At 42.7% G+C, this 202,624-nt stretch overlaps 5 protein-coding genes across 10 annotated transcripts; 2 read left to right on the top strand and 3 right to left on the bottom strand.

Moving 5' to 3' along the window:
* Positions 1-4,110: 4,110 nt before the first annotated feature.
* Positions 4,111-26,325, bottom strand: WBP4 (WW domain binding protein 4). The gene is made up of 10 exons (XM_058018861.1): positions 26,248-26,325; positions 19,569-19,641; positions 18,031-18,093; positions 17,806-17,929; positions 16,791-16,994; positions 15,942-15,997; positions 13,056-13,122; positions 10,924-11,063; positions 9,683-9,912; positions 4,111-7,906 (listed from the first exon to the last, which is right to left on the bottom strand). Coding segments are annotated over exons 1-10 (1,167 nt in total). The 5' UTR covers positions 26,250-26,325; the 3' UTR covers positions 4,111-7,698.
* Positions 26,326-26,458: 133 nt separating this feature from the next.
* ELF1 (E74 like ETS transcription factor 1) lies at positions 26,459-113,271 on the top strand. Of its 5 annotated transcripts, none has more exons than XM_058018855.1 (9): positions 26,459-26,499; positions 75,395-75,704; positions 83,874-84,048; positions 92,240-92,347; positions 92,923-93,084; positions 97,900-97,983; positions 101,026-101,218; positions 102,296-102,763; positions 111,588-113,271. In XM_058018855.1, exons 2-9 carry the CDS (start codon positions 75,633-75,635, stop codon positions 112,198-112,200), a joined length of 1,875 nt encoding a protein of 624 aa, XP_057874838.1. In that variant the 5' UTR covers positions 26,459-26,499; positions 75,395-75,632; the 3' UTR covers positions 112,201-113,271. The 5 variants fall into 5 exon arrangements, with proteins under 5 accessions (XP_057874838.1, XP_057874837.1, XP_057874836.1 ...); XM_058018854.1 differs by having other exon boundaries at positions 111,585-113,271; XM_058018853.1 differs by having other exon boundaries at positions 92,920-93,084.
* A 2,569-nt stretch (positions 113,272-115,840) lies between these two features.
* On the top strand, positions 115,841-141,553 carry SUGT1 (SGT1 homolog, MIS12 kinetochore complex assembly cochaperone). The gene is made up of 13 exons (XM_058018862.1): positions 115,841-115,934; positions 116,023-116,068; positions 119,440-119,530; positions 120,198-120,267; positions 120,588-120,658; positions 124,667-124,720; positions 126,521-126,537; positions 127,596-127,630; positions 128,051-128,147; positions 129,167-129,274; positions 138,886-138,976; positions 140,233-140,414; positions 141,023-141,553. The coding sequence occupies exons 1-13, from the start codon at positions 115,897-115,899 to the stop codon at positions 141,122-141,124; spliced, it is 1,002 nt and encodes a 333-aa protein (XP_057874845.1). The 5' UTR covers positions 115,841-115,896; the 3' UTR covers positions 141,125-141,553.
* A 4,787-nt stretch (positions 141,554-146,340) lies between these two features.
* Positions 146,341-160,770, bottom strand: CNMD (chondromodulin). The gene is made up of 7 exons (XM_058045504.1): positions 160,573-160,770; positions 160,298-160,432; positions 157,752-157,892; positions 154,580-154,693; positions 151,807-151,960; positions 150,436-150,638; positions 146,341-148,073 (listed from the first exon to the last, which is right to left on the bottom strand). The coding sequence occupies exons 1-7, from the start codon at positions 160,768-160,770 to the stop codon at positions 147,858-147,860; spliced, it is 1,161 nt and encodes a 386-aa protein (XP_057901487.1). The 3' UTR covers positions 146,341-147,857.
* A 21,503-nt stretch (positions 160,771-182,273) lies between these two features.
* On the bottom strand, positions 182,274-186,595 carry PCDH8 (protocadherin 8). 2 transcript variants are annotated; one of them, XM_058018847.1, is made up of 3 exons: positions 184,131-186,595; positions 183,778-183,988; positions 182,274-183,309 (listed from the first exon to the last, which is right to left on the bottom strand). In XM_058018847.1, the coding sequence occupies exons 1-3, from the start codon at positions 186,540-186,542 to the stop codon at positions 182,936-182,938; spliced, it is 2,997 nt and encodes a 998-aa protein (XP_057874830.1). In that variant the 5' UTR covers positions 186,543-186,595; the 3' UTR covers positions 182,274-182,935. The 2 variants fall into 2 exon arrangements, with proteins under 2 accessions (XP_057874830.1, XP_057874831.1); XM_058018848.1 differs by having other exon boundaries at positions 183,778-183,985.
* Positions 186,596-202,624: the final 16,029 nt, after the last annotated feature.

Below are 202,624 nucleotides of genomic sequence, written 5' to 3'. Positions count from 1 at the left end.
TTTTAGAGGAAATATTTAAAAACAAAGGGAGTGGAAAAGGGCCAGAATGTTATAAGAGAAACCTGTTAAATTTCTTCCAGGAACTCTTGGGTCAGCTTGTGGTGGGACTGGCCCATGTGCTGCAGTGTAGAAGTACGTGCTCTGCTTTTCAATGAAGTTTATGAGGTAACAGGCAGCACCTTGTCTCCTGGCAGACAAAACAAGTTCATACTGCAGATGCATTTCAACAAACCAGGTAGCTCTGGAACTGAGCTCCTGTCTTTGGGAATGTCTGCCTTTGCCTGTCCTTGAGGGGATGGATCCAGGTGTCTCCAGGGCACACTTGGCTTTGGCAGGACTGGTGCTGAAGTTTTGCCCTGCACATGTGTGGTGCTGGCAGGCACTGAGCACCTGCAGGCACTCCTTGTGTGCCCGACTCAGGAATGCTCTGTGCTCAGGGTGGCACAAAGATTGGTGCTCTGCTCAGCCGGCTTCACTTGCCAGATCATGGCAGCTTCTTTCCATCCTGCTCGTCCCAGGTTCTGCTGGAAAGCTGCTCTGCACTGTCTTCTGCCCAAACCAGTTCATTGTTGCAATTTAAATTATGCCTTGTGGTTGATTTATATTTGCATATTTACTTTGTAACCAGGAATGATGCAGTGTGAGAAAATGTTCTTCTAAAGGGTGTAGTTTTTATTACTGTATATATAGCAACAATTGTAACATTATTCAGCTATATTAAGAAAAATAGATAGAATTTCTAACAGGAAGGAAGCAGGAAAATTATACTCAGTTCCTCCATTCTGCAGTTATTTTCCCATTCTTTTGTGTATTCTTATCAGCAAGCTTTGTCTGACAATTTCTCTCTTGCTTCCAACACTAATTGCAAAAGTTTGGGGCTTTGGTTGAGTTGGTTGTTTGTTTTTTGTTTAATTGGTAGCTCTGCAAGTCGATCAGAAAACTTACTGCTGTGCAATTCAGGATTCATTTGGACTTTGACTTCTTTCGGTAAGGAGTCCAGAAAAAGAACCCTCCAGAAAGATCTGCAACTGAGCATATACTTCTTGCAGTGCCAACAGACTGGCAATAACTAATATGATCAGCTGTAATAGAAGAATATCCAGCTGACATGGTTATTGAATTACCATGCTCACTATCATTATGCAATTAAATGCACCAATTAATTTTATTAATTCTATCTCTCAAACATTTCCAAGTTTCTCTTAAATACTTCCTAAAAAATTTAAGATTCTGCTTCCAGGGTTAGTTAGTGTCTATGAAGTTCTTTACTATGAAAAATTATTGAAACACTTAAAAATATGAGCCTCATTTATTTTACTGGAAGAAAGACGGTGATATTTCTGCAGGACCTTATGGATATTTGTGATTGATTAATTTCTGTAGCCCTTTCTTGTTGATGGTTTTGTGCAGAGCGATGACAAGAGGGAAAGCAGACAGCAGCTCCCCTCTTACTAAATTTTGGATGTCCTGAATATAGGTATTGAAATTTAGAAGCTGAGCCCCTTCTGCCAGGCTGGCCCAGGAGATCCTGGAGGGTCTGTGTCCTAAGCTTTTCCTTCAATTGCATATACAAATACAGCTATGACAGCTGGGATGGAGTGGAAACACTTCTACTGGAGGCCACTGCCTGCAATGCTCTGCTTTACTAAAATCGGATATATTTGCTTCTCCTCATTGAAAACACATTATTTGAACTTGTTTTCTCCAAACTTAAAAAATACTTGAAGCCATATTTTATTTTGAGCTCTTCCACCCCAGCCTTTCTGTGGGATGAAAGAGCTGAGAGATTGTCTTTGACCATGGCCTGGCACTTGGCCTTAAGGAAAGGGTGTGCAGCATAACACTGCTATTTCTGAGGTGTTTTCAGGATAGAGTATTTCAGCTTGGGCTTTTTGGTTCCTACAAGCAGTCAGGACTTCCAGCAGCAAAATCAATAGCAGGGAAAATTACACTAACAAAGCATGGAGAAGAAAAGGGAAAACAGTTTCTTGGGAAGAAACAAACAGCACAAACAGCACAAACAGCACAACAGTGCAAGAGAATGTTCCTCTGCTGGAAACAGCCTTCTCCTGCACTCTTCCTTGTCAAATAGTGCTACAGCAAACACAAGCTTCCACCCTCTGCCTGGCTTCCCCACAGCTGTCACATCACAGCTCGTGCAAGGCACCAGCTTCACCGCTCTGCAGCTCCTGCTGATTGATAGGAGTTGCAGTTCCTGGACCCCTTTCATTCCTCTGCTGAGGTCTCATCCAGCCAGCAGGGAAGCCAGACAAAAGCTGTGTGTGCCTGGAAGCAGCAGCCCTTCCATGGCAGTGCAGAGATGGATGTTCCCCCTCTGCTAAAGGAGGGCAGCCTGGGTGCCTCGCCTCGATTGCTTTCAGTGAGTCATCGAGTGTGTATCTGACTCTCAGAGCACTGCTCATTGTTCCTAAGGCCAGCAAATACATGAAATACTGAATCACAGTCAGTTATCATCAAAAAGATCATATATTCAGCTTTATTTTGAATGTTACTAACAGTAACCACAACAAATCTTAACCTGAACTCAGTTAAAAACTTTTAAATAAAAAATTTAAACCTGAGGTTTTTGTTACTCATAATTGATGCACAGAATAAACCAACTTCCAGTTACTGCTTAAGGTGCTACAGGAAGGCACTCAGATATTCTGTTGGTGGCCACAAAATAAAATAATAAAAGTAATAATAATATTATTTTTAAGAAGCATTTCCTTATTTACAGACCTATTTTAGTTTATATTTACCCCAGACTCCATTTTTAACAGAATCTGCACCCCTAAATCTCCCAGGTTGCCCTAAACTCCCTGAACAGATACACGATGGTACAAACACAGATTGTTCAAATGAAAGCTTTATTCAGTATTTTCATATAAATTCCACTTCAAGAGCTTGCAATATTTTGTAATTACAACTGAGAAGAGAAACCAGCTGTTTAACTTTGCAGACTTACTTATAAACTAAAACAAACGCTTTTCAATCACCCCAAGCAAGCCATTAAAATCCACTGTCTCCAGTCCATGGTCTGTAAAACACTGTCTGCTGGTTTTTAACAGGCTATTTATGGTTTTACAGGTAAAATCAAATCTGCTTTTGAATCCTGGGAATTCCCCAAATTCTCCAGGAATCTCTGAAATCTGGTTCTCTGGAAATCCTCTTGGGCAAATTTAGCCTTTTGTCAGATCATAATGTGCAACACTTTTTGCTTTGTACGGAAACTTTAATTCAAGTTCTATCCTGAAACATTTCACAAAACTAAACCTGCTAATCACACAAATAGTTAACACAAATTCTAAGTTAAATAATTTAGCAGGTAGAAGGTAGGAGCACTTAAGAGGTAGATAGAAGAGAGACTGAAGAGGTCTGGCTGACAAAACAGAACCCAAGGGTTGCCACAGCTGATAGAAGGAGGTACAAAGACAGCTTTTGTACCAACAAGCAAAAGGACCTAAGGGCTGCAAACGCTGTGCAGGAATGGAATCTGTCATGGGAAAAGGAATTATCAAGGAAATCAAAAGAGCACATGTACAGTCTTGAAACAGCTTGTGTGTTGTTGGAAAGCAGGCAGGGCTCTTCAGGGCACAGTGCAAACAGGCAGCAGAATCGCTTCTGGGAGCCGGGACCCGGATACACGGCGGCTACAGGAGAACATGAAGATTTCTGGGAATCTCAGCAGAGCAGGGGAGAAGTGAAGGAGGACAACAGAAACACGGCACAACGGTGATAGAGATTTGCATATCTGGGAATACTGGAGGAAGACAATTCAAGGAAGACAGCAATAATAAGGAAAGTACTAAAAAGGGGGAGACACAACTCAAAAAACAAATAAAAGAAACCAAGCAGCATGAAATTGTTTTTTACTCCCTTTCTGAGATGCCCAAATTTGCACTGAAATAAAATTTCTTTCAGGGAAGAAAATAGAAAAAGGGGAAATACTTATCCATGCACAAGTTAGTGAATTTAACTCAGATCCATGTCATGATCTCCCCAGCCCTCCCACTTCTAAAACTGAATATTGGAACTGGAGGATGCTGCAGGCACAAATTTTATCTATAAGGGTGTCAAATTTTATCTATGAGGATTGAAATTTGTGGATTTCAATCTACAAATCCCCAGGTGAAGGATTAAAATGCATTTTAGCCTAAATAAGAACAAGGATTATTCTGTAACATGGGTAAAATTGAGCAGTCTCTGCACAGCTCCTGGCATAGCAAATGCTCAACAAAACAATTTTTCTTTTTTCCATATATGCAATATATTTGCTTCTAAAAGCCTCCCCAACTTCAGGCAGGCCTTGCTGTAAAAACACACACGAGTCTTATGCTGTGAAGCCGCCTTTCTAAGCAGACAGGGTGGATGAAAACATGAGGCAAGGAAAGAAAATTACAGAGCAGTGAATTGACTGGCTCAAAACCACACAGAAGAAATCATCATCATCAGAAATTGCAATGACTGCCCCCTGCTCTCTGGCTCTCCTCATATTGCTCATAATGCTTATGACATCACATAAAACCAAAGGTGTAGTCAAAGAGCTGGCAATAAAAACAGGCAAGCAGATAAAAACACTGTCTGATAGAAAATAGATCAGCCAGAAAAGACAACTCTTGGCTGAAACAGTAAAAAGAACATTCCTTTGTCAAAAGCCAGCACAGCCCAAAGAAGGGTTAGCAGATGAGGAGGGTAACAGTGGCAATACCTAGAGGGCTCCTATAGCAAATTCCAAAAGCAGAAGAGTTTGCAGGGAGCTAGGACAGAAGGGAGGGAAATCTGTGCAAAACAGATGTCCTGGAAAAGCAATGTCTGCCTTAAATCTCACACAAGACAATGTTTTTGTGTAGAGCAGAAAATATTTGGTTTAGAAACACAGTAAGGAAATTGAATGACAGCATGGTGCAAAATTAAGCAATGGTTTAGGATATATCAAAACTCAACTGGCCTTTTTTATAACTTACACTTAAGAACAAAGAATTAACTGGTCTCTGACTTTCAGAGGTAGTGGAGAGCAAAGTGCTGTATTTCTTTGTGAAATGCAGGCTTTAAAAGTCACATCAGCTTAAACCACACGTATGGTATTTAAACTAACTTTTACTAGCTGTAAGCAAAGAAAACTTTCAGTCTTTTTTCCTAATGTTCTGGTTTTTCTACTTAATACAATACAAAGACCTTTGGCTCATATTACAACTAACAGCAGCTCCACAAGGAAAGAAGTTTTGAGCACTCATTTTCAGATGTCTTTAAACATCTGCTCAAGAGATTTAGTTACAGGTATCTTAAATCGCTGCCTGTGACCACTTCAAAGTGACAAAGCATTTTAAAGGAAAGATGCTAATATTTGGGGAACCTCACTAAAAGAGGAAAGCTATCCTCCTCAGAGGACATTAAAAGTGGAACCTACAAGAAAACTCTATACTATTCGATAAAACTGCACTAATAAACAAAAACAACTTTTCAGAAATCATAATGAAATGCATATACTTTGGAGTAACAGAAGGAGGATGAGTACAGCAGTACAAAAAAATGTCTAAGAAAATAAAGAATTGTGCTTGAAAGGAAAGCATGACCAGCTGGTAAGTCAGCAGCTGGCAAAAGCAAAGGGGCAGAAAGAATAGTGCTAAATCACTGGTGACGGTGCCCATGGCCGACAGTGTGTGAGGTCATGGGAAAAGCAAATGAGGTTTAGGGAAGTATCAAGAGTTACTTCCAATATGCTAAGAAGTACTGGTGATATCATGCATGGCCTTAATCAAGGTGAACTAGCCCAGGGAAATCCATCCAGGCAAGTGTAGTCCAGGCAGACACAGGCTGGAATGGGTGAAGAGAAGCACTGGTGGGACACTGAAGATCCTGTCACACAGGGATGCTGTTTATGATTTCAAAAAGAGAAGATGTGATGGATTCAAGATGAAGGAAAGCTACTTAGCAGGACTTGTGTAAATTGGCCACAAACACAAGAAAACTTCAAGTTAGTGCAGGCTCCCAGAGTAATGCGCAAGTAAGAACAAACCCTAAAGCCTGATTAAGAAACCCTCTTCTGGGAGTACATTTCATACATTCCTGCATCTCAGAATTTGAAGCATCCTGCATGTGTCCTGCATCTCTAAATAATAATAGGTCAGATATTACAGTAAACTTTCCAATTTATCAGAACAAACATCACCCAAATTACACCAACCCTGCGGAAGCCAAGAAAACACATGGGATTAAATACAATAACTAATTCTCTTCTAAGAATAGAAAAAAGAACTTCAGCTTCCACTGTAATACAGAATAAACCAGATTCCCTATCCTGCACTCCTTTCTCAATTGATCCAACAGATTAATAGTTGTTTTCTCAAAGACATTCAAGCTCAGCAGTTACTAACTCTATGTTGCTGGACTCTTGACAACTGCCTTAGCTGCATTCCTTTTTTTCTTGACTGAGACTCTCCTGAACAAAACACTAGTGAGCTTTAAGATTAGAGACATAGTTTTTAACAGATTCATTATTTGGACCTTTCTGGTTCACTGTTTGGTGGCTAGAGAAGCAATGAGTGCAGCTATATTCTGACACAGACAATGAATCCTGGTGATGCTAATGCAGACCAATCCCACCAAGTGGGACAATCCTTCAGAAAATGTCCAAGTCAACTTGGACTCTACAGCCATCAGCTCTGCTGATCTTTTGGTTTCCTCCCCTGTGGTAACGAGAATGATGAAGCTTCAACACACTTAGGCCCTCTCAGCTTATCCAACACTGCAACCATAAAACACACACTTCTTACCAACAGAAAAAACACAACCACCTCAAAAATGGTCCTGTATGCTGTAGCAGGGCCAAGTCTCTAAAGTATTTTTTCATTAAAATATCAGGCAAGTGGTTTTTTGCTAGGAAATAGACAAAAAGAAAGCAAGACTAAAAAAGAAAACTTGATAAGTAAAAGGAAGGAAAAATTCAAGTAGACAACAAAGCAGGAGACAGGAAGATATCACAGAAAAGTCTACTCCAACAGGGGTGGCTCTGGTGCTGTGACTACAAGTTAGGATTGATCAGAGTTAAATCTCCTGCAGAGGTTTAATACATTTACCATGTGCATACACAAATAATTTTTCAGAACATCATTTGGAATGGGTGGCACTGATGTGACTAACTCTTCTAAAAACAGCTTCTAAATGATCAGTTTGAAATGCTGGCAGTCTCACCACCCACTCTTTTGCAAGCGATCAGACAAAGGTTAGTAAGCACAATATTTTACTTGTTAGTGGAGAAACTACACCACATAAACAATCTTGGGGGATGATTTTACTCTCTAGTATATTCTGTTGATCCTGTTCCTCTATGAAAATAGAAGGTCTGCTTCATTTTTGTCAGATTAAGGATTACTGCATTCTCACATACTTAGAAAAGGAGTAAAAAACCCTTATGAAATGTATTTAAAACAGCATACACAGAGCAAATAGAACTTGGATGGCATGGTTACAATAAAGAATACATGTATGTACAATATTGCATAAGTAATTTCACACAAACTTCCATTCCAAAACCAATCACATCAAAATAAAATAAAAAAATATTAAACTCACGTATGCTTTATTACCTATAAATCCTTAACTTCTATCCAACACTTTCTTTATAAAAGCCTGTTGAAAATATTATACTTTTGATTCACTCTAGCTTAAACAGAATCTAAAATGATTTGTTAAGTATTACTGATCACTTAGTCTTTGTCTTAAGTTTCTAGATTTTCCATTTTCAAATTTCCTCTTCTTAAACATGGGCACCCCTTCTGTCAGGTCTCCGAGGGAGGTGACTGTCTTCTCTTTAAATATGACTGTTTCCTCTTCTGGATCCTCTAGCACTGGGGCTGCTACATTGTCACTCTCGGTACTTGGAAGCTCCAGGTCCACTTTTTCACTGGAAGAAGAGAGGAAAATATAAAAGGGTTAATCTACATGCAGAAAGCAACATGGTGTACTGCAGTCAGCAACAGCTATTTTTATTTGACAAAACAGCTTTGAGCTAGATGCAGTCTTGTAGTTATCAACATGACAGGCATCAACAAAAAACACCCGTGTTCTTTGTTTCTTCTGCGTGGGCTGCCATAAAAAGCAACAAACGAATGCCTCATTTTGTACAGAACTTATAGCATGGCCCAAGCACTCATTGTGCCGACTGTCCTGCAAGAGGTAACGGGGCTGTATGTCTGTAAGTGTGAGACTATTGAAAAATGGGAGACAGTGAGTAGCAGCAGGGTTCACTGCCAGAACACCATTGAGTTGTTTGCCTCAAGTGTCCATTCTGAAGGGACTGCATGGCAGAAAGAGAGACTCAGCTTACCAAATCAGACAGCAATCCTCAGCTGGGAGAGGCGGCTTTGGAGGGCAGGATCACAGCAAATAATGATCCAAACAAATCAAAGACAACAACTAAAAATGACCTATCAATTTTAAGGGGTCAGCAGCAAAACACTGTGTTCCACAAGGATAACCCGTGGCACAAACATATGACGAAGAAGAAGAACCAAAGAGCTGGCAGAAAGTTACCTAAATCAAAGGTATTGCACCAGTACAACACTGCTGCAGAGATACTGGCCAATCCACACACGAATACTTCTGCTACTACTGAGTGTTAGCCTGATGTCAGCTCGTCTACTACACCCAGTCTGAGGTTCCATGCTTCTAGGAAGACATGGACCTGGTTCAAGCACCCAAATAGGAGCCACAAGAATGATGGCAAGTCAAGAAAATATGATTGTTGTAGTTCCCAAAAGTGTAAACTTTCTGGAAGTGGTTGACACTGTTCCTAGACTGAATTTAAAGCAAATAATGAACAACTGCATTTGTCTCATTGACACATGTGCTCATCTCAAGCCTGTCTGTTGAAGTACAGACTGATCTATCAGGTGCAGTGGCTGAAAGCACTTTTTACTACACAGTGCTTTCCAAAAATCTAAAAGAATTCTTCAGCTCAGGAGACAAGGAGCGGTTTAGCCGGTGCAATCAGGAGGTGTTACGTGAACATTATCATCTCCAAGAAGTACATCAGTGCTTAATTTAGTATCAACACTGTCGGAGCTCTACCTGCTCAATAACATTGAAGAATGGAGAAGGCATAAGGGGAAAGACTCTTTTCACTCTCCAAAACCTATTTTTGCCAGACTCCTTGAGGAACCCACAAGAAGAAGCTGACAATAAAAAGCATACTTCACAAGGAAGAAACAAAAGATCCACCACAGGCATTATGCAGACAAACAAAACAACCCTTCTGATCAGATGCACTTCATGAAAACATCTGCAGTTCATTGGTCTGACATGGGGGAGAGAGAGAGAGAGATCACAGGAACTCCTGGGGCAGCTGAATCAGTTTGTTGAAGGAGATGATGTAAGGAACATAAGCTCAGAGTAACAACATTTAAATATTTGATACTCAGCCTCTGAAAAAATAGTGCATGACTATGATTCTTAAATCACTTCAATTTACTTTGTACTCATGGTGAACTTGTACACAAAACCCAAAACACCACCTCTGTCTGCAAAGGAGAACTATTACTTAAAATAATCATTGTGAAAAGAATTGTATTTGGGCAATATTTCCAGTCACAGTTGTGCTAATTCTGCCAGAATTCAGAGGAAAAAGCTTCAGTTCTTGCAAACAACATTATGAAAGTAAGGATGGTAAAAAGATACTCACCCTGCTTCTTCTTCTTGTTCTTCCCCTACTTCTTTAAGTGCTTTCCATTTTCCATAAGGGTTGGTCATGTTAGATCCATCACTAGAGGTTTCTTGGGAAGCTGATGTACTCTTCTCTTTATCCGTGGTTTCTTCTGACTTAACTTCTCGCCATTTCCCATAAGGGCTTAACTTTTTAGCTTTGGGAGATTTTTTCCCTTCCTCTGATTCCTCACCATTATCTCCTTTCCTCTAAAGAGGAAAAAACCCATCTTAAGCAAAAAAGCCTAAATAAAAACATAATGTAGCTTTATTTTACATCTTTTATTTGCTACTATTATTATCTACTATTCATGCTTTTCAACCAAAAGTAGCTTGAAGAAATAAATTCATATTGCAATATGTAGTATGTAGATTTACAAACTTTTCTTCTTGAGTTTTATAGATGAAAAATGTATCTTTAATGTCACAAGAAATTAAAGCAGGAAAATCCCATCTACCAAGGCTGAAGTTAGCAAACTTTAAACTCACTGGAAAACAAAGCTTAGCATATCTTAAAATAAAGATGAAAAATGTCAAATACTACTTCCTCTACATGCAGATGCACACACTTATTGCTAATACCTGGTAGCAGTTTGTAATGATGCACAGTGATACAAAAGTACGTGTTTTACAATGAATACCTGTCTACGAATACATTTTGTATTTAAATTGCCTGTGTCTGTTCTGAATTACCAGCTTCAGGGAAACCATCTAACTCAACCAGAGACATTATCACATGTTTTATCTCAAGTTTCAGTGTATGTTTTAAATATGTAATTGATAGAGATTTTGTACTATGTGCTGTGTTTTTTCTCAATTTAATAAGGAAAATACAACCATGTCATTTTCAGTCCAAAGTATTCCCTGAAGGTCTATTGGCAGTCACATTTACCAATGAAAGGCTGAAGTCATCCTCACACTGAAATCCAAACCATTTTGTGGATTATTTCAGAGAGATGACAGTGACCTTTCTCAGAGAACATCACAAGTCTTGTAGAACTCAAGGTACTTCTGGTGTGTTGAAGAAAAGATCATGCTTTCTATTCTGGAACAGTGCCACTAATGAGCCAAATAATTGAATAAAGATTCATTTAATTAAGCAGCGCAAAATTTTACTTTTGGTCACACATTTCAATCTCATTTCAGTAAGTACAGCCTACCACAAATCCTCAAAGATTCAGTTATAATTTTCTATGCAAAATAAATCTGAGGAAAACTTACCTTGAAGTTTGTTTCTGAACTCTCTTCTTCATTCTCACTGTCTTCTGAGTCTGATTCAGATGCTGTTTCTGCAGGCTTGTCACTCTGACCCTTCTCATTTGAAGATGAAACAAAACCAGCCGGTTTCTCCCATGTGGATACTGTCCAAGACATTTGAACAACCACATTATTTATGCTTCTTGTTTTGATCTCTTATTGCTTTGACAACATAACCTTTCAGAAGCAGTGCTGCCTTATGCAAAAATACAGCAAATAATTTAGCAAAAAGCTTTTGCCTTTGTTTGGTACATTTGTTTTAATAACAATAATCAGAAAGATAACATTTCTTCCCAGCAGAGACACAGGACACAGTCAGGACAGCTGAGTTCACGGGTGATAAAACTTGTTTTAATTAGCTCTTACAAAAAACATCACACACAGCGAACTGTGACCCACAAGACTGTGGTCTCTCTCATCCTTACACAGGAGAGAAAAATAAATTAACTGCCCTGTAGATGTGCCTATTTGATTTGAGCTGTTCATTGATTACAAGGACAGGATAAAGTAAAGAATGATAACTGCAAGCTTCAGGTCTCCAGGCAGCTAAACCCTTTTCTGGCGCTACTTTTCTTAGTAATGTTAGGTCTCTAATTAAAAGAGCTCTCAAGCAAACAAGGAAATACAAACATCAATCTGAAAAGACACGGAAGTACATACACGATATGCACATACACATATAGCCTCATTTTCAATTTAAAAGTAGTATTGCAGTATATACACTGAGAAGAAATACTCAAATAAAAGTTGACTCAATGGTCTTAAAACTGGTTTTAGTAAGAATACAGCAAAAGTACCCCAACTTTCAGTCTATAATTTTACATAAGCTTTCAGATGTAAAAAACCCCTACTTTTTTTCCTAACTGCAAACAATACAACATGTAGGTGCCTAGATGTATCTTGAAGAAATAAAGATGTAAGAAACTGGCAGTGAACAGCAGAGTCTCTTAAGGGTACTGCTGTCACCTGGCTTCAGATCAGTAACTGAGCAAGTCCACTTTCCCAGGTGCCACATAAAGAGTGCAGTAGGTGCAGCCTCCCAGACTGGTAGCACCCAGCCTGGAGCCATCAGTCCCCTAAGTTATGTGACTGACACGAGACACTTGTAAGTATTTATATCAGTTAAAAATTTGTCTTGTCGTTAGAGGATGGGATTACTGTTAACAGAACAGAGAAGTCATTTTCAAGCACTCCCAAGACACACACTTACAGCTATATAAAAGTGAGGGATCAATTTGAAATCTCAAAAGCCAAAATTCTGCCAAATGTGATGACTAGAAACACATTCTTCAGAAGTGTCATATGTCCATGAAGTACTTAAAAGAACAGCAAACATAGGCAAAAATGTATCTGAACTTGAAAGGCAAGGTTTAAAAATAACCAACATCTCCTTTCCCTTTCAAAAGAAATTGCAAATCTTTTGGGCAGGGGAGTGGCCCAATGAAAAACCGAAAGGTTTTGGATTAGTTTTATTGGTTGGTTTTTTTTGGTTGTTTTTTTTCCCCCCTATTCTTGGCATCATTAGTAATGCCACTTCATACCCAACTGCAGAAGGAAAACTCATAGCCAGCAAAAAAATCACTTGCTCTCCAGAGAGGCATCATTGACCTTAAAATGATTCAAATAGATTTAGAAAACAGATGCTATTCTGAGGGAGTTTCCACAAAGCTCCCCATGTAGGGAGAAGAAAGTGGAAAAGAAGTAGGAGGTAAGATTCTGGACTTTCTTATCAGCGCTACATCAGCAAGAGGAAAAGTTTGGAGGGGATTCTTAGTCAGTTCTACATGCTCATGAACACAAAATCCTGCCTTCTTCTGGTTTCCAAATTGTAATTCCAATATATATGTAGTAAAGATGAATGCCTAATTTAGAATTATGAGTTGAATGTCCAAAAAAACCTCTGAAGCAAAAACATATGCACACTGACAAGGCAGCCAGAAAGCCAGTGCTGACTTAAGCAACTATTTTATTCCAACTAAGACAGCAGCTTAAAAAATACAGAACTTAGTAAAAAATTCAGCTATTTGCAAAACAAAAAAAGAGGTTTTTCTGAAAGCCCTCTCTCCCGACGCAGAGTTTAAGAAGAAAGTACTTACCTCCAGTTTGTGTGTTATAGTAATAGGTATGACCATCTTCAGTGACACCTTCCACCCACTCTGCTCCCTAGGAAAAAAATACAGGAGCTCATGAAAAAAAGTTTTCAGGATCAGCCAATGCATCATTTATGAGTCCATTCAACCCTTGAGTACTTTTTGTCTGTGACCACCTTACTGGTTTAAAGCTTGAATCCCTTATATTGTTAGAAAGTATTCCCTCTGACTCCAATGAGATGGAATTCCATAACTTAAAATACTGCAAATGCACCTACACAATTATTTCTCAAACAGTGGATAATTAGTATGAGGCTGCATAATAACTGTTACCATACTGTTTGGATTTTTATATGGGCCATTATTTTACATGTTTGGGTTTTCTCAAAGTATTCACCCCTGAGGCTGTAATTTCCTATTTGTGTCATTCTCTTTAGTGGAGACTGCTGAAAAAATTCTCTGGGACTTAGGACTTTGTGAGGGCTACAGAAAACTAGTACCAATAAATTGTATCACAAATGAAATAAACACAAACAAAAAAAATTTATCCTGAAACAGCAAATTACAACAAATAATTATGGAATCAAACTTTGCATGCAAACAATTTTACTTCTTTACTAAAGTACCAATTTCAACAATGCACTTTTTTTCCCTACTGGTTAATAAATAAACATGAAATGTGACCAAAATTGCTGGTATATCTTTGTGGGTATGTAATTTTTTTTTCAGAATCAGTTACAGCTATATAATCAGTCATTACAAATGTCCTAACATCTTCCTAAAGAAAACAGTTTTCATCCCTTCTTATGCACACAACTACCTCCCTGCTCCTTAAGTACCAATACTGCCAGCTCTGTGTTAAGAAACTTCGCCATGTATTATTTTGGTATTAATAAATGCATATTATGTATACAGAGATACACAGACAGGTTTTTGTATACCTATACATTTGCTTAATACTCTCGTTAAAACTTTGGGGTTTTTTTAATAAAAGCACAATACAGTCAGAAGCTAAAGCTCTTGCACCCACTCTGTAAACACAAAATATTGTACTGATAGTTTCAGAGCAGGCAAAGGCACAAAAGCCTTCAGAATCATGCTTTCTCAAGGTTTTGACCTCAGAAGTTTAAGTGCGTTTTGACAAAAGAAGCCAAAGGAAAGTTTATTTTAAGGATAAAGAGGCCAAAAACATATAACCCATCTCTTCTTTTTATGAATTATATCCAGAGCATTTGTAGACCTGTTGGTTGGAGGTTTTCAGCCAATACTGACACTAGGCACACTGAGTGTGACCTGAATGCTGAGAAGCACACTGTCAGTCTAACTGGTTATAGGCAGCCTTCAACATGCCCCTTCATGTCCTCCCCACCTCTTGCCAAGTCTAAGCAAAATCTAACATGCTGTAAAGCCAGGAGGGCTCCTGGCACAATGTATTGCAAGTATGCCCTTTAATTTCTGGGCAGTGAGTCCTAGTCCTTGCTAGAGATCTGGAATGTTCCCAATATCCTTAGCTCAGACTAAATAAGGGAGCAATCAAACGCTTGTTTTTAGCGATAGCGAAAATAACTCAGGACAGGACGAAGTCACCGAGCAGGGTGAGGGAGGAATGGCAAAATACAGAAATACAGCTGTGTGGTGTTAGAGATACTGGGGGCTGAAGGTGTGTGCTTCTGATATGGCTAGGATGAGCTAACTTCAAATTGATGCCAAGAAGGGAGTGCCTTCTCACCCCCAATCTGCTCTGCCCACATTGGCATTTTTTCTGATTATTCAGAATGCTGATAGCAAGGGAATAAGTCTCCAAAGCACTAACCTCAACTCTGATGCCTTCACTGCCTGAACTAGGTCACTGCCAGGGTAAATATGTACCAAGGACCATACAAGATTAGTTTCAGGACCACATCTTCAGTGGAAGGCTACAGTAAGAGTGACTTTACATATTTCAATGCTATGCATTGACTGGAAAGATAAAGTGCTGATTAACAAGTTGTGCAAAACCACAGGACAAGGGAATCAGAAAGCCAGAGTAGCATGCAATGTAATGATACAGAGCTACCGAATATCAAGCACTCTGAAAACACCAGGTTCTTTTGAACTCTACAGTAAAATCCAACATTTGCATACCCAACAAAATTGACATCAAATTAAAGTGTATATATGACACCAATCTTGAAAACTGGGAAACGTGACATCACAGGAGTGTTGGAAAAATCCCATTTTTAATGCTGTGCAGCACAAAAATCCTGGAGTGGTAAGTATCGTGGGAAAACCCATTAATCATACTAAGAATTTTTTCTGCCTTTGGACTATTCTACAAGTTTTTCTGTGCCTCAAATAAGGAAAATTAAGTAATGTACTAAATGACTAATTTTGCTGAATAATCGCTTGCATATAGGTTCCATAACTGTAAGAACCCCAGTGAAACACAATTTATTATGTAACTGTATCATAAAACAAACACAAAAAAATGGGCAATCTTTTTTTTTTTCAACTACTACAATGCAGTCTCATTGTTGCCTTAGATAAAGGAAGCTTAACTATTCCAACTGTGTAATGTTTAGTTTTTATAATTACATTTAATTCAAAAAAGGTTTAGCAGAATTTATTCAGAATTTCCCAAAAGCTTTCCATTTTATGGGTTGAAGCATAAAATAAATATATTCTGCAGGAACCCAACCATCACTAATTACTTCTCTTCTCTTGACAGAGAAATTAGTCAAAGAGAATTTCTATAGAAAAACTGCAGTTCATCACAAAAGATTTTACATATTCAAATTATATTTTCCTAACTTTAAAGGGCAAAAAATTCATCTTCCTCAATCAGATGACTTGTAAATTGCTTAGATTATTTAAGTGTTTACAAGGTCAAAAAACTATTAATAATTTGATTACCGTTTGTGAGTTTTGAGAGTTGCCTTGGAATCCTTTCGGTTTCTCCCACTGTGATTCTTAAAAAACAAAAGCATATTTCACCCATTTCACATCATTCAATTTCATTTATATTTCATAATCTTTACTAAAAACAGATCTAAAGGATATGACACTGCAGCATGCACACGTACAAACAAATTATATAAATATATATACACCATGCTGGAATATGAATAATCCTTGACCTAACTATGGTAGGAACAATAAACCAAAGTATCATAATTACAGCTGGCTTTACTGGAGCTAACAACCCTCCAGACTCTATTACTATGCCTGATACAGAGATATGGGATTTTTAGTTTAAAAAAAATTATGAAATTATGACAGACTATAGTAAATACTAATGTTAATCCTTAAATTTTTAAGAAACATTTTGTAATATTCTCATTAAGCATAAAAGAAGGTTGCTTTTATATTCTAAATTAAATCACGACATGAAGCTCCTCAAGAGAAGTCAGTTAGATAAATCCTGTGAATGTGGAAAGACACAATGAGTTTATTTCACATCCCTGATCACAAAGCTTCTTCAGGAAGAACACTGCTATCTTTGTGTACTTAACCCCTGGCAGGCTAAACATTTCCAGAAACTGGAATTACTGTATTCTTCCATTATTAATCAACAGTAAAACCAGTCTGAAATTCTGGATACCCAAGTCTCAAATGCTGTATACCAAAACTCCATCTACATGTTCACATTTTAATTAACAGCATACTACTGAGAGAGCAGAGAAGTAAAAAAAAAAATGCAGATAGTCTTTTCTCACTTAGATTTGGTAATAATATCTGCACATGCTCCTCAATAGCTTTTACCTCCAGTTTTTGTGTTGTAGTAGTACGTATAGCCTTCGGGAGATAATCCTTGCACCCACTCCTTTGTTTCAATTTTTGAGGCATCCTGAGGTGTCTTTTTTTTCTTTTCTTTCTTTTCCTTCTTCTCTTTCTTTTCTTTCTTTGCTTTAGTTTCCACTGTGTTACTCTGTGTTTTACTCTGTGTTGAACTGGAACCTACATCATCTTGGAGAATAAAAATATCCTTGAAAAAAGAGTACTATTCTGAACTTGAATATTAGTCACTCTTGCACAACAGAAAATAGGAAATGTTCTTATGAGTATTCTCACTAATGAGTGAAAATCATTAATGAATGAAAATCACTCCTAGCAGGTGCACTTAAAAGACTATATTAAAAGAATCATGCTTTTTACTACTACTATAGCATCATAACAATAACAACATCCAAATTTAAAATTATGAGTTAGAAAGAGAAAAATCATAAGGACCAATGAGCTCTAATTGAACAACAAAAGAGAAAATAAAAGAGTTATGAAAAAGACAGCTGCTATAAGGGCCTGAAACTACAAACTTGTTTTTAAAGGACAATTTTGTCTTCAATGTCCAGAACAAAGGTACTTGTTGGGCTGCAAGCTGACTAGGAGATTCTCATCTCCACTGTTTCACACCAGTGGGAACCCAGCCTCTCCTACTCATGAGAACTTTTGCCTCCAACTGGCAAAAGTGAAACATAAAATTAATCAATGGAAGCTGCACTGCTGATTGAAAGCACCAACTACAGTCTAATTTTCTGTTAACACATTGTTTAATTTTTCTACTCCAAATTTGATTGTTCCATGAATCAGGGGATACCATAGCTATAAATACTCTGTACTGCAACTTCTACTGCTGGCAATTTGCAGACTCAATTTTTTTAAAATGAGCAACAGTCCTGGAGGCCTTCTCTCTCGCTCCTAAACCTAATTTAAGACAAAACTTTGCTATTCAATATTCTTTCAATTCTGTCTTTAATCTTCTGGCAGCTATATGAACTACCTGGCTTAATTCCAAGCCTTTTCATGTCCTCTTGATATGCTTTCATTGCAGCCTCCTCCATTGCTGCAAATTCTTTTGACATGTTTTCTTCTTCTTTTGCCTTTTCCAAGCTTTTCTTCTTAATCTAAAACAAAACAAAAAAAACCCCAAGAGAATAAATTAAACCAATCTGATAATGAAAAAGAGCAAAAATAAGCATTTGTGCAATTAAGATATTTGAGTTACCTCACTAATTCTCTTTGCCACATTTTCTTTATGATTCTTTCCTCTTTCATGAAAATCAATGCTCTTCAAAGTAAGAAAAAAACCAAGAAAAGTAATATGTATTATACAATTTTAAAACAGTTAATTTTAGTTACTTAAAATTTAGTTGGACTCATTTTAGTTGAACAAGCCTAAATGTAACCTGTTCTGAGAAGACTTACAGCAAACACTACAGCTCTAAAATGGCTATAGGAATAAAGGAACACTGAGAAACATTCAACAGAGAAATTATAAAATCTCATAGTATTAGATTCTATGAGTAATCTCATAGATACTATGAGATTACTATGAGTAATCTCATAGTATTAGAATAAGATTCTTTTTTTTTTTCAAATAATACTGCTCAACACACATGTTAGAGACAAATAACAGGGAATCTGGGTTCCCTCTTCATGCTGTCCTTCAGGATTCTATCATCAGGAATTTTTTTGCCCCTATTCTCATGCAAACTTTTAAAAACCACATGGGTTATTTAGAGTTCCAAGTATTACTGCCCTTAATTACATTATGCTGCACTTCGGAACTATCTCATGAATTTAAACTAATCTGCAGGTTCAAAAATCTGAAAAAGAGAGAGAAAAGGAGGAAAAGGCAAAGTGGGTGAGTTGGATAACTAAGGATAACAGAACAGTCTGCAAGGCAAAAAGCTGCCAGAAAGACTGACACCAGTCGGAGCTGGAGCTCAGAAGCTCAGCTACAACAGTGGTAGTCCTCATGTGGTTCTCACATAAAAACATCTGTGCATTTGGGTGTTAGATGCCTAAGCCTGACCTTTGCACAAACTGATGTGCAGAGGATGCATATCCCAGGATGACTCATCTCGTTTAGAGACAGACTTTACAAATTGCTCAAATCCTGCCCTTGACATGTATTTCTCTTCACTTACTCTTGCAGATACCTGCAGTTCATGTGAGCTAATTAGGTATCTTACTGTAAGCCAGAGGAAGCTCAGCTCTAGGAATACCCCTGGCATCCAGTCAGGAATGCAAAATCTACTGCTAAGGAAGACACCAATGTGTCTAGTAGTCTGCAAAAGGCATCTGCAAGTCTGAAACACCTTTCTGTAACCCAGTAATGCTTCTGTGGGCTGTGTGAAATGAAAGAAACCTGCTTTAGGAGCTCAGAGCACTGGCTGTACTGTGCCTACCACATACAAACAGTACAGACGCCAGGTTTTACTTTCTGCTTGCACATGAAAGCGAAGGACAGGCAAAGAGAGTTTCAAGACAGACCAAATGTTAAGTTACAGAACTCGAAGAATAAGCAGGGTCAGATATTTAGTCCCTATCTGTATTGCCAAGGAGAGCAGCAGACACCATCTTGTATGTGGGTATCTGCTTCTCATGCAATATATTTTAAGCACTACACGTACTACAAAGGCATTATTATAGAACAAATTGCATGCATCAAGAGAGTAGTATCAAAAAGTGATGTTTAAAGCCTGTAATTCAAATTCCTAATGTTTCAAATAATGGACATAGTATGGTAGACCATCATACAGGTCTGTTGTCTGCTATCCAGCACTTGCAGTAATCGCAGAATTTTTTAGGCTGAGATTTCCAGTAATCGGCCCTGGGGAAAGAAAAAAAAAGATGTATAATCTGAAACAATAACCAAAGCCACAGGTTTTCATATATATTTATATATATCTTCAGAAACTAAATTTAGTCTTCATTGGGTGATTAAATACTAAGAGTTTGATTGTCTTTTTTTAAACCAAGTCTACCAAGAGTAGCTGTATTAACAACTGTGTCTCATAAAGCACAGTTCAGTATTGGGACTTTGACCATCTGACCTCCAAAAACTGCAGAATTTTTACAACTGAGGCGGTGCTGTAAGAACCAGAAATACAAGACAAAGCAAGCCAGAGATAAACAAGCAGCTCTAGGTACCCCATTTAAACATGGAACTGTCAGAAAAGTGCAACTTGCACTGTTTTTCATAAAAATGCTGGATACTGTACACAGTGAACTCAGCAACACAAAGGTGCAGTTCTGGACAACGCTGAGCTACTGTGGGGAGTGAATCCCAGACCAGATTCTGACCTGTGGGGTCACAGACACAGCAGTAAATTGTTTGGATGTTTCAGTGTAAAAAAGTAGGAATTTCTGACCCATGTAATTAGATAAGCGAGGAAACTTGAGGAAAATTCTTCAGAACTGAAAAGTTAGTATATCAATGTAGTTAACAATAAAACCAACAACCTCCAATGGCTGTTTGTTCACCAAAAACTGCTTTCTAATGCCAGATGAGACTTATGTATAAGCAATTCTATTTCTCATTGGCTTGCAGCAACAGACACAATGCTTTGGTTCACCAAAACACATTTGAACAACAGACTTCTATATTTTTAAGTTAAAATGACAAAGAATGAGGGACAAAATAAAAAAATACAATTACACTGATAACATCAGAAAATTTGAATCTTGGCCTTTTGTCTGAAGACCACTGTATAAAATTCAAGGACAGTACTTCCTGATATTCAATAAAACCAAAACTTCTTCCATGCACAACAATAGCACCCTCAACCCTTATGATACGTGTGAGCAGTTCTTTAATTACAGAAACAGACCTGACCAACTCAACTCCTACAATTGAAGCAGGTATTAAAATGCATTTTCCCCACCAGTGTTTCACACAAAAATGCAATTGCCAAGAGGCTATGATTATTTGAAAGTCTAAGCAAGTCTAAGTACAAAGGATGTACTCTGCAAAAATATATCAACCTATAAGCGACAGCATGGTTAGCAATGCACAGCTTTTCAAGCAATTTCCTGGAAATCTAGAAAGAAGCAGCTGGGCTGTCCCCGATTTAAACAGAAATCCGCTCATCCCTAAATGGTGTACTTTAGAACTGTGTGATTACTTATCACACATTTAATTAAAAGGGGTTTTTTGAGACTTACACCCAAACATACTGGGGCAAAGCCCAAGAAATCTAATGCTCTGGCTGGTAAACCAGCTGAGTGGGAGGGAAAAATTCAAAGCTAAGAAATACCTCAAGATCTCTTTTACTGCTTGAGCTATAAATTGTCTCTAAACCCTTTGACATCATCTACAATAAATTTCCAGCTAAATGCAGGGTTAAACTTCCTACAGCAATGGACCAATTTTGACAGAAAACATAAACTAAAAAAAGTCTCACTGCATGTTTTGGATGCGCAAGAACCTCTGCCTTCTTCCAAGTTTAACCTAAGACAGGAGGCTCTTTCTCTTCAACAGAATCAAATGTAAGTGCTAAAATTAAGACTGCACAGCTGCACCCACCACAAGTCAAGACCTGAGAATTTGACAAGCCGTATTTTCACAGCTCTATTTTACACCCATTTCTACCCTAAATGCTGCTGGCCACCACATCTGTTGCAAACCACTGCAGCAATACATAGAGTAATCACTCTGGAGAACCTGAGGGCACACCTGTGACTTCAGTACAAATCCACATCTTGATAAAAGTCTTTTAGTTTCATCTCCTGTTGGTTTTCATAAAAACCTCTCTCTACTGTTGCAAATAAAATAAATGTAAATGGTAGTGTGCACAGCTATCCTAAGAACCTTAAATCCTGCACTTCATGATTAATGAAATCAATTGTGTAACTTAGGATCTCAATTCTGTGGCTTAGGATCATAAATCTTATATACCAAATAATTCTCTTAAAATTTTTCTACTTGAGTTCACACCACTGCAAAAAAAGAGCAAGCTCAGCTGAAATGTCCATCAAATAACACCTGCCACTGTAACAACAGCAGAACCTGCAAAGTTGCAGCAGTGCTGCAATGAGAGCAAACCAAAGAGGAATATTTGGAAAGGAAAAGCAACTGAAGTGAAACCCCACATTATTGAAGTGCTACAAGTTCTTCATGCACTCCAGTCACAATTCACATCCATGACAATTTTTTAAGTCTGTGATTGTTTCATCAATCTGACAAATTCAGGCTTGAGAGTAAAGTAGTGCAAAGGTTTTTTATTCTTGAATAATTGTGTACAAATAAGGGGAAACAGCTATTTTATAAAGTCACTGCAGTCAAAATAGTACAGCTTTTAAGACTCCTTGTCTTCTGACAGAAGTTAAGGTTGATTCTTGTTCTCATGTCCACAGCTGGGCCAGCCTCCTAAGGACTAGAAAGCTGGCCAGCACCAGTAAAACTCCCTTTCTCCCTTTTAGCAAAACAAGGAGACAGTCTAGAGTACATCACGTCTGCGTGGTTCAGGTTTAGCACTGCTCACATTTTGCCAGGTGTGGCTCCCAAAAGGGACTTGGTGACACAGGCCCAGAGAGAGGTGCCAGTTTTACTGTGAAGCTCTAACTCGGCACAAGGTTCTGGTTCTCTTTGGAGCCCGACTTTCCCGAGCTGGCTGAGCAAGTTGATTTGGCAGCCTGCTGCCAGGGAGCAGGGCAGCACCAACAGATGGGCACTGGGAAACCTCTGGGCAAACTGCTGTAGACCCAACCAGATGGAAATCCCACGCTAACTCACAAGCAATTTGTGTCTCCCCAAGAACAGTGATCTTCTTTCAACTTTTACTGGTTATACCACTCAGAAGAAGAATGTACAACATTTTAGGGGGCTAAAGGAAAAGGAAGGAAAAGGAGGAAATGAACATGAAGCTAGTTTTTTGGAACTCATGAGATGACAAACTCTTGGCTGCAAACAGCAGACTGGAAATTGATCAACGTTAAAAATATTTTCAGATTTCTGAAACTAATTTAAAACATCAGAGTGAACAAGAAGACAAGAAAGAACAAGTAGCAACTCTGCATTTACAATGCCTGTTATTTGCCATTCCAAAAGATATGAAAATGATGAAACTCAGAGAGAAAGCACTGAAACTCAGGTACTTATACTCAGCACAATGCATTTCTTGAGCCAGGAGAATGACACAGCCCGTGCTGCAGTGACCAGGTTACACATCCCAGTGCAGTGTTTGGGAGTATGCCAACAGGACAGGTTCAGAAATAACCTGCCTCACGTATTAGAGGCTGGTTCAGGGCTCTGAACTCTCAACCTGCAGGCTGCTTCTCCTCACAAGTCACTGTACCAGTAATGTTTCAACAGGTGGTGCAAACAGCTTTCCTTACACAGGGAAGATTACAAACCCTCATAAAGTAGCTATCTTGGGCTGAGACAGCTTTGCCAAACTTTATGTGGAGATTGGGCCAGAGGATTTTGTTCCTACCATGTACTGAAATCAAGAGGGAAAGAGAAACAACTGGTTTAGGTGGTTCTGAACACAATGAAAAAGAATTTTATTATACAAACAAAATCTGGAAGCATTTGCTTTGAATAGCTCTTTTCTAAAACATCTGACTTGAAATCTGGCAGGGATGCAGGGGGGTTGTATCAGGGGTAAAAAATGTGATCTGTCCAAATCAGAAGACCTCAGGGGTAAAAAACAGAACACATGGGCTCAGCAGACTTTGGTTTGAGTATCTAAAACCCCCAAACAATTTACAAGAATGTAACATCTTAGAGCTTTCTGCAAGTTTGAGCACTAAAGGGCTGCTATGTGCATTGTCACGTGTGTGAGTAAGATTCAAGTTCTTGAGTACACAGGCAAATTAATTCAGGGTAGATATTGCAGCTGTTCTGTAACAGCCAGTCAAAAGGACAGAATCTGTTATTATTTCTGAACACTATTTGAAATACTGCATACTTCTGAACAAAAGTAATACTTCTGTAACAGAAAGAAGTGGAAAAAAACAAAAGAAAAAAAAAAGAATTCCATGTATTTCACAACAGACCCTCCTTCACATGGGAAGCTGTTCCAGAATAGCTAATTTTAATTCAAATATCCCAGTACTGGTGAGATCTAAAATTGCAATACTAAGATTGGCAGAGAAGAAGACCAAAAATGTTTTCTGGAACTGTGAAGTAGGTCCCAGTGTCATGGCCCCTATTGACTCACACTCCCCAATAATTCACAGCAACCCTGTTCATTCATAGTTTACTAACTGTACCCTAAAAACTCTTAGTTAAATACCCTTAACGTTTGGGGGTTTTTAAGGCATTTAAAAATAAGGTAAGGAAAAGACTACCCCTGACTCTGTGTGACTGTCCTGCCCAACCCCAGCTTGTTGGCTTTCCAACAGACCACACAATTTATGTTTACATGTGGGCTCCTACAGAGTAGAGCCAGATGAGAGTTTCATCCACATGAGACATGGCAGTTGTCTGAAGGGCTTTGCTCTTCTGGCCCTCAAGTCAAATATATTTTTGCAAGCCCTTGGTAAATTGTAATTCACAAACCACATGTCTGCTTCTTTTTATCATTATATTAGCCCCCTGTGAACTACATACAAATTACAATATCCAATGGAAAACAGAGTCTGCAGGGGCTGCTCAGCCTGACCTGTATTCACATGAATTTGCTTTGCCAAACCTCTTTTCAAAATTGTAACTTACAGAATCACAGAATCATTAAGGTTGGAAAATAACTTTAAGGTCATTGAGTCCAACTCTTAGCCCTCTTAGCACTGCAAAATCCATCACTCAACCATGTCCCTAAGTGACACATCTATGTGTCTTTTAGCTACCTCCAGGGATGGTGACTCAACCACTTCCAATGCCACAAACGCTTTTAACATACAAGAATGCACAAAGATATCAGGGAAGGCAGCCCTCTGCATGTATGGAGCTGCAGTTCTCTGGGTCATCTCCTCTAACTTCAGTTGTCTAAACAGTGAGGTAGAGTTGTCTCACTTCTCCCTGTCAATAGATGGAAACTGTCATCTCAAAACCACCACACTTTGCATCTGAAAGAGACACTTGAGAAGCATGTTGAACTCCTTAGGTGTATGTTTCACCCTTATACAGGGAACCTAAAGTGAACTGTCTGAGCCAGCTTTCAAAAGTTAAATATCTGAAGTCAGGGATATCTCCTGAGAGCAGAGGTCTGCTGCTGTAGATGCAGAAGAAGGATATGGGCTATGTCAGGAAGAATGCGATAAGAATTAGAAGAGAGGAAAAAACCAGCAACATAAATTGGGTCAGGAATCTGTTCAGGTATAATTTTAGCAACAACTAAAATTAAGAACGCTGCTGTACCTAGCATCAGTCTGCAAGGCAGGCTCACACAGCTCACCATCAAGTACTGCCCCATAGACAGACCTCTAGAGAAGTTTTTGATCACGTCAAGATTATTTTTTTTCAGCAGGGAAGTTAGGATATTTTGAAAAGCAACAGAAACAAGCAGATAGAAACACCATTCTATATGCCCCTGTCACCTAATAAAGACAGTAGCTTGGATTTTTACACATCCCTGTCCCCAAAATAATACCTGTTAATATCTGTGGTCAGGTATTAACACAAATTTTCTAATTAAAGGCTTCAAGTAGGTAAGGCTGCCCAGGTAAAACCAAGGCACAGACAATTTTCTTCCTCACGCTTTGCCCAGAACCAAAGGCGGCAAAGGGTGGGGGAACCTGGGATAGGGAGGGAGGGAGGCCAGGGGGGACGGAGAGAGGGGCAGGAGGGAGTGCAGGGGACGGGGAGGGAGAGAAAGGGTACAGAGAGAGGGGGTGCAGGGCGAGGAGCCACGGCCCCCACCCCTCGCAGCTTCCCGGCCCGCTCTGAGGGACGCCCAGTGCCCATCCCTGGCTCTGAGGGACGCCCAGTGTCCCATGCCTGGCACTGAGGGACGCCGAGTGCCCCATCCCTGGCACTGAGGGACGCCGAGTGCCCCATCCCTGGCACTGAGGGACGCCGAGTGCCCCATGCCTGGCTCTGAGGGACGCCGAGTGCCCATCCCTCGCTCTGAGGGACGCCGAGTGCCCCATCCCTGGCTCTGAGGGACGCCGAGTGCCCATCCCTGGCCCTGAGGGACGCCGAGTGCCCCATGCCTGGCACTGAGGGACGCCGAGTGTCCCACCGGCGGGAGGCGAAGCTGCCCGGCCTGTGCTGGGGCGATAAGAGCAAGGCAGCGCAGCAAAAGCAAACAACCTGGATCGAGCGGCAGGCCGGATGGGAGCAAAGGGACCGGAGCGACAGTGAAACACCTCGCTCAGCGGGCCGGGGGTCGCCGGCCACAGCCGGGGCACGGCCGCAGCCTCCCTAGCCCCGAGCTCCCCACGGCCTGCGGAGCCCCGGCCCGGCCCCCGCACCACACGCCACCAGCCCTGCCCGAGCCCGGCTCGCAGGGCGGGGGGCTGTGCCCGCTCCCTCCCGACCCCCGGCACTCACATCGCCGCTCCCCCGGCAGCTCGCCGCGCCGCTGCCCTGCGCTCCCCTCCGCTCGCCGCGCCGCTGGGCTGCGATGGGGCGGTGCCGGCCGAGGGAGGGAGCGCGGCGACGGGAGCCGGGAGGGCTCAAGCCGCGCTCTCCTCCCCGCCCTTCTCCACCTCCTGCCCTCACCCGCTCCTCCTCCCTCGTCCCCGAGGAGGCGAGCGCTCAGCGGGAGCCGCCCGGACCGGGAGAAGGAGCCGCGGCCGCTCGGTGAGTGCCGCCCGCCGCCCGCGTCCCGCGCTCGGGGGCACCGGGAGGCTCAGCCGCCTCCCCTGCGGTGGGGAGAGACACCGTGGACCACGGGTTCGAGCCCCACCGCCGGCAGCGCCCCGTGCCAGGCAGTCCCTGCCCCGCGGCACCCATGCGAGATGAAAGGTGTGGGGAGAAGGGCGGTGGCAGGGTGCGAAGGGGCCGGGGAGGCAGCGGGCCCCGGCCGGGCGGCGGAGCGCGCCCTGGGGCGGCGGCCAGCGGAGCCCCGTCCCGCCGGGCGCCGCTGCCAACTTTCTGGGAGTTCGGCGGCGCGTGTGTCGGGAGGGCTCCTGCTGCGTGCCAGCTTCACCTCCTCCCTCTCCCCACTGCCCCCGGCGCCCCCGCCCTGCCCTCCCTCTGTCCCTGCCTGCCTCCCCCCGGGCGCCGCCGTCGTGGGGCAGGAGAGGGGGGCCGAGGGCCGGCGCCGTGCCGGGGCGGGGGGACGGGGAGCACACGGTCACACTCGGGCGTCCCCGGCACATCGGCCCCTCCGCTGCTCCACGTATAAAACTCACCCCGGGCTGGTGTTCCACCGCACACCGTCACCCCCTCCCTCCCCCTTCGCCCTGCCCTGTGTGACTGCTCTCCCCACGGTTCTGCGAAAAAAGTCGTGTTAATTCACCGGCTGCAGCTGGCAGCCTGTTTGCTACAGTCACGCACAGGGGTGGAGGAGAAGCCTGCGGAGTGAGTCATGGCTGTAAGAGGCCCTCCGGTTGTTTATGGCAAAAACAGGGGGTGGCTCATTCAACATGTGGGAAATACGGGGAGTAAGAGTTGCCTCGATCCATCCCACAGGGACAGGGCAGTGATACCTGTACCGAGCACCCCCTGCCCCAGCTCGCTGTCGAGCTGCCTGAGAAAGGAGGTGGGGAGATTGCCTTTTCCTCTCACAAGGAGGGCTTGTGGTCAAACTGTCATAGCTAGCTGCAGGAGTTTTGCATTTGTCAGCATTTCCACTATAAGTGTACTTTTTATGTAGTTCACAACATGGCTATAAATATACACTCTGGGCTGAAATTTGGTTGATGGTGTCTTCTCCCTCTAAGCAACTTTTGAAATTATTCTGCTTGGATGCTAAGTAGAAATCCATGGAAAATACCGGTTTTTTTATGTTTCTTTCAACTTTAAAGTTTAGCTGCTTACACACATGGACTCATTTATAGCTGTTGGTCCAAAAAACTTCCACCCCCCTTCAGTTTGTTAAATTGGGGAAGAGTTTAAAGGCTTTATCTCAGTAGGCATTGATCATTAATTAGTGCAGCAGAGACTCTTACAAGGTCCCTGCTACCTCGAGCGAGGGCACCCAGCTACAAGAGGGACACGGGACACTGTGTGTCCTCGCAGCTCTTACCCCCGAGTGCCAGGGCAATTCCAATGCCTCAGCACCACAGACAAGAAGCTGGTGTTAAAATCAAGGCAGAGTACGCTAACTTCCCTCTGTGGGATTTAATTTTTTTCTTTTTTTTTTTTCCTTTTTTTTTTTTTTTTTTTTTTTTTTCTTTCTTTTTACCGTGTCCGTTCAATTGCTGCTTCTGAGACAGGGAACAAGCCCAGTATTTGGGAGCTTTCGTTTTGTGTACCTCTGTATACGCGCTGGGTCTGGATCCCGTGAAACATGCCTGCCACCCAGTGGATGTCGCTGATCTCTATACATTCTATACATTTACCGCCTGTCCCCTGAGCACAGCCCTACCCCGCCGATAAGTTTGCAAAGCAAAGTGCTCAGGATGCCGGGCTCACCTGCCCGCCTCGGAGCTGTGCCTGAGGATGGTGTGACAGGATGTGCCAGCATCCTTCCCGGCCAGCTCGGGACATGACAACGTGTCCCCCAAGGTGTAGCAGCTCTCTGGCTGGACAGCAGTGACAGTGGGGCAAACAACTGTACACAGAGGGAGAGGCAGCTTCGGAGCTGAGACAGCTGGAGAATCGGATTTGGCAGCTTGATTTCCTTTGCCGTTGATTTCCACATAAGCATAAAGGTTTTTGCCCGTGGTCTGTTGGGTTTTCTGGGAGCCTGGCCTGAGTCCCTGGGATCTGCTTTGCAGTTATGCTAAACTTAACCATCTGGAACATAAATGAGTGTCTGTTTGGTCTCTGTGTACAGAAGATGTTTTGCAGGTCTAAGCATGTTGGAAATACAAGCCTTGAGTGTCAGATTTGCTGACTCAGTGTCCGTAGTTTTTTGATTTAATATATCTTAGTTTCCTGTACTAAAAATATATGGGTAACAGTATCCTTTATCTTACAGATTACTGTAGTGATGAGAAGCATATAACCTAAGAGAAAAGAAATAATTTCCTCTGTGATTTGAAAGTGGTTTATGATGCTCTAGAGAACAAGGGCAAAAAGAGGAGTTTGTGTATTAATTATAGCAAAGCTTCAGTGGGAAAAAATGTGGCCAGGTCAGCTGCAAATACAGATTTATCTAGTTAGAGATTGATGCATATGAGCACTAGGAGACATTGTTAGTTAATGTAAACCACTTAGTTCTAATAATTTCTAAAATCTGCTTTGCTTATCATGCTTTTAATACTGCATTTTGTAAGTAATTTCCTAGATTTTCTTTCCCTTAGGAAAAGTGCCAAAAAGCAGATAATCAGCCTAGGGTAGAATATTTGTTCACTGTCCTTCATCAGCTGGCTTCATAAGGTAACACCTGGGACTCTGCTGTCAGAGCCCCCTGTTGAGGGTAACCAGTGGTGGCAGGTCATGGCTGTGCTCTGTGTTGCTGTGCTTGCTCGTAATTGTTTGTGCTGTCTGATCACCAGGAGGAGCTGAGAAGAATGTGGAGGTGGCCTAGCAGACACCTACTGAAAATGCACACAGTGCAGCTGGGTTTTGGACATTTGATCAAATGCAGGTGGACTTTTCACGGGGGCAGCAAAAGAGGGACTCCAAAAGGGCTCCACCCCCCATTCAGATCTGTCATCGGGAGATGGAAGAGCATTAAAGCCTTTCACATTTCCAGACATGTATTGCCATTGGGAGACAGCATTTTCCCTTGTTTTGTTCTGAAAACAGCTCAAGTACTTTGGCCAAGTTCTTCTAATCCCAGTCTGCCTCTTTCTGCACCCCTCACTCAGAGGTAACTCCTACAGCACATGGAACAGAATTTAGCCTGAGGCAGACATTCAACTTGGAAAATTTCAACCCAAGCAGTCAAAGTCTGGCCAAGTTACAAGCAGCTGGAAGCAGCATCTTGCATGGGAAGTGTTCAGCAGCTGCCTAATAGGCAATGCTACAAGCTTCACCAATCCTGTGTATATGTTTATGTACATGGAAATGTGCTGCTGAATTACAATGTTATTTGACTGGTTACATGGTCTACTAACTGTTCTTTTGGTTTGTTAGTTTTGGTTTGGGTTTTTTTCCTTACTAGAGAAAGGAACCTAAACATCTTTGGTTAATGCTTTGAATGATTTTCCTTACTCACATTATTCATTGTTTTCCTGGCTGAAAAATTGAAAACTTTAAAATGGAGCCTCTGAAATAAATGACAAGCCAGGGCTTACTTGCTCTGAATACTTCAAAATGACTTAACGATTGTTAAAGACCAGTTTACAGTAGAACTAAAGCAAATAGCTTCCCAGCATTTTGAATTGTAAAAAACCCACATCTCCCAAATTCCTAAGCTATTCATCAACTGCTCTATTGTAGCAGACTCACCCTATATTGTGTCCCTGAAATATCTAGTAAGTCTGCAGTGAAGTGTGAGTTTAAAACAATTGTGCCATGGAGTCACTGTGGAATAAACACCACAAACATTGGCAGAGTTGCTTCATAAATCTTTCTTAGTTTAGAGAGGAACTTAGGCGTGCCTTTCTTCTATGGGAGTGCAGCTGTTTCTTGTGAGGTTCCCTGGGGGCTGGATCTTGGTGTAAGGCTGGTTAACATCAATATATTCACAGCTTCGGTGATGATATCGCCTCATTACCAGCATATTATGTGCAGGTTTGTGCACGTGTGGAACAAGTTACTAGTACACCATACTCCAAACAGTTTTTTTTAATGATCAGCATCCATCAGAAGGCATTTTTCATGCAGCCACGTACAAAGGAACCAGGATTGTGGTTGCACCAGCACGATAGGGGGCTGTCCTCAAGCTGGTAATTTATTGAAAGAAGGCTTAAGAATTTGTGCAAAGAATCATCTCAACAGGAGTTTTCATTGCAATGCTGCAACTGAAGTGTGGTCTTTGGCTGTGCAGCAATATAAATATTGCACAGAAGTAGGAAAGTACGTGGCATTAGTAAGATCACAGGAATTCCATGTCTGGTTTTGCTGCTCACACGTGAGGGAGGATGTGAAATATTAATAAGAGCACGAGGACCAAAGTGATCCAGGGTTTGGAGACCAGGTGTCACAATTGCAGATTGTACATCTGAGGAACTATATGGTGCCTGTATATATCATACATGTGTGTAAGGAAAATACATGATTTTTACTTGACCATCCAGTGTCTGAGAGATGAAGTTAGGCATGTTGTACTTTGAACTAATAAGTAGCAACGAAGGCTGTAAAGGATTGTAGTGGATTTGCAGTTGCTGAGAGTGTTTAAAGTTGCTGGGTTTTTCTTCTTAAAGATATGCTTTCACTTGCTTTGGTGGAGGATGTTTCCAGTGTGTGTAGAAGGGGGAAGAATTGTACTCCATTCACCTGCATTTTTCCCTAGATTGAGAAAACAAGATTACTTGCAGTGCTTTCTGTGTATTGTAGCACATATTGCTACCTTGACAAGATTACAATAAAATGCCATACTTTAGAATTGGCTGGTTTTCTCTTGGGTCAGGAGCACCATTTTTTCTTGATGCCTAATTTGACTTCTGGGAGTGTGATTAATTATTGTGTACTTCCCTCTAGAGTATCACATCTGGTGGCAGCTGGTGACAGGATATCAGATCCTCACTTTACACAGTCCCCTCCTATTCCCAGGTTGGTGTATCATCTTTCTTTGGTCAGGATGCTGTCAGTTACATCCCCTATATATATATAGGGATTAAAAAGGTTTTTTTCTGCCTTTAGATAGGCAAGCTCAGTGTTCAGAAGTCAGCTGCTCACTGCTCTTCCCTTAGCCATCCCTCTGTCCTTCGGGCATTCCCCTCCTGCAGCCGCATCTGCTGCAGGCAGACAGAGGCAGGCAATGTGCACATGGCCTGGCACCAGAACACCCCTGGCAGTCACTGAAACAGCAGAGGGTGCCTTGGTGAAATCTTTTGCAACCTGAAACATGACTGACTGCCTGAATCAAGCTGAAGCATTACCTGCGATGCTCCTTTTCAGGCAGCTTCACAATAAAACTGAAAGTTTAATTTAGCTTGGGAATTGAACTTGAGCCTAGATATAGCTGCGGGATGGTGCTTTATAATTCCATAGTCCATTCTTTATTGATATAACAAACAGATACATTTTTTCCTTCTGCAGCTGAACTAGAACAAATAGACTCTATAGAGTTGAAATATTTCTTTCTGTAAAAAATGTATTTTATTGCATGTACTGTAGTGTATATGGTATCAAAAATCTGATGTTCAGTCTTTTACAGTGGTTTTGGTTTGGCTTTTTCATTCACACTTTAAGATATCCTATGAAAGTTTTAAGTTAATAAAACATTTTCTATATAGGATGAGTTTACTGGGAGTTTTCTTGTTGAGAACAACTGAAACTTGAAGAGATGAAGTTCTTGTAAGTCACTATATTTAGACTTGAAAGTATATATATATGAGTGTTTCCACAGACTTGGAAATACTCAAGCACTCCTCTCAAACATGATTTTCAAATACACTTTCCTCATCTGCTCTATTGAGATGTTCATGTTTGGGAAACCAGTGATGGTACAGCCTTCTAGGGTTTGGCCCATCTGCCTGTTGCTATGTTCATTGGAGTTAATAATAATTTACTATTGATTTCTAGGACATGCAGGAGCCAAACACAAGTACAAATCAGATTGGATGATTTCAATTTTAAAGAGCTCTAGTTAGGCTATGAAATAAATTTCTTCTCAGAAAATGGCAGACTCAGAGAACAATGAATTTGGCATTCAATTTTGATGTTTCAGTACTTGGATAAAACTTGTGTTAATATGAGATGATAATGAATGTTGCCACATTGTGTCTGTTTTGAAAGTGCAGTCGTGGGTTGTAGTTTGCCACTTTGTGACATCTTACTGTGTTTGTAATATTTAGTGAGTTTCCTTCCCTTCCTAGTTGTGAGGTGAAACAATGTTTGACGCTGAGATTAAAATTGTCAGAATTGTTAAGTGTCCATCTCAGAGGCATATCAAATTTTAATTTAACACTGTTAAGTAGTTGAGCTGTATAGCTGACTGTTTGTATGAGCAACAGCACAAACTTATGTGTGTAGGATAGTTATGCACCCTGAATTAAAAAATACTAGAAACAGGAGTAGGACTGTGTTATCTGTCAGGTTTGATTTTCTACCTCACCACAGCCAAGTGTCACTATAATCAGAATAGTCAAGAGTTAGGTGTTTTTATGGAATGCATTACTCTGTACCTGTTGTGCAAACTTCCCATTTGGTGCCTAATCCAGCACACCTGTGGCCAGTGAAGATGTAATTTTTCCCACTCTCCAGAATTTAGCTTCCTTTTATTTGTATGTATGTACAGAATTATTTTTTCATGTTAAAACCTAGTACTAACACCCACTTGTCTACTCTAGGCAGTGGATATCCTGGTTTTTTTCCCCTCCATGAATACAATAGTGACATTAAGCAGTTACATTGTCTGGAGTTGCTGGCAATACAGGCATCAACAAAATTTAATGAGGTGTTTCAGCTTGCTTGACCTTGTTCTGTGACTCATTTGCATGTCATAGGTTCAGGTAGAAAGCCCTGGCAGAAGGTTGCTCACACAGTGTCTGCTGCTGCAGCTTCTGTTTGAGCATCTGCTGCTGCCCAGAGAGGCTCTGCTGCTGTGCCATTTCAGCAGCTTGCACGTCAGCCTGCGTTGGATAATTCTGGGTGTGTTTGGGCTCTTTGGAGAGGGGGGCATGAGCTGGTGGTGGAGCAGTGGAAAAGCTGTAGGGTTCTGCAACTTGCTGCAGACCTTTTCCAGGCAAGGGGGCATTGAACAGCATTCTGGTTCTCTGTTCTCTCATTGTGTTAAAAGGGAAAGGTCTAGGAGAAATTGAAAGGTCTGTGGTTTTTAAGGTCCACTGTTGATCAAGAGAGCTACAGCAAATATGTTTGTTTTAAGGGAAGCTGAGGGTGGACTTCGTCACCAGTTCACTGAAGAGGTGACAAGGTTATGCCATCCTGTGCCATGGGATTTTGGTTTTTTTAAGATCAAGGACAAGGGAGGTGGTATTGTGGGTAGGAGGACAGCAAGACTGGTCAGCAAAAGGGTGTGAGAGTACTTAGTGTTCACGTACTGCCATAGGAACACTGAGTGATCCAACTTTGTCGTTGTTGAATCCAACATCCAGTTATGTTGTGATAATAATGTGTTGTCTAAGGAACAATGAACCTCTAGAGCATAGCCCATAGCTGTGATGTCTGCTTGTCTTGCATCAGTCATCCCCCCACCCCTGGCAGCTGGTCACTCATCTTCTGCGTGCTTTTACTGCCCCTGACCTGCCAGCTGAAAACAGGAACCCTTCTGTTCTGCCAGAACTATTTTGCTTAACTTGCCTGGTTAAAACATAAGATTTATTTCACTCAAAATGGACTGGGGAGCCTAAGTGGCAAAGCTGAGGCAGTTTCTGAAAGCTGTGCTGAGAAACTGCTGGGGGCAAGGGTTAAGGAAATCAGTGGTGTGTTAGTGGAGATATTGGAAATGAGATGTATCCACAGAATCTAGAAGTGTAAACTTTTCTCCAACCTTGTGCTGGCAGACCTGTTGCCAGCATTTTATGTTTGCCTCTGCTAGAGGGGAATTATACCCACATGTAGTTTTGTGCAGAGAATAGTTCCCCCAGCACCTGCTTACATCCACTGAGGTAGAGCTGAGCTCTTTTCTTGTGTGTTTGGATTTTCATGTGCTCTGTGCAGCTGTCTTTCTTTCACTGGATGCCTTTTCAAGTGAAACCTTCATCTTAAGCCATCCAGAACAAACCTCTAAGGATCTTTCTCAGGTTTTCTTAGTTGACCTAATTTTATGGGTTAACAGATTTGGTCTGAAGGATTTAAAAAAATATTACTAAGAATTTTTCGGATTCAGTTTTCAAATGTTAATATTATCATGTAGCAAAACTTGGCAACCATTACAAGTATAATATTTTAATTAATGAAAAAACTTGTTTCTGATCATAAGTATACCACAGCCATGACTGTAAATATTTTTCCAGAATGTGTCTATTATGTTAAATTGTTTTCATGTCCTTAAGATTAAGTATACCAGTATACATCTATCATTATTGTACCCTTTTGGGAGGGGAGGTGGCGAGGGCATCATTGTGCACCTCATTTGAGGTGAACTATTGCAAATACATGACCTAAGGTCTGATGTAGCTGCTTGCTTTGCCTCTGGAGGTACATTTTGGGGCAGTCTAAAGCAGAGGTCAGACAGAACAGATTTTCAGGGCAGCATGTTTTCAGGATGTTGTTGGCATAAAAGGTCTTCCTGTGTTTTCTGCAAGAAAACCATTATGTTAACCTTTGTAGATGTTGTGTTTTGTCCCTCTGAAATAAAAGCTGAATCAGAAGTGGGGGTTTGTAATCTCTGTTTTATCATTGTGTGTGACTAGCAGCTAAAAGGTCAAGTCTTACATGAGACTGTTACTGTACAAGCCCTTCATTGTGTTTACTAGGTAGGTGGGGTTTTTCTTCTTTTCCTAAATCTATCTATACACATTAGTCAAAGAAAACTACTAATTTCATGTTTTCCTGAAGGGGGAAAAAAAAGTATTTTTAGAGAGAATGCCTTTCCTCTAAAGAATGCCTTTCCTGTGGAGAATTTCTGCAAAATTCTGTGTTCTTCACGTACTTTGAGATGCAGACTAGGTTTCAGATCTCATGTCTTTGCCTCAACACCCATCAAGAATATTACTTTTTAAAAAATTCTTTAAGCCTTTAGGTCTCCTGGATTCACACTTTCCGTTTTTTCAGATTGACATCAAGACATGTAGCAGCATTAAGTGTAATTAGACCCTGTGTAGTTTGTTGGAGTTTCTGGTCTATGATGTGGTGGATAACCATATGAACTCTCCCATCTTTTTTTGAAGTTGGAACATGTATGTTCAGATGAAAGTTTCTATTCTGTATATGTTATCATCAGACTGAGCAGTAGTCTTGCTATAGGTGTTCAATAGGCAGAAGTATTTGTGCAGGTGTCATTTAAGGGAGAAAATGCATAATTGTGGTTCTTTTGCATAGCACTGTGATCATCTTTGCAGGATGACTGCTTTTTAGCAGAGCAACCTGTCCTAAATGGGAAGTATTAGGGGAACCATGGAATTTGGATACTGTGTTAAACTGGGGGATGGATGCGAGGGGGGCCTTATGAATGCTGTCACTGGTACTTGGCTGTTCGTGTGCTCCCACTTTCTTAGCTGCATTTTCAAATCATGGCTTTCAGTTTGTTACTGAACTGGAGACAAGTAAAAATAAAAATTTGGAAGGGCTTTTTTTGGTTTCTTTTTTCACTGTTCTGGGGAGGAATCTCTTTTTTGGGATTACTTGTTTCATCTGCCAGAAAAATATTACTTACCATCTCCAGATAAGCAGGGAGGAAATTACAATTGTATGTGGATTCTGACTGGAACATGATCAGAGCTTAGGTGGCTTAAAAGCAGATGTCTCCAAGCTTTTGCTCTGGAGAACCACCACAATAAAATTTTCCTATCTTTATTATAAAATGTATTTGAATGTTCATTGATATGCCTGAAGAATAGGGAGTAGAGCTGGAATGAAAGAAAGTAAGGTAAAACAAATTAGAAAGGGAAAGAAGTAGAAAAAGGCAATCCAAACTGGCTTTCTCCTTCTAACTGGAAGAACATGAGGCAGGGAAATGAGACACAGAAGAAATTGAATAGTCCCACTGGTAAAGTTGTGGTAATTTAAACTCCTATTGAATAACTGGGAGCTAGATCAGTGCTTGCAGAAGAATGTTGGGTTTAATTCATTACCTGTAGTGAGACATTTACATCCCTCTCATCCAGCTTAGTGTGTGGATATTTGTTTACTGAAGGATTTTTTGGTTTTCTTTTTAAGAGCAAAGTGTTACCTTTTGCTAAATGTGAGGAAAATGGACTCAAATCTGAATGCTGCTACCAAATAACATTGAAGACCAGTTACCTGTAATTAGAGCTTAACTTTCTTTCCCCTTGTATCCTGAACATAGTGTGATGTAGTTTTGAGGAGATTAAGAGCATGAAGCATGGACAAGCAGTTTTTTCACCTAATTAATGATCAGATTTTCTAAGTGAATGGTAGCCATCAGTGAAGCACCAGAGCTTCTCCAGTTGGATATGACCAAGAGTTCAAGCTCAAGATCTTCCAATTCCTTTTAGACAGTCTGGACTTACTTTGCTGTGCTTTACAAATGAGGAGGGAAGTACAGAAAGCCCCAGGTGGTTCTGTGGGAAATCAGGTGTGGTTGTTAGCTTGGGACTGGTGACAGTGATGAGAACTGAGGGGAAAGTAATGGGGAAAGTAAGTCAGTAAAACCCCATCAGTGATGTGGAGAAAAAGAGTAAATGAATTAGCAGCCCGCCACTAGCTCTGTTTTATCACAGTAGTGATATTTTTTCTTTTTTTCCCCAGAAGATTTCAACTCTTTGCCCTTCTGGCATTTAATAAAAGTGAAAATAAATGGATGACAAGGAGATATCTTTTGGGGCTTTGCTTGCAGGGCTAGTAGAAGTGTATTTCTGCCCTGCTCGGAGAGATGGTATGGATGAACAGGTGTCCAAAGTCAGGTTGGGTGGGGCTTTGACCAACCTGATCTAGTGCAAGAAGTCCCTACCCATGGTGAATAGGATGGACTAGATGATCTTTGAATCCAACTCAAACTACTCTATGATTTTGTGATGTTGATGGCGGGGAGGAGTTTTGTAACAAAACAAAATGTCAGTAGCCCTGTGGAGAAGGACTTGGGGGTTCCTGATGGATGAAAAGCTGGATGTGAGCCAACAAGTGTGCACTTGCAGCCTGGAAGGTTGGTCACATCCTGGGCTGTGGCCAGCAGGGTGAGGAGGCTTCTCCCCCTCTGGAGATCCCAGCTGGAGTGCTGCATCCAGCTCTGGCATCCTCAGCAAAGAAAGAAGACAGGGACCTGTTGGAGCAGCTCCAGAGGAGGGCCATGAAGATGATCAGATGGCTGGAGCCCCTCTCCTACAAAGTCAGGCTGGGACAGCCTGGGAAAGAGAAGGCTCCAAGGAGACCTTATTGTGACTTACAGAAAGAAGGGATAGGGACTTTGCATGTCAGGTAGTGACAAGAGGCAATGACTTTAAGCTAAAAGTGGGCCAACACAACTATTAAATGATTATGCACCATTTTCCCCATTGCTCTGTTTTGCTTTGTCTATGTGGATTAACAGCTTTTTGCTGCATTAGCTCTGCCCTGCAGGTCCTCAGGTCAGGTCTTCACCCTGCTCCTTCCTGCCTACAAGCATCAGCTGTTCCCTGGGCACTGTACCTGTTGATTTGTGCCCAAAGCAGGGAGCTCTCTCCTCTGTTTGCTCCCTATATGATCTCCAGCTGCCATATCGCCACAAAAATGCAAATCTTCATTTTCTGATGATGCAGATAGCATTTTTCCTGTGTGGTGAATTTTCCAATGTATTGTATAATTTTGTTTCATAAATCCTGTACCTCCAAATCTGACTATTGCTGGAATGGTGCACAAATAATATATTTGGGTAGCTTTGAAAACATTCACTGGGTAATGTCATATACTTGAGTAGAAAGGGGAAATTTAGTATTAAGCTGTTAAGGAAAATGTGTATGTTTTCAGAAAACTAAGTAGAAGTAATGCACCTAACACTGTTACAATCACCTGGAACCACAACCCTGAGACAGATTGTTTAGGATCTTCTGGGGAAGCAGCAGCCTGCTGCATGCAAGTAAGGATTAGCAATAAAAGAATTAAAGTGTCCTTGTTTAGGGTAGGGGAGTTCATTTTCTCATGAAGCAGAGTAGCAGGAAGTAAGCTGCTAGCTTATGCAAAGCAGCAAGGGATCATATCATAAAACCAACAGGCCTGAGGATGAGAGCAATTAATGAAAAAAACCCAGAAAAGTAATTTTCTTTACTCTTTCTCCTTCCTCAGTGAGATCATTGACTACTGTAATAGAAAAGATTGTTTTAATTATTGTTATTCTGAATATCAAAATTAAATTAGTTTGATGTTACTCTTCAATTACTCACACAGGAAGATGTCTGTGCTCTCAGTCACAAGTGGTATATTTTTGTCTGTTATGCAAAGCTGGAAAACATTTCTAATAAGTCTCGCTAAAAATGGGGAGCATTAAAAGGAAAAGTTCAAGAAATAAAATTAGTTACAGAGAAGCAGTAGATGAAACACTCTGAATGGAGGCTACTGTGCTAGAATGTGAACTCCTGTTCCTTGATGGTGGAGGGAGTTGAAGTCACTCAGTTCTAGTGGGGTGTTTTTCAGAGCACAGGTATCTTTAAAGCTGATGGACCTTCAATAAATGCAGGACAAAATGAATTATAAGTTTAAACATATATATATTGAAATGCTAAAGAGACTAAATTAGACTGAAATAATAAGAATGAATTATATATAGTACTTTGAATGTAACATTGAAAATATTAAGCCTTTATGACAGGTTATCTGGGGAGAATATTGAACTGCTTCAATTAATAACAGAATGACCTCTGTCAGTAGAAAGCAGGAGGAAAATCACATTGGGAAACTGTGCATGCCATAATGTCTTCTTGTTCTCTTAGCCTCTGCTTTCCAGTTTTGGTTTCAGGTCTCCCTAGACCACAGAACCAAGAAAGAAGATTCCTGGGAGGCTTTTGGAAAACACATCATAGTAGCAGCAATTCTCTCTGGAGCTGAACCTCCGTGCCTGTTTAGGATACGTCTGACTGCTGTACCTTGTTTTTATGGGCAAGGGACAATAGCAGAGGTGGTGGTTTGGTTTGTTGGATTGATCCACAGGCTCTCAGTCCTACAGGATTTGCTGGTAGGACTGCCTGCCTGACTGAACATGAGCTTAGAGATGGAAACTGTTGTTTTTGTGACTTGAAATGTAGCTGAGAGATAAAAATGTTGGCCTTCCAGCAGCCAGTTCCCCTTCCCAGCAGCGCTGAGCTCCTCTATACCCTCTTTTTTGTGTCCTGCAGGCCTTATTCTTTTTCTCCCTCTCTTGTCCATGATTTATGTATTCACCAATTGGTTAATGTAGCATGTATTTGGATAGGTAAGCCTGCTACTAAAAATATTATTTCCTGAACAAGCAAGTAACCAGGTTGTGTTTCTAGCTAACTGTTCTTTAATAGCCAGGTCTCAGCCTGAGTGAGTTGCAATGGAAAATTGATTCATTCACATGAGCTTACTTTTTTCATAATTTATTTTCTATCTCCAGCCTCTCCAAGTTACCACTTTTATCTTTCTCCATTAATTAGAGCAGCTGGAAGAGCAGTAATAAACACACTTTCATTTCCTTTGTGTTCACCACCTGAGCAGTGCAGAAATACCCTTTTGCATTCTTGTAAGCATCTAAAATATTCATGGAACTCTAGCCCAACATTTTTCTAAAAATGATGTTTCTCTGGATTTCCTTTAATTCCATGAATTTGGTCTGCATCCATACAGGGAATCAGCACAAGTGTGTGAGGTACCCAGTGTGGCCTGCATAAGGCAGCGGGATTGAAAGGATAAAAAAAATCAGGATAGAAGTAAATATTTTTTCATCTGACTGGAGCAGTAAAAAACTTGCAGCAACCACCCTGACACGTGCATCTGTTGGGTGCTCTTTTTTGTTATTGTCTGAAACACAAGTGTGGATAAATAATTCCCTGGTACTTCTTTAAGACATCAGCAGTAACTTCCTGTAGTGCGGATGTCATTCTGGGACTGCAGAGCTTCTGAAACCTAACTCTCTGGTTTTAAAAGAAAATTAATTTAAAAAAAAAAAAAAAAAAAAAAAAGGCAGCTGCAGAAGTGCAGCTTTGGGTCCAGAACTGTCCAGCTAAGGGCGGTGCCTAGCTGTTGGTCCTCAAGAGAGGGTTTGATGGGGAACATGATGATCCCTCCCCCTCTGCTCCCACCCTGTGAAGAGGCCAAACAAAACCAGCAATACTGACACTGCTGTGCTGTAACTTTGGCATGTGTCTGTGCACTGGTGTCTGGGTGTACCAAATACTTTGTCTGTGATTAATAGCATTCCTTGCATAGAAACTTCTGAAAATCTCAGCTTTATTCTTGATTTTTATACTGATATATACAGACATTAAAAAATCCACTGTGGACACTGTTTTGGTTTTTTTTCTTCTTCCTAATACATGTTTATTATTCATGAATGTGTTGCAACACCCAGAAATGTAATGAATGACTCACAGAATGAGCAGAGGAAAAAAATACAGTTACAACTTTTTAATGAGAATTTCTTAGCCAAAGTGTCCCAGTTGAGAAACTCCTGTTGGACTATATAAAATTTGCCCAGTCCTCTGTTTTATGTTCTTTCTGGATGTCTTTGCAACATAGTGTCACTTAGTATATATTTCTGTTCATTCACATGCCCGATTTTTTTTTCTTTCTTGTATCAGGGATTACAACATTTGGGCATCAAAAAGAAAAACTACAGAATAACATGTTTACGAATAGTTCTGGATTTTGTGTTTGTGTGCATAAAAAGGAAAAGAGCAAAGGCCAAGTTTACCACTACTGGTGTAGTAATGGTTTCAGATTAAGCTGATATTCTTCAAAAACTATCCTTGCAAAGATTCTGAAGCAAATACAACCATCCTGTTAATGCAGCATAGCTCTGAAGGAGTATAATAGTGGGGGATCTGAAGCTTGTGGGATGATGTTGGGTGTGCTGTTCTACTTCAAGGATCAAACCTTACTTACTTTCTGGAAAGAATGGTTCTTATCCGTGGAAAGTCTAAACTTTTCTTCCATTCACATGTGTTTGAATTTTGTCAGTATTTATAAATTTTACTTCATGTCTTGTACCACCTTACCTTTGTGTCTTTCTTGCACAACAGTGGGAAATCCATTTTTGCTTAAAACCTTTGAGTGCAAATCTGTAGAGATAGATAGGCAACCTAATACTTGTCTTTCAAAACAGCTGTACCAATAAGTGATCATTTCATTTGTAAAGTTAAGGATCTAGCATAATCTTACTGCAGTCAGGATTGTACAGATGTGAAAGAAATTTTCAGGGCTGATACACATACAGTGTGAGAATTTGAAATAAAGACATGATATTGCTATGCCCTCGTTGGTTCTCTTGGGATATTTAGTAATTCAGCAACAAAAATGAGTTCATTTTGACTTTGTTGCAAATATGTTGTAGTGAGGTGTTCTGTATATAAAATAGTGTTGCCTTTACAAGTCAAAGCTGTACTTGGGCCTTTTTAGAATTATACTATTTTCTGCCTTGTTTCAGAAACAGGTTGTGCCTTTTCAAACAGTAAACTCTTCTAGATTTTAAAAAAAAAAAGTAAATCCAGATCGAGTTAGCTCTTTGTTGGTATAAAATGCATTCCTCTGTCTATTTTCTTCTGATTAGTTGCCTTGTTTCTTGTAGGGTGTGTGCTGGAACAGTTTCTGCAGATGGCATTCAAAGATGTAAGGAAAGTTGGCCTTTTTGTGGATCAGTTGAGTGACTCTGAATGAAGAACTGGAAATTAGCAAATTATAAGTGAGCTGGATTTTAGGATGCCAAAGCTTTAACTGTCTGTCTGAGGATGCTTACCAATAGCATTAGATGACACATGACAATTTTTCATTTTTCTCCTGGGAAAACCTGGTAACATTGCTTTGTATTTTGAAAATATTTGCAGATCATGGTTTAACTCTTTTTGTTTCATGATTTTTGTGGGGTCTAAAGCTCACTGAGAGAAGTAGTATGGGGTATAAATTTGTCCTGTCTCTATTTTCATTTCTTTGCGTGACTTGCCTTTGAGCTGTGGGTTTACAAGCGTGACTTCTGTCACACCTACTGGCAGTGATATTTATAGGATGTTAAATAACTTTCAGTGCACTTTCTGAAACAAACAGGCAAGGAGTGTGCAGAGGGAGGACAGAATAAGAGCTAGCTCAGGTCAGAAAGCCATGGGTTAAGCAGTATTCTCTGTCCCGCCCCTCTGCCTGTAGGGGAGGGACATTACATTACATTCCCAAGTAATGTATCTTTTTTTTTTTTCTTTTTTGTGACTGTTGTGCAATCATGTGAATCTTAGGGTGAAAAATTTACCTGAGTGCAGGCCCAATGTAGTAGTTATTACTGCCACAAAAGGAAGGTCTGATGTCTTTGGCTGGCAGTGCTCATCACAGTCTGATCTAGTCCAAGAGCAGCCAGCATTCCCCATCCTCCCCAGTCAGCTTTCTGCCACAGTAAGGCATTTAAATGGATCACTGGAAGGTTTAACAGGTACCACATGGATCAGAACCAGTGCAAGGAGAGGATGGGAAGGGAAAAGTGTGGTTGGGGTTGGTAAAGAAGTGCTAGGGAGAAGTTGGAGCCTGTAGTTTCTGGTTGAGAGTGAATCAGAGATTATCCTGTGTCAGAGCTGTATCTACTACCTGGATTTTTGAAATTCTTTTCCTCCACAGCTTGCTTGTCAGCAGAAAGGAGAACATACCCAGATTTTAAACCATTCTCAGAAATATTGAGAAGAAGTACTTCTCAGCAGAGGCAAACCTATAACAAAAGGAGGAAGGAAGGAAGGAAGGAAGGAGCTTGAAAGAGTGAGGAAAAGTAAATTGTCCTATAGGTTTGCCATTGCTGGGATGTGACCTAGGAATACCTTAGAGGTGATCCAAGAAGAGTTTGTGCAAGGCTGTACAAGGTCAGGGGTTTGTAGCTGTGTGGGATGTTGCTGTACTGCTGGCAAAGCAGCATCTTTGCCAAATCTCCCTTCAGTAGGAAACACTGGAGGCGCAGTTGGAAGGACAAAATGGACAAGGTTCAAGCTGCCTGGTGCTTGATTGTGAATCCATTTAATTTCAGACACCTCTCTAGCCCTTCTGCTACCAAGGAATCATTTCTGGACTTCTGCTACCATAGACTTGGGAAATACTCCCTTGTATATTTTGAAGATGACATTTACTGTCTGAAGGATTCCAGTTAAACACAGATGGCCAAGATACCTTCCCTCTCAACTTTTGAGAAGTATAGTGGCCTTTTAATATGCACTTTGTTTACTATCACCTTTCCTTTCCAACAATTCAACTGAAGTTCAGAAGATGAGCACAGTGTAAAAGTAGACTGTATTTTCTCAAATTCATTGTGCTCTGCTTTCACAGTATGCTCTGAAATATCATGGAACCCTGCCTTTAAATTGGAAATTAAGAACTGATAGCTGCATGGGCTGCTCTCCAGGTGTCATCCACATTTCTTCTCTGAGAGTCTTTTCTATTGAAATCTCTGAAAATGCAGGTTTGTAGATGGCAAGCAGTTGTCTTAAAATATAAAAAGTGTATTGCCTGAATTTGTGATTAAGTTTTTAAATAACACAATGGTACAAATTTGTCTGTGCCTAAAGTCCTCCTTCCTTTGGACATAGGAGTATATAACTGATGCAATTTCTTCATGTGTAAATATTTAGGTCATTATTCATCTGGCAGCATTAGAAACCCACACCAGTGTCAGCCTGTGTTGTATGTGGCATCTACCCCCACGGAAGGTGCCAGCCCACAAACCAAAGTACCAGGGCAGTAACACTGTGATAGATGCATGTCATATTTATTGGATTAAAATGTGATTGCACTGCTACTAGTGAGTGTTTCTTGGTGTTGTGCACACGGAGAAAAGAAGATGCAGGAGTCTGGGTGTTAAGACTTGGGTGGAAGCTGGTTCAGTTGTTGTCCTTCCATACACAGTTGGGCATATTGGGCATATCCATTGCTCAGGTGTTCTTTGGGGCTGTGCTTGTGAATGGGATTGCTGGAGTTTTTCCTTCCTTTCCAGAGATGCCTGAGATGAACTATTTTGCAAAGCTTGAGATACTGGGATCCTACAAAAACAAATTCAAAGCAGAAGCTTCTTAAATCCAGTCTTGAGACAGTCTGATGAAACACCAAGTTTGTATGAGGTGATTGTATGAGCCTGATCTGGGAGCAGGGTGGTGGGATCTCCTCTTGCAAGAGTGGAAAGGAGTTAGAGCATCTTGAGCTGCATTAGGAGTGATACCACAGGGTGCCACATGAATGGGAGCTTGCAAAGGCTTCTCATGTGGTGAACTTGTGTATAATGTAGCAGAAAAAAAACCCGAAGAGTTTTGGATCTAAATTTTCTGCTCCCTTTCCTTCATCAAAACAGTATTTTCTCCTCCCCAACCCCCATCCAAAAACAAAAGCTGAACACAGTCACAAGCCTTTCTTTTGGCTCGTGTTTATGAGACTAAATGGTTTGCCTTTCAGGTGGTGTGTCCTTGCATGGTTTCAGTTTCAGGCTGCCCCTTGCGCAGGCAGCTGCTTTGTTCTGCTCCTGTGCCTCCTGGCAGCCCATCTCATCCCGCCCTTGCAGACCTGGAGCTCTCAAAGCCACTTGTGGAGGAGGGAGGCGATTACCAAAGCAGGGTGTGAAAAGAGAAGCAGCTTGCTTGGGTTCTCCCTTGAGGCCAGCAGAAGTGAGAGCCACATCCAGGTCTTTGCCAGTCCCAGCCTGCTGGGCTGCACTGCTCCCCTTAGAGCACATGATTTGGCATGTGTTTCTCTGGGAGCTGGGGCCAGCAGCAATGTGAAAATTGTACTGTGCATTATTTATTTATTTATTTATTTATTTATTTATTTATTTATTTGTGCAGCCTTAACTTGTCTGCTAGTGAGCTCCACCCTCTGCCACGCTGTGTGACTGCACAAATATTTGCTCTGGGAAACAGTGGGGGGAGTAGCTCAGTGCAAGGAATATGAGGCTGGGATGGAGTGGAGGGCTAAAGCTGTTTAAATTGGCTTAAGCTGTGCTGTTGGTCAGTGTCTAGCTATGTCTTTTGGGCAAATGGTGATCTAAGTTTCGTGGAAATACTCATCCCAGCAATGGGCAAGGTCACTTCTTCTTCAAGCCAAAATTATAATTAGCAAGAAACCTGATACAGTTCCAGGGATGAACATCCACCTGCATTCTCTCTTGCTAAATATGTTTACATTTTACATATGCTTTTTAAAAAAAATACTGCTTCCAGATTTAGCTTAGAAACAGCAAAATGTTTGCATAGCTTGTGCTAATACATCACTACAAAATGATTTTTCAATTTAGTTGACTGCTTGGATAAGAATGTGTTGTTTCTTTCCTTTCTAAAACATAACTATTAGACTTTCTTCAATTATTAAAATGGTGCTCTCCCTGTGCCAATGTTACAGCTCCTTGTAACCGCTCTGCACCTGGGTCAGATTTCTTCCCTCCGTGCCCCATGATTTACAAAGGGTTGTGCAGCACAAGAAACAAATGCTTTTGGATGTAAGATTGGATTAGACTTAAGTTGTTGGAGAGAAGGAATATACATCTGTTGTGAGAGGTGGAAAATATATAGTAACTAAAATAATGACACAGTGTTTTCTCCTTATGGACTTTTTTCAACTGAGAAATACAAATGAAGTCGTATTTTGATAAAGAGCTGTAGTGAAGATATTTTAGTACTGACTTAATTGATACTTTTAATCAGTAAGTCATAAAAAGTGTGCTGCTGCTTCTTTTTTCAGATCTTTCACTAAAGCAGGCTGCAAAAATAGGATAATAAACTACATCTAATAAAGTCATACATGAGTAACTGCCCTTTAAACAATAAACTGAGACCAAATTTTGCTTTTAAGTGCCATACAGGTGTCATAAGGACTCAATTACTTGGAAGTAACCCCAAAATTTTCTTCTTGGTAATTAAGCATAACCAGTAATTGGAGATATTAATGTCCATAAAACGATGGGTTTTATGCAGCACAAAACTTGTGGGACTACTGGTTAATTATTACTGTAAGCGTTAATGACAGCTCTGCTGAAATACGTTTGAATTTATCTCCATGTGTTTGCTAGAAGCAGCTTCAGGTTTTTCTTACTCTCATCTTCCCCGCTCATTGCAAGGCTGCTCCTGCTGTTTCCTCGCCTCCCAGCTCCTTGCCATGCCGTTGCACCCTCTCTGCTGGCTGTGTGGCTTGGTCCCTGTGCCACGCCTTCCCTTATGGCCTGTGCGCTGCTTTGGACTCTGCCTTTCTGGGAATTTGTGGGAAACCAGTGCACATGCCAGCCACAAACAGAGCATGAGCTTACCCTTCCTACAGAAACAAGGTGGAAGTAGCTCTGTCCTCACGGTCTGTGCCATGTTTTTAAAATTACACCTCTGTCAGGCCTTTCAGTGTGCCCTATGCAATCACAGAGCCTGTCCCAAGCACCTACACTGCTGAGGGCTAGGCGGCTTCCAGTGTGTTGTTTACTAGGCACGAGGCTTTGTTTAAAGAACATGAAGGTGTATCAGAAATTTACTGGGAATCCCAGAAACCCTGGCTCTGGCATTGTCTGTCCGTGCTCCGTTGGATACTGCATTTTAACTCGATTTCCCCAAGCATTTTGGCATTCCAAAGTTTCACTCTTTTTCAGGAGTTAACCATTTTGGTATGAGCAAGATGATATTGGTTGAAAAGATGAGATGTTCCTCAGAAACGTGTTTGTTTGTTTAATTTAGGATGAGAGAACACAGTGTTAGAGAACGTGCCTGGGGAGGTTTAGGTTGGACGTTAGGAAGAATTTCATCACAGAAAGGGTGGGTAGACATTGGAATGGGCTGCCCAAGGAGGCGACAGAGTCACCGTCCCTGGAGGTGGCACTTGGTGCCATGGTCTAGTTGACGGGCGGGTTTTTGGTCATGGGTGAGACACGATGATCTCAGAGGTCTTTTCCAACCTAATTGATGCTGTCAATTGTTACTGGTGGAGGGGTGCGGGGCGGGATGTTCCGTAAGGATCGGAGGCAGCGGCGGGACCCGGGCGGAGCGGGCCGGCGCGGCTCGGGCGCTCCCGGCACACGAGGGAGCGGGGCCGAGCGGAGCCCGGGCGGGTCACGAGGCCGCCGCCGGCCCGTCCCCCCCCGCGCCCCGCCGCCACCTGCGGGCCGGGCCCGGCGGAGCGCCGGCCGCCGCCCCGGGGCGTGTCGTGTGGTTCCGAGCCGAGCCGCCCGGCCCCGCGGTGAGTCACCGTCCGGGGCCCGGGCACAACTTCCCCCTCTCGACAGGAGCCATTTTAGCTGCACGACGCTGCGGGGAGGCCGGGGCGGCGCCGCGGGCCCCGCGGCCGGGCGGTACGTGCTGCCGGGGCACCGAGAGCCGGGCGGGCGGGAGGGCCGGGGGGACGCGGCGCCCCGGGCTGCGGGCGGCGGCTGCCGCTGCTGCCTCGACGGGCGGCCGCGCCCGGGGCAGCGCTCCGCAGCCGTCGGGAGAAACTGCGGGGAAGAGGGAACTCCTGGAAAAGCGCAGCAGCAGGGAAAAGCGAAATATAAATTGGGCCGTGAGTAAAGGGGCGTCTCGGGGCAGCGGCGCCGTGAGCTGCCTGAAGCTGTGCCTGTTGCTGCGGGCAAAGGGCACCGCGGCTGTGCTTCTCTGAGCAGCGCGCTGCGCGAGTGTGACAGCTGGCTTGTAATGCTGCTGCGTTTTATACTTTTGTCTCCTTTTCAGCGTGCGGGGGTGCCGGGCTGGCTGCCGGTCGGAGCCCTCCAGCCGCCGCTCAGCGGGCTGTAAAATTCACGTATTTTATTTATTCTGAAGCTGTGTGTGCATGGACTCGGCTAGCATGGAGCAGGGCACGGTCCAGAGCGATTCGGGCAAGGTGTTGACTATATCAGCGCTGCGGCTTTGAACACCTCCGCTCCGCTGCTGTTCGCCCGGTGTGGTCCGTGGTGACTTTAAAATGGCAGATTTAAAAGATCATTTCGAGGATAGATCATTCTCTGCGCCCTTAAATTGAAGTTCTCTTTCTGCCGAAACAGAGCCATTAAGGGCAGCCGCCGCGGCGTCGTTCACAATAGAAGGAGTTAAGTTGTTATGCGGGCAGGTACTCACCTTTTCCTGAAAATGGTTAAGAAATGGAAGTTATGGTGACGGTGTACACGGCAGACCAATTAGAAAATAGGCTTAGTGGTTGTTGTAATCTTGGAGGTAATTGTGGTGCGTCAAATTGCTTCTTAAACTTTCAGTGGATGAAAATCACCTTGATTCTCCTAATTACGTACCTCTGGACTCGAGCAAAGTTTTTGAAAAAGAATCTCTGTTTCCACCTTTGTTGAACGAAAGCGTTATTTAGAAGTTTTGTCTGAGTGTATAACTTTGGACCATATATTTCCGTCTGTCACTTGAGAAATCCAATTTGATATCTTCTTACTGAAAATTAAATGAGGGGGCACTTGAGCTGTCGTGCACAAGGGAATACTTTCCAGGTTCATTTACTGACTAGAGCCTGTATCTGAGAAGTATCATGGAGTCTTGCTTAGTGCTGTGATCAGTTGCAGGGGAGGGAGGGAGAGGGAGGCAACCATTAAGTAAATGGTCATGTTTTGGGTGAGGCTGTCTCTTGTCTTCAGCCTTCTCAGTGTTCAGCCGTATCTTCCTTCGTCATCTTACAGTACAATGTGTTTTCACTATCTTTTCATTTTACATTTTGTATTTTTTCTTTCTGAAAGCAGCAAGTTTTGCAACTGTTTGGGGAATTTATTTGGCACATCGTTACATGTTGAAAAATCACAGATAAAATTACAGAGGAACTACTTGAAAAAAGAAGAATTAGTAATAGAAGTTTTTTTCTGAAAAATTCTTGAATATATTTGCATCTATCTTTTTATCATTATAACTTTAATTTTCAGATCCTAGGGCTCTCTGCTTGCAACTGGTAGAACATGACCCTCCCTTTCCTTATCTCTTTTCTCCCCTCCTTTCTTTTGCACCAGACCCTATTGAGACATCCAACCCTAAAAACTTGAGGTTTTAAGTTTTTCTTTTTAAGTCATCTCCCAAGCTGCACCTGCTTATCTTGGGAAGAAGGCTTTTTGTTTTCTAAAGGGTAAGTGGCCACTGCTACTTTCTTTTGATCAGGGCTTCACAGAGGAGCAGTTCCTCTGTGAAGGCAAAAGCTGCCATGTTCATTCTCTTTTGCTGCTGTACAAGGACTTTGCCAGGGCTACGGACACATCTGTGGTGCAGTGGTGGAGCTAGGAAAAAGTGATTTGAAAGTCCTCCCAAGACTTATGGAGGACAGCTTGGGCAGATCTAAAAGGCAGAGAAGTGGATTAGAAGGTACAGAGAAATGGTGTTAGTTTTTGTATAGCTGAAGCATGTGTTTGTCTCACAAAAAAGAAAAAAAAATCCCACCTTTCCCCCCACCCCCAAGGCAGGGATCTTTCAGTTTGAATTGTTTGTGATGAGAGAGCCATGGGAGTGGTGTGTCATCAGATGCCAGTTAGCTTGAACATTATTTCCAGATCCCTGCCTTTACAGAAGTGTTGGTTTTCTAATGTGCTCTTTTCTCATCCGTTGAATATTAGAATTGTCGAATCCATGGTCTTGGTCCTCAAATGAGAAGGAAAAAAGAGATAGATATCCAGATTTGAAGAATGTTGTCGGCCTGGTATAGCCTGATGTTTAAGGATTGCTGAAAACTCATACTTTGGTGTGTGTTACTTTTTAGACACTTGATGTATGAAAAAAGCCGAATACATGAGGTGTATTTCGACACAGCCATATTCAAGGGAGGGAACTGTGGCAGGACTGTGCTCAGTGAGCTGATAGAAAAGAAAGAAAAATGGAGGATTTCCCTCTGTGTCAGAGGAGAAGCTGTGATCTCCAAATCAGCTTTCTCTCCTTGCAGGTTTTAGCAAAAATTTCTCAGTTTTTGCTTGCAGATTTTCTTGATTTCACTGACAGTTTTCATAACTCACTGGAGTTTGTTGGGTGTGTGAGAAGGAGCAAGGACTTTCCCCCACCACAGTGATTCAGCACAGGAGTGGCAGGAGGTGGAGTTCACCTTTCCAGCCTTGGTTACAGTCTGCACCATAAGCTCTGAAACTTTGCTACCATATACCAGTGATTTATGGTGCTTATAATTTTAATGCCGCTGACATGTTTTAGAGATTACTTGCATTCTTAAATCTTGCTTTCTTAAATCTTACCTAAGTGTTTCTTCACAGATAAAGTAGTTGACAGAGACTGTACATACTGGAATTTTAAGTCTTTTGCTTATCAAAAGTCTGCAGCAGCCGTGTGAAAGGCTCTGGACATTTTCACTTTTCTGAGCTGACCTGGCTAATCTATGTAGTGGTAAAAACGATTTATTCTTCAATATAAGCCTGTCCTTTGGCAAAGCTTCCTGCAGTCAGTGTGTCAGTGATTGTGCTGAGAGAATCACATTGGCTAGGGACCAAAGTTTGTGCATTCTTGCCTTGGTGTGCTTTAGGCCTTACCTGTCAGCCATCTTCAGTGTTGAATCAGAGGGCTGGAGCTCAGGTCATTTATTTGTCCTTAAAGAGATCACTCCCCTTGTGTCGTGTGTGAGTTTGTACTAGGTTCAAGCAGGCTTCAATGTGAAATCGATAGTACTTTTGTTAGCCTGGAAAGAACCTCCAATTCCTAACTTTATGTGTCAAATTTATTTCTCTCTGTATTGGGGGAAAATATGGTTAGGATAATTTGCTAGGAATAGGAATGCTAGGTGCATAGGTTGCAAACTGTGGGAAAGAGTTGCTTTGGGATGGATTGAATGTCACTGTCTTCATCTATAATTAGACATTTTAGTCTATTTCTAGAACACCCTATATTTAACTCATCATGAACATTTCTGTGTGAATTTACCAAATACATTTTTTGTTTGGAGGGGAATGTGCTGCACTTCTTGAATATTGCCGTTAGCGTACTAACGGTTTCATCGCTTCACTTGCGAGCTCCTTCCGCATTTCCCTCACCTTCTTGCGTGGTAGTGGTTTGACTTCTGAGGTGGGCTCAGTATAAATGTCATACCACACAGCTCTTGAGTTCCTGTGTTGGAAGAAAGAGGTGAGCTTGGGTGATTCAAATTTTTGTCTACTCTTGAGAGAAAGAAACATTTTTATTGCGGCTGCATATACTGTTCTGTCGTGCTGTGTGTTCCTCTAGCATTATTAGTGTTTTTCATAAGATCCTTTGACAGAGTGAATAAAGCTGACAGATTAGAAGAAAACTACCTTGTTCTTCTGAGCTTTGTATCAAGTCACTTGTGCTGTTCTCCAGTTTTCAGTTATCTTGGTGTTTATTCGGTTTTAAGTTGCAGCTAGGGAAAGAAGCAGCAAAATATGATTGTGAAACTACAGTTACCCTTTGTGATACCCAGTGCTGACCACTGTCAGAAAATTAATGTTTAACTTGCCCTTCCAACCAGACTCAATTTCAAGTTAAAAGCAAGTTGACAAGGATACTGTCAGTTTCCTCCTCTTTGTGCCTGCTACATGTGCTGCCCTACATAATTTTGGAGCTAACAAGGATAGTTTCCCAAGTATGTGATGACATGGTTTGTTTTTAGTGGAGGCTGTCTTTCCAACCAGAAGATGACCCTCTTAGGAAGAGCTTTCATGAAAACTGTGTCTTGAAGGCACCAGGGCTTGCACATTGTCTGCTGATGACAGAATGTGCCTGGCATTGTACTCAGAGGTGGTGGCTTCGTTATCCACTTGCGTCCTCTTGATGCATTTTCTGTTTTGTACATTCACTCCCCCACCTCCAGAACCTCTGTAAACAATTTACTCTCTGTATCTATTCAAGCTTTGTCCAGATGCCTGTAAATTAAGCATGCAAAAGAGAGTATTAGCTATCAAGAAAATAATTGTGAAGCTTACGGCCATGGAAGGCAAAGGGTTGCAAACTGCACACGTTGCAAGAATTCGCTTCCCTGTCTCATGGTGCCTCTGAAGCAGCTTGTGGAGAGCTCTGTGAGCCCAGCACAGGGCTCCAGGTACTCTTGATAGTGAGCTATTGAGAGGCCATCCTGTTGGTTCGGGTTTTTTTAAAAAAGACCAACTAATGTTTATTTCAAAAAGAGAAAAGAAGGAACTGTAGAGAGGAAGTGTCTATTTGGGGACCTTTTTTCTTTACAGAAAAAAAGATGGTTTAGTCATATGAATGAAAATGAAACTTTCTGTGTTGAAAAACAGTCTGAAGTTTGCTGAGGATGCCTTGCAGCATTTTCAAGCGTGTGGGTCCTTTTTAGTGAAAAAAGTGTATTTATTTTAGTATCAGTTCAAAGCAACAATGAAATAAGTTGTTTTTGAAGCAACTAAGTGAAACACAGTTTTAATTTGTCTGAACAGGCTGTAATCTGAGCGACCTGATTTAGTTGAGGATGTCCCTGCTCACAGGGGGGTGGACTAGATGACCTTTAAAGATCCCTTCTAATAGCAACTATTCTATGACTGTTACACAGAAACTATTAATTTAGACTATTTAAATATGGATTATGATGGAATTTACAGAAAAAAAAAGCAGAAAGAAAGTTACTTTTGGCAGAATATTTTCCTATTTGGGCACTTCTGAAATACATATGTCTGATTATGAATGCTTGATGTAATGCAACATTCTACCATTTGTTTTTATAAAGACCTAATTGTCTTTTAGTATGGTCCTTCAAATGATATGTGTTAAATCTTGTTTCGGTGGTACTGGACTAGAAATAATTCTCAACAGTAAGAAATATTGAAAAACTTTTGCCAAACTACAAGATAAGACCTTGAACTTACAAATTTTAATTTTTATTTAAATTATAACAGGGGTATTTGCAGAAAAGGTTTAATACTTTTGAAGCAATGTAGCTAGAAGGGTACATTTTGTGTGGAAATTCTGGTGTTTGTAATGTCTGGAGTGTCTCTTATGGGTGCCGTATGTTCAGGTGGCTTCGGAAGCATTTTGTTAATTTGTACTTTTACGCTTCATAAACAGAAAAACTGTGATGACATTTATTGATATATGATAATGTGAAATCTGTGCTTTTGAGGGGAGAGTTGATAGCAGTTGTTACTTGCAGAGAGCTAGCTGGGTAAAATCCCATTGCCTTGGGAGAGGAAACCCAGGACTACTGATGCATGCATGCTGTACAGATGCAACATGTCAGTAAAAAAGGGAAATAGAAAAAAAAAAATCAGTGTGAAGTTTGGTTGGTTCATTTTTGCTTCCTTAAGTGAGGATCTCTAGGTGGGGTGAAACCTCTGCTGTGAGGAGAAAGTAGTTTCTTTTTGACAGAGACTGCCTTCAGAGAACCTGTTACACTGTCTGTCGTGAGCAAGCCTGGTATTTATTAACTAGATGGGACAATAATGCTAATGCCTTGATGCTGGCCCTGGTGTTTTCACATACCGTGTGCTTACAGAGCTTAGGTGCACACTGGAGGTTCTTCAGCCTCACACCAGCTGCTTTTTCACTCATAAGTGAAGGCAGCGTGTGTAACTTCCCTGCTGGCTCGGTGGCACATCCCATTAAAGCCATGCAGCAGCGGTTTGCATGGATGTGCCCTGGAGCACAGGAGGGAGGTTTGGGCTAAGCAAGTTTTACTCGGATAGTGAACTCTCCTGGAGGTGATGGGTTGTAAATCCTTAAACAGCTCATTTAGCATCTGCCCAGGCCCTTAGCTTGCCCTTAGGTAAGACTCAAGAGTAAAGCTGTATTAGTTGAGGTAAAGTTGCAGTTTAAACTCTAGACCGACGTTTTTGTGAGCGTGTGAACCTGCACCAGTCTAATTTAGTTTAAAATGTGCCTTTAGCAAAACAGTCAGAGGTGGGCATGGTCATTCCTGGATGTTTTCTTGGCAGGAGCACTCATCCAGCTGCTTGAGGACTGCCATCCTCGTTTTTTCTCGCTGACAGCATAGATTGTTTTCTAATGCTTTATTGCCTTCCCCTCCTATCTGCAGACCAAGCTGCTTGCGAGAGCAACCTTTTCCTTATCTGGTTCAGCCAAGATGAGCCAAATTGGCAAGTCAGATGTCAATGCCACAGAAGTTGCTGGCCTGGTTGATTGAACCAGGTTAGGGATTGATTTCAGAGTGGTGGAACTGTGGAGTTTGTAAGAGCTGGGATTGAGCAACAAGGGGAAGGACGAAGTAGCACAGTTGTCCTTGGAAATGGACCACATTTCATGGCCAAAGCTTCAGCAAAACGATACTTAGGATGATTGACTTAACCCTCTTCTACATGTCACATCAAAACTTGTTTTCCAATGAATTATCTGAACACCACAGCCAGATGCTTCTGATTGAGAAGAAGAATGTGTTAACTAGTAAATTAAATATTGCCCAAAGTTATGTAAAGGAATAAGCCTTGATAATATAAAATGGGAGGAAAAGGTATGTGCTAGTTAATTTGGGATCATGTGCAAATAAAAGCTTTTTTGTTCTTTTTACTTCTGTGAGAAGAAGGGGAAGGAAACGCAGGGATGAGAACTGCATTGCTGCAGTTTTGAAAGAGTGTTAACTTCTTGCTTTGTTTAAAAATATTTTAGTTATTCCTGTCTGCTAAATCAGGTTATTGAAATGAAGTGATGACCTTTGCTCTGAGCCTGAAACAATGCAGAAGAAAAGCAGGTGTTCGAGCAGATTAAACCTCTTACCTCCGCTAAGAAGTGTTCTGGTAGGGCTGAGGTTCTAAGGGTGCCATATTCTTGCTAAGACTAAAAATGTAAGAATGAGGAAGAATTTTAGAAGTTGATTATGGTCAGTTGCCAAGAGCAATGCCATGATAAATTATTAACTCATTGCACTGTACTGCTTTGTAGTGCAAACAGAATAGCTGGTTATTGTGCTCTGCTTGGTAAGTCAACACTAAAAAATTCCTCAGTTATCTGGAAAATGTCTTCTTTGGGGTGTTTATTAAAGGGATATGGTAGAAATAAAAATCATGTTCCCCTCTGCTGAAGCTGGTTAAAACCAGTAGAAATCCATGGAGGCAGTTTCTTTCTGTCTGGGGAGCCTGGTCAGCGGTTGTCAGCCAGCTCAGTTTCGCTTTTGCTCCTCTCTTCTCACAGTGCTTTGGTGAGGTGTGGTCCCTCCTACCTTCCCAAAAAACACACCAGAGCCAGGCAGTTGGGCTGTGAGGTGCAGAGACATGAGGCGAGTTGACTCACAGCTGTTCTGCTGGAAAAGCCACTGTGGAGACCACTCCTCCTGTTAGCTGTAACTGAGTCAGATGAACAAATGCAGGAGCGTGTGGGTACCTTCCCAATGCCGTGCAGCAGCAGTCTTGAGGAGTCCATTTTCTATCTTTTAGAAATTAAGTCATCCTGCTTTTTGTTTTTGCCTTTTAAAATGTAAATACCACAACATTTACCTTTTCATTTTTGCTTCAACTATACAGAGCCTGGAAAATTACATGATTTTAAGTGTCTCAAAATAATTTATAAATTAACATTCCCCTCTCCCTCTTATATTAACCCTATCCTTCTTACATTAAATTTCTAAGTTAATAATCTATAATTTGTGTAATAGATTTCAATTTCCATGTAAATATTACTTTTAGTGTTTGTTGTGCTTGGAGTTAGTACCATAGTAATACACCATGAAAATAAATATGTATGAGAATTTTGAAATGTTTGCTGTGATAAAAACTGTTGTTCTGTGTTGGACACAGATGAACTTTCAGGGTTAAAAAGAATATCTAGCTTGAGAGCAAACCATTTCTGGACCAGTGTCAGCATCTGCCACCCCAGTTTTCTTAGGAAAACATTGAATCCTGCCAGTACATGTTGCAAGATATGACCAACGTGACTTACAAACTAAGAAGCAAATCTGCAGAATGCTGTTGGCTACATAGTATTGTTGGAATCTGAGATGGAAAATACTTTTTTTTTTTCAGTTCTCCTTTTGCCAATCCAGCAAAATTTAGTAAGGTTCAGTTCATGCTGCAAGGCTTTTTTGTTCAGAAAGGCTTTTGAGCAACCATTACTTTTTGTATCTTTTTTTTTTTAATTTGTTGGCTGCTTGGGATTACTTGAGTACTTGTCAAGGGTGGGACATGTGTCTTAAGTGGATGTCAGAAATGCTGCTGAAGCAAACGTTCTCTTAGTGTCTGATGGGTCCTAGTTTAGGGCTTTCATTCTGATTTCCAAGGCATGAAGTGGTGAAGCATTCAGTGACATGGAGTGATGTAGTCTTGTCTTTTGAGGCAGGGGACATGTGTGGTTCTGTGGAATAACCCAAGTGGTCATAGAACTCATGTGGGAGCGCATGAGTGCCAGGGACAAAATATGCTGTATCAGAGGAACCTGATGGGGAATATATTTCTAGTTAGAAATGAGGAGAATTTCTACCCTGTTCTTTTTCAGGGAATTGCAAACCTCCAACTTTGAGGTGGCTATTCTATTAAGAGAATAAAAAGGCATTTTTATTCTGAACTGTTTTGGGATAGGGACAGAGACCATGTTAGGATGGAACACCTTGGGTCTGTGAAGGGTGAAATGTGTCAGATACACCTTGAAATCCAGTGAAGATGTGTACTGCTTTTAAGTTTTTGCAGAAAATTCTCCTAGACCACAGCAATACATGATAGTGTAAAATCAATTAAATATCTACTGGTTGATGTACTTCCCAGCTTACATGACTGGCATGTCTCCAGTTGCTTTAATTGGCAACCCGGCTGATAACAGCACAAAATCGGTTTTCCTCCATTTTATACCACCAGTTGGTCATTGATGAGAACAGATATGTTGTTGTCTTAATAATTTCTCATCCTGCCTGAAAATACAGTTTTTAGGCCGACTAAGGAAATTATGTTTCCTGACAGGTGATATTATAGGGAAATCTAAGACTGAACAGAAGACAACTTACAGAGGGGCTGAGTATAGCATATTGCTTCACATATGGATACTATAGAAGTTAAAGCTGGAGTTTCTGCTTTTCACTGAAGTTGTGCTTTGTCTAGCAGTTGGTTTTTGTGCTTACCATGTGAGTACCAAATGCTTCTTCAGGGTTTCAATTTTGCAGGAGACTAATAGGTGTTGTTCTCTAGGTATTAGTATTGGAAAGGCCCTGTAGATCATTAACCTGTCCCCATTTCTAGGACAGGGTGCTCGTAGAAAAGGCTGGTACTGTATTTGGCAATGGGTTTTTTCCCATTGGTTGTAGGTGACATCTGAAGATTTTAGAAAGAATCTTACAAGATTTCATCTTCTAAGTAAAGTAACTTGGTTTCTTAGTGGTGTACAAGCCTGGCTGAGGAAGACCAGACTTGAAAACCTCCACAGTTGGCCTGCTTGTTGTCCTGGGCCCTGCTAGATGAGAACATGGCGCCAGTGTTTTGTGCGCTGCTTCAGTGGCCTTCTGGGAACACATTTCAATACGCTTCACCTGTTTACTTCTTTCTCCATCCATCTGGCTGGCTTTCTGCACGTGGGGCCTGATTGACTTTGTTTTTCTCTCTTCTGTGTCTTCAGAAGGTCTCTCAGAGTGTCTGCTCGTGGCGGGCGGCCGCGGCCCGCGCAGGGGACAGCGCGGGCAGGAAGCGCTGGCGGCTGGGCCCGGTATCTCGGGCTGTGCTTCCTGTCGTTAAACCACGAGCAGGGGAGCAGATGCGCCAGAGATGGCAGCGCCGCCTGCCCAGGCAGCCATTGTGCAACCAACTGTCTCCTCAGCACCACGCTCTGCGCCCGGGGCCTTGCTGTCCCTCACAGCCCTTTCTTCAGGCACCCGAGAGTAAGGATCAGGGTCTGTGTAGTTCAACAGAGAGCAGGACTTGAACTCCTCAAGCGTGAAGAACCATGGGAGTCATCCTGGCACAGCGAGAGCTGAGGTCCAGCGTTCCGTTTTCCACAGCTCCCAGCATGGGAGTTTATAAATGCATCTGAGAAATGGGCAGGTTGGGCCTCAAGTTGTGCAATTTCATTAATGTCTTTCTGGGTAGGTAATTGCCACATTACCTGACCAGATTTATTGAAAAATCTGTGGTCTTCTGGGTGTTTTTTTCCCTTTTTAATTATTAATTTTTTTAAATCTCAATACACTTGTAGTTTTGAGACAGCTCTGGCTTTCAGTTAAACAGCTTTTTGGAAGTGCACAGAAAAAGCACATAAAACCTTCTATTATAAACAATACAATTTTTTTAATGTAAGTTGCATGATTTCTGAAGATATAGATGTTATTGCAACATAATTAATTTCCTGAAACTAGAACTCTAGTAGTATCTACCCCAGCACTAGATTTTAGAGAACCGAGTAGTCTGCGCATCACAATTATTTTAGAACTGAAACTGCGCATACATTTCAGCTTTTTTGTTTCGTTTGGTGATCTTTTCTTCCTCATCTGACAGCATTGCTTCTCCCAAAATATTGGTTTTTTTCTCTTAAACTGTATGTTTATTGACTAGCCAGCATTGAGTAGGGATGTCTTTGCCATGTGATAAAATGATTCTGTACTCTGTATATGCTCTTTAAAATATAGGGTCTCAGCCTGAGGGTCACACTCCTCGGGGTGGGGAAAAGTAGAAAGTTGTAGGGGTAGTAAGATTGGGTGGATTAGGGGTTTGGGGATCTTCTGTTGCTGTTGGTTTAGGGTTTGTTCTCCTGCCTTGCGTTGGGCTATGGGGCGCTCTGCATGGCAGCCCACATGAGAGGTTCTGCATACACAGAGGAGCTGCACTCAGAGGCAGGCACCGCTCTGAGCTCCTGGTCCCCCGGGTGTCTGCAGGGCCAGGGGCCAGCACCACAAGGGCAAAACTCAGAATTTTGCTGCTGTGAAAGGCACCAGCTCTCACATTTCTAACAGAGCTGCACTGGAAACCTTTCACAGCGACAGGATGATTCTGCTGGCCTTTCTCCCTTTCAGGTTTTGAGCACTGTTCTCAGTACTGTCGTGTTTGAAGAAGGAGAGGTACAAGCAGGGCACAACCCCTGAGGGGAACATATAATAAAACCTCCACAAAACTGCTTGAAGTGTATGGCATCTTGAAAAATGCCATAGATTTGGGGGTTTTACCCACTCCCACGTAATTCTGATATTATTTAATTGTATCTACGGCCACAGTAAACCACTGAGACTTCACAGAAGCAGATGAAATGTTAGACAACAGAAATGAAAAAAAGAAAGGAGGGTGGAGGATAAATTAAAGGATGGATTAGGAACTATGTAAAGCAGCCTGTCTCTGCATTACCTTGTTTATTGTACTACTCAATCTTCCATCTACCACTCAGCTTTCCCTTGTGTTTTCTTCTTTTGCTTTTTTTGGGGGGCTTTTTTTCTTTGGTTGTGGTTTTTTTTAGTTCTTTATTGTGGTATGTTTTGTATAGTTTTTTGTTTGTTTCATGGGGGTGTTTTGTTTTTGCCTTTTTTGTTTGGGTTTTGTTTGTTTTGTGGTGTATAGTGGATTGTTATTTTTTATTGTTATTTTTTTCTTTTTTTCTTATTTTTTTCCTTTTTTTTCCACTCCTGACTCTGTATGGGTTGAATGTTGTCCTGGAAGAGGAATGAGTAGGTTAGAAGTGATACATAAAAAACATTCTGCCTCTGGTTCCTATGATAATTTGTGGGTTTTCATAACAAGGATGATGTCTTCTGAGGAGCTTCTTGCATGATGAGGCTGTGGTGCTGCAAGAAAAGCTGGAATGTTTGTTTTCTCAGAGACCTAAATGAAAATTGTCAGAGGGCTGGAACAGCTATCCTGCAAAGAAAGTCTGACAGTTGTTCAGTGCATAAAAGAGAAGACTCCAGGGAGATCTTGTTGCAGCCTTTCAGTGTGTAGATGGGACTTTTCAGAAGGACAGAGATGTTTTACCAAGTCCTGTAGTGCCAGGAAAAGGGACAATGTTTTTTGACTGAAAGAGCATAGATTTAGATTAGACACGAGGAAGACATTTTTGACAATGAGGGTGGAGAGGCACTGGTACAGGATGCTCAGAGAAGCTGTGGACGCCCTATCCCTGGAAGTTTACGTTGGATGGATCAATGTGATCTACTGACACATGTCCCTGCTTCTGGCATTGGGGTTGGACTTCAATGATCTTCAAAGGTCCTTTCCAATCCAAACCATTTTCTGGTTCTCTGCACTGGGGCCTGCATCAACTCCTGATAGTTTACAGAAGTCAGATGTGACCTAAGGAAGGACCTTTCATTTTCAGGAGGTGGAACCTACATTTGCTCTCATTCATTAAATGGAAAACTTAGAGCAATCTTAGTTCTTTCTTCTGGAAGTGTTAGAGGTTCTTAGAATGAAGGAAAGGTAGGAACAATCTTTAACCTTGTGGGTTAAAGTGGGGAAGAGCTGCTGCAGGAGAAATATGTCTCCTGAATTCCCCTTCTGTGTATGACACTGTTAGGGTTTCTCTTTTGGGAAGTGTGAGTGGACTTGTGCAGTCACCCCATTCAGACAATGAGGTCTGAGAGAGGGGGCCAAGTGCATGCTGAAGTATCTGTATTACTCACTCTGCAGAGCTGAGGGGAGGGAGAAAGAGGTCTCCAGGTTTGTGAGCCACTGGCTGTGGTGAGATTGTGCTGCTTCCTTTTCCAGAGTGACACCAAGCTGGGCTCACAACTCAGCACAAGGTGATGGGAGGATTTTGTGTTTTCCTCAGGAGATTTGGCTCCCCCCCGGTCTGCCTGCTGCCTTTCTTCCCCCACAGCTGGGGAATCAGGCTGGCTCGCAGAGCCCCGTGGTAGGGGCTGCAGCTGGATGGCACAGGCACATGCACAGCAGTCACCTCTCATGCCTTATTTAGTTCTGCAAAAGACATGGGAACTTAAATGGTGAAATGAGGAAGAAGTGGGGCTTGAATTTCTCTACACCTGGTTGGTGGGAGCTCTGAAAGTTTCCAGAGTACACTGATTCTGTAGGTGTTTTCATGCAACACTCATAAATTCTGTGTCAAGTTCATTTCATTAGCAGTGAATTTCTGTGTCTCCCAGGAGCAGGTGTGTGCTCATGTAAGAGAGACTTAGGCTTCAGTGTACACTTCCCCAGACATTACGAAATGAGAAATACTGGCCTGTCCAGACACTGCCTTCCCTGGAGGGACCTTTGCAGACCCTGTTCCTTTTCCACAACACTCTAAAGAAAAATCTTTTTGCTTTTTTATTTTAATCTTGTTGGTCTTTAAGTTGTGCTTTGTCACTGTTTGAAACCCCATGGTGGGAATTGTTAGTCTAAAAACAGATCAGAAGATAATTTATATTCTCTTAATGGCCAAGTTCAATAGTTTGAAATTCCCCAGACTAATAGTCTCCCTTCTTAATCCCACCCCATGCAAATACTTTAGAACATGAATTTAGGCTACACTGATCTCTAAAAAGAAAAATGTACAAATGGCATGGGAATATTAGTTTCTGTCTTGTTCTGCATAGCTGCAAGTTAATGCATTTATTATTGTAATTATGCTAAACATCATGAAGAATATGCATTTTTAGAATAACCTGGAATGAATGTATTGCATTTCAGAGTGCATTAAAATTGGGAGCTTAAAGGCCCAAAAAGCTAACTAATAATTATGTCTTGAGTGAATGTTCTCCACTGCAACTGTGTTAGCAGTCTCTCACCTTGAGGAGGTTTTAAAGACATGACTTTAGATATTCTCTGCTTGGTTCTTTAACTATGATTTTTTTTTTTTTCTGCAGACATTTAAATTAATTGAGTCTATAACATTTTATGTCCTGGATAGACGTTCAGTACAGCAGAAACCTCTGTACTCTTCGTACTGTTTATGCAGCTTCTCCAATTCAGTCAGCCTTCAGTACCTCATTGGTTTTACCCAGCAGCAGCTTTTGAGGAAGGGCAATATTGAACAAATAGGTGAAGGGCATCGTTTTCAAAAAGGCATTTGGTTCTAGACCCTTACTGTGCAGGATTAAGGAGCAAGTCCAAGGACTGGTGGATGAAAAGCTGGGTGTGACCCAACAACGTGTGCTTGCAGCCCAAAAGCCAATTGCATCCTGGGCTGCATCAAAAGCAGTGTGGCCAGCAGGGTGAGGGGTGTGATTCTGCCCCTCTGCTCTGCTTTCCTGGGAGCCCACACTTCTGTGATTCTGTGAGAACAGCACAGTTCAGTGAATTTCTGACTTGGAACCTGAAAGGTAATGATTACCTTTTGAAAAGCTGGCTGAAATGAGACAAACATGTGCAAGAGTGAAATAAGAACAGTGTAGAAGCATTTGCCTCTCAAAATGTTACTCTTAAAGCACAACAAGTGAGTAATGCTGAAGATGCTTGTAGGGAGAAAGAGGGAGAGATGATGACCAAGTCTGGAGATAAAAAGCTCAAACCTGCAGCTTCTCTGCAGGGATGAAGGAGTAATCTCTGCAAAGTTTAGAGACAAGTGAATTGTGTTGCTTTTTTCCACATACAGTGGGGAAATACTCCATGTGTCTACACTGAGATTGGTATAACCTGCACATAGAACTCTTTGTGCTATGTGCTCCACACCCATAAGTAGTTGGCTGTCTAGTAGCAAGGTGGTTTGTGTTTGTGTACCAAACAAGTTACAGCAAGAGCCTAAGGTCTGGGTTTTGTTGGTTTGGTGTTTTTTTTTTTTTTCCTTTGTTTTTTTGTTTTTTTTTTTTTTTTTTTTGAAGTCCCTCTGGCTATGTAATACTCACATTTTCTAACCAAGACCATGTCCCTCCCTCCATGTCTCAGTGCTTTGTTTGTGTCGGTACTTTCTTAAAGTTGTATCCAATCTGAAGTGCAGTTTTAAGCTAATGTTTTGAAAGTATTCCTTGAGTTCAGAGCAAACTGGTCAGCAGGTGACTTTGCTCCCTTTCCTGCATGGTGCAGATCTTACCTATTGTTTTTTACTTGAGCATATCTGGAGTATTTTGTTCCTTCTTGTCTTTCTCTTTGGTGAGCTGTGACACTGGTACAAATTTCCCATGCAGAAAGCACATCCCAGCTCAGAGCTGTGACTCATGCTGAGGGAAAATACAGAGTTACAGCCTTCCAACCCAAATTAGCCTTTACCCTTCTGCCTGTGAATTGAAAAACTTGTCCCTCAATCTATAATTTTCAATAAATTTCAAATATTTTTTTGTTTGGCTTTAGATGACATGTGAGTTGCAGCCACAGTGATCTGTAAATTATGATACACTGGAAATCAGAAGATTTTACCTCAGAAAGGTGTAACAAATCTCTTGTCGCTAGAGACTCTCCTAAAGATGCCATTTGTTTTGGTCTTGGTTAAGAGACCAGGTCTACCCTGGCTTACATAAATGCTGTCTGAGCTACCGTAAAAAATCTGTTTAAGCCAAAAATTAGGTTGAATGTTCTTGTGCTAAAAAACTCCAATTATATTAGAAAGGACAAACAGTGAAAAAGAGTACCCCAGACTCATGAGACTTGGAGGTTAGTGGGAGGGAGTTCAGAAGTCTGACTGAGGGCTTGGACTTCCCTGTGTGCAGCTGTTCCTTATCAGTCTGCCTGATTGTAGGTATGGTTTGGTACTTTGCACCTCTTCTTGAATTACCTTTCATTGCCATTTCTACAGACTTTTGAACTAAGTAATTCTGCTTGTGAAATGTTAGGAGGTGTTGTCACCTTTTCTTGGGTTGCATTTTTTGGTTGCTTTTTGGGGTTTTTTGAATCTATGCAAAAGCTCAGTGCAAGTATCAGCTTTGTGATTTTGGCAGTAGGAGATGTGCATTAATTTTTCCAAGAGATATGCTGATGGAGATTTGTCTCTCCTGTCCCAACCTCATGAGTGAATCCCTGCCTGTGTTAGGAATAGTGTTGGACTCTCCGAACGCTTAAAACCAAAAAATTCAGACTACTTGCCTTCGTTCACTCATCAAACTATTTCAGGAAAAACTTCAGAAAATAAGTAATCTCAGTCGTTGTGACTGAATGGGTGACAAAATGGACCTTTGGGGATGTTTAGAGAAGGTGTATGTTGGGGCACTGTATATGTGCTCTGACTGGTCACAGATTGTAGAAAACAGGTGACTTCTTTTGCCTGGTGCAAAAGTTCTCACCCATTAATTCCTGTGGTATAACCATTGGAAATGTGTGACTGAGTACTTAATTTCTTATATTTATGGGTAAAGGGGAATGAGGATCTTTGTGGCAAATAGATTAAAAAGCTTCAGTCATGGTTTGCAAAAACATGTTTTAACAGATGAGCTTTATAAATGAAACTGAAATATGTATCTATATTTTACTCACATGTCATTGTTAACCACAGTGCTAGCTTAAATATAAATAAAAGTGTTCTTGTAAATGAGTAGAATCTCTCGAAGACCAAAATGCTTGTCTAGTGCTGAGTTAGAGCAGCTTACAGATAAGTATTAGTTGCAGTGCTCAGTGGTATGGGCTGTACTGTTTCTCATTACTTAGCCCTCTTAGCCCACTGCAGCTGCTGGCCATGGGATGGCCATGCACCTTGTGCAAAGAGGGAAATCGCTGCTCCTTTTGTTTCAGCATTGCAGGATTTGACTTGCCACTGTCTAAGTTGTAGGTGCTATTCTGTGAGAATAGGGTTAGCAGGACACCTTCCAGAAAGGGGAGTTAGGCTAAAAGCCATCAGGGAGATGGTGGAACAGCCAAGCCCGGGGCAGCACCGCGTCCTGGCTGGGCAGAAGGAAGCCAGTGTTGCTGGGAGAGCCATGGGCTGGAAGCACCTTCTCCTTGTGCCATTCCAATTATGTGCTGAGAGTGCGCCTGCCTACCCCTGCTCTAGCAGCAGGGTCTGAGGGGAGGCGGGGAATCAGTGTAATTACATGATTTTGCACCCAGAATGGGGACTGGGGCTTCTCAGACCTGCTGAGATAAACCACAAGTGCTTCCAGGCCAGGGCTCTTGTTGGAGGTAGGGTCTGCAGGTGCAGGTTTGTTCTTGGGGGTGTCTTGGAGTCTCTGTTCTTGGTGGAGCCTGCCTGTGTTCCACAGTTCCTAAAATGAAATCTCACTCCATCGCGTAAGCTGTGAGGTAAGAAGGAAAAAGGACTCCTCTGCTGCAAATGTTTTGTAGGTGATACAGTCTAACTCAGAATAAATGTTTCTCCTGTTGGTAGAAAGGGTTAAGCATTGAGGGCAGCAGGTATAGGCAGACTTAGGTATGTGATATATTCGACTGTTTTGCAAGGTGCTATAAATGTTGGCTCCCTGTAATCTGATACCAGGGTAGGACAGGCTAACCTAATGGAGGAAAATAGACAGCAATGTAAAAGAACTGGAAATTCAAGTCTAGCTGACTAATACCAGCCTGCTCCAGAGGCTTTTGACTGTTCATTTTGCTGACAGCTGACAGCAAATGAGAGGCAAACATGGCCTAATCTGCTCTGTATCCTTACAGCTTTTTTAAAGACACTGCAAAGGTAAGACCCCTTATATTTCTCAAACTGGCGCTTTCCGAATGCAGCCTTGAACGTAAACATCACTGACAAGAACAAAGTACCGAACTGAGCCTTGAAGTCCAGGTCTGTCTGTGAGTTTGGGAAGGAGGAGGCCTCAGTGGGTTCTCTGTGGATTAGTTTGTGCCCCTTTCTAGCTGGTGCACGTCCATTAAATTCAGATTTCTGAAACTGCTCAAGTACTCAAACATAGAAATGCAAATCACACAGTACTTCTGTGGCTATGTCAGAGAGTAATTTTGAACTTAGTAAAGTATTTTGTTTGTGGTACTTGACAGTCCAGTTAGAAGAGTTTTTAAAAAAATTATTTGCAAAACAAAACCCACAGAATGCTAAAAATCTGTGTTGCAGAAGTTGTAATGGGGTTTTTACTGAGCTGGGTCCTGTAGCAACTTTTGCAGAACACTGAAAAAGTCCTGTGGGAATTTAACTCCCTGATCTAGAATTACTGATGCTTGGCTGGAAGAGGTTGCCTGGAGTAAGAAACTTTTAACTTGAACTTGATCTATGCTGGCCTCTTTTTTTTGCTTTCCTTTTTCATATATATATATATAGCTCATTTATAGTGAAGCTAAAAAAAAAGTTATTGTTTGGCCATCAGTTTTTCTTTGGTAAACTTGACTTTTACCTGCAGGTGATTTAAAAATAATGACTGTGCTACTAATTTATAGGCAAAATGGTTTTTAGAGAACGATTGACAGTTTTATGTCAGTATTGGGTACAGACTAGCAACTGGTAATTTGTGAAGTTTGGCACCCTTCCAAAGCAATTATATTTAGTTTCTCTGATCTTTCTTCCTCCCACTGCCACTACTTCGTTTTCCTGTGTGTATGTGTTAATCAAAAGAGCAAGATCTTGCAGGGTCAAACAGTTCTTCCCTCCTCCACCCCTCTTTTACAGGTTTCCTCATATCCTGTTTTAGCTGTCTTGGAGCTCAGCCCTTCAGCTCTTTCTGAAAGATGCAAGGGAACTTTCCCTTAGAAATCACTGAAATTTGACTTATCTGCAGCTCTGTTGTTATAGATACTTGTAGGCTTGTGGTCTTAATGCTCCATAAAAGGTGCTATTAAATGCAAGAAACCACTTAAAGGTGCCTTTAAAAACATGTATTTTGTGTCACTGGAATAATGCATTTGGTTTGCAAAAATTTTGGAACCTGATTTGGGATTTCATCAATTTACTGTTTTCTTGGTATCTTTTTTTAAAACAGCATTTTGAGGTTTTGTGCAGTGTGAAAAATAGGAAGATATATTTGATACTAATGTTACTTATTAATGCTGGTAATTTGGTTATCTTATTACAAGACATAAAACCTGTCTGCTCCCTGCAAATTTACTATTGGATAAAATAGCTTATACTAATTGTTATAGGAGAGGAAGTAATGAGAGACCTTTTGTTTTCCTTTCTCTCTGTAATTAGTATCACTTACCACTTGGTGAGCTAGACTAGGTGGACATTTGCAGTGTCATATCCAACTTCTAGTAAATTTATTCTGGTTTTGTAATGTTTAATATATTACTGTTTTTCTGATGGAAAAAATGTAAATCCAAAAGTGTGCAGTTAACAGGAATAAACGACAGCAAAATCCTACATTTAGATACACATGATTGCGATCTGCATTACTGAAGGTTTGTCTTGTGTTAAGACAGCTCTTTTCTATTGTTTGAAAAGAAATCCTTATGTAATGGGGCTGGTTGGGTCTGATTACATTGAGCTGTTTTTAAAACATTTTACAATTTTCCTACGCTTTTCACTTCTGTCATGTCTGTAGCAAGGAGTTTGAGCAAGTACATCTAGGCTGATGCATTTTTAATTGCTTTTCTTTCATTCTTTCAAAACTAGTTGCCTTGATGACTTAATTGAATGTCTCCCTGGGAAATATAATCACCTGATTTTCTCCTTTCTCTACTAATAGTGATGAATTAACTACAAAAGGTAGAATCAAGGGGCAGACCAAGTTAGTGACTGCCAAGAGTTTTGGACCAGCAAACCACACTTCCAGCCTCTGCATTTACTGGACATAGTGTGTTTGTGTACCATTTTGCAGTAGCAAGAGGAGAAGCAGGTCTTTGCTATGCATGTTATGTTTTCAGCTGCTCCTTGGATCCATATTACATTACTGCAAAAGGCCATGCTTTCAGAAACATTCCCCATAACAAATCCTCATGGTTTTGTTAGGATAAGAGATCTTTAGATAGTCCTACAGAGAATTCTTAGAAAGATGTGCAGTCATGCTGTCAGTTGCCCAGGAGCTCAGTGTGGTGGTGTGCTTGTGGCCAGCATTTTTCATGGCTGACACCCCCTCTCCTTTTTGACAGTGCCCATGCACAGATGTTAGCTTTCCAAGACCAAGATGTTCATACTGAGGTGTCAGTGCTGCTCCATTCCATGGCTGGAAGACAGACTCTGGAATTCTTTCAGGCCTGGCAAACTGTGTGCTGTCCCCCTGCACTGTCTGGGGCACACTGTCCTTTTAGGTGTCCTTTTTGGGGGTGGGGGGGATGCAGTTCATCTTGTTTGGCTTTCGGTGAGTGAGGAGAAGATCAAACTGTATATTTTCCCAGCGGCACTGGGGTGTTGATGAGCAGCAGTGGGTGGAGGTGATGAACTGGAAGCAGAGAAGGAGGACTTTTGTGTATCCCCTATTGTATAGAGATGTGGGGGTTTTTTAGTCTTTGGTAGGCAAAACAGCTGCACCTGAAGTTAAAAGTCAAGGCAGTAGAAGGGCACACGTTTCATACACATGCTTTGGTGCATGTGTGCTGCATGTGCACATGGATGTAAAGTGTGTTCATGCAACTGCAGCTGCTGTGTGTGCCTGGGTCTGTGTGTCCTGCCAGCAGGTAGAGTAGGGGCTGTGCAGTGAAGCAATGTTATGTGGCTTTTATCTAACTGTAGTTGAAATAAGTGATTTATCTGTGACCTGAGGCTTCAGTAACCAAATTCAGTCTGAAAAGTTTCAAAGCTCTATGAGTAGCCAGATGATGGCTAACCACTTCTAAAAATTTACCCTGCTCTTCTCTTTTTGGTGTCTAATGTGCTGAAAGTTGGGCAGCTGCAAAGTGGTGTTTGAATCCACAAAACAGTTTTGATTGGAATGGACAGAGAGCTGGGGGCTGGCAGGCAAGGAGGAAAAGAGATCCAATCTCTCACATGATTTGGGGAGGAGAGGGGGAATGGAGTTGTCCCATCGTGGGGGATAGGTCATGTCCCATCTCCTTAACCTCGTCTTATATTATGCAGTCAGTTTATGAAAATGCAAAATTCAGTTATTTTCATGTTGGGGGAATGGGGAAGTGGATTTGGACCCTCTATTCCCTCTGGAGTGTCCTTGCCCCCTGCTTTAGGTCAGCTAACTTTTCCTGTTGAGTTGGTTCTACTTTGCTAGAGCAACGTAGAGGGGTGACTAAAACCCGACCTGGCGTTTCCTTGCCTGATCAAATTAGGAAGGTTTGCTCTTTACAGATGCTCAAGTACTTTTTTTTGGAGCTCAGGAGCTTCAGCAGAAAAGCCTGTCTCACCTCAGTATCTTTTAGGTTGCTCTTTAGGCCTGGCCTGTTGGTGGTAGGCTGATCTTTTGTTGCTGCAGCATAAATCAATTACTTAGAGTGCTTTACATCTACACACCTACACTGATTTGAGGCTGCCTTGACACATTGAGCGTGCTGGTGGGAGAGGATACAGAGGAAAAAAAAAAAGCCTCAACCATGCTTTAATTTTTTTCAGCCTTCCCAGCAGTGCTCTGCCAGGTTGCTGGGTTTGTGTTCAACAGCTGTGTTACATAAATGTGCTGAATAAAAGGGACTTAAAAAAATCTGAGGGAGCATGGGAGATTGGAAGAAAAGTTCAGGAGTGGGGGAGTCTGTACACAGTGGTGGAGCCATTACTGTTAGTAGTCTGGAAAGGAATCTGACCTTAAATTAAAATATTAAGGCTAAAAGAGATAGTTACAAAAAAGAGCTCAAAATGTGAAATTTTTTTGTGATAGCAAAGAGTTTGTTGCTTGTGTTTGTTGTTTTTTTCTCTTTGGAGTAAACATCTGGTTTTGTGTCAAGTGGGTTCATTTAATTTCTTCGATATTGACTGGCTTTTGTGTCAGTTTTGGGGTTTTACACTTGTTTATATTTAACAGATAAGCCCTCTTACTCTCTGTCCTCCTTGCTGTATATGCACTGAGAGCCTGTGGTTTCCAGACAGGCTGCAAAACAGGGATTTATTGATACTGATGATTTCTTTGTCCTTAATGAAAGCTCAGCAAAGGTCACACTGTTGGCTTTTATTATGTCAGCTGCCCTTTGTACAGTTTGCCCTAGGCAGCATGGATGCTCTCAGAAGACTTGAGTCTGTTCTTTATGTTGCTTCTTTCCTTCCTCAGTTCTACCCTCTTAACCATGTTGTTTTTCTATCTCCTTTAATTTGTGTGAGCAGTAGAAAGACTGAGGCTTCAGAAACTTTTTGTGCCAAGTGACATATATTAATTTGTTCTTCTTGTCATTTCATCATTGCAGATGCCCTGGGTCTAAGCACATATTTCAAGTCCCTTGTCCTGTGCAAATTTGTGATATTAATGGATAGTAAAAATTAGTCCATAAAGAATGCCACAGAATACTAAACTGTTAACATTTATGCTTGGTGTGGACTATATATAAAGATGATTGTTGGTCTGGGATTTCTGCATTAAGAGAATTGCAATATTATTCAGCTTTGCCCTCCTTTTTAAGAAAGCCCGACTCTATGATGGTACTTGTTGACTCTTCAGAAGGTGAACTGACTCTGGGTTGAACTATCCTTAACCTCTGCTGATAGAATGGAGTTAGAAATTTGAGTGAAATGGTGTGGTTACCCTCCATGTGTTTGATCTCACCTGAGGTGGTTCTCAGTCCTTCTGTTCAGATTTCTGTAATCTTCCCTTTCCTCTCATTCAGTCCCCTCTTTTCTCTGTATCCAAGATGGTGTAAAGAAGGGAGGGGTTCAGCTTTACATTTCTGTTAAGTCACAACTTAGACATTTCTAGGCTAGTGCTATTGCTACAGACTTTCTTAAGAAATCAATGGGAAAGTCCAATCTCAACTGATTTGTCCCTGTGTTGAATGAGTGGAATTGTTTCGTCAGTAACTCAGAATTCAGATCTGCACTTGAATCTTAAAGCACTAAGCTGGTTCTTGATTTAAATGTATGAATGATCTTATTAATTTCATGAGAAAGGCAGTGCAGGATGATTACAGTCATTTTAATAACCCTAAATGGGACTGGATGCAGTAGCTTCCTGGAGGCATCTTTCAGCTATCTGGGATGCTCTCAGTAGCAAGAATTGAGTCTTCTAAGCTCATAGCTGACCTTTAGCAAATTTTTGCGTTTCTGCCTGGTGCTTTGATGCCTGCTACGCCTGCTGCAGTCTGGTGCCATTGTCTTATTTTGGTGTTCTGCATTACAGTGCTTGAATGATAAGGTAGTGGCTCATTTTATCAGGATTTGAAGGAGAGTTTGTGGATTCCAGCATGGAGCCTGGTTGCGATATTGCAACTTGACCATTGGGACCAAAAGGATTGGTTCTGGAGGTTTTCTTAGAAGCTTTGTTGAACTGGCTCAGTTAGTCCTCAGCAGGCTAGGACTAACTGGAAGGCATAAATGGTAAAGAGTGGTGGGGAAAGTTATGATGTCTAGCTGATGTTTAGGACAGAATCCTACAGTGCATCTTCTGGGATTCCAGAGTAGCATGTACTAAAGCTTAGATTGACTGAATGTGCTTTTTGACAGACTGATTGAGGAGCTTGTTCCTAGATGTTGAAATCAGTGGGTGAGGGAGCTTCCAGGGGGATTGAAATAATTTGAGTTCTGTTTCAAGGATTAACCAAAATAAAGATGTTTGTTTATATTATTGTGTTTTAATGCTGCTTTTTATAATATATTTGTACAACAATTAGTAAAAATGAAAGCAAAACCTTACTTCCTCCTGAAGTAAGTAGTAGTTCTGAAAATTTGATGTAAATTTTATGATAATATATATTGGGTTCCCTTTCTCCTAGGATTATTTGTATGTAGTCAAGCTTACTGTGCATGTGAATAGAATTTACACTTTTTATGCTGTTTGCAAATAACTTATTTTCTACTTGCAGATGTATGTAAAATCAGGCAGAGGATAAGTGGCATTACATAACAAAAACAATAGTTGTGTTTGTGTTAGCCTATAGACAGCAGGACCTTGTGATAGTTGGAATGATGAAAGCACAGTTTATGAAAATAGATGTGAAGGAAAATATAGCTGGTTTGGAATTCTGCTGGGTTCTGTGAAAAGCTGCTCTTGTTTTCTGTATGGCAGAGAAATTAATATGGAGTAAAGGAAAGCACTTTTGCATTATTCTGCTGTGCTGTTGTTGCCCAATAGATCATTTGCTGTTACTACACACTGAACAGAAGTAATGAAAAATATCCTGCAAAAACAGTAATAGTCTGAGTCTCTAACTTTTATAAAGTTAGATGTAAAAGCTCACTAAAGCTTGTTCACTCACTTGTCTTTGGATTTGGTACTAATGTTGTGGTAGATGTTTCTTTTGTAAAAAGAATGTATCACTTGTCTTTATTTATAGAGCCCTTGGTGGTTTTTGGGTCGGGGTGTAGGGGAGGAGGAACAGACTCACATCGCTGCATCACCACAGTGCAGAACTCATAAAGCAGCTTTTGACTGACCATTCCTACAGTGGCATCAGATGATTACTTTCATGTTAGCATAGTATCACTGGTTTAAGCATTGTTTGTGTGGATTAAATGCAATATGCTGCTGCAGTTGCTTAAATTATATTAAATCAGGATAATTAGTTTTGTATTGAGAGTTTTGTTGTTTCTTTTTTAAAATAAAAAGTAAGGAAATATTTCTTTATGGCTTTTAGTAAGTTTACTGCCACATCTTTTATATCTTATTCATTTAGTGTACATTTTGGTATTGTAGTATCTACTGTAAAATACTAATATTTTACAGAATAATGAATAACCCGGCACTAATGGAAGGAAATGTCAGCTCCCAGTGCAGGTGGGGAGCTGTTAAAATTTTTAGGGTAGCTTGACCTCCAGTTTTCCTTATATTTAGGACCTTACTGGGTAACCTGTGTCTCCAGCATGTCCTTTTATCCCAATTTTACATTGACTGTATTAATTGTTATTGACCGTAAAAAGTTACTGGATCTAAAGAACTTGTAGCCTTTGTTCATACATGTGGCTTCAGTCAATGTAGTGGCTGTGATTATAAGCCCTTGCAGTATTCTGACTCTGAGCAATTAGTTTAACCTCTATTTAAACAGAAGTTTAAATTTGGACAACTGAGGAGGTTCTTGTATTTCCCTGTTTGCTTTGTGATCCCTTACAGTGAAGTTGCTCTTCAGTGATTAGAGGGTGTGAGTTAAAATATTATTTCATCTTGTTGGACAGTTACAATTTATTCCTAAGCAGGAACCAAAATAGAGGTTGTACTTCTATTACTTTATGTAAAGCTTAGTCAATGTAAATTTCCATAACTGTCTTCTCTTCTGAACAAGTTGGTGTATCCCTGTTGGCATAGATTGACCCACTTGAATCAGTGTCTGTAGGCAATATTAAACTATATATTGTAGAGTAATATACTTAATTTTCAGGCTGGTATACAGGATGATAGGAGTCTAGGATGCGCCAAGTTGTGCCTATTCCCACTATGCCAGCAATGTGTGTCTACTCCCTAATGGCATCTTCCAAAAGGCAAGGCCAAATAATTAAATTTTGGGAAGTCACCCAGGATTATATGGTTGCATGTAATGCTTTCAGTGCCATAACTCTGCCAAAGTATGGAGAAAGCCTCGTTAACTATTCAAGTCAACCACTAAAGTGCAAGCGCTGAGGTTGAAATGGTTCCTACAGCACTTCCTTCTCTGTTCCTGCGTGTAACTCTCATTAAAGCAAATATTCTGTTGTTAAGGTTGTGGCTACTCTTACAAACCTTTTAACAGCTAATTAGAGCACGCTTTGGAAGTTGGGGAGGTTCTCCTGTTTGCATAATCTTGGGTTTCCTGATTTCTTAGAAGGGTAGGATCTAGTGACTTAAATGCCTAAATGCTCTGCCATCACTACTTAGGAATTTGGGAATACCACAACCTATATAGGAAAAGCAGCTGTTACATTTCCTTGAGTGAGGGAGTACAAGTCTCTGACATGATCCTCCCTAATTAAATTGCTTGGCAGTGGGGAGAGGAAGAGGATCTTCATTTTTTTGAGTTTGAGCCTACTGCAAAAACAAGGCAAAGTTAAACCTCCTGTACAAAGGCAGATGCTAATCATCACCAAAGGCACTGATGTGGATTCTCCTGTGGGTCTCAATCTGGATGGGTGCATCTTAGACCTCTGCCCCTTATTCTTTTGTCACAGCAACACTTAATCGAAGGCAGTCTAAAGAATTTTGCTCAAAACACTAGGAACCGCACATTTTTCTTCTTTTAAAATATATTGATTAAAATTCCTAGGCACCAACACACTCCTTAGGTTCCTAATTTTAGATACCTGTTCCCGTTATTATTTGAAATGGTAGATTTTTAAATTAATGTCTGGGTCACCTGAGTTGCATACAAAGAGTTCTTCTTGCGCTCTCCTCTTTCGGCAGAGGTGGTGCAGCAGCCTCTTGGTCAGCTCACCCTAACTGAGTTTACCTTTGGCACAGATGAGTAAGTAACAGCCTGGGAGCTGTGGGCAGGCATCCTTTCACCAAAGCTGTTTATGTTCAGTAGTTAGGGATTTTTTTTCTTTGTACTGTGCAGTTTTTTTGACAGTTCTAATTTGCCGTGACGTGGTCAGTGCTGTTTCCTTCCGGCTGCTTGAGAGCCTCTGGTAGAGATAAGGGGACATTCACAGGGCATTTTTAATATGAAGCTGAAGATCTGCTTCATGTAGGAACGTGGGCACTCTCTGGATTGTACAAAGAGTTTATTTATTGGTTTCATCATTTTTAAACGGGGATTCAAGATCCAGAACATTTTACTTGCAAAACAACAACTTTGTTAAATTTGAACTGTGTGTGAAGAAGAAATGTGATATACTTGGGATATCCTACAGCTGAGTAGGTCTGTCTGAGTTCTTTGTATGTTCACTTTCAAACTTTGAAGATGAGAGGTTTTAATGAATGTGAAAACTTCATATCTGAATCAAATGAAAATATGGATTTTCTCTTTTTTAACTTTTATAACATTTCCTTAGACTCATGCTTTTAATATGAAACACTTTGAAACTGATGCCGTATTTCCTGAAACAGTTCTGTTTCAGAACTTTCAGTGAAAGTTCTCATACATTAATCAGTAAAAGTAATACCTTTGGAGACAGAAAAGTATCTGACTTGCTTGGATGTAGATAACAGTTTTAATACGTAGAAAGCTTTATTGCCACTGCCACAAATTCACATTGCTAAGTAACAATATTTTAATGATAATTTTTTATTTTTCCCTCCACAGTGGTAAAGGCTATCGAGGCGGGAAGAACAACTCAGGAAAGGATTTGCCTTGTTTTGTTTTGCTTTGAGAAGAGAAGAACCCAGGAACACTGATGATCTAAGAAACACAAACATTGATACTTGATCCATTTTGTGAACCTGCCTTTCTGCCCAGCTGGACCTCAGTGAAGCTCTCTGTTCATTCACATTCAAGAACATTTTTCTTTGTATGTGGAGCTGAGACCTGGGAATGCGTTATTATGGCAGCAGTTGTACAGCAGAATGAGCTTGTGTTTGAATTTGCCAGCAACGTCATGGAGGATGAGCAGCAGGTATGGGATGGTGTAAGAAACCATATTTGTACAAGTTGGTGTTAGGAGTATTATGAAACACGAGGAAAAAATGTGGTGTAAAACACAAAAAGGAAACATTGAGGTCATTATTGTTGCAGCAGATCTTTGTGCTGTTTCAAAAGCTTCCTGTTGCTTCCCGTAACTTGCATACGCGGAACAGAAATTGGCTGAAATGTTATAACCTCTGCAGTATTGCAGAGACATCTTCCTCCAAAAATATTTTTCCTGTTTTGCTGATTTGTGCCAGTAGAATCGATGCATATGTGATATAGAATTCTCAAAATGATGGTATTTTATACTAGTTTCAACTTCTCTAGTGTACTAGGATAAAATTCTGAGTAGAAGTAATGGTCACCCTGCAGATGACTGGAAGGAGCAGTATGTACCTGCTCACTGTTATTTACAGATTGGTTTCTAAATTGTATTACTGCATGAGGCTTATTCAGAAATAAGCTTGAACGTAATTTGCATTGGTTTCTTTTACACTACAGGGAAAATATGTCTGTTTCTACCTACGCAGACTCTCAGTTAGGTGGTGATTATTTAAACCACATCCTGTGAGTCCTGAAGCTTCAGTGTAGGATTCCTATTGTAAAAATAATGCAGCTTCTCTATAGCTGGTGGTTAATATTAGAGCTTGCATTTATTAACAAGAAATGAGGTGTCTGAGCCTTTTTAAAGGCTAAGTGCCATGACAAACTATTCCGTTTTTGTTAATGTAAAAAGCATTTATTCTCCTCTCTTAAAAAAATACCCTGCTTTTGGTTTTATGATCTTGTCTCTGGTTTTCTGTATGGCCTAATATCTGGCTGGGTCACTGGCCTGTTTCTGCTGTCAGAGTCATGCGATCATTTCAATGAACTGAGTGTTGTCTGTCTAAAGTGCTAACTCAGTTTTGGGTGGAATTAGTAATGTAACTTCCTTCCCTGTATTTTTCCAGAGCTTGTGGTAGCCTGGGGATTTAGATATGGGAATTGCACAAGCGTAGTCAAAAATGAGCCTTACTTATTACCTCTGCTCGTTGTTCATTGCTGGCTTTACTTTACAAGCCAATAGGAAATGGGAGAATTGAGGTAGGGAGGGCTACTTCAGTGTGGTTCCTGGGAGGGGTAGTGTGAGCAGATAGGGCTTTGTTTTGTTTAGCCACGCATTCTGCTTCTTGCAATTTCTTCAGATGCTCACCTGAGAAACTTTAAAAATACTAAGGAGTGCTCAACAGGACAGTAAAACCTCTCTAAACAGAGCTTTCTCCAGCTTCAGAACAACTCAACCTTGATGTTTATCTCATAACCCCACTAAATTCTGCTCTGGATGAAGTCTAAGCAAAGATGTTCTGTAGCATACCTTAAAGGTGGTGAAATCAAAGATGTGAAAGGCTGGAGATAGAGGGTGCATAGCAGGAAGTCCATTGCTCCAGTCAGATGCAAGCTCCCTTTAAATCACTGGGTTCACTGAGTTCAGATATCAAAGATGCTAGCTGGCTGCCTGAAGATAAATTTTAAATGCCCAGTTGTAGAAAAGAACTCCTGCACAGGTGAAGGCCTGGGAAGCTGAAACAAATTTTCCTTTGGCTGAGAGCTTGTAGTACCTTAGCCCTAAAAGACTGCTTCTTGCTTATACTTGGTTGATCTGCTTCTTACTACACAGGAGCTATTGCTACTCCTAAAGTTTCTAAGTTCTTAGATTAGTTGTATTTAGGGACGGACAACAGAATTTTGTACTTTGCAAAAGTGTTAGCTCTGTAAGTGCTCTGTGTTGAGCAAAAGCAGTTTTTTGGATCTTCATTGTATACAAATGATGTTATTTAACTTATCTTTTGATAGTTATTTTTGCAATGCCCTCACAAGCTGGAGTTTTAACAACTTTGGTACTTTTCTTCTTGTCAAAGCTTTGCCTGGAGCTCTCTTGTGCCAAGAGCTCTTGGGACATGGGACAGCTGTGGGGAGAGGTTCAGGGTCTAAGTGGCAGCTATGCTCAGTATTTTAGGGAAGTCATAATTCATAGCTATTTTGCCTTTTTTTTTTTTTTTTTTTTTGAGTCTTGGTTAAACAACCATAAATTATGAACAGTTTGCAAATGTAAGCATTCAGTGGCAGATGCCAGTGGGAGGGGCTCAGTCACATGGACCCGTGTGAACGGGAAGGACTTGCTCTTATCAGCTTTATTTTTTGTAGTTTAAAAAGAATGGTTTTTAAATTTTTCATTATACTTGGAGGTTTCATTTATCACATAGTAGCTCTGTGGTGAGGAAGAAATGAAGTGAAAATATCCTTATAATTTTCAGAAGGGAACAAGTGGCTTGGGTTAAGGCTACTGATAACCTGTCTGGCTTCTGCTACATGTCAGAAATCTGGTCAAAATAGAGAGTTTGCCCTTTTTTCCCCCGCTTTTTTCTGTGCTTTTGTTTTGTTTGTTTGGGTTCTTTTGTTGTTGTTGTGAGGCAGAGGGAGACGGCACAAACAAAACTGGGTAGGAGTTCCTGCAGGCTTTGGCTGAGTCAATGCCACTGCCTAAACCTGCTTCTTTTTCTATCTGTAGCTTCTTCTCTCAATGCCTTTTTATTTAGTCCTTTGTGAACTTAATTTAAAAAGCTGAATAAAAGCAGGCATAGTGGCTAGATCCATAGTAGGAAGCTTTAAATGGTATCAGGGAGAAGTTGAATCATTATGGCCATTAATTTGCTAACATGGTTCCCAGCATGACTGCTCTATGTTGGGCTGGGCTCTCTCAGGTGGCTCTGATGCTTGTAGTAACCTGTGCCTGAAGGCCCCTTCTGTACTTCTGGCATTTGTTTCTCTCCTGCTTTCTTCTGATAAAGAGGGGTCTGAGACCTTAGGTTGAGCCATGACTTCTGCACCATCATCTCATGCCTACCTTTGCTCTCCCATGTTCCCTGTTATCTCCATGGGCTTTCAGAAAGATTAAGCCACCTGGTGAAGGGGAAAGTCTACATTTTTTTAGCTGTTTTTAGCTCCAGCAGAAGGTTCCTTTCCTTTACCCATTTACAGTTTTATGAAGACTTTAAGGAAAATATGAAATCTGTAATGAGGTTGTCTTCCCAGAAAAGTGAGCATTGTGTGTCTGCCTGCAGCATCCTCTGTGCAATTTGGTCCCTTCTCAGATGCTGGCAGTGGGAACCCCTTTAAAGCTGAGAAGCTACCTCTGCCTCTGCACAGGGACTGTCAGCAAAGGAAAAGTTCAAAAGCTGTTTTCTAGTCACTAAGGTCACTTCCCCTAGTTCTGTTTAGGGTTTTGGGGTGCTTTATTTGTTCTTGAGGGGGAGGATTATTTGTTTTTTAATGTAAATGGTCATCTGCATTGCCAGTCTGAATGTTGTTATTTGGTTAAAAAGACAGTTGTTTTTTCCCTGAGGTTGCTTTCACCTTTTTTTTTTCCCACGTAGCTTTTCCCTTCTACTATCTATTGCATGTATTTCTTCTCACCTATCACTCACTCACACAGAATTTATTCCACACCAGTTAAAAGCTAGTCACCTTATTCCTGGGACAAGTTGTCATCCTTAAAGACTTGCAGTATGAGAAGACAGTACCTCCAAAGCAGAAGAAATCCCCTTCCATTTTTTCCATTTCCGTGGCCCGGATGGTGTTTTGATCTTCTGTCAGTTGGTGACAGTTGATGAGACAATTTTCAGAGAAAAAGAGAAACACCTTGTCAGCATGTCAAACACACTAAAAGAATTAGAGAGCAGAAAGGAAGATTGCTGCCTTTAGCCCTCGGAGGAGGACGGGGTTCATTTTTCAGGGGATTGTGGGATATAACCAGTGCTTTCAGGGACCCGCTTATGGGACTTTCTGTGAATTTCATCTGTATGAAGTTTGCACTCCTCTGAATTGGTAAAGGTCCATCTATGGGGATTTGGTGGCTAAGATTTGGGAAGATTTTAGCAGTAGCTCAATTGCTTTATGTGTCCAGCAGACATGGGAAATGGGTTGAAGCCAAGTCAAAGCTTTGCTGGAGCTAGGGTGTCATATTTTATCCAAATTTTGTATGAGAAATATGAAGCAGCAGAAGTAGGAAAAATTTTAAAATACACAAATTGTTCTTCTATGGATCTCTGTATTGATTTCTTGAAAATCATTGCTGACACTTTAATTTGGGACTTTAAAAAAAACTTTGGGATAGTTTGCACTCTCCCTTTTTGCTAGGGCATATAGAAGCATGTTTGTATTAGAAATAAATTCTTTTGCAACCTTGCTATTAGAGACGTAATTTAATTTGTGTTAATTGAATCACTACCTTGTAGTTCTTAATTTAATGTTTTTTCTGTGTGTAGTTCTCATTGCACACTAGATTCAAAGGGAGGCATAGTAAAAAAGGGCTCTTTTGTAGTTCCAAATGTGTACAGTTATTTTTGTGTCTTACAGAAAAACAGAGCTAGAGGAAGGTTTAGATTGGCTCTCAACTGGGATTCAGATGCGTTCAGTGAAATCAAGAGCATTACCTCACTATAGTCATGTGTACATCTGTGTACATTAGTATTAGCTTTTAAAACTGAATGAAAGGCTTGTGAATGAAATCATAACCAGTTGCAAATACTGTATAAAAACACAATGGCCACTTCCACAAAAATGCATTTCAAATTAAATTGACTTGCAGTTGTGTGAATGCTTTTCTCAGTAGGAGCATATTAAAAGTTGTTCTTTCCTTTCTTTTTCACAACCATTGCAGGAAGGAAAGTCCATACATCGTATCACTGTAGGGACTGAGTTGGAAGCAGTTATAACAACAGTTTTAAAATAATACAGTACAAGAAGTGACATTTACTCTGATTCTTCCAGTTCAAAACTGTGATCAAGTTAAAGAAAAGCACATTTAAAGTGTCTTACCACGAGTGAATGCTTTTCTGTTCATCTCCAGCCTTTTGGAAGTATAGTGTGTCAGCAGCTTCCTTGGTAGTCTGGCACCAAGTTCAGGTGAAGAGGTATTGCCCTGGGGGTTTCTCTGCCTGCAGACAGACATAGCAACCATATCAGAGTGTTGTGTGTATGATGATTGTTTCTAGATATGGCCAAAACCAGTTTAATCTGGCAGAGCAGTTCAGATCTGATCATAGGATCAAACCAAGTACTTCAGAACTGCGTGAAGCAGCACAGTACAGTACCACAGGAAACATTCTGGTCAGTAGAGAAGCATATTTTAGAAACATGTGGATGTTTGTGCTTTTGTAACTAGGTTTCATAGCAAGTGAAGAGGGTGTAATATAAACAGGGCTTTGAAAAACTGATCTGAAAACATGTGACAATCAGTTGATTTTATCTGTTTTGTTTATTATTCTGAAACATTTTCCTACAACTCATCTTCTCAGAGGCCAGGCCAGTGGTGTGAGCATCAGTCATTAGAGAAGGACAGAGCTGAGCCAAAGTGATTTTCTTCTCCAGCAGAAGCTAATGTAAGGCTTATCTGGAGCACAGGCAGCTCGACGTGTGGCTGCAGACACTGCAGCTCTTGAGGCGGTGCGGGGCGGAAGGGGCGAGGAGCGCGCCTCGCTGCGCAGACGTGGTGGGCAGGAGGAAGCTGGCCACTTGCTGAGGAGAGTGTGGGACACAGCTGCCTGCACCAGAAACAAGCACCTCAATGCCTCCACCATTTCGTAGTCAATGCAGGTGTTTTTAAGGCATGGCATCCTATCATAGCACAGGAGCCTAAAGCTGGGCAGGGAAATTGTGCCCTAGAAATGCCATTCCTGTCTATTGGCTAGGAAGGAAACTTGGAGTTCTTAGCTCATGTCCAAGTGCCTGCACCACAGCTGTCTGTAACTTAAATCCCAAAAATTATGTATCATGGCATATTACTGAAACTGAGGTATTTAAACTATTTGCAGAGCATAATTGTATCTCAGGAATGAGGCCGTAATGGACCATCTATCTTGTAGCTTATGGAATGTATTGTTGAAAATAAAACTTTTCTTTAATGCATGCAGTTTTTTATTTTTCTTCTCTCTTAACAGTGCTTTATACTTTTTTGTTGATGTGGCTTTTACTTAATCAAATCTATTTGTTTATTCTTGCCTGGAAGCAAATAGGATGTTAGGGTCAGTAAACAAATAGGATGCAAAATGTGAACATGATTTTTTCTGAAGAACAGTAGGGACCTCTTGACTATCAATGATTTCTGATTTCTCAGCTCCAGTACGATGCAGCATTGGTTAGAGGTGCCCACAAAGGTGTGGGGTAACAGCTGTCCTGTTGCATGACTTGATATACACCTGTCATCTGGTGATAAGATTGCACAAGACGGCTTTAACTGGTCTGCACTTTGTTCATTTTTATTGATCTTCTACCATATTGCTCTCTTTTGAAACATGTTTCATAGAATAGGTCATTATTTGGTGGATCTTTTTTTAAAATTTTGGTTTTGTTGACTTTTTTTTTAGGAGACTGTTCATGGTAGAAGTCCATTAAACCATTAAAACACTATTTTTTGTTTTTAGTTCTTTTTTTGCTGATTGCCCTCTACCACAGTTTCTGCTGAAACATGGTTTACAAAACACAGAGCAATTTAAAGTGGTAATTACTGCCTTTTAAAACTTGTAATTGCACTTTCTACGTTCAGTACTTATGTTCCAGACTCTTCCCTAGGGGAGGCTAGCTACTGTCTGGGTTGAGCAGATAGCTCTGATACCATTTTCTGTCTGTGACGGTGTGTGCAGTGGCAGGAGAGATGAGTAATTCTTAAACAAGAATTAAACAAGGACGTAATCATACACTTGATTTTTTCCCTTGGGTTTTTAACTTCTGTGGTTAAAAAAACTACTTGATCTTCCTTCCAATACCTGAAGGGAACCTACAGGGAAGATTGAGACTATTTGCAAGCACATATGGTGACAGTACAGGTGGGAATGACTTCAAACTTACAAGATGGTAGGTTTAGATTAGATATTGAGAAAAAGTTCTTTACTGTGAGGATGGAAGGGTACTGGAACAGGTTGCCCAGAAAAGTTGTGGATTCCCATCCCTGGAAGTGTTTAAGGCTAGGCTCATGGAACTTTGAGCAATCTGGTGTAGTGGAAGGTGTCCCTGTCCATGGCAGGGGGATTGGAACTAGATGATTTTGAAGTTTCTTCCAACCCAGGCCATTCTATGATTCCATGATAAATACATATCTGTGCTCTTCTTTGGAGGGTGAGACCAAAACTACATATATTGGTTTTCTCAGAAATATGTTTTAGCCAGTTTTTAGGTTTTTTTCTTGTTTTTAAGCTTGACACATTCATAATGTGTTTTATTTTTGTAGTCAGGGAACCTTAGAGTTACACTAGACTTTCTTTGAACCTGTTCTGCTATCAATCTGCTATAACTTTCTTCCTGCAAAGCACATTTTAAAATACTCACTTTGAAAAATACAGTGTCTGTGGTAGATGTTATTTGCTGAAAACCTCTTCCTGTTGAGCGGTTGCCTTTTCAGAAAGTGTGTTACTTGTTATTATTGCTAGTCAGTTTGATTTCTGTTTCCCAGCTGCATCTTTTCCTCTGTATCTGATGTAAAATGACTATCAAGACCAAAGGATGATGTCTAAATGCCAACTTTGGAAGGAGAATGGCGAGGGCGTGTGGTGTGAGCAAGATCAAATGACTAAAGCCATAAGAATTAGAGAGGGAATGTATTACAGCACTTTCATCAACATGTTACACCCCTTCCTTCTGTAACAAGTGTCCCCTAAAATGGTGATTTTCAAATAATGTCTCATAGGGAATTTGTTGCCTGTGAGTGCTTTGTCCAGTCCTCACAGCCACAGGACTCCTTCACTCTCAGCAAAAGGTGAAGGTGTTTGCAGCAAGTTGCTCCCCCGGTATTATTGCCAGCAAAGTTTAGCACTTACTGTGCTGTGCCACTCCTCTGTATTGTCAGCTTTAATGCTGCAAAACTCTGCCATGCAAGTCTGGTGTTATGTACTGAAGTACAGTCAGTACAGTCTGTACAGTAGATACTACAGCAATATTCAGCCTCTGGCTCCTGGTGGGACTGCTGCTATTTGCTTTCAGGTGCTAAAAACCATCTTTAGTATTCCTTCCTGACAGTTTGATATCCAGGTGGTTTAGAACAGATCTGTTGAAATATTAGTCATTAAGTGGCTAGATTGGAGGCAGTCTAACTAATATTTTGGGGTTTTTTTTCTCCACCCTCTAGCTTGGTGATCCATCTATTTTCCCTGCTGTCATCGTGGAGCATGTTCCTAGTGCAGAACTCCTACATAACTACTCTGGCTTAACCTGCGTGGATGAACCTAGTGACATGATCACTGAGAACTCTCTGGATGTTGCAGAAGAGCAAATCATAGAAGATGATGATATCACCCTCACAGGTTGGCAATAAAACCACCTCTCTGCTACTCTGCACTCTCTTGGTGCAAAGACTTCTCTGTGTCTTTGTATCAAGATGGCTGTGACTAATGCAAGAAGAAAGTTAAAGGACAAAAAGCAGCAGGGAGCAAAATGAATAGTGGTATTGAATGCTGTTAATTCTATACAAGACAGAGAAAATGGCATTAATATTGTTGGCTGGTGGCTTGCAATCCCAGGTGCACTCTTCCCAATGGTAAAGAGTTTCATCCATCAACAGTGGATGCTTAGAGAACCAAGAAGGTTTTTCTTTGTTCTCTGTAGGTTTTGTTTGCTTTTAATTAACATGTGATACATTCCTAAGTAAACACATATAGCAAAAGTAGGAATATGCAGCTTGAGTAGATGCTGCTTTTAACTTTCTGAGGGTATACAGTTATAAATTAAGATGTGCATGCTAGCATGGCTTACTGCTGTAAGTATACTCAGCATACTCTGAGTAACTCTAGTAATGTTTCACACCTGAAATACAGGGGTTTTTTTTGTAAATTCTATTAGAAAAGGTAGCCCTAAAGAACAACCAATTCTCAAGAAGAAAGCTCAAAAATCTGTCACATTTTTTAAAAACAACCCCTCACTGAATGTATGTAAAAAATCTCAAAGGTGGAGTAGATGCTTTACAGAGAGAAGTTTTCTTTCAGCCACTAGCACCACACCTGGACTGTCTCCAGGGATGAAGACAGCTTGCTGGTTTCACTCATACTTTTGACATTATTTCCAAAGACATGCTCTGATACAATCTTTTACTACCAAAAGCAAAACAAGAACTCAACATTAACTTGACATGAGGAACAGTTCACAGAGTAAATTGACATGAGCTGTTCTCAGTATTTTTTTCATAGCAGTGAATTATCTGTGAACAGACTGTGACCATACAAATAAATTAGGTTATTATTCAAGAAGGTTTTTGATACTCAAACAGTATTTTATGTTGAGACTTCTTGCCAACTTGCTGTTCATATTAATTATTCACACTACAACTGGCATTTCCCCAGTGTGTTACTTAAGCACCACTTAATGCATCTGTGTGCATTTCATAGAGTCATTTTTGTGAATCCATATTCACTGTAATATATCGTGTGTGAATTTTTACATGCATGAGTAATTGTGAAACTCCACTTTTGTGAATGCCCTTGTTAACCTTCTTTTTCTTTTTCTTTTTTTTTTTTTTTTTGGTTGTTGTTGCTGGTCACTTGAGAAGGGTTTTCAAATTGCTGCCAGAAACTGAAAATATTTAATCCTTGTAACTGATGGTGTCCAAGGGTTTCTGGGATACTTTGGAGTCAGACAAGTACAGTATTGTTCCCATCATACATTATAGTTCAAGAAATCTGGTTTTCTTTAAAGGCAAAGTCCTTAGAAATTGAGAGCTGCCACTTTGCAGAGATGATTGCTGTGAAGGAGATGATAACTAATTATGAGTTTCACAGTCTCCATCTTGTGCATGCTGTGGATTTCCTTAGAAGGGAAAGGGGATCAATGCAGGATGGGCCAGGACCAGCACTGTGGCTGGAAAGCTCCTGCTCAGGACAAGGTCGTCAACGCTGGTAGCTCAGCCCCCAGTCTCTGGCAGGAAGCTATCCAGCCTGACTGCAGTGGGGCAGAATTTGGGGCCCAGGGGTGTGAAGGCACCCCACAGGAGAGGAGAGGACACTGGGGAGGGAGGCCCCTGTTACCTCCCTGCCCACTGTGGACAAGCATTGACTGTAGCCACAGCTGCCCAGTTGAACTGCGAGACTGCAGTGTGGGAGACCCTAGTTCAAGTATAGCTTGCTTTAGGCCGCTTCTGAAATGGGGCTAATCATAGCTCAATTTTCCCACCTACTCTGTTTTTCAGCTGCTTTTTTTCTTTTCTCCCTTCTTTGAAGTTTCCTTCTTGATTTTGTTTGCTCTCAACAGTGAAATGTGTTGTTTTGCTCTTTGAAGTCAGTACCAGTCTTTTCAGTTGCTTCCACGTTATGCCTTTGAGAGAGGATCAGACATCATAAAGACTGTGCTAATTCCACATTAAAATATTTATGACTGAAGTTCACAGCAAAACAAAACTGAAGCCACCATAATTTATGACTAAACATTACTGAGCGATGACTGCTTAATATGAAGGATTTAGGTTTTTTAAAGTTACTCTTTTTCAGTACTATTTTGTGACTGCCATCCACTGTGCTTCTCTTTTCTCCTGGATTAACAGAAATTAGCAGTAGGCCTCATGAAACTGTAGCAATCAGTTTTTAGGGATCTATCTGCAGAGTAGTGGGCGCTGATAGGTTTTTTTCATCTATAGGGTGTAGTTTCAGCCCTTCAATAGCACAGCTATCACCTGTTGGTAATTGACGTGTCATATAAATTATAACCTGGAAAAAACTTAAGAACAGCATCTGTTGCACATGAAACCCTACTGAGACATGGACAGCAGTCAGTTTTTTAGCTATATTAATGTTCATGCTGTAATTTTTTTTAATGAATAGGCAGGTGTGCCTTATCACTCTCATCTTTAAAAGCACTTTTCCCTGAAAGAACTGCAATGGTAATTTTATGGCCAGTTTGTTGCCAGTCTTATGGGTTTTTAAATGATTAACTGTCGTGTAGTAAAGAGTAATTAACAAAATTAATTGGAACATTTGGCTTTGAATGAAGTTTTATCTCTAAAGGGAATATTGAAATATTTTTTCTCTGAAAAATACAGGGGATAATATTTTTGTGCAGAAGAACTCTAGGCCAACTTGTCAGAATGTACAATTGCTATACTTTGTATCTTATTAATGTGGCTAGTTATGGATATAAGGTGCACAGGAAGGAGGAACTAATCGGATTATGTAGTTCCTGAAAACATTCTTTTAAAATTCTTGTTATAATTTTTTTAAACTTTGTCATGTTTGGTGAGTTTTTTTATTGAAAACCACAGTTAATCAAAGTCTGCCATTTTATGGTTCACCTGTTCTGGCATTGTCTTCATGGGATCAGGGAAGTGGCTGAACTGGGACAGTTTTGAGGGGAGGGGATGAGAGAGCAGGGACAGAAAATTTGCATTTAGATGTGCCATGGTCTGAATAGGGAGCATGGAAGTGTGCATTTTCATAGATCAATAATGGTACTTAATAACCAGTTCATTTTGAAGTCTGGTACCATTGGCCTAGTACATTTTGTGAAGCTCTAGCAGTCCTGCACAAACGCAGCTTCTTTGGTGGTCATTTCTGCTGTTACAAAGAAATACACAGGAGTAGTTAGCTGGAAACTGAACTTCATAGTGTTAATCTGTGAGGATTGTGAGTTGATGAGATGCCAGTTGCAACAAAACAGGTTTTGGTTTCAGTTACTTTGTAAAGAAACTATTCACAGCTGCCTGTAGCTCTAGTAAAACTAGAGGGTTTTTTATATACCTCCTCAAAGAGATAATTTTCTTTACAAATTGTAAGGCCTTATTTAAAAAAGAAAATGGTGATTTGCAGGTCTCCTGAAATACCTGTGTTTTTAAACTCAGTTTTCCAGTGCCAGATAACAATCAGCTAAGAGTGGATACTAAAAAGTAAGTGCTTAAATTTAACAGCCAGCTATTCTGCAAAAGGGGAGTCTGTCCATGTCTAATGGCTCTCTTTCTTCTTTAAACAACTTTCGGTTTCTTCTGACATTATTTTGAGGTTCTACAGCCCCCGTTTTCGTCTCTAGTAAAACCAGCAGTGAATTTAAAGACAGCTGTGACTAGCACAGCCTTTATCTCAGCCTGGGCAAGGACTTGTGTTGCCCCCTCTCCAGAGCTCCCAGTCACCAGAGAAGCAAAGGGAGTGGGATAGAATTGCCCAAAGTGGTGTAAAAATTTCAAAAAAGACACTAGACAGGAGTAGGGAAAGCAGGACTTTGAACCGAGGTGGGGAACTTCCAACATGAGGCATCATTTCAGAGCAGAACACTGTTTGGGCAAGCCCTGTGCTAACGCTGATTCATAGGGAGCCTGGATTCACAGTAACTGGGCAGAAATTGGCATGCAGATACAAAGGCTTAAGTTTGTGGCTTGCTCAGATAAACAAAAACTTGTAGGGTACCCTGGGAAAAAACGGAAGATATTTTTAGGTGTGGTTTTCCCCCTCCCTTCTCTTTTTCTCCCTTTTTCCTCTCCCCTTTTCCTTATTTTCTTACCTATGTTTTCTTCCATGCCTCTTTTCCCCCTTTTCATTTTTGTCTTCCAATGTTTTATTCTCCCTCCCCCTTTTTTCTTTTTTTTTTTTTTAAAAAGCTTCTGCCTATTTCAGATAACCTTTGAAACCTGATACTTTGCAGCAATTACCCTCCCCGCTGCCCCATTTTTTCAGCTCTGACTTTGGCAAAGAGGAACAAATAAGCCATTTTATTCCAGGTCTTCTTAAAACTGGCCCTGTATCGTAACTGCCAGTGATTGGAATACCATTCTGCAGCATTATGGAAAAGCTAAAATAAGAGACACCAGTTTGCCTTTGGTAGCTGAGCTGGTTATCTCTGAGCACTGTGTCACATTATAAGATGCAAATGAGCACTTTGCTGTTAAAAGGACAAAGAGGTGGTGCTCCACTTTTTCTGTGAGGTGCCCCACACCTTGTTTGTATTAGCTCTTGAGTTCTTGTAATTCAACTTGCAAACCCAGCAATACCCCCAAAACCTTTTCAGACACTTTATAAATCTCAGTTGTCTCACTATGTGATCAAAAAAGTGTGAAGCCTGGCATGTGTCAAGTGACAGAAGTTTGGATCATGGACCAGGGGCAGAGATGGGAGGAAAAACCACAACCCTTGGTTCTTTCAACAACAGGGAAGTATTAACTGGTCTTAAACCACTTTGTGAAGTCATCTTCTCGGAAGAGGCTTGAAGGGTGTTGGCAAGAGCAGTGGAATGGTTAAGAAACTTAATATTGCCATCCTGTGTTTGTGGATGGAAAGATAGAGCTGCTGCTTGCAGAGGAATACGTCTGGTCCAGGTAGCTCTGCTGGCAAGCTGCAGAGTGGGATGCAGATTGAGCTCTGGGTGGGAGCCAGACACAAGAGGCTGTGGGCTGCCAACCTTTGGGATAACTAACAAAAGGCACCAGGGCCAGGCAGGCAGTGAACAGTGAGAGAGACTGTAGAAGCTGGGAATTGCTGGAGAAGAAGGTGACAGCAGCAGCAGTGGGGTGGGTGGACACAGAGGGGAAGAGGAGACTTGCCCAGAGATGGACGTGAGGCTGTAAAATCTCAGGGGTTCCTTGGTTGGGGTCCTCCTTGGGGCACCAGCTCGGGCTGTTCCTGTGTTACTGTGCTGTGAATAAATGGCTTTATGGAATGAGACATCTGGGACTCTGCTGTGGGCAACCCGGGGCTGAACGGGCAAGGAAAGCTGGTCTGACTGTGGGTGGGTGTGTGGGGAGCCAGGGGACACGTCGGTCACGGGAGCCACCTGCTGTGAAGGGGCTTTGACCCAGCAGTGACAGCCTCTGGCCTGGGGATGTGGCTGCCAGGGAGTCTCGTGGATGGTCAGACTGAGAAGTTTCCTTAACATGCTTAAATTTTTTGTGAGCAACAAATTATATCAATTTCTATGTTTACATTATTTATATGGCTATTATAAATTCCTTTCATTAGTCTTGGATAGGGATGGTAAACTTGTGGCCACATGGTGTAACAGTGATGTAAAGCTGTTAGACTTTTCCTCACCTGCTATTATTCGGAGTGAAGAATTGGCTCTGCTCCATCACCTTAGTCCCTGAAAGCCAGCAGGTGGGTTTGGTCCTCCTGCAGCTCTCTCTGGGGAGGGAGCAGACAGCAGCAGCTCTCTCCTCCCTGCCTGCAGAACTGAGAACCTGGGGGTGCCACTGCTGGCTTTAAAACTGTATGTGGTAAGCCATCCATGCTCCATGACTTAGCCTGCCATGCTCCAGCTCAGCCAAACCTTCCTGTCCCTTCAGACAGTGTCAGAACTCAAAGACCTGCTTTGGCAGTGCTGTGTGCATTTATTTATCTTTGTATGATGTGACATCTTCTTGAGGCCTTGGTAATGCTGGTAGATGATATGGGAAGTTCTCATCCAGATAAAACAGAACCAGAAGCATCAAGTCACCGACACCAGTCCAAGAGTGTACATGGCCACAGCCTGAATGGGATGTGCATGTTCTGTCTCCTCCTGATGACAGGCATTCCCTAGAGATGCTGTATGGCTCTTGGGGCTCAGATGCCTTGGGTCTGAGCTCCTGAGCCTGTCAGCTGCCTGACAAAGTTGTCAGGGAATTGCTGCCCTCTCTTGCTTCCAAGGTCAGGACCATAGTCCATACTCACTTTCTCTTCATGCTGTCCTCACCAGCTCTGTGTTTCTCGTTTCTTAAGACTATTTGGAGGTGTCAGCCAGAAGGTGCAGATCCCTGACTGTCTGAATGTCTTTGTCAGATATAGGGTGGAGGTGGTCCTGTAGAAAACAGGGTGAGTTGCTGTGTGGATCAGGGGTTCCCAACACCTGTCTATTTTATTCTGCATTAGTCTCAGCCTCTTATACTAGGGCCTCAAGGGAAAAGGCAGAAAGGAAAGAGGCTTCTGTAAGTCACAGTTGGTGGAAAAGGTAGGGCTGACGTGTGGATGCCAGCATTCATCTTTGCTGATACAATTGCTGAAGCTGTAAACATTTGTGATGAAACCAGGGGATTTTGGCTGGTTGTTTTTTTTTAAATTGTGCGATTGCTTAGTGCTAATTGAACTGGTTGCTTGTTGTTACTGTGATATTTTTAAGGTTAAAATATAGAAATTCTGGCATAAACTTCTTGCTTTTGTGTGCAAAAATATTCCAAGGTCATTACATTGTGTTTTAACATGTATATTTGCTTGCTTTGTCAGTCAGTGTGTTCTTTTGGTTTTGTTTTGTTTTATAATGTGACTGCCCCACCCAAAATTCCTCAAAGCTTAACAGGGAGAGGGGTGTAAAGCCTGTGAAAGTAACTGAGGTTTCTTGGTGTCCTAGAGAGGGGAATACTAATGCAGCCCTTTCTGTCATCTGTCAGATGCAAGTAAATTCCCCAAAGTTGCATCAAATTCACGTCAAAGGATAAGGAACCCTGGCCCAACAATTTCCATTTGACAAACAGTAATTTCTAAAAGGATGTGTTAAACAGCTTTAAATGTCTATGGTACCAGGAACTGCCATCTATGTTATTTTTCATGCTACAGTTATTTTTAAAAAAATCATCTGGTAAAGTACTCTTCCAGTTAAACCAGCTGGTTTTTTTTGCAAAATGACATTTTATTGGATTTTTTTTGCTGTGTACCCCCAGATGACCTTAACATGTACCTTAAGCATTATGATTAATGCTCAGGACATTTGGGTTTGGCTAATGGCTGTCCTCATGAGATTGATGAGGAATTGTCTAGAAGTCAACCATTTTGAAAAGCTTGCCAACCTTTTATATTGCCCTTCATGTTTCATGTTTGGTTTCCAGTGTGTTCTTGGAGCCTGCACATGTAATTCCCATGAATTTGAATGGTTTAGGATTCAGCTACACCTTTACATCACATGGTCTCTAATAGAAGTTGTGGAATATTTTTTTCTCTCCTCCAGGCTAAATGTCTGGAGAGTTTTGATGGGCATCTATTATTTATGGAATTCACTTTTGTTCATAGAACCACAGAATTGTTAGGGTTGGAAAAGACCTCTCAGATCAAGTCCTACTATCAACCCAGAACCACCCTCATGTTCACCATTAAATCATGTCTTCAAATGTCATATCCACATGTTTTTTTGTGGATGAGACATTGGAGCACCATAAGAAGTTAGCAATATTGTATTTTTAAAGAATTATCTCTGGAATATTGCTTGTGGTAGTGATATTTCTTAGTTTCATGGGTGTTGTGTTTTACTGCATGTGCTTGATCAGCAAAGAGAGGGGTTAGAAAGATGAGGCAGAAACAAAGGTTAGAAAGATGAGGCGGAAACAAAGGGTTTGTTTGAGGTTTTTTATACATGCAATCTGAAAAATGTACTGTACTAAATAAATTAAATTATTGCAGTGTGCATTTTCTCCCCAGCTAATCTGTTGCTACACACCTAGTAGAAGACCATCTCTATCTCTTTTTCTTCTTTTTTTTTTTTTTGAGAATTAAATACTAATAAATATAATGTTAAGCTTTAAATCTAGTTTGTAGCTTCTTAATTTTTTTTCTCCCTTGCTTTTAGTTGAAGCATCTTGTCATGATGGAGATGAAACAATGGAAACAATTGAGGCTGCTGAAGCACTTCTTAATATGGACTCCCCTGATCCTATGTTGGATGAAAAAAGAATGGGTAAGTTTTTTATGAAAATCCAATCTTTATTTGCCAGGTTTATTTATTAAAGGAAGGGGGGATTCACTGCAGCATGGTTGCATGGAATTGGTAAGATTTTTTTTTTGTGATTTCTAGAGAGCCTGTATGTACATAGTTTAGGTATCAGAAGTCCAGTATTGTAGGCAATGAAGGATTTCATTGTCCTACCAATGTTGAACAGGAAAGGAGAGAGTCAAAAATTACAGAGGGAAGGTGAGAATGAAGTTGGATGGTTTAGATTGCAATGTTTTGTTTGGTTGATGTTTATGTTGTCAGGATAAAAGAATATACACTTAGAGTTAGAGATTGCCTTAAATATGAATGTGTGATTAGCAGATAAATATGCTTTTTGGGGGGTCTGTTCTGTCATCAACTTGTTCTATTTTAGTAGTGCTTCTGTGTAAAATGTCAGCACATATATTGAATTATACACTTGAAAGACTCAAGTGTCATAGTTTGATTTCATTCTATTTTTGAGTTTTTGCTCTAAAGCCAGCTTTTTAAAGTCCTCATGGCTGTGTGAAAAACTCCTTTTGTCCCTTTCCCTTAAGCAGCTATGTTTGGTGCAACTGAAGAGGAAGAAATGGTGCCTCCTATCACACACGTGTCAGTCACGCTCGATGGGATCCCTGAGGTGGTGGAAGTTCACCAAGCCCCAGACCCTTATGCTGAGTCACCAGAGACTCCAGAATTTGAACAACCAAAGAAGAAAAAAGGTAAGGGTCTACCTGAGAACAGCAGTGTGGAGCAGGAGAGTAGGGGGTGGCATGGCCTCTTCCTTGTGGGTGTCTGGAACCATTTGGGGTGTCAGGTCAAAATAACTGAGTGAGCTCAGCCAGAAATGCAGGGGAAAGCATTTTCTTCCTGCACAGTATGAGCACATGTACAGGTGCTTAGATTAATGATGTTGTAGAAGTAGCAACAAGATTCCTTATCCTACAGGAATCTCTGCTTGTTCCAATTTATAGTTTCTTCTTCAGAGCAGAATTGCCGTACAAGCCACAGAGATTTTGCTGCTGAGAATCCAGAAGTACTTTCATTAGCTCTTATTTAGCTTCAGCTGAAGATACTTGATCAGTTGAGAGTATGGGATGAGAATGGGGATGGATTTTTAGCTTTTCTTAAATATTACTGATTTTTTTTTCTTATTAATAAAATAGCTGCATGCTCGAGTAAGTGTTAGTCCCATTTGTAGTAGATTACATTTACATAGTGATGTTCCACTGCAGTCAGTGCTGTGCCAAAGAGTCATGAAGTGGTGTTAGCCAGACATTCTGCTCCTGTTTTCCCACGCTGCTTCAGCATGGACCCCGTTAGAGGCTCTGCAGCTGGTGTCTGTGGGAAGAGAGTCATGCTGTACATAGAGATGGTGAAAGCTCTTGCCACAAATTAATATAAAAGGAAAAATAAACAAAGGAGGTTATGTTTCTGGAACTAATCCTAGGGCTCACCTTAGAGCATGAGGACTTTAACAGGTTCCCCTGTGTAATAGCCTTCCAGAATAAGGCTTCTACTACCCAGCCATACTCCTGTGGAATAGGAGCATTTTTGCTGCTACTTTTGCTGCTAATTCCAAATGTTGGGAATTGTTATGTGTGAGAGAGACCATATTGGCCTGTGAATATCTCGGGGAAGCCTCCTGAGCCTCGTGTGTGTCACAAGGTCTCACAGGGATGGGTGTGGTTCAGGAAGTCTCTGATTCCCCTGAGAAAGCTGAACTGAAACTGCTGTGGAGGAGAGCTTTGCCAGCAGCTGCCCGAAAGCGCTTCTGGGGAAGCTGCTGTGGCTGTGCACACTACTGTGAGATAACCAACTGCAAGAGGATTTTAAACTGGGGAGTTTTGTTTGTTCTTCTCTTCCCTTCTTCTTTTTTAATGTTGACTGCTGTGTGGGTCAAAACAAGGAGCTGCTGTCTGCCAGATATTTAACCTCTTTGGTTTGATGCTTTCATACTCCTTCGTGTTGTGCTTCTGCTTACTCCCACTCCTTCCTCCTCCCTAGCTGTAGGTTAGAAAACCAGTTTCTTCACAGAAAATGTGTATTTGTTTTAGGAAAAAAAAAAGCTGGAAAAGAGGCATCAGCTTAGTGTTTCATTAAGTACTAGTTTTCAGTGAACTCAAGGCTTTGTAAAGTAGACGGTATGGTCTGAGTGATGGAAAAGTGTTACTTCAAAATGTCTGGGGATTTGTTGTACAAAAATTGCTGCAAAGTGTTATCAAGTTTGTAGTGCACTTTAGGATAATGTGCAGTGCGTGGGTGGGATTCTTTTGGGGTTTTGTTTGTAAGTTTTTTTTTTTTAAAGTACAGTCTGTTTCCCTTCTTTTAGCCAGTTCTGAGGCATGACAAAGGATGGTGAATGTTTTGCCCTGTCCATATCACTCATGATTTTATAGGGTTATTATAGATTCTATAGATTCTTTTATAGACTTCTAGCATATATATATCAGCCTTTAGCTACAATTAGAGGGATTCACAGTGCAGAGCATTGCCAGCTAACTGGGCCAGAATGGCACTGCCAAGAAGAGCTCCTCCAAGAGAATGTTCATCAGACAATGTGGTGGTTTCACTTCCTTTCCTTTTGGCCTTATTGCTGCAGCAGGAGAGCTGTATCCACCCATCTGCTCAACTCCAAACCCATGTCCAGCATGGGTTTGGAGTTGAGCAGATGATGTTTGTACTTGTGAATGTCTGAGCACTGAGCTGCTCAGCTATGGATCAGAAAGACAGGAAAACAAAGGAATGTCAGGCAAAGAAGCTTGGAAATTTGCTATATTAGTACCTTCAGTTCTGTTTTTGCTGTGGAGGATATCTGGCAGCAGGTGGTCACATAAGTTATATACATCATATTTTAGAGATATATAATTTATTTTGTTTGTACATGCATTTTTTTAAACACAACTCATTGAAAATAGTGCAAGAAAATGGATTTTACATTTTCTGGTGCAGTATAAGATATTTAATCAGGATGAACATTTCACTGCCTAATGTCACCTTAATTTGTAGCATGAATTTCTAACATGCAGTGTTTTTTAGCTGTGGAAATAGGAAAGTGAAAACGCCAATTGTAAATCCAATTAGCTGTCCAAAATTATGGTAGGCCCACATAAGGCTTAGGTCTTGCACACTTATTATCCTTTCTTTATAAAATTCTCTCCTAAAAAGGAATGTAGTGTTGTACTCTGAAAAACAACAGATTTGTGCTCTATTGAAGCAAAGGAGGAAGCATGCTTAATGGACTTTAAAAAAATATCTTCTTTTAAACAAAGGAAACATATCTGATGTGTCTCTGTTAACTGTTTTTTGATGGTATCAGTCAGTGCCTGGAGATTATAGCTCACAGTGTAGTCTGAAACTATCCAAATAAAGTATCTCTAGCCCAGATATACAGCAGTAACAGCAATACATTTCTGTAAACAAGTTTCACGTCCTTCACTGGTTTCTAATTTTGGATGACTTCTACAGAGTCCTGAAGCAGTCTAGGCTGAAGAAAGAGAGCCTAGAATTTCTCTTGCAGTCGTATTCATATGTAGTAGCCTTGGCTATCTCTAATCAGAAGTGCATAAATTATATGGGATCAGTACTTAAGTTTCCTGAAGCTGACTAGGTGTAGTTCAGTCCTGACCTAATTGAGCTCTCATCCACTTCATTTCCTTTTAAGAACTGAACTCATTTAGACATAATGTCTAAATTAGTGATATCAAAATAACACTCCCTACTCTTGGTGGCTGCATTTGCACCTGTTTGAGAAAAGAAATGAGACGACAGAGTCTTCCCACAGCTCTAACAGGGAAAGCACTTAGCCTAAGTTACCCTCAGGGGCTTCTTGTGCATTAGAAGCTCATCCTTGCCTGTGACTTCATGTAGGACATTTTAGGTGAAACAGACATTTCTACAACCTTCAGTGGTGAGTGGAGAAAAGCTGCTAAAAATGTACTCCAGTAGTTCTTTATCCTTTCATGTCATGATATATTAAGAAAATAATGTTGTAGGTTTTCCTCCCTCCTACCTTCTTTCAAATCAAGAACATTACAGGCCAAAACTGGGTATCATTTGTGTCCCATTCTCAGTCCCATCCAGTCATGAATCCTGTCTGGATGAAAGCAAGAAAATTAGAGGTTTTGTTTACTCACTGTAGCTCTCTCAACTAACTGTCCCATGCTTCTCCTCCCCCATGCACTGCTGGAAAAAAAAAAAAAAAAGGAGGTATAAAGATGGACTTAGCAAGATTTCTTATGTCAAAAAGTGAGTGCTTAAGTCGAAGTTTCTTATGATTTCTCTGTAGATACTGGCAGTTAAAGATGAAGGAGAGTGCAGGCTGGCACTGAGCTGTTGGGTTTTTTTCAGAGCTAGTGAAAATACTCTCTCACTCTGCACCAGAGCTGTTTCCTTACTAAAACCACCTCTCAAAACAAAACCAAAACTGGAAAGTTAGAGTGTATGGGATTGCATAGACCTTTTGGTCTTGCCTCTTTAGAACATTAACTCTTTTGAAGTTCAATAAATACAGGAAAGAAAAATTTCTTTAGATTTTTAACTATGGCAGTGTTCTATCTGAACTAGAAATATGTTTCTCTGAGTCTTGTGTATGCTCAGTCTGTTCTACCTCTCAAGAGATTACAGGTAACAATATAAGTAATGTCAGTGTAGTAAAGGGTCCCTGCAAAACCTGGTAAGATAAATTCTTATTTCAAAAGAAAGTTCTGAATGTTTCTGATTAATTACATCACCTGTAAAAGCTGCCATTGCAGGGAATGAGAACTAATAAAAGAATAGGTTCGAGGTTTTATATTGAAAAATATTTCAGCATGACTTAGCTTTTTTTTCCCCTTTTGTGTCAGTAGTTGATTTCTCAACATTTTCAAATGAGTGCTCTTCATTTTTGTAATCAGTTTTAAGTAACTTCTTCCTTTTAGTCTTCCTCACCAGAGAGACACCATGCTTATGACTTTAAAACCTGGTATTTTTTCAGAGCCTGTTACTGTTTCTCCTGATTTTCATAAACAAGTGACTTCCCTTTACCTGCAGCCACTGTAAAAGTGGTGTAAAAGACAAGAGGATGGAAAAAATGTTTGTTTCAGATGACAGTGTAGTTTGCTGCTGGCAGTGTATTTGCAATAGATTAAACAAGGAGACAAGCTTGTTTTGAACCTACCTTCCATTCTGGCAATGAGTGAACATAATAGCACTTTGTATTTTATCTAGCTTTTCCTGTTTAAGCCCTTACATGTAGTTAATAGCTTATTTTTCTCTTCTTGTCTGTTTCAAGTGCTCTTAAGAGTACCTAAATAGCCACAGAAATTTCCAGTGTGCATGGACTTCAGGAAAGTGCATAGTGTAGTCTTTTTTTAGAAGTACGGTAAGAGTATAGGAGGTCTATTCTGCCATAGGAAAAAAAAAAGTTCAGCATGGAACTGAGTTCCCAACTTGGTAGAAATTTAATCTTTTTTGAATTGGAGAAACAAATCTCTTCCCTTTTTAGGTAATATTTTTTTTTCTTAAGCTGCTGTTGACTTACTGATGATTTATTTCAGGGAAGAAACCAAAACCGTCTCGTTCTGAGTCCCCTACTACAACTCCAAACATATCTGTGAAAAAGAAAAACAAAGATGGAAAGGGTAAGTCCAAATGGTTGTCACCAAAATGTTTAGGAGAACATAGTTTCTGAGTGATCTGTAAAAAGAAAAAAAATCACCAATTCACTTGTGATGCAAACATAGGTCTTGACTTCAGGGGTGGTTAACATCTCAAGGCAAGGAAAAGATGAGCACATGAGTTTTCTTGGTGAAATACCCAGTTCCTTGGGAGAATAATGTATTTGTCACTTTAGTTGCAAGGGTTCTTGGAAACTCTTCAACATCCCTGCAGAGTTTGCTGTGTTTTGAGTGAAGTCTTGGGGAGTGCTTTGCATTATATTAATGCTTCTTAGGCTGTGGTTATTTTGACAAATGATCTTTGCAAATGTGTTCCATCTGTATGTGTCTAATTCTGCATGAGGCTAACCAAGCCTGCCAGTTGGCAGCAGGAAGTACCAAGTCCTGAATTTTGAAAAAAATTTATAGCACAGCTTGAACACTTGGGCAGAAAACTTGGGTGTTTGATACTTTCATTCCTTCTGTTTAAAAAGTAGAAATAAAAAGAAATGCCACATAACATACAATAAATAATTTCTCAGCCCGAAGTGTTCAGTAGTGCCTGTGAGTTTTGTCATCAGCTTTGACAAAAGGGTTGCTTTGCTGTGGGGTCCAACGCTGCAGCTGTGCTGGTGTTAAAAGGGAAGGCTGATCCCAGCCCCAGCGAGCTGCACTGCCCTGGTGGGAGCTGCAGAGGAGCCTCCCCTGTGTCTCAAGGGCCTGCTGCCTGGGACAGAGGTGCTTGCATGCCTGCAGTACTTGCCAGGACAGCAGCCTAGCCAGTCCTGGACACTGGCGGCAAAAGAATGCCACACTCCTGAGGTTAGAAAAATCTCTACTCTGACAAACGAGCGTGTCAGGGTTTCTTTTCTTTTGAAGAGGCATTTTCTGCAATAACAGGAAGAAAAAAACCTGTTGGCAGTCAATAAATATTTTACATGTTAATGCCATCAATTTTAAATATACATTGTTGTATTTTTTTTTAATTAAAACCTGATTTTTATGTAAAAATGAACAGAATATCAGAGGAACATCCAAGTGGTGCTCAGATGAAATTATAGAAAGTATGGAAGCAGCCAGCCACAAAATGTAAAGGTGGAAGAGTCCAATAGTTCTGTTGATGATAGCAAGGATACTCCATAATTCACATTTGTCCATTGTTACAAAGTTGCTAATTCTGAAGGGAATAAAATGGAACATGTTGCCTCAAACCACTGTTTGTTATGAAACCCATTTGTTTTGCATTTTTAGGAACACAAAATTGAAGTAAAAAGCATAGTAATACAACCACCCGTGTCAGGGAAGCAGCTAGGAAATCACAAGAGCTGCCTGTCTGTTACCTAGGGGGAACTTGTATGCTAAAATTACAAGCTTTCCATACAAATACATGATATGATGCATAGAGAAAACTGTATTTTCCACATATTTCTTTTTCTGCTGTGACTCAGAGGAGTTTAAATATTCTGCCTGTAAGTAAACAAACCTGTTTTTTGCAGCCAGTCTTCTTCACAGTGATTTTTAGTGGCTAAGCAGTGACAAATTTTCAGGTTGCCCTGATGCAGTTGAGCATTTTTAGTCTAGACTACAACAAAAACAGCCTGGATTAGATGGTAAATGGCTGGGAATGCTCTCACTCCTGCCTGACACTGTGCCTTGCCTAAGCAGTCTGGTTTTGCCTTTGGGGTATCTGAGGGCTGGGAGGCTGGTTTATATAAGCTGGGAGACGTGTTGCAAAGGCAGTGTTTTTTCCCTAGGAATGCTCATTTCTCAAGCTTCCACCAGCTGAAGGAGCTGCTAACATTTTTTATAGGCAGTGCTGATGACTTTGATGAATATTTGCTAAGTATAGTTTAGTATTATAGGAATTTCAATTTTTAAGAGAGCTCTTATTGGAAGAAGGTTCGGACTGGTGGTCATAAAGTTGAAAAAATCTGCTGGGCTAAATTGAAGCTATGAAAAGAGATCCTGTCACCTTCTGATCTGCTGGGCATCATTTTTTGTGAAACTTCAGCACATGCTATCCTTGCTGGTTTTGCACAGATACTTGTGGGAGGTGATACAAGAAGTTTTTTCTTGCTTTCTCAGACTAACAACTAAGAAGCTTATATGCAGCTTCAGATTCCCAAAAGAACATCAAACACCAAAAGCCTTAAAAAAAAAAAAGGGAAAAAAAAAGTCTCATTAGTTGCATGAGTTTAGACTCCTTAAATGTGGTTTCAGAAAAAAAAAATGCAAATTTTGTGCTAGTTTTAAGTATTCACCATCTGTGATTTTAATACTCTTTCTTTATATGTGGCAAACACTGAACAGATGTGATAGATTTTCATATAAAAGTTTTTGTCCCCACTTGTTTGTAAAATGGAATTTGAATGTTGTCTACCAGCAAGCACAAGCACTCACTGGATGAAAAAAAAAAAATTACTTTTTTCTGTACTTTGTTATTGAAGGTTTGCCTGCCTCAGCATATATCACCGGTTGCCCCACATAAATCTCATTGTTAAAGGCAAGGATTTTGTTTAGCCTTTTAAAGGATTATAACTCTCACCTCGATTCAGCAAAGCATCTAAGCAACAGCTTAATTTCCATCATTTTTAGGGGGTAGAACTGAACATGTTCCTTTTCAAAGTAAAGCAATGGTGACTGCTTCTGTAACTGGATTAGCCAGGAGGGAAATGGGAAATGGGCTAATGCTGTCTAATATTGGTGGTCCCACATTGGCTGTAGGTTACAGAGTGGCTGGGGTATTTGCACACTTAGATTATGATAACTCACAAGATTATAATAACTTCCCTTCCCATGCCCTTCCATCACTATTTCCTAGTCTTGATGACATATTATAATGTGTTTTGTAAAGATACCAGCTTCTTAATTTTAAGATTATTTGCATCATTAATAACATAAAATATGGCCAAATAACTTTTTTCTTTCTTTTTTTTTTCTTTGTTTTGTTTGGTCTTTTTGTTGTTGTTGTTGTTGTTTTTTTTGTTTTTTGTTTTTTTTTTTTTTTCTGAAATTCTTTTATTCTAGGAAATACAATTTATCTCTGGGAGTTCTTACTAGCACTGCTTCAGGACAAAGCTACATGTCCTAAATATATCAAATGGACTCAAAGAGAGAAGGGCATTTTCAAACTGGTGGATTCCAAAGCTGTGTCCAGGTTGTGGGGAAAACACAAAAACAAACCTGACATGAATTATGAAACAATGGGTAGAGCTCTCAGGTATGTTCATTTTTAATTATAGATTGTTTTTGTTGCTTTAATGTTTGTATGCATTAAATGCCTCATTTAATTTGAATAACACGAAAACCTAGTATTCTATTAGTTTGGGAAATGAAAATGTTATTTCAACAAAATAAATTAGCTAACTAAAATTGACCCTCGCTAACATCAATTCCAAATCAGTCACCTTCAGTTTCAGCATAGATGTTTTTCAGTACTGCTGCAAAACTGCATCTTCACAGCCAGTCTCTTAATTATCTGTGTCTGAAGATTTCCAGTGGGGCAAACCTTTCACATAAAATTTCAATCTGTTTTCAAAAAACTTGCCAACATTCATGTGTATTCATTAAGTTATTTCTACTTGTTGCCCACGATTCCATCTCCAATGGAAAATACAGTTTTAGAATTCAGTTCTGGTTTCACTTCTCTGAACTTGTGTGTACAGACAGTTCTAAAACATAGAATCATGTGGCACTGCCTGTCAGGCTGGGAGTTTTCTCATACATAAAAAACTGTGCAAAATAAACAGACAACCATGGAGCTTCAGTCTTATCAGCTGATTGATAATTGTCCAACTGAGTTTTATGCATTTCTTTTCATTTGCCTCACCCTGGCAAATAATTTCAAGTTATCCTACTAATTCTGTAAATATAACAGAAGTAGTGCTCTCCTGTCCTGTTCCCTTCACTTTGTTGTAGCTAAAATGTCTGCCTGTGCTCACTGGTGAATAAACAGGAATTCAGATTATTGAAAGAACTGTAGGAATCAAAAGGAAAATTGAAAGTTTCATGCAACTTTTTACAAAGTGCTAGTTGATAGCGGATCTGCGAAGTCATGGAGTTCTTTTCTTTCTCCTCAGAGTTATCTAAGTTTGCAGTTAAAAGGTGGCATGAAATACCAGTAAAAAAAAGTTGTTTGAGGGAAAAAGTATGCTATTAAATTGGCCACTTTTTATAATGAAGAAACTAGACACATAAAAGTTTTTTGGCTTGCTGGTGCTGTATTTTCTGGGAGTTTTGTTGCTTTGTTTTGTTTTTGTCAGAAAACCTGTGTAACTTGTGTGTGCACTTTAAACAGATACTATTACCAAAGGGGAATCCTTGCTAAAGTAGAAGGTCAGCGCCTGGTGTATCAATTTAAAGACATGCCAAAAGATCTCATCTATATTGATGATGAAGATGCCAGCCCTAGCACTGAATCATCAGATTCAACTCTGCTCTCACCTGCTGTGGCCAACAGAAACCAACCAAGCAGAACTAGAGCATCTGCAAACGCAGGAACAAAGGGAGGATCAGCCTCAGTGGTAAAAACAGGAAACTCAAAGCCTGCTAAGCTGAAGGAGCAAGTTGAAGTTGTACAGCAGCAGACACCTGGCTTGAGTTCAGAAGTTTTGAGGACAATGCAATCTCCACAGCCAGTACAACCTGCTCAGCTTTTTCGGACAGTTCATGTAATGCAGCCATTGCAGCCCCTCACAGAAGGACAAGCAGCTGTAACCAGTAATGTTCCAGATGAATCGCTAAATTCCTCAGTTCAGAATATAAGGTAAGAAAATGCACAGAAAATAAATATTTGAATGATAATATGTTCACTGGTTGATGGCTAGATAGACTTGATTGTTTGTTTTGCTTCCAAGAAATGCTAGTTTTCCAGTTTGGTTGAAGTGAAATGATGTCTTTGTGGTTCATCCTAGGAATTTAGAGTTACTACAGCATAATATGACAGGTACACACATAACTGTACTGCCTATGGTGGAGGGAACCTCATCTTTTTCCATGGTGTTAGGCCTGGGGGATATCATTTAATAAGGAAAAAATGTACAACTTCTCTTTAAAATTGACATTGTCAGTTCTGTCCCACACAGAAGTTGTGTTTTCATGTCTGCTTTTACACTGGTGTCCTTGCTTTTGAATTGTACATGCGTTTGCACAATACCTTCAAAATTATTTTCCTTTTTGCTTCTTAATTTTTCTTTCTAAGAATTTTTTGTCATTTTTTGCATCTTTTCTATTGTCCCCAGTTATAAGGAAAAGCTCCATATTACCTGCTCTTGCATTTTGCTGCTGTAACAAGAACAAGTTCTTCCAATTGTAGGAAACAATTAACAGACTAATCTTTTGGGGGTTGTGCATCTGCAGACATTTGGGAGCCAGTCATTCTTCCATGTTTCATCTGTGAGTCAGCTGGCTGACACTACACAGCACTTAAGCATCATGACTCTTTTGCACTTACCCCTTGGTAGCAGGATTTACTTGTAAAAATGCACAAGGGCAACATAGTAAAGGGAAAGCAGTACAGACATAACTGAGGCTATTGACATTGTCAGTTCTGTCCTGCAGCAGAGGTTGAACCATATGAGTCAGCAGAACAATAACGCTAAACATGAATAGGGGGAAAGTTCAGCAACTTGCAGAGTTAAATAGCTCTAGGCTAGACCTACACTAGATTATGGATCACAAACAATATCAGTAGTATAGATGTTATAAGGAATGGTACCAACAAACAGAATTATCTGTAAGACTTAATGCAGGCAAGAAGTCCAGCCAAATGTTTGGAAAGCTATTCAGTGACATTATGACATCTAAGTACTGCATTACAGTATTTCCCAGTCAGACCTTGGGTAATAAACTAAGGGAGAAAATGGTAAAGATGATACATGTGTGAAGCTCAGATGAAACAGAAGCCTTAAATCCTTAGAATTTTGTATTATCTTGGTTCACATCCATTGTTTTTAACCAGAACATTATTCCACGAAATCTCTAACTGTACTTTGCCAAGATGACAAAGTGAAGGAGTTCAAACAGAAGCATCAAACCTTTTCAGAATGTAGAGAAGTACTGCTGATTAAGAACGTTTATACTAAAGGGTCTGAGCAGTTAGAGTGAATATAAAAACTACAATCCAGACGTTTTTGGTGTGCTTTTACCTAAGTTGGGACAAGCTGCAAAATAGGTGCTGATGAGTCCTGTGCAATAGACACTGCCCATTTCAGGCTCTCAAAATGTATTTTATGACAGATATATTTCTGCTCAGCTTCAAAAGGCAAGATTCAAATAGTTAGTTGAGGAAGAATGACATACTGAACATTTTTCAGAGCATATGTTTTAGGTCTTGTTTTATAAGGCTGAAACAACAGTTTGTTCAGACAGCTGTAAATCTTAGGCAGATGAATGTACACATTCTGAATCATTGTAGCAGGGCTTCTGTAAGGGTTGAAATGAATGGTCTGCTTGACTTGAAAATGTACAGCAGGTATGACTGCCATTGTAGACTAAGAACTGACAAAACTTCTGATGTATGCACACACTGTGGGGTTGTGGTTGGAGCCACTTTATAGTGTGGGAAGCATGAGGACAAATAGCAGCTTTGGTTGCCAGTTGCTGTTCAGTGGCTGGGGCATGTAAATAGCCAAGATAATTTGGGCAAAACAGCAACCAGGATCTGGTAATGATCCTCAGAAGATTTTCTTTATGCATACCAGTTTATGATTGGGCTCTGTCTTGAAGCGTGAACCTCTTGAACCCATATAATTTGTCTTATGCAATTTAGTTTCTAAAGTTTTACTCATGTAAATGTTCACCCCTCTTCTTCATGGAAATAAATGTTTTCCCTCTGCAGCAATTTGCTTCTGTTCTGTTGTGAGAAGAAAAAATAATACAGAAAATATTGAGCATCTTTGAGGTCAAAACAACTGATATCTTAACACTTTAACATAGCCTTCAGAGAATGTTTGCATGTGCATCTTCTCTGCTAAGGTTTTTGGTAAAAAAAATCATATTTACAGATTGTTGTGAAGTGCTTGTGTCATCATCCCTGACCTTCACTAGGCAGCACTGCCTGGTACAGAGCACTCCCAAAGCATCACTGGGAGAATGTCGCAGCCCAAGGCCCAAGTTCCCCAAAGCCTCTTGGCAATTCTCAAAGGAATGGGCATGTTGATAAATCTGTGGTTGGCTCTTCACAAGGCAGGCAGTGACTTCATTTATAGCTGCACAAAGCTGGTATCTTACTCTGAAGTGGAAAGGTCTTGGCTTTTGATGTGCTTTTTGGAGAAGTTTTGGTGCTTCTCTATGAAAGGGAGACAAGGAGAAGTGTTAGTAACAAAGGATAAAAGTCTCTTCTTCAGCCCCAGTGCTTAAACAGAAAGGCTGTGATGTGCTAACTGAGGCTTGGGAAACAGGGCAGGAGCAGGGTCAGGTCAAGCAAACTGGGTTTTGCTGACTGAGGAAAACATCCAGTATCCCCAATGGGATATTTGGAATTGTAAACACACTGCTATACTGCAGGTCTAACTGTTCTGGCTCAGTGTATGCAGGCACAGTAACTGCAGACTCGAGTCATGCAACTGAGTTTGGCACTACATGTTTCCAGTGAGAAGACAAAACCAAAAATGCCTCTCTGGATGAGCATTTTATTGCTTACTTTTACAGATGAGCCAGCTTTTATGAGGAAGAAAAGTTTCTTTGTATTTCGTGCTTGTAAAGTTCTGTTTAAACCAGGATAATGGACACAGGTTAATCAGAATACGTGGATTATTGGAGTTATTTTGTTTTGCCTTGGAATTAGGAGGCACTGGCCTGGGATTCAGCTCTGTATACATTGGCTCATTCTGAGCATTAAAGGGCATCCTTTCTGTTGCTGCAGAAAGTGCACCTCTCCTGTTTGGCTAGTGACTTACCTTGCCTAGGGCATCCTACAGGCCTGAAAGGTGCCTGTGTTTGGACAAGTAACTTTGTCCCTTAAATGATGAGGACTACAAATAAAGAGAGATGCATTTTCATTTACCTTTAATCTAGAGTAGTAGTGATTTGAGATGGAGTGAGAAGAGATTCTTATATTACTTACAGTTCAATATCATATAGGGAGTAATTTTAACTTATATGTCTGTGTCTGCTATTGGCTGTACAGGACGTGGCTGAACCTTCTAGCTAGCAGCTCTATATGCCAAGAAACTTGCAATTAGCTGACTTCTGACAAACCCTGTGCAATCTTTTACCACACTTCAGGTTTTAATCTATTTCTGTCAAAATTCAGCTTGCTGTTTCCTTTCTGTACTTGCAAGTTGTCATTGTGGTAGCTTGGACAGAGCACGTTAGAAGACCAGAATCCTGACTCAGTTCTGTAGCTGGGGCTAATACAGGCCACAGAGGACCAATGGGATATGCTCTCTGTTCACTTCTGAACGGGAGAACCTCGACATGATGAATCAGCCACCGTTTTCATCTTGACCTTTTTGCAAGCTTCAAGGTAGAAAATTACTTCTGAAGGTGACACAAGCATGGATTGCAGTGGCAGGATCCTGATTCAGGAGGAGGAAGAAGTAGCTGAACGTGAATCATGTTTATTCAGGGTGTGAGCATTCTGAGTAAGAACAGCGATGAAGCCAAGAATTCACCAGCACTATGTATTGGTCCCAGTAAGCAGAGTCAATTGCCTTTGAAAGCCATGTGTACCCAAGCAAACACATGCTTTCTGCTGTTGTTCCATAATGTGTTCCTGTGACCAGGCTGTGATGCTTTGGCAATCTGACTGCAGCAATGCTGATGCTGAAAAAAAAAAAAAAAAGAATTGTCTAGCAGGAGTTTATCAACTCTGAAAATGTGATTTCAGCTGCTATATCAAATGAAGTGTCTTCATCTCATACCTTATATAGACATTGTCTTGTGTAAGTTGCACAGTGAATGTCAGCATTATTTTCTGTAATCATCCTTCACACCTTACCTCTTTTGGCTTTGCTCAAGCTCACATAACCCCACAGACAAAGGGAAGCAGTCTGGCACTGTTCTTCTGAGACTTTGCATTGGCCATCTGCTTTCAGTCCCTTTTTCTTGAATAAGTGCAAGAGTCCCATCTGCACGATGTCAGCTGGTGTTGTAGCCCATCCCTCCTGTGCCATTTCTATAGGTCTCCTGAATAAAAACCATCCCTGGTGTAGGTCTTGGTAAAGGGCTCCCTAAGTCTCTCCGGGACTTGATGGGGAGCATAGGCAAAAGAGGATGATGCCAGCTGTAGACTTGCAAATAAACAGAAACAGCTTCTGAAGCCCTTCCTTTGGTCGGCCACCGTCAGTGCACGTGCTTTGCTTCTGTTTGTAGTTAGGCAGAAGTCTTCTGTCATTGCTCCAAAGGCAAGCCTGCAGTTCTGAAAGCTCTCCAGCACACTGACTAGTAGGTATTGTTGGATCTGGCACACTGCTGCCATAGCCTTCCCCAAAGGAAGGGAAACAGGGGACTGTTACAAAGACCTCATCTCTGTAATCTCTTAAGTGAAAAGGCTTGACTGCAATCCAGGTTTCAGGTTGGTGAGAAAAATGTCCTTTCTAAGGGAGGTGCTGGTCAGAAATAGACTGTGGTCTCAATGGGCTTCTACTAAAAAAAGTGATTTAGCTTACAACAGGGTGTGTTTCTCAGAACACATTTCCAATATGGACAACTTCTATCACAGCAAAGACTTTGCTTATAACCAAACATTTTGATTTTCCTGCAGCTGAAACCGACCTTTTCTTAAGCCCACTTCTGATTTAATTTCTGAGATATGCAAGAAGGTGACTGCTTATTGACAGAAAGGACTATAGTGTCATCTAATTAGATTAATTTTGTTTCTGCACAATAAGAAGATATCCTTAGGAGCTCTCTTTCCATGTCTTTGGCACTGCTGAAAGAGGTGGAGGTTCTGTAGCTCTGTTAGCAGCAAAGTTCCTGAGTTTTAATCAGGTGACTGTGCAGTTTTGAAAAATTCTGGAAAGAAGACTGTTAGACTTTGTGGTTCAGTAAAAAGGACACATTGAGAGTTGAGTCCTCTCTTTCTGTCCTCTCTTACCTCTCTCTACATATGTCTTAATATTGCTTTGTTTCATTTTATTACCGTGCTGTGAAATACTTCGTTTACCTTGGCTTGCAGCTTCAATATTTTTGGTATCTTCTCCATCTCATAAATTTCACATAAATTACCATAAATAAACTTGTTTTTCTTGCCTGTCACTATTTATCTCTTGATGAGCTAATAAGATATTGCACAATTCTAAGCCATTAACTGTAAAATATGGCCCAAGAAATAGATGATCATTTTCTGCAAAGCTAAAATGACTTCAGAATTTTTGTCATTCTTTTCTCAGTTGTAATCAGATTGTTTTATGGCAGAATTTCCTTTCCATTGCTGTTGCTCAATGTTCTTGTTCTTTTTGAAACCTCAGCAACAACTTTTAAAATAATCACGCAAAATATTTGTACCTTAGAGAAGAAAGGCTGTTAGCAAAATGCCAGTGAAATTCAGAAACATAGCAAAATATAGCCTTAAAAGCACCTAAAACAGTGTAGCCCAATGTTAATATATCGCCTTAATTATTGTGTACTTTTTTTTTGTAAAACAGACAAAACAATTAATCAAGCTGTATCTTTTTTCAATTGTATTCAAGGCAAATAGTTTAGGAAGAGAGATTTTATTTAGTAATCAGGTTTAACAACTAAGGCAAATGTCTTGCTTGGCTGCCATTAACATAAATAAATATTCATTATGTGCTTGTACAGCTACCTGCTGCATGCAGGTAGCAAGCACACCCTGTTTGTGTATGCATATACGTGTATGTACAGGTCGATGTGTACTTGTATCATGCATTTGTATCTTGGCTGATGGAGAAGACAGTGCATCTGGAGTAAACCTCAGGCACGGGACTGCAGATTAATATGCAGATACTAATTAGAGTGTTCTGAGACAAGTGGTCTGGTTTTGTCTCTCAGAGCTGTTGCTCCTAGTGCTTCACAGATACCTGCATTGATTTTAGATGCAGTTCACACATATCGAGCTTATCCTTCAAAGCCACTTAGCAGCTAGCAGCTTTTATTTTTACAAAACAACTACAGAACAAGGAAGTAGCTTCAAGATAATGCTTTGAGGGCCTACTGGCACAGACTAGCAGCTTTAGCCCCTGCTTTCAAAATTGCAGCTATTGTGTTGTTCTTAATCCTTCAAACTCGGGTAAGTTTCTTCATGGATTAAAGAACTGCCTTGGTATCTATTCTGATTCTTTTGATGCTTTTCTAATGGCAAGTGTCAGTTATCTCTCCTTCATAGCTGTTCCACTTGCATTTCTGGTCTCTGTAGACTTTCCTGGGTTGAGCTGTACCTGTCTGACATTTTGATTTTATTACGAGTTTATTTAACTGTAGATAGTTCGCTTTTTTAGTTTTTTAAAGAACCTAGTAGATGCCCTCATCCTGTTGCTATTTCTGACATGGACATTAATGACTTTTCTGTCAAGGTCCCAGGGGAATTGCTGGGGGAAAAAATAGTTAGCACTGATAACCCTTAGGAGACTTGGTATGAGCCTTGGTAATGTCATTCTGAGCCTTGCACTTAGGCTTGGTTGTTGGTATTTGATGTGCCAGCATCAAGTTCTCCAGAAGTTTGAAAGAAAGAAGCAATCACTCTAGCTGGTGTTTCACCTTCAACCAGCCCCATTTCCATGAACTTCTTCCTTGGGATTTCTTCTGTTGTGTGAAAAAGGAGCTCAAGATTGACTCTGGTGTCAGTCACATCAAATTTTGTGTCATTGTTATGATGGCTGCTGTGATGAGGCCTGTATTGGCAAGGATTTGGATTTGGTTTGCTGTAGCAGCATTGCTGGGTACTGCAACTGTCTTTCTTGGGAGGAAGAGAAAGTTACAGATGGAAATTTTGTTTCTTGTATCACCAAGCCCTATGTGATCTGGGGAAAAGATTGCCTGCAGGAAGGACTGGCAGCTGGAAGATGCTCAGGGAAGCACCCACGTGCTCTGAGCCTGATACCAGCAGGGTTACTGGGCCTGCTCTTGCTGGAGCAGTCTTTGGAGCTCAGCTAGAGGCCTTTCCTAGAGGACTGTGCTGAGTGGGACATGAGAAACCTTCTACATATATTCCTGTACTTGTCTCTGCTGCTGCACTAAGAAAGAGGGAATGGAACTCCCTGTGCAGTTGGACTATGACCAGCAGCAGCATCTGCCTCCATATTGTCTCATAGCTTCAGCACTACCTAAGTCCTGCTTTGGTAAGCATTTTGTTGCAACTGTGGTAGCCAGAGTATGGTCTTAAATGGAAGTTTTGAATATGTTGAATTAGATTGGACTGGTCAGTGGCTAAGTGTTGAAATGTAGACTTACACAGAGCTGTGAAAAATAAATTCTGAATGGGTGGAAGGAGTGTAGAATGGAGGACATTCCATGGTTGATGTATGGCAGGCAACCCTTACAGCATATCTGAGGTGCAGTCTTCAGAAAGAAGAGCAGGCAATACTGTGCACAGGCGTGAAAGTATGAACATTGACAGTAAATTGCTTTCCATCTAAAGTGATGGCAGCAGGGGTAGAAATAACCTACGAGGTGGAGATAGTTATTTTTTTTTTTTTTTGAGAAAACACCAGGGAGAGCTTAAGACTGAAAAGGGGGAGGAGGGCAGGTAGGACTAAACATTGAAGAGAAGCAGGAAGATTAGAGACAACTCTGCATGACAAACAGAAGGAAAGAAAGATTGCCAGAGACAGCATGGCATGGTGGCATGGAACAAGCTGTGTCAGGGTCTCAGAGCAGTTACCCTTCCCTTCCTCTCTCCCTCCCCTGATAGCCATTTATGTTTTCTGGGGGTTTTGTTTTAATTTGTGTGACTGGAGTGTATTGCCACATTTCAGTAACCACTGTGCACTGCAATAGCTGTGTACTCCAGCAATACAGCTCTTAATCCTCTAATGTTGTTCCCAGAGCTCTACATCTATTGACAGTCACATGGTACCCAAGTCTGTTAGCCTGCAATCACTCCTAATTTAAAATGATGTTTTGGAAGCAGATTCTGATCAGCTCTTTTACCAGAAGTTGTGTGTGAGCCTGGCAGACAGAGAACTCTGTGTCCTGGAAGTGTGGCAAGGCTGTTCCCAGACATTGCTAACATGTGGATGCTTTTGAATACAGTTAAATGTATATGTGGATGTCAGGACAATCAAGGCCTGAGTTAGGCTTGTGATTTATTACTTACTTGGCATAATTTTTGAAACTGATGGCAGATCTCTAGTGGGTTGTGCTTTTGATGTTGGTCAATGCTTGAGGTAGAGGTCCTGGATGTGATTCTAGGTTTCCTGATGAACCACTGAATGTTTTAAAGGCAGGCTGTTCAGCTTGGTGATGGCAGTAGAGTTTATATGGGGTACCTTTACTTTCGGAGTCATCTTGCTGAATCCAGGGGGTCAAGTCCAGTTCTGGTTTTATTAGGAGAGATTCTACTACCTCTTTTGGGTAAATAAAATGTTTATGATGCCAAATGTTTTTTCTGTGGTAAATCTATAATTATTTTTTCAAAATCCAGCCTGGAAGTGTTCTGACACAATAATCTTCTCTAATCTTAGCAGGACTTTGCAGACTCCAACCCAGGTTCCAGTGGTTGTTTCACCTGGAAATCAGCAGCTGCATACTGTAACACTCCAGACAGTGCCTCTTACTACAGTGATAGCCAGCACAGATCCAGCCTCAGTAACAACAGCACAGAAATTCATTTTACAAGCCATTCCTACTTCCCAGCCCATGACGGTTCTTAAAGAAAACATCATGCTACAGTCTCAGAAGCCAGTCTCACCTCCTTCCTCGATTGTGCTGAGCCCAGCACAAGTGCAGCAGGTGCTCACCAGCAGCGTGCAGACAATTTGCAATGGAACAGTCAACATGGCTTCATCTCCATCCTTCAGCTCCAGCACCCCCGTGGTGACGTTCTCGCCCAGCAGCTCACAGGTGGTGTCCCAGCCCTCGGGCACGGTGATCACGTCGGTCATTAAAGCGCCGGACACGAAGCAGGTTGGCCTACAAGAAGAGGAGAAGGAGGAGAATGACAAAGTAGAAGATACTGAGCAGTCGGAGCAGAGATTCCAGCAGCAACCATTTGTCATGGTAGTGTCCAGTTCAGATAATTTCCCATCTAACGTGCAAGTGAAGCAAGAAAATGAGCCATTGGAACCCAATTTGTATTGATAATTAAATAATTAAAAAAAAGAGACCCTGTGGATGATTATTTTCATAAATGTGATGGGACCTTTTCAGTTATGTATATATTATTTGATTCTGAAGCATGATGTTGCAAAGCTACTAAATTTCTGCAGTTAATTTTTAGAATTCATGCTTTAGGATGGATTTTGATTTTCTGTTAATTGCTAAATGTTATCATATAAATAAAATTATATATTACTCATTTTTCAAAGTACAGGCATGAAGGAACATGCTTTTTATGCTATGAAGACTTTCTCCTGAGGTTGTTGGCCAAAGTTCCAAACTTCCCTTATTTTGTTGTCAGTCTGTTGCCGATTTACATTGCAGTAATGTTATTGTAACCTTTTCTGTTTAATCTGTATGTGTATCACCTTTGGAAGCAGCAGTTAGTTCTAGTAAGACAGTTTCATTCCATGTGTTTGAATTTTTATGATCGAGTATCTGTTTCATATCAGTGAATGACATCAGTTTTAGACTTTGATAACCAGGTATCCTCTTGTATTTTTTGCAGCACAAGCTCTTGTGTGTGCAAAACTGAATATACACTCCTATTGAGAGTACTCAAAACATATATTCCAGAAATGACAATGCCATGTTTATATTTTATATGAAAACATCAGATATATTTAATTACAGAAGCTAACGGCATCACTACAGGTGCAAATGTTTCATGCCATTTTGCGACTATGAAGCTTAACAATCTTGCTTTCTACTTCAGATTATTTTGTAAGGGGGGAGGGAAATTAAATATATACAATTTATGCAGGTTTTTGGAGATTAATACTGCTAAGAGTTCTTGGTTTTTGATTGTAAATACTGTATATTCAATGTTGCAGGGAAGTTTTTTCAGCTAAATTTTTTCCATACAAATTTTTGATAGATGCAAATAAGATCAATAAGATCGTTATGTTTAGAGGTCTAATGTTATATGTATTCATATTACTGAGTGACTTTGTATTTAAAGACAAATTTTTAAATGATGGAGCCCATTGAACCTTGGGTCCTTCTTTTGTATTTTAATTGGTTTATTATGAAAATAAATCAAATGGAAAACCACTTTTCTGTATTTACTCTGGAATGTTTTTAATTATTATAATGTTTTGACAGTCATCATAAATAAGTAAAATACAGTGAGAAACAGGGACAGGGTCATTAGTCAGTGTGGGTCTGTGGTGGAACATGTGCAATTCACTTCTGAACAGACTTGAATATCCTTTGAAACAGCAGTAATGTATATTTTTGTAACTGAACTGAAGTGAAGATTGAGATAAATCCGGGAACTGGACCTAAACTTCTTTTCCATCATTTCCCAGTATGTTACAAACAACACAAAATTCTGAGTGTAATTCAGAAAGGTTGTTGTAGTTTGTATGATACAACTGACAGCCCAAGCTATTAGGGCTTCAAAAACTTGCATGTTGCAGTGTTTAAGCAGAGGGTAAGTTAATAATAAATATTTTGCCTGGTATTATGATTGTCAGTATAAAATGAAAGGGAATATGACCTTCTATGATTGAATTAATGTTGGAGTTTTATTGATTGGTTGGTAAGGTTAAATATAACTTTAAGCACTAATACTAGAAAAACTAATAGGAGCAGTAGAGTGGCAGAGAGAGTATGGTCTTGCTGCTTGACAGAAGGAGCTCTACAAACTATTGAACATGCAGCTCTCTGCCACAGCTGCTGTGCTAGTTCAATGTTCTTCCCTCTGACTCTTGGCAGTCGGGGTTCCACCTGCAAACCCAGCACCTCACCCATTTACAGGAAGGCTGGTCATACCCACACCAGTTGTTGTTTATCTGGCAGCGCTCCCTGCAGCTGGGGAGTGCTGGCAATATTTTCAGGAATGTGGATAAGCTTTGTGGGAGCATATCTGGTAACAGTCCTCACCCCGAGGGCTGTGTTAGATTGACGGAAGCACTGGAGATGGAAGCTATTTTTTAAATCAAACTATAAAATAGGGATGTTTTCCTATACTACAAATATTTCATAATTCTAAAAAATCTGAAGTGATAATGTTTGACTGACATTAATTTTTAGATGCAGGGAAGTTGCTTTGGTGTTTACTGGAAATGCGTGTGGGGGGGGGGGGAATTGCACCATAAGGTTACATCTTCACAACAAAACTTCATGCCATAGATGCAGCTATTACACATGGAAAATGCTTTGTCAGTTTAGTTTATGTCAGTTGCAGAAGTGGTGGAAATCTCCAGCAGCAGACTGTTGTGTAACAGACAGTAAATGGAAATCACTCCCTCCCCGTGTCCCTTGGGCTCTGGTGCGCCAGCCAGGTGGATCTGTACTTTGAACTCTCTTTGATATGGCAAAGGAAGGGAAAAGCTGGAGTCAATCATGAAATGAGAGCTCACATTGGGAGTTTGAGCAACCCCTCCCCTGTTACAGCTGCCTTTGTGCCTGTGGCAGCAGCCAAACAAAACACGATAGCTAAAATCCCAGCCACTTCTGAGTCAGAAAAAAATTGAGGCCGCAGTTCTTTTCCACACGTGTGTGAAGCCACAGAGGAGAATTGTTTATTTTTGAGGCATTTCACAGAAGGAAATTCCATCCGGAGGAGGCGGAGGAAGATGGAGGCCTCAGGCCGCCTTTGAGAAGTCCTGTCCACAATGTTGTTGTCCTGGACATGGGCTGGGTGCTTGGTGCACAGCACCAGCTGACACACTGAGAGGTATTTCTGTTTTTATTCTGATTTGCACAAAGTAGGGAGCTAGGTGGTAACCCACAAAAGGCTGGTTCTCTGATTACTAAAACTTCACCCTGGTTATAAGTTTTAACAAAGGTATCAGCCTTCATTGGTTACAGATTATATAACTTTTTTTCTTCAATTAATACTCTAACCCCTATTGCTAGTGGTCTCATAAACTGCACCAGGGGAGGTTTAGGTCGGACATTAGGAAGAATGAGGGCAAGCAGGTATTGGAATGGGCTGCCCAGGGAGGTGGTGGAGTCACCGTCCCTGGAGGTGTTTAAGGAAATACTGGACTTGGCCTGGTTACGGTGGTGCTGTTCAGCCAGGGGCTGGACTCGATGATCTGAGGTCATTTCCAACGGAACTGATTCTGCCATCTCTGGCTTCTCAGGCCTGCGAGCGCAGTTCTTCCCTCCCTGTGAGCCCGGGCTCCGCTCCAGGCGGTGCTCGGGGGGTCAGCGGTCCCGATGTCCCAGTGCTGCCATGACCTTCCCCAGTTACTGCCCAGCCCTGCTGACTGCACTCCCGGCGGCTCCCGCCCAGCCTGCCAATTCCTCTGGTGACTGCCTTGCCTTCTCCTTTAAAGCGAAAGGTCAGGCAGGCGTACGATGCTCACAACGCAACTGCGCAACTACTGCACTGCTCCAGCTCCAGCTACCGGTTAACGACTGAAAAAAAAAAAATTAAATTGCCGACTTTGACACAAATCTCTCCAAGGCCGAGGGGCCGAGGTTCCCCGCGGCGGGCAGGAGGGGGCGGGCGCTGCGGGCAGGAAGAGGCGGCGGGAAGGGCGGGCAGGGCCGTTCGCTCCGCTCCGCTCGGCTCCGCTCGGCCGGGGCCTCCGCTGGGGCGGGGCGGGGCCTGCGCGGCCGCTCCCGCGCCTCCCGGCAGCCCCCGCGCGGCGCGGCCTTGCGCGGTGCGTGCGGCGCGGGCGCCTCGGCGGCTCCAGAAGTTTCCTGGGGGCCACGGGCGGCATGGAGGAGGCGGCGGGAGCGGCAGCGGCCCCGCCGCGGTGAGCGCCCTCCCCCGCCCTGCCTCCCCCGCGGCCCCGCCGCCCGCCCTCCCGGCCGCTCGCTGACGGCGTTGTGTTTCCTTGGCAGGTTCTCGGACGCGGACGTCGACCGGGACCCGGGGGCGGCGGCGCAGGTGAGGGCCGGGCCGGGCCGGGCCGGGGTTGGGCCGGGTCCCCGGGAGCCGGGCTCAGGTGAGGTCGGGCTGCAGGGGAGCCCGGCGCGGACCTGGCACAGCACTTGTGCCGCCTGTGTGGCAAAGAACGGGTGGGGGGGAAAGCAAAACAAACTTTGTCTTCCTTGAAGGTAGTTGGTAGTTCTCACAGCTAAATCAGTTAACATTTGTGGAAATAGAACCCCCAAGCTTATTGAAGAGAGGTATTGCATCTTAGTTTTTATTCTGCCGTGGTCTATTTTTTTTTGCTCTCCCTATATTTTGTGGGCACCACGACTGATCTTCCTTTCATCTGGACAGAGAATAATTTTTATGTAGTGAGAATGGTCACTCACTGAAACACTCCCCACGGACACGGTAGAGTTCCCCATCACTGGAGGTTTTCAGGACACGAAGGGGCAGGTTGCTGGATACTCTCATCTAGGCGGGCTTTCCCATGGAAGGTTAGACAAGATGATCCTTTGAGGTCCCTTCCAATCTGGCCTGTTCTATGACTTCGTCAGTTAATATGTTTTAATCTATTTTCTAAAGGCAATTTTTACTTAAAACAGATGGTTAATGAGAAGACAACTGGAGGGTGGATAAGTGTTTCTGTTTAACTACTTGGGAGGGGAGAAGATGTAAAAGGTTAGCACTGCTTGAAGAGAGTGGGTGGTAGAACCATTAAGTGACACTAAATTATCTTTCTGCAAAGAAAATGGTGAAGCTGAATTTTTCAGTTCTTTGGGGTTTAGGCTGTAACTTGTAGAAGTTTTTCAAAAGATAAATGACATTTAAAAACCAGTTTGGAATAGCCAAATCTGTATGGCAGAATAAAACTAATTCAAGATATAAAAAAAAGAGTAAGTTTCACATTTTATAGTTAAAAATAGCCACCAGCAAACAAACCAAAAATCCCTGACACTAAAAGGTCTTCAGAAGTATTAGGGAATGCTGCCAGAATGTGTTTTTGCATTTTTTTCCTGGATTAACATAGTTGTTTTGCTTTTCTAGCTTATATTTCAGTTTTTTGTGCATTCAGTGCTTCAGGACGTTACGTAACACATTCTATAGGCATTATTTAATACCTGACACAGTAATGCTGGTGCCAGTTTAGGCCTTGTTTCCAAATCCCTGCACTGAGTAGGCAGATTTGCTTGGTGCTCTCTGAACTGGGAAGTGCCACAGCTCAGGGCAGCATTTTGCTGACTTGGGGGCTCAGGTCTCCAGGTGCTGCACTGTGCTTGCATGAGCTTATGGTGGTCTTTATGTTCATGTGTTTGGTGTTTCTCACGTGGGAGACAGTTCTGCAGAAATGGTGCTGTGTAATGCTTTCACACCTGGCTGGGCTTCTGTCCAGTTGGCCTGGCATTTCTGCACTGTGTCCTTGGGATTTTTGATTGCTTTAATTCCTGGAGATTGTGCTTTGGCTTTCTGCACCTGGCTCTGATGCAATTGCAAGATCATCATCCACCTTCTAATACTGTCTGAATGACAAAACTCATGAATGACTTCTCATTTTAAGTTGAAAATGTGAGCTGCTATGTGGAGACAGAAGCACCTTTAATTCATGCAAACTCTTTACTGAATTTTACAGTGTATTTAGAAACAGATCTGCAATTTGGTCACATGGTAAGGGCCTTTGGAGTAAAAATATGCAGATATCACTTAAGTGTGAGGGCAAAGTCTGAGCTTGTTCTAAGTGACTGTTGCTGATGTCTGGAGTTCCCAGTGCCAGTCCAGCATTCCTTGGCTTCTCAAATAGCTTACAGGAGTTACTTGCTCCATGTCTGTGCCTGGATGAGACGTGGTAACTTACTGATAAAAAGCACATAAAGAGAGAAGTTTTACACTGTTGAAAATGCTTGGCTTTGCTTTCCTTTCCTGGGATGAGGGTTAGTTTTGTAGGAGGATCCATTCATATGTTGCTGGCTCCAATGGGTGCATCTGTCATCAGCATAAATCACAGGAAATGGTGTTTGGGGGAGAGGTGATCTGTCAGAGCAGTGCCTCTGCCCCTGGATGTGCCTGTGATGTTCAGTGTCAGAGTCAGACCCTGCTGGCTTTCACATGTCAGAAGTACTTCCCCTCTCAGCATAATATGAACCAATTTGAATATGTGCAGGGCCTCACATCCCTGCCATGTGGAATACCTGCAGCCGTGAGTATTTCCATATTGACAGCTGCTTTTGAATAACTTCATCTCATGAAGTACAAGTAGATCAAGTTACTGCTGCCTGCCCCTTTCTTCAGAGACCCCCAAGGATTTAAATTCATGTGCTGTGTCTCTCTAGAGGTGTGTGTATGTTACATAGTAAGAATTTGTGCCACTGCTAGAAGAAGCTGTTCTGGCCCCTTAAGTCCTAGGTGGCATAAACACTTTATGTGACATCTGTTAGAAAAAGACACTGGCCTGAATTAGAGCTAAGGCAAGTCCTCCTTCCCTTCTTTTTTCTGTCTTGGTGGAGCAGAGTTTCGGCAGCTGTGCTGTAAAAATGTTTCTGCAGGTTTAAAGCTTGTATCTTAGCTACCTTCATACTTGCTAGGTTCCAGGTGGAAGTCTGAGTAGAAGTCAACTTAGCAAACAGTTGTAGCAATGTACTGTAGTCCCTTTTGGAAGACTGGCTTCTAGCAACAGGAAGAAATTCTCTCACCAGTAAGGAGAGAATTGGAGATGCTCTTTGCAGGTGTGTGCTTCAAGTTGCTGTGATTTTATTCTGTGTGCACAGTCGTGAACTTTTCTCAGAGAGAGCAATGTGTTATTATTTCAATCCGTATATCCTGTGATTCCCTTAACAAAGGACTACTTTATGCTTATTTCGATTGTTCAATAATACCTCCTCTGAACCCTCTGCTCCATAAATCTTTCCTTCATCTGCTTTTGTGCTCAGCATAAATTGAAACAATCTCTTAGCACTATAATTTGTGTTACATGGTATTTCATAGCATCTTATCTCCACACAACTGTTCTGACATACTGTGCATTGACTTCCAAACTCCTAATACTGCTCTGCTCTCTCAAATCCAGCAGACCTATGTACAAGCATACTTAGAATTGTAGGAAGGTTTTTGGAATAGAGAGGATCATCTGTGTTAGACTTCATGTTTAGAGCATTTGAAATCCCCCTTCCTTCACAGTAAGAAACAGTCTGCTTGAATTTGGTATAATTGGCAGGTTCCTTGTACTTCAGGCTCTGATGTTTAGCTTTGTGCATGAGAGCTAAGCAACAGGTAAACAGAAATGCCAGTTAGGATTTTATCTTCTGAAATGTCTCTTACTTGACAGAGTTTGATACTGTGTTTTTATGAGGATTTCTGAAGTACTGTTTCATTTTTTTAATGTGTGTTTACAGGAGCTGACAACAGCTTTGGAAAAGAATCCAGATGATGCAGAATGTTATTGTCAACGAGCTTATGCTCATATTCTTCTACAGAAATATGCTGGTAACATCTTCAGTCTAAGAATCCTTTTACAAGTGTATCATAACACATGTTTTACAGGAGATGTCTTCAATCACAGTAACGAGAGAGTGTGTTATCTGTAACTTAATATGCTGGTTTTAGTGTTGGTACATAATCTTGTCGTTTTCTTAGATTGTTTTGTTACTGCAAAACTTTCAGTGAAATGGGTTTGCTAGAGTCCCAGCTTTCTGTTTGATTCCAGTCTAGTATTATCTTGGCAGCTTTTTATAAGCAGACTTCTTAGGCAGATCTTGAGGTTTTTGCATTGTGTCTTCCATCATTGTGTTCTTGGTAGAGACTGAATCCTGTCATGGTAGGAATGTGATAAGTGAATAATGCCTGGGAAAAGATTGACTGAATAAGATCTGGTTTATTTTTTCTTTCCAGTAAAAACCAAACAAACAGAATCACGCCTCACATCTAAGCAGAGCATTTAGCTAAATGAAAGTCTTGCTGCATTTTACATAAGAGCTCTGCGAGGGATTCATGTGTGGCAGTTGTGGCTAGACTTGATTCAGACAGTGTGATTTGTGTGCAAGCTAAGAAAGATAACATAGTTCATCCTAGAAAAATTTCACTACTGAAACACTTGACACTTCACTGCTTTTTATAACATTATGTTTCTCAACTTTAAACTGACTTTCAACAGATGCAGTTGCAGATGCAAAAAAGTCTCTAGAACTCAACCCAAATAATGCTGTAGCGCTCCTTAGAAAAGGGTATGTATCATTTATGGTACTTGGGGAATATTGTGCTAGTCCCTAGGTCAATACTAGAGTTTGGATTGCGGTTCTGTGCAAAAACTTTTTACAATACTAAGAATTAATAAATTCAAAGCCATGCTGCTTGCAAGGCATTTGTAATAAATCCATGTAGTTTGGGGTGATTATTGTAATACCTTTGCCTTTTCAAAACCATACCTTTTAGGTAATTTAAATTCTTACACGTCATTTTAACCAATACAGCATGTTATCTATAGAATGTGGACTCCACTGAAAAGTAATCACTGTTTTCTTGTATTTTTCTTTATTTGTGTCAGGTTAGGTGAATATCATATCAAAAACTATGCATCTGCTTTAGAGTCTTTCAGAGAGGGACAGAGGCTGGACAGTAAGTATTAAAGTTTCTTGTGTGTATTCCTTATGTTAAAATAATGGGTAATGTGTTAGATTAAAATGTAGACCAAAGATTTTTTTTTTTAAGGCTAATGTATTGGGTCCCTAACACCATCTGTCTGACTTTTGAGAGCCTTTATGCAATCACTGCATGAAAGTGTTAAACTGTTTAAAAATGTGTATCAAAGTTCTGAGCAATTGGTAGCAGATTTATTTTTTGCTTTATAAGTGTTTTTCTGCTTCCTGGCGGTCTTGAAGATAAATAGTAGCAATATTATAGTGTTAAGTGTCATAGAAAGCATTTTAAATAGAGCAGGCTCTTTAGATGTAGCTGGAATTTCTTCTTAAACAGTTTTATAGATCAGTCTTTAGAAAAAATGTGCAACTTGGTGGGTATTCAAACTGACAAAGTGGATTTTTACCTTACATTACATACCACTTAATTACAGAAGCCATTTTTTATATCTCTCTTTTCATCTTACAGTGTTGGCTTTCTGGCTTTCTTGGTACTTTTTAGTTTGGGAACACTTACAGCTTTTCTAAAACCTGACTCTATTCAATAAGCAGGAAAGGAGTTGTTAAAAAACAGAAGGCTTTGGTAGGACTTACGGGGAAGCACAGAACAAACCAATTGCAAGATGGTTGTGACCCCTTTATCTTCTCTCCTATCCCCCATTATAAATACAACTTCATCCTCTCTTCCAAACAGCAAGAAAAGGTGGTAAAAAAATAAAAAAGCACCTTGAAAGGTTATGCAGAGCAAAATGTCCTAATCTGATAAGAATTGTTGTCTTGTGGTCTCAGATCTGTTCATCTTGTTGTCTTATCTATAATAGTAGTGGCTGGGACATGTAGGCTTAGCAAAAATATAATTACTTTGCATCTTTCAAATAAGTGATCTAATCCTCTGATTAAAAAGTGGAGTTCCATGGAAGTGTAAGCTTATACTTGATGCCAAGTGATCATGCTCCTTTTTACTCTTGTGCTTGTTTAGCCTCTTGTTTCAGTGCATTAAGTCTGCAGAAAGCTACTATTTTTGAAGTCTTTCCTCCTGGATGAATGTGTTGAAATGGCCCAACCAAGGGTCTGAGTGCTGAAGCCATCAAAAGTGAAGTGGCAGTGTTGGGCCAGTGGTAGGAGGGAGATGTGGTGAAATTGCAGCAACTCACAGCTGTCAGTTTAGGCTGCCCTGGAACAAGAGTTGAAAATAAGAAGTTTCCTGAAACTCTTTCTGTATTGGTAGTTTGGATAACTAGATGGTCTATATTAATTTCACAGTAGAGAGAGGTTTGTCTTTGCAGTGTAGTCCAGTTCTCTATTTTGTAACTTTCTGTGAAAGGAAGAGATTCCTTCCTCTAAACTATGTTGCTTTCCTTACTTGGTAGGTTACTTTTTGTGCATCTCCAGGCTCATCACTGCTGAATTTGAGTGTCTATTCTTTGCTTTTCATGCTCTTGCCCCACCCCAGGCAACCACTATCAATTTGAGGTTTTTCACGTGCATGGGTAACCTCACATTCTATTGTTTTTGTAGAGTATAACACAGAACTGCAGATATCTTTTAGATAAGTCAGTGAATACCAGGGTCCTCTGCTAATTCAGAATCCCCAAAATACAGCACATTGTCTTGTGTTGAGTTGCTTCATTTCTACCTGTTTGAATTTAATTTGCTGTTGTTTTGCTGCTTACTCAGTTGAAGAGTTTCTGAAGCTTCCTAGCACTTCCTGATTACTCTCTTATCTGGAGATACTTTCTGCTGTGCTTCCTCCATCTCATCACAAAGTTCTGTAGCCTGCTGTGAGATGAGGAGTCTCCTGAAGGCCTTTTAAAAATTACAGACTTAGTTGATTTTCTTTCATATATTACCTAATTTGCTGGCAAGTTTGTGTCAGTAACAGAGTTTACCTTTGTGGAATGTTTCATGGATCCGAGAGGAAAACATTGTGAGCACAGGCATTTTGGCAACACAATTAACTTGCAGTTAAATGCAGCTAATGTAAAATGAACAAAGCACAGAGGGAAAATTTGCAGCATTCACTAGGCAGGTGATGAAGAGTGGCTTCAGCTGTTGCTGCCTTGGGAGGAATTGCTGTGGTGGGGAATTCTTTGCTGGCAAAGCTGGTTTCTTTGCCACACAAGTGGGCAGAAGTACATGGATCCAGGTTTCTGTTCTTTGCTAATATAAGGGCTGTTTTAAATCTCAATCTGGAATGCTGACAAGGATGAGCTTCCTACTTGTGCTCATCACTGGCAGGCCCAGGGTACCACAGCAACCTTCCCATTACCCACCTACAAGGATATCAAAGTAGGACTTAATGTGATGAGCTGTGCAATGTGCAGTGTTTCTTTATTTTATGAAATAACATTAGAAAGCAGTACTCCTTTTGTTCAGCCGTGTGATGCATGCAGATTTTTGCAGTTCCTGTTCCCTTAGTTAAAGAACGAGTGTAACCTGGTACTCTTCAGTGTGCTATGTAGATTAGGACAATTACTCTCAAATTTTCTTGGGGTTTTTTGCTGTGACCAATGAATGAATTTAGTAAAGCTGGAACATGGCAACTTTTAAAAGAATTTTCTTACTTTTCTTGTATTTTAGGAGTTAGTAGATTTTCATCAGTGAAGACCCAGGAAGTTTTTAGTAGAAATAAGTTATTTGGGAGGATAATACCATTTTAGAGATCAAAATTCATTTGCCTGAAATTATAAAATGTGCCAGGATGCTGGGAAAGAGTGTGCTCTTCTGTAAAAATAGGGAAGTTAACTCTGCACTTTTTAGGTTTGTATTGCCTAGCAATCTAGTCATAGGCCGTGGTTAAAAAGAGAATTCCTCACCTGCTTGTGAGGGAGGTTGGATCAGTGGAGACTTTGCTTAGACTGCAAAGTTTGGAAGTCTTTTTAGGTTGTGGTGCTAAGTTTTGAAAATATTGATTAATTTAGGTTTCATGGGAGCTCTGGAATTCCTGTAATTCTGTGCTCTGACCAAAAGTAATATTAATTTTGAACTTGCTTGTGTTTGCTTGGGGCTTTTTACTATTGTTTTCCAAGTATCTCCAAGACTCTTTGGACAGCCTGCTTGAGGGTTTGCCCATTCTTTTGGTAAAAAATTTAGATAACTCTTAAGATATCTGGTCAGATGGCAGAAGAAAAGTGGAGGTGAAATGGCTTGAGGAGTGGGGTGGCAATTTTATGACCAAAGGTGCACCTCAAAGTGGATGTACATTTTATATTTAGAGGGTTGGGGTACATTGTGTAGCTTCAGTGGAGTCAGACTTGGTGTTACGTGCATGTCTGCTGGGAATTTTGTCAATCTTCTCCGTGTCCTTTGCCTCATAGTTAACAGTGTGAATTTACTTGTAAAACTAGAAAAAGTTCAGCTATTCTTAGTAGTTGGTGAGCATTGTTGCTACTGTTTTACTTTCTTCACAGTGGAAGAGTTTTTGGGAATATTGTTGAAATAAGGTGATTGCTCTGTTGTTACACTATCATCTTTTTAGCTATTTTCCAGTGAATTAATTTCTGTCTGGGAGGCTTGCTTCTAGGAGAGAATACTTGATGTTTGTCAAAAGTTGTACAACTTTGGGTTGTCTACACAACAGACCATCTCTCTTGACATTTCTCTGGAGAGGAAGCATGTGACTATTTGAAAAAGTACTTGAGAGAAAAATGTGTAAAACTGCATGTCTTGCTTTCTAAGCAGTTACATAGGAGTTGAACAGACTGGAAAGCAATGGCATATTCCTGTCAGTTGGACAAAATCTAGTCTCTTACAGTATAATTAGAATTTAATGAAATATAACACACAGTGTAGTTGTACAAAAAGACTTAAAGCCTAAGTGAAATGACAGAGCTTACAAGGAGGTTGTAGGATATAACACCTTTTTTAGTAACTTGCTACAAGTTTGGGATGGATTTGTTCCACTTGGCAACTGAGAGGACTTTTTCTTCATGCAATACATGTAATGCTTGAAGGAGGTTTAATATTACTGTGTTTTGATCTCTTCTAGATGTAGATGATACCTTTACTATTTGGATTAAAAGATGTGAAGAAATACTGAATGGTAAGAAAAACCACATTTATTTAGTGAGGGATTTGATATGCCCTGTGCTTGGAAGCGGTGTTATGTTTTTCAAAGAATCACTACTTTCCTCTTGTTTAGAACAAAATAATTTATTCTAAAAGAAAAATCTTTTTTAGAAGTCATGTTTTTCTATCTCTTGTTTCTGTTGGAGTAGACACCCTTAGCACTTGTATGCTTCATTCAGATTTGTAGGAAGATTTATATTGGGTTTTTAGAGTAATAATTCGCTGTACCAGGAGAGTACTTATTTAAAGATCAGACAATCATAATTAATTTTAACTTATTTTCATACACAACTGTGAACTAATTTCAACTGTAGAAGTGTCAGCTTGCTATCTAAAGCTTACATCAAAATAAATTTTCAAGTCTTACAGAAGATAAAGTTGGAAAGAGGTAGAAATTTGGAGATTTTGCTCCTTGATTCCATGTGGAAAGTTCCATAGACGCTAATGGCTGTTCTGGTGACTTACCCATGGTAGTCACTGAGTGTAAGCATAATTTCCTTTCATACCTTCCTACAGACAGCCAGCCCTGACAATTAACTCATCCACAAAGCTTAGGCTGCCTGGGGATTCTGATGAAAGAGAGCAGAGCAGAAGAATTTTGTGTCATTTTTTCCTCTGCCTGTTGTGACTTTCTCTCCTCTCTGTGCTGCACACTGGAGAATGGGGCAGTAGAACAAGTTTGTGTCAATGTGTTGACTAAAAACCATATAGAGGAGAATCCTTTTGTGTTGTAGAGTTATGAGCAGATTTCTGCTTTGTGAGACACTTTTTGCAAGGTTTATTTTTATTTGGAGGAACTAGGTAAGTGATTGGCCTGCATGGTCTTTTTTGCAAAGACTTACTTTGGGCAACAATTTTTTCTGAACGAGGTTGCAATACACTTTTATCTTTAACATTGTATTTATATTATGCAGTGTATTGCAGTAACGTTGTATTTATATTTTGCAGTAGCATTTTATATTTTGCTGTATGTTATTCAGTTTTATCCTGAATATTCACTGTCTTGTCGTTCTGAACCATTTTCTTAATTCTCTGATACACCAGCAAAACAAAGCAAACAAACCAATAAAGGCAGTAACAGCAATAGCTGATTTCTTCATTGCAGCTTCATATTTTTTTCTCTTTTTGTCAGTGTTCATTATAAAGAAGCAAAGGGAAAGTTTGTTTCTTTTCAAACATATTTAATCTGAAATATTTTAAAAAAATAGTTATAAGATGGGAGGATACTAAGCTATAGTTCAGATACAAGTGCTACAGTACATTTAGGGTCATGTAAGTGAATTTCCATCTCATTCCCCAGTGGGAAATTTCCATCTAATTCCCCAGTGAGGTTTCCCTAGCATGAGATAAAACTGTGATGAGAGCTTTGTGCTGTTCCTGGGGATGGATGGATGATAAACCTAGTGCAGACTCTCAGACAGTGATTTTTTTTTTTAACCTCTTGTTTCCTGTGATGTTGTTTTAGTTAAAAAAATGCCTGTATCCATTTCAGGTAGGCAAGGGAATGTAATGAAAAATTTCTTGATTCAGTTAATCAGAACATGGTTTATATTAGGGTTGTTGGTTTGCACAAATTGCTGGTTGAAGTCTGATTAGAAAGTAGAGTGTCATAGAAGCAAAATACTATAGGTAGAACTGATGTGTTCCTACGTGCTCTGCTGTTGAGACTGGAGTGAATGCAGGATGTCTGGAGTAACTGAAGCAGCTAGGGTAAGATTGTGCCTTGTAAGTTCAATATGTCTTTTTCTGAAAATGCAATTTCTTTTTTTTCCAGCCTCACAGACTGATTTGGTAAGATATTTTCCTTAGTATGTTTACTATTTTCACTTTTCTGTTATGCTAGAGTATATTTTCTGCTTCAGTGGCTTCACTTCCAAGCTTTATAAAGAATCTTTCATATTGTGTGCAATTCTGAAGTATTTAACTTTTCTTCTGAACATGAGTGCTTTTGAGACTGAGGCTGCAGACTTGAGCCCTGGAAACTCTTAGGAATGCTTAACAAATCTGGCAATTACTGTGCATCCGTTGAGGTAAAATTTAACTTTCTGGCTCGCAGTCTGCAGCCTAATTTACAAATTAACCAGTTGTGGTTAATTGTGTTGTTGCTACTAACTTGATTGAAACTGTTAGGAAGTAACTTCTTTTTTTTTCCAGAAGCTTGCAAGTGGTTTGTGTAGACTTTTTTTCTGTTACAACCTGCTCAACTTTCAGTTGTCTTTTTTTTTATTGAAAGTCTTCATAAGAGATGTTGAAATCGACCTCTCCTTTGTTTTTTTAAGTGTTGGGACAAAAAAAAAAGGGGGGGCGCTTTGCATTGGATATTCTGCTACCTCTTTAATAGTTAACCTAAATTTTTTACATTTTGAGAACAGGGTAGAGGAGAAAAATGTACAGGAAGCATGGTGGCAGTATGTAGAGACAAATCTTAGATTTAGAAGGATTTTATGTTTAAAAGTTGAACCTTGAGTTCTCAGACCTATTTTAGGTTTCCTTCATGATTTATAGATTAGCAGTATAGTCACTGGATGTTTTCTAGGTATGCATCTTATCCAGGAGGAAATGAGTTTGAATTGAACTTAATTGCTATTTATAAAATATATTCAGGTTACAGACTAACACCTTTGATGTAAATTGAAACTTTTTAATTTGTAATCTGCCATAAATGATTAAACAGTGGAGAACTTCAACCTGTAAGTTAATGTTCACACGTAAATCAGGGAAGGGGAGCAGCTGGAATCAAGAAAAGGGGAGCAATCAGTGAAAGTTATTTGTACCTTAAAAAGTACTTCATTGTGTAATTTCACTTACATTGATGTAACTTTCTTTCCAATTGAATGTGCTTCAACTAGAATATGCAGCAGCAGCCTCTGCCACCAAAGATCAAGTAAGTTGACTTCAGCATTACTGTGAAATTTAAAGTAATTGACATATTTGCACTTTGGCTTGGGGATTGGAGAAGCAGGATAATGACTGTAGAAGGTTTTTTTGGGGTAACTTCAGAAATGTGGCAGTCCAAGTGAAGTGTTACTCAGTGCCATCACTTTTGTTCAGACTAAATGGTACTTTCAGGAGGTTAAACCTAACCAGGAGAGAGGGGAATAGCATCAGCATTCTGACTTCTGTTTTCTTATTCTCGTGCTGAGCTTAATTCAAAGCCTGTTCCATTGTGCCTGGTATAGTTAATGTTTTTGAGCTATATTAAAGATTCTGAACTAAGAAGTGAATGATTTAGGAAAGTGATCTAATTTTATATGCTGTGTGTGCTTTAAAAAAAAAAATGTTCCTTCTTTTTTCTTTTTTCAAGATACGACTGGTACCAAACAGAATCTCAAGTAATTGTGACCATAATGATCAAGAATGCACAGAAGGATGATGTCAGTGTGCAGTTTTTGGAGAGAAAGGTGATTTGTATTGGTTATTGCTACTCATCCCTAAATTCCCTGAGATGCAGTGCTCAAGCCAGTGAGCATTACATGCTGCAGTAGCACAAAAAGAATGGGGAGGGAGCCATGGGAAGGGAGCTCTGTCCTGCCTGAGCTTCTCTTCTGTACAGTTGTGCTGCACATGAGTGTGCCCAGTCAGGTGATTTGGGATGGGTTGCCACAGCAGTGTCCATAGCACTTAAACACAAGCAGTATGAGGTGTGCGTGCTGCAAGGGAACGTCTGGGTTTCAGCTGCCTGTGTGGAGGGGTGGGGGAGGAACTCATCTGGGTTTAAACTATACATGCATCTGGAGCAGGACTGGGCAGAAACAAGGTATTCTTAAAATAGGTAGGAATTAGTAATTAGTAAGTAGTTTTGCTCTAGGACAGTTAGAGAAATAAACCCACCCACCAATATCCAGTCTTTTTTCCATTTGGCACCACTAAAATTGTGGCAGCAAAATATATTTTTTAAGGAAGTACAGTAATCCCTTTAATGAAGTACCATATGTTGTATCAATGGATTTCATGTTTAAATTAACTGTCAATATCAAAGAGTTGGGTTCTTATTCTCAACTAACTTGATACTTCATTAAATACCAGAAGTACTTGGTTATTATTATCTAGTTTAGGTTGTTAAAATAGTCTGAGCACTTGTTCTGTAGTTTTCTTGTATTGGAAGAGAAGCTGCAGATTGTTTTCATGTTCCATTATTAATATGTTGATACTCCATTTGTTGTATAATTCCTTCCCTAAAGACTTAAGATCCAGCTGACATGATAGTAGGGTTTTTGAGTACATGTAGCAAGGGCTGAAATCTTCTGTTCATTTTCTAATGTATCTTAGAAACATCTCATCCAGTAATGCAGTAGTGTAATGGCATGGTCTGAAATTATAGTAATTTAATCACTTCATCTCTGTGTGAAATGACTGTCCTTTACTTGAAAATGGAGCTGCTGTCAAAGATGACCAGAGACGTGTTTTCAACTTTTAATAGATGAATGCATCAGTGAGACTTCCATCAGGCGAAGACTTCAACTTGAAGCTTGATCTTCTTCATTCTATAGTGCCAGAGCAAAGTACGTTTAAAGTGCTTTCAACAAAGGTGAGCTTCTTAAAGTGTAAATCATTTCTTTGACTGCTGCAATCCTGAAAATGTTTCTGTTCTATTGTCTTGTCTCTCTGCAACAGTCATAGTATCTTGCTTTTCATATAGAAATGCTCTTTTTTTCTTCAAGGTATCTTTCAGCTGGTGGGAGACTTTCTAAACTTGTGCAAATATCAGAAATAGTAATATGATGGCACTTATTGAAGTGCAAATGAAAGAGTTATGTTGACAATTTTTTCACTTCTTGCTAGAGAAAGGAGACTATAATCTTCACTATTAAAATTCAGGTAATAGGAAAGCATGAACACCCTTTTACAAAACTTTCAGTAGCCAGTCTTGCTTGGTGAAGCCTTGTTATCTTTGTGTGCCCAAGAAATACAAGTCAGACTTGGAAGATTTCACTGAAATTGTTCTCTACCCTTTCATAGCTTCTTGCTGGTGAAGGTTAACCATGTGGTTAACTGTCCATGGCTTTTCAAGAGAGTGTATTCCATGCTGTTCCTGGAAAAAGTACATGCCTGGGGACACTTGAAAATGGCATGGTGTGAGAGAATGCTGCTGTTTCAGTGTTTTGCTTCTTTTATAGTACAAGTATAGAAAAGTAAGGAACAATGGTCTGGCATAGCACTTGTTGTTGGCATAGTGGATAGACAGACATATGCTTTGTCCACAGAACAAAGCCTGAATCCCCAGTGCTGGAATATGATGTTCTTTCTTCTCTTGTATTTCAGCAGTGGTTCTGCAGAGCTTATGGGAATTCTTTTGTATACTCATGTTCCATTTTACCTGTTCTATTCTCAAAAAGGTACCTATAATAATTCTTGCATAATTTCATGGAAGAGAGATTTCAGGACGGCATGAGAGGATTGCCACAGAAAGTTGGTTTTGTTTTTCCACTCCTTGTACAAAGAAATCTGGGCAGGTTGTGTGATTGAGGACTTTACTTATTCCCCCACAGTGTAGTAGCTTACATGGCTCAAAGTATGTAGAAATTCTGGTAGAAATTCATTAGTATTTGTATAAATTTGAGTGGAATGAGGACAGACCTTGTCAGGAACAGTAGCTGTGGTGTCCTGTTTTCTTTATGTTCTTAACCTAGCTTGTGTTACACTTTTCATTTTCTTTTGAAGTTTACCATTACTTCCTTTGGAAGTGTCTACATTAACTGAGTACTGTGAAATTCACTTTACTTTGTCTTTTCCACACTGCCATCTCTACCCTGGGTTTATCTCTGAAATAATCTCTAGTAGTCTGCCGCTTAGTTTACTTTGAGGTTCCAAAACTGGAGTGGAAGGCTGAGTTACGTTCAGGCAGTGTTTGAACTGTAAATATTTTGCATTTATTTTCAAATGTTATTATTCCTAAATACTTGTGAGAGACTATTTTTGAGATAAAATGGGTAAGAGGTTACACAGAAGGTGTTCTAACTGCAGAAGTAAGGGCTTCAGCGTGTCCTTACTTTTGTAGAAAGGAGTAGTATTAAGCTGCCTGTGAGGGCATACTGAAGGAATACAGTTTAAACTGCCCCAGCTGGTTCTTATTTTGACCACCAGATGGAGTCTGGAAGGAAAAAAAAATTAAAAGCATCTTGATGTTAAGTATGCAAAGACTTCTTTACAGGTTTAGAATATTTTTCTTAGAAAAATATTAAGTACTTTAAGGGAATGATGCAACCTTAGTGTTTGATTACCAGAAGTTCAGCTTTCTTTTCTTAGCTTTGTGTATATACTTGGCTTCTATGAGCAGCATGGCAAATAGTCAGGTAGTACTTTGAGTAAATTAATCTTACTGATTAAAACTTTTCAAACCATTCATATATTATTTTGTACTATTTACATGAATTCCTTTTGTAAGTACTTGGAAAGAAAGACATAATCTCATTATCTTCCCAATTACATGAGCTTGTTACTATGCAATCCTAAAGAAGATGAGTTTTCTTGGGATAGACAGGGATCTATTCCTGTGGATTATTAATTTCAGGTGAGAATAACTTGATTTTTTCATACTGCTTTATTTTGTACTGCTGCTTTGAATGTGTGAGCCATGTTGCCACTAGTATCATATAGTCATCCCTGGGCAACAAAGATCTGGCCTTTCTTTTTCACTTACGTGAGCAAATATATGAGGAAATGGTGGGACATATGAGCAGGCTGTGTAGTGAATAGTTTGGGTCCATGAACTTTGTACAACTAAAAAAATTAAGAGATAGAGAATGAAACAGCAGAACTGGCAGAGAGTAGAACAATCCTGTGTATTTTGGAGATAAGAGGAGCTGTGGAGGGTTTTCTCAATACTGCTTGAGATTCAGCATCACTTGACAAATGCGAAGGCATGACTGTAAGGATGCAAATCCAGGAGGAGAAAACAGCCTTAAGTGTATTTGCAGAACTACAAATTCTAAAGTCTGCAAGGAGCAGACAGAACTCATAGACTCCTGAACTGGTTCTTTCAGCGAGTGTTGACAGTAGTGAAAAATACAATTACCAACATAAGGATTGTTTCTTTCCCAGCGAGGAAATGAAAAAGTATACCTTTGTATCCATGCTGTGTCAAGCTCTGAGATACAAAGTCTGTTCGGAAAATAAACAGGACTAGCAAGTGTTACAGGGGTGGCATAGATAGATGTTTTGAGCTGTTTCAGTAGTTTATGTGTGAGCAAAAATAAGTTAGTGTTTGTCATCTGCAGACTTTGACTTCAAGCTGTGCACTAGAAGATGTAAAATATTTGATGCCAACTGAAGAGCAGCATAATGTGTGGATGATGTCCAGTTCTGAGATAAAAATTGTAAATTGGTCTTCACGCATCCTCTAATATTTTATATTCTCTAATTGTCAGCAGTTTTGCAGATGATATAGGCTGCCTTTAATAGTGACTATATCTATTATTACCGTACTTGTAGGCTTTTTATTTTTTTACCCAATTAGAAAATTTACTTGCTGTTCAATAGGTAACAGTGCTGGGAAATTGAACTTTGAGTTGCTTATGGTTCCTGCTCACATTTAGTGGCAAGTTACTCAGAGTTGCCTCTTGTTGTTCAGCATTTATTTCTATGGCCTATGGCCTCAGGTTACGTTAGTGTTAGAAAATGCTGAATACCACTGAACTGAACCCTTCTCTTGCAGGTAATGCTCTATCTACATAGCATTTTGTACATTAGCAGCACAATTGATACATCATAACTAAATCAATTGATGTTATTGATTGTACTCCTCATCTGTCAGAAGTGTCTGACTCTAGCAATCTGATCAAGCAAAAAGTAACAGCTGCTCCTAAAAGCAGTGTAGAAATTTGAGATTTGTGTCTTACAAATGGAAGCTGAAAACTGTGTTGCACTTAAGGTTTCACAGGAGGAAGGCATCTTTAGTAGTGCTGTTTGGCTTTTTACTTCTTTCCAGAAGAGGGAGCCAAAATGTAAAGGCTGGACCAGGTTTGCTCTTTGCAAGCTACCTGGGTGCAGTTATTCTGTGGCTCAGTGTGCATACTGTCATCATGCTCCCTTCACAGAATGAAGAAGGCATGAAATTTTAAATTTTTATGGGACTAAATATGTTTAAGAAAAACTAGTAAATATGTATCTGTCCAGAAAATATGTCAGGAGAGTAGAAGTGTACAAATAGTGTAAGGATTTCTACTGTTATTAAATACGCACAATCAACCTCACTTTCTTTTCCTTCTTCTGCTCAGTCTATGTAGTCAGTGTATTTTGGATTCCAGGGGAATATTTTGCAATGTTCCCCTGGGAACTTAGGTGACATGAGCAGTTTCTGTAGGTCTTCTGATGAGTTCTAGGTGGTGCTTGGGATTTTCTTTTCCTCAGACTTAGAAGAGGAGAGTGAAGATGACTATGTGCTTTTAGTGCTGGTGCTTATGACCTTGAAGGAAACTTGAGGTGGTGCTTTCTGGTTTTCCTCCTATCTACAGATAGACTGAGGACAATTGCTGTGAGTTTTCAGTTTGTAGTGCTTTGGGCTTTTTGCAAGCAGTGACTTGCAGCAGTGTAGAGCCATTTGAAAAAGTGGTAAAATATGGTTTCTTTACCCCAGAACTGTCCTTTAATTAGAGATCAAAGTTGTGCTGCAGACTGAGGAGATGTTAGAAGCCTTCAGCCTCTTTTACAGTTGACATTTGTTGCTTAACGGAGATGTCTGGGGGAGAAGCACACACTCAGCAGCTTCATGCCAAGAATATGGTTGTGTGCATCAGTGGAATGTTGTTTTTTTCCTTGAACCAATATTTTGATTTGCAAACACTGGAATACCCTGTGAAGCTAACTGGAACTGATGCCTGTTGCTGAATGTGAGGGAAAAGGCAAAGAGTGGAACTGTTTCACACGCTCTTGGACTGTCATCAGAGTCTCTATTCAGAGGCAAATGTACACAAAGAGATAAACAGAGGAACATATCTATTTTAACTGAAGCTGGATCTTACCACTGCAGTCCAGTGCTTAAAAGATACTTTCCTGTTTAGGGTGCTTGCATTAAATTGCTTGTAGGGACTTGAATGCAGACTTGGCTGCTCTTGAGTGCTTGTTTTCACTGTAAGAGTTTAATGCAGATTGATATCTCCCATGTATATTCTTGAGCATTTTCTATAAATTATAAACTAATATTTAAGGTGAATGGATAATTTTCTGAAATTTCTTGCATCTTTTAGGCAGGGCAGGTCGAAGCAGTTTTTTCTTCTATGATAGGCGTGATGTTTACATACTGAACAATAAGTTTGATTTTATTCATTTCCTTCTGTATGAACGAAGATGGATTTGAGACAGATTTAAACTTGGTAATACTCTGAGAACTATTATTTTATACATGCATATAAGTCAGTGCCCATGCTTTATATAAATGCATAAAAGAAAACGATGCATAAGGGGGTTTATGTCTTGAGAACTATTGGAATAATGATGGTTTACATGGAGAATAAAGTGACAAATAGCTTTAGAATACCAAAAGGATCTCTGTTGCTAGCTTCTCTTCTAAAACTTAAAAACTTTGTGTTGGCTATGTAATATCAGTCAGAGGAAACTTGAACCTTTTTCCCTCCAGTTCCCCATAGTACATAGCTGGCAAAGAAATAAATAAATCCCTTCTGTTGCAGTATACTCCATATAGAATAAATGTCTTAATTATCATTGTGTGTGATAACACTGTAGAATTATTTTCATCGTAACATATTTGGTTTAAAGCTATGGACCAAAAATCTTGGAATTTAGAGTACAAGCAATATATAAAAGGTCTTTGAATAATTAGGACACCAAACTGTAGGCATATGTGCTCTTAGAGGCACATTTGAATAGTTCTTATATTTTTAGAAGACTGTTCTATTTTATCCTATGAAATTCATGAGATGATCACAGAAGGACAGCTCTAAACACTTAAAATTTATGACTCAGAGGAGGCAGTCAGTAGTTCAGTAAATAACAAAGTAGCTGATCAGAAACACTGAATTCCTGTTTTCAGGTGTTTGATACCGCAGAACACCAGAATTGAAAAGGGTACTTTTGGTATGTCTTAAATTAATGGCTGGACTGTTGTTTAAGCTTTGCCAGTTTTGACCAGAGCTTGACAGAAATTTGCCAGTGGTAAATGAACTTGCTCTTACCATGGACTGTAAAATATAAAGCACAGTAAAAATAGGAAAAAACCAAAAACCCTTGTAGTTTGTCAGTGTACACCAGAATCTCCTTTTAGGGTGGAAGATAAAAATTCTTCCCCTTTTCATGTGTCCCAGTTAGACTGCCACTGCCTGTCCCAGAAGGAAAGTTCAAGTGAAATCAAGCATCGGAGGTTTCAGCTTTTTAACAATAAATATCTGCCTAGAAAACAAGTGTTGCCTAACTAGTGTTGGTCTTTTCCAAAGAGGAGAAATTATTTCTTAAAACTGGATTAAACACTCTTTTATGCCAGTCATCCTAAAATAAGATGTTGTTGTTTTATTTTTATGCCATCAATGAAATTGATTAGGATACATTTTGAGAGGAACTGTGGTGCCTTTTCTGATAGCTGTCACTTGGATTAAGCCCCAAATGAACATGTCCAAATCTCTGGTAGGCTTTAAAAATGGATTACTTTTATGACCAGGAAACTCTGGGTAGAAATTTACCTGTGTCCTTTCACTGTGGGTGGTGTTTCTTCTAGACAATAAATCCCTGATTTGACTCTGTTCTCAGAGGGGTAGGTTTCTCTCAAGACGGTATTTCAAACAAGTAGTGCATGAATTCCATGTGTCTTTTCCTTTTTGCTTTGCTGTCTTTGAACCCAAAACACAAGGGGCTTTAAAGAGAAAGTGTATTATATTTGCATTGGGATTTTTTCTAGATCTGGAGTACCATGTTCCATTGTAGGCTTACCAGTGCAAGAAAGGCACTGATGTAGTGAAGCAAGTCCTAGCAGAGGGCTGCCAAGATGGTCAGGTGGCTGCACAGCTTGAGCTACAAGGAGAAGCTGAGGAATTAGGCTTGTCCTTAGGTGGCATGCAGAGCATTTAATTTGCAGTTAAATTTTCCTGTCTTATATACTAAAGTTGGCACGAGGCACACAGGCATACGTTTTATGAAATATAAATGTTGAATCAAAGTAGTTGGCAAAGCGTTGATTTATTTCTCTTGCCCAAGTGAATTTTTTTCAAAGGAGAGGAAAAAGCTAACAGTACTTTTTTGCTAGATATGACATAAATGTCTGTGCTGATGTGTTTCTTTTCTGTGTGATAGCTATCAGTATCTGTATTAAAATCTTCATTAAAATGCATTCATTGCCATTTGTGCACGTAATTGGGACTCACTGAGTTGTTCCTTCTTAGATCAAATAGAGCTCTCAAGTTGAAGAAACACGCTCCTTCACAAGCAGAACTTTATAGCTTTATATTTTTGGAAAATGTGGTTGTATAATGGTATGAAGTTAATGATTTCCCCAGCTTTGCTCCTGCCTGCCACTTCGCCTAATGAGTAACTTCAATTGAAGTGGATGTAGTAGACAGAGTAGAAGTTTAATAATGTCAGAAATACATTCTGTCTCAGTTCTTCAGCTGTGTGCACTTCCAGCTTGGCAGGGTTGAAATGGTTTAGAGTTAAGAAATCTGCATCTTACACTGGGAATTAGTTTGTGTCATTGGCTTCTCCTTAGGGCTGTTTGTTGTGCAGTACTGTTTTAGGGACAGTTTTAGAGAGGAAAATGTAAGGGCTAGCAGATTAGAAAAGAAGGGGGATTACTGGAGCAGCAAAACTAAAGTTGTTCCTTATTTTCTTCTTATTATGCATGGGCAGAGTACCGTGGTGAATAGCCAATGGTCTTTATAAGGACTCATTGAGGAGGATTGTATTCTGAGAAGAAAACAGTCCATGTTTAGTAGCTCACATCGAGCATTATATTGCATTAGAGGTCATTTTTGGTGTGGATGAAATAAGCTGTATTTGAGATACTGGAAGGTATTGGTGGAAAGCCTGAAGTGTAAGGGCAAGAAGAATTAGTAAAAGAAAAAATAAACAGAAATTAAGGAGATATAGGGGAGAGCAGTTTCAAGCATCTGCTTTCCTTCCCCCCCCCCCCCCCCCCAACATGTTGGTAGATGCACTAATAAGTAGAGTATAAAATCTGAACTTTAGAGCCTCAACTGAAATGCACAACTCAATCGAATATAGTCTCCTCAGCTGAGAAGAGTTTATATAAGAAACAGAGGAGAATGGTTTTAAATTAATACTCGTGTTCACTTGTAACTAATTAGTTCCTTTGTAAGTAGCTAATTAGCTTAAATGTTTGGCTCAGGAGATCCAAATCCACTGGGGAAAGAAAACCTGCTAGTTCTGCCACTTGTGGAACTACTTGATTCTCTTAAATGCAGATATTCAAATGTTTTGCTTCCTTAAGCTAATAACAGAGCATTAGATCTATGAGTGTAGGTGCTAAGAATGAACTTCAAGGTTGCAATTTTCAAAATGTTTTTAAAAGAGTCCAGTGGAGGTAGCTTTACTGACTTCTTTTGGTTTACTGAAGAGTAATTCTTCTGCATAGTTTAACAGAAATCGCTGCATCCGTACAGATTGCGGTAATAAACTCTGAAATACAGGCCTTTTTTAGGAAGGGTAGGTTGGTCATCCAGACTAACAGCATTTTGATTTTATTTGGTTATTTTTGGTTCTGTGATGTTACTTTCAAAATGGATACTCTGATGCCTAATTTGTGACTTGTCAAGTGGCTGAAAGTATTAAAAAATCCAACAGATGCAGGGAGTGGGAAATCAAATACATGTCGATGTTGGACTTAGAAGTTTACTGAAGCTTTTGCCTACCTTTCATGCCTTTACCTTAAACTTTTTGTTGTTCGCAGTACATGTTAATGGTGGAAAATAAATATCAAAACTTATCTTGGGAATTTTTAGCTTCCTGAGGGGAAAAAAAACCAGAAAACATTCATAACTGAATATTCTGTTTCTTAAAATTCATTGTGATTGCAAACATGGAAGCATTAAAACTTCAGTGAGTTAATTTTTTATATTTTGGTAGTATAATTGAATCTGTTGCTTACCAGTGATTGATTTAACAATGGATTAAATAAAGTTCAAATTTCAGATCAACATAATGCTGTGCAATGAGCTTGGTGTTTGAATCGAAGGTTAGCTTTTACAGTGGTGCCTTTGTTCTTGGGTCTGCAGGGATCCCCAGGTTGTAGTGGCTTTAGGTAGAGCTAAGAACTTGCTTCTGCTGAGCTGTTTGCAAATAAGGAAGCACTGAAGTTTAGCAAGCACTGATTTCAGTTAATTAATACCATCATATGAGCTTTGTGACATCTCCTTAAGTGAATAGGAGTGACGTTAGACAGTCCTTGTTTTGAAACTTTGTAACCCTATAACCAAAGGAGAAGGTTAATTATGAAAAAAAAAACATTTCCGTGTGATTGTCTAAAGGGATTATGTGAAGTCATGAATAGGCCATGACATACTTCACTTAATTTTGTTTCTCCTATGGTAATTGCAACCACATCCATTTTTAATTGCCAGTTTTGTCAATGAATACTTGACAATTTTCTCCATAGCAGTGTTTGTTCACTGAACCAAATGAATACAGCTTCTGAATTTCTCCAGTGGGAAGATCTGCATAGTCCCAGGGTGTTTCTCTGGTTTGTGTAGTACACATCAAACATGGAATTTTTTGGTAAATGAAATGTAAACTTAGATAAAGTTGGATTTTGTAGTCTTTCAAAACTGCTGCTTATTAGAGCTGACTGCCAAGAAAGGGATGCTTGAAAGGCAATACCTTGGAGCCTGGCAGTGTAGAGACTTTGGGACTGATTGTTACCTTTGGGATGCCATAATTTGCAAAAAGAATCAAGTGAATAGTAAGTAAAAGAAAGTTAAGTGCTCCTGAACAGAAAGGTAGAAGTCTGATACAAAAGCTGCACAGGCACATGGGAGCTTGTTTGATGTGTGACTTGAGCTCAAGTAACTTTGTCTTGTAAGGTAGGTAAATTTGGCTGTGATACAGGTTTCATATTAGAGGCTGTGTTTCTAAACCCAAATGTTTGTATTTTCTTACAGCTACAGGATCCAGCTACTTTGGAGCAGCATGGCAGAATTGTTTGCATATGGATTAATTTGTTCTTTGTCTTATGTTTTGTAGGTTGAGATAAAAATGAAGAAGCCAGAGGCTGTAAGATGGGAGAAGCTGGAGGGCCAGGGAGATTCTCCTAAGTTAAAACAATTTACACCAGGTTTGTTCTCTGAACTATTTAGTCTTAAATGTTTTATTTGTAATGAATGAGTTACAGTTATTAATAATAGTTCTGTGTTAAATATTGTTTATAAAACCACAGCTTCGTATTTGCAATGAAAAGCCTAATCATCTTGGTTTCACTCTGTCAAGAATTGACAGAAAGTCTGCAAGCCATTAGTGAAACATAGGTATTAAATTTAGTCATAGCCTCTGTTAATCTGATGAATTGTTAAGGGTATACATGTGCTTGTCAGTAAGTCTGCCTATCTGCTTGGGTCCCTGTTCTGCAGTTCTGTACGTTGTTAAGTGTGTGCGTTGTGGTTTAGCAATGGTACCTCCCAGTTCAGTGCCCCATTGGGCCCCTCCCAAAGGACACCATCGAGGTCTCACTCTCCCCTCCCCTTTCTCACTGCAGTGGGATGGAGTTGAGAATTGGAGGCACAGTAGGTGAAGGGTTGAGATAAAAACAGTTTACTTGGAACAGCAATTAAATTAGAAAGCAAACAGTAACAGCAACAACATTAATAACAAAAGGCTACAAAAGAGAGAGTGATTTACATGCAAAATGGTTTCCCCCTCCCCACACCTTTTTCTTGACTGGAAGCCCTACCCTTCTTCTGGGATGCCCAGATCATCCCACCCCAGCACTGATCTGCCCTGTTGTAGAGTATCATCCTGGCATGTCCATTGAGCTTCAGGCCCCACCCCTCACCACTACTGCAAAATATTAACTCTGTCCTGGCCAGACCCAGACAGCAGTTATGTTATGTGACCTGTTGCTTAAATAATTATTGTTTCCCTAAGTATTGGATTTTGCTTGAAGACTAATAGATTGGAGTTTTTCAGTACAGATAAACATTCTGTCTTTGACAGAATTTGAATTTCCTGATGTATTGATTTCAGATTTTTTTTAAATTTAGCTCAACTTATTCTATGGCTCTAGGCTGCTGTTTTGGGTTTTTTTCTGTCAGCCAATATGTCTTTTTGATATCAATTATCTGTATTGCTGCTGGCCAGCTTTTTGTGTGTATTGGATAACAAAATTACATAACTCTGTTTACCTAAAAATAAACTTCTGCATTTCTTAGTTTCCTTTATTTTTGTTTCTGCAATGCTTATATCAGTTCAGAGGAGTCCATTTTGCATTTTCATGACCCATTATCATCGCTGATTCATCAGGTACCTGTGTCTGTGTTCTCTGATGCTCTCAAAGTAGTGAGAAAATGCTTAGTTAACTAACACTTCTGTTTTCAGATACCCAGCACTTATACCCATCATCGTCTCACTATACAAGGAACTGGGACAAACTGGTAGTTGAAATCAAAGAAGAGGAGAAAAATGAGAAATTAGAAGGAGATGCTGCTTTAAATAAACTCTTCCAGCAAATCTATTCAGATGGTACAGATGAAGTAAAACGTGCCATGAACAAATCATTCGTAAGTCTTCATTCTTTTCTCTGAAAAAGAAACCTGTGACTTTTGCACACTGATATGATTTACTAGATTTCACATATGTGGGAAAAGCCTGTTACCAAAATTTTATGTCTGTAAATGAATAAATTTTGGCCATGGGTCTGTTGGAGATACTGGTACAAGTACACTGACTAAAAGCTACAGGGCTGTACTCTGGTGAATGTGACTCTTTATGAATCCAAGGTTGTGCTTTGTCACTGGTCTCTTCATTTCAGTCTGTATTACCAAAAGAAGTAGAGGCTTAGCTCATGTAGAGTTTGAAGACTTGCCAGGGGGATAAAGGATCAAATTCCTCTTGATTACTTGACTCTAGTTTAATTTGTAGCCATCACAGGCAAGAACTTGACTGACCCTTTAAAAGCTTCTTGTTAATGAAGCAACATCTCCCTGTGTCCAGTAGTGATAAAAGTGCTGCTGGGCTGGAGATTATGGAATGATGGCTCTGTCAAATTTTATTTCATAGGTACACAATTTCTGTGTAATCACTACTCTTTGAAGTTTGCTGTAGGAACTGTGGCTTTTATATTGCTAGAATGCTCAGCAAACTAAACAAGCTCTTTCTCATATTGCAGATGGAGTCTGGTGGCACAGTTCTGAGCACCAACTGGTCTGATGTTGGTAAAAGGAAGGTAGAAGTAAATCCTCCTGATGACGTGGAATGGAAAAAATTCTAATCCTATTTCTGATCTTTACCATCTATGTGTTGCCATAGTCATGTACTGACCACTATGTATGGACATAGCATTCTTGGATTCAAAGCACTGAATGTTCCCTTGAAAACAGGAATTGTCTGTACATTTTGCGTGCTTTAGAAATTCCTTCATCTGAAAATCTTAAAGATATACTCAAGAGTGGAACCCTATTTTTATCATCTGTCTTAATTTCTGGGAATTGAGTCCATCAGTCCAAATTTTTTACCACCTTTATCAGCTCTCCTCTTTGGGATAGGGTGATCTCTAATGGCTGGTCAGGATTATTGCCTTACACCTGGTATTTCTGTTCAATAACTTATTAGATCTTGGCAATTTTGGGTAAAAACACTTTTCACAACAGTGTTAAAATTGTTTGCTCCTTAACTCTGCTAAATAAAACTGTAAATACAACTTTTTCTATAAGGAAGCTGCTTTATTTCATTTTTAGTATTGTTTTTTGATAGGGGAATCACTTTAAGCATATAGGTAAGGATAAGGTAAGCATGTGAATGTACTGCTTCAAAAGAAAAGCTGGCATGTATAGGAGCTAAATGTGCATTCAGTGAAGAGGATGAGATTACCATTCTTGATGTGGACACAAACCACCCACTTTGGAGTCCTTCCACCTCTGTGATAAGTTGAATTGTAGTCACAGTCATGGAAGATAACAAATTTGTTGTGACTGGAAATTTTTACAGAAAAGTAGGTCCTCTGTCTACCTTCTAAATTCAAAATAAATTTACCTGGAATCAAAGCCAGCAAGCAGTTGCTTTAATTTACACAATTTCTGAATAATAGAAACTGTTTAAAGAACAACTTGTATGTCCTTAATTGCTTCCATTAGTGCAGCTTTATTGTCATGATCAAATTGTAAATAACAATAGAGAAAAGGAATTGAGAATCTATGTACTGTCTGTGCTTGTACTTTCTGAATACAAGTTTGCAGGGACCTAGAGATGCTCAAAAGCCATGTGGATAGGCTCCTGGGCACCTGGCTCGAGATGTCCCTTCTTGAGCAGGAGGGTTGGACAAGGGCACTTCCAGGGATGCCTTCCAACCTGAGCCTTTCTGTGATTCCATGGCAGATGAACTCAGAAGGTTATGCTAAATGTGCCTTGTCTGTGTGCCACTGTCTCTTGAGAATTCAGAGTATGTTGTAATCATAGAAACACCATGAACTGTGAATATTGACAGCGCCATGAAAGCAACTTCATTCCTTGCTAATAACCATTGGATGCTGTTTTAAGTTTGCTATTTTTTCTTGCTTTCCTAATGATGTGGGGTTTTCCAGACCATTTGTTATTCTGCCTGTTGTTTTTGTATTGGACGTGTTATTTTCCTACAGTGTCAACTGGATGAGCTTGGTAAAATAGAAAGGCTGTTAGAACAGGTGTTTTTAATAGCATGAGTGAAGTCTGCAGCTGTTAGGTATTAAATGATGATTGAAAATTAAAGAGGAGGAAGGAAGGATCTATTCTGTTCCTGCTGAGATTTTGCAGTGATGCTGGGAAGTACAGTGGCTTTTCCCCACTACTGTTACTGTGCTTGTGCAGTAGAGAGATACCGAGGCTTTAAAATCTTACAAATGTTAAAAAGAGAAGGATTTTTTGGATGTAGACTATGACTACAAGTCTGGACATAATTGCAGTTTCTTGATGCACTGAGATCATGATGATGCAGTGCAGACTGGGCAGTGATTTCTTTTGCCTCACTTCTGGCTTCAGAATTGATATATGTTTTCCAAAGTTCAAATTTGGTAACCTTCAGAACCCGATGTGACCCTGCTCTTCGAATGCAATGAACAGAGTTGGATGGGATTTAGGAAGGGTTTTGTGTGCCTTACCTCTTGACATTTACTGAACAATGTCTGCTTCTTGGAAGTTTCTCAAAGCATGAACTTGGGACATGTTTCAGAGAAGAATTTTTAGCTGTGGTGTGAGGCTTTTCTTGACCTTCAGAGAATTCTGAGTTGCTGGTTGCTCGATATGTAGAGCATTTGCCCATCCATATGGGATGCTAACATTGGAGTGATTTGATTTGGAATAGGTACTTGAACTCCTTTCTCCCAGATAAGTGCTTTGCTGCTTTTTATTTATGCACAAAAGCATTTCTTTCTTTTTAATGTAGAAGGAAGACAAATGTCTGAGTGCTTCACTTTGTCACAAAATTGGGTTCTTGTCTCTTGGCCAGCCTTGCTTTATAAATGTCATTCAGAGTACTTAACAGAGCTTAGAAAAGGCTTGCTGTGGGGAAAAGCCTAGGTAAACATCTCTTAAATAGAAATTAAAAAGTAATTTTATGATGTTTTCTGCCAATCAAGTTGCTCTTACTTACTGAAGAGAATGTAGCAGAGGTTCCTTTGTCTTTGCTTACTGAAAGACCATGGGAGCATTATGTCAGATAAACACAATATATTCTTGTATTAAGTGGGTACTGTTTCACTGCTTTGAGATTCAATTCACTTAGCTTAAGGCAAAAAGTAAAATTAAATGCATTGCTACTTACGTACTCTTGAGGCATATGTAATGCAAATATAATGCTTTAGCTTCAGGCTAAAACTTGTAGCAATCAAGTGGTAGAGCTCTCTGTCCATCTCAATCCTGTAAACCAAGTTTGCAGGTCTAGACATAATTCCAAGCATGTTTCTGAGCACCAGCAGATAATCTGTGTGTGTTCCTCCTTCAAGTTAAGGTTAATCAATAATGGCATGTCTTGTTGCCTTATAGGTTGAGGGAAGTAGGGAAGTGTGTGGGGGGGAGAGGTGTTGGGTTTTTTGTTTGGAGGGGATTGGATTAAATCAGTAGGCAAAATTTCCTTAGAAAGCTGGGGGGGAAGGTGCTTCATGAACTTCATGAACAGAGTGTTTTGTTCTTGTCAAAACACACACACACAAAATGGTACCAGAAGCTGTAGATCACGAGAATGCTAGCAGTGGCTTGGATGTTGAATAGAGGTTCTGAAAAACAAACCAGTGACAAAGGGAATTTCCTTTGGGACTGGAGAAGGTGAGTGGAATATGTAGCAGCACTGATAATGAGTTGGCTGGAGGAAGGGAACTGCCTGCAAGGACAAAGTGGATGATGTTTTAATTGCATTCAAATTACTTGAGGGTTTTTTCCCCAAGCCTTTTGGTCATCTGTACATAGTGCTGTCTGGAGGGCCAAGGCAGTGTCACCTCAGTGCTCTGAAATGATGTGATGACCTCAGTGATCTGTGTACTGATGGAAATACTGGAAGAGGACAGCAAGATGTAACAGTGCCCATTTAATTCCATAGATGGGATTGCTCTCTGCTCCTGCTCTTGGGGAAGATGCCTGCTGCAGCTTAAGGCTGCCTCTCTCATCTTTGATATATGTGCTTGTGGAAGACCAGTTTGTAGATGTGGATTTGTAAAAGGCCAGCTGAGCCTCTCAGAAGCAGATGATGGTGCTCCTGGTTCAGTCTCTCTTTTGCCCTTTCTGAGCAGAGATTCTCTCCACCCAGACATGTCAATCAGCAATCAGTTCATTGCCAGCTGTAGTTTTATGCTTCACTACTTTTTTTTTTTCCCCACTGCATGGAACAAGTGCTTAGTCTGTTCTTCAGTGAAACTTTCTTGGAATTTTTTTGTGCTGCAATAGGGGTGAAGTGTTACATGGGAGGTAGAAGCCACATCACCCCATGGCTCCCAGCTGCTTTTTGCTTTTTCAATGTAGATACAAGTGGAGGGTGATTCCTGTATGAAAAAGGACAAAGGCCTCATTTGTTTTAAGTAGGGAGAAAGGAAACTGTAGATTCAGTAAAAAGATTCCTCCTGTCTTCTCATCACTGGCTTTCCATCTGTTTAACCATATGAGATTGCTCCCTGTTTTCCATCTCTTTTTCACGAGCCTGAATTTATCCCCTTTTTCTGCTCTAATCTGCTCTGCCATTCTAATCCTCCTAGTAGAATCACATTGGGTAATTAAGTTTTAAGGATAGTAGTGGAACTGCAGTGCTGTGACAAACATACACCCACCTGTGGTGGGAGACACTGTTGATGACAAACTCATTCCTCTTCTCTTTCCCTAAACTTTGGCCTAAGGAAGGCTTTCAGCTGTTTTCTGCTGGCCCAGGGTCAGGTTCAAGGAACACCCTGCTCCATATTTCCCCAAATGGTTATATGTTGTAACCTCTTGAGTGTGCCAAGGTATGACATTTGTAATGGCAGTGAGAAACTTACTACTTTACTGGTACTAAATAGTGTACAGTAGTGAAAGGATCACTGTGGATGGTTAGAGCTGGAGTCTCAGCCACAACCACAGGGAATACCACAACATCTTTTCACACTGATGGCTTTTTGGTTTTACTACTATCCCTGTGCTGTCTCAGAACTTTTCCTTCAAAATCAGATTTTGAAGGGAAGATTGGTTTTTTCCAACCTTGCTGCAGTATGAGATCTTCACTTTTCTCTCTTTGAATCCAATATGAATGTAAATAGGAATTTGCTCACTAGAAGCTTGAGTTGGAGGAGACATTTTGTTTCCTACCTCTTGGAAATGGATAAATGTTATGGTCACTGTGGCTTTTGTGGCATGGTGTGCACAGACATGTTCTTGAGATGTACATGCCATATGTGACAGCTCTATATCCATGAGCACGATGCTGTTTTTACTTCTTACATGCTTTGTGACTGCCTATAGAAAGCAAACGATTACAAGCTTTTGTTAAAAATTAATTCTGTTAAGTATGTGTAGACATGGAAACCACCTACCAGAAAGTTGGTTTTGTGTCTTCAGAAGGAGGCTGTTTTATTGGGGGACACAGAGAGAAGCAGATGACAGGTTGCCTCAAGATGCAAAAGAGAGCAACAGTCTAGTTCAGACATACACACAATCACATTTCTTTCTCTTTGCCTCCAGTGTTTCACTTGCTGATGCCCTTCTTTTCCTCCTCAGACAGTTCTTTAACAAGTATGTGAAAGAATTGTTACACCTTCTACACTGAAAAAGGCACAGAAAGCAACTGGGGTTTTTTTAATGTGTTTGTTTAATCTGCAGTAAAAAAAAAAAAAGGAAAACTGACTTGACTTTTCTAAGCATATGATAGATGTACTTCTAAAACAACATAATGATCAAGGTCATTTTCAGTTTAAAAAGCAGAAACTCAAATTTAACAGGCCTTGAAATCCCACTTTAAGAAGTTTATAATTTAAATATTTCAAAGCAAGTCTGTCCTTCAGATTAAGGGAAGGTGAAGTTTATACTAAAAAGCTACAATAGAACAAAATACTGAATTCTACTCTCATCTTATTCTCATTTAACACTTTGCTTTTCAGTTATGCAGTTTAGCATTCCACATGAGGTTGTCTTTATTTTCTTTAAGCCACGATTATGTCAAATTAATTCCTCTTTTCGTGTGTCACGCAGTGTTAATAACATTACTGGGCTTGCAACATCTCAAGAGCTGTTTAGTCACAAAAATGAATGCTCCAGAAAGCAGACTATAGGAAAAGCTGAACCATTTTGTAAATAAGGATCATGTAGATGGCTCCATAAACTTGAAGGTAGGGTTCATGATACATAGTATGGATAAAGGCAGTGTAATACCACTGCCTAATTTTGTTTTTCAAGGCTAGAAATACTAAATTGTTCCACCTTTGAGTGTTTCAGCTTAGTACCTTCCTTAGAGATTTAATGTGTAGTGGGATCAATCCCAATAATTGCAGAGTTTGCCTTAGCAAAAAGGGTGAGGTGAGAAAGGAGAGGGGAAAAAAAAAGGCTTTTCTTTTTTCCCCCTCCCTTCTGGTAAACAATTTCTCTTGTGGGGAAGGGATGTGAGCTTCAGCAAAACTAAAGGAACTGGTGTGAATGGCTGCTATCCATGTGAAATAAAGAGGGGTTGTAATCTTGTGTCAAAAGTGTCTAGTTCAAGGATTTATAAATAACAGTGGCTGTTGTACATTCTGAAGGGTCTTGAGGCTCCTTGGTCTGTAACTGCATGTAAATACTTTTGCTGTAGTAGCTGGATAGCAGATACTTGTTAGACACTACAGTGGTATCATGGATACAGGATTCTTGATGCTGGGGCTTCTTTGATGTTGGGATGTGCAAAGGGTTTTGATTCTGTGGCCACTCACATCCCCTTCCACAGCCCCTTTTCCTGCTGTTTGTTTCCGATTTAGCACAATGTGCACTTTCCCGTGTCCCCTGGAGCAGCTTTGTGGGAAAGGTATGCTGTAATTGGTTTATAACCATTCATAATGACCTGGCAACTCTGAATAGCAACAGGGAGCAACTTAAGTTGTGATTTATTTAAGTAAGCTACATGGATTAAAGGCACTCCCAAGTGTACAAGTTGAGCTAGTTGCTTAATTGGGTGTAAATTTTCACATATAGCTTGGAAAGAGAGGCGTTTGTTTTGAAAGGCTGAATTTAGATGTATGGGCAAGCTTCTGGGCTGCTAAACCAATTCTGAGCAAAGTTTAATGTTGTCTTTTTTTGGGAAGTCTCAGTTTTTTAATTCAGCAAGTGCTATTGTACCCTTGCCTTTTGTGAAGCTAATGAAATATTAACTTGAGCATTTAATTTGCAGCTGGAATATCTGACCTTGCTTTTGGTGCAGAAAAACAGGCTCTGATTTTGTAAGGCAGGATCGGTACCGCTGCTTTGGTTTTAGTCTTTTACCAGTTCATTGTATTCCTGCTCATTTTGTCAAGGCTCCGTTGAGTTGGTTTTGTTTTGGTGGAGGGATTTGCTCACACGACGCCCATGATGCGCGCGACCCACCAGCTGCAGGGCATGATGAGGCGGCAGGCGCTGCGGCAGCCCTGGTAGTTGTAGGGCCACGGCTGGAAGCCCATGAGGGGCTCGCAGATCCGCTGGCACTGCGTGTAACTCCGCCGGCACTCGATGCAGCACACGCCCAGGTGATCCAGCATGGGGTCAAAGGCCATCCCTTCACCTTCCAGCTGCTGGAACGTGAAATGTTAAATGTCATCCCAGTGCTCTCATTCTCATGGAATGGCAGAATACATCCATGCTCCCCTTAACCCCACAAAGGGTAAAACCTTCCGCAGCCTTGGGCTGTGGAAATTGACAGAACTCCCACTAAGTGTCCCAGGCATCTTGCTTTATTATTTTTTCTTTTGACTTGCTCTCTTTGGCAGAAGCATAGAATTGGTGGGATCACCCTTGCAAAATGGAAAGAGCAACAGGCAGCTCTAACTCCGTTATTTTTATTCTGCTGTCCTTGCAAAAGCTCCAGCAACAGTAAGCTCCTCCCAAACTTTAAATATTAGTGACAGAAATGATTTCAAGAGTTACCTGAATCTTTAATGTAGGTGAGAATTCCTGAAATATATGATGTGGTTTTTATGATTAGTTTTAGATTCTGTATTTTAATGCTTTTTACAGCCCTTTTAGGAAACTATTCCTCTGGTCCCCTGCAGTTTCCTGAAGATTTGGCTCTTGTCTCTGAGTCTGGTTCCTTCCTTCCCACCCCACTACACTTAGGTGCATTGTTGACAGTGAGAATTGTGCCTGTTCTGTAGCTGACAGTAAGGAGTTATATGGAGCAAAGCATGCACAAAATACCTAAAAGCCTTTACCCTTCAAAATGCCTCATTTCTGGGGAAAGAAAGGTAACCTGATATTCTGCTTTTGGAAAATTGGGTTGTTCTTTGCCCATTGGTGTTACTTCAAGAAAAGCAGCAGTAATGCACAAATGCTGAAGTACCAGTCAGCTTTTTTACCTGACCATTTGTCATTCATTTTTGGAAAGTAGTGGCACAACAAAAAAAGTGACACAGAAAGGTGCCACCCCCTGTCTGGGCTTGCACAGGACACTAGTGACAGCTGGGTGTTTTTAGGGACCCCAGCAACTCCTTCCCAGTCCTGAGAGCAGGGAAGATGTTTTCTTGGTCAGGATTGATCATCCTTGAATTCAGATACCTGCACCATGAACATCACCTGAGCTCATTGTCCAGGCTCCACTTACAATGAGTAAAGAGAAATAGCTCTAGGGAGGGTTTGTTTCATCCTTCAGGAAAGGCCTGGAGCATAATGAATGGTGCTTGTCAGTCCAGTGGCTGGTTCCAAGAAAGCCTGGTGATGGGCATGGGTGCAGCAGCTGTTGGTGAGGGCAAACCCCTCCCTGCAGGCTGAGGGAAGCCTGATGGCTGCCTCTGTCTGGCCCTTCTCCATTCGGCCCAGCTGCCCCTGGCTGGAAGAGCAGACCTGTGGCACTTGTGCCTCCAGAGGCAGGGCAGCTCAGACCTCATGGAGATGGTCACCTTAGTGGCTGTGAGGAGAAGCTACATTCCAGTGTCACTGCTGTTTTACTGACCTCGTGAGAGAGTCAATTTAGATCCACTTTATTTGGAGTGATTAATTTAAGTTTAATTAAGGGATGTCAACTCGGCAGAATGCTGTCACAGTATAATGATCTCCTGCTGTTGCATAAATGTCAAGTCAAAGCTGGGACTTACTTCCAAAGCAGGAGGCATTTATCTTGTGACAGTGTTGTATTAAAATGACTTACTCCTGCTGCACCAAATGGTGGGTGTAAATTGTCTGGCGCTGGTGCAGCAGACTGGAAGGTGCCTCCTGCACAGCCAGTGTTCCTGCAGCGTGGCAGAGGTGTTGGGACACAGCAGGGTGGCTCCTCTGCTCTTTCTGGGGGCTGCTGCTTCTTGAAGGGTGAGAACAAGTTTTACAACAGTCATCCTCCACCCACTGCTGCTGTCTCAAAACAGATTCTTCTCTGTCAGGTTACTGCCAGTCTAGGATTGCTTACCCTCACAGAGGAGAGGCTGAGCAAGAAATTTATTTGGCTCAACCTTTATCTCTTTGCAATCAGACGCTTCTGCTGTGTTCCCCTGTAGCAGTCATGTCTGGTACTAATTTCTGTTTGAGAGCAAAGCATGTTTCTAGCTACTGGACTCTCTTCACGTAGTAAATGATGGTGCTCAGCTGTCTGATCAAGACCAGCTTTGGTTTGTTTCAAGAAGGTGCTACCCTCGTCACATCTCCAGTGCTGTTTCCATATGGATCTGGAAACCTCAGAAAGAAACTTGGCATCAACTTGCCTTAACCTTGTGATCTCAAGCACTTGTGCTTGTTTCAGACTTGTTTCAGAAATCTAAAACTGGGAAAAGAGGATAGAGGGAAGACATTTTTGAGCTTCTTAGGTGTTTTACCAGTCTGTTATTTCCTAGAAAAGCTGAACAAGCAAAGACTGTGCAGATAAAAAAAAATGACAAGCCCCACATTACCAGTGTTACCTGTCCAACACAGTCCTGAGCTTTGAAGGAAGATTACAGTGTAAATACTCACGTTGTATGGGTTGTCTGGATTAAATGCTTGATCAGTTTCTTGTCCCATTGGCCTGGTTTCATTAGCCTGGTGGCCAAGCTCTTGAGTCAGCTGCACGGTGCGTGACCTGGGGTTTACTTCTTCAGAAGCAGCTTCCAAGTCTTCCTCATCAAAGTTTGGTTCTGGCTGGCGCTTGTTTCTCTTCATTTGTCTCCTCTGGTTATCTGAAGGAATATTCACCAAGGGACAATCTTACCTTGAGTGTGTCATTGTAGTTACCTAATATTTCAGTGATTTCTTTAAATATTAAAAAGGAGAGGATGGAGGGCAGAGAGAAAGCCAAAACTGTGCCTTGGCTAACTTGACATGCATTGCCATGGGAGCTGCTTGCCTTCCTCCATTTTGTCTGCAGCCAATGCCAGTCTAAAGCAGTGTGATCGCCTTTCCCCCCCTCCCTCTTCTCTCCTTGAGGCAAAATTTGAGGAGATTTGTTGGGACTTTTTTGACCCAGCCTGTAGTCACTAACCCAGCAGCAATTCCCAGCACTAGCAAGACCAGCTGTTCACATCTCACTTATTTTAAAAAATGCTTTTATGGTGGAATGGTGCCCTGCTCTCAAGGATATCTGGTTCTGGACAGCTTTGATACTGTTCTTTTGTTGCCCAGTGGGATATGCAAGGGAAGTGGAAAATATTGATAGCTTGGTGCTTAGTCCACAGGTGCTCTAAACTGTGGTAATTTTTTTTTTTTCACACGTTGTCCCACCCAAGTGTTCTGATATTAACTGGACCAAGGAGGAATACATATTTTTGAGCCTTCTCTCCTCTGAAGCCTGGAAGTTACCTGGAGGAGTTGCCATCTTCCTGGTGATTCCTGAACACCTTTGCTAAGCTTGCCTATGGGCCCCAAGTTGAGAGCTGGGACTGCCCCAGGGTCTCAGAAACCACCCACCAGCTGGCTGGCTTAAAGCATCTTGCTTCCACTCCACTGAACTCCTCTGGGGAAGCAGGGTAGAAAACAGGACAGGCTATGGTCCCAAACCCCTGGCCAGTGTTCCTGGTACCTGGTGTCAGCTGCCTACACATTGAGGGGGCTAGTTTAAGCTCTTGTCTTGTCCTTCTCTAGAAGTAGACTAACCTCTCTGGAAATGTTTCATTTCCTAGCAAGTCACCCACTTGGGTTATGCAAATTGTCTGAGTAAATACAAAGATGGAAAATATCTAGGGGATAAACTCCAAACCCACAATCTTGGCTCAAGCCCAGGAAGGCGTGGGCAAGGGAGGAAAGGAGTCTGGTTTCCCAGATGTGCTAGTTTCAGTAGCAAACCTGATGAAGGGAAGGCATTTAGATGAAGGGAGGGATAACATACTTTTCAAATAAAAGAAATGTTACCTTTGGGATATGTTGGTTGCAGCCAGAAAATTGGAAGATCCCTGCAAAGCTCTAGAATTTTGGGGCTTAGGAAGCTGTTATGCTTGATAGGCTCATCTGCAGCCACCCAGATAAGGGAGTTTTTGTCAAATCTCACAGGCATGATTTCATCTTCCTGCAAATAGAAGAGCATAAATCCTTTGCTGCTCAGTGAGCAGTCATGTGCCTGCTCGCTGCTAATTCTTGAGCACCAAACTGTATAATTATCCGCTGCAGCTAATGCTGAGCATCCTTCTATGTCATCAATGTGAGGGAATCGTGCTGAGCCAAAGCCTGGGGAAAGGCTGCCTCCACTGAAATGAGGGGCAAAGCTCTCTCAGCTTTGCTGGGGCTGTGATTTCACCCATCTCACTCCTGGAAGGCTTCTGCCCCATGCATGAGGGCCGGGTGACAGAGTTCTTTCAGCCCAAAGCACCAGAATTTCAGGTGATAGAAACCAAAGTTCTGCCACCTTCAGCAAAGCAGCAATGGAATACCAGCAAAATCCAAGTCCTTCATCTTTTTTTATGCCCTGTTCTCATTTGACATACTCCCAATCTATAACTCTATTTACAATGTATGTATGGGGGGGTGAGGGGAGGAACTTGTTCAAAAGTTTTAGAGAAGATTATAGCTTGAGAACTGCTCCAGCTTCCAGTTTTAAGTCAATGTGATCAGTCTGATTAAAGGTCTTGTTTGGTAAAAGCAATTCAATTGACCAAAAGCTTGAAGTGCAAGTTAAAGGAGCCTGCCTTTTTGAAGTGTACCCTGCAGGTTTTTGGTTCATATCTTCAAAGTAATGTAGGAAAATGCCAGTGATTGATTCTTTAAAGTTGTTAGTTCAAAGTATTATTTTACATAAAATGTGTAAGTATTTTATAGCAACGGTGAAATATTAAAAGAAAACTAACTTTTGAATCATGAAAACCAGCATGATTTCAAAGTTAAAATTCTAAATTGCTTTCATAAAAGTCATCAAGACTTGTTATATAACTGACTAGATCAATTTATTCCCTTGAGTTGTTGTTTCTTTAGTGTTTATTGATTTAATTTGTAGGTCTCAAGTCATTTAAGTTTGCTATCCAATCTGTCTACTGCTCTTTATTTATATTCTCCCATTTAAGCTTTTATCAACATCAGAAATATCTGACTCTAATTTTCAGAAATAAAAATATCCTTTGTTTCTGTTTGAAACGATCCTGACTTGTGAGCAGCCAGAACGTGGGTATCTATAAAACTCATTTACTCAACAATTTTTGTAGGTAGGGTTGCTATGATGCCCATTGCAGGAAAACAGCATATGCATACTTTTTCCTAAATACTTCCATATCAGAGAGATGACTTGGCCCAGAAAAATAAATGCTACTTTGCCATTCCTGTAGTACATCTGGCCTGGAAAATTGAGTGAGGGGGAAAAGTTAATGTCTTAGGGGTAGCTCTGAGCTGCTTGGTGCATGTGATTCATTGCAACAGTCACATAGGTGATGCATCTTGGGAGAAGATGCACAAAAAACAGGGCAAGGAAATAGTTTTACTGTCAGCAGGTAGAATTAGAAATAAGTTGTTGATGATTTAGGATAATGTCTTCAAGTCTGTGACTTTGTTTTTACAAAAAGATGAAAAATTCAATCTTTGACTTCAAGCAATAGTGCTAATTAACTCAAGGCCAGCTGCCTTTAAAATAAGGCAAGGCAGGAAAGATGGAACTCTCTGGAATTCGTGCAAGTTCTCTTTCCCATAATGGGGAAAATCCTGCCAGCTTCAGGAGGCTTTGTAACATTTGTCAGCCTTTCTGACTCTATTAGGAAAGATCTTTTCCCCCTTAATTTTAAAGCAGATGTTCAGCAGTCACAGCACCACTGCAGGAGGTGTAGCCTTAACAGCACCTCTGTCCCCACTAATTTTATCTTGCTTTTATTCTCCCAGGAGCAGAGCAAACCCAGGGAAAGGGGCTGTGGATCCCCTGTGCACTCCTGCCAGTGACTGAGCATCCAGCTGCCTCCAGGCTCAGCTGGACTCAAGTCACTGGAACCACTCCTGTGTGAGCAATTACTTTGGGGGTCTGAGCTCTGGGAAACTCAGGCTTTGAGCACATAAAGCAGTTGGCTTTTGGGGCATATGTGAGGAGATTTGGTGGTATCTGGGTGAGAGCTGCAGCTTCTGCGCTGGTTGCGATGCAAATTCTATGAAATTTAATTAACATGTAAAATTAAGTTTTATGCTAAGAAGGCAAAGTCATATTTTTTAAAATAAATTATTTCTTCTGAGTTATTTTAATTTCTGCCATGTTTCTACAATTCCCTTTTATTGATTAGAGTAATGGAGTTCAGGGTTCTGGTCAAGAGCATTGATAGAAATCTCCTGAGATCTACCACAGTCCTCCTTTGCATTGACTACAGCAGCTGCTTCTTCCAGGCCCTCCCTTCCAGCCTTGTGCACAGCCTGGTCGCAGGCAGGTGCTCTTGTCATGGAGATCTCCTGTGGATCTGGCAGAAATCAGTCTGTGGCTTCCCCACTCACTAATCTGCAGCCTCTCATGATGACCCTGGACACACTGACATGTCTTGACACCAACCTTGTTTTTCTTACCTTTCAGGGACTTCTTGCAACGAGTCATTGAATCCCAGCTATCCCACCCTGTCCCTACCATGAGCCAGAGTGGCTTCCAAATGCCATTTTTATTTGTATTTCAGTACCTCCTTTAGGCTGTCTCTGTACAAAGATTAGTTAAAAAAAACAACAAACTACCCCTTACCAGCTCAGATGAGAGGCTCGCTTTAGCCATAGCATCAACTTCAGGGATGTGAGCTTTTGGCTGAGCTTTGATGTAACACTTCTCTCCTTCAGCAAAACGGATCCCAGTTATGCCCTGCAAAAGCAGAAGGCAGGGGGTTGTGCACAGCCCTCCAGCTCCTCACCACCCCCAAGAAAGTGCCTCAGCTCTGCTAAAATTGCCGCTGAATTTTCAGTCTGAAGGTTAACCTTATTTAAAACCAGAAGCAATAAAACGCTCTTCCATTCATCATTTTGTCTTCACAATTTTGGTCAAATCGGTCTAGAAGTTTTTGCTTGATTCCTGAAAGTGGGGGGGTGTTTTATGTAAGTGCTTCCATGCAGGCTGTAGGCTACCTGGAGTAGCTCTGTTAAGGAATTAGTTGACATGATTTGAACTGTAACTTAGCACCTAACGTAGGCAGGCTTGAAATTGTGCTAGCTGGTGGCATGGTACCCTTGTGACACAGTTTTACAAAAATGTGGGGGCAGTTTGGTTCAGTCTGTACAAATAAGTGACTGTGACGGCAAAGGGAAGTTTGTGACGGGCAGTTTGGTGCAGAAATCTGTGTGTGGGACTTTGTCTGACCTACTAGGGTGAAATGCAGTTGCATAAACCATAGATGTCTAGTCTTGAGCAAGAGAAGGAGCAAGTTTCCTGCAAGTCCTGGGATGTACCTTCCAGTCTGTGCCAGAACCTTGGGCATCCACATCTTGCCATTGTCTGTAGTGTCTACGTTTCTACTGTAGGCTTTGGGTATCCATAAAAGAGCTCTCTTCTACATTATAAATTTAGATACCTCATTGTAAATGGCAAAATTGTTGTGTTTTTCATGTGATTGCACAAGTCAACCATCTAAATATAATTACCTAGTGTCCTTTGAGTTGTGCTGGTTTTCTGCCTGGCCTCTAGCTGCCAGGAGAAAGGGGTGTGGGTGTCAGCATGACCCCTCTCATCTGCCTTGAAGGGGTATCATGGATGCCTTCGTGTGCGGTGTTGGGTGTCACAATGGCAGACATTAAACTGTTAGGGGGTGTCCAAAGGAGGGGGGACACGGTGAAGGGCCTTGAGGGGAAACTGTGTCAGGAGCAGCTGAGGTCTGTTCAGCCTGGAAGAGACCGAGGAGAGCCCTCCTTCTGCAGTTTCAGCTTCCTGGTGAGGGGAAGAGGAGGGGCAGGCACTGATCTCTGCTCTGTGGTGACAGTGACAGGACCCAAGGGAATGGCCTGAGGTTGTGTCCAGGGATGTTCAGGTTGGATATCAGGAAAAGGTTCTTCAGCCAGAGGGTGGTTGAGCACTGGAACAGCTCCCTAGGGAAGTGGTCACAGCACCAGCCTGGCAGAGACCAAGAAGTGTTTGGACAGTGCTCTCAGGCACATGGTGTGACACTTGGGAATGATGTTGTGCCAGGAGTTGGACCTGATGATCCTTATGGGTCCCTTCCAACTCAGCAGATTGTCGTGTAGTGCAGCATGAGATGGATGGTACTGGGGCACCTGAGCCATGTCCTGTGTGTCTGCAGGTCCTGTGTAGCTACAGGACACAGGCCCGTCACAACAAAATGACTACAAAAAGCAGTGAGAGAGGAGATGGCTGTTCAAGGATGGATGCATTAGGATATAAGGCTTTGTGTTGTACCAGGTGTTCTAGGAATACCCTATATTGCCAAATCCAAGCCTTCTCTGACCATGAAGTCATTCCAGCAGTGCCAGTCAATCTTAAACTGTTAATGTAAATACCAGTCCGTTGGAAGCACATCTCTTCAGTTGCTTTCTCCTTTGTGTGCCTTCTTGGCTGATAACCCAAGTGGCATCGTCCCTTTGCTGAGGTTGTCCCTGGCCTCTGTAATGACAAGCAGGCACCGTCCCTGGGAGGTGCCTTGAGCCGGTTGGTGTTGGGAGCTGATTTGTAACCTGGCTGTGACAGGCCGTATCTCACAGGCAGCAACACATGTGGAGCAAACATGAATTCAGCATCTCTCCAGTGGACTGTGCTTCTGTGCAGATGTGAAATGGCAAAGGCAAATGCGAAGAGCTCGCTGTGGATGCTCTTACTCAGCTGCTGATAATGTTGCTATGGTGATGCTAATGAGAGTTGCATAAAGGCAGAACCACAGCTGTTGGGAAAGTTGGGGGTCCAGCATCTCCTGGCATGGATTCATTTGTTCTTGCTCAAAAGCCAAGGAGCTGGATTTCCTCGCTTTTCTAGATCCAGCAAGGGAAAGGTGGCTGCTCCAGAAGCAGAGAGGCTTCCTAGCAGCAGCGCCTTTGTTTTAGGTGCTGCTTGGACTTGCAGAGGGCTTAACTCTGAAGCTGTTTTGCACCTGAGAACATTTAACTGCAGGCTTTGGGCCCTGTGATGGGTTTGTGCAGCATCACACAGATGCGCCTTAGTAGCTCAGGGCAGCTCAGAGACCCGCTCTGTCCGAGCTGCTGAGCTCTGCTGAGGTTTGGCATCTGTCAGTCCAGGCCCTGCTGAGTAGCCACAAGTTACTGGGGTGCCCAATTGTGTTTGCTGTCAGCCCGAGGGGCCCACACCTGGCATTGGTGCACAGATGCATAAACTGTGCCAAATGCCTCCATCCTCTGCCATGGGGATGAAACCAGGCCAAGCCATGGAGAGCAGCTCCCATCCTTGACCTCAGGGCAAAGGAAGCTCCCCAAGTCAAGCACTGCAGAGTGGTCTCTCCTCGGTGCCTCCTTGGCCTACTGTATTGACCCTCTGCTCCTCAGACAGGGATGTCTGGGGGAGGTGTTTCTGCCAGTTCAAACCACATGAAATCATGAGAGAGTTGTGTCACAGCCTGACAGAATGTTTTCCTAGTTAGACCCCAAGGTCTCGTGTCACATTTCTGCTCAGCGGTTTGAAAATGCAAAGTATTTACATGGAGTCAAACCCGATGCAGCCTAATCCACACCACTTCCTGGAGTGGTACCTGGCATGGCTGATCTCCAAAAAGCACTTTGATTTTTGTTTTGGAGGAAACTGCCTGTCTCCCTGGGAATGCAAGCCAGGACAGCAAAAATGTTTGTGTGGATGGTTGGAGGCTGGAACCTGAGACTAAGTGGGGCAGAGAAGTCAGGGCAGAACAAGGTGTCCTTAAGAGTCCAGCGCTGGAGTGTGTTACATGAAGGACAAGAGTGGCACTACTTACGATCTGAAAATCATGGACTTCAACTGCCTCTTCACTCCCACTTCCTGTTTTGAATGTCTCTAAGTTGTTTCCAGTATCTATTTCCATTGATCCATCTTGTACTTTTCCATTAATGCTCATAGTATAGTGAACGTTGTACACCTGGAATCAATAAAAGAGCGGTAGCACATGCCAGTAATTACTTACTGCCTTCCTCCTACACCAGGCGATGGTCAATCTGACTCTCATATCCCTATTTAGCTCCTAAATTTTGCTGCTGCAGGCATTTGATAACCCTCCAGCAACCAAGAGTGCACTACTTCAGCACCGGGGTCAGCTGGCAGTGGGGCAGCCAGCCCTGAGAAGTTGTTCAGTCTCCATCCTTGGAAGTTTTCACAGCCTGGCTGGATGAAGCCCTGAGCAACCATCTCTGACCCCACGGCTGTCCCTGCTCTGAGCATCAAGTAGGACTAGAGATCTGAGATCTGCCTTCCAGGGAGTGCTTATAGTTTTACTTCAAAAACAATGTGGGGTGAGTCCACATCCATGTTCACTCTGGCCTAAAAACCCTCTTCTAGGACATTTAGGAATTTCTTGTTATGCTGGCATGATTCCCAAAGGACAGCAGGTGGGAATGTCCTGCTCTGAAGGAAGCCAAGCCCTGTTTATCTCTTAGGACATTCTGCTGAGGCACAGGAAAACAGGTTCCTCTTGAATACAAACACTTCCCAGCTTGTAATGGATGTGAACTTTGTTTAAATTGGATGTGAAGTTGTATAGGCTGGTATTTTCCTTGTCAGCGTATTTGCCCTTATCCTATTTTCAATGAGGAGAGCTACGGAGTGGTTTGTATTTGCTGGAGGACCACAATCTGTGGAGGGGTTTTGTGATTCTCCTGTGCAGCTCTGCTAAAAGTGCTGCACAAGCAGTTTATTTTGGGTCTTAAAAAAGCCCTTACAGCATTTTAATGAAAAATTTACACTGACAGCTAGAGACAAATTTCTTCTTCTCTCACCTTCGCTCAGGGAAGTCTAAGGTGCTAAAGATTTATGGTTCCTCAGTTATACACAGCCACTCCCATATTTCTGCTTTCTAGGACTCCTGTTGAGAGTGGTCCATAAAACCAGACCAGTGTAAGTGGTCTCCCCCTGACAGGGGCTGAGCTGGAGTTGAGACTTTGATACCCCTGTCATTTAGGGAAGAATTTAAAGATATAATATAAAACCAAGAATTTAAAAATTGTGTTAGTTTTTTAAAATTAATTACCCTGGGTATAATTTTTGCAGTTGCTTCCTAAACATTTGCAACTCAAGCACAGCTTTCTGAGTTTGAAGGCAGCTTGGAAAAATAACTCTCAGCTTTCTCAGTGTCTTCGCCTAGAGAGCAGCTTTGAAGCTTAATGGAAAATGTGAATGTGACATATTTTGTATGGCTGAATTTAGATGACAGGAGCATTAAAAAAGGGAAGCATTGTCTTGTACTCCACAAATGCACCTACCTGCTCAGAGCTGAAAGCACTGTCCCCTGCCTATGCCACCATTTGCATCCCTCTCCCTTTTCAAAAGCCCAGAGAAACACACAGTTCTTGCAGCACGTCTTAGAGGTCAGCAATGTGTCTTGTCTTTTTGCTGCAAAACCTTGTACTTTTCTTTCTGATTATCTGAATTATCCCTGTGTGTAGGGGTGTATCTCACAGGGCCACCTTTGCTCTGGCTGCTGGAATTTCACAAGGCTCTCCTTGATGAGGGCTGGCGTGTGGCCAGAAGCAGTACAAAATTTCTTCCAAAGTAAATTCAAAGGTACTAATTTAATTTATGGAGAATGGTACAGTCATGTGTGTACCATCATGTTTCAAATATGTTTTAAACACAGATTCTGTGTAAGCAGAAAGAAAAGTTAATCTGTAAACATGTTATAATGTTCTGAAGTTTGAATCTTTAACTGATCACCAGCTTCTCAGTTTCATTCTTTGCATAAAGTGTTTCTCATGTACCCCAGAAACTGTAAATAATAAAACTTAACTTTAAAAATTGCTCCACAGCTGCAAACCTAAGTGTACACACAGTTATACAAAGCACCAGAACTAACAGTGCCTGTTAATGGGTTAATTATGGTATTATGTACTTGAGGGTCCTTGTAGAACCTGGACTGAGAATGCAGATGCTATGAAAAAAGAATTTACACATTTCAATGTTTTTTTGTCCTGAGAGCTGGAGTTTGCCCAGGATGTGAATCCCCAGGGACTTGTTGGGGTTTGAGTTCACTGAGGAGTTTGTGAGCAGAAATCAATGTGCAGTCTGTGCTCTCAAAGATGTGTTTCGTGTTTGCTAATAAATGTGCTTCCAGGAAGCTCCATCCACACAGCCACCAAAGACAGCGATTATGGGTTTGGGTTTTTAGGTGTTTGGGGGTTTTTGAAAGGAAAAACCCTACAGGTCTGCTTAAAGACCTCTTTATAGACCTCCTCGCAAGGAGCGCTTCCAGCCCGTGCCTCCCGTAGGTGCGGGAGCTGCCCGCCCACCCGGCCCGGCTGCGGACGAGCCCGGGGACCGGCGCGGCGCGCTCACCTGCCGCTCCGTGCCTTTCCAGAAGTAGAAGGCGCCGATGGCCCCGGCCAGCAGTAGGAGGGCCCCGGCGATCAGCACCGCAGCCCCGGCCTTCAGCAGCCGCCCCGGCCCGGGGGGCGCGGCCGCCGCGTACGCCTGCGGAGAGCGCGGGTGGAGCAGGGACCCGGCAGGGACCCCGCCCCGGGACCCCCGGCCGGACCCGACCCGACCCGGCCCCTTGTGTCCCCATCCGGCCCGCTACATCGCGTCCTGTCCCGACCCCACCCGTTCCCCACCGTCCCAAACCAACCCGTCCCGTCCCGTCCCGTCCCGACCCGACTCGCCGGCTCCCGTTCCATCCCAACCCATGCCCACCGGCTTTGTCCCGATGCCACCCTGTCCCGCCAGCCGGCAGCACTCACGGGCGGCAGGCACAGCTCCACATCGTCGGGCCCCACTCGGGCGATCGGCACCTTCTCGGAGCCCTCTGCCATGGCTGCTGCGGGAGGGAGACCTGCCCGGGCTCGGCCCCGGCCCAGGCCCCGGCCCCGGGCCTGCACCGCCCCGGCCCGCCCCGCTGCCGGCCCCGGCCCCGGCCCGCGGGGAGGGCAGCACCGCCCAGCCCCGGGCACAATGAGCCCCTTGAGCTGCCCGGCAGCCGGGGGAGCTCCCTGAGACTCTGTCCTCCTGCCCCATCGCCGTCGCCTCCTAGCGACCCCTGGGTGTCGTCTCCAGTGTCCCCCCTTCCCGAGGGGGCCGGGGGTGTAGGGGACACGCACCCCGCACGCCGTGGCGGGGAAGAGGGACGCCCCGTCAGACAGACGGCCGTCGTAAAAAAACACCAGCTTTCAAAATAGAACAATGTGTTGACTGATTTTTTACACTTGCCACAGGAATTTACAGGCGCTGGAGCTGACAAACTGCTGGTCGGTGACTGCTCCACAAAACACCTCGCTGACTGGCACAAGCCAACAGCCTCCGGCTGAGCCCCGTGTCCAGGCTGGGCACAACCACTCTAATATTGTACATGGCAAGTTTTAAAGGCTACAGCTGGCTATGAGTCTATCCATGTGTCTGTCCATGTCCGTGTTTCCTTCACACCCCTTATGGATGTCCTGCCTGTACATACATACACATGCCCGTGTGTGCACGCTTTGATGCTGGAAAATAAACTGTGCTGGACTCCTTTGAGGCTGATGGAGTCAAACACAAAGCACAGCATCCTCTGTAAGGCTGGAAACCGAGACACAGACACCAGCTGCAAAAGGAGTGTGATGGGGGGTGGGTCTGAGCTGTGCCCCATCCCGCCCTGCCCTTCTTGCTCGCTGTGCCAGCTCCATCTACCCAGGCAGGCAGCAGTGGGGAGGGTTCATCTGGGGAAACCCTGCTGCAGGGGGCCCCTTCTCACTCCAGAGCAGAGCCCACACCAACCAGCTCTGCTGCAGCAATGTTCTTTTTTTAAGTATGTGTCTCTATTTATATTTCTCTTCCCCTTTCTTCTCCATTTTGCTCATCTGGCAGGTTGTTCAGTTGTTACACACTACTGACATGTTCCCCCTGCCATCTTAGAATTTCTGGGATCTTGATAGTGGAAGCCAGCTGATGACCTTGTCCCACCATGGCTCATCCCACAAAAGGAAAGTCTGGCCCCCACTGTTGATTGCCTACACCTGACTCTCCTCTGTACCCCACTCCATAACAGCAAAAATCTTTGTTTTTTCATGTCTGAATCCCCTTAACTGAGTTAACCAGTAGTTAAAAACCCTGCACCAGGCACTACGAAAGCAGAGAAAGCTCAGGCTCTCCTGACCACCTTGTGTTTGCTGAATCCCAGCAAACTGTGTTGACTGAATCCCAGAGACATACAATTCCCATTTTCCTCCCCTTCAACCTAAATTCATCCTTTCCGTCGATTACTGTCGTTAACGATCAGACCTTCAACCAAAATTTAACGGGCATAGTTGCTGCTGAAAATAAACACAATCACAGCTCATTAAATCAAAAGCAAAACCCACTGTGCAACTTCCTAAACTAGGACATATTCCAACCCGCTCTTGAATGACATACTGTGGTAGTTCAGGCTAATAATAAGATTATGATCCTCTTCATTAGCAAGTATTTTGTTACACCAAAAATCTCGTGAATGGATATGTCTATCTTGGCAAAATGTGAGAATCCCAGCCTTTGATCTCAAACCTTCATTTAGCATCTCTGCTTTAAAAAGACAGATTTATTTTAAGGTCCCTGTGCTTGTCTCCCATGGGAAAATGTGCCAGGGAAGGAGTGCTTGCCCAGGAAGAGCTGCTGCTCACTGGGGTTCAGCTTGTTTGAGCTGCTTCCCTGGGACTAAGGAGAGGAAGCTGCTGTCCCTCTCATCCTGGCATGAATCTGAGTGCCCAGTGGCTCCTTTCTTGGGAGGTGACTGGAAGGACAGAGGGAGGCTGAGCTGTTTTGTCTTGCAAAAGTGTGGCTGAGGCTGCCCTGACAAGGACTGTTAGCAGAGACACTACCAGTGCAAGAACGAATAGGTGGAATTCTGTGCTGGATATTCACAAGTGGGGCCTTCACTCCAGTGCCCTGTGGTGAAGTGCAATATGCCCCCTGGAGCAAAAAGGATAGAGTGGGAAGGCTCACCCCACCCCAGGGATGGGGCAGCAGGGGCCCTGGCAGGTTTTGGCATGGGCAGGTTCGAGCAATTCCAAGCACTGGTGCCAGCTGCAAGCTGACCCACAGGGATTGGTGCCTGGCTGCTGCAGCTGGAAGCTGCAGCGTGAGATGGGTCCTGCTCACCTGGAGAAGTGTGGGTGGGAGAACCAGTCCAGTGGGAGGGAGCTGTTCTGCCTAAACCCTGGGAGAGAAGCTGTGCAGCATTTCCTTCTCAAGCCAAGGTGCAAATACCCTGAGTAATCCTCCAAACATATTTTTCTCATGCAGGGAACAATCCCAGATTATTTTTTTCCCAATTCAGAGCATCACTGCCTTTTCTTCTTTTGTTCCATAGACAGAGGAAGAGCAGCATGAAATTTCAAGCAGTGAAAAAAATTGCTCCTGTTACAGGGTTCACAGCTTACCACCTCTAGCTAACCCCTATGCTCTTGCTTTGCCTTTTGTGTGGGCACAGAGCTGTTTTCCTTGGAGGGTGCAGGGAGTGCATCTTTTACCGGTTGATTGATTAGGTGACAAGAGAGAAAACAGGAGTTTTTAGACAGATGCAAATCTGTGCAAACAGCTCTGCATTCAGCAGCTCCAGACTCTCGCTGCAGAGTGCAAAGACGATTGCAACAGCCACTGTTTGCAGGGCTTAGGACAAAAAAAACGTGACTTGCCTTTCGCTGGCTGAACCCTTCATTTGCAATAAAGATGATGGTGATAGCAGTGTCTGAGCTCAGTCTCCTCTCTAAATAACATGTGTGTGCTCAGCTGGATTAAGCCAACTTCTGAGACTGGAAATCATAATAACAGTCTTTTACAGGACAGCCTTTCTGGTCGTCTAATACTATTATCCTCTGGGCTGAAAAGCATTCCAGAGCACTTGGAGTGCTACGATGAATGTGAGGCTGTTTAGCTGATAGTACTGGCTTGTCTCAAGGAAGCACATTTTCTCATTATTTTCCAGTTTAAAGAAAAAGTTTAGAAGAAGAAATAGAAATATTAAAAATGAGAAGGATTTGGTCATGCTGTGTGCCTTTCTGAAAGTCTCTTGTGGTGCCTTATGCATTTCATCTTCATTTTCTAAGTGGTCCAAATAGTTGTTTGAACTCCATTATGGCCTGAATGAAAATGTATGAGGGTTTCTAAGACTGGGCACCTGATTCACTGCTCTGCTTTTCCATGGCTTTACATCACCATAACATGGTGCCAATTCAGGTTCCACATACTTGGTGTCTCTTCAATAATAACCAAAGTCCTTGGAGGAAAAAGTCCTGCAGAAAAAGAAAATATTTGCTTTGGTATTGTGGTGAGCTGAGCCTGGCTGGATGCCAGATGCCTGCCAAAGCTCCATCACTCCTCTCCTTGGCTGGACAGGGGACAAAATGCTCATGGGTCAAGATAAGGACAGGGTGAGATTAGTTTGATTTAGTACCAATCAAATCAAAGTAGGATGATGAGAAATGAAAGCAAATTCTAAAAACATTTTCCCCCCACCCCATCCTTCTTTCCAGCCTCAACCTTACTCCTGATTTTCTCTCCCTTCTCTCCTGCAGTGGTGCAGGAGGACAGGTAATGGGGTCTGTGGTCAGTTCATGGCATGTTGGCTCTGCTGCTCCTTCCTCCTCAAGGAAAGGACTTCTCTGACTCTGTCTCTGCTCCAGTGTGGGGTCCCTCCCATGGAGACAGTCCTCCATGAGCTTCTCCAGCAAGAGAACTCCCCAAGGCTGCAGGTCTGCACAAACTGCTCCAGCCTGGGTCCCTTTATGGGGTACAGTTCCTCAGGAACAGGCTGGGTCCCCCATGGGGTCACAAGTCCTGCCAGCAAACCTGCTCTAGCTGAGCTTCTTCCTCCATGGGGCCACAGCTGCTGCCAGGAGCCTGCTCCAGTGTGGGCTTCCCACGTGGCCACAGCCTCCTTTGGCATCCATCTGCTCCTGGAGTACCCCCTCCCACTCCTTCATTGACCTTGGTGTCTGCAAGGCTGTTTCTCTCACATATTCTCACTCCTGTCTCTGTTTGCTGTTTTGCCAGCTTTTCCTCCCCTTTCTCAACTCTGTTACCCCGGATGTGCTACTGCTGTCCCCGATGGGCTCAGACAAGGCCAGTGGCACATCTGCCTTGGAGCTGGCTGGCATTGGCCCTGCTGACACTGGGGAAGCTTCTGGCAGCTTCTCACAGAAGCCCCCCACAGCTCCTCTGCTCCTAAAGCCAGTTATTTAACTTGTGACAGCCTAAGAATTTTGATAAACTCTAAAGATTCTTGCTGGCAGTGAGGCCAAAGGATGAAAACCCACATATGTTTGTCATCATCATGGCTCTCATCTCTGTGGTGTCCCTGGACTCTGCTGCTCCAGGGATGCTCACTTTTCCTCCTCTCCTCCCCCAATGACACAGTCCTCCCTTCTCTGACCAGCGGCTCATGAAATTTCAAACACCAAAAACATTGCCTTTCCTGGTAGGCTGTGAAATTCTCCCTGGAAAGCCCTGCAAGCTCCATGCTCTAATGCTACTCTCTGGAGAGGATGAGCATCCCTGTTTGCCCTACTTGGGATGCACCTCCAGCAGGACAACCCAGCGCAGCTGAGCTGGCCCCAGGATGGCCTTAAGTGTGCTTGGTGCAGGATCCTGCTCATCCCAACCCTCCCTCTTCTCTCCTGTGGCTGGGTGAGGACATATGGCCCATCACAGTTTGCTCTTCCTCACCCCAGGACACTAAAAGCTGATTTGTTTTTCCTCAGGGCTGGCTCCCATCTCTCCATATGTCTTCATCTTATTCTTCTTAATTTAGCTAGTGGCTGTGCCTTCTGTTTTCCTTGAATTAAAGAAATAAAATAAAATAACTAGCTGTCATTACATGCTTTCATTCCTACCTTTAACGATGTGGTCTCTTTTGTAGCTGTTCTGTGCAAATTGCTCATAGGCTACTGTGTTTCTTAACCTCCAACCACAGCTTCGTGCTTTGGAGGTAGTTATTATCTTAAACAACTTGGTAGCATCAATCTGTTTCTTTCCCAGAGGCTTCTTTACACTTTGATGAGAAATCTGCTAAGTCTCTTTTTGCTTTGTGGAAAAGGCCGAGTCTAGCTTTCTATTTATTTTTTTTTTCCCTCACCCAAAAGCACCCATGAATCAACTCTATTTCTCTTTTTCGATCTATGGGCTGCTTTCCTAATAATTTCATGACCTGACTTTAGAGAATATTTCCAATGAGATTGTCCCACAGGTGTCTGCAGCACCAGAATGTTTTTTACAAATCCAATCTCTTGAACTGTGTATTTTACTCACCCTTCTGACAACACTTTAAACATTTTTGCTCTCATCACCCCTGTGAGACTTTTGAAGGAGTTCATTCCAGTAGATTTAATCCTTATTCATCTATTTTCTGTTCTATTATTTTGTCTCTTACATCAAGCTTTTCTTCTTTTTAGCCAATCTACAATACTTCTTCCCCCAGATTAGATCTTTTTAATTTAAAAAATATTTTTTTACAAAATGCCCTCCCTCACATCACAGATTTCATAAACTAAGCCTAGGAGAGTGAAAGAACCATGAGAAATTTTAGTCCTGTGGAGCTTTTTCACTTCAGAACCTTTTCTCGAGCCTGCTGGCCCTCAGAGATGACACGTCCATCAAGGACCTCTGTTCCCCACTGAAGGCTGTGAGAGCTGCATTGTCGCTAAGGACCTCTGTGCTTAGGTTGGAATATGGATGAGAAAAGGGGTGAGTTCCTGCTGGAAAGTCCAGCAGACAGTGATAGGACTCCACTTTGCTTATGAAAGGAAGCACTAGCAAGAACGACAATTTTGGCCTGGCTGAGGCCAAATCTCCTGTGTCAAGATGTTATTTGGTAAGCCTGGGGCAGCAGGGTTGTTGTGTGTGTCCAGTGTGGACTGCTGAGGGGAACAAATGCTTGAGAAATAGCATGAAAAAAGCTGTGGACCTTTCACGTTGGACAGCTTGGAAGAGTGAGGGATGGAGGGAGGAATGGCAGCCTGTGGCCCTAGAGGCCAGGTGAGTTTGGAGAGGGAATTATGAGCTGCTGGGAAGAACTGGCTGCTCTGGGGCTCACAGCTGCAGCTGCCTCCAGGATGCCCAGCACATCATCAGGGCTTGCCCCACAGCAGCCATTTCCATGGTGTTCCCAAATCCCAAAAGGGGAACTGTCAAATAATTTAAACTCCATGTGTTATAACCCATCTGCTCTGGGCCATGCATGGCACGGGAGAAAGCTGAGGGTGGCAAACACCACCACAGGAAACCTTCCTGATTGGAGAAGGGGTGGCAGTCCCTTTGTCCACCAGTTTGTCCTCCATGGATTCCTGTGAGTGCAAGGGCAATGCCCAGCACACCTGGCTGGGAGATGCTGGGGATGGCACGGCCTTTCCCTGTTCCTCACCAGCCGTGCTCTCCTGTGGCTGACAGACCTGGTTGCTGCCTCAAGCTGTCCCCCTGTCCTGGCATAGTGTGTCAGGGACAGCAAGGACCTATCATCAGGGCAGTTTTGGGGCTGGTTTGGGGGATAAGAACAATTAGCTCACAGAGAGACAGATAAATGGCTCTGTAGCATTGTGATAGGTGGACACTACTACCTTGCAGCTGCTCTGCCGTCCTGTCTTCCGTCTCCTGCAAATGCCTCTCCACCATCCATGGCCTTGGTGGCCCGGAGGAGAGGCTCGAGGTAGCTGATTTCCTGGCCTCTGCCCATGGAAAGCCAAACTTGTGGTCCTTACAACCCACAACTCCCCTTTCCTGCAAGGAGGTGGTTGTAGCTGCCCCAGAGTATCTTGTGGCCACAAGGGAAACCCGCCTTCCATCTGGGATCAGCAAGTGGCTTTGTGGGAGAAATGTCCTCCGTGCAAACTTGGCCTGATGAAAAGAGCTTTGTTGCCTCGCTGCCTCAGCTGGTTGGTGCTGAGGAAACCTGGCCTCCAGCTGTGGCAACACAGTTTTAAAGGAGGAAGAGACTGGCAGAGCATTTGCTCTGTGGTCGAGATGCAGCTGGGTGGTCCCTAGTGTGATGAATTAGTTAATGTGTGAAGAGCTCTGAGGAGGATATAAAGCACTGAGCATTTCTAGTGCCTTCTGAGGATAATGCATTTTAAAGATCAACTTGGGTTTGCCTGCAATGTGATTTGTTTAATTATTTAAAGCCTGTTAGCATATTTTCCTCAAGGGATGGAAAATCCTCAGCAAAAGGATCCTTACACCAGAACACAGGTCGCCATTGTATGCTGCAGGTTTGTGCTCATGCCCAGCCACCAGCACTGATCCCATCATGCTGTGCAAATACCCACATTCCCAGTTCCAGAGGATGCTTCATCCCAGCCTCTTCTTCACACCTACAACTCACCAGTCACTAAAGGGCACTTCGTGGGGCAGCTAGGATTATAAGGGCTATGGAGAAGGCTCTGAAAGACAGTTCTCAACCTCAGCCTTTTCCAAGCCTGTGCTTGGCTGGGTATGCCCACATGGTTCAAGGTGGGATAATATTGAGACAGAGAAGTGCACCTGGGATTCTTGTCGATGCCCAAGGAAGAGCTTTTTGCTTCAGGAGTCTCATCTTCACATGGCTGCGCAGTACAGAACTGTACAAGAAGGTGCAGAGCAGGTTTGGGAGCAAATGGCCTTGCCACAGGACTAAATTAAGTGGATCCCAGGTGCTCTTGCTCTGTCTGGAAACAGTTTCTTGCTCAGTTTGCTAAGCCCGCTATGACAAATGGCACGTACAAAGCTGACTCCACACTGCTGAGATCCCAAGGGATGGAGCCTGTCTTCTTCATTGCTCCCCACATTTAAATGACAGCTTGGTAGCTCTGGCTCCTCTATGCCACCTAGAAGTCTGACCTGCAACCTCCCACTTAAGAGGGAAAAAGCTCTCAATTGCTCCCAACTTTGAGAGAAATCACTGTGTTTTATGTGAGAAGATGTGTGTGCATTGGACCGGGTGAGGTGGTGAGACAGGGCTTGTCTTGAGCATCATGGTCATACCTGGAAGGTGTTACACAGCAAACAAGCTGTGCCAGCACCTCCTTTCACCTCCTTCTGCTGCACTGAGCCACGGGTGCTGACAGAGGTGCCATCCTGACTGCGGGACAGTTTGGAAACACTTTGGACATGGTGTGACAGAGCACTAAGGCTTTCCTGTCCTTGGCATGGTTCATGCCAGCTTCTCCATGAGGGAAGAGATGTCACCTGTCTGGCAGCTCAGAGACTTAGAGAGTAAGGGGGACCTTGCTACCTTGCTTCCCCCATCTGGGACCACACGTGGCACCCAGTTTTCCCAGCACTGCTCGGTGTGGCAGCTGCTGATGTGCCTGGATACTGGAGCTGGCACCACGTTGCCTTGCGTGTGCTGGAGGCTGCAGCACTGCTGTCTTTCACTGCAGCACAAATTGCAGGCATAGCTCTTAGATTTGCTCTGACATTGTAATGGGGGACCCCAGAGACTGAGCACTGTTTACACTGGCAAGGCTTGACGTCCTCGTGGCATTTGAGCTGGGTCACCGCAGATTCAAATTGTTGTTGATTTTTATTTTGGATTTACCCATGGAATCTGGACTCAAGGCCCAACTGGGGCACGGTGGATGGTTTCCACGAGGTCCATCTTTCATCCAGTTTTACAGCTGAGTTGGCTGAGGTGCAAAGAGGTCAAGAGCCCTGAGTGAAACACACCGAACAGGAGGCTCATTAAGGGCTGAACTCCAGACCCATGTTCCCAGTCCTCTGCTCTAATCACCAGGCGAGACAGGGGAGAGCCTCATGGGGTTGATGCTGATGAAAGAAGAGTCAACAGCTTTATTTTGCAGCTTTATTAGCAAAACGATGTAAAGCCAATGTGCCTGACTCTATTATTGAACCAGTAATCTCCGTGTGCTTACATCCAGAGCTTCCCAGCCGTTTAACTAGGAGGCTGAACAATAAAATATGTTCAGTCTGAAATGGCGAGAGCAGAGGCAAAGCAGGAGGTAAGCTGTCTAATTGGAGAAGTTGCAGCGGGATTCTCACCCCAGGGGTCTGTCCCTTGGGATTAATGGTTTGCTGACATCTGGGTTGCGCGGCACTGCTGCCTTGCCCTGGGTCCCACCAGGGCTGATGGCAGGGATCCAGAAAACAGAAAAATAACTCCCCAAACTCTTACAACAGGGAAGAAGAAGATTTTTATGCTGTCAATGTGGAGGCTGTTGGGAGAAATAAACTGGCAGCTTCCACTCTGAGACATAGGGGTGTGACTTCTCTTGGCTTGCAAAGCCACCTAAGGAAAGAACGGGAACAGGGAAATGCAGTCTCTTCTCCTGACACCAGGGGTTGTCCCAACAGAGGCAACCCCACTGTCTTTTCCCATCCAGTTTTAAAAGCCTGAAGTGTTATGTCTTACACTCTGCCGAGGGATCTGGACAGGCTGGATCAATAGGCCAAGACCAATTGTATGAAGTACAGCGCGGCCAAGCGCAGGGTCCTGCCCTTGGGTCACAACAACCCCAGGCAGAGCTACAGGCTGGGGGCAGAGGGGCTGCAAAGCTGACCTTTGGAAAAGGGCCTGGGGTGCTGGTCAACAGCAGCTGAACATGAGCCAGCTGTGCCCAGGGGGCCAAAAATGTCAATGGCATCCTGGCCTGGATCAGAAAGAGTGTGGCCAGCAGGACCAGGGCAGGGATTGCCCCCAGCAGTTGGCACTGGTGAGGCCACACTTCAAATCCTCTGTCCAGTTCTGAGTCCTTCACTACAAAAAAGACATTGAGGGGCTGGAGTGAGTCTAGAGAAGGGCGACAGAGATGGGGTGGGGTCTGGAGCACAAGGCTTATGAGGAAGGTCTGAGGGTGCTGGGGCTGTTTAGCCTGGAGAAAAGGAGGCTCTGGAGAGACCTTACCACCTTCTACAGCTCCCTGAAAGGAAGATGCAGCAAGGTGGGGGATGATCTCCTTTGCAAAGTAACAAGAAGTAGGACAAAGGGAAATGGCTTCAAGCTGTTCCAGGAGAGGTTTAGATTGCATATTAGGAAAAAAGTCTCCACAGAAAGGGTTGTCAAACACAGTAAAAGCTGCCCAGGGAAGTAGGCAGCCTGGGGGTATTTAAAGACATGTACATGTGGCACTCAGGGATGTGGTTTAGTGGTGCACTTGGCAGTACTGGTGAGTTGGACTTGATGATCTTAAAGGTCTTTCCAAACTAAATGATTCTGTGATTCTATGTCAGCTACTCAGGATGATGCCTTCATGGCAAATGCACGGGCATGTGGCATCCTCTCCTGGTTTGGCAAAGTGGTTCCAGGTCCATCTCTATCCAGGCATGCACTTGTTTTTGGAATACCAGGATCTCTAGGCAGGACTTGGGCTTCTGTATACATCTCTTCTCAGCTGCAGGCACTGCTGAGCCCTCAGCCACTACCAAGGATAGATTCCTTTTGTCCAGATGGGGTGCCTGAACTATTTAAGAGAAGGAGGTAGCAGCTAGAAGTTGGAGGAATCACCATTTAGAGACACTCATTTCTTTCATTCCCATGAATGAGACACTGCTGGGTGCTGGCTCAGATGCAGACCTTTGGAGCCACCCAACAGGTGAGACGTGTCCCACTACCAGCCAGTTGTCACTTGCCTCTCCCTCTGGGAGTCTTTCCAGATGAAACCAAGTCACTGCTCCTGATCTCGTCCTCCCCTGTTATCCCATTGGAACCATCTGCTGATGCTGATGAAAAACAGAACATGGAGAAATAAAAAAAAAAGAAAAAGAGTGTCCAAATGTGCTACAGCTCAGGGACTGAATTGGACCCATAAGCTATGGACACCTTAGAAGGGCCATCACCCCAGGTCAGCTGCTCCACACCACAATGCAGAGTCTCACACAGGCTCAGAGCTCATCGTAAATCCAGCTAAAGTACTCAGCCTGTTGTGAAATCCACCCACACTCCTGCTTTTTACAACCTCAGGAAGAAAATGGCAAATTAATCCTTTTTTTAAAAGGATGAGTCGGTTCCTTGTCATTCTCTGCGTGGCTCAGGATATGATAGTTTCTGCTGCATAAATACAGATTGTTTCTTTTCACAAGTTCCCTTTCATCAGACTGATAGGAAGGCCTGGAGGTTGTTAAAAAATGTGAAAGAAACTTGCTTCCCAATTAAGGTCACTCTCTTTTATCAGAGTCTTTGCATATAAACCTCACTTTCATAAGGATTTCTGTAAACTCCATCCCCAGCTCTGACAAAGTGGGAGATGCCCAAATCTCTGAAGGAACTGGAGAAGAGGCTGCCTTCCTTCCCAGCTCGCAGCGCAAAGCAGGGATCTGATCTGTCATGATGACTGAGAACATGTCACAACAATCTGTTTGCGTTCTTCAGGAAAGAAAAACATCTTTCTCTCCCCAAGCTGTAAGCTAATTTGGAGATTTTGCAAGCTGACATGCAACCTGATTAAAATGACCTCAGGCCAACAATTCTTCTTAGGCAGCTCCACAATTAAAGTCTAGACCTATCTGTAGCTGAGGGATTTTTTTTCCTTCAAATCCCTTTTAGGGAGGAGAGTTCTGTGTTTTTATTTTTAAATCTACATATTTGGAATTTTTCTTTTACACTTTGCTTCTACTGTAGCAGAATGTGCTAAGGGGATCTATATTTTTTCACATTTTGAGCAGATGAAACTTGTACGCAGAAGCCCCAGTTTCTTGCCTGCTGGAAAAATGTACTGAATTTCGGAGGAAATAATACATGAATAAACTCGAGGACTCTAAGAAATACCCAAGGCACTTTGTGGCCTACATAAATCTGCCCTCTGAGGTAAAAATGTTGTGCCCTCAATTTTCCAAAGTCAGTGGATATTTTTGTAATGACCATCGCACTGCTACTCAAATCACTTTTTTGCTTTTCTCAGTTAGTTAAGCAGTGGGATCAGCTTATTAATCTGCTGAATTTTTGTGAGCCCAGAGATTGTCAGGCAGCAAGCAATGGAACATAAATGGGAGCCTTCTGGCCAGACATTTTTCAGACAATGAGTAACCCCTAAACTTAATTCAGTGATCTGGGGAGATTTGGTGATTTGTCCACTGATGTTTTAATGTCCATTTCTTTAAAAAATCACTGGTCATTTGTCATTCATCATTCACTGGAGGTAAATCCAGGAGAGATTTTTCTTCCCCTTTGCTGATTTGGCTCAGCCTGGATCATCATCTGGTTTCTAGCTTGTCAGCTGGCTAAAGTGATTGACAACTTGTGTTTTGCTAATGCTCTTCACAGAGTAATGAGATCCCCTAAAGGGTTTTATTTATGAATTCAAATTATATACTTTTGAATTACCAAGTAAACTGGAGTGACTTGCAGACTAACTTTTTAGCATCCCTGAAATACCCTGTACAGCCATGGTTATTTGACACTGGCTCCAGGCCCCCGAGCTGGGGTGGGAGTTTTTCCTGGGTGCAAGGGTGGGATGGTGACAGGAGATGCTGGTGGCTTTACACGGGGGACCCACGGTGGGTCATTGCGTGCCTGTCCCCAGCCCAGGCAGCTCCCTGCCTTGTGTTCCTCCGCTGCTGGGGGGGTTGAACACATGGGCTTTTCTCACCTGATTGCACCACCCCGCCTTGGCTTTAGCTCTTATACAAGACTTCTCTTCTTGGATTACTTCAAGAGGAATTTGCCTCCTGGCTCATTTCTTTCTGCAGACACTGCTCCAGCTCAGAGGTGGAAATTTCCCCTGAGGAGGTAAAGGACATGTCTCCTGGGAGCACAAACCCTAGGAAAGTCAGATGGAGGCTGTCTCACTGCTCTCACAGGGCAACCCCCCCTGCTCCTTCCCGTGCCCCAGGAGAGTCCCTGCTCTGCCATGCCATGTTCTGCTTTCCTTGCTTCTCACAGGGCTTCATGTCCCAGTCCCGAGTGGGAGCTGACAGAGCCCAGACAGCTGGCATCTGTCTGGGGAGTAATACTACTGCCTTTGGTGAAGTTAGGGTCGAGAAGGACATATTCTCCAACCCAGCTTGCTCCCAGGACCCTGGCCATGCAGGGGCTGGGTCAGAAGCTTTTTAGAAATAGAAGCATAAAATGGTTGGGGTCAGAAGGGATTTTAAAGATCATCTGGTTCCAAATCTCCAGCCATGAGAAGGAATACCTTCCTCTAGACCAGGCTGCTCAGAGCTCCATCCAGCCTGGCCTGCTTCATGGGATGGGGCATCTGAGACCTCTGCGGGCAACTTGTTCCAGCACCCAATCATCCTCATCTCTCCCTAATATATAATCTGTACCCAGCCTCTTTCAGTTTAAAACCATTCCCACTTGTGCTGACGCTACACGTCCTTGTCAGAAGTCCCTCCCCGGCTCTCTTGTAGCCTTTAGAAGGGCTATAGGAAGGTGCTGCAAGGTCACCCTGAAGCTTTCTCTTGTCCAGGCTGAGGACGGCCGGCTCTGCCCTCAGAGGCGCCCATCTGCCGCCCAGCCCTGCTGCCGCCGAGCTCAGGGCTGAGCCTCCTGCCCCCGCCAGGCTGGGAACTCCGAGGGAATAAGGGGCTCGGTCACCAGGGAGCCCCTCGGTGGTACCAGACACCGGGACTTTGGCACATCCCGCTGCCTCTCCCGCCCCGCCGCTCCCGCCGTTCCCCGCAGGGCCCCATGGCGGGGCCGGGCCCGCACCGCCCCCTGGCGGGCCCCGCCGGCAGCGCCCCGGCAGCGCCGCCGCTCCCTCCCGGCCTCAGGGGCCGCATCGGCCCCCGGCCCGGCGGGACGCGGCGGAGCGGGGCTCGAACAGAGCGCACACCCGGACTGGAAGGTCCTGTTCAGAGGGACCGCCCGCCCTGGGGTAACGAACGAGCTCTGGATCATGGATGCGCTCGGATGGGCTCACGTGTGGCTGCCGGTGGCAGCGCGGGTGCCCGGGCGCGGCTCCGAGCGGGGCTGGCACCCGCTGCGACCGGGGCAGGCTCCCCCGCCATCGCATCCAGCATCATCCCTTCCAGCCCCGATCCGTTCACGCCTTACACTTCTGATTGTCTTGGATTAAACATTACCAGAGGAAATAATACTAATAGCCTTTCACAGCGAAGAAATCAACTTCTAAGGCATTTGTTATGGAAAGGATTATAATAAATTAAATGCTTAAACTAGCACTGTGCAAGCATTTTTGTCTTGGATCAAAATGTTTGCACTGGCTGTTTAAACATTTAATTTATTATAATGAGAAATATCATTGTAAAAATAAGCATGTTAATTAAACCTGAGTTTTGCAAATGTGAGTCATCCCATGTGGACACAGTATAATGAATATAGACAGGTAGAGTCTGCATGCCCTTTTTTTTCTCATTAAGAAAATTAACATTTACATCTTTAAACCCTGCAGCTATTAGTTATTTTTAATGAAATGTGTTGCCATTTCAAAGTTAAGCTCTTATATGATGCAATCAGATATTGCTAGGTCAGGGAAGAACTTTGCAAATTAAGTTGCAGAGAAGTTGTTTGCCGCAGATAATTGATTAAAGTTGTTACATGGATAATCAATTTATGCAGTTAAATAAATAAAAATAAATAACTGCTCAGAAAATGCCAGGGTGGTAAAACAAAGCGGTACCCCGGCCATCCTGGGGCCCAAAGGAGCCATGAATTTGGAAGGGACAGACTGAACCTCTTTGTTATCATCTGACAGGGGACCGAGGGACCGTGGGGACTTCTACAAAGGCGATTTGGACAGTGATGGCTTGCTGCTGGTGTGGGTGAGAGAGGATGGAGGCAAGTCTCTCTTTCTCTTTCAAGTGAAGTGACTGGAAGAAATTTTTTCTACCTTCTCATGCCACTGGTCTCTGGTGCATGCATCTGGTCTTGTCCTGGATTCATTGCATGTGTCAGGGTGTATTCTGATATGTAAACAAAACACACTTGGATTTACTCCCAGCTCCCTCACAGATATGTGGTGTAGCCTTGAACATGTTCCTTTACCTCCTAGACGTTCATAAAATGTTCTCAGCTACGGCCTTGCGAAGGGTAGAGGCAATGTTACTCTGTTTTAATTAACATCCTGCCAAGCTGTGTGCTCAGAAGTACCTCGGGTCTCTTGTAATTGTGCATTACTCCAACAGGCAAAGGTCACAGCAGGCTGCTGGCCCTGCCTGGGTCCCGTTTCTGAGGTGATCTAGCCCTCAAGGGAGGGAAGGAGGGAGAAGAAAAGTCTGGCACAGAAGTGAAATTAAACTCTAGGGAGGGAGGAGACCTTGGGGAATTATTTTCTAGGAGCCACAGCAGAGAGCTGGGGATGGAATGCCCTCACTTAGGGGTCACACCCCAAATACACTGTATACTATTGTCCCCATGCAGAGATTCAGGTAGGAAATCTATAGGCAAAAACAATGTTAAGATTTTGATTTGCAGAGGTGCCTCTTCATGCTATTTTCTACCTAGTTGTCCACTGAACTCGCTCTTAGTGTCTGCTGTAGGACTTTTGGAAAGTCAAGGTCCTTGAATTTCTTCCAAGTCCAGTGGACATGTTTTGCATGGGAAAAGAGGATGAATTAAGCTGAGGATCCTCTGTACATAATGAAATTGCTTATTTAACTGGGGATCATCCTCTCAAACCTTTGTGTGTTTGCAGCCTCTGGACAGCTTAGTCCCCCATCATGTGGGTCCGTCTCTCCTGTCTTCCCAAACTCCCTGCTTGTTTTTGTCTTCTCACTGTGAATGAGAGAAGATTTTTTCCAGGTGAAGGGAGGAAGCTGTTGCCCTTTCTTCTTCTTCTTTTTGTCCCTCTGTTCCTCTGAGCTCTCTATCATTATGATGTCTGCTGATATCCCACAAAACTCTCCTCTTCTTACAGGACCAAATTGAAATTATTAAGTTATAATTAAGTTGTGTTGCTTTAACCACAAAGGAGTATTTCTACACAGAACATGAACCTGTGGGAAAAAAGGAGAACTTGTCTGCAGAGACCTTTGGGCAGGTTGTTCTCCAGTGAGTTGCCCCATCCTGAGGGGATGGAGCACATGGCTGTGGTACAGTGACCATGCACAGAGTGGCCAACCTGGACAGGGTCAGGACCCATCACCATGGCAGAGGGCTGCAGCCAGCAGCCAGGTGGATAGAAGGTCCTGGGAGCTGGGCTGCAAAGGTGGGGCTGCCTAGCAGACATCTGCAGGGACAAATGTAATTCCTGTCACCCAGCACTGGGTCATCCACTCAGGAGAATGGATAGGAGGCAGACTCCACTTCTGGCCTCCAGCACATTCATCCAATGTCGGTTTAAGACAAAGGTGCACAACTTGGAACAGTTTTCAGATCTGAAAGATGAAGTTGCCACAAATACCTCTACATTCTTTAGCAGCATTTGACTATAGCACCAGACAGGGTTGCTTCCTTACCTCAGATGTGGGGCTGGTGGGTCCTCCTTACTCAAGAAGTACCCTCTAGGCACAGTAGCCAGCCATCCACTGCAGCAGGAGCTGACAGGCTAGTGGGGTTTGCCTGCTGCAGGCTGGGTTCTCATGCCTGTGACCCTGCGGATTCTAATGCCCACTCAAAAATAATTAATAATTATCAACTGTTTAATTATAATCAACTACTGGCTTCTCACACCCAGGCTAAGTAATCGCATTTCTCAACTTGGCGGCCATCTGCTTCCTTTCTATGGGCACCATGGGCAAGAGTGTGAAATCAGCTTTGTGTGTCCAGCTCAGGAGGGATCTGTATCACTGCTGAGGGGGAAACCAGCTCCAGGGAGCTTCTCCTAACCATCCATTTAAATGAGGAATACTTCGAGACCTTGGTGTATATGGTGGGAAGTAACACTTCAGTTACTAGCCCACATTCTTCAAGCTAAATTTGAGCTTAGGTGACAGTTGAAGAGTCAGTGGGCATTACCGCCAGAAATGCTAAGCCTTCAAATTATCCAAAAGGCAGTGTTTTCTCCTTGATCAACCTTGAAATCGATTAGAAACCTCAAGAGGTTTTATGTTACATATAGGCTGATCTACTTTGTTGGCTGCTGCTCAAAACCACAATCCTATCTTCTTTCCAGACCCTGGGGCCCTCTTCTCTCTCTGCTCTCTTCCTAACATTTGCTTGACATCTGGATGAGCTAAATGTGCAGCAATCTACCTGATTTTGTTACTTTGGTACCTCTGTCCATAAGCAGATGACTTTCCTGGGTGGTGCTGTCAAAGGAGTCAGGGGAAAATGAAGCTGGAGCTGGAGAGGATGGACCCTCCCTTTAGGTGACAGTGCACTCACCTGAATTTCTATATCCACAAGGTCTGTGCCTGTGTTTAGGACAGGTGCCTAGTCTGCTGTCGTGTATAGTGGTGGTCAACACAGTTATGGGAGACCAGAGAGCAATAGTGAAAAGAGGATGCAGGTGCCTAGTGTGAGATGTCAGCCCCCCTAGACCCCCCGAGCAGCTCTCCTTGTCTGCCACAGGAGTGCAGATGCCTGTTATTGATGTAGACCCTACACATTGGCCACAGAAGTCACATCTGTCCGAATCTTCAGCTAAACCCCACCTGGTGTCTCTCTGCCTTCAGGGTCTGGGCCAAGGCAGCATTTTCTGACACATTTTCAGCACGTCTTGCCTGTGTTGAGGACACAGAATTAAGCTCCTACCCCAGAGGTCACAGCCATGTCCACTTACAAACGTGGGTGCTGCCACCCTGTTTTAGGAGGAGCCCTGTTCCTACAGCATGCACTGCAAGAGCCAGAACCAGGCACCTCAGTGGTATTTGACTCCATCACACATCTCAATACATAAAGCATCCTTGGAGGCATTCAAATGGCACAGGACAGAAAAGCAGGTCAGTGGGAATTTGACTAATTTTTTGGCTGAAGCACCAGAGAAGTCATCCCTGGGATCTTGTCTCCTTGCTGCACGTGGTGGGTAGATCATGGTCAGCAGCCAGACCCCCTCCCCATTTCTCCTCAGCAGAACAGGGGTAGAAAATCAGATAAAAAAAGCTCATGGTTCAATATAGATAGAGAGAGATCACTTACCAATTACTGTCATGGGTGAAACAGACTTGACTTTGGGAAAATTAATTTAAATTATTGAGAGTTAAAAGAGATTTGGAGGCCAGCCTAAGGTCTCCAGGGTGTCAGGTGCAAGCCCACGATCCCAGAATATGAATGGGGCACTCAGGAGACATTGCAGCTACGCCTGAATGGCTGTGAAGGTACACCTGGAAAAGAGCCTGTGGGAATTACCCACTTCTACGTTTCATGTCCTAAAAGTGCCTGTTTCTCCCCAGTGACTGAGGAGGGTGTCGAGGATGCTTGTCTCCATTGTAGGTGACCACCAGACATTTCAGCAGGAGCCGGCTCAAGCTGAGGAGCGGGCTCAAGCTCAGTGTCAGTGCTTTTGTGATGTCCTGCTGCTGTAGCCAGTTTGGGCCATGGAATTAGTGCTGGCTCAGTGAAGAAGTGCTGTCTCCAGTCCTGTGTCTTGGCACCCCCTCACCTCTGCCCTCTGAGCCAGGGAAAGGCAGACAGGAGAAGGTAGCTCTTTGTGAGCAAGAGGTTCTGTGGTCATACAGCCTCATCATGCAACACAGAGCTGATGTTGGCAAATAAATGGAATTTAACTGATAGGACTGCTGCATTAATTCCTGAAGTATGTTAGCAAAATTCTCAGGATAATCAAAAACTAAAAGAAAAAAACTAGGACATATACAGTGAAATAGCATCAATGGAGCAAATGTTTGATCCCAGGGACTTAGCCCAGGAGCTATGCCTTGGGCTCCCCCTGCACTCAGCTGCGCTTTGGGTGGCATGTGCTCTTATCTGATGGAGCTTGGAGACTTCCCTCATCTAATTTTAGGCATGTAAAAGTTACACGAGTCTAGACTGCTGCCCCTTGCCCTTACAAGAAAAGGGGAGATCAGGAGCTTCACTGATGCACCTGAATAGTCCCTGTTGCCTGGCCAGGTCAAGATGAGAAGCTCTCAGAAGAAGTCTGTATCTTTCCACTAACCAGACAGTATCTGTGAAATGATGGGCTCAGATTTAAATACCAAGGGGTATTTAATACTAAAATCTCACATTTTACAGCATATGGGATGCCAGAACAGACAGATCCCAAACCCCAATGAGACTGTAGCTTCTTGCTGCTGAAAGCTGTTATGGGAACAGGAACAAGTGACGTTAGTTTCCTACCATTTGATGGTTGCCTTGCACTGGGTTGGTCCAAACTCCTCATCAGGCAGTGAGAAGCATCAATCCACTTACAGAAGGGCACAAGCTCTGTTGCAGAAAGCAGCACAAACCCTAGTGCAATCAACCATTCTTCATCTGTGACTACATCCTGCTGGCCCTGCCAGGGGAGTCTAGGAACCAGCTGTGAAGCTGTTGGGGTATGTAACCCAGGCTTTTGAATTAGATGAGGAAGAACCAGCTTATCAGAGAGCCCTGCTTTTTTTGACAGAGAGCCTTTCCCTCCCTGAGCTCAGTTATGATTAATTACTTCCCATGCAGGCGTTGCTCTCTGCATCACTGGTCATTAGCCAGAAGGGAGGCTACCAGCCTTCTTTCTCAGCACCCGTCCTCCAGCCACAACTTCAGCTCTAAATTTAACCAAGATGACCCTCTAAGTTCATTAGATGCATCACAATTTTTACTACCAGACTTTAGAGGAACCACCAGAAATACTCACCTGTTTTCCTGACCACAGGAGATGTATCACAAATGTAGCTTCCCAATTGAGTCTTGCATCAGCCTGATTTAAATTCCCTTTAAGTACAACCTCTGAAACTCTTTGCCCACCACAAATCTTTACACCATGGTATTTTTGAAGCCCCAGATAAAACTCAGACCCCGTGTTGTTGAAGTGAGGGGAGAACGACCAATCCTTTGATGCATCGAACTCGATTTATTGATCGATCAGTCAGCTTAAATAATAGTGTTAACGAACTTCATGCATATTCCAAAATACAGGTTTATGATAGGCTAACAGAGAAAACTCTAACCACACCTTTTGTTTTACTACACCGTTGATTGTTTACACAAAACAAAACCAGTGTTCTCACTGTGATATGAACGGTTCCCAAAACTTCCACATCTGTTCTCAGGGTGCCATCTTTTCCCAGAGAGGGTGTTACACTTGTTATGAGAAGACTGCCTGAGAACTTTATTGTTTATACAATGATGCCTGAAAGAGTCTAATTGTTTATAGAAGTCAGGCTGGGAACTGCTTTGGAACTGCTTTGCAACTACCTTTTACTTTTCTCTCAATTGCATGGCTTCATGGCCTTTTTCTTTAAGCCATGCCTGAACTAAACTCCCGACACCATGTGCATAAAAACTTGATTGGCTTCTGCCACTCTTGGTACAGAGACTTGAGAAAGCTGGAAGTTGGGGGAGGAAGGGGATTTTTGTTGGTTAAGAGACATACAGGTGGGATGTTTTCGGCTTACATTTTGAGGCACAAAGCCAAATAGAGCCTTGTTTATATCTAAGAAAGTTTTATATTTCCTTGGTGACCCATATTTTATAGATATGTACCATACCAATTAGATAAATAGTTATAGAACTCGTGATAAAACTCCAAAGCTTTGCCTTGTACAGATTTTTGGATTATTGATTTTTACAAAATGTGAAGTTACATAGTCCACAAAAGGAGCAGTTCTCCCTTTTGGAAAACTTCAATCAAATATTAAAACTCCAGTACAAGTGTTACTTCTGGTGTAAGCATTTTTTGAGCACAGGAAGAAACCTTCATGCTTCATTTTGTTTCATTAAATGCTATTCTATACCTGATTTCAGCAGAAGTATTTGAGATCTGTTTTTAGCTTGAAGCCCCCATAGGAAGGAATTTCAAAGCTCTGTATGTTTTTTTTTCCAGGACAGTAATTTCAGTGAGAAGAGAAATATGTACCATAGAAAATGTCAATATAATCAACATTTTTGAATCCTGTTCTATGCACCTTTCTCTTGATGTATAAATATATGCACACAAACACAAGCTACTGTCCTTTAGTAAGGCTGCTTTAACAAGGGGTAAGCATTTGAGCCCACACCCATAGAGCCTGACTCTGTCTCAGCCAGAGCAGAAAGCAAAGTGCTTGGGGGGCTGCTGATGCAAAGACATTGGCACAGCACGGACGTTTCCACTAAAGAACAGAGCTTCACTTGCTTCCCTAAAATCACACCAGTCCCCACCCGAGAAGGCTCGAGCTGGGAGAGCTCAGACCACGCAGTGACAAGCAAAGGCTGGCTCTCTCACCCCAGCCTCCCTCCCAACCCAGCATTAGAAGCTTTAGAGCTAAACCTGCAGAGGTATTGCCAGAGACCAACGATGGGCAAGACTAAAAGTAGCTCCTTCCCACTGCATTTCCCAGCACATAATACTTTTGTTGACCTGTGAAGACCTCTATGCTCTGAAGCATGAAATCCATGAACAGAAGCCTCTGAACATCACAAAACCTTTATTAGTGTTTATCAGTGATACAGATTACAGGAACCAAAGGCAATTAAATAACACTTAAGTTGACCACAGACTCAAGAAATACAAGTCACATTTGGCAAGGCAAACTTCTCAGTACACTAGATTGCTTAGGTTATTATTACACTGTGAAAGAGGAATTTCCCTTACAAGATTCTACATATTCAGGATATTATTATTAATAGTAATTGTTATTATGGTGTCTTTCAGACAGCTCCTTTGGCAAGAATTCCCATTTTTAAGTATTTATTATATAAAAATATAACAAATTTTCATTATGTACAAACATTACATTACACAATGTACAGGTTAAAAACACTACAAAAAATGGCAGGCCATGGGTAAACCAAAAGTAAAAGAAAAAACCCCAATGTAGAAAACATGAAAAGAAATTTAAATACTGCACATTTCATAAAAATTACATTAACTACAAACAATTTTTTTTGTTTGCAAATATCAAACAGTACTGATCTGATTGGAAATCTTTCCCAAACGACTTCATTTTTAAGGCACATCTTGCATATTTACACATACGACACTAGATCTGGTCAATAACTTAAAGGCTCTCGGGAGTGACCTAGTTGTGTGCGCAGGGAGGGGTGCACTTGAGGGGGAACACTCTGGGCTACGCCTTCTCAGTTGTCTCAGTCTGGGGGCCCAGGTATCTAGTTGAGGGGGCTGGGAACAGGGGCACCCCGATCTCCTGAAGGTCGGGGAGCCGTGCAGGGCGCGGCGGGGAGAGGAGCGTGATCGTCCGGTCAAAGTCCCTGTGCAGCACCTTCTCGTAGACGCTCTGAAGCCCCACTGTTTTGGGCAGCTGGGCTTGATAAAAGTTGTCCCTGCGAAGGGGATCCCTGGGCAAGGACGTGCTCTTGCAGAAGGTGGAGAGGGGTGCTGAAGGATATGGAGAGGGGTGAGGGTTGGCTCGGCCACAGGAGGGGCTCCAGCAGCGGTCGGAATGCCCCAGGATCTTGCATTCAGCTGTGCATGCCCACAGACCTAGAGAGAGAGATAGGGGAGGAGAAACCTGTCGTTACTGCAGGAATAAATCCACACCGTTCACAATCCTTAGAGTTACCAGTCACAGGATGATTCACTGCACCGACGGTGGGAGTGGGGAGGCTTTACAGCGCAACAAAAATCCAGGCTTGGTTAGGTAATGTTGTTCTGTTAGGGACACTCCTCGCAATTCTAGCTTTAAGGGAACCTTTTTTTGGGAAAAAAATCCAATCCTACAGCACTTCTGACAAATGCTAATTTGTGCTGGGCTCTCAGTGCAGAGAGGAACCAACACCTAAAAACAGCCTGCTCCAAGGAGATGGGCAGTTTGAGCCATGCAGAGTCTGGCTTCCCCTTCCAGCTGCCCTGCCTGATCCCTGTGCCCCAGGGATGGGTCCCCTCATCCACCTCCCCACCCATCCATCTTTCTGTCTGAGGTCCAGTGGGGAGCAGGGGCAGAGCCCTTACCGTTCTGCATGTGTGTGATGAGATCTTTCTTCAGGGCATCTCCGCTGATATCCGAGTCGCTGTCGTTAAAATCACTGTCGCCTTTGCCGCTGTCTTTGCCACTGAACTTCTCTGCCTCCCGGCCAGAGATGGTGTTGAAGGAGTGTCCCTTCCAAATGGCCACGGGGGGAGCAGGCTCCTTGTTGTAGCTCGGAGTGGCAGCAAAACCCTGCTGGTGGGGAGGAAAATCAAAGGAGATATGAGGGAGGGAAGTGGTGTAAAGTAAACTAACATTAACTGCACCTCTGCAGCTAATTCACATCCTCCAAGATACCCCCCAACCCTTTGCCCCTCTTCCTCTGGTGGGACCTTACCTCCCCACTCTGTCCCCTCAGCCTCTTCTGACCCTCATAGAGGCAAGTGCTGTCACTGCCACTCTCAGTGGTGGAGATCTCTTCAGCCGCTGGAGAGGGGTCGGGGCTGGTGAAGGAGGTTTTGCTGGGAAAGGTTCGGACCTCAAACATGTTCCCCCTCTGGCTGCCCTCCTCCTGATGGCCCTTCTCCAGGTGGGAGATGTCAATTTGGTCCTTCAGGGCAGTGTTGTTTTTGATGTTGTTCCCCTTCTTGCGCCTGTTGCAGGTGGTGGCGATGGTGATTATAGCCACCAGGAGGAGGGTGCAGCTGCCTGCCAGGACAATGATCATGATCAGAGGGATGTCCCACTGCAAAGCCTTTCCTTCCCAGGAGCTGGGCTTGGCTATGTCTTGGATACTGGACGGGGCAGTAGCAGTCACCAGGAAGTTGACCGTGGCAGTTGTGGCCAGGGGAGGTCTGCCATTGTCTGTCACAGTGAGGATGACCTTGAATAGCTGTCCCAGCTCCTCAGAGAGGTCACCCCTCAGCACAATGTCCCCAGTACTTGGGTTGATGGTGAAGAGGTCTTGCTGGGACTCTTCCAGGAAGGCAAAGGTGAGCTCAGCATTGGCCCCATCATCTGCATCTCGAGCTTTGATTTGGGCCACCAGGGAGTCACGGGAGGTCTTGCTGGACACACCGATTTCCACAGTCCCATTGGTGAGCACTGGGTGGATGATGACAGGAGGGTTGTCGTTCTGGTCCACCATTCTCACTTTGACAACAGTGCTGCTGGAGAGCTGTGGGGAGCCACCATCAGTGGCCTGGATCCTCAGGTCCAGCTGCTTGAGGATCTCATAGTTGAATGTCCTGAGGGCATAGATGGCCCCAGTGGCGGGGTCCACCGAGACGTAGGTGGAGATGGGGGCCCCCATGACCTGCGTCTCCAGGAGCCGGTAGGTGACCTTACCATTGTGGCCAAGATCAGGGTCACGAGCCACCACGGTGGTGATGTAGGCGCCCGGGGGGTTGTTCTCTGGCACTGCCACCTCATAGAGGGGCTTGGCGAAGAGCGGCGCGTTGTCATTCTCGTCACTCACCCGCACCGTGTACTGCCGGACAGTCTTGAAGGGCGGTGAGCCCAGGTCCTCAGCCACCACGGTGAGGTTGTACTCGGGGATGCGCTCGCGGTCCAGTGCCGCCGTGGTGACGATCATGTAGCTGTCCTCGTAGGCCCGCTGCAGGGCGAAGTGGTCGTGCCCACGGAGGCTGCAGCGCACCTGCCCGTTGGCGCCCGAGTCGCGGTCCGTGGCGCTGACGAGGGCCACGAAGCTCTCCGTGGCCGCCGCCTCGCTGACGTAGGCCACGCCGGCCGCACTGGCGGCGCCACGGAGGGCGCTGATGCTGATGCGCGGGGCGTTGTCGTTGACGTCGGTGAGGCGCACGACGACGGTGCAGGTGGCAGCACGGGGGCTGGCCCCGCGGTCCTGGGCACGCACGTCCAGCTCGTAGGTGCGGGTGCGCTCGTAGTCCACGGCGGCCTCCAGGGTGAGGTGGCCCGAGCGCGGGTCGAGGCGGAAGAGCCGCCGTGCCTCAGGGGGCACCTGGCTGCTGAAGGCATAGACCACCTCACCATTGGGGCCCTCATCAGGGTCAGCAGCATCCAGATCGAGCAGCAGGGAGCCGGGCGGCGCATCCTCAGGCAACTCCACCGTGACTGAGCTCTGGGCAAATGTGGGACTGTTGTCATTGGCATCGAGAACACGGACGTGCACGGTGGCTGTGCCTGAGCGCGCTGGGCTGCCACCGTCCTTGGCCACCAGCTCCAGGGTGTAGGAGGGCTGGCGTTCGCGGTCCAGCTCCTGGAGCAGCACCAGGTCGGCACAGCGTGCCCCATCCGCCCGTGTCTGTGCCTCCACACCGAAGTGGCTGTTGAGGGAGACCTGGAAGCTCTGGATGGAGTTGGAGCCCACGTCCTCATCCACAGCCACCTCCAGCGGGAGCCGAGTGCCGGGCGCAGCACTCTCCGACACCTCCAGCGCCATCTGGGCATGGGGGAAGCGCGGTGCATTGTCATTGATGTCACGCACCTCCAGCTCCACGTGCACCAGGCGGTAGCGCTCCCGCCAGCAGCTCACCACGTCGAAGGCCAGGACACACTGCGGGGCTTGGCCGCACAGCCGCTCCCGGTCCAGCCCCGCTTCACCGATGCTCAGTTGCCCGTCCTCCTCCCGCACCCGCACCAGCGAACTGTTGCTGAACTGCCGCATCAGGCGAAAGCTCATCTCCCCCGGCGCCTTCACCGGCATCTCATCGGCCAGAGTACCGATCACCGTGCCCGGCGCGCCCTCCTCGTCGGTGCGATACCTCACCGTCTTGCAGCGGGACAGGGCCAGCAGGCAGGCGGCGGCCAGCAACCGCAGGGGGCTCATGGCAGCGGCGCGGGGCTCAGCCCGACGGCGCGGTGCGGACGGGACGAGCGCGGGCTCGGGCAGGACGCACAGGGATGGCTCCGCCGCCGTCTGCGCCCGCCCGCGCCGCCGCGCCGCCTTTCATAGACGGCGCTATGCAAATGAGCGGGCGGCGGAGCCAATGGGAGGCGGCGCAGCGCGGACGGCGGGCGGCCCTCGGCGCGCCCCGGGCCGGGCCGGGAGCGGGGTCGGGGGGCGCTCGCCTTTGTTTTCTTTAACTCTGCGGGGTCTGGGGGGGTTCTTTTCTTTTTCCCTTTTTTTTTTCCCTTCCCCCGCACCGTCGCTATTTCTTTTCCTCCGTTCATTTATTTCTTTTTTCCTCCCTCCTTTCCTCCCGCGCCCGTCTCTTCCCTCTCTCCGGAGGCGCGGCAGCGGAGCTGGCGCGGGGAGCGCGGAGTGCAGTGCACGGTGGGGTTTGTTAATCCTGCCGGCAAGTCGGGACAGATGCCGTGCCGTGCCGTGCCGCGTCGTGCCGTGGCATGTCGTGCCGTGTCGCGGCGTGTCGCGGCGTGCCGCGCGGGCGGGGGCGCGGGGCGGGCGCGCATTAGCGGGGTGCGGGGGAGCGGCGGGGGCGGCATTCAGCTGCGCCCGGAGTGGTGTGTCACTCGCGTGAGAGCCTGTGATCAGCGCCGTAAGTCGCCTTTCAGGAGGTGTCCCCGCATGCTTTAGTATGCATGTCACCGCCCGGGTTTCTTAAGCCTGGGGCACTAGCAGGCGAGGAGGAAAAAAAGAAAAAAAAAAGTTCCAAATAGGATTTAGCATAAGCTTGAGGAGATTTGGAAAGGTTTCAAAGATCAGGCAGTATCAAAGGCTTATGAAGCCCTCGTTAGCTGTAGAAATATAATAGCATGGCAGGCTATCCCATTCGAGGAACCAATGTCTGTATTATTTCACTATGACAGGCTAAAGGGAGAGAAAGTTGAACAGTTTCCACAGAGGAGTTGGACTAAGTTGAATATAATGAGCAAACGCCACATGTATCCATTATGTCCCTCTATTCATTCCCAATCACTGCCATAACTCTTTGACTAAACGATGATGAGCGCTGAATTACACACAATGCCCTGCTCATATTAAAATACATTTAAGACCTATCCCTCCTGGTGCCCTGTTACGCCTATTCACAGGATTTTCTTTTTGTCCTAATAGGGCCTCTCTGGGAAGCAACACCAGTCTCGTTCCAGAAGAACAAAATAACAGCATGAGGCTGAAACCTGGCACGAACCGGGGGGAACGAAACCATCTGCCCCGCAAGGCACCGAGGCCCTGCGCGGAGCCCGCCGCGGCCCCGCCGCGCCTCAGCAGCGTGGGGAGGGCGGCTGTCCGCCCTGGCCCGCAGGGGGAAGCCCTGATGGGGAGGGAGATGGGGGTCCTGAGGGGCAACCGCTTCTCCGGGAAACCTCATGCCCTCTCCTCTCCTCTCCTCTCCTCTCCTCTCCTCTCCTCTCCTCTCCTCTCCTCTCCTCTCCTCTCCTCTCCTCTCCTCTCCTCTCCTCTCCTCTCCTCTCCGTCTCAGGGAACCCAAGAGACGCATTTTAAAGCAAAAGGGTGACAAACAGAATACGGTCCGGTTTCCTTTGCCAAGCCGGGATAACAGCGCTCGGCTGGGCGCACGGAACGCGGTCGCATCCCGGGGCTCCATCCCGGGGCTCCATCCCGGGGCTCCATCCCGGGCTCCATCCCGGGGCTCCATCCCAGGGCTCCATCCCGGGGCTCCATCCCGGGGCTCCATCCCAGGGCTCCATCCCGGGGCTCCATCCCGGGCTGTGCGGGATGCGCGGGGCGGCACGCGAGCGGGGGGCGGCGGGCTGCCCGCAGCGCCGGCTTATGGAAATGGGATTTAAATCGCGCCTCGGCCCCGGCTGCGGGGGCGCGGGGAGGGGGGCACGCTCCGCCGCCGACAAAAGCTCCCCGAAGGCGCGGGTTCCATACGAACGAGCCTCCGCGGGGCTCTGCTCTCCGCAGGCGGCCGCCCGGAGGGGCGCGCAGCTTTCGGGCCGGGCCGGGCCGAGCTCCGAGGTGTGGAGACCGGGACCGGGCTGCCTGGGAACGGGGCCGCCGGTCGGGAGCGGGCAGTGGGCAGCGGGGCGGCCCCTCGTGTGTAACAGGATTATCTTTGCCATTTCAAGTTCCATGCAGCATGTAATTCATTTTTAATTAGGATTAGATCGAGCAGGGAAGGAGACCAGACCTTTCCCCCCACCTCCCCCTCCCCGCAAAGGCATGGCTATTCCACGAGGAGCTCTTATTCTTTACAAAAAAGCCAATCAATCGATAAACCAGGACCTGTGTTCACCTCCCACGCACTTTGCAGGAGATAAGGGTGAAAAGGGCTGTATTTTCAATGTGTGCTCAAGTATCTGAATCAGAAGGGGAGGCTTGGAAATCCTTTCCTTTCCCATCTACCCAGTCCCATCCTCACATGCTTTCTATCCAAACCCATTTTTAAGAGGGACACAGTGGGGTCTTGCTCCTCATGCCTTTTGTTTTTTTTGGGTGTGTGTTTTGTTTTAGAGTTCAAATGCACTTTCTGCCTGCTTGGGTTATTCTTTTCCCACTGTCGTGACTTTGATTTTAAAAAACCCCAATGTATCAGTCTCTCTGCCTTCTCCCCAGTAGAGCCCACCACAGAAATGTTCTGAAAGGCTAGTGAAGAATCCTCTTTTACAGCTCAAAATAAACATACGGATCAGCTGCATTAAAAGCACTTCTTTGAAATATTGTGGTTAAACAGCCCAGATTGGTTGATTGCTCCATGTGGGGACATATGTTCTTGCAAACTGTGCGTATTGTTACTAATGGGGATTCTCACACCACAGCCTTTCCTTTGAATCTGAGGCACTGGTGGTTTCTCTGGAGCTGTTGCAAGGTTGTTTTAATAATTTACCAGCTCCCTTGCACTTAGTGTTGTTGCGGAGACTCAGAGCGTGCAAAGAAGGAGGTGTTTTGCGGTGTCCAGAGGTCTGATCTCTGCTGCCAAGCTCCTTTCTGTACCTCTTTAGACACAGAAATCAAAGCTGCTCCGAGAGATGGGTGCCAGGCAAAGGAAAAGCAAAGCTTCCCCACACACCTCTGTGAACCTGGGATCCTGGGTAATGTGTTGCTCCCAAGGAGGGGGAGCACTCCTAGACCAGCAGCCTGTTGCCAGTATCAGTCAAGTAAGTGATCACCAGCAAATCACTCCAGGTTTCTCTTTTTCAGCTTTATATTTACTTCTTTCTTCCCCCAATTCAGATCTTGGAAATTAAGTTTGTGGGTGCTTTTCCCTCTTCCCAGGCAGTAATTGCATTACGAGGGGTGGCAAAACCCCAGGACCTCATCCTGTTCTTCACTCCTCCAGCTGAGCGGTGACACTTCACTGCATTTTCCCATCGCTTACAGCACAGTAGGTTCACATATGTCTCAAGGTGTCAAGTGTTCCCAGTGCAACGGGGTAAGGCTTCCCTCCTAGCAACAGGTGCCTGGGATCCTGCCCAGGGATCCCTGTTCATGGAGATAAGCTTGAAGGTCTTATGTTTTAGAGATGTGAGAGAAGGCAAGGCTCCCATTGAGCTCCCATCTAGTATCTCAGGACCACATGTACCACACTTGAGGGAGAGTGTGCAGCTTCACACAAGCATGGGGCAGTGTGCTTCCCTGTTGCACAATATTTGTGTGTCCCTGTTCCCAGGAGGTCTTAAAGGTATCAAGCCTTGGCTACTGAAAGTGCCCCTGTCTGGCCCTCTCAGCACAGACTGTATAGTGAGTGCGTGCCCCGGGGGTGGTGGGGTGAGATCCCTTGTGGCACAGCCCCTGGGGTGGTATGACTGTCTCCCAGGAGAAGCCAGGCTACCTGGGCATGGTCTCCGGCTGGTCCTGCTCACCCACACACCAGAGGATCTGTTTGACCTCTCTCCAGACATGAAGTTGAGGTGCAACATGTCCCCCCACCCCTTGTCTCTGAGCCTGCAGAGTAGTGGCGTGGCCCTCCCTCCCTGGAAACTCATCTCCATGCTCAGGCCCTGTCTCTTTCTTCTTGGGCATCCCCACAGCTTGGCTGCCTTGGAGTGATCTACAAAAACAAAGGAATTCCTTCTGCTTCAGGGTCTAAACAATCCCCCCTGTTTAATCATTTCTGCTGAAACTAAGGAAGTGTGGGTTAACCTGTCAAGCTCCACAAGCCCGGGCTGACCAAAACCCCTGGAAAACAAAGGAGTGGAACGAAGCAGTGAAGGGTTTTGTTGCTCTCTGGCTGTTTGTGTTGGAGGGTAGCATGCGGCATTGTGCTTCTGTCTCCAGCCATGCCGGCTATAGAAGACACGCTGCAAACCTTCCCCTGAGCTGTGGGTTGGTACCAGGGCTATAAATCATTGTGATCATTTGCTTATTTGCTTCAAATGCTGCCCTGCCTGCATCTCCCCTCTGTGAAATGTGGGTTAGAAGAAGGAGTTTGTTTTGCAGAAGAAAGAAATTGCATGCCCGTACCCCCTACCCAGCAAGCAGTTTTGATTCCACAGGGAATTTATTTTTTAATTGGATTAATTTCTAGCCTCTCCCGGAGTAGCAGCTGGGGTCTTTGATACAAGAGGTTAAAACAAAGGGGCATGAAACAAAAGACCAGTTTTCTGCATTCCCCACACAGCGTGGGTCTCGTGCGAGCTGCCTGGAGGTATCCTTGGCACACTGCATTCCTAAAGGTCTCCCCATGTTGTCCTCAGCCAGGGACTGCTTCAGGTTTTTTGGGGGTGTTCTCTGGTCTCTCTTGCTAGCAAGATATCTGAATATGAGGCTTTGCCTCCTAACCCAGCTTGTGTTCCCACATAACCTTACTCCTTGGTGTCCCTTTCATTTTCCACTCCTCCACCCACCCTCTCACTGCCCACCCCTTTTCCAGCTCTCTTTACCCTCTACGTTTTCTGCCCCAGTAGAGATAAATGAGGCTTTCAAGCTGTTAAACCAGGAGCAGGTTCTCATGCTCAGTTCTCAACTCTCTCATCTGGAGGAAGGCTCAGCCCCACCAAGGTCTGGGATATTTAGGTATTCAATAGTCATTGGATTCTGTGGAAGTTGGACATATTTTAGCTTGACTGAGGGCTTGAGGATCTCAGTTTCAAACCCTCATGTCTACAGACCGTGGGTGCATTGGACAAGTGACACCCCAAGTCCTGCTTTTTGTCCACTAGGAGGACTGTTATTAGATCAGAGATGCCCTTAGAAGTAACTACCTTTATTATGCACATCCCTTATGGCCTTAATGCTTTTGGATTTAGGGAGTGCAGGTAGCAGAATAGCTATTCATGTCTGTCCCCAGTCTGGACTTTTAGAAGAAGTGCTTACCTTCTCCATAGCTTGAGGTCTGATCAGATCACTAGGATGTTAAAGAAGGGACTTGCACAGCTTCTCTCCCTGGCTGTTGTGGATTGGTGCTCCTGCTCCATGGCGGCTGCTACATGCCTGGCTGGGATGTCTTTCACAGCACTTTGAAGGTGTCCGCACTGATATATTTGGCTTTCCTCCAGCAGCTCCTTGTTTCCTCCTGGGTCTTGTTCACACTCTCCTCCTTGAAGGACTGTTTGGAATTTTAGACTCTTACAAATGATGAATGGGTGGAAGAAATACACCTCTTAGCTCCCAGAAAGATGTACAGTCCTCTGCGAATACTCATGTGTGCTGGTTGTGATGGGCTCCACTGATTTCTCCGAGAAACAGCTCCCTGGCTATTTCGTGTGCAAAGTCCCTTTCTGCATGTCCTTCTGCTGCCCCTGCCCAGCCAGTGCCACCCACCCAGTGCCACACTCAACAAGTGTGGTCCGGTCACTCTTTGGGCTCTGCCACCTTCCCACAGTTTCGGAGGCCCTTCCCAGTAAGATCATATCCTTACCCAAGCACAAGGATAGTTACGTACATGCCAATATATTTTTACTATGCCCATAAAAATAGCCTTCCCATTTCTCTGCTGTCTAAATGTTTTCAGTGTCACCCTGCACATGTGATTTCTCACCCCCTCCGCTGGTACATCTGTGGCATAGAAGGGGACATTGGGAAGCCATCCTCGTTAAGGTCCTGGAAAGGGAGAAGTTGCATTAGCGTGATGCCATGCTGGAGCTCATTAGCCCAATATCGCAGCGGGGTTAATAGGCTTGGGCACAGTGCCACAGCTTCTGATTCCAAGGCTGAGGGGGCCTGCAGGTTCTAGCCCTGCTCTGCTCCCGGTTGTTTCCCAGAGGATTACAGTGAGAGGCAGCACGGGGGGAGAGAACGCGACAGGGAATCAGGGACTCAGACATGTGCCACGAGTCCCTTCCTCCATCTCGCCTCTCCTTCTCCCCCCTGCTTCCCCCCTCATCCTCCATCTTAATCGTGCCTCAGCTTGCAAAGTCAGAGCCCCCAGCTGTGAAGGACTAAGTCTCTTCTTCTCCCAAGCTCCTGAGCGGCAGCAGGCTGTGAGCAAGAGTGTGCCTGGTGTCACTTCTGCTGAAGAGGCTGTGAGAGCAGGGCAAGAGCTCAGACGCAGGCGGCTGCCGCACTTGGCCGCCTGCCAGGGCAGGAGCACACTCTGTGAGCATCCTCCCTCAGCCGGCTGCTTCCAGGGCTGGGAGTCTGCCCAGCACCAGGTTTTGTTTTGGCACAGTGAGAAGCACCCCACAGCTGAAGGATGTGGGGGGAGTGGTGGTGAGTTCCATCAGGCTGCTCTCCTTCGTCCTGGTTTTGGGATCATCTCCCTTTCCAAAGTGCAGGAGGGCTCAGTGTTAAATGTCCCTCTCTGCGCCCCCACAATGTGTTGGGTGATGGATTTTATCTTCGATGTCTGCCAGGGTGTTGCTGCCTGACATGCAGCCAGCTCCAGGCAGAGCAGGGCAGGAAAACAGCACAAAGCTGTACAGAGGAGGATGGAGAGTAAACACATCCCATTACAAGAGAGATGGAAAGACTTTAGATATTCCTACTGAGCTGAAGAGAAGTAAACTTTTCTGAAGCTTGGCAAATCTGATTCTTAAATCATTTGGGTGCTCTTGAGCGTTTAATCCAGGATTTTTGCTTTGAGGTTTTCTGCTACTGCATTCTGCTGCATTTCAAGAGTTTGGGGTATTGCTCAGGATTAGATCAGACTGCCATTCAAGGCCACTGGGTGACTCTTTTTTTTTTTTTTTTTTTTTTTTTTTTTTTTTTTACCACATCTGCCATTCTTTGACCTCTGCAGCACCTCCAGACCTGTGAAACATTCCTGTACTCTCTGTTCATCTTTGTATGAACACTGTTCATCAAATGTATGGCATTTGCTCATTCTCCACATATCCTTCACTGAAGGGGTCTGGCTGAGGAGGCAGAATGTTGGCCTGGGGTGATGTGACCTGGGACTGGAGCTGGTGACAGAGTGGAGAGGACTAGAGCTGTTTCCATGGCTGAAGGATGCATGTGTACCACAGCCCTGAAGGGCACGTTTGCCCGTCTTTATGAGTTAGCCAGTCAGTCCCCAAATGTCACCCGTCCCTCCTGCACCTGTGAGTGTGCATCACAGCAGGACAAGGAGGCAATTTGGAAACCACTGCAATCTCTATGGCTACATCTACAGCACTGAATGAAATGCTCCATACTCTGGCTCTGCTTAGTTTACTTCTGCAGACATATTCTGTGGAGATATAGCCCTTTTACAGTTTGTGGGGAATTACCTGTTTGCCTTTTCAAGTATAGCCATTTGGTGCCTTCACTTATTTAACTCACTTTAAAAAGAGGTGCACATTGCTACCCTGTGTCTATGATTTTTGCATCTGGAAATGCAGACACCATCACATATTCCACCTCATGATCCCCAGGAAAAAAAAATCATCTGCCCCCAAAGTCTGCAGAATTCTGTTCTGAAAAGTTAAATAAATTGTTATCGCTTCTTAAGTGCCACAATAAATGTATGGAATGATTTCACATAAAAGCTGGAGGCTTAGAGAGTAGGTGCTAAAGAAATGCATCAAATTAGACCAAAAAAGAGGCATAAAATCTATGTTATCCCAAAAGATAAGGGCTGGCGGCTTAAGCGACTTTTCTGTTTGCTGCTGTACTAAACATCAAATTCATTTTTCTGCCTAAAAGAATTTGCATCTCTGCAGTGAGCAGATCTGAAGGCTTTGTTTTTCCAGAGAGGTACATGATGGTGGGGGAAAAGTAGGAAATGATGCAATCAGGCACGATTTGTAAGCGAAGGGTCACAGATGGGTGAAGCCTTGCCGAAGATAAAACTAACAAGCAGTTGGAGATTCTCTTGGAGCATCCTGAACATTTAGAACTGAAGAGGTTTGAGTTTGCCTCAGCAACATTATGAATGTATATGCATGTGTTATATATTATAATGAATATGATAATTACAGGAGATAATTTATAATATATGTGTATTATATATGAGTGCCTCCTCAGTAGGCTAAAACAATGCCATGAGAGTGTAAAGAAATGTGAAATCTAATTACTGTAGCTGTGTAAGTGAAGTAATGAGGAGCTTGAGAGTGTGACTGATATGCAATTAGATACTAAACTAATGAGCAAGCTGTCTACAGTCCATCAAAAGAGTGAGGGAGGCTTGTGCAAGACACCCCTGGCATTGCAAAGAGGATGATATACCACATCCAAATGCAGCTCACTAATGACTGGAGATTGTGTGCTCAGCTTGGGGACAAAGCCTTTAACCAGGCAAAAAACCCGTGGCAGACACCCAGGAGATAAGGACAGTAAGAAGTACAAAATATACAGAACTGCAAGTATATATAGGAGAGCTGTAGCTTGGACTGAAGGTTCTGGATTAGTGACTCCCCAGAACTTGGTTTGCTGGGCTATCTTACCCCAGATAAAACAGTCAGGGTGAGAAACTGGTGTCAGGTTGGGTGGCAATGTAAGTGGGTGGCAATGTAAGTCTTGCCTTGGGAGAGCCGGGCTGGGAAGGGGCAGCAGAGAGTCAGGCAAAGGGAGTGGAGGCAGACACAGCAGGAGCTGTTGGGGAAAAGCACTCAGGGCTCGCTCTGTCCTGTGATAACAACATTTGGAGTGGATAGATGTCTGTATACAGGAGCTTATTCTTCAGCATGTATTAACTGTTATAAGCTGAAATTTTCAATCCTAGGTGTTGACTTCAGGCTGTTAGTTCTTTCTAAGAGAGTTTCAGGTGAAGCACATTAGTTATGTCCTGAACTGAAACTAGGGTAAATTGATCCTAGGCTTTATATGGTTGTTTTGCCTGTGGGATAAATATCCGGGGTCTCCCTTTTTTTTCCCCCCTATATCATGGAGTTCTCATGGTTTCATTTGAGGATTTGACATTTTGCAAGAAGATGCAGGCAGGTGACTTGTGCCACTTTGGTAAGCATTCAACCAAACTGAACTACACATTTTAAATGGTGCAGCCTGTAGGAGTTGAGTAGAGTAGAGATTAAGCAGGTAATCTTCTCCTCTTTTTTCCTGGTCTGCCACAAACTTGAACCAGTATTCTGGCTACTTGAGAGACACAGCCAACTATTTGTCTGGTATCAGGAAAGAGCCATAAAAACCCTCTAGCAAAACATCCCTAATGCTCTTGATTTCTAGAATGGTTGGCCATGATAGCCCAATGCTGGTCTTGGCTCTGTGCTTCCTCAGACAGGACATGGTCTGTATGATGGACCTAGGGTTTGCAACACTGGGGACAACAGCAGGAGACCTGGTGGTGAAGTGACTCTTTTCCAAGATCTGTGCCTTAAAATCCAAGGGGATGTGAATAAAGCATCATGGATTTTGCAATGTCAGGTCCCATAGAGAGAAAGGAAAGCTAGCCTTGAGTGTTTCAGCTTAGGTGTGCAAAATTAGCAGATATTAATCTACCAACTTGCAGCTCTGTGTCTCAGCTCACCAGCTGTAATGCGGAGTTAATGATACACCTTCCTTCCACAGGTTCATTATGGAAATAAGATAATTAACATCTGTGAATCACTGTAATTTAAGAGCAGGGAAGGCCAAAGAAAAGTCTATGAGTAAATTATTGCTTCCATCCTGAGCAGGGCTTGAGTGATGTGAGGAAATTATGACCAAGGAGCAAGGACCCAGAGTATGCCACTGAAGCTCTTGGGTCTGCAGAGCAGAGTAGGAGAATGGTGGAGAAGTGACACCTCTCTGGCCACATAAGGGTTGCATCACAGTGAGACTGGTGCTGCAAAGACCACCTTAGGCCTCATATTTCCTAGTTTAAGTGCCTGACTTTGCAGTCTTACCAATGTACTTCCAGTGCAGCTCTCTTGGGTGTCATAGCCATGGAAATATATAGGTCTGTGGAGGGAAAACCCTGTCCTGTTTGTCCTGTAATGACACAAGCTGGCATGGTGGAGGTTTAGATCAGCGATTGCTTATTAAGCTACAAAATTTGGCTGCCCAGGCGGTGACTTCTTTTGTTACTGTCCTCCAGGTATTCAGTGACCTTCTTGGTCTCCTTTACCCTGCAGCTGTAAACCTTCTTTGCTCTCCCTGCCTTGAGGAAGAAACCTCTGCATGGGACTTCCTTGCTTTGCTGCTTTGGGAATGTGGCTTTAGAGAATAAATAGCAGCAAAGCTTTATCTGGAGGCTGCAGCTTTTTGAGGAAGAAAAGAGGCTTCTAAGGTGATCAAAGGCTGAAGACCCAGGTGAGCCTTAAAGCAGAGCTGTGCAAAACTCATTTTGGATGGCCAAAAATGATGCATAGGCACAGTTTGGTTAAGGTGTGCCTTGAGACTGTGAAGGTTCAGTCTTGGGCTCTGTGTGTGTTTTTGGGCAAGACATCTCCTTGTGTTGCCATTAAAACAGCACTCCACAGAGGGCAGTGGGCTCAGCCTGTTGCTAGGTCCTTTTGAAATCCTGAAATGAAACAAATAATTTTGATTTGTTATAAATAAAATCATACTGATTTTATTTTTCTAAAACCCTTCCAAACACCTAAAATCCCAGTGAAGTCTTTATGGATGGGAATTTCCTCCAGACTGACTCTTGGAGAAGAAGTGGGCAGGGAAAGGGAGCTGTGGGGTTTCATCTGGTGGGGTAAGCTGGAAGCTGGAGGTCTGCTCCCACTGGGATGTCGGGCCTGTCAGCAGCATGGCAGACACAAATGGCAGGGATGCAGACAGGTAGGGCTCTCTGCATAGAGAGGGAGATGGGAAAATTTGGGCTGTGAGCAGAGGTGGGAGAGGGAAGACCAGGTGGGGGGACTGGGTGGTAAAGGGACTTGGTGGGATTATTTGAAAGGGGGGAAATATGGGTATGCCCTGGAGGGACGAGAGGGAGCTGTGAGATGGCAAATCTGTGGTGCAGGGTTGGGGAATGTGATGGGGTTTGGGGAAGCCTGGGGAGCTGAGGTCTTGGTGGGAAAAGTGATGGGAGAAATATGGTAGGGAATGCTGGCTTTGGGCAAAGCAGCTGGAATGGGAGAGGCTAGGTCTGAAAGTAGCTGGGGATTTGAGCTCTGAGATGGTTTAAGAGGTCTGGGACCACAAATGTTGGGTATAGGCACTTTGTGAGAAGCTGAGGAATCTGGACTGGGAAGGGCTGAGGAAAAGCCCCCGTCTTTGGGGGCAGCAAGCACATGGGTAGGGCTGAGTTTCTGGAAGATGAGGGATTTTAGGATGGCCTCCCATAGGTATCATCCTGTCCTGGGGTGCAGGCAGAGGCCTGATCTGATGCTTGCTCCCAGAAGGCTATCACATGTCTTCTTGCTATCATAAATATGGTAATCCTAAGCACGCTGGGAGCTGCATCTGTGCATGCATCAGGCAGCTGGACTCACATTAGGTATATCACCTGCACAAACCAACTGCCATTAAGTGGGAACACACTGGTCTGGATGTGTTCATCCCTTGAGCAAGTCACCAGGTGATCCTACTAATATAATAAATTCTCACCTTCTCCCTCTGCTCCCCCTTCTGTGGCTTGTCCCACTTTCTTTCCACCTCCTGTTGAGACAGTGCACTCGCTGTCTTTCCCATCACTCCACAGCATGTCTGGTTGCTCTCACAAAGTAACCCTGGAAAAACTAGTAGACACCCTTATAAATCCTAATGAACAGATGTGTATGGCAGCACAAAGCATTTCACGGAGAGTGCTCCCATGCTGCAGAATGTGTTGTTTAAGGGCATGGTGTCAGGGCATGGGGGATGGTTGTAGGGTGGCTCTCAAAAGGCATTTAGAGCTGCACGTGGGCAAGCTCAAACTGTGCATAGCATGTTGGCTGCCATCCTGTGCTGAAGACCATGTCTGACCCAAGGATGTGAGCTGTCCTCGTCGCCTGTCTATTTCAATTTGCAATATTTCACCTGAAATCCCTCCCTAATCATAAACAGATGAGAAATTACTTATTACAGAGTGCCATAGGTGTACATGGAGCTTTACGAACATATGAGGAGACAGATTGCTGCCCTGAAGAACTCACAATTGGATTTAGACAAATACAATAAGAAAGGAAAAAACTATTGGGCTTGAAACTTTAAGCAGACAAATAAATGCCTGTATGCAATTGCATCAGTTGCAGACCATGGAAATACTCTCTTTTTTTGATTCAAATGTTCAGCTGTGTCACATCTACTGCTGAAGATGACAGACTGCTAGTTCCTTAGGTATAAAATGCTTATATTTTAATGCTTGTTATGTCATGATTTATTAAATCAATTTAAATGTAAAAATCAACTGAAAGGACAAACTTATGTTTAAGGATGACCTGCAGCATCTAAAATGGAGACACTGACCAAACTAGTAGAAGCAAGGTCAGATTTTGTTTAGTTCAGATAATTTATGCCCAAGTTGTAATGCTGATGTAATTTATGTTGCATGTAGTGCTTTGTTTCCTATGAAATTTGACTGTGCAACAGTGTGATATGAGTAATATTTTATGACAGTATTTTTATAAATGAGGCTTGTATCTAATATACACAGAGCTTTTACTGGTTGTTCTTGTGAAAGGAAGAAAAGGAGGAAGAAGGAAAGAAGGAAATGAAAAGCACAAGGCAATAGCTGTGTGGGATTGCATCCTCTAAATCAGGAATAATATTTTGTTTTTTTTAATTTTTTGGTGTGCTTGCCTGATAAAAATAAAAAAAAGGGTAAATATATTTTGAAAACCATGGACTGGGTAACGTAGCTCTAATCTCCAGAGCAGCTGTGAGGTAGCCCTCCTGTCCTCTGCTCCATGCCTCTTTTTTCAGCCTTTTTGTTTATCCCTCAGTGAAGAAGTCCAGCCCCTGTGCTACAAATCAGCTGGAAAAGATCCTGCTCGTGTGCTGTGAAAAAGTGCCACTGAAGTACACCCAGCATGGCATAGGGAATGGTCCTGAAAGGCAGCAAGTAGATTTATAAAATATGACAGCAGAAACAAGAGGTGTTGGTTATTTTTTATGGGCAGCCATTAAAAAGCAAAAAAAAAGAAAAAGAAAAAAAAGGAAAAAGCAAGCCTTATTTATCAAATCTGAGACAAGGGTCACATAACGAGTTTCTCGAATTCAAGGTGAATCAAAGGAAAATTGTGTCCAGGAGGACAGAGATGCTCAGCCAGCACCACTATGCCATGGCCACATGACATACCCAGCGGCAGGGACAGGGCTGTGAGTACAGCTGCCTGCAGACTCTGCCAAGGAGCCAGATGATGCTGGAAGAATATCTTTCACAGCTCTGGATCTGGCTATTCTTGGCTTGTTCTCTGGCTGCGGGAGCTGGAGCTCATTGCTGGGCAGATAAACAGAGAGACTAATAAAGAAGATGAGGAGCTGTTGATCGTTCGAGCAAATCGGAGATGAGCTGTTAAGCAGAGCAGCATGGTGATCTCTGTGAAAAATCACCTGGTGGCTGACACTTGGTCCAGGATGAAAGTGCCTTGGAATAAAACTCTACTCTCCCCCCAAGCAGTCCCTCTCCCCAAATGATTAAATCCTGTGCATAATTACAAAAGTGTAAAAAGCTCTACCTCTTTCATACACTGATTTTTTTTTCTAATTCCCATAATTGGCAAGCGGGTGTACATGGGGGAAAAAAAGGGGAGAAAGCTTTGATTTTTTTTTTTAAGCTGAAAACGTGCAAGCCCTGTGTGGGTTAGGTCCTTTAGATATTTAAAAAGATTGAAGCAACTTCAAAGGAGACGTTCTGTTCTATCAGGTTAAGTATATTTTAATATTAGAGAGGCTTTTTTTTCAAGAACAGAGATCTGTTCTCTTGAGGAAATAAAACATTCTGAAAGATTTTATCCAGAATGGTTTTTCATTGTTTTTAAAGAGACAACACAGGATTTTAAGCATGCTGAAACTGGTAAATGTCCCAATTTCTGCTTATCGGTGTTGACTGCTCTGTGTTATCAGGTTGATTGTTGATAGTTATGTAAATCAAATTCTTTTATCAACAGACTGCTGTTTTTTTTTTTTTTTTTTTGAAACAAGAAGGGAGAAGCATTTGGCAATAATGTTTTTATTTACCTGTTATGAAAGCCAGCATTTTGTGGCTGAACAGGGTGCAGAGTGCCAGCCCTTCAGTTCAGAGACACAAGGGAGTTCTCCTAAGGAGGCTCTGCTGAATTCCCTGCGTATGGCCAAGAATATGATGAATTACCAGAAGGCAGAACTATTCTCTCTCTACTGCAGGTGTTTGTTTGAGCTCTCTCTCCTGCCCTGCCTGGTGGACTAAGTGCATTTCTCACTACCAGTGTACTTTAAAAACAAACATGAAATGTTTGTTTTCAGTGCTGGACAAATGGGAAGGTGAAGATTTAACAGAAAATGGATGAAAAATCTTAGGAGGAGGGTCACTGTGACAGCTTGAAGCAGGGTTAAGATGTTGTGAGGTCATATAGGGATGGAGCTGCAGAGGTTCAGGCAAAAGCAATGCAAAGTGTGGGGCCCATGGTCCCACAGCTTGTGATCCTCCTGGAACTGCCCTTCCAGGCCCACTGGCAAGGGATGGTGCATGTGGCAAAGAACTTCTCCAAACCCTGAGGGACATGGTACCAATGGGGATGTGTGACTCTGCAGAGCAGTATCCCAGGTGGCACCTGCCGTGGCAGATTCAGGCTGTGACACAGATAATTTGATCTGTTTTTTCAGAAGAGGAAAAGGTAGAGGCCATATTTCCATCTTCTGCTGTCAACCCTGGCTTTGGCAGCAAAGCCTCTGTGTGGGATTCGTAGCCAGCTGGTTTAACATCTGGGCAAGAAGTCTGCAGGGAAGTGACTGCCTCTTAGCCTCTTTTCTCTCTTTTTATTGTAATCCAGATAATGAAAGCAACGAGTGGCTGATCTGCCCCCTGTGAACCCCGAGGAGATCCAGCTGCCAGCTTCTGAACATTCTTGTTATTTTAGATTAACCTCCTGGCCTGTGTGCCTTTTGGGGGGTCAGCACCAGAAATAAGGCAGTGAGACAGTTCAATGCTTGAGCAGGATTGTTTCTTCCCTTCTGGTTCAGACTCCACATAATGTAGCTGGGATGCTTTAGCCTGGGAACAGTCTGGAGAACGGCTCCTTGCCAGGTTCTCCCAGTGTGCAGAGCCAGGGACCAGGAGCATGTGGCAGAGGACTGCTCCACAGGTTGTCATCTGTGCCACCCATCACGAGGGGTAGGGTGGGGAGGAGGCTCCGTGTTTGGTGAAGGTGCTCCTGAAAATGGCTATCCAGAGAACATGGGATGGTGGAACAGGTGATTGTTCTTCCAGGGGATGTCCTCCCACAGTCTGTGGGAAGGCAAGCTGACTTGGGACATTCTCCTGCTGGGATCAGCACAGGCAAAGGACAGAGTATGCTGTCTTGTTAGATCCTGTCATTACTAACAGTGGTTAAACATGTGTTTTCATGTATAACATAGTGCATCTGTCCTCAGTTAGCCAGACTCCTGTAGCTGAAATAAGGTCACATCCTCAATGTGTATTAGTAATTCTGAAAATTCCCTCTGTATGTGATGCCTCCTTGTCCTTCAGATCATTATCAGGGGGATTTTAGTTTTACTACTGGGGTAATTTTAGGCTAGAGTGATCCTGAATGAAATCTTGATGAGGCAAAGTAAAGAAGGAAAAAAAAAATAGCAATCTCAGAGCTTCTGCAGTGCTCATGTGTGCCTTATGA

Source organism: Melospiza georgiana, chromosome 2, assembly GCF_028018845.1.
Source record: "Melospiza georgiana isolate bMelGeo1 chromosome 2, bMelGeo1.pri, whole genome shotgun sequence".
Taxonomy (NCBI): Eukaryota; Metazoa; Chordata; class Aves; order Passeriformes; family Passerellidae; genus Melospiza; species Melospiza georgiana.
Note: the sequence above shows the minus strand (reverse complement) of the source record. Positions and strands in the feature narration are given on the sequence as shown.

Bases quoted from the DNA above. Each gene is read 5' to 3' on its own strand.
- WBP4 (XM_058018861.1), bottom strand. The intron at 13,123-15,941 runs GTAATCAAATTA...TTTTTTTCCTAG, and splicing joins ACTCTCAAAACTCACAAACG to GGAGCAGAGTGGGTGGAAGG. The intron at 9,913-10,923 runs GTAAGTTTTCCT...TTTCCTCTTTAG, and splicing joins GTTCAGAAACAAACTTCAAG to AGGAAAGGAGATAATGGTGA.
- ELF1 (XM_058018851.1), top strand. From the start codon at position 75,633: ATGGCAGCAGTTGTACAGCAGAATGAGCTTGTGTTTGAATTTGCCAGC. The intron at 75,705-83,873 runs GTATGGGATGGT...TCCACCCTCTAG, and splicing joins TCATGGAGGATGAGCAGCAG to CTTGGTGATCCATCTATTTT. The intron at 92,348-92,919 runs GTAAGTTTTTTA...CTTTCCCTTAAG, and splicing joins GTTGGATGAAAAAAGAATGG to CAGCTATGTTTGGTGCAACT.
- SUGT1 (XM_058018862.1), top strand. From the start codon at position 115,897: ATGGAGGAGGCGGCGGGAGCGGCAGCGGCCCCGCCGCG. The intron at 120,268-120,587 runs GTATGTATCATT...TATTTGTGTCAG, and splicing joins GTAGCGCTCCTTAGAAAAGG to GTTAGGTGAATATCATATCA. The intron at 138,977-140,232 runs GTTTGTTCTCTG...TTCTGTTTTCAG, and splicing joins GTTAAAACAATTTACACCAG to ATACCCAGCACTTATACCCA.
- CNMD (XM_058045504.1), bottom strand. From the start codon at position 160,770: ATGGCAGAGGGCTCCGAGAAGGTGCCGATCGCCCGAGTGGGGCCCGAC. The intron at 157,893-160,297 runs GTGAGCGCGCCG...TATTGATTCCAG, and splicing joins GGAAAGGCACGGAGCGGCAG to GTGTACAACGTTCACTATAC. The intron at 148,074-150,435 runs GTGAGTATTTAC...TTCACGTTCCAG, and splicing joins ATCCAGACAACCCATACAAC to CAGCTGGAAGGTGAAGGGAT.
- PCDH8 (XM_058018847.1), bottom strand. From the start codon at position 186,542: ATGAGCCCCCTGCGGTTGCTGGCCGCCGCCTGCCTGCTGGCCCTGTCC. The intron at 183,989-184,130 runs GTAAGGTCCCAC...CCTCCCCACCAG, and splicing joins TGAGGGGACAGAGTGGGGAG to CAGGGTTTTGCTGCCACTCC. The intron at 183,310-183,777 runs GTAAGGGCTCTG...CTCTCTCTCTAG, and splicing joins CATCACACACATGCAGAACG to GTCTGTGGGCATGCACAGCT.